At 40.1% G+C, this 286,654-nt stretch overlaps 18 protein-coding genes and 1 long non-coding RNA gene across 23 annotated transcripts; 9 read left to right on the top strand and 10 right to left on the bottom strand.

Annotated features, from left to right (window-relative positions):
- Window positions 1-19,967: 19,967 nt before the first annotated feature.
- On the bottom strand, window positions 19,968-66,062 carry igf2bp1 (insulin-like growth factor 2 mRNA binding protein 1). 2 transcript variants are annotated; one of them, XM_029507879.1, is made up of 15 exons: window positions 65,449-66,062; window positions 64,203-64,263; window positions 33,561-33,609; window positions 28,523-28,574; window positions 27,095-27,158; window positions 26,134-26,427; window positions 25,099-25,233; window positions 24,875-24,997; window positions 24,621-24,756; window positions 24,308-24,430; window positions 23,830-23,946; window positions 23,206-23,280; window positions 22,970-23,101; window positions 22,719-22,832; window positions 19,968-22,012 (listed from the first exon to the last, which is right to left on the bottom strand). In XM_029507879.1, exons 1-15 carry the CDS (start codon window positions 65,621-65,623, stop codon window positions 21,857-21,859), a joined length of 1,806 nt encoding a protein of 601 aa, XP_029363739.1. In that variant the 5' UTR covers window positions 65,624-66,062; the 3' UTR covers window positions 19,968-21,856. The 2 variants fall into 2 exon arrangements, with proteins under 2 accessions (XP_029363739.1, XP_029363740.1); XM_029507880.1 differs by lacking the exons at window positions 25,099-25,233; window positions 26,134-26,427.
- Window positions 66,063-71,261: 5,199 nt separating this feature from the next.
- Window positions 71,262-76,803, bottom strand: LOC115048142 (uncharacterized). Its single transcript, XR_003841044.1, has 3 exons — window positions 76,686-76,803; window positions 76,231-76,431; window positions 71,262-71,525 (listed from the first exon to the last, which is right to left on the bottom strand). It is a non-coding gene; the product is annotated as an uncharacterized LOC115048142 (long non-coding RNA).
- A 2,218-nt stretch (window positions 76,804-79,021) lies between these two features.
- On the bottom strand, window positions 79,022-93,369 carry LOC115048155 (zinc finger protein 271-like). Its single transcript, XM_029509472.1, has 6 exons — window positions 93,160-93,369; window positions 90,036-90,289; window positions 88,708-88,954; window positions 83,403-83,624; window positions 83,110-83,289; window positions 79,022-81,273 (listed from the first exon to the last, which is right to left on the bottom strand). Exons 1-6 carry the CDS (start codon window positions 93,292-93,294, stop codon window positions 81,106-81,108), a joined length of 1,206 nt encoding a protein of 401 aa, XP_029365332.1. The 5' UTR covers window positions 93,295-93,369; the 3' UTR covers window positions 79,022-81,105.
- A 1,477-nt stretch (window positions 93,370-94,846) lies between these two features.
- Window positions 94,847-111,608, bottom strand: rab11fip4a (RAB11 family interacting protein 4 (class II) a). The gene is given in 15 exon segments (XM_029508485.1): window positions 94,847-97,651; window positions 97,746-97,889; window positions 99,878-100,024; window positions 100,099-100,236; window positions 100,609-100,690; window positions 102,338-102,478; window positions 102,825-102,928; window positions 103,701-103,809; window positions 103,958-103,993; window positions 105,190-105,324; window positions 106,014-106,175; window positions 106,271-106,434; window positions 107,254-107,342; window positions 107,709-107,796; window positions 111,386-111,608. Coding segments are annotated over 15 exon segments (1,809 nt in total). The 5' UTR covers window positions 111,539-111,608; the 3' UTR covers window positions 94,847-97,534.
- A 587-nt stretch (window positions 111,609-112,195) lies between these two features.
- On the bottom strand, window positions 112,196-124,266 carry coil (coilin p80). The gene is made up of 7 exons (XM_029509507.1): window positions 123,982-124,266; window positions 121,261-122,257; window positions 120,059-120,148; window positions 118,725-118,772; window positions 118,509-118,578; window positions 117,660-117,748; window positions 112,196-112,587 (listed from the first exon to the last, which is right to left on the bottom strand). The coding sequence occupies exons 1-7, from the start codon at window positions 124,230-124,232 to the stop codon at window positions 112,540-112,542; spliced, it is 1,593 nt and encodes a 530-aa protein (XP_029365367.1). The 5' UTR covers window positions 124,233-124,266; the 3' UTR covers window positions 112,196-112,539.
- A 721-nt stretch (window positions 124,267-124,987) lies between these two features.
- scpep1 (serine carboxypeptidase 1) lies at window positions 124,988-135,137 on the top strand. The gene is made up of 13 exons (XM_029508398.1): window positions 124,988-125,105; window positions 126,100-126,239; window positions 127,695-127,784; window positions 128,051-128,206; window positions 129,166-129,240; window positions 129,776-129,848; window positions 131,945-131,982; window positions 132,095-132,223; window positions 133,321-133,405; window positions 133,513-133,626; window positions 133,739-133,876; window positions 133,960-134,123; window positions 134,492-135,137. Exons 1-13 carry the CDS (start codon window positions 125,048-125,050, stop codon window positions 134,552-134,554), a joined length of 1,323 nt encoding a protein of 440 aa, XP_029364258.1. The 5' UTR covers window positions 124,988-125,047; the 3' UTR covers window positions 134,555-135,137.
- Window positions 135,138-135,788: 651 nt separating this feature from the next.
- engase (endo-beta-N-acetylglucosaminidase) lies at window positions 135,789-148,771 on the bottom strand. Its single transcript, XM_029508161.1, has 14 exons — window positions 148,624-148,771; window positions 148,031-148,113; window positions 147,700-147,901; window positions 146,198-146,346; window positions 145,888-146,042; window positions 145,569-145,717; window positions 145,302-145,473; window positions 145,105-145,211; window positions 144,133-144,244; window positions 143,133-143,320; window positions 142,905-143,041; window positions 138,927-139,026; window positions 138,147-138,258; window positions 135,789-137,490 (listed from the first exon to the last, which is right to left on the bottom strand). Exons 1-14 carry the CDS (start codon window positions 148,704-148,706, stop codon window positions 137,089-137,091), a joined length of 2,151 nt encoding a protein of 716 aa, XP_029364021.1. The 5' UTR covers window positions 148,707-148,771; the 3' UTR covers window positions 135,789-137,088.
- Window positions 148,772-150,105: 1,334 nt separating this feature from the next.
- On the top strand, window positions 150,106-165,350 carry csnk1da (casein kinase 1, delta a). The gene is made up of 9 exons (XM_029507670.1): window positions 150,106-150,181; window positions 157,798-157,908; window positions 160,324-160,472; window positions 161,371-161,599; window positions 161,688-161,858; window positions 161,971-162,119; window positions 162,356-162,524; window positions 162,941-163,053; window positions 163,822-165,350. The coding sequence occupies exons 1-9, from the start codon at window positions 150,106-150,108 to the stop codon at window positions 163,870-163,872; spliced, it is 1,218 nt and encodes a 405-aa protein (XP_029363530.1). The 3' UTR covers window positions 163,873-165,350.
- Window positions 165,351-168,858: 3,508 nt separating this feature from the next.
- slc16a3a (solute carrier family 16 member 3a) lies at window positions 168,859-174,163 on the bottom strand. The gene is made up of 5 exons (XM_029507669.1): window positions 173,941-174,163; window positions 172,697-172,840; window positions 170,814-171,427; window positions 170,418-170,598; window positions 168,859-169,259 (listed from the first exon to the last, which is right to left on the bottom strand). The coding sequence occupies exons 1-5, from the start codon at window positions 174,161-174,163 to the stop codon at window positions 168,859-168,861; spliced, it is 1,563 nt and encodes a 520-aa protein (XP_029363529.1).
- A 4,320-nt stretch (window positions 174,164-178,483) lies between these two features.
- Window positions 178,484-188,670, top strand: dus1l (dihydrouridine synthase 1-like (S. cerevisiae)). Its single transcript, XM_029508209.1, has 14 exons — window positions 178,484-178,590; window positions 179,378-179,650; window positions 179,841-179,949; window positions 180,053-180,103; window positions 180,227-180,339; window positions 180,760-180,842; window positions 181,025-181,128; window positions 182,113-182,260; window positions 184,245-184,341; window positions 184,859-184,947; window positions 185,340-185,509; window positions 185,594-185,631; window positions 185,933-186,008; window positions 188,126-188,670. The coding sequence occupies exons 2-14, from the start codon at window positions 179,414-179,416 to the stop codon at window positions 188,278-188,280; spliced, it is 1,470 nt and encodes a 489-aa protein (XP_029364069.1). The 5' UTR covers window positions 178,484-178,590; window positions 179,378-179,413; the 3' UTR covers window positions 188,281-188,670.
- A 3,022-nt stretch (window positions 188,671-191,692) lies between these two features.
- On the bottom strand, window positions 191,693-194,776 carry LOC115047892 (tryptase-2-like). Its single transcript, XM_029509098.1, has 5 exons — window positions 194,698-194,776; window positions 193,879-194,056; window positions 192,963-193,240; window positions 192,599-192,738; window positions 191,693-192,048 (listed from the first exon to the last, which is right to left on the bottom strand). Exons 1-5 carry the CDS (start codon window positions 194,747-194,749, stop codon window positions 191,881-191,883), a joined length of 816 nt encoding a protein of 271 aa, XP_029364958.1. The 5' UTR covers window positions 194,750-194,776; the 3' UTR covers window positions 191,693-191,880.
- Window positions 194,777-195,484: 708 nt separating this feature from the next.
- On the top strand, window positions 195,485-209,839 carry cln3 (CLN3 lysosomal/endosomal transmembrane protein, battenin). 2 transcript variants are annotated; one of them, XM_029508107.1, is made up of 15 exons: window positions 195,485-195,678; window positions 195,788-195,824; window positions 199,243-199,339; window positions 199,633-199,716; window positions 199,798-199,877; window positions 200,875-200,960; window positions 201,554-201,626; window positions 202,318-202,461; window positions 203,759-203,898; window positions 205,656-205,708; window positions 205,792-205,860; window positions 205,979-206,034; window positions 206,133-206,226; window positions 207,221-207,361; window positions 208,363-209,839. In XM_029508107.1, the coding sequence occupies exons 1-15, from the start codon at window positions 195,624-195,626 to the stop codon at window positions 208,477-208,479; spliced, it is 1,326 nt and encodes a 441-aa protein (XP_029363967.1). In that variant the 5' UTR covers window positions 195,485-195,623; the 3' UTR covers window positions 208,480-209,839. The 2 variants fall into 2 exon arrangements, with proteins under 2 accessions (XP_029363967.1, XP_029363966.1); XM_029508106.1 differs by having other exon boundaries at window positions 205,626-205,708.
- Window positions 209,840-210,341: 502 nt separating this feature from the next.
- LOC115047965 (serine/threonine-protein phosphatase 4 catalytic subunit B) lies at window positions 210,342-215,173 on the top strand. The gene is made up of 9 exons (XM_029509233.1): window positions 210,342-210,491; window positions 211,109-211,404; window positions 211,572-211,623; window positions 211,709-211,759; window positions 212,415-212,516; window positions 212,670-212,843; window positions 212,960-213,086; window positions 213,512-213,701; window positions 214,236-215,173. Exons 2-9 carry the CDS (start codon window positions 211,295-211,297, stop codon window positions 214,363-214,365), a joined length of 936 nt encoding a protein of 311 aa, XP_029365093.1. The 5' UTR covers window positions 210,342-210,491; window positions 211,109-211,294; the 3' UTR covers window positions 214,366-215,173.
- Window positions 215,174-216,106: 933 nt separating this feature from the next.
- Window positions 216,107-225,404, top strand: aldh3b1 (aldehyde dehydrogenase 3 family, member B1). Its single transcript, XM_029509232.1, has 10 exons — window positions 216,107-216,541; window positions 217,290-217,459; window positions 217,803-217,913; window positions 218,353-218,473; window positions 218,936-219,021; window positions 219,274-219,355; window positions 220,020-220,412; window positions 222,201-222,367; window positions 222,462-222,561; window positions 223,336-225,404. The coding sequence occupies exons 2-10, from the start codon at window positions 217,298-217,300 to the stop codon at window positions 223,521-223,523; spliced, it is 1,410 nt and encodes a 469-aa protein (XP_029365092.1). The 5' UTR covers window positions 216,107-216,541; window positions 217,290-217,297; the 3' UTR covers window positions 223,524-225,404.
- Window positions 225,405-225,487: 83 nt separating this feature from the next.
- On the bottom strand, window positions 225,488-230,335 carry clpp (caseinolytic mitochondrial matrix peptidase proteolytic subunit). Its single transcript, XM_029509234.1, has 7 exons — window positions 230,242-230,335; window positions 229,521-229,619; window positions 229,148-229,219; window positions 228,953-229,049; window positions 228,251-228,438; window positions 228,038-228,143; window positions 225,488-226,192 (listed from the first exon to the last, which is right to left on the bottom strand). Exons 1-7 carry the CDS (start codon window positions 230,251-230,253, stop codon window positions 225,960-225,962), a joined length of 807 nt encoding a protein of 268 aa, XP_029365094.1. The 5' UTR covers window positions 230,254-230,335; the 3' UTR covers window positions 225,488-225,959.
- Window positions 230,336-231,552: 1,217 nt separating this feature from the next.
- Window positions 231,553-235,983, top strand: LOC115047967 (guanine nucleotide-binding protein G(I)/G(S)/G(O) subunit gamma-5). Its single transcript, XM_029509235.1, has 3 exons — window positions 231,553-231,654; window positions 235,433-235,559; window positions 235,754-235,983. Exons 1-2 carry the CDS (start codon window positions 231,562-231,564, stop codon window positions 235,556-235,558), a joined length of 219 nt encoding a protein of 72 aa, XP_029365095.1. The 5' UTR covers window positions 231,553-231,561; the 3' UTR covers window position 235,559; window positions 235,754-235,983.
- A 2,132-nt stretch (window positions 235,984-238,115) lies between these two features.
- On the top strand, window positions 238,116-259,194 carry carm1 (coactivator-associated arginine methyltransferase 1). Of its 3 annotated transcripts, none has more exons than XM_029508280.1 (16): window positions 238,116-238,286; window positions 242,227-242,352; window positions 244,468-244,574; window positions 245,621-245,725; window positions 246,503-246,613; window positions 247,482-247,659; window positions 248,197-248,287; window positions 250,404-250,485; window positions 250,817-250,902; window positions 250,993-251,082; window positions 251,175-251,312; window positions 253,067-253,156; window positions 253,263-253,375; window positions 254,144-254,221; window positions 254,938-255,006; window positions 255,129-259,194. In XM_029508280.1, exons 1-16 carry the CDS (start codon window positions 238,145-238,147, stop codon window positions 255,266-255,268), a joined length of 1,746 nt encoding a protein of 581 aa, XP_029364140.1. In that variant the 5' UTR covers window positions 238,116-238,144; the 3' UTR covers window positions 255,269-259,194. The 3 variants fall into 3 exon arrangements, with proteins under 3 accessions (XP_029364140.1, XP_029364142.1, XP_029364141.1); XM_029508282.1 differs by having other exon boundaries at window positions 254,938-255,035; window positions 255,129-255,270; XM_029508281.1 differs by lacking the exon at window positions 254,938-255,006.
- Window positions 258,909-264,802, bottom strand: yipf2 (Yip1 domain family, member 2). The gene is made up of 9 exons (XM_029508285.1): window positions 264,602-264,802; window positions 264,325-264,390; window positions 262,942-263,075; window positions 262,775-262,855; window positions 262,559-262,646; window positions 261,899-262,015; window positions 261,636-261,802; window positions 260,440-260,622; window positions 258,909-260,354 (listed from the first exon to the last, which is right to left on the bottom strand). Exons 2-9 carry the CDS (start codon window positions 264,353-264,355, stop codon window positions 260,265-260,267), a joined length of 891 nt encoding a protein of 296 aa, XP_029364145.1. The 5' UTR covers window positions 264,356-264,390; window positions 264,602-264,802; the 3' UTR covers window positions 258,909-260,264.
- A 559-nt stretch (window positions 264,803-265,361) lies between these two features.
- On the top strand, window positions 265,362-268,245 carry timm29 (translocase of inner mitochondrial membrane 29). Its single transcript, XM_029508914.1, has 2 exons — window positions 265,362-265,555; window positions 266,899-268,245. Exons 1-2 carry the CDS (start codon window positions 265,450-265,452, stop codon window positions 267,501-267,503), a joined length of 711 nt encoding a protein of 236 aa, XP_029364774.1. The 5' UTR covers window positions 265,362-265,449; the 3' UTR covers window positions 267,504-268,245.
- The last annotated feature ends 18,409 nt before the right edge of the window (window positions 268,246-286,654 follow it).

The following is a 286,654-nucleotide window of genomic DNA, read 5'->3' as shown; positions in this document are numbered from 1 at the left end:
TGATGATTCTTAAACATTTTGCTTTCTAGGTGAGGAAGAGAGACTGATTAACATCACTTACTGAACTGTAAAGGACCAATAAAGGTTTTGTAAATGTTATTTTAAACAATACTATTGCATCGACCTATCTGTACAGCTATTTTTACAGGGTTGCTCTGGAGCTGGAGCCAATCACAGACTTGCAATAGCAATGGCTAACTATTGCAAGACTGGGAGTGGAAGCATTTGTTTTGATTGTTAGTGTTGTTGCTTCACAGCAAGTACTTTCTGAGTTTGATTTCCTGATTTCCTACTTTCTGTGTGAAGTTTGCATATTCGTCCTGTGCCTGCATGGGTTCTCTCTCTTCCTCCCATGCAGAGGCCATAAACACGCACATTCATGGTCACTGGTTACTTATTTCCCAGAGTGGGAGTGTGAGCAGTTGTTTGGTGTATGGTGTACCACTCAATTGCCAAATGCTGGGATTGTTTCCAGACCCTGACGGGAAAGTGCTGGAGATAATGGACGGGTGAGGTGATATGATATGCAAGTGGTTGATTGTGACATCTTGTGGCAGTGACTATCTTTTTTTTCTTTTTTTTTTTGACAGAAACAGAAAGTATGGCCAACCCACCAGAAGTAGGTCAGGTTAGCTTCTCATTGATTATTTTTGTTCATGTATATGGTGTCATGTCTAAAATGATTCAGTTTACTTTCTCCCTTTCTGTTTCTCTTTTCCTTTGAGCAGTTTTATTGAATTTTTTACTCTCCATGAGGAGATCCTGTTGATCTGAACAGAGAGGTGGGTGTGGCTTTATGAGAGGCAGATGATAGTCACTTCACTCTTCCCTCTAGAGATACCCTCTGGTGCAGACCTTCAATATAGCATCAGAGGTTAAAATACGTTCTCTATCGCTAATACGTGTGGGTGTGTGAACAATTAAAATTCAGTGTTCTTAGTAATGAAATGCCTCAGCTGTTATCAGCAAGTGTGTCACTTTTATCTGCGACTGTGTGAATATCTTGTGTCCATCAGTAACTGTTTCACTGTGCCATTGTGAGTCACATCTTATTTTAATACAGGAAATGAAAAACAAAAGAGCAAAGAGCTGCTTATTCACCCTCATGAAAAACATTTAAATGGCTGCCACAGTGTTCTGCATAAGAAGATGAGCACAGATGGATTAGGGTCACTGCAGTCTTCCTGCTCCTGATTTGCATTAAGCACTGCTGACAAAAAGAATTTTTTTTTTATCAGCTTGTTCATCGGCTTCACTCTCAGTGGAGAGTGAGAAATGTATTAAACACAAATAAGGTTAAAGATTAGACTGTTTATAAAAACAGACATACATTTTGAGTCTGTAAAAAGTTGCATTATTAGACTTAGGCCATTTTCCTTTGAGATATCATGTCAGCGGGCAGCATGGCGACATAGTGTTTAGTGCATGTTGTCATGGGTTTGGTTCGAGGCCTGGGGCCTTTCTGGTTTCCTCCCACTGTCCAAAGACATCATGCGTGGGTTGTTTGGTGACTCTAAATTGTCCGTAGGTCTGAGTGTGAGTGCGAGTGGTTGTTGGTCTCTGTCTGTCTCTGTGTGTGGGCCCTGAGATGGACTGGTGACCTGTCCAGGGTGAACCCTGCCTTCACCCAGTGTGAGCTGGGATTGGCTCCAGCAATGTATTGATGAGGTGAAGTGATGAGGAAGGTGATAGGCTCTCTGGGATGGTCGAGCAGCTGTGATTGGCCAGATAGATGTTCATTCAGTCCCCCTTAACTAATAAGCTTTCATATATATGGAACTGTTGTTTGTTTTAAAGTCCAGGCAACACTCACCACAATTATCCCTAACCATATACACCGATGTTTTTATTAAAATTTGTTTGTTTGGGGGCTCCTAAAACAATCAACCGTACGAACCACCAGTGAACTGTTGTTTTAGGGTTGTCACCTCTTTATATTTTCTTATCTTTCTCTCCACAATGAGAGAAAGATATGAAAAACTGTGAGCGATATAGGGGAAATGACACGTAACACAAGAACCACCTTCATGAACGCACAGACACACAAGCATACACACATCACAAAGCTTACTCTGCAATAGCTTTTGGTATATTGTGTGTAGCCTTTCTCCCAAATACCGCAGAGACAGGCCCTGGGTTTGTAAAACAACTGGTTTTAACTTAAATAAACCCCTTGTAGTTATAGTTTTATGACAACTGAGTGATGATCAGATACATTACTCACCTTTAACCTTAGTGTCACAAAGAAACATGCAGAATTTTTTTTAAAAAAAATATTACATCAATTATTTATTTAGCTTTCAATATGATTTCACAAAATAATAACACTATATTAAAAAAATAAAGATAAACTATGCAATTTAACCAAAAGTATGACTTCAAATGTCACAAAGTTACTTTTCCTACTCAAATAAACACTTAAGTATTCAAATAAAACACTTCGGTCAACAAAAGTATACTCCTTTAGATTAGACACTCAATGGACCCACACTAACACACACATACACACAGCTGACAAAACCAGAAATTACCCCTGTTGCAGGCCTGATGTGTGGCTTGAGAGCGATGAAATCCACAGCTTTAATCCGGGAACAGTGATAGAAAAAGTTTTCCCTCCAGTGCAGCTCAACTGCAAAGAACAGCCGTTTACCTGGTCCAGGTCTTTGAATGCTAATAACACACTCTCAATTAGCTTAGCGGCTATGCTAAACAAAAACTGCAGCTACAAACAGAAATCTCCGAGCAGAAAGTCGGTGGCTGCACACCAAGCAAGCGTAGCTTTGATATCCAGGTCAAGAAAGTCGAACAGACAGTCTCTTAGGTGCAGAAACTACATATTTTATCTCTGAAAAAGTTTATGCTCGCCATCCTGCGTCTCCGTTCTCTCTCCTTCATAGCACTTCTTTTTTTCTTTCGTCAGGTTCCCTCCCAAAAAGATTATCAACAAACAGTCTCATTTTCTTCCTGCCAACCACACCTTAACTAATTAATGACCAGGATAACGCTTTTTCTCAATCAGTACTTCCCCTTTACCCTTCAGATTCTTCAAAATAAAATGAAATGCTTAAAATTTTCACCTTTGAGTCTTTTTAGCTTATTTATTACACTCTTTATTTTTTACACACTTTTTTTTAATAAAACTATTTTAACCTTTATGAAATATCTTTTTAATCAAATTGTAACCAAAGATGAACATATTAAAACTATTTATTATTTCTTTAGGAATAGTGTTTTGTTTTGTTTTTTTAACAGGGTTACATGTGTATCATATTATAATATTGCACTTAATCAAAGACATCAGGTCTTACATCTCCTATAATGGAATAAATGGCCTGTTTTAATTACCCACCCACTCCACACCCCTTGGTCCTAAGTATTATTTTTTCCAAATTCAAAATAGCCGTAATTAGACAATTCATCACAGCATGAGTCATTTTTCTGATGAATTCAATTTATAATGAACTATTTTTACATAAATCATTGAAGTGCAATATTTTATTTGTACCTCGTTGAAAATGTTCACACAGTATCTATTTGGCTATGTATACTGAGGTAGACTGCCAGTGCATCCTAAAGGACTGTGGTTTTTGTAAGTGGGTGATGCATCAATAATCACATTAATAAACACCATTAAAACACAGGAAGTAGAAAGTATGGTATGGAAGCAAAGCCCACTCACAGGTGTCCAAATGCAGGGTTCTCACTTATGAAATAGGTCTTAACTCCCATGTCGGCTCAAAACTTCATCAATACATCCAGACAGTCAGGGTACATAGTGATGTGCTGAACTATAAGACAACACCAATGTGATGACAATAATAATAATACTACTGTAGGAATACAATTCAAAAATGTCAACAAGTGCATGATGGGAAATAAAAATCTAGTTGTCTTTTAAATAGTGGCCCTACAAGATTTGCAAAATCATGGCTCCATCTTTTATCTGCACTGCTTATTAACCAGGGTTGTCAGCGGCCAGTCCCAGCTGACATTGGGTGAGGATAGGTCTCCAGTCTAACCTTTGAACCAGCCCTATATGTATTTTGTCATCACTTACTATGACGTTAAATACTCTGGCCCTCTGCTGATGTAAGAGTGTTAACTTTCATTGAATGAAGTTGAACTTTTTTGTGTTTACTCTAATCCAGTATTGACTCCACTTCTGGTTTTTGAATCTGATTAGAATACAGGGAAGTGATGCAACTGGTTGAAGTTCTCTCAAATATCAATAGTACGATTTTTTGTATTGTACAATTAAAATTGGTCATAAATGTAAACATCATAGCTCAGGCTCTGTGTTTGTGTGCATGTGTGTATGTGGACTTGTATTGTTCTTATTGAAAGCCATGAGGTCTTCCATCTCCTGCATGCAAGTTTTGTATTAATAATATGTAAGGCACAGACATCGATAAGCCACAATGTCATGCGTGTTACTAGTTTCAGTACTCATTGGCTGTTACCTGGTAACAGATAGACTCCTGTCCTACTTCCTGTTAGCAGATATAAACACATATATGTCATTTAAAAGCAGATAGTGCTATGTGTAACCCCCTTAACAAAGATGACCAATTACGAATGTGGTATGAGAAAACTGTTGAATGGAGAGGCTAATTCATTCCGACTGGATTTATATTTGTATTGGCCAGTAAAGAAACATTAACATGCCATGTTGTTTTAGTGAGAATTCTTTTGTGAATTTTCCACAAAAATTGTTAAAAAAAAAAAGACAAATTCTCTAATTACTCTTTTAATAGAGAAAGAAAAATACTCAATCACAGCTGCAAACATGAGACAGCACTGATCTTGCCAATGGACTGCATCCATGGGCCATATGATATACATAAAGTGTGTCCCAATCCAAGGCTAACAATACAAATTTGTGCCTTTGCCTTGGTGATGACACCCATATGTTTCTTGACAGCACTGTCCCATGAGCAAAAGCAGATTTATTATCATCTTTAATGATAGGAGTCCTCAAACCTTGATGAAATCTCATTTTAACCCAAAGCAACTATTCTTTAACTTAACTCCCTTAACTTAAACAAACCTTATAATGGTGTCAGTTGCATTGTTTTATTCAAATCATATTGTGGATGATTTCATTCATTCATTCATTTTCTACCGCTTATCCGTTTCTGGATCACAAGGGGTGCTGGGGTAAATCCCAGATCACACTGGGTGAGGGCGGGGTCACCCTGGACAGGTCGCCAATCCATCACAGGTATTGTGGATGATTTGTTGACTAATTTTAAAAACCTGATAAGACTAGAATACAGAAATCTGGTACACCAATTGGACTTTCTAGACCAGATTACATTGCCTAACCAATACCTAAAACATCTCACCAACATCAATACAGCTCCTTGTAGTGTTGTAATGTTTTCAGTCCAACAAGTGTCTTGTTAAGTTTAGTCATGGCATCCCAATGGCTGATGGTCTGACGGCACACTGCAAAAACAGATATGCTCTGAGCAGAGGTGTCCCTGTTTTACCTTCAGGGCCAAACTCTTTGCTGCATTTTATTCCCCTTCTCTGTGTGCCTAAAAAATTTTAGAAATATAACACCTCAGACTCATCCGCTTTCTGAAAATCTATCCATCTCTTTGTACTCAGTCTACAAGTAAACAAAGCCAACCTAAATGTATCTTTTTCTAGTTAAATACGCCACTTTTCTTCACTGGGAGAATTTACTGACACAGACTGCTACAGTGAGGAATCACACCAAGGTGAGTACCACAGTATATAAAGCAGCCATTCTGTGAAAACTGGAGTTCAGAGAGCATGCTAACACTGAATGAAAATGATTAGCAGTCTGGGATCATTATTTGTTCATGGTGGGTGTGCTGATACACTCTAGCAACCATTAATGTTTCATATGCATCCTGGAACTATCTGAACGTCGCTGCACTGTGTGCAGCTCAGGCTCAGATTAGAGTTATGTCTTGTACAGCAGTCACCGTTTTTGAAGTTAAGAAGTTAGCTGTGGTTAATATTATTCAGTTTAGCTGAGGTCCTCACAAGCATTGTTGTTTGCATATGAGTGCTTTCAGTGGGAGGGGCCAATCAAAGCACCTGTAACTCCACACCTTCAAGAGGAGATGAACACATTAGAGAGCGTGGACAGGAAAGAAGGACAGCACATGGAGAGTGAAGATGTATGGGAATAAGTGAATACAAAGAGGGATGGTGAGCCTGCTGTGGCTGACCAGCAGCTCTTTCTAGCTTCAAGTTTTGACAGTTGTCATTGCCACTTTTGAATAGATGGGCATGCAATTCTGGTGGACAACAAGCCAAGCAACAAGCCAAGCAACCCTGAGGATGTGATGTCATTTCACTTTGACCTGGACTCTCTCTGGGAGGAAACTGCTGGTTGAGACTACCATTTCCCTGACTTTGATTAGACAGCTTCTTATTAACTGGCACACAGCTCTCAGAATCATTTCCACTCTGTTTCCAGCAGAAGTGTCACAGAGGCCAACAGGACTGAGGAACTTTACATTTATGCATAGAAGACTGAATCCAGAGCTCCACCACAGGTTCCACATCAGTTTCAAGGTGAGCCCAGCAGAGAACTATACGTGCCTGCAGCACCTTAGTGGCCTTTGAACATATCGGAAGGAAGGCCACTGCAGTTATTTCATGACTGAGTGGTTTTGCATCAATATATCAATTTTCTTTTGTCATTAAACAACCTGCATACATGAAAGTAACTGGTTTTGCTCAGGCAGCACAAAACGAAAAGCTCCAAATGTCCGAAAATATTTACAAATTCATATCAAATGAATATTTTTATTTTCTGGCCAACGAGGAGAATGAATTAGGGACATTTTTCTCTGTTTCTTATTGATGGCAGTTTATTTTGTGAGCATTTGGGTGGCTTGCTGATCAGACACGCTGCAAGAGCAATGCATTTACATGCACACAGTGTGACAATGTAGGAAAAGCCATTGCAACTACTTGCTAGACTAGTAAAATTGGTCTGTGGCATAACATGCCCAGGTTGTTGCTCCTGTGTTGTCTTGTGACAAGACCCTTTGTGGGTCTTTCAAAACTTATTTCGAGGCTGCTGCTCAGTCCCTCATTTCTGTTTGCAGTGTAGACAGCACCTTGTTGGACTGTATATGGGTCCTTCTACCCTGTTTGATATCAGTGAGATGGAAGGAAAATGCAAAAATGAGTGTGTTCTCTGGAGACAGAGGTGATAAACAGCATTGTTAATTGACCTGGGTTAAATGCGGCCTTTTCCATTGCAGGGAAAAACCAGATGTTGGTAGGTTTTCCCATATTGTGAGGACAGAAGAGATATGGACAATAAGATATTTAAATTATTAGAGGCTTTGGAGCTGTTTTTTCATGATTACTGTATAAAGGAATCAAGTGAACATACAATACAATCATACAATAACCAAAACACAACGTTAAAGTTAAAGTTTCCTGAGGTTATGGTTTACAGTGTTTTTATTTGGAAAATAAGAAAAATGTAAAAATTGTGCTTTGTGCTTTGTATGGGAGACTTGGAAGATTTTTATAATTAAAATGGAAATGAAATGGAAAAGCCTTAGAGTGGGGGTAAAAGGGTAATGAAGAAACATTCAGCTCCCTCTGATAATCTAATCTGACCTTGCAGGTACACGCAAATAAAAATGCAAAATAAGGAAAAAGAAATTTCCTGCACAAAATGTAAACATCCAAAATGGCTGCTTTTCTACACATCCTCCAGCTGTAGCACTTGCAAAGCATCCAGAAAGAGTCAATTCTCAATGTCAAGGTTTTATTGAACCAACATTAAAGGGGACGGCCCAGTACCAATAACCTGGGGAAGGAAGAGTAATACAGCAGTAAATGAATAGCCATAGCTTTGGAATGAGATTCAACAATTTTGTTTTGATGGCAGTTTTTTGGTGTTTATGTAGATTCAGTGGAACCATAGGGAGTCAGTGCCTTGTCCGTGTTCATCAAATCCTGACTTTCTGAATTTCCAATTTCCTTTTATCACATATTCATCCTCTCCCCTGCCTTCTGTTTATTCCAGTATTCACTCATCATGACAGATGCATCCTCATTCTGGTGGAAGCTTACATTTCTGAGGAGGAAAAAATCCCAGCCCAAAGTTCAATATGAAATTCCTGCAGATGTTATTTCCAATGCCACTACCGGTCAGCACCAGCACATGTCAGGTGTGGCAACTGAAGTAGCTGGCCACCCAAATGTCGCCGTGCACAGTTCCAGACTGGACGCCCAATTGGAGAAGATTGTGAATAAAACAACAGCCAGCAAGGGGCGCCATGTCAAAGTGTCCCATTCTGGAAGGTTTAAAGAGAAGAAGAAATAAAATGTGCACTACATTGGCAGAGAGCCCAGATATGTTTCCAGGAGGGATGAAGTGACAGGAAATTTAAAGATATAGGTACATGGAGGCACATTCAATGAAACTGTTTTCACAGGCCTAAAATGTAATTCTGGGAAAACCCTATGCCTTAAGAATGTTCCTGTTTGGAATCAATTAGGTCTATCTATCTATCTATCTATCTATCTATCTATCTATCTATCTATCTATCTATCTATCTATCTATCTATCTATATCCATCTATCCATCTATCCATTTAACTAACTAAATAATATATGTGACTAATGGACATTTGCAGACCTAATATCATGACATGATAGAAGAATCATTTTCTTTCAATCTTTAGATTTGTCTGTGTTCAAAATAATAATTTTTTATTGTATTGTAGTCATTTTTTAAACTTAATAGCGGTTTAAAGTTAGAACCGATTTTTCAGCTCAGGAAGTTCAGGAAAACGCTTCAGGTTTTTAGGGAAGACCAATGGAATCTTTTTATTTATATGAACAGATCCAGTCTGGTTTTCACCCACTGATACAGGTTTTGTTAAAATCACACTGACAAATAAGTGACCTCCTCATGGCAGTTAACACTGGACTACTTACCATCCTTATCCTTTTGGATTTGAGTGCAGCCTTTCACACAATCTCCCACACCATCCTCGTAGACAGGCTTGCCTCCATTGCAATATCTGACACAGTTCTGGACTGGTTTAAGCTAGATCTCTCTGGCTGTACTCAACTTTTCATTCATTCATCTTCAGTTAACTAACCTGCCCTGCCAAAGCATAAGACTTTCAAGATAGAATTTTTATTTCACTTTGCCTCAGTTGTCAAGGGCAGACACTGACTGGGCCTGTCATCCTGTACAGTTGCATGTACAGTTAGTGAACTCAGGATTGAGATCCAAACATGCAAAAACTAACAAAGTCTGCCAGTCTGCAGATGTTAAAATAAAAGACTGAACATTTATAAGGGAAATCACCAAGATCTGAGGGGACCTTTTGTAATTATCAATATAGATTAATGACGATGCTCAAATTTACATTTCATAATTATATGCCATTAACCAGTTATGTTATTATGCAGTTTTTTGATTCAACCCTTCTAGGTTTCATGTGATTGTATGTGTTGCTGTTGCTTTTGGCAAATTATGTGTATGTGAATCAAAGTTCTGAAGTTCCGCTTTATCGAAGGCACCAAACCAACCTAATACATATAATCCATGGGCACGCTGTCTTCAATGCTTTTCATTTTAAAAGTCACAAAGCATTGAACAACAAGTTCATCTCACCCTGACCTTTTTATGTCTCTTGGATGAACCACTGCTGTGACATGAACTACCAAGCATTTGCCCACTTGGTCATGTTGTGTTGACTTATTGTGTGTTTTATATCTATTGGCAGCATCCACTTGTTAAAATGCTGACAATAATTTTTTTCTTAATCTGAAAGTCTATTTTAGTGTATACACATTGATTTCCTTGCAGTGCATTGAGCTCTCAGGGCCACCCTAGAATCCACTGTATGCATATGACTCATTGCTCAACATATATATATATATACTGTTTATGGCTTATTACCCAGTTAGTTATTAAATACACACTTTAATATGTTGAGCATATATCCATGAGGAAGGGCACCTGTGTAACATGTGTGAGCATGACTTTAGTAGGTACATTTGAGGTCTCAATTGATACACTTGAAATACAGTATACCAGCATACCATGCCTGCCTGGAATTGTAAAAGAAACTGTTGAAAAGGTTTTTATTTCCATCTACAGTTCTCACTCACCCAATAAGAAAATAATTATTGTGATTTCTATTGTTAACAACAGAAACAACAAAAAACACAAATACAGTTAAAAAAAAATATTTTTATATTTTATTTGCTTCAATAATTTCACTTTGGTGAATGAATGGCGGCAATTGTGTTGTTCTAAATATTTCTTCAGGGATGCATTTTATAAATAAGATGCGTCTACTTTCAGTACCGAAGCCAAAACACTGTTAGACAATGTTCATGAGTAAGAATCTATAATAAAACCTCTCATCTGTTGAGTTGCTCTAGTCTCTTGAATCCACTGGGAGTCCTCACTTTGTGCAAACAACAGATCCCTGAACCTTCGGGCAACAGTGAGAACAAGAGTTTGATCCAATAATGCCCCCTAGTGCTCAGAGCCATAATAAAATGTATTATTGTAGTAGTTTGACTGTTCAGTTCATGCCTGACAATACACAACAATCTACACTGGTTTATGTTATTTGTTAGTCATTATCCGCTCTCTAGACGGAGGTTTACTTGTGGTTCCTAGAGTCTCCAAGAGTAAATCTGGAGGCAGATCGTTCAGTTATCAGGCTCCTCTTCTATGGAACCAACTTCCAGTATCGGTCCGGGGGGGCGGACTCTTTAGTAACTTTCAAGACCAGGCTTAAAACTTTCCTGTATGACAGAGCTTATAGTTAAAAAGTTAAAGTCCTCTACTCTTTAGGTATGCTGCTGTAGGCCTAGGCTGCTGAGGGAAGGACTGAGCATCTCTCTCTCTCTCTCTCTCTGTCTCTCCCTGTTTCTCCCTGTCACCCTCTCTCCCCCTCTCCCTCTTTCTCTCTCCCTCCGTCTCGCTTGCTCTCTCTCTCCCTGTCCTCATCCTGCAGGTGGTGACTCATCTCCATCCCATGTTTCTGCAACACCTGCTGGTCCCATATTTCATGAATTCTGTACTACAACTCAACTCCATGAACTTCATGCAGCAAAATGTTCCTGCCTATACCCCCCCCAATGCCTGTCTCACTCTCTCTCTCTCTCTCTCTCTCTCTCTCCCTCCCACTCTCAACCCAACCGGTCGAGGCAGATGGCCGCCCCCCCTGAGCCTGGTTCTGCTCGAGGTTTCTGCCTCTTAAAGGAAGTTTTTCCTTGCCACTGTTGCCAAGTGCTTGCTCATCGGGGGATCTGTTGGGTCTCTTTAAATGAATTTATAAAGAGTTTGGTCTAGACCTGCTCTATATGTAAAGTGCCTTGATGTAACTTTGTTATGATTTGGCACTATACAAATAAATCTGATTTGATTTGATTTGATTTATAGAATTTAATAATTTAATGTTTACTGACCTCTCCAGCAGTTCTCCTTTGTCTTTGCTCTCATATGCATTGTCACTGTGACTTTACAGTATATAGTCAGGTGTGCACATTTCCACATCATCTCATTTTACAATACACAGCAAATGGTCTCTGCTCTTTTGAATGAACGTGCCAAAAAAATGATAGAACTGTCCAATTTGTCATCATGATATTGATAGCAGACTAAAGTGAAAGTGTTTCAGAAACATCAACCAGCAGGAGAAGGTTAGTGAAATGGAAGCCTATTGATTTTGAGGTCATTTCAACTTTCTTTTCTTTTTTTTTGTTAAATCCTTTATTTTTTAACAGCAGACTTTTTTCAAATCAAATTGTGTACAAGGCTAAATGTCTTTCATATGAATCATGTATTAGAAACAAACCAACTGATACAGATTTTCAAACAATGATTGCACCTACTAGATAAAAGGGATATGCTACGTCTAATGCAATAGGGGGGTCAGGATTTACAGAAATACAGTCAAAACAAACAAAGTTATAGTGTTGCGTGTTTTATTCAAGTACCTGAAGGACTCCCACACAGGCACAGGAAAAACATGCAAACTCCACAGCCCTGCATCAAACCTGGTTCTGCCCGAGGATTCTGACTGTTAAAGGAATTTTTCCTTGCCACTTGCCACTGCCAACTGCTTGCTCATCGGGGGATCTGTTGGGTATTGCTAAATAATTTTGAGTTTGGTCTAGACCTGCTATATACGTAAAGTGCCTTGATGTAACTTTGCTATGATTTGGCTCTATACAAATAAATCTGATTTGATTTGATTTGAGAAGGGCCCCAGGCCAGGACCCGAACCTGAACCCACAACCTTCTTGTTGTGGGGCAACAGCGCTCTTGCGATAGATAGTGATCTATCTATCACAATAGCACTGTGTCAAGCCTGATATCTTTGCATGTCTGTAAAAGGACAATGCAGTCTTGAGGAGTACTTTTGTATCAGAACATCCACCAAGGTTAATAAAATGTTTTTTACCATCTTTTTGTCTTTTGGGATTTGTACATGTTGTTCTAGGGCTGGACAATAATTCAATATCATTATATATTGTGATAGAAAATTACTCAGTAACTATTATGCGGTTAGTCCAGGTGAGTCGGCTTGTGTTGGTGTGTTGATTTTACTTGAATATAGGATTGTGTAGATGAGGTTAGTCGCTGAATCTGCTAGTGTAGCTTGCAGCTTGTACTGCCTCCACCTCCTGCACCCTCTATACTTTCATGCCCCCTACCCAAACCAGGGTCTGTATCCCATCCCTACTTTTATCTCCACCTCTTCTATTTCTCCCCCCTACCCGAACCAGGGTCTGTATCCCCACCCTGCTTTCACTGGTGCAGTTGGAGAGAGGTTAGAGTAGTTGACAGTGGTGCTGTTTGAGATAGTTGTCTTTGTGTGAGGAATGGTGATTGCTGGCATTAGGGGGTGACTCTGGGATGCCAGTGTTCACGGTCTAGCCTTCTGGAGGTGTTGTGGGCCTAACTAGACGAAACACCGGTGAAAGGAGGTTCCCACCTGATGACCCCGAAGACATGATAGCTATCACCGCTCACTGGCCTAGTTGGATATCATGTTTTTTTTTTTTTTTTTTTTTTTTTTGTCGCACAAGTTTCTTGTGTTTCTCTAAATTGTTTTTGAAAGACATTTGCTGATATTTTGATATACAATATTTACAGCAGCTGTCACTGGCTGATGTTCATTATAAGGCACTGTTGTCAGTTCATTGTATTCAAACTGAGCAAGAAGAGATGACAGTATAGGCTACGTGGGCATGTCATGACATCATCACAGGCACACAGCCAATGATCAGCAGTAACAGGTAATGGGGTCAACTCAGTTTATTTTAATAGAGTAACGTACCTCATCTTCAAAAGTGTACTCTCTCGATGGATGATACTCCAAAACCAGGTTAACATAAATCAAGGGAGAAATGGGAGTCTGACTTGGGTGTGACAATGAGGACAGTGTTCTGGTCTGAATTGTGTCAAAAAAGTCTAACTGCCACTGTTAACACCAGATACAGACTGACTTATTATAACTTTCTCCATCAAACCTATCTTACTTAAAAACCCAGTTACATAAATATAAACCTGATGAATCCAATTTGTGCTTTGGATGTGGTATAGAAGAGGGCTCATGTCTACACTGCACTTGGTCATGCGCAAAACCTAACACATTGTGGCATGATTTTTCTGACATCATGATAAAACTGCTAGGACTGCACTAGTTCCACTAGATCCTCAAACCTCCTTATTAGGAGGTACTAAAAAATATTGATGCAGGGTGAAGAAAAGCTCAAAAGAGGTTTCTCTCACTGGCCTTGTACGTTGCCAGGCTGTATATCGCCATCATGTGGAAGTCTGACTCCCAACTTTCTATGGGAAGATGGGTTTCACAAATGAATAGCTGTGTTCCACTTGAAGAAATTACATATGAACTCAGGAATTACTATAATACGTTTACAGAAATGTAGCAGCCCATAGTATATATGGACACATTGCCAGCTTCTATGGTGGACGGGTGGTAGTTTTGGCAAGCTCTTTGCTATCGATGCTTACTACTCTCTTCCTCTCTCTCTCTCTCTCAGTTTGTTGGTGGGTGGGTTGGGGAAGGTGTTTGGAGTTGTGTGTCGATGTTTATATGTATATATTGTTGAAATGAAAGCTGAAAAATAAAATATTTCCAAAAAAAAAAAAAAAAAAGTCTATGCACCGCCCTTGATCTGGACCTGGTCCGATCTGTTCCAAATGCAAAAAAAAGGAGTGACATGTCCCTTTCCACAGTGTCACAAAAAACCTTGAAGGAGTGTTTTTGAAGGTCTTTATACTTTTTCTTATGTGCCTAACACATTTTCCTCACTAAAAGGTGCAGTTCCTGGAAGATGGTGAAGTTATATTTCACTTTGAGTCTGCTATGCAGACTAGAATCATTATTCTATTTTTTTGTGTAAAGAAAATCTTTGTCCTGATAATTATCATTCTCTTAAAACTACTAACAACTTTCATTAGTTTGAAATAACATACTAGAAAAATATTTCGGAAGTATGATCTTTCTTAGCTTCCATAGTTTTCAGTGATGAACTTTTCATCAATTGTCTTTACTGTTATTTACTTAAAAATTTACTTTTCATTGTTTCATTCTAGACATGAAGCACAATGAAATATTAAAATTGAAAGACTTTTCACCAAATTTGTGGCCCATTGTCATTTTACATAATATTTTTATTGTTATGCATTTTATCTTGGATTTTAAATGTTTGTAGTAGATTATACACGCACTGATAATAAAAAAGTTAGTCTTTCTGTATTGTATTTGTGGAGTGTTTTTTCAGATTTTTTGGGGGTAGAGAGATAAGTTCAATGGCAATCACAATAAAAAAAACATATCAAAGGCATCAAAGGTCCATTTTCTCGTCTTTTAATAACACATTCATATCTATGCTCTGTTTTGTTTACAAGGAGTTTAAAACAAGTTGATGAGGACTAAAGGAATCAGGCAGGCAGAGGGTGAAAGTCCACATACAGTGAAGACCAAAGGCGCCATCTGGTGGAAGGAGGGGGAGCCGAGCCCCTCTGACATTGATCTAAGTTGCTGGGACATGGCTACATATCAAAGCCCAAGAAGAACTTTCATTTTCTGCTTTGAGGCCAGATCAGATAAAAAAAATTTTTGAATCCAGCATGAGATGGGCAGAGGTGTCAAAAACTTCCCTCCTTCCACCTGTAGCAGCACAGTCGGCTAAAACAACAGGTCCTTTTGCTTTTTCAAACAACTCATCAGAAGTGAAATAGATCATCGATCAGTGTAGAAGGTCCTTGCAGGGCGCTCTAACTGTAGGCTTTTCACAGAGAGAAAGAAAATGCTAAATGCACCCAAACACATGAGATACAATCTGCTGTCATAAAAAAGAGAGAAAAATTAGAAGTCAACCAAAAAAATAATGAAGTATATTTTTAAAGAAATGCAAAGAAAATGCTATTTGGATAGATTAAGAAATCTCATTTATGTTGGGTTTTAAAGAAGGAAATTAAGAGCAGATGTAAGCTTTGTCTCCCCCCATCAGTGTATTATTCCATTTTATAATCCGTTCAAAAACAAGAATGGAGAAAGAAAACAAAATCGTCTTTGGAAGAAGTAAAAGAATTTTCCTTTAATAGACTATCCACTACAGTATATGGAGATGCCGCTACCCAGTTATTCATTTACCTATGTTTCTCTCGAGCAACTTTTTTTTTCTATTTAAAAATTTTTGTGTCCTTTTTCAAAAAAACAAAACAACAAAAAAACATTTACCTATTTTTTCCTAAGAGGTAGATCAACAAAACAATTAGGCCTACATGGTTACAGGTGGCGTGCCCCTTGATTCAGGTGAAATCACAGGGATGGGGAAGTGGAGCTGCAGGACGGAGCTGAAAGAGGATTGTGGGTAATTTTAGCAATCAGAGGCAGGTCAAAAAACTGCAGCTTAAAATTGTGATACAGAGTGAGGATACTGACTAGAATCAGCTTTTAACAGTGAAATCGTAAGGTAGAAACAGTTTACGGCTCGCTATGACTGGCCCACACATGGGCCGCATCAGTTGAGTGAAAATTCTCCCCCCACATGTGAACAGTTCTCATCCCAGCTGCCCTCGCCACCATGCACCATATTGTATCCATTTTGGGTTTTTTTTTTTTTTTGTTTGTTTGTTTGTTTGCTTGTTTTTTTTGTTTGTTTTTTATTTCTTTTTGTGTGTGGTTTCATTTAATTTACTCATTTATTTTTACAGTCCCAATGCTAAACTGGAGAAGTAAAATTTCAAATACCAAGAAATAAATTAAAGAGTGGAAAAGGAAAGAAAACTGTGACTGTAACGAGGACTGTGCGTCCTTTCTGTCTGTATGTCTTTCCCACTGACTGGCTGACTGTTTGCTCTTGTCTGTTTGTAATAAAAGAAAATAAAAGAAACAATCTTCTAGCTGAGTTTGCTTATGTTTTGAGGTAGCGTTCCAAGTTATGTGTGAAGAGGTTTTTTTGTTTTGTCTCGCTAGCATGTCCCTCCACTAGGTCTCTGCTCCTGTCGAGACGCTGAGCCCATCTCTGCTGCAGGATGGGGGTTGGGGGAAACATGACATGGAGGAGTTTGCTCCATTTTGCAGCAACTTATACCTTCACAAGAGCTTGGAGACTGTTTATTTTGTGTCTGTCACACACGCTATGCTGTAAGGTCAACAAGGCTAAGCTGCAAAGCTGTCTAAATATCAAAGGACCATCCCTGTGAGTTTTTGTTCATCCACAGCTGATACATTATACTGATGCTGATCATGTCCTAAAGCAAGCTATCATAGTTCAGATACAGGGGCTTTCAACTACTTCCTCTGTATTTAACCCCACTATGGCTGCCTGGCTTCAGAATTGAAGCAGCTAAAACTAATATTTTTCATATCAAGAATTGACCAAAGGACTGTGAAAGAGCAACTCCTCCCCACTCTCCTGACCCTACCTGGAGGTGGGGTCACGGCCGAGCCATTTTCACCGTGATCCATCATCTTATAGAATGTTTCAAGTCTGATGATTTTCACGTCATATTTCCAAATCTAAATCTGAGAAATGTATGATGCATGATATGATTTAGAAAATAGTCAGCAGTAATATTATGCAGCTAATCAATGTAAATGGAGCAAAACAGTCTTGGAAGTTTGATGCTTAAATTTGAGTGTGTGTCAATGGCATATTTTTACACTATGAGCACCTCACACTGTCAGACTGTGGTTTCATTTAAAACCTAAAATTTAATTTTAAAAAAGGACAGTGTTGACTTTCGAGGCCCAAAAGTAATCCAGATCTGAGTCATGAGAAAGATCTGCTGATTTCTGTCCCAGCCAGGATGCAGGCAACAGCTGCTGTGAACTGCTCCTAGTTCTGCAGGTAGCATTGTGTGTGTGTCAGTTTGTCTATTTGTATCTGTGTGTGTGCGCGTGTGTCTGTTCCTGTGCGGAGACACAATGACCCTAAAATGTTTTCTTTCTACTCTCTACCTAACATACAAAAAAAGATGAGAAGAGTTCAGTTCCAAGATGAGAGACCACCTTTTGAATGTAGTCATTTTTATCCTAAATTAGGACTGCAGTTTCTTTAAGACCGTATGTTCAGTATTTTAAGTTATTCACTCAAGATGGCTCCGTACTACATTTTGGACTGAGCCCCCTCCCCCTTCCTGTGTTTGGCACAGTTACTGTCATGTACCACATGTTAGTAGTTCATCATATTAAGTAACTGTTTGTTTGTTATTTGTGCACTCAAAAACAAAAACAACAAAACATTATCAAATTCAACTATTTTTCATTTTTCCAAAAAGAGAGTCAGAACGATAGTAAGAAAACAAAAGGTGATTAAAGTAAGCAATTGAAAAAGGTCTTTTAAACAGAAGTGAGCGAAACGAACACGGTGGAGACCAGCGCAAGAGAGGGCGAGGGACCCTGACGTTCCTGCCCGCTCCAAAAATGAAATGAGCTCTTTCTTTTTTTTTATCAAAGCAAATAAAAGTATCTCTCACTCTTTTCCTAGAGTACAGAAGAGGAGGGGAGGAAAGAGGAAAATGGCGGTGGAGTTTTTTTGTTAATAGAATTGGGAGGAAGAGATTTCATCAAATCTCAAACTGTTTGAGAACCCACTTCCTCCTCTTTCTTCCACCCTCCCTTCTCCTCCTGTCACTCTCCATCCTTTTTTCTTTGAAGAACTGCATCAGGTGCTACAGGAGGTTCTCAAGTCATTACAATAGTTTGACGTTGTCGACATGTTTCCTCATATAGTGCAACAGTACGTCCCCAGATGTCACGTCCAAATAAAGCTTGCTGTATTTGTCAAAACCAAATAAAACCAAAAGAAAACAAAAACACATGAATCCTAACCAAGCCGAATAGTTGCAGGCTGAGTAACGAAACCTAAAAGTCTTGGTGGTTGTGAACAGAGCTCTATGGTTTGGAAAGAGGCAGAAACTTGTCACGGGACAACACAGCAGGCTGAGCTATGAAAGTTACTGCCTCTAGACAAAAATGGAAGCATAGACACAATAGACTTCTCCCTGTCTGATGGTGAGCTGCTGGGGTGGCTGATGAAGGTTGTCGCTGTCTGTCACAAAGCGCTGGTTAGACAATAAAAATATTGTGAGTTATCTGGCAGTGTCCTTCAGAGACAATTCTTCCTTCTCAACGGCTTTTCCCATTCAAGTTTTTACGTTTTTTTTCTCCAAAAATACAAAAGTATTATGATCATCATTTTTTAAGATTTTATGTACAGGATTATTTGAATCTATTGTTGTTTTAAACATTCTTGCTTTTTTTTCTGCTCCCATTTTTTGAAAAGGTTCTTGTCTCCCTTTGGTGAGATGGAACACAAACGGAGGGCCATAGGTTCTTGTCCTACTTTTTTCTGCTTTTTTGTAAGTTTCACCACATCCCCTGACGAAAATGAACATTAAAAACCAATGAACAAACACACACACACAAACACACTCACTCACTCAGTCACCGCACACATATAAGCCAAAAGGGGGCATCTGAGGTGTCATGGTCAGTGCACAGGTTAGAAATATTCACATTCAGAGAAGCGAGTTAAGGTGTCTGTGTGTGTGTGTGTGTGTGTGTGTGTGTGTGTGTGTGTGTGTGTGAGTGAGTAAGTGAGTGAGTGAATGAGTGAGTGAGTGAATGAGTGAGTGTGTGTGTAGGTAGAGGTGTGTAGGTAGAATGCCCTCTCGTGTTTCCATGTACAGTTATGCTGTGCATGGTTCACTGCTGCTTCTGCTGCGTTCAACACAACTCTGATCTGACACGTTATTGACCTCAAGGTGAGAAAGCTAAAAAAAGACAAGGTGGAATTTGGCTTGAAAGCTCACTGTCACATGTCCTCTTTGAGGGTCAATCACCTCTTGTTATTTTGAATACTTAAAGCCCTATCATAATGTTTGGAGCTTCATGATGATTTCATCACAATAAGGCAGGAGAGGAGGCTTCTTGGAGGTGGGGCAGCACCCACGAGATAAGGGACTCGTAGTGACTTATTGCGACCTGAGGATGAGGTTGTCTGAATTTGCCATTCTGTCATTCTGTATGATGTAAAACATTAGTAACAACCCCCACCCACCCATCATGACGTGAGCTCAGTTTAAAGAGACCCCAGTGGCATGTTCGGTCACCATGTGCACTTTAGGACCCCTATCAAGTTAATAACACTCCCCATTGGCCAACTGGCTGCTCCAATCACACTTCAGGAAGACAGAAGGCGTGTTTTTACTCCTAAGAAAAGGCAAAATGGCACATAACCATTCCCTCCAACATCAGCCCCCTCTACTTTGAAAAAAATAAAAACACTTCCTCTTCATTATCCTGAGCTCATTCAACCATCATCACACCAAAAAAAGAAAGAAAAAAAAAAACAGAAAAAAATAACCAAAGCAACAAGACCTAAGGAAAAAAAAAATACTTTTTTCGTTAAAAAAATAAGAATATTCAGGACGAACAGCTCTTCTTTTTTCTTCTTATATAAAACACCAGCAAGCAACAAAAAGTTAGGAATACTGAGGTAAATTTACCCTGAGGTAGTTTTTTTTTCTTTTTCTTTTCTTTTCTAATCTGTTCTAATCTTGGCGAGAGTGTCCAGGTGTAGACCCCGCCCCTCATTATCATACACAGGCAGGGTCTGGAGGCTCCGCCCACAGGCCTTTGGCAGATTGGGAGAGAGAACGAGGAAGCTGCTCACCTTCGGTCTGATTTTACCTTCTCTGCGCTCAAGGCAAGGAGTTTTGGAAGACTTCGCCTTTTATTTTGGTTCTAGTGCTCTGCCAAGACCATCCACAGATTTCCTGCGAGCACTGGTCAAGAACAAACATGGCTTTAATACAGGGATAGTCCTCAAGGACCCCCCAGGTCTTCCAAAGAGAGAACCATTCTGTCCTGTCCATGACTGGCCTTGCATGCCTAGTGCTAGAGGAAGGCAATGAGCAGAAAGTCTAAGACTAACCTGGTCTGTCCATCATTGCAGGACTTTTTCATACAGGTGTTGCGAAACCTCACATCTGACTCCCTGCCTTCAATACATTCACCCGAGGGGCTGGGCTAACTCACATATCATATATATATAATATATATAAAATATGCCATTTAAGGTGTGGGCCGCTAGCCAGCTAGCATAGCTGCTGGCCATTTTTATACAGCTGTTGTACGAAGGTTTCACATGTGTAAGCTAAGCCACTGCAATAGAACTGCAGGACCAGCTGCGACCTCAGCGACCCTTACTGTCTCTTGCTGCGCCTTCCGCCACACAGCTGAATGTGGAGGGGGATGCTCAGTGTCCCCCAGCTCTAGGCCCCGCTGTAGGCTACAATATGCTACATTTCATCAACCAGGGACTGGGGAACATACAGAGGACCCCTTTAGAAGAAAGGCAAGACGGCCAGACGCAGCATTTCTTAACATTTACATGAAGATTATATATTTACAACCTCATATTTTCTCCTTTTTTCTCTTTTTTTTCCTAATCTCTCCGCTATTCAGAGAGGTCTTTAAAGAGCAGTGTTAGCATCACAGCCCCTCTTACAGACTATCATTGGCTCAGGGGTTAGGGGTGGGTGGGGCGACTGCCGGACCTGTGACCTATCCCATTGAGCCTCTGCAACAGTTTCCCCTGCTCCCTCTCCCACCTCCGCCTCACTGCATATTATCAATAATAGCTCTGAATAAAACATTTCTATACATATATCTCTATGTTTAAAAAAAAAAAACCCTAAAATATAGGACTGAGTGCAGATGGCTGGAGAGGTCTGTCGGAGGCAGCAGAGGGGCAAATGGGCCCCTGCTAGTGTGTCTGAGGAAAAACAGATTTAGCCTCAGCCCTCTGTCACAGCTGTGATCCCACAGTGACCGGTATGAACAACAGCAGAGAGGCTCCACCTTATACGGCGAGTAATGTGGTGCATGTTGTTTACACCCGTCTGAAGCAGGATCCATTAAAGTTTCAACAGAGCAGGACTGGGCTGCAGCCCCATCAAAGGCACACTAGGAGGACAGCACCCCTCCCTCTCTCCGTCCCTCCTTTATCCCTCCATCTTCAATCAGTGTCTCTTCTGGCCTGGCATCTGGTCTCTGTTCTCAAGTTTCTTTTAATCTTAATCCTCTTTTTTATTCATTTCATCTTTTGATTTTATTCATCTCTCCTTCTCTCTAAACACCTATCTTTCTCTCTAGCTATCGGGCGTACTCCCTCCCTCTTTATATCTCTCCCTGTCTATCGCTGGGTCCGTGTGTCGCTCTCCTGTATCCGTCCGTCTGTCTATACGTCCGTGCATGTCTGTCCGTCCGTCTACCCGTCAGGCAGGGGTGCCCCACGGCATTTGAGGAGGATGTGGGGACCCTCACTTCCTGCGTGGCTGGTGCTCCTGAGTCAGACCTTGCGTAGGGCTGCCCATCTCTGTGAAGCCCTGGGGATGAGGGCCGGGGCTCATGCCCATCCCACCTTTCTGTGGCTGTTTGACCTGGGTCAAGATGTCTCTGATCTTCCTCTGAGCCAACTGGAGGACAAAGGAGAGGAGCAAACGTTTTGTGGCTGCACTGATCAAGATTTCAGAAATGATCTTAAGCTAAATCCATGCAGGTAGCAAACAAGAGCCATGGGTCAGGTGGTCAAACACTGCATTGTTGATGTTACTCATGTTAATTATGCCGATGTTTCAACATGTTCTATATATCTGATAGCATAGAAGAATGTATTTTTTCTGATCCCAAGTATTATATTTGCCAGGATTTACCAAAACTTGAATGATGCAATAATGCAACTCTAGTGTGACTCTAGTCACACAGGTACAACAGCATCATGGATGAGGTTCCAGGGATTGTTGCTTCTCCAATGATGATATGCTGTCACTTTCACTTTAATTGTGGAGTTGTTACCTACTTTAGCTAATTAGTCTAACCTACTTTATCTAATTAGCTTCAGTACTTTTCTTCCTGTGGGAGCTTTACCACAGTTCAACCTCGTCAGGTTAACACTCAGAGAAGTTTCTCAAACAGTAGTAGTAATGATTGCCTACATGTTTAAATGTCACCTACTAGGTCCCTCTGATAGAGAGATGTCATTTTATACAAGTGAAATGTGGTATTTTTGAGTTATTTCTGTCAGGTGTGTGACTGTTCCCACAGTCTGAGTGAAAGATACTAAATACCACATGACTGAAATTGTGGCACAGTGGACCATGTGGAGCAGAAAGGGAGGGGTACCTGGCTGGCATAGAAATGTCCATTGATCTTGACAATAACTTGGTCATTTTCATCAGGCGTCTGTTCCCTGGGCACCACCACCTCAGCTGCTGTCAGGTTTTGCAACTCATTCACCTGGAGATGTAAAATTTAGAGGTGGAATTAAGTGCATTTGATGGCAAAAAGAGGGTCCTTTCCAAAGGGATTGTTAGAAGCACTTCATTATTCTCCCTAAAGCAACGATCACTCTGAAAGAAGACCAAGGCACTTACTGTTTTGCCTCCTTTTCCGATGACTCTTCCTGCAGCAGCAGCGGCCATTTTGATGTGAGTCTCAAGTTTGACCTCCTCCTTTGGCCCAAAGAAGTTCTCCTCCTTCAATTTGCCGTAGATTCTGCCCTGAGCCTACAGGAAAGAGACAGAGAAGATATAATCCATTTCTTTACAGTCTCAGCTGAGATGAAACTGAATTAGCATTTATCAACGAGAAGCATCTTCCTGGTATTTACCTTAAACTGAGCCTCAGGGGGGCCCGTAACAATCACCATCCTCATTTTAGAGTCTGGAGTTTCAGCTGGGGCGATCTGAGGATGGGAGGAAAGGTAAGGTGTTGAGAAGAGGAGAGGAGAGAAAAAATAGATCAGTGCTATAAACAGGTGTAGGTGGGTCAGAGTCCAAAGATGTTGATGTTTAGGTTAACTGGTGACTCGAAATTGCTCCCCTCAGTGTGAGTTTGATTGTGAATAGTTTGTCTCTATATGCGGAACCTGTGATGGACTGAGAACCCCACCCTCACCCAAAGTCAGCTGGGATTGACTCCAGGCCATGACCCCATCAGAGCAGGAAAGATAAAGGATGGATGGATGAATCAAATCCTGCAGAGAATATATTGATGTATTTTTGTGATATGATGATTTGGTCAGGGCAGATGGCTGCCCTTCCTGAGTATAGTTCTGCCTGAGGTGTCTTCCCCTTAAAGGAAGTTTTCCCTGCCACTACTGTTTGCTCATTTAATTTAAGTAACTCTATAAAGAGGGTGCTATACAAATTGATTTGATTTGATTCAATTTCACCACTGAGGAACTTCACACAATGTACAACCTTGACATACAAAAGGATGGATGGTTTCCAACCTTAATGGAGGCCCCGGCAAAACGGCTCAGCTGTTTGATGTGCTGTCCCTTCTTTCCAATGATGGCTCCCACTGCCTGTGCTGGGATGTAGACATGGACTGTCTCCTGCTCTGGAGCCTAGGAACACACAGTCAACACTATATTGCTTGATGAAGAAATGTGGTGTTATGTGGGCTGTGATCCTGATCCATGTAGTCCAAATAAAATGTTTTTGTGCTGCTCCAGGAAATAGTCAACACATACAAAGATAGAAACTGACTCCTTAAGGAAAACCAGACTCTCAACACTCTATCTCTACACAACATCACCATCCAATGTGTATGGTATACATTCAAGTCCAGATTCAAGTTTACAAATAAAACCAGGATACAGTAAATTATAGTGTGGTTCTATCTACTGGTTGCTGAGAAACAGCTGACAACACAAAACTGCCTCATTTCTAACACTTTTCACTTTCCACTTTGTGGAGTATCATTACCCCAAAACAGCCATACGGGGCACCACTGACAGCATTTCCAGGTGGAGGCGGGGGCATGTTAGAAGAAGAAGGGAAGAGGCCCAGAGCGCCCAAGTTGAGCCCTGGAATCAGGTGTGTCTGTTGCTGTGGAGAGGACTAAAGGTTAGAGACTGGGTGCAGGTTTATGTTTGTGTGTGAAATGATATTAAAATGAACCCAGAGAGGATAAATACATGAAATTAGTTCCCAAGACTCACTATATCACCACCAGTGACAGAAACAATGATGATTTAATTCAACTTGTGTGTCTGTGTTTCAGTGTGTGTAGACTCACATTCATAGCAGCAATGTCATTCTCATAGGCCTCTCTGACCTTCTTCATGATCTCCACCTCGGCCAGACAGCAGGCTTCAATCGAGCCTTTCACTGTAATGGTTCTTTCGGGATTGTACAGTGTCAGGTCCTGCAGCCTGTGCACATCCCAGAATGGTCGTCTTAGAAAATGTATTTTCCTCCAGAACTAATGCCAATGACACAATTTCTACTTTGAAACTGGCAATCAGAGAGTCCAGAGTGAGTGTGCCTTACGGGGATATGGTGATCTTGGTGTCTGTGTCCTGCTCCACTTTCTTCAGGTTGCGTCCCTCCTTTCCAATGAGACGTCCCACAAAGTTGTTGTGAGCCAGAATCTTCAGAGGAACCTCGTCAGCCCTCCAAACCAAACAAAAATCATAAATGTGTTACTAATCAAGGAAAAAAGAATGAATACTGTGTCTGGGATCATGTTTGACACGTCATTGTTGGAAACCTACGTCTTGGTGTCTTTAGCCTCCTGGTGCATGATGTCCAGGATCATGCGGCATGCAGCTGAGCAGCCCTCAGGGGTGGAGTGGATGCTGATCGGCTTCTCTGCAGCGCCTGCATTCTCTTTACGGTGCACATCAATCCTGCAGCAATGGGAAAAATGAAAGATTTGTCACTTTCTTCAAGGTCATTCAATTCATGTAATAAAGGAAACAACAATAAATCTAGCCCTAGAAAAAATAAATCTATATCTATGAATGAATGACAGTAGACAACCACCAGAGGCCAGGTTACTGTGGATAAGACTAAGTGCAGATTCATATATATGGTGGCACCATCCTTTACAAACATGGCCTCTGCTGTGTGTCTTTCTCTGAAGCAGGTTGTCGAGTCAACAAGTCAGAATCTGTGTTTAAGTGATGACAGTGTATATAAGCTTGTGCTCTGATCAATTAGTGGCTATTGAATAATTGACTCGCACACCTTAAATACAATATGAGACAGGAAGAAAACAAATTTGCATACTTTGACTAATCAAAATAATCAGAACCTTTTTTCGCAGGTATTTTACAGAAGAAGGCTTCGTAAGAGGATTTATTGAATAATCCTGCATATAGGTGCAGCTCTAGTGGAATTAGACAGCCTGAATTTAATACAGCCCAAAGGGAATGACACTGGGCAATTTTAGGGAGGTTTCCTACTACAATGTCACTGCAAATTATCCATGGGCTGTTAAAGGGGGAGGAGCTGCATTCTGACATACAACCATGAAGTTCAGTTTGTTGGTTCTCAAGGGGACCCTCCAGCAGCCTAGGGCCCCTAGCCCGCCTTGCCTGTTCACAAGCTGTGACTTTGATGATGAAAATGTAATATTAATATAGTCTTATATTTTAATGTCCCCTGTAGGGTGTGTGTTTGTCCAACAGCTATTTTTCAGGTTACTGTATGTCACCCAAGACAATAGCACTGTCTATGCAGACACACGCGCATACACGTACAAGCAGGGAAGCACGCACACACACATGCACAAAGTCAGCACTCACTTGCTCTGGGTCTGCTTGGTGATGTTGCGAATGGTAGCTCCCTCCTTGCCGATGATGGCACCAACATACTGCGTAGGTACCAACAGCCTCAGTGGGATGTCTGCATGTGGAGGCTTGGGAGGCATCCCTGAGCTTGGGGACCCACCGCGGGGCCCACCACGAGGCCCATAGCCTGGACGCCGGCCATTGTCAGGCCCCCGCTGACCACCTTCCAGCTCAGAGATGTCATCAGGGATGTAGGAGACGCGCAGGGCATTGTTCTCGAACTGGTATCCATTCAATTTCTGGATGGCTCTGACAAGCACAGAGGAGTATGAATGAAATTCAAACTAAAACATGACATTCTATGCTTTTATATAGACCATCGCCTACATTCTGAGTAATGTTCAGAATTGCTATTAAATGGTGTCACAACATCAGTACCTCTTACTAAGCCTAACTATTAGTACAGTACAATTAACCGCATTGATTTTAATCGTAATACTACTACCTAACTATGGGTATTCCTATTATACTCTCTGTTTTGATTACCAGTTAACAGAACTTTCAGCTGTTCCTGGCTTTGTTGTTTGTACGTCTATAAATCTGTGAATGCAGGACTTTTATCTAAACGTAATTGTTGCGTCGCCTTTGTTCAAGTCAGTGTGTTGATGTGAGAAGTAAATTAGAGGACAACCTTCTGGTGTGTCCTGCAGATCCTGTATTTGACCACTAGGTGTCACATGAGGGAGGTCGGACATAGAATGTGTTTCTGCAGCTCTATTAAGACACTCACTCTGATAAATTTGATAAATGGTTATATCATGTTCTACTCAGCTATATCTTTATATTGGAAATTCTGTTGTGTTTTATTATGGGTATATGTTGCAGAGTATTGACACTGAATGCACAAGTGCCAAGCAAAGCTTGACTTTGAAACCAGTCAAAGGAAGAGACAAATCATCAACAAAGAGGAACTTACTGCCTGGCATGTTCCCGGGAGGCATATGTGACATTAACCACTGCAGTCTCACTGTCTGTGTTCACTGAGAGAAGGAGCATTAACAGAGACACGTTGGGTTAATAAAGGTTAGGTTTGACCAGTCTTAACTATGTAACAAGGGCTCATGAAGTACATCCTGGATGACCGGATCAGATGTTGATTTGTAAAATTCATTTACACATTCATATTCAAATCCCCTTAATAATGATAAATAATTTGCAATAAGTTGTTACAAGCTTTGTGATTAAGAAGTACAATTTTGTACATTTAGGGGCATCTAATGTGTAATTGCTGATGGCGATAGTTGTGACTTATGATTGCAACTTCCTGGAACAGACCCACATTTATTTTATTTATTGTCTGTATTCAGGTTTCCAACAAGAATACAGGTTTTCCTTCTTCTGTGTTTAATTAATATCTAAATATTGCAAGTGTCCCTCAACTTTAAAACAATGTCACGAAGCAAAACATGATCATGTTGCAAAATAAATTTCCCTACTGAGGGACTTATAAAGGAGATAGACAAGGTCTCATGGCAACAGCCACTCAGCAGGATAAATGCATCTAAAGATATTGTTACATAGATAGATAATGAATGCTAAACTATGCATGATTATCTGGTCCTCCACCAGGATCTGGAGCACTTCCATATGGATGCATCATTAACTAGCTACTTTTCCTTTCAGCTGACTCTGCTTCCTCCATTCTCTAGTGTTTCCCATCTCATTGATGTGCCCTGAAGGAGAGGAGGAGTCAGGACAAAGAAGTCCTCCAGAGAAAACACAGTAGCATCTCCTCTGATTGGAAACTGTCTGATAAGGTAAACTGGTCTGACAGGACATAGTTATTTCATATCTACACTAAGGAAGATTTGGCAAACTTATGGACAAGCAAAAGCAATTCAAAGGCTTTTTTTGAATTTCTGAAATTACTTATTTTCCTTACATTAATGGCAGAAATTCTTAAACAAACAATCAAAACATCATCCAACAACTTTAGTAAAGTATTAATAGAATTTTTTCTCTAAGGGAAAATTCAGAAATTTTCTTCTCCCCTTTATCCAAAATTTGACAAGTTGCTTCTCTTCTTTTGAAAAAATATGTTGTGTGGCATCACCTTTTAACAGTTGTTGTTGATATTGTCAACAAACACCAAGTTGGGGTCATTTTGGTTGTAACATTGTGTATCTGCCGCTTTCTGGGAAGCTGTTTTTCATGAATGAACGTAGCAGTTTCCAGCCATGGCCACTCAGGGGCAGCACAGTGCTGCATGTCACAGGCAACACATCCATTAGAGAGTTTCCCCTGATCAAACCGCATACTGCTCCTGTCCTGGACTTGGTGGATATTTGGAATGTAGAAATTGAGGTGTGTGTGTGTGTGTTTGTGTATGTGTCTGAACTCCTACCTTGTTCACAGTTTTCCACAGTCCCACACTGAGCCAAAAGGCCATCAAGCACCTGATAGAGAGAAAGAAGAGCAAACACCATGAGTTTGGATTAAAAGTTTAAGTAGAACTATTTTTAGATGATTAATGACTTTCACTGCATGAAACGCACAACACACACACACAAGATGAGAAAAAGTCACTTGCAGAACTTAATTCTTTTCTCCATTAAACACAGGCTTTTAACAGATGTGATCATGTCATTTTTGGCTTTTATCTTTACAGGATGTAAAGATGAAATAAAGATTAACAGAAATGTTAAAGCAAATGCATCCATACAAAGAAATAAATACCGACACACTTTACTGATACCGTGTATTGTAAGATGACTGGAATTCTAAACCTGTTAATTGTTTTGATTTAAATTAATTATGGGTCATAAAAACGAGAGGATCATTTTCTGCTTCGGCCCGTTAAATGGTGCACATGTTTTAGTCCATACTGGTAGCTGTGCAAATAATAATAAATTTAGAATAATAGCCAGGGAAAACGTTTTGAATTCAGTGAGAAACACATTCATTGGGTGAAATGTCAGAGGCTGAAAGCACAGCAGTGATCGTATGATTAACCATATTACTGCTGAGAACAGGAGCACCCAATTAGTGATCAGGGTCTAACCAATGGCATATCCAGAAAGAAAGATATTATTTTGCCAAAAAAAAAAAAAAAAAACATGTTATTTTTTACCATTTCAAAGTTTGTTCTGTTTATGTGAAATCCTTTATTTATTCTTCAGTAGTGAAACTCACAATTACTTCACATTTTATTGGGATAAACTAAACCTGCAGAGGGAAACAACAAAGTACATCAGTCAAATCAAATAATGGAGAATTTCTCTATTGGTGAAGACTGAAAGTGACTGATTTTACAAACAAATCAATGGCAGTTTCATTTGATTATTTGATTCCCTGATAGATGTAAGAAGTGGTGTCATCTCATTTAAGATCAATTCAAAGAGAAACAAAAGGCTCAAACATCTGATATCATGACCAACAGCATTTTGTCCAATTATTCCAGTCAAGACAAACCTTTCCCTTTCAGCAGTGCAACAGAGGCTAAGCTGCCTCTCTAATATAAACTCATGGATGGTCCCAGTTCAAACAGCACAACAGCATACAACAAAAGCTATGATTCCACAAACATTTTGTGTTGAACTGCTTTGTCCGTCAAATTATATATTTACTTTGTTTCTAAAAAATGCAAATGCTTCTAAAAATTGCTAAACATTGTTCATAGAAAAATCAATTCAGTTGTCATACATATTGTAAACTAATTACAAAAATAAGGTCTACATTTTATAATTTGACATTTTTATGTGATTCCATTCTCTATGTTGTATGGTTTAATTTTCAGGTAGTTTTGTTTGTGTCTTCCCTCTCATTTCTGCTGGAATAGACAAACTACTAAGTCTACATATTTATTATGGTTCAGAAAAGATCTGAAAGAATAATTTATCATTTATTTATCCAAATAGAAATTAAATCAAATTATGGTCAAATTCAATACCAATTTATCTTTAATAATAGGTAAATGTATCATGACATATCATGACTTATGAAAGATTGTAGTGCATATATTCTCCAGTATTAACAGAATTATTAATTATTATTTTTACTATTTGTTTGGTGCAAGCAAAAACATTCATCATCATAATTTCTGTATATTTTCTTGAGAAGAAATGGCACAAAAATGATCACAAAATAATTTTAATTTATGGCATTTTTTTCGGCCCTCTTTCGGAAGCTTTTAGACAACATGATTAACAACACAAAAAAGGTTGCTTATAAAATTATCTTAAAATTAAATTTAGCAAATGTTGGGATATTAAATGATAAAGGCTCCGATCTGTTGTTGTTGTTGTTGTTGTGTGTCCAGATGTTTGATAATTCATAGACCAATGAGATGTACTGGGACAGTGAAGACGATAGCATGCGTGTTTGTGGTGAGACATTGCCCTCATGTGGACATAAAGAGGGGGGAGGACCCAGCATATACTGAGGGGGCACACACTCACTCAGTCAGTCACTCCCCCCTGCCTTTGCCTGCCAGAAGAGGCAGGCCATGTGCCCCACCCTCAGCAAAACAGCAAGGCTGCACACACACACACACATACACACACATTCTCATGCAGCCACACATACAAAATAGACAGCACACGTATTGAGCCAACTGACAAACAGAGAAATATAATGTTTTTGTGCGTCTACATTCATCAGAAATGATGACAAGATTGCAGTCATTTGTGATGAAGTGGCAGAAAGAGAAATAAAATGTGTGTGTTTTGTCAGCCACATGTTTGGTTGTCAGCTCTGTGGAGGAAGAATTATTCTGTAATAATCTTATATGACTGCCACACTGGCCACTAGACCAAGTGGGATTTCATCTAATTTAGGTTTGTAGCTTTTTTTAAAAGGTTTTTTTATGTACTACATTGAAGCTCTGTGACAGTTTATTTTAATGTGTTTTTGCTTTCCTAAAATCTGGATTCAATAATGTACGCACAAAAGGTATATAAAAAGGTTTTGGTTACATCACTTGCCAGGTTTGAATGCTAAATTTGAACAGATGAAAAAACAAACAAACAAACAAAAAAAAAAAAAACAAAACAAAGAGAACTCAGAGTAGAGCTCAATATTCCCTCTTCATTTACACTGGGAAATTATGACGTGGGAAATTTGAAAAGGGCATGAACACATTCGTATCTGCCTACAGGGGTTCTTCAAAAATGGGCTGGTCTTGAGGTCATATGACTTCAGCCCAATGGGGATCAAAGGCTGGTGGGGACCATCAAATGGAGGACATGGCTGCCACAATGTTCAGTTCTCAGCCTGGAGAAGTGTTGAGGCCCAGACAAAGAGGCCATAATGTTGAGGATTTTTTTCCATTATAAAAGTTTATTTCCATGGCTTAAAAATCAAGATTTTTTTGCTGTCTTTATAGAATTTATATAGACATTTTTCAAAACTTATTTAGATATTATAATCTTGTACAGTTAATTTGTGGTGATTTTTTGGCCACATTTACAGATCTTTAATGACATTTACAAGATGAAATTTTTATGTGCCATCAAAATTACCTTTCTTTAATATGAATTAAAGAATGAAATATTCAGGCCCCGTGGGCCTGAAATCCCTTGACCATTGTTCCAATCCATCTTGCCTAATTAAAGAGGCCTAAAAGGCAGATGTGTTCACATATGAATTGGACTTTGATGACTATGATGAAAGCTACAAGCTAGAAATTTGGTTTAGTTCCTTCATTTGTAGAATTTTGACCGCACTGACTTTTTTCTTCCTCCAAGATTGGAAGTATGAAGTTGTAACACAAACCTTAGATTTGCGTCTTTGGGATTACAGTCATTTGCAAACTGCAGACGGAGAGTTTAGTCGGCCCAAAACTGCAGGTAGAAGTGAGATCAGGTTGACTAGTACATCCCAATTAATGCAGCTCATAGGGTCACTTTTTGTTGCTCCTTGTCTGTGGCAAGTTGTAAGAGAGAGATGTGGACTGCACGAGGCAGGGAGCCACAAACTAAGGCACTAATTCCAATCAATCTGTGGTGTGCAATGTAAAGAAAGCTGAATTACATTCATTATCTGATTTGTTTCTGGAAACAAATCAGAACGAGTCACCCTGTCCACTGCTCCAGGTGTGTTTTCTCATTGCTTCTACTTTGTTTGTTCACCACTAACAAATGGCCTAAATGCAGTACTTTAATTCTCTTTGTATGTATAATTATAGTTGATTAGCAGAGGATTTGTCTTCTTCTTCTGTAGTTGGATTGTGTCTGATGGATGAGAGGAGGCAACTATTAAATCTATGTGCGCTGGTCCAGGACATTCACATGATGCCGTACAAACTGCCTTCTCATCTTCAACCACAGAAACACTGTCCAATGCTGTTAAGTCTGGTCACCATGGTTATAATGTCTTTGTGCTCATGTACAATCTAAATGTTTTGGCCATTGCTCTGATGCAGTTGCTCGTGTAGCTCCTGCTTTTTGCTGCAGGTTGGACATGATAAGGTTTGCACTGGCAGAACATTGCAGTCAAAGACATTATTTAAACCTCTGAGGCTCATCAGTGCCACAAAGCTGTTGTTTTTGGCCATTTTGACTTATTTGCTCTAAATTTTAACTGTCTTCAAACTCATATAGAGCTGAGCTCAGGTCTGTTCACTTCATTACAAAAACACTCATCGCTTTGTGAAAACTGCAGCAACAACAGAAAAAACTACACAGGTTTGAGAGAACACATTTTCCTTCATGCTTGTGCTAAAACTTTGTGAGCGCACTGGTTTGAAAATGACACACCCTTCAAATACAGTCCTGAGACTTGGCACAGTAACATTATTATTCACAATCAAAAATCGAGAATAAGTCGACATGATCATTACTACTATTGAGTGAGACATGGTGACCAAAGTGTTTTTGTTTTTCCCCCTAAAGATTTTAGTCAGCATATAATAATTACACATCCCAATTCAAATATGAAAACAGCTGACTATGATCCAAGGTAGTTTTTTGTTTGTTGTTTTTTTTTTTAATTGCTGCACAGACATATCAGCCCATGTGGAAAATAGATGAGTATAATAAGTAGTATACAACATACCCACAGTAAACAGTTCATGTACATATTTTTTCATTTGTAAAAATATTTGTAGGGTATATAATGAAACTGATAAAAATTTTAAAAGTCATATTGTCATTATATACATACTAATATCATAATCGCTTTATTGCATCTCTGAGCAACAATTTTTGTTTTAAGATCCTCGTCCTCAGATTTGCCAAAACTGTCTGTCAAAAATTGAAAAAGGAAAAACATCTATGTCAACCTTTTTTTCACACACACACACACACACACACACACCAGAGTCAGGGTTGTTTTTCAAGCTCTGAACAAAGAGGCTGTTGGGAGAAGATCTTGCGGTTTCAGAAATGTGAAGTCACAACAGACTGAGTAAATTATCTAAGCAACAAAGATGAATAAGAACTCACCTCCCACTGTAGGTGAGGTGGGATGTTTCTGATCTGAAGCTTTCTGGTCCTGAGGAGAGAAAAATACTTTGTTAGCAGGTTCTGAAAAACTCGTATTCTTGTGATATAAAGATGGAAAAAACAAACAAAAAGAAAATGACAGGTTTAAAACTGACAATGAGAGAATGAAATCTGCACGTCTTTGGACGGGTTGAAGTGACTTGCATTGAAAAAAACTGGGTAAATAAAACTGGTGAACAATCACTGCACCCATCAGCTCTGGTGATGCAAACAGAGAGCTTTGTACAACCACACAACGCTGCGTCAAATATGGCTTGTTGCATGTGGATGTCAGAATGGCATCAGCTTAAACTGCAGTGACATAGATTAGACATAGACATACATTTGTCTTTTGGGGCTGGTAGCTGTGAACGCATTGGGAGAATGGTTGTGTGCCACCAAAGCTATCCTTATTAGTGTTTGTATCTGTGCACAGGCTTGGTGGTGCATTTACGCTGTGTATGTTTCCTCACTTGCATCTCAACCACAACACGTTCACTGTTGCACATCAACATCCACATTAATGACCCTTCTCCCCCTCCAGCATTTAATTCATTAATAAGTAGTTCCTCTTTTGTGACCTTGGGCTCTGATCCATGTGTTCGCTGCAGAACTGTTTTCTACCACCTGTGGTTTCATTGTTGACCCTAAGAAGGTAAACTGATTTTGAAGAGAAAACATTTGATACCAATTTTCTTTTTCCTTTAAAATGTTGATTTTTTTTTTTTTTTTTACCTCAAATTCACAGTATGCTACTGTTGTTGTATCTATTGTGGTATTGCAGGACCTTTGACCCTTGACCTCGTTCCTAAAGCTGCTTATATGATAGAGTGGCATTCTACTGTGCCTAAATTGCCTAAATGTTAAAATGTGAAACAATCATCTTTGCCACCCATAACTATCTTTACCGCTCCGCACCCAACCCACTCAAAGGACTATCAGTGGCCCTAACCCTAACCAAAAACAACCAACCCCCCATCCCCACCTCCAACTAAACCCCACCCAAAACCCCAGGAGGCTCCAACACAGATGAATAGTCTTTTGTGCATCCAGAATACCTGACACCCCCATCCAAAAAAATGGAAAAGCCCTTTGATCCTCAATCAATGCTGAGTTATATCACTAACTCCACCCCCAACCTACTAAATACATACAAAAAACAAGCCCCTTCCCCACACCTCCACATGCACAACTTCCACTGTACACACTGAAAAACCTCCATGACCCCACTGCACGCATACACACACACACACACACCTCTACCTTATCAGCACATCAACTCCCCATTATCCTATCCAATGCCATTCCAAACCATCACCTCAGACATACATCCCAACCCCCAACGAGCCAACGGTGGTGAACTTGTTTGACCCCCTACCATCGCCGCCTGCCAGCCCAAAGAGAGCCCCCATTGGCTGAAACCATAGCAACAGGTCAGGAATGGGTGTAGAAAGACAGTAGATGGGCGGGTGGATGGACAACAAAACAACACGTTTCACATTTACTTACACACTCATTCAGTCATCTGCTATCTCATTTCATTTCATAATATCTCTGACTTTTAGCTACCTGGCGGTGGTCCACATTGTCAGCTTTCACATTCTCTTTCAAATTGAGCTGAACAAAGCCTTCAGATTATGGTTTGTTTACAAAAGCTGTGACATGGTATTGTGTTATTATTATTGCTTCACATTTCATTACTATTGGAGAATAAATCCTCAATGAAACGGTTGTATTTGTTTTAATTGCACATAAAGCTAAGAAATTACAGCATAATTTAACAGAGTTGGGAATGCATGATACGAGGGTCAAAATGTTTCATTCGAAATACATTTGCACCACTAAAAAAAAAAAAAAAAAAACTTGGCTGGGCGTCTCAACCGTGACTCCTTGTTGATATGCAAAGATGGAAACACATTATCAATGAAGCTTGAAAATGCCTGAAGTTGAACGTAAAAACTGGAGCTGTTGAGGTTCCCTCAGCTGTGAAGGCATTAAATCCATGCTCGGCTCTGGCCTCCAGTGGGACAAAGGGCCAGAGAGAAAGGAGGAAAAGAAAAGAATGAATGAGTGAATGACAAGAGTGTGGTCCTCAAGAGGAGGTGGAGAACAGGAGCAAGGGGAGGGAAAGGTTTTGCTTCTAGAAGGGGTCAAAGGCCGAGGGTCCAAGGTCTCCAGACCAGACAGAGGTGGCCTAAGGAGCACAATGAGGTGTGTCTGAGGGTGTGTGGTTGCTGAATAACTTGAGAATGAATGAATATATAAATGTGATCTAAGAGTAAAATTCAACATCAACATCTTTTGTACTTTTACGGAAACCATGAGTCCTCCTACTTCCCCAAACACCCCTCACCGTCAGGACAGCCAACATCAGAAGGTTGAAAATCCTTTGTCTTTAATGTTATGTTTTCATTGACTGTATTTTTAAATGTAACAAGCTCAGTTCAAATGTTTTATTTTTATCACACCATACCACCACACCAGAACTCAAACACATTATATGCTATTCTATATTTTGGGTGTAGACAGCTGGTATTTTTTTACTTTTTTCTTTCAAGATATAGTTTTAGAGTTTTTATGCCTTTACTTTAGTCAGTAACTAGCAGAGAGGTTGACAGAAAACAGGGAGAGAGAGGGAAATTACCTACAGAACAGGTCACAGGCCAGATTCAAATCAGGGTGCTGTGATTACATGAAACATGCTCTGAACCATTTGACCACCAGTGTTACAAGGATTTTTAAACTTAAGCATCATAGTGTGGATGCAGCCTTCCTTTTACCGAATGATACATGTTCGTTACGGAGCTGAGCAAACAAAAAAGAAAGTATTAACACTGTGTCAGTGAGCAAACATAACGCCACCAATTGGTTCCATCACACAAGTGCAAGGCTCAAACAGAGGCATTTTTTTACAACAGTGTGTGTGCCATTCACATAACAGCAGGTACAGACAACTTTGACTCAGGCCAAGTAGGCAACGTATCACACAGCCTAGCTCATTAGAAGCAGTAAGTATGAATAGAATCTTCTGGCAGCTGTGTGCACACATCTGATAGAATCATTCCCTAAATCTCAATTTATCTCAATTTTATAATTCAATTTGTATTGTAACACATTTTTTGGTTTATTTTATGTGTGACACTGTCATGTTTACAATACCAGTGGATGAGTGACATGTTAAACACGTGATAAATCTAAGAAAGAACAGATGAGAACTTGCTCTACAGACTTTTTACAGGAGAAATATGATTTTCACATTAGGGATGAAGCAAATCATTACTGTGCTGTGAATTTGTTACATCAAATCAAACACAAGAAAGGAGGGCAACAGGCCATCAAGAGGAACTGGACCTCTTACACTGCAATAAACCTTCCCAGTACAACAAAACCACTGTGCATGTAGTTGAAGGTGACTGCTACTCAGGTGCTCACCAACATACCGCAAAGCTTTTCATCCACAGTTTCACTACACTGAGAATCAACACAAGACTGAAAGCTTCTCAAGTGATTTCACCAACAAACACAGGAATTCACAGTGCTTCAGGGCCACACTAAACAAATCAGTATGAAAGACTCAAACACGCAGAGTGAAGGCTGCATGATTCAAGGCCCGGCTCCAGATTTGAACCAACTGTCTTGATCCCACTTTTCCTTCTCAGTAATAGTCGAGGTGTTTGTTGATATTCTCAATAAGCCTAATCATTCAGTCACATTTAGCTCTCAACATACTGATGCTCTGATGCTGATACCCAAAGAAATGCCCTAAACACTGCTGATTCGCCAGAGTTAAAAACCCCCAGGCAATGTTTTCAAGCCGGCATTCATGTTTAGAAATGGCAACCACAGTCGTCTTCTCTGGAATGAAGCGGTAAACATATATAATGTTTTCATGTAGGCCAGTTTTCCTAAAGACAATCAAATGTGAGAAAACTATGAAATAAAAAGTTGATGCCTATGCACCTCTGAAACAGGCACAATGTATAATTACTATACGGAAATACCTCATACAATTACTTAATTAGGGAGTAACTTCTTTGTAGTTTTGCTGGTGCTACACAACATTTGCATTACAGCCATTTACTTACAAGTCTGGAAGAAACATGAGTTCAGGAATGAACACTGATTCTTTATGTTTACTGTTGTTTCACTTATGTTCCTTTCACTTCTTTTCTTCTTCTGAAGCTACCATGCTCACCAGTCATCGCAGGTTTGACTATCACTTTCCAATAGCAAGTCACTGCAGTTTACTCTCCATCTTGCTGAGATTTAGAGCAGAAGTTTTAATACCACTTTGACTGTTTACTAAATGTCACTCACAATAGAGACTGGAAGTTGGGAGAAAAACAGCCAACAATCCAATAATTCCAAAGATCACAAATAACATATCTTATTGGTTTAATATGTATAAAAAATATAAATATGAAAACAATCAGCCTTTTCTATGAAATAAACAAACAAAAAGCACCATGTTAATTTCTGAGCTTTAGAGGTGCTGATTGGTGGCATGTGACCTTTGACCTGAGCCCAGCTAACTGATTCCCCTTTTTATTCAGTCTTAATGTTAAACTAAGCTATACCTAATGGACTGCATTAAGAAGAGTATCAATCTTTGAAACCAGCTCTTGACAAGAAATGAATAATCTATAATATTGAACAACTCCCTCTGAAGAAGCAGTTAAAAGATAATCATGTGACTTTTTTTTTTTTTTTTTTAAACTACCAGGTCCAGTATGTAGCTAGTGTCGAGCATTAGACTCATTTAGAGACTTTGGTATGGTATGTACCTTCTACCATTACAAAAACCTTACTTTGCACAAAATATTCTCAAATGTCCCCAAGTATGATTCAAACACTGGCTGCCAGGGAAGCATTGAAGTGCAGGTGTTTAATATTTTATCAGGACTATAAAACCAGCAAAGAATCTCTGATTATTTTTTATTTTTTTTATAATGGTGAGAAGCAACCAAACACTATAATTAAGCATTCAAATTAATCTCATTAAAAGCCAAAAATCCTATCATCCAAGCCCAAGTGCTGCCCTGAACAAAATATCTTTTGGGTTACACCAAAATACCATTTCATTAAACATTACTCTAAGATGGCCACTTCAGCAGGTAAATTAGATACTGCACAAGTGAATATTGATGCAGTATTGAGGTCAAGCAGAGAATAGTGTAAGCTTGTTTGATTACGTAACAGGTGAAACAAGGTAAAAATCAAAAGTCATGATGTAAAAAAAAATATTCTTGTTATTTATGCAAATTCCAAGTATCAGTACAATGAAGGGTAGCTATCTCTACTAAACGCTCAAATTTTTTGATGATCTTGTGTCAGAGCCAAACTATGTACGATATTTACCACTACTGCCCCTCTAAAATGCAGGTAGTGATACAGGTGAGGCTAGCTTCTTGGTACATTACACAAAGAAGCCACCATGAGGCTGGACATTCCACCAATCCAATCAAAATAAATTTTTGTCTCATCAAATGATGATGATGTTATATTGAAAGATTTGCTATCAGGATTTAGAGACCGTGATAGCACAGAAACTGCACTGGTGAAAGTGGTCTTTCTTATGGTTATAGAAAATAGACCCATCTCTAAATCTAAATCTTCTACCACTTATCCGTTTTCGAGTTGTGGGGGGTGCTGCTTCCAATCCCAGCTCACACTGGGTGAGGGCAGGGTACACCCTGGATAGGTCACTAGTCCATCACAGGGCCAACACACAGAGACAGACAGAGACAAACAACCATTTTAGAGTCACCAGTTAACCCAAACATGATATCTTTGGACGTTGGGAGGAAACTGGAGTAGCCGGAGGAAAGCCACGCAGGCACGGGGAGAACATACAAACTCCACATAGAGAGGCTCCAGGCCGGGAACCAAACCCACAACCTTCTTAATGTGAGGCAGTGCTAACCACTATGCAACCATGCTGTTATTATAATGACTGATTGGTGCTAGCATGTGTATTATTAATACACACCTAGAAGTATCTTGATAATATCTTGATAGGTACCATGAGATCATGGTTAATTTATTTAGCATTATATAAATAAAATTTAATTGAAGTTAAAGTCCAACACTTACATACATTATGTGGTTTAACATTACCTCACTATCTAAACCACCAGCTTAGTCTGTCAAGAGCATCAAAGACTTGGAAACAATTAGTCAGGAGAGAGCAACAAAGCAGAACAACACAACATGAAGTGAGATATTATTAATACTCTTTACTAGATGATATTTTTGTGCACTCTCATCAGTACCCATAGTATTTCAAGGTGTCTTTATCGTTCAAGAAAAAGCAACATATTTCAAAAACTGCTAACTGCTGCACTGCTAATCACCTGGGGAGTCGCCCACTCCTCCCCACAACTTCCACTCTCTGCTGTCTCTTAATATTGTCTGTCTTCCACCTTTTTTCTCTGCTGCCCCTTCTTTCTCTTCCCTCCAGTACTTCTCCTGAGACCAGATGCATACAGTACAGGCCAAAAGTTTAGACACATTTTCCTATTCATTTGAATGAGAAGGTGTGTCCTAAATTTTGGCCTGTACTGTATGTACAAAAAGTATGCATGCAATGCTTTCGTCACAGAAAATTGTATGTATAGAAGAGAGATGTGCAGTGAGAGAGTCTGCTGCTCACATAGACAGAGGTAAGGTGCACATACAGTTTCCTTCAACAGCCGATCATATGATCAGAGGTAATTGAATGTGAAATTAAGGAGATAATCGTGTGGCACATTATTCGCTTAGTTGTTTTGCCAGTTTTCCTGATTGTGTCTTTGATTGTGTGTAATCTACACAACAATAACTTTTCAATTAAAGGCTCCTTAATAATTTCAATACCTGATTATGAGTGGTAATAACTCCTTTATGATTCTTTTTTATTTAGGCAAGCCATTATCTCCTCATCAGTGATCTTTTAATTATATCAACTCTGAATCAGCTTGTTTGTAAACTCTCCATCAACATAAGCGCTACAAATCAAAGTTTTCAATCCACAGCACAAGATGGAGGAGGCATGAGAGAGACAAACAAGTCAGAGGAAGAGGGCAGATCAATGCTAAGGAGGAGAGGATATAGTAAGGAAATGGTAAGTAATGGTGGTAGGATAAGCACCAAACTCTGGGTGATCTGAGCTCGGAACATCAGTCAGTGGAGGAGAGTATGTCAAGTGTCAGCTGTAAATATTTTTGAATGCATGTGTATGAAAAAATGTGATGGAGAGGAGCAAAATAGTTTTTACACGGTAAATGAGGAGGAGCGATCATTTCACACCTCTGTGCAGCATTTATGTGGTATTTCATGCCATTTGGGACGTCTTCAGAGAAAGAGACAGCTTCCCCATCACAACTGAGATTACTCCCTGATTGACCCAGATTTATAGTGAAGGATCCTCTCACTAACTTGACATAAACCCACTGGACCACAAAACCAGACACTGCACAAACATCTGGGCCACGTGTCTATGAAGGCTCACTAATCCACTGCCACGCCTGTACAAATAACTAAATCATCAAGTGAATTTGTAGTGGTTACAGTTAAGCGTTTTAAAGGAATTCAACATACATACAACATAAAACCTCAGTACGTCTTCTTCTTTGTGTACTGCTTTCATTCTGAGCTGTAAGAATAGGTGTTCATCATAAGCTGAAAATAATAAAAGGTAGGTCTTTCTTCACTCCATTCACAAGGACTTTTTAAAACTCTATTCTATAATAATATAAGACATAGCATCAACAAGACTTCCCAGGCAAAGACATTTATTTTCAGAATTAGGGAGAGATAGTTTCTCCTTGTGCCCTGCCTGTAGCTACATGTAGGTTGCATAATGAAACTTTATAACCATAAAGTACACAGATAGCTAAGAGAATTAATTCCAGCATTAAACTTTAATACCAACAGTCACACTAAACATTAATATAAAAATCTAATCATATCTCACATTATTTGTTTAAAAAATATATATTACAAGCATGGTAAAATGGTTATCTATGTATCATTGCACAAAACTTTGCTATACAAAAAATGCACATCTGCTACTTGTACAACCTCCTGAAATTACATTTAAGTGTGACTTCCTCAGTCAGCTATGATGGTCATGGAATGCCTTCTGAACACAACTTTATTTATTTCACAGAATGCTTCATTTATAAACACCTGTACATCATACAAACAGTTCAATGGCCTTGTTACACAGAAACATTAAACCAGTTTAACACACTGCTGCCACAACAACTGTCTCTTCTATGGCCTACTTTGTTCATGAAAGTTCATTTAAAAACAATATAGTCAGAGAGAAAGTGCTTCTCCTCGTTGACTGCAGGAGTGGACTAAACCACTGGAACCCATGAGGGCAGGGGCTTAAGGAGTTCTGATAATCCTTGTCAGGTTAATTTTTGACCATTCCCACTAAACCTAACCCATTAACTGGCTGACAGCACTATCTACAAAATGTGTGTGTGTGTGTGTGTGTGTGTGTGTGTGTGTGTGTGTGTGTGTGTGTGTGAGAGAGAGAGAAAGGGGCAGTTTTCCAAAAAAATAGGTAATACTGAAGAAGAGAAACAAATGTTCATATTCATTTCGGACTATGCAGCAGAAAAAAAGTGCCAAAGAAAAATACCTTAAGTGATTTTTATGATATGTTTCAAGGTTGATCAATACCAGTATTATATCATTCTAATTAGCGAAGATCATCATTAGTGTTTGTCCCACAGTCACATCTTGAGCTGCTTAGCGAGCCTTATCGGATTCTGTATAATAGTTTACCATATAATATATATGTGTATAATAGTTTCTTACACGGTATGATGTAGTGTAGATCTATATCGAGTCTATTTGCGGACTTTCAGGAGCGAAAAGACGGGCAAGTAAAGGAGAATGTAAGTGAGTAGAAACGCACGGTGAAAATAAAAATAATGGGGATCCTGCTGCTGAACTCAAAATACGGTACACCTTAAGTTACAATTTAACACGGAATGGGCGACATTTTGGAGAGAGGAATGCCTCCGTTCTGGAATTCATTCATGGAAGGGGGCGGCGGCGGGGGGGGGGGGGGGGGGGGGGGGGGTGCCACAGTATGGGTCAAAGTTCAGTCTGTGTTCTCCACTCTGACCCCGCCTGCAGCTGGTGCGACAGCCCTCCATTTTGGAGAGATGGTCTCCATTTTGAGAAGGAGGAACAGACTCAACTACCGGTTATGCAATAACAGTGATTGTTTTGCCACATTATTCTTTTTTCAAAACTGGAATATTGCGTTTGCAGCCATTTCCATCGTGTTTAATTTCGTGACTACATTATCGCGAGTAAAGCCGGAGGGTGCAGTTCACAGGCCTTCCCCGAAATCAAACATAGTGTGATAGATTAAATACGGAACACGTCAAAATCTAATTACATGTTTAATTTTTGAGAAAGTCCTGTTTCATTTGATATCATCACAGTTCCCCTTCACACTGAGGAAGTGTAGAGATGCTGAACACCTCCAGCTGCTCTTCCCTTAGCGTCTTCTCCCTCCCTTTTTGTTCGCCATTTAGTGATGCCTATAGCCAGCACTTCATGCTATGGACATACTGCAGGGCGGGGGAAGTGCAAGCCACAGGAAAGCAGTATAATGAATTCACGGTTTTCATTTGTAAACGGAACTTAAATGTGCTGCCAGTATTGTGCAACTTCAAAAGGCTCTAAGTTTTAGTTTTTTTCTTTTAAAAAAACAATAGTCCAAATAGTGAAGGGGGCTCGTTGCCGATCTTTTCGATAAAAGCCTTAAACCAGGCAGATCTCCGCGTCAAGTGTCAGCTTAATTATACGTATGTTAATTATAACACATTTGCTTTGAATGCGTCAACAACGTGAATCCAGTTAATGATAAAAATGTGCATAGGTGTATCCTATGGGCCAGAGGCCGTCAGTGAACTTAGTGAGCCTCTTGTCTGAAACGCTTTAAAAGCTTCTTGGAATTCATGTTTTGTTTAGGCGTGACTGTGATCTCGTGTGGGAGGCGGAGGAGAAAATTGATGGTTTAAGAGAGTATGTCTTAGAATTTTCTATAGGATTTCCATACGTGTCATCTATACGTTGCTCCACGACCACGTGTCGACGAAGAATTTCGTAGTTTAAAAAAAAAAAACAAAAAAAACACCTTTCTCGCCGCCCCTCACACAAGTCGATCAAGTAGATGCATGTGTGAACCAGTACGCGGCCATTTTGACCAGGCAACGCCCATTTACTACAATGAGTATGCAGTCACATGACGGGGGAGAATTCACCAGAACTGAGCACATGCCGCACATTAGAGCCGGGGGGGGGGGCATTACATTAACATGGTCCAGGCGATGCATGTATCTGTTCTATCTTCATTTATATTTAATTCGCAGCTGGAGCCTAAACTCCAGAGAGAAGAGTAACGCGCGCTTGGACACACCTTGGACACAGTCACGCGTGACATGTTCAGTCCGGAGATGTATGGTGAGATACTTCACAACTAGGAACGGTCACCCGGCATGTTTTCGGTGAAATATATCCGTGTCCCATCTTCAAGGTTTATCTATAAAGGGACATCTTCGGCGCGTGTGCTCATCTTCTGCTTTGCTCTCCGCGTGCTGCCAGTGTGGAGGGTGCGCGCGCTCCCTTCCATTCATGAAGTGCGTAAAACTACTCTAGAGTTACTACAGCGGCGCGAGGGAGGGAGGGGCTGTCCGCACAGCGCGGCCCCGGGGAGGAGGAGGGGACACTATAGAATGTATACCCTGAGTGCTCAAATACATCATGGGGGTTTGGTTTTTGTAGTGTGGAAGCGAGGAAGGAACAGGCTATGCTTTCTAACTTTGGTTTTTAGACTGTCCGTTTGCTTCTAGCAACCGAAGCAGTGGTTAAATGTCCCCCATCCCGCCCCGGGCAGGTAACGGTTGAAGAATAAAGCAGGTTTATGGCTGAAAATTAACTTCGGTAACAAGGAGACAACGAAACGAAGCCGAGCCGCTGCAGGAACAGGCTGCGATTGTTTCTCATTTTTTGTGGCAGAAAACTGAAATGAGGAGGCTGTCGTGTACGAAGACATTTACACATCAAGTGCTTCGGTCTCCAGTCAGAATATGAGGCAAAGCATCTTTTCTTACATTTTAAAGTTGAATAAAAAATACACATGTAAAACCGAATGAAGAAGCTCCAGTACTGAGTGCAGAATGGCTGCTGATGGGAACTGTGTATAGCTGGATCCAGAGTCGTTCATATATTTGCTCATTTGAGTGGCTTGTTACTGCTTCCTCTTTGACATTTTCGTACAGTTGTCCTTGAAATAATTAAAAGTTGTTTTTTCTTTACTTGAATACTTTAAATTAAACCAATGGGAACAAAAGGTGGAATAGGCCACTCCCTGCTGGAAGTATTACAGACATATTCACGAACAATAGTAACATCTGCTTAAGAAAACAAGCTGATTCCTGCATGAGATCTTTAACCGCTAAACTGGATGTTTTAGAGTACAGGACAGTTATATTGAATAAACATTTTGCAACTAATCAATTTTTTTTTGTCTTATTAATGTATTTATTTGCAGTATATCGACCATGTAATAACCTGATAGGAGAAAATTTCGTATTTTTCTTTCATTTGTAATAAAAACATTCTTTAAAGCAAAACTAGTACAGTGCAGAAAAGACAAAAGCACACCTCAGTCAGAAACAAAAATTTAATGGAGACGAAGAGTGAGAAAAATGTCAATCGGAAGGCAGCTCTAACAGAATTACATTTCCTAAGTGTCCTTGTCTGCTTTCAGGATACCATCTATATATTTCAAACTTCCTTAAGAAAGCATTTTTATTATTAAATACCGGTGTTGCCTCAACATTTCAACCTATCAAAATACATACTTCAAGAAATGGTGACACATTTAGAGGACAAGGAAGTTCAGGCAACTTCTTAGGTGGAGAAAATATTTAGTTTCTTTAAAAATATATTAAAGTAACTTATAGTAGGATTATCATTCTTTTTTATATTTAAAATTCATATTGTATAAAATTTGTGATTTTTGATATGTAAAAGCTGCAATAGTTGATTGAATAAATCTCTAAATGTATTTCTAACCAGAATGCTTCATGATAGAACTAATTGTCATGCAGAAAGAGATAAGCAAATAGGCAGGAAAAAATTTTGCAGTTTGTTTCCAGGTGACATGATCTTGATGATCATATGATCATAAGAACAGTAGACCCAGTCATTCAAGCCTTTACATGCAGTTTAATACTTTTCTGCTGTATCTTCCATGAAATAAGCAAATAATTCATAAATTGGAATGATGTTTCTTCGGTCAAGCCACTTGAAAATCATAACTTTAATAACTGTCCAAATTCAACTGCGCTGTCATTACAGCTGTGAAGATTTTGCTTTATTAAAATGATATAAATTCAGAAAAAATTTCATCAATTGATTTGTAATAATCTCATCTAGTCAGCTACATCATTTAAAGGTTTCCTCTTGGTGGAAAAATGTAGTCATAGTTTAATGTCAGCATGTGGGCAGTTTTATTACCAATGGGATGAAAACTTAGAATGAAAGGTAATTGATTATTCTGAGTTATGACCACTCAGTGGACTGTTCAGTCTTTACTAGCAATACAAAATTTCAACTGTGACAAAACAAGGAAAAACATTTTTCCTAATGTCTGAAGCATTACTTCTTGGACTAAGTGAATGTGTAGAAGAGAGGCTGTGCCTCTGTGTTCCCTCCTCAAAAACAAAATGGGGGAGAAAAGAGGAAGATAGAAGGAGGGAGTTCCGTCGAAATGACGCAAGTGTATATGTGTGTGTGTGTGTGTGTGTGTGTGTGTAAGTGATGTCAGCCTTCACTTTGTTTTGAATCAGCACAGAGGAAGGCGGGACCAACAGCAGCCTATAGGAGAAGTAAGGAAAGGAGCGTCTCTATCGCGTGCGCGCACGCACACACGCACGCACATGCAAGAACACACACACGCATGCCTGGCCTCATTGAGTTTCATTTCCTTGTTTGCAGCTTTGGACAGCAGAGGGCCAAATGAGTCCCTGTTCTTCTACAATTTGCTCTCTCTTCTAACTTCAGCTAATCAAGTCATAGTAACAAACGGCCACACTGGTCTAAATGAAAATGTCACTGTATCATAAGTAGAAATCTTGTGTTCGTTTACCTGAATAGGCCTGCACATACAAGCAGTTATAACCAACTACACATTACAAGTCCTGCTGCTACTGCACTACTATTGCTGTTAGTATTCAATATATGTGTTAATTTATTTTATTTGTAAAATTATTAGTGATAACATAATAACCTAAAAAAAAACAAAAAAAAAACAACACCTACCAAAACCTTTTTAAGTAGATTTGAGTGGTCCCCCTCCCAGTGTCATCGTAAAGCCACACAGCATTTTAGAAATCAATGGAGAAACTACAGTAACGATAAGTGCTATAAGACCTTAAGTCTTTATATCATTTATTTTTTTAACGATTGACCTATTTGTTTTGTTCTTGATGTTTTTTGTTTTTTTTTGTTTTTTGAGTGGGGGTCGTTTTGGTTTGTATAATTTTTTTATGGCAGGGACCTGATTTTATTCATGACACAGAATTAAACTAAAAAAAAAAAAAAAAAACTACACCAAATTCAATTTGATTATCTCTGTAGTTGAGCCTATTTCAAACTAGAAAGCAATTTCAAGACATGAATGATGACTTTAATACGTACAATATATATTTTTTTATGCATTAGCAGTTTTCAGTTGTTGGTTTATCTGTAGCAGTACAATTAGTCAGGGCAGAGGAACCAGTGAGCAAATCAGCTGTCGTTGTGTCAGCAGGAGTCTTGCTCTGAAGTAGTTCATAACACAGTGGTGGCATCTGTTCATCACCTGCTCAGTCGGTAAATTTGTTTCTCTTTTCTCAGCAGAATGGATACTTCATTTTCAGCTGAGCAAACTTCACCCATCAAACTGACTGTTTTCTCCTCGGCTCCCACCCAACATCACAATGTCCAGCTCTTCAGACGCCGCCCTCTGTACATACACACTCATACCGCTAGACCACGTGAGCCACAGCAGTGGATGTGATACGGCACACCCACTGCTTGCACACACCCACTTTGGGTGGGGGTGGGGGTATAAAAAACCACTGGGTTGGGGGGAGGGGACTCTGCTCTCTCTCCGCTTCTCATTCTTTTCCACTCTCGATTGCTCTGCTTCCTTCCTCTGCAGTACACATATGCCTACATGCATGTGTGTGTGTGTGAGTGTGTGAATGACTGTGCATGTGCAATAGCACATGCCAGTATGTGAGACATGTGACCAGCAGGCAGTGCCTCCATTTTAACTCTTTGAGAATCCTAGCACAGGAGGAGAATGAGAGGAAAGGGGCTTATCATAAGTTGACCGAAAGCAACCAATAAGCGAGAGTAAAGAGGTAACATTATGTTTCACTGCTTCACCATTAAAGCAACTATTTACACACAAACACACACACAAAAAAACATGGCTACCAAGGCCACCATTTTCAAGAAGTAGCATTAAGCTTCTTGTGAAGCATCGACACAAGAGGGCTGCAACATTCTACATGTTACAAACCATGCACACGTGTGCATGGTGAGCGTCTTTGTACACAGTCCTCTGAAATCATGTGAGCAATGTGTGTATATGTTGTATCAATGTATGTGTGGAAATTCAACTGCACATCAACCTTCTGCAGAAAAAGGGAACAAAAAATGAGAAGAAAAAATTAGCACAATTGTTATGGTCATCTCTGTTCATGCACCTCTTGTCTTTAATAATCAGATCAACATATTGATAAAGTGTTATGGAAGAAAACAGCCAATAATCATCAAGCTAATTTTGCAATGGATCAAGCTATGATTCCATGACTCACTCACTCACTCACTCACTCATTTTCATCCGCATCCGGGTCACGGGCCTGCTGGAGCCAATCCCAGCTTACCTCGGGCGAGGGGCGGGGTACACCCAAGACAGGTCAACAGTCCATCGCAGGGCCAACACACAAGGGCAAACAGAGACAAACAGCCACTCACGCTCATATTCACACCTATGGTCAATTTAGAGTCTCCAGTTACACATGCATGTCTTTGGATGGTGGGAGGAAACCGGAGCACCCGGAGGCAACCCAAACAGACACGGGGAGAACATGAAAACTCCACACAGAAAGGACCCAGGCTGGGAACCAAAAACGTGACCTTCTTATTGTCGGGCGACAGCGCTAACCACTACGCCGCCATGCTGCCCTGATTCCATGACTGTTGCTCACGGTTGCCTGGGGCGCAGGAAGTAGGCAGCTCACTAAAAAGGTGCCTGTATTTTAATGTAAGCTGTTCTCTTATTTAAACAGCAACAGTCCAGATGTGAACATCACCAAGGATCAAATTTCCTTAGTACACTCAGAATATAACTTAACAACAGCCGCTCCCAGGTGCTAAATTAAAGCTGCATGCAGTTATGTGTCAGTCATGTTTCATATACAACTCATTTTAACTAGAAATGATATATAGACTGCTGAGCACACCACACAAGGCAAGCATTAGCAGCTAGAGTTGTGTCTCTTGTGCTTATGCAAGTTGGCAGTGCCATGCAGCGACTCCTGGCTGCATGGTATTGTTGCCTTTTTTTCTTTCCCTCTTTCTCCATCTTTATTGTCGTCCATTTTGTTTTCTATGGTATGTTTGTTTTTGTAATGTGAGGACTACGGATGGAAATTAGCTTTGAGCTAAATCAGGCATATTTAAATTTAAATTGTTCATTAATATGCTCTGTCCTCATAAAAATAAATAATAAATGTAAAAATTTTCTGAATTTAGCAAAAGGTGCATTTATCACACTCACTCTGGCCACAAACACTTTCCAGAGTGGATGGATTTAAAATATGGATTAAATCAACAAAGCATCAACACATCGTATCATTTCACTTTTCAGAATTAGCTGACAATCACTATTCTGCAATCTGATCTACTTCCTGCAGCTGTAGTTCCTGCTTGCTCCTGAAATTACTTCCACAACTTTAACATGCCATTCACCTTCATATAGCACAATTTTTTTTTTTTTTTTTTTTTTTTTTTTTTACACCTAAACTTTTTTTCTCTCGGTGGGTGGAAGCTTTTGCTCAGCTTCCTTTATTGAATCTGAAGCTGTTAAAGCTGGCTCATGTGTGGCAGTAGAAACATACAAAGATGAGCCATGGACGTGATGTGGCAGACAGCCTCACTGAGTCATTTGAGCCCTATCCTCCACACTGGAAACCAAAATGCCTCACCATTACTCAATTTTCAGTTAAAAACACCTCAGTGTTTCTAAATATAGAGCAACCAGTCAGACACCTCTGTGCCCACACTGACAATAATAAAGAAACTAAAACAAAAATCAAATACTTCACATTAACCCAAAAAGATCCAATAAATTCAGTGTAAAAAATTTACACATGGGTGAAATTTAAGATTTAAGTGCGAGTTCAAATGGATCCTTTGGAAATATGTTCCATGCGTTAGAATGCCTCTCTGCTAGAACACTGAGGGGGAAGTAGCAGCATTGGCTATTTACCCCAGATTCAAATAGCACTGTGGCTCTTGACTCCTGGGTGAAAGTAGCATTATGATGAGGAGGCATTTTAGCATTATTTTGATGCTGATGATCACTGGAGTCAGACCACAAAGGAACATAAAGGAAAAACTCTTTATATGTAGGTAATAATCTCAGGAGCTTGTGTGAGTAGTTGTTGGTCAGTGTATGTTGAAACAAAAATTTCCTTCTGCTACTGTGATGAGGTCTGAACAAAGCAGGGTTTGAGCCATTGGGCAGAAAGAACATGTGACAAAGAAAAAAATTTAGGGACCATGAGAAGCTGCGTATCTTAAAAAATGAATAGATGTCTTTATGTACTGCAGGCTCTGTCATCACTCAAAATGGAGTCTTCTCGGGCTTCAAAGCAACAGAATAGACTTGATTTCACAGGCCAAGGGGGCAGGATGATCATCAATGACATCTACAGTCGTCCATCTTTTTTATTTCTTTCTGTGTGTTTGTAGAATAAAATTATTTTGAGAAAACCTCACAAGCAATGATTTCAATGTCAGAAACTGACCCTTTACTGATCAAGTGCTGTCTATGAAGGTGCCCTTACCCATTCGACTGTACACTGCTTCAGTGTTATATGTGGTGAAAAATGGAGAGAAATTGCTCAACCTTTGCCTCTGGTTATGGCACCGAGGTTAAATGGATTCTGTTCCAGATTAGGATAAATAAATAGATTTCAGTTTACTTCTTAGAGAATAATAATAATACTAAAGTGGTAGTTTTCAGATTAGGATAATTACTAACCCTGCCAAAACCTTGTCATGTCACCTTGAGACAAAGTCTGCCTCACAGTTGAGGATGGATAGTTTTCAATACATTCAATCAGCAGGTACAGTCTAAGCAAAAACACACTCCTGATCTATATTTCAGAACAAGATCAAAAGCAGGAAGATGTCTGTGCATTCTTACATTTTAACTTGTAGGTAAAATAACGTAATTTTCTTGTTGTGATTCAAAGATGCTGCAGTTGCCCCTCAGTCAGTTAATTAGTGTCTGGGAGGTCTGGTGTCTAAAACTAAATTTAATGATTCGTGTCTTGAATTGTAAGTGACACAGTAAGAGCATAAATAATACAAAAACAGCACAGACCAATCAACCCATTGTTTGTTTATATCATCAGGTCTTTTGTAGGATTGATTAATCTAATCAAATTTGATTGTGCAAAACCAAAGCTTTACCAAATCTGAAACAATTTTACTGTCAACATTGTACTAACATTAGCTCATGAAATTTGACTGAAATTGAAAAGAGAGAAGAAAAAAAAATCTCATCCTCATAAAGAACAGAGAAGTCATTCTGATATTACTATATACTAATATTCACTACTTAGACTTTAAGGGTGCCAAAGTAAAGGCGATTTATATTTATTTAAATAGTGTTCTGTCTTCCTGTTGTGTGTTTGTCAACTGGAGCAAGGAACTTTGTGTCGGTTTTTAGATTTAATCAGGCTGATTTGACGAGACAAACCTAAATGTCTCAGGAAACTGGAGAGATTGAGACCTTAAGTGGAAAAATAAACAAAGACTAAATGGGTCAAACAAACAGGTCCACAGTTTAGACACACACCCACACACACACACACACACACAAGAGCAGTGGAACCAGGAAGAGGGCGGCACAGGAAGTTCTATATGTGAAAGAGCAACTATAGAAATTCTCAGCCAATCAGAGCGCAAAGAAATGCCTCCAAGTCAATCTCAGGCTGGATGCCCTATAGGCTCCTTAATCTCCAGTTTCTTTCTCATTACTGTTGAAAAAATGTCAAGAATTCTACCTCTCCACACAAAAGCACGCACACACTCACATACACGCAAGCACAAACACATCTATCTATCATAGGTCTGGGAGAGTAGTCTTATGGACATCTGATGGAGGGAGCGATTATAATAAGAAAGAACAAAAACCAAAAAGCAGACAGTCAGCATCTGATCATTTGAGTTTCCTTTTACTTCCATCAATGAGACTCTAGTTTGAGATCTTACGTAAATAACACTGTGTTTGTGAAGTGGAAATAGAGAGCAGACACCTTCAGTTCCACCTTAAATACCTTTATAATTTCATTCCTGAAGAAAAGCAAAAGGATATATAAATGTTTCAGCAAGAAAACATTTGTTTATTCTGTCTGGAAAAAAATTTTTTGAATTTCATCCACTGATTAATTTGGTTGTTGAAGCAGTAACGTATAACAGTTTTACTCTTTAAGGTCTGATTTAATGCCTGCTGCTTTTGTTCCACTTTGCTAAAATAACCAATTTCAGTCTCTTTAAAAAAGTTTTCTATATGTTACTGGTAGGTCTTTTTTTTTAATGCAAGTTGAATTAACTGTGTCTGCTTTGTTGAATGAGTCTTGTGACCTCAAGGCCTTTAAAGAGATAACCAGAATTCAGTCTTTACCATCCTGAAGGCAGCACGGTTTTCTGTCTGCACTCTGTGTCACAACCTTCATCTTTCATCTCGGGTAGTTTGTTTTCTTATAAAAGTAATTCATCCTGTTTGCTGGAGTAATGCAAGAAGAGATTTTAAGTTTTGACACATTCCACAAAATAAAAAACAAATCTTCAAGAGTGGAAACATGTTCCAAACAAGTCTGACAGGTGTATTAAAATATATATTTTCACATTTGCAATTCCTTTATTGACATGTTCTTCCTTAAACACAATTTTGAACAATATAATTTCTTCTTCTTCCTGAAAACATCCTGCTTCACACTTTACCAAAAGCCAATAAACACTTGAGATTCTACAACAAGCCCCTCCCCCACTCCACCAGCACACAGTCCCCTCTCCTTACTCATATATTCTGTGCTCATACATTGGATTGAGCCGCCTCTCATTGCACAACTTAACTCTGTCTCATATTACAATTACTCGCAGCAACTATTTCCATTTACAGGACCCCTTTAACACAAAAAAGAAATGACAACAGGTTATTCATAGAGAGAAATGTATCAAACTGAAGGTAACATTTATTTATTTCCCAACTGCTGCATCTGCACAGCAGGGAGGCCAGTGAAGGATCAGGTCCCTCACATTTATTAAAAACTGTTGAGAAAAATTTGACTTTTCTGTTGCTACTTTTATTGAAAAATGTTTTAAGGTCAGGGTTAGAAAATGTATAAATAAGCCAAAAAATAAAACAAATAAATAAAATCCCAAGTGATTCAGAGCAAAATTCTACTTTTGTTGCAATTTTAATTAAAATGTAGAAATTTCATATTTCAATTTTAGCAAATATGTAAAACTCTCTCCAGTGGGAGCAAGTCAAGAATTGTTCCACTGCTGCACTAGAAGGTGAATTTAGTTGCCAAAGCTCAACCTCAACATAGCAACTAGCTGAAGAAAAAGATGGAATGATAACAGTTTTGTGGAGAGATGCACAAAGTGGCCACTTTATAAGGTACCCTTCCTCAGTCTTAAGTAATAAAACTGCTCTGCCATAAATAAAATCAGTACAAAAAGTCTGTCAAAGCTTTTGTCTGACATATCAATCCAGCATTTATTGCTGAGGTCACCTGCAGTCCACTACAACACATGAAAAGTGTAAAAATTATTAAATATAATTATAGGCATTATTACATGGGTGTATAGCTGCAGGTGCGCAATCATGTCCACAATCATGGACAGAAAATATACTTTATGGAAATATTCATTTTGAGATTGCAGTTTTTTTAGTTTTTAATGCTATAAACAAGAGACACTTTTTGTGTTTGGTTTTCACAAATTTCTCAGGAAGAGTGTGGCTGGATTTAGAACCATGCAAGAAATAGTCCAGTTTTAGTGCAAACAGAGGGACAACACAAATATTTAATTCTGCATTTAATTTTCAAAAAGGATTTCGGAAAAAAAAAAAGAAAAGAAATTCTAGATGAGTTACACAATCAACTGTTTCCCTGACCAACTTCCTCATTTATGAACCTCCAGACATTATTTAATCCAATTACAAAATTGTTATGGTAGTTGTTTAAGTTCAAATCAAATTATTATGGTCTAACTTGTGATGACTTTGTTTTGTTCAATATAGAACTGTCAGGTCAGACATCCAAACAAAATAAATCATGTTTTCCACCTGTTTTTTTATTTTTTATTTTTTTTTTGGTTTGGCTGCAAGGATCAGCTATGTAGTAGTAACTGCAACTGAAATTAATCATGATAGAAGCCATTCTGCCATAATTTGAATATGAAATACCTCACTGAGTGTGTTTGGCGGAAAAGAAGCATTCTCATGATTAAAACGTAAAGGATTTGATTAGAAAGGTCAGATTAACAGGAGAATCCAAAGACTGTGTAGATTAACGATATATAATAAAACGTTATATTGGACTCTCTTAATTCAAATCGTTGATTTAGTTCTGTAAACACTGTGGACATGAGGTTTGATGAGGAGTTTGATCTGATCACAGTGGATTTCTCTCTCATTTGATCTGGAACTGAAGCTCAGACCATTACTGAAGAATTTGCATCGAAATCATGTGATTCCCTCTCTCATACAACTGAAGTGTGAGCTCTGGTGGTTTATAAGATCCAGGGTAAACAGAACAAGAAGTGCCAGAGTATGAATCAATTTTTGAGGTATGAAGAAATACACACACACACACACACACACAAAGCGGACGCCATGGCTGTGGATGACTAGCAGGGCAGGGCTGCAGGAGCTTCTCTCTCATGTACATGCATATACCTTCTCTGCAGCGTGCATGCATGCACGCACACACACACACACACACACACACACGCCTAAGAGGCCCTAGCAGACCCGACCCCTGGGCCCCAGTTCCCCCTCCCCCTCCCACTCTCCAAAAACCCTCCCTTCCCCCACTCCTTTCTTTCTATTTTTATTTCTTGATCTTCAACCCCCCCCCCCAGTGGTCACTTCTCATGTATATGCTGGTGTGGCATGCATGCACTTAAATGTGTGTGTCCGATTTATTTTTAGTGAGAGAAAGCATAGGAGACGGTCAGAGTGAGAGAGAAAGAGGGAGAGAGGGATAGAGAGAGGACAGATGGTTTGAACCAGAGAGAAGAAACAATCAGAAAGATGGGGCGAAGGAGGAGGAGATTGTGAAGGGGGGCTGCGTCTTAAAGAGACAGGACTCATTTACCCCTTCACCTACATAAGGCCTCCATGCATATCCTCTAAGATTAGAGCTTTGTCGTCATGTTCTGTCCTTAGAAAGCTTTAATGAGCTTGTGTTTTTCTTACATCACAAATCTGTAGACCATAAACAAGCTCTCAAAATAATAATACCAACATTAATAATAATAATCCAACAAAAAGAAACATCAAATTTATACTGCCTTTACTGCTGTGTTTCTTCCAGTTTGATCTAAAACTCATTGGTTGAAAACCTTCACCTTTCATTAAGTGTTGGACATAGGAGGCTCCTGAGTGTTGCAGCTCTTTTCCAATTTCACTACAACAGCTCAAAACTTTTTTTTCCTCATTGCAGATCCTCAGTCCTCAGTAAATGCACAAAACTATGACCACGATATGAACATGAACACCTCAAAATCAAAAAGAAACATTGTTTTGTGTGCTAACAGTGCAGAACAATAACTCACAGATGCAGCAGGTAGAGTCCTGGCTCAGGGTGGAGATGATATTCTCTCACTGATCAATTGTGTCTGTAGTGTTTTCATGTGACAGCAAATAAGACAGACAACTAGCTACCAAAATACCAAGTGCAATCCACTACTTTAGCTCAGTGTAAAAGCAAAAGCTAGAGCCCATAACATGCAGTGGAACCTCAACTGCCCCGTAAGACCAAAGGCCTGAGCCCTGACAGACTGTACGAGCCCAAACATACAATGACATCACCAAAACTAGCTGGTTTGCATTTTCATTTAGAGTTTTGTTCTTTGTTTGCAAATAAAATAATGTTAACCCTCTCCTGAGGTAGACAGATATGGACTTCATCATGAAGCTGTCACAGGACAGTTAACTACCCACACGTGCCCCTTAATCACCACCTTTCTTCTCTAGCATTAAAGTTGGTATTCTATGTTTTTTCTTCTCTATTCGGTTGTAACGTCACAAAATTAAGAACTGTGGGTAACTCCTCCAGAAACGTGCATTAAGTGTCTGCACAGAGTCCTCTTAGCTGTGAATCTGAGGGTGAAGGGAATAGGCCTTTGCCTCAACAAAAAGCTACAAAAACACTGCAACCTCATTACCCATGATGCAACATGATAGAATCTCTTCAGTTGACTTTTCTGGTAAAAAAAAAAACCCCATATCTCTCAGACCTTGGTTGTGAAGGAATTTCTGTATTTAAGATAGATATACCTCCAATATCATCTCTATGATATAACAGTTAGTGTCTATTACAGGCACAGAATAGATTCAGTGAGTATATTCAAATCTTTGCTACATATAAGGAAAATTCCTATGGCACATAAAAAACTCAGTTTGAGTCTGACACTAATGACGCCACTGCATCACTATCATTTTATATCCATCTAACTATACACACACACACGCGTCACAGTAGACATACAAAAGACAAACTTCAGCTATACACACATATTCTAATGAGGATGTTAGGTGTAGCACAGGAACTGTCCACTCAAATCAAATCTATCTGATTGAATAAAACAAATAAAATGAAATCCTAATAATGATCAACAACCAAGTTTATTTCAACACAACACTCCTGCCGTGATATTAGACTTGCATCTGAAAACATCTGTACGAAAGAAAATAAATGATTGACGGTTTAACAGCTGTGATGATTTCCCATTGGATGATGGGTGAAGGTGATTTAATTCGGCCAACAACGTAAAAGCTAAAATTATGAACCTGAAGGATATTTGGCTTTTTTTTTTTTTTTTTTTTTTTTTAACTAAGTGACTTTGTGACAAATCATCTCAGGCCTGAACATCATGTCTCAGCAGGTAGTCATGGTCTGAGTTGCTATGAAACTCCTCCTTTGTGTTTCCTCAGAAAGCAGAATGTAGTAAATATTCCAGCAAGCTGTCTAATCAAATTACAGCTCAGCTATGCCCAAAATCTTTTTTGTGTGTCCATGACGATGGAGAAATGCAAATGTAAAACACATGCGTCTTCTATCTTTGAGTCACTCTGTGTGTGTCTGCCTTTAATTCTACTGCTCGCTCACCTCCCGCTCCAAGAGAGAGAGAGAGCGAGAGAGAGGGAGAGAGGCTGGAGAGGTGCAGAGAAAATGGCAACACGCCAAGACATGAGAACGCAAGTGAAAGAGAAAACAAAAGATAGAGAGAAAAATGAACATACTGTACCAGTGAGAGGGAGAGAAGAAAACAAAAAAGGCAGTAAAGGCATGAACAGAGACAGAGAGAAAAGGGGGAGGATAGAGTCAGAGCATGTGTGTGGGCGAGGGAAGGAGGGCGGACCTATTGACTTTTTTTTTTTTTTTGCTGCTTGCAGGTGTCACTGCCAGACGATTGGTCGCACCCCCTTGCTCCCTCCGCCCACTGTTCCATCCTCCTCTTCCTCCTCCTCCTCCTCCTCACTAGCCATGAGAGGTGGGGAAGACAAATCATGGTGAGCTTCTACTTCTCTGAGCTTTCCTGTGTGTGTGGTGTAGGCCCCAACTACACACACTGTTCTTCAGATGTATGATGCATTCAGAATGCATTTAATGCTGCAACAGTTTACATAACATAAGGAAATAAGGAACAGTATTGTGGCTCCAGAAGGAATAGAATAAAAGTCAATACATAACCCTTCAAAATAGAAACTGAAACATGAGGGGAAAAAACTATTCCATCTCTGTAAAGTGAAGAATGAATTATCAAGGTTGGCTCAGGACAAACTAGAAAGGGGAAGTCTAATAAAGTAAAATATGAACATAAGAAAATTCTTACAACATTAGTGAAGAAACTTAATTGTAAACTACTGATGAGTTAATTTTTGTCAAATTCAAACTTTAGCTAAAGACATTTTTTTGTCTAAAGAATGAACCTTATAGAAATGGCTCCTGTGCAGATGTTGACATGAGAGAGAGCCGAGTGCGCAGTCAAAATGTCCATGAAACAGAAACATTCTACAACCGTGTAGGCTTCTTTGGCTATGAATTGTTCTTGACACAAACTGGGTGTGTAAGTTTTAAATTTTCAATCTTATCTCTAGAGCTGCAAAAATTTGAATCACAAAATGACCTGGTGTGGCATCCAAATCAGCACAGATGAATTGTAGCATCACAGCAGTTATGGTGCAAACTGAAACATCCCCACCCAAAAATCTGACTCTCCAAAGTAAAAGTTTTTTCCAACAAAATGTAAAAAACATACAATTCCAACTGAAATAACATAAAGGACATCACTATCATACTCATTGTTTTTGTTGCTTCTTATTTTGTACATCATGTAGCAGTCCATGCCATCTCTGAAAATAATGAATGTGATCACGTGTCCACCCTGCAAAGGTATCCCCAGGCAACACAGCAACTTCAGTCGACTGTGACCTTCTGACAAACACAACAACTGAATGAGAGGTAGTGATGGAGGCCACTTAAAGCCAATGAGAAGTCAGGCTGAATGTCATCGACTGAATGAGCTTGAATAGACTATTAATCATCTCTAACTACAGACACTCAAATCACGCAAACATATTTTTCATGATTGAATAACTTACAATGAAGTGCATAAGCATTTGAATGGAGTCAGGACAAATCAAATGTAACACATTGAGAGAGAGAGAGAGAGAGAGAGAGAGAGAGAGAGAGAGAGAGAGAGAGAGAGAGTGTGTGTGTAAAAAAAGACAAAACAAAATTCATGTTTAACAGTCTATTTTCCCACAACATTGTTGCTGTATGGAATCATAAAATATTTCTTCATATTAATTAGACCCATTGTGCATATGCTTGTATGGTGATTTTTAGAACATATAAAAATAATAGCTTTATGAATGAATAACTAGCTAATCGCTACATTTCTGTATGGAAATTAGTGCTACCTAAATGTCTAAATAATAACCATTTTATTTCATAGCAGCCTAAACTGAGCACTCCTGTGTCATTAGAATTTAGTACACCCCTATTTTGGTGCCAATAAAACAAAAATATATACAATATTTTTAAAGGAATTTAAATCAATCCAATAATACACATATGGGCTTGTAATTCAGTTGCACCATAATAAAGGAAAAAATCCATATAAAAGTGTTAAAGATTCAGGTGGAGGTTTGTATTTCCTGTGAAGCGGCTCAAGTGTAAAGTTTGTGTCAGTGACTGAATGAGTGGCCATTAAAGCTCTTTGGGCCACATTGCAATACTAAAGAAAGAGGCAAGAGAGCAGTCCACAGTTTGAGATGGTCCCTGACTTCAGCTGGACACTTCCTGCAGGTTGAAGACAAACTGTTTCATTTAGAACCACACAACAAATGGTGAAAACAAGTACACACAGAGTGTGTTCATTTAGGAGATGTCTCTCCACCACAAACAGGAAGTAAATGATTTGCAGGTGTCTGAGTTCCAGGTGAGGATGAAATATGTACCCTAAATGTAAACTGTAAGCTTCACCAACAGAACCACTTAGGTCTAGTCCGATTAAAGCTGACTAGTGAATCTTTGCTACAGGGAGATTTTTTTCTGAACTTGATGTTATGTAATTTGAAATGTTAAGGCTGGGGCTGGACACCTCTGCCAGTCTTTTAAAGAGATAGGAAATAAAAATATTTATTTTGAATCATTATTATTTTTTACCCCTCCTTTTCACTTGCTGTTAATGTCTGCCTTTGTACATTCAAGAGCAAAAGTAAGACTAAGAACCCCTGGTGGCTTTATCATGGATTTAACTGGTCTCCTTCATACACAGGTTCTCATTTGGTTTAAAGGGAAGATTTATTTGCCACCCTGGAAACAATAGTTTGACAGAAAAACACTGTGTGGAGAACGCTAGTTCGTAACTAACTGCCTCTTCTTCTAGAGATATCAAACACATCCGAGCGTGTTAGAGGAACATTTACTAACTAAACTGAGCCTAAAATACAAAGAATCTGCCTTTTGATGCAACAGTGTAGCTGAGATTAGGATATTTGAATGTTTCACTCAGTATTAATAAAAAGCACTGCTGCTGCTGAAGACATATCTAAACATTATACATAGAGAATATATATACACTGAAGCAGTTAAAATACGAGTATATTCAGATTATAAATTGCATTCTGACCTGTTTACACTATTTAAGTATAAAGTTATTGCAAAGTGACAGAGGATCTAAGAGTTTTTTTGTGTTTGATCAAACCTTTAAAAATATCTTTAAGTTCATGTCACGGTAGTTAGAAAGTCAATATAGTAGCAAATTTTAGGAGATTAACTGGAGGAGAAAGAGAGGACAACAACATTATCTCTGATTGATGGGAGATGCTGGCTGTGGGTAGGGCCTCACGGAGAAAGAAAAAAAAAAAAAAACCCCAAAAAAACTTTATAGGGATTCCCTTAAACATCCCCTATAAGAGAACAAAGGGGACTTACAAGGGAGCATAGAAGAATAACACTGGGGTTGAAGGGGCAGTATGGGAAATATAGCTTTTGAATTTACTCAAGATTACACAAGCTTTTATAAGTAAAATTACTTTCTTGCTATCTATGAACAAATTAGCAGCAGAGCTCTGTTTCCAGCAGCATAAATGAAGGAGGGGACAAACACCTGGTGATCTTCTGAGAGAGCAGGTATATCCAGAACAAATTAGGTCATGTGATAATGTTCCCTCTCAAAGATGCGCAATAGGATCAGATGCTTATTAAGATGAGCTAATGCAGGAAACTCTTTGTAAGTCATATGGTAAAAACTGATTTTAGATTAACAGGCAGTTCATCTATCCAACGTAGAAATTATGCAAATAACATGCAAACCTTTTCACTAAATTTAGCTGTTTTTTTGGATAACATTAAATTTGGTGTCACTTGGCATGAAACATTTAATTATTATTGTAACAAGTGTCATTTTCTGTATATACATATATTTTTTTAATATAATATACAATTATTGTTACACCAGCTCTAAAAATGAAAGAATAAATTAGTTAAATGTGCCTGGTTGTATTTTTATAGAATGAGCCATAATATTTAAACTTGTTTATGCTGCTAAAAATAGGAAAAAAAGACAAAACAACAAACTAAAACGGTTTTTGGTTTATGTTTATACTGTTGTGGGTTATTTTCCACCTCAAACTCTCTCACTAGAGGCTTTCTGTACATTCTACTTCCTCTCTCCCTCTGAGGATCCCCCCCACACACACACACAAAAAAAACAAAAAAAAAAACAAAAAAATCACACACACACAATTCAGCCTCCCCACCCGTGTACCCCTCCCGCTCCCCCTGACCTCCTACAAACCTCTGCAGCTTGACACACATTTCACTCAGCCTAATGATGAATATCACATTTGTCCCTGAAGAGTAAAACCCCTCAATTTCCACCTCACAGTGCACTCTCTCACACACACACACACAAACAAACACAGAGCATTATCAGAGGTCAAGGGTGACCACAGACGGCGCCCCCTGCAGACTATAAGGGGCTAAACACAAACGCTTATAGACCAGAAAGAAGGCGTGGGACCCTAGAGATGCCCACTACCCCCTCCCCCACCCCAGTACCATCCGTTAAATAAAGGGTTCAGTTCCCTCTGAACAGCCGTCCCCTCCCACACAAATACACACCTCCTCCTATGTCAGAATAAACTGCACACACATCACCTACTACGCACTCAGCAGAAATAACGGACATGCTAAGTTCAACACATAGTATTTGAAAGACTGGAGTGAAAGTGAAAAGGAAAAGATCAACAGGACACGAAGCAGGAGTGTTTGTCAGAAGCACAACAGTTAGACTGGATTCAAGAATATTTCATTTATCAGTGTAAAGGCCCACCTTGTGTTTTCTCAAATGACTCTTGATTAAAAAGTGCACTGCTGCTGTTGTGTCACAGCTGGGGGATTTTAAACATTACAACTAAGCAATGCAGTGCATTTGTGTTCACTCAGTCATCATACAGACGTGTATGGTTAAAGTAGCTGAGCAGATGTCTGAAATATTTAAACAATCATTTTGAGGAAATAATTAGCATTGTTTCAGTCTGGTAAAGTGCAAATATGAACAGCCATTTTGAAAAATTGAGTTTGCAAAAAATTGTTTCCCCACATTAACCCTCTGCTATACTGCCTTCATTTTCAACTGTCCAGGCTGTGCTTCTACAGGGTGAATTGGGCGCAAAGAAGACCCAGTGGGAGGGGGAAAAAAAGCTGCCTGTGCAGTGTTCCTGCCTCATTCAGAGCTTCGCCATTTTACCCTCATTGCCTGACGTGGAGTGACTCCTCTTTGCGTGGAGGCACCATATGTTGTGGAGCCACTGAAGACCTCGACTTGGCCATGATGGCCCCCCCATTTCACAAATCACCTTTATCATTATGGGTCTTTAAGCTTATCACAGGGGGAAAAAATGGGGGTGGGGGGGGGCACAGAACCATCAGAATCATTTACTGACCTGCTGAGAGATTATAAGAAATTACAGGGTGCCTCCTGGTTGGTTCCCTGAGCATGACGAGTGACCCGTTTCTTCTCCAGCCTCACGGTCAGAATGCCATTAAGGCCCAGAATGACCACACTTATTGGTGTTTTGTGTGCCACAGCTATGTTGCAACATTCTGGCGCAGAGCAGGTGTCCAACATAAACACAACACTTCACACAGTCAAGCACTGACACAAAACAGCCACATAAATGCTGATCACACACAAGGTTAAGTTTGTGTTTGAATTTTATTTGCAGCAGTGAATCAACAAGATGAAATCTGTGTCCACTGGCCATTTTGACTATGGAACACACACATTAACACGCATGCGGCTAAACAGCAGGACATGGAGAGCTGTGCTCAATGCTCACCTCGTATCTGTGCCAAAGGTTACAGCCATGGAAGATGGTCTATAGGCAAATTCCCTGATACTGCTAAAACAGGTCAAGTCTAGCTATTAACAGAGCAGCTGATTTACAATGGAGCCCTGTTTATCCCCTGTGCCGAGGGAATTTCATTTTTAAAAACACACTGAGCTACAGGTACACTATTTCCATCAAAATGTTTCACAGTCATAAATTTTTAAGGAAAAAAAATATGTTTTATTTTAATTTCACAGATGACTGCAAAACTTCCAAGGTTTGTAAACAATAATTTCAATTGTCTAAAAATTCAAAATACACAGCTGTGCCATTGAGCAAAATTACATCAAGACTTATGGTGAAATGATTTAAGATTTATTTTAATTACTAGGGCTCCATTAAATCACATTTAGTCTCACATTTTATACTTTAGCTGAAAATCTTGGTACCACTCCAAAAATAAAAATATATAACTAAAATGTAATGTGGATCTGTGATAGGGACCAGCTGAATGTGGGCTTTGAAAAAAAATTACAGCCACTGATGAATTAATTTTAAAAACCAGTAGGCCCACACACTAAAATTTGACAAAATCTGCACAAACGGGATATATGCTCAAATAGACCCTCAATTCTCTGCTTAATGAGTCGCCAAGCTCAACCATCAATCCGCCACAGATAAGACACTGAGCAAAATGTGGACCTACAGTCCGAGGTCGTGGCTCGATCTGATGAGTTAGCAAAGGAGTTTAACGTGAACGAGTTTCAGCCTGCACCACTTCAACCCAAAGCAGCGTTTTAGACCTCCAGCCACACTTGGCTGCACAGCACGGCGGCCGGCTAGCTAAAAACTGTCACAGCTCAGCTCCCCTCAGCAATGGCCGACAAAAGTTGAGGCTTTAGTCACACCAACAAAAAGCAGACACAGAAGAGCGGCCGCTACTACGGCGGGCACGGCCCTCACGTGGCTCCTGACAAGGGGGACACAAGAGCACGACCGGGCGCTAACTGCCGGTACACATTAGAGGGTAAAGCCGTGGTGTCCATACATACTCAATGAAAAGGAAAGGCCCGGACAAGGTGATGCAACACATGCTGGGGGTGGGTGGGGGTTCGGATGGGGGGATGGGAGGTGTAGTGCTGAGCGCTGTTTAGTACCTTTGCTTCTTGGGGACGGAGTGCTCGACCTCAATGCGTTTCCCATGAAGCTCCACTTTACCTGGAAGAGAAAGCGTGTTGAGAAAAGACCGTGGCTACACGCTAGCTTTTTACTAGCTTATCACAGGCCTGTGTGGGACATTGAGCTGTGCTGGGTTCATGTAGCTACAAGGGAGGACCCTCACTGCTAACTTTTTCAACCCTGCGCTTTCTTAAAACACAAAGGAGATACTAAAGCGACACAGAGTCAGAGGACACGGGGACCGGTTCAAAGGGCCCAAACCCTGACTCCAGAGGCGGGGAGCCACTGAATGGTCTTAGATCGTCAGATTGTCACACAATAAGCTGCTGAAAACATCGCAAATAAAAATACAGCGACTTTACAAATATGAAATCAGCCTTATGTTCGGTAATACATGTTTTAGGACTGATTTGAACTCCGTGTGCCCTGGGGAGGGAGGGAGGGAGGGGTGGCTGGTTTAGGCGTTCATGTTCGTGAGGCTTCATGTAGAAGAAGCAGAGGGAGCTGACTGGCATGGCGACCTTACCTCCTCACGTTACATATGTGGGAAATCATGAGAAATACACTAAAAGGCACAGAGAGTATCCAGCGTTCTCCACGGCCACTCGCTTCTGGATCCGTGGGGGCATGAGGCCCGTTTTTGATGGGGGCACCGGTAAGATATTTTGCTATCTTTGTCATAGTGGACGGTCGACTTGGAGGGGGAGGAGAGCCAGCGAGGCTTCATTCTATATCACAGCAGCGTGGTGAAGCCGAAGCGAGGAATGCAACCTATCTTGAGTGCTACTCGCATGGACTTTATACGGGTGAGCACAGTAGCCTCAACTGGGCTCCAATTTAATGAAAAATGAACTCATTCGTTTAGTAGAAATATAGTCCAGTAGTCCCGAACGTCCCTGCGGACTTTCTGGTGGCCATAGCTTTACGTTTTCAGCAACGTGTGTCCCTCCCCCTTGTAAAAGTTGAATGACTCCCCTGGGTGTGTAGTTGTCCACACACCACGATTCATCGGGTGAGCGTTAATAGAAATAATTTTGCAGATTTATTTTTAACCGCTATGTGTATCATATAGTAGCCAACACGCGTCGGGTCGGACGGGGAGTGAAACTAGGACACGCCGATGAATGAGTGTATAAAGCCGGGACTGTGACCGGCGTCCACCGCCGTGGAATGAATGACAAGGGGTCTTTGGTCTTTGGCGGCCAGTAGTCCACGTTAACTCACCAGAAAATGTCTCGATTGCCTTCATGGCCCAATGATCGTCCGGACAATCCACAAACGCATAGCCGGTTTTCATGAGAAACTGTCCGGAGTATGGGATCTTGTGGTCGTCAAAGGTTTTTCCTAAGTCCTCGGCAGTCACACTGTCGCCTAGATTCCCAATGTAAAGCTTGTGCATGGTGGAAATAGTGTTTCCAAGTCCACAACAGAAAAAGGCAAACCCTGGAGTAATTAAAATTAAAGCCACCAAAAAAGTTTCTCTCCAGAATTTGCTAATAGCGCAACAAGATATTGTCACACTTGCCACACTAACTCAAAGTGGAAATCACGCTGGTTCAAAAAACTGCCTAAAATGAAAAAGAGTAAAAAACGCCACAGATATTTTGCTCTGGGGCGCAAACTAAAAACGAGATTTAAAAAGTGTAAAAACAGACGGTATTGAATTTAGATGTAAATCCAGTTGAATAAGTGGAGCAGGAGAAGAAATGAAATCCCTTGACTTGCAGTCGGCCCCAACAGACGTATAAAGCAGCAGCCTATAGCCTTTCTACCGCACTGTGGAGGAGGTGGGTTGTACTGAGTGGATTTGATGATAGGTCTATGGTGGAAGAGTGGGGAAAAACTATGGCGGGATCAAGTCGGGAGAAATGTTTTCCTCTCTCTCTCTAGTCTTTTACCCTTCCCTCTCTCAGTGATCCGCCTGCTGCCGGCGAAGGGGTGACGCCGCCCCTCCGTCGACTCCAATTCACGTTTTTTTTTTTTTTTTTTTTTTTGTTTGCAAAGAGGAAACCACGTGGTATATTTGGAGTAGGTTAGAGACAGGAGGAAGGGGAGGGGGCTCCCCATCTTATCCTAGGGTATTCACCAGATGAGCGCGTGAGCAAATGTGCACGCGCATGGGCACACAAGCCAACCCCCTAACTAGCCGCGCGGTTTCGCTCGCGCCTCTCAGTACTGTACTCGTGCACAGCGCAGTTAGTGGGCTGCTGGGGCTTTATGCAACATGACGTACCACACATACGCCTGATAGGTTTCTGCGGGCGGAGATTAGGACATATAGACACATTGCTCTTCAACACGGAGTAATGTCGGTAAGAGGCTCGCGTGGACAACTGCTTTATTGGCCCAACTCACCTCGCCCTGTATGAATGGCTGAAGGCCTGGTAGGCCAGAAAGGCTTCATATTTAAATAACAAGGCAGCGCCTGCAAATTATGGGACCCAGCACGCACACCTCCACAGTTCCTTCCTCCTGATCTATATGATAAGTGGGGGAAGAAGATAGTTGTCATGGGTGTTACATGAACAACACAATGGCAAACCTCAACCAGTGCTAGGCAGCCAAACAAACTCCCCCTTTTTTCGTTTGGGGGCTACTTGTTTTTTTGTTTGTTTTTTTTTTTAGTGCAAACTAGACCTAGAACTTGGAACATTTTCTCCGTTCTGAACCCCAACAAGGGCAACACTATATCAGATATGGCGGCCAAAGTGTAAACCAACAACACACCATACAGGCTGTGGAAGCAGATGCATGGCTTAACACAAATACCCGGCCGGTGGATACACTCTGAGTCCATGGCTTCATCAGTCGGGCGCAGGGTTTAAACTGCCCCAGCACTGAGGCAGATTTTAACTGAGCCACCCGCAGTAGCTCGTGCGTTTCTTGCTCATGTTTGTGTGTACGTGTGTATGTGTGTGTGTGTGTGTGTGTGTGTGTGCTTGTGTGTGTGTGCGGCGCAAAGGAGTTAAGTGTGGCGCAGTCGCTGGGATACAGCGCCGCACATATCGCGCGCCCCTCTGCGTGGAAGGAGGACTTCTCAAAATGGAGGCAGTGGCTGTTGCGCAGGGCCTGCCTCTCCCCCACACACGCTGGCGCTCAATGTGTCCAGCGTGTGAATATCTCCCACACTCCTGTTTTACATTTCGCAATTGTGGATATTGTTTTTTAAAGAGTCGTTCTCTGTGTGAGAAGCCACGTAAGCTGCGGGCACACAGTAGGCCCCAGAGCTGACGTGTGCGCTCGCATTGTTAGAAAATGGCTCCTGCGCACAAAATGGATTCAACCCCTCCTATTAGTTAACTGTAACTGTTGCTTCGACATGGTGGACGCATACAAACGATAGCTTCTATAAGTAAGCCTTGATTTTCAGCAGAATACGGGAAGTAATCCACTTATATGTTAGTTATTGTTGCTACATGGTTATGTGAAATCCCATCAATGTATTTGACTTATCTCATTTACTTTGTATCCTAGCTTTCAATAAAAAAATTGAAGGTGTGATTAAATGTTTCTGTTTTGTTGCAATAGTCAGGGAAGAATCTTGGATTTGTTTGTTTAGGACAGTAAATTCAAATGAGAGAATACAAATTTAACTCTTTAATTATTCAAAAATTAATCTAATTATCATATCCAACATTGAAGACAGAGACATGACACATCTCAGCTGAAGTAACATCTTTATTGATGAAACAGCCTGAAGTGTTGTATAAGGCAGACTAACTGGGCAATTATACAGTAATCACAGTTTTGAGACTACTTTATTTAGCCTGATTCTTGAATGATGAAGCTGTTAAACTACAGCTAAAAACTTCACTTTTCTTTTCAGTCTTTTTTTAGTTTCTTTGAAGCTGCTACAGATTCACTTAGCCTTTCTTTCTTCATCTTCCGTCTTGGTTCTTTGAGAAGATTCAAGCAATGTTTTCTCCCCATTGTCCTGAGATTGCTTGAACTCTTTTGCCTAAACCCCATTTCTCCCCCTTTCTCCCCCTCTACCCCTTTGAATCACACACAGGCTGGTCACAAGGGGAGCTGCTGGGGTCACAGGCTGGAGTTTCCAGAGGTCAAATCACAACACAGGTTGCCACATATTTTGAATGAAAAGAGTGTGGGTGACTTCTTCCTTGTGGTAGCAAAGATGAAAAATTACATCTATTCCATCAAAATCTTAAAATAAAGGTTTACCATTTCTAAAGCTTGCTGATTATTAAGAATAGCATAATCTTACTGTATATGTCATATGGAAACCATTTGTTCTTTAGCTGTACAATGTTTAGATTATCTGTATGTGTATATTTGTTTGTCTTGGACCACAGATTGTGTATATTGTCCATCTAAGGTTTTCATCAGTGAAAAATAATATTCTTTCTTTTCCAGAACTCAATATCCCATGAGCACACTGAAATAAACAAACGTTATTGGCATGCACCAGATATCAGAGAAGCTTGGGTGTAAAGCATAAGTATGTGGTCTAAGTCATAAGTTAAGCATATGAGACTTGATTTACCCTGATATCAAAACAATGTTTTGTATTACACTCCTCTCTTGGTACTGTGGATTACTCCCTTATCTTTTGTTCACGCTGTAACAGCAGTACCTGCAATGGTACAACCTGTCTGCTAACCTGTGTTATTATTTCCATGTTTTATATAATCCTCCCCCAAACTAGCTGTTATTTGCACTTACTCTTTCAAGTGTTGAGGTTTAACATTTATTGGATTAGGGTTAGGTTTTTAAGTGATTCATGGTTTCATGCATAGAATTAATCAGAATCAGAATCAAAAATACTTAAAAGGTGCTCCAGAATAGAAATAGAAATAGATTCACTAGACGTTATAAAATCAAAAGTAATATTTATACATTTTTAAATTCTGCCGTTCTAAATAAGAGATAATTAAAGTGAATGGGCCTATCAGTTAGTATATAAATGCAAAAATTGTGCCATGTATAAAGATGGGTGTTATGTAATGGAGCATGCAGAGGTGATGCAGAGGTTTGCACAATCATAAATGTCATAAGTGTTGATAAGCTGAGGGTGGAGTCATATAGTCAGATGGTCAGATTTTCAGGTATGCAACTAAATACCATTGTTATACTTCCTCAATCTCAGACAATATCTGTGTCCAAGAACCCATAATGATGTCATCACAGGTCTGAAACACTGATATTTATTTGATTTTTACTTAAGTTGTATATTTTAGTAATTTACTGCATAATTTCATGAAAACAATAAACTTTCTCTTGTGATTAGTTTGTAAAATAACTATATGCAGAGTAAGGATAAAGTAGCATAAAATAGAAAAACATCTGTTAAAACACGACTACCTCAGAATCCTGCTTTAGTTGAGTACTTGAATAAATGTCTTACACTCCTGCTTTAATCACCTTGGGGGATGTAAAATCAGGAAAAAAAAAATTCTACTTTGCATCACAAGACTCTGTCAACAGTCTTCCCTTGTGTGTGGGTGTGTGTGTCGGGGGAGGGGTGGACAGGCAGAGGTCAAAGGCTGTGGAGGAAGAGGGTGAATTGGGCGGGAGTACAGAAGGAGGGGACAAACTGCCTGAGGTGATGTAAACAGGGTGATATTGAGCCTCTCTTTTGCTGTGTTGTGTTTTTATCTATGCCCTCTTCACTCTTAATGGCAGATCGCTACATCTCACAAAGTCATGTTTCTGCCATCTGGAAAGGGAACAGGGCTTTTCTATGACCAGTACTTTTTGCAAAACTGCAAGTGTCCACATTGAAATATAGATTAAGTACCATATTTAAAGGTACTGGTAATGTATGATTGCCCATTAAAAAATGATGTGTATTGTATATTTGAATTATAATTACAGCTGTTGCTAATGTTTCCAAAACAAAAATGTAATTTTATGTTTACATGTAATTTATGTACTATGAGGTCACTTTTTTTAGCCAGCCAAAAATGAAATAAACATATCATAATTTCATAATCCTAATAAACATAGACATGAATAATTCTGAATCTGTAAAGTAACCAGCTTTTGTTACTTCAACACAAAGATGACCCTTTTGGACATTTCTTGAAAAGCTTGCTACTGTCTCCTAAAACTTTACATATCGCTTTTATGTAGAAAGGAAGCTGTGAGTTATAGGTAATTCTGATTGAACTTGGGTTGAATTTGGGCGGACAAAATTTTAACAGTGGATGACACTGTTGAGTAAATTTTAATCAAACTTTATTTGACACTGAAATCAATTAAAACAGACCTGTCTCAACAAAATGAAATGTTGGAAACTCACACTTTCATTATACTATACTTAATCAAATCATATGTTCAATTCCAATAGAGCTGAGCCTTCAGGGCAATGTAGTGTAAGCTTGACAGACGTCCAAAGCATTCTGTTTATGTTCATCTTATTATTGAAAGATTAGAGGAATTACATTTTATTAGAAAAAAACCTAAGGAAGAGTTCTCTGTCAGGCATCTGGTGAAGCTGCCCTTTACCTTCATCTACATCTCGTCAAGCTTTAGTGAAGCATTATACTAATGTTCCCATGAACAGGCTAAAACTGTCAACGAATGGATTTCATTTACATATACCACTCTGTGTGTGTGTGTGTGTGTGTGTGTTCATATCTCTAATTGATCTGTGCTATAGAGCTGTATTGTCAAATAACTATTAAAATGCATCATCACACATTGCTCTGTTGCACTAATCAACATGTTTCTTTTGGTCATAATCAACACACAGATTGTTTATTTTTTAGTCCCAAACACACCGTTCTGCTGCCCCAAATATTGCTGAAAATAGTTCCATACAACTGCAATATTAGCTCCCATTGTTTTGTTTAAAATAATACAAAAGATCTGCAGTTTAGGGAGATTTATATATTATTACATATTAATATTACACTCTAAAAGAATATTGAAATCTTTAAGAATCTGAAACTGTGTTTGTGGGTCTTGGCTTGTTTTTTCCAAGCTTAGCCATCAATAGAAATAAGTGGATGTGAGGCTGAGCACCCCAGACCATAGAAAAACTGGTCTGTTTTGAGATGGACCAGCACGTTGTATTTTTTTTTTTTTTTTTTTTTTTTTTTTTAATGAGGTTTGTTGAAATAAGAAAATTACAGCCTTACCATTCATTATAACATCCCTCATAAGAACAATTAAAAATGAAAGGTGAAGTGTCTGACATCATAGCCACAAGTCAATTGGTTCTGGGATTTCTCTCTTGTAAACACAGATATAACAACAAAAAAAGACACTGACATTTTTCCCCCAGTCTCTTCTGTGGAGCTCTGGGATCAGCGCTGTCTTCCAACAGCAGGTAACATCTGCAGAAACAAAACAAGATGAAAATAGAAAAACAGTCCTCATTAAAACAGCTACTGACCAGGATGCTCAGACTGGAAATGACTTCGGCCTTCGTTCAAAACGAAGTAATGAGATCTGTGTACCGACGGTCCAGAACTGAGAGTTTATTGTACAGAATTTGTTTGGAGATTCAAGGCTCAGCAAAGATTCACTTTGCCACTGGCAACTTTGTGTAAATACACTGTATTTCAAACGTCTGTATGTAAACCCCTTTAGTCATGGACAACAATATGTGACTCCAACTGAAGGCTGGGTTTCTATGTCCAGATTGAACACACTTTTTTCCTGCTCCCTCCTCTCCTCAGATCCTCTTGTCAAACTCACATACAGTGACCTGCATATCAGTCACATGTGAACTTTCTCCCTGTCAGTAATTCACTTGTGTTTATTACATGCATTCATATGATTTTCCAGGTATATTTACTGCAACTTAAGCACAAGCAGAATGTCTGCTGCTGGACTAATGAGATCCACCACCACTGTGTGCATATTGTGTCTGCCTCTGTGTTGTTCCTGTCCATTTAACCTTCTCTCCCTATTATTTCTTCCCCTTGATATTCCTGTATAATATGCCTTCAGGCCTCCTCTCTGGCTTCCTTCTTATTGGCCGCTTTTAATGTTTACAGTCTGGAACATGAAGTTGTTTGACCTGTTGATCAACCATTACTATGAGATGTAAATGTGGAAACTGTTGTATACAAAGTACAGTAATTGTTTTTGAGTGTGCGCTGATGACAATGATGCTTATCAGAGAAACCATAACAAACTCGTGACAGATTTCTGGAAGCTCAATAGGACCAAGGGAGGTATGGTACACATGTGCACTTGAGCCAGTAATAAATGTCCTGTATGTTTTTACAATACAGTTACAGGTTTCTTTAGCAGAAAAAGAACTCAGCAAAATCATCAGATGTCTGACTCTATCAAATGGCTGTTCTGGAACTCTTGATCACATGATGCAGTTTCCATGTGGAGAAAGTGAGATGTGATCAAAGAGATCTTGGAGAACAAATTAATGTTGACTTGGTGTCCGATCATGTGATATGATTAAAAACTCCAGAATTGCAACAGAGGTAAAGGGATTTGGAGGTGAGACAGTTTCATCAGCTGCTCATTCATTCATTCATTCATCTTGTACCGATTATCCATTTCTGGGTCACGGGGGGTGCTGGAGCCAATTACAGCTCACACTGGTTCACCCTGTACAGGTCACCAGTCCATCACAGGGCCAACACACAGAGACAGACAGAGACCAACAACCACTCACACTCACACTCAGACCTACGCACAATTTAGAGTCACCAGTTAACTCAAACATGATGTCTTTGGATGGTGGGAGGAAACCCACACAGACACAGGGAGAACATGCAAACTGCACACTGAAAGGCCCCAGGCTGGGACCTTCTTGTTTCTAACCACTATGCTGCCGTGCTGCCCATTGATGATTAAAAATGGAGAAATAAATCATTTGAATCTACAAGCTCACTTTCAAGCACATCCCATAAAAACTGGTTTTTGTTTGTTTCTTGTTAAACTTGTTCCATCATACTCACTAACCTAATCTTTGCTATTTACAAATGTGTAAATCAGCATCTGTAAGATGAGAAAAAATAAGAACATGAAACAAAAACTCCAGTGTAAAACATATTTCATCAGCCTCCCATGTTTTATATGAATATGAAAATGAAACATACACCTACATAGGATGAACTGACCGAACTTTGTGGTCTAGAGATGAGCCTGTCATCCTCTACCTTTACATTTTAAACCTGCAATAATTCAACTAATCTGGAAAACTTCAAATTTGGTAATTGATAAGTTGAAGGGTGTGCCAGGTTCAGGTCTGGCTGGGGACCTTTGCTCCATGTCATTCCTCCTGCTTTCTCCGTTTCTTGTCAGCCTCTGCCAAGTTCTAGCTAGAGTAAAGGCATAAAAAAAATCCCCAAGAATATAAAAAGAATTTTGAAAAAGCATTAAGTCACTTTTTCCATCTGCACCACCAAAAAAATGTTTTGATAGAAACGTATCACCATAAATACCCACTTAAACATATGAAATCACAACAATCTCTCAGGTCACTTCACTAACAGCTAAGATGATTTACATTTTTTCAAATAGAAACTGCGGCTCATTGCTTCACACTTAAATTTTATACTAAACATGTGCGTTTCACCCACTTTCCATTGTATTAAAGAAAACAGATCCTCAAGTCTCCTTCTTACACTTGAAATAAAACTCTTCATTAAATCCATCAGATTCAGTCAGCATCAGTATGAGCTGAATATCGTTTTCGCCCTCCACATTGACAGAAAAGAGCAGAAAATGTTGTGATATGTTTTGCAGTTGATATACATACATGTTTCTGCTGGTACTCACTCTACCAGACTGTCAACCACCTGTTATGTGATAATTCTTTTTGTATTTAATAACTGAAGCTATTTAATTGATTCACATTAGTTTATCTGCTTTTTATTGCTTTTAAAAACACTATTTTACAGATTATATTTGTCCTTTTGTGCCTTTGTAAAGCACTTAGAATTGCTTTTGTATGAATGATGCTATACATATAAACTTATCTTACCTTGCCTAAACTCACCTGGTCTTCAGGATCCTGGAGTTGGTTTAAAAAACATTTTCACACATTATTTGTTTGTAAATTAAAATAGGAAGTGTAGTCCTATCTCAAAGATGACTCGGCTGTAAATCAGTTCTGATGTTTGCACGGCATGGAATAAACCAACCTTTACTGCATTCACTAAAATAGGTGTTAAATATTTTTCAGAGATCCCTTGCAGATATGTTTAAGATATGCTAAAAAGAAGAAAACAAGTTAAATTACTTTCAAAAAATCCTAATATTCAAGAGCCAAATCACATTCACATGACTAAGCTCTCTGTGTATGATTGGCTACCAGACTTTCTGCAATGTCTCATAATAATTTCGTATGTAAACTGAGATTTAAAATAAACCCAGAGAAATTTGAAGATGAATGCAAAAAGATTGTCATTGAACTGAGGATCAGAACAGTTTTGGACTGTACAAAAACTGTGGGCTGAGCCTTACTGGGTGTTTGTACAGACTACAGAATAAAAGTCATCAAATCCAAAGGTTTGCTACTTTAACTTAAATCCATAATATGAACTAAAAAGTTTGATAAAACAACCCTGTGTCTGGATCCAATCACTCACTTGTTCCTGACCTTTCTGCTATTTGAATAGCTCCATAGAAAGCCAGTTAGTGAACCTGGAGTTGGGATAGTTGTCAGAGTGCTCCTTTGAAAACTTTCATGCTCAAAATTGTTGGGAAAAAAAAAAACACATTTAGGAAAGAGGGCTTTTGCGTTTCATTACTTCAGTTTCACTGTGTACCTCTCAACTGGAGTTGCACTGATTTAAATTGGGATGAGTGTAAAGTGAAAACTTCATATTTAGTTTTTTCAAAACTTTGCATTGACTCAGTTGTTCTCCTTCAGTCACACTAAGCATGTTCATTTTTGTTTTATGCTATTTCCTCTGCTCTTTTAAATCAATACTGTAAACTCTGAAAAGAAATGAAACACTTTATTTGTGGGCTTTAATGGGGTTACAATTCATACATGTGTTTCCACAGTCACTGAGAGTTAGGCTGAATTGTAGTGATATTTGGAGCTGTTGAAATCTTACAAACACAAAATGGACACTGCATGATTGAATTGGCTTTCAAATGCTGAAGCTGAAATGTAGGTTTTAATTGTGGAAACACTTTATTTCATCAACAAATGGAACAGGTTTCACTTCCTGTGCTACCATCACAGAAACAGGATGTTCCCTCAGCAGCCTTGCCTGACAGATAAAGAAGTCACAAAAAGGCATTCACATTGCGTGCATAACTGCTGAGCTACTGAAAAGATTTTTAACGAGAAAGCTTCATTTGGAATTTAAGGTGATTTTCAGACAAGCACTCTGGGAACTGAAACTGTGAAATATTCTGGATGAAGTAGAAGAAGTGTGGTTGCAAATTGGAAATAAATAAGACTATCAATCCAACTGATTTTTGACACCATTAGTACATATGTGAGCAAGATCACAATTAAATGAAAAATTCTACATTCATTCATGATTAAATTTAATTTAAAACTTGTCCAGAGGGGACGTTTTCATCCAGGAGACAACAGAAATATCTGACTTTGAAAATAACAAAACAAAATATGAATGGCAGCTTTATGAAGTTTCATTAATAACGTATAATAAAACCTATAATGCAGGTATATTATAATGGGTTCATGGGTAACAGACGGTTTTGTTTGGTTTTATTTTTTTTTGTTTGTCTTTGTTTTTTGTCATGAGAAACTGACATGAGCTCAGTGAAAGGTCAATAATAAGCGAAAGGAAAAGAAAAATAATTTCCGATTTTTTAAACATTTTTTTTCTTTCTTTCTTTTTTTTTTTGCAGCGAATAAACTATCCTTACCTTCTTATACCTTTAGCAAAATATTAAATTAAAGCAACATCAGAGGAGGAGATGTGCTCTCAGTAGTGTTGCTTCTACTATTGGATTCCACACAGCGAGGAGCTGCAGTCGTGGATTCAGCCCGCATGTTTCGCGCTTTGGATTGGACGAGCCGATCAAAAAAAAAAAAAAAAACATAATTTCTGGGAGTTTAACCATTTGGTGAACTACACTCACCTAGCATTAGTGTCATCATCACGGAAGCGTAGGTCCTCGGTCCCTCATGTGGCTGACACCGACAGGACCTGGAGCGGTTTCTTCACAGCTCACAAAATGGAGAGCGGGGCGGGGAGCAGGTTTCCTGTCCCAGGAGCTGATCTGGACAAACCCCGACACAAAGTCCGGCTCCAACATGACAGCAGCTGGTCTGCACTGAAGCTGTTTCAAACATAAAGGAAAAAAAAATATTTATTCGTTTTCAAACAGGAAATCTGTTTCTTTAATCCTTCTGGGGCTTTCTAGAAATTGTTTTAGACACAAGTTGGATGACCTGTTGTATTTAGTTCAATAAAAAAATGTGAGGAACACGAGCCTTATTGTCGGTCACTAAAAAGCACAACAAATCGTGAGAGCTCGGCTTCCAATCTATCTCACAACTATTCTATTTTTGACAAACCAAGTGGATATTTTACCTTAAATAGTTTCCATCGTTACTTCATGCCATTTTTTTTTAACTAAACAGCCGGTTGTCTGCGCTTCACCTTTGAAGCTGCCTTTCGCGTTATGTGGATTGAAAAGGGCGTGAGGAGCTGTTGATTGAGAAGCAGCCAGTTCATTAAACCGAGCGTTGGTCCAGCTGGAGTCCGCGCCACTAGCACCGCCCAGCGGCCGACCCGCAGCACTGCAGCCGGCCCTGCCGGAGGGGAAGCGGGGGCCTCAGCCTGGAGGCCCCGTTGAAGCGCCACTGTACAAGGGGAACACGACCACAATTATTCTGTTAAATAAATACAAACTTTTTAAGCTCATTTTTGGGTAGTGGGTGGGTAATATGTATTCAGCCATTTTTTTTCCTTGTTAGAGCAAATAAAAAAATAATAATTACGTTTCTTCGGCTTCTGTTTCTCTCGTTATTATTTTTCGAACATCAAAATAAATTATTTGAAAAAATAAATATTTGCGTTGATAGGACTGTGTCAAATTTAATTGGTGTGCTTTGTTGGGAAGAAACACGCGAACTCTGGTTAGTTTGGTCAGAATAACATTTCCGGTTTTCGCAGCTGGAGTTAACGAACCTGTCCAGCGTAAGATAATTCGCGTCCATCATCGGTCCATCTTTACTGTCCGTCAGTGCTTTGCAATCAGCCCTGGGCCGCGCTGAAGCCGGCACTGGATCAGCCGAGGCCCTCACTCTCCCACACCAGCCTGCACATCGAAAAGTCAAATGATTTTCCTTCCGTAACCGACGTCGGTACCGAACAAACGGCACGACCTCCGATAAATGGATTTTAATTCACTGTGATCCGCGCGGGAGAGTCGCGCGGGGCGCAATTCCAAAGGCTCCAAATGAGCCGATAAAAGCGCGCGAATCAGGCCATTCATTCCGGTAACTGTTGGATGCTAGTGCGCGTTCACGCTACACGCGCACGGTCTAACGGAGTGTCTGGGTGAGCTGGAGACACGGAGGACACCTGTTGACCTCAGGGGGACACAGGAAACAAAACATTTGTCCTCAGCTGTAAAAATGAGAAGACGTTTCTCTCAGGTTTCAAACGGAACATTCAAACAGAATTACGTGTCTTGGAGTTCTAGCAGTTTGGTTTTTAGCCATACTGCCACAAACTGAATACTTATTTATACATTTATATTAAGACTTTGGAGTTCAGAGTCTGTCATCAGGAGCAAATGAGACTGAATATCTCTGGCAACACTCATCTAGATAGAGCGCCAGGAGCAAGAGCGGTGTTGGGCCTTTATTTACCCCCCATTCCACAGACTTCATGTGATCATTGTACACTCACTGACACCCATGTGCTGGGACATCGCCACCTGCTCTTCACTCTCAGGAACATGCACACAGCAGAATGGAAGATCTCATAGTTTCACACAGGACTCATTGTGAACCCATAATGCATAGCTGATAATTTTGTTTTTTATAATGTTACAAATTTCTGCACGTAGGTTATTTATAACTAACATACCACCCCAGGCCATTGGGATCCCAGCGCTGACTGCTTCAAAATGTTGGTAATTCCAGCTGACTATCATGTGAGGCACTGGGCACCAGGCTGCGGTGGTGTTGTGGCAGTGACCAATAGACCAATAGAATTAAAATCTTTTGCTTTTTACCTCCACTAGCCTTTCAGAAATGTTTATCTTTATATGAGGTATGAAAGAGGACACTTCATTCCTGTATTGTTATTGCACATCGAATTATCTGCTGAAGTTTCTGTGCTCAGACATACTAACTTTCACATATGGCAGGAGCATCATGATGGCTAGGGTTCTAAAGGGAAACAGGCTTTAGTTCTAGCAGCCGTTTTCCACTTGGTCCTAGTATGTGACCCATCTCCATTTAACAGCGTAACATTGTTTTTGGAAGGCAAAAACTGCAGGGGACCAAAACTGCCTTTTGAAAAAGTGCAGGTGACATGTCCCCCCCGTTTCCCCCCCTTAATTACGTCCCTGGTGTAACCAGTGCCCACGTGTGAAAACTCACCTGCCACATCAGGGTGACCTGGGTGCTCTGGAGCTGCTGACCTTCCATAAGTTGGCAAGGTTTATAAATGCGGATGTTCAAACTTCCTGTCAAAATTAGTTTTAATTATTATTGGAAGTCTCTGTAATCACAACAAAATTTTGGATTTTCATTTAAAAATACAGAAAATCCCCAAGTGGCTCCAACCTCCTATTTATTTTTCATATAATTCTAAATGACCGCGGTAAACTTGGATTTTCTAACCTTTCTTCGACCAACTAATAAGTGGTGTCAGCCCTCTTTGTGCTACGAGCTGAGAAACTGCAGCACTGGTAGTGATAATGATAAAACATTTTATTTGTATAGCACTTTTCTAAATACTCAAAGACACTTTACAAGGAGAGAAAGCAACAATGAAAAAATGTCATGAATAAAAATAGACAACCTTTAAAAGAGAAAATACAATGTCAGTAGAATTGTGGGTATTTCAATGAGCACCATGTTAGCAAGATAACCTAACATTAACTACCTACTGGATCTGTGATTAAACTGTTATTTGTCAAATGGACTCTTTACAAAACATCTTTTATTTGGGTTTATCCGGCCAACTGTGACTGGCTGCTGATTGAAACACCCTGCAGGTAGGTTAACTAAATCCATCCTGGGTGCAGTGAGATGGAGGCGTGAAGTTTTTTTCTACAATAAAAGAAACACTGGAGGATTGGAACTGGACTGAGGGGTGGGGCAGCATTGCAGACTTTGTTTTGGCCACTGCAGCTTCCAGATGCAGCAATGTCATATTCTCAAATCAGGGCCCAGTTCTGCTGTTAAGTAACTGATGTGATGTGGGCAAGTTGTGTCACTTGGGGGAGGAGGGGTTGATGTAAGGCAATGTTACATCTTTACAGCCAACACAGCTCTGGATTGAGAGTGTTTGTGGCAGAGACAGTAATAGTAATACAGCACTTAAATGAAAGTGCTTTTAAGGAAAAGGAACAAACTTATTAGTGGTCAGCTTAGAACTAAAGGGGGGGTGGACACTTGAGCTGTGTACCAATTCAGGGGCAAACAGAGGAACAATGGGAGCACAAGGGTGGGACTATGTTTCATGAGCTTTCCTGGGGAACGACGACTCCAACAGGTGAATCCTTCATAGTCCAAACCAACCCAAGATGCATTGTGCTCCAGTAATGAAAGCAAACACCACCAACAGAGATCCTGAGGATTACACGTTTAAATGTAAGTACTGGGTTTCTGCTCAGTTCAAGCATTAAAACATTATGGCAAGGGCTGGCATAACTGGTGAAAATCCTTCCTAGACCAGACCATCTCATTTTGATTTTGGTTTGGGCTTGGCGATCTACAGCAGCCCTGTCCCGCAAGGGACAGAACCCTTGAACTGGGACATAGCTCTGTAATGTTATCCTCCAGATCTAATTCCAAGGCAGCAGATTATTGAACTACAGTGGCATCATGCTGCCAGGGTGAGTGAGCTTTGAGATGTGTAATAATTGAAGGAAAGCGCACCAAGCTGTCCTCATGTCCGTGGCTGGTTAGTGACGAGATCCTGATCAACAGTGGGGCTTCAGTCTTGAGTCACAAACACACAGAGGCCAAACTGGCACATACACTGTCAAAAATGTTTTTTTCTGAGCAGTTGTTTTGTTGAACAGTTGTCAGTCCTTGCTGCTCAGAGATGAGATGTGTGTGTGAGTGCTGTTATGTCAAATAGAACGGAAACAACTTTCTGAAATAGTCTTGACACCTCCTAACGCACAATATACACAATGTTCTGGAGCATTTTAAAAGGGTATGTTTAAAAAAAAAAATCAAATAAAATAAAAATAAAATAAAAGTTCATGTTTCCCCATTTCCCTTTACTTTCCAGAAACCTCTTTTATCAAAATAAAAGTTGGGTTTTATGTTCAAAAACATATCAAACTGATATGACAACTTTGACAATTTCAGGGTTTGGAACACACTCTTGATAAAAAATAGCCTTTGTTTTATTCAACATATGGATAAACGGGGAGTGGGTGAGGAAAGACACTATTCATAATGGGAAAGATAGATATTTCATAACTAGAGTGGGAGAGAAGGAGGGGGAGATAAATTCTTGGTGAGGGGACATTTTAACTTATATCAAGTACATGGCATAGATCATACATGAGGGTCAAGGCAACACATTTTAACCTAACTACTCAGTACTCAATCTCAACTAGTTCTCAATAGTGCCCTTCCCTGATCCCAAACACAATGTTCCAAAAGGGGGTTGAAGTGTTGGAGGGACCTCCCAAGTCCTCCTTCCTTGATACTGGATCCAAAAAGGGCTAGAGAGGAGGAGGAGGTGGATGTGTAGGGGTGGTGGATGCAACGTGAAGGCGGGGTGATTCCTGGGGAGGGCAGTGTGGGGGTCCTCATTGATTATAGAGGGAACGCTGTTCCCAGGGCATTGCCTGGATGGTGCGTGGCACGGGGGAAGGCTTAAGTGTGGGCGCTCCGTTTGGATGAAGAGAGTGGCCAATGGGGTTGATGGTGGTGAGGGGCCGTTGGGGGGCCAGAGAGAAAGTGTCCTGGTGCTTCGGCTGAGAGGAGATTGGGGGGATAAGGCAGAGAGGAAAAGACAAAGACAATAGAAGCACTGTCAATATAGTAAACTTTTTAAATCAAAAAACACCAAGTGATGCAAATGGATGAGGCAAAGATGAGTTCATAAAATAGAAGACTGCTGCCAGTTGGTAATCGTAACGTCTTAAATGTGTTCACTCAAACGAAACACTGGCCCTAGAAGTTCTAAGCAGGTAGCAATACAGGTCACTAAACATATTTACTACTGATCAACTGTACACTGAGAAGGGGGGGGGGGAAGGATAATCTGTTGATGGTTGATATACTTTTGGGTAATCAGATATGGACTGATAAAACCCAAACATTGACATCTACTCTTTCTGGTGGATTTCTAAAGCTTTTATAACACTTTATGAACATTAAATATGGCTTTATTTTTTTTTCTCAACTTCTGAGCTGTGGCTGTTATTGTTTGATGTAGCAATGAGGATTTTGAAAACTGAAGAGATACCCTCAGTCTACATCCAGTGAGTCACTACAAAAGCCATTGATTACAGTACCATCCAAGCAGTGGAGGCTCATATTCAAACTTGACATGGATGGGTGAATGAGAAATAGTAAAATGTTATGATGAACAAAACAAACAGCACAAAAATGCATATGGTGATGATGTATACAAGCTGAACAAATGGTTAGTATGAAAACATTAAAGTTATCAGCAGTTAACAGTGTTAGAGAGCTTCCTACCGCCAGAGCCAACCAACAATGAGAGTCCAAGAGAGGGAATCAACTATTTGGTTTTAGTCTCGTGGTTTTCTTTTGTGAGCACTGGGAGATGTTTGACCCTAATAGTACTCTCTCATGCTTTGTGATGTGATGGCAGCTGTGTAACTCTCCTGAGAGTCAGGCTGATCAACGGCTTTTTGTCACATCCGACTATGATTCGTGTTTTCATTAAGCAGCTTGGTGAACATTAGTGGCTAATCCTCTATTGATATCAGTCCTTTTGACTAGCTAAGAATGCTGCTGAACTGCAGTGCAGAGCAGGTGGAAGCCACAACTATAATAAAAATGATGATATGAATAATCATCAATAACAACGATTAATGAGACCCACTCTCAGGCAGAAGCTTCTCATTTTCACCCAGGACAGTTAACAGAGTGAGAAGGACAAAGTGAAGACAGTAAAGTAAGGACAAGTAGAAGGGATGGAATGGAGAGGACGTAGGTTGGAGGACGGAATGAGGAAGAGACGGTGGGGAGGAGGAACCAGTTAGGACACTGTGTGCGCTCGTGATGAAATCAATCTGAACAGACAGGTCAGCTCTTCTGATGATGTAAAGGAAATCAGTTGCCTTTGAGAGGGTTTAGCTCCATTTGATAAATCTGCTTATAGCTGCTAAGTGGAGTGTAAAATGGTATTAATGGAACTGTCACTGTTTTCTGGAATGTTTGACACTATACAAACCTGGGTTGTTTGTCTCAATTGCTTCTAGGAGACAGTTGCTAGCTGATGCTACAGAATCAATTTAAATTACATTTTCATTGAAATCTTTCATCAATCTTTCAACATATTTCCATTGTGGTGCTCCAAGAAGCTTTTGAATGAAACCAAAAGACTGTAACCCAGAGTATTTAGGAGAGGACGTGTCCAGCAGGCCTGTCTACAGACATCTCACTACTGAAATCTCATGCCTCCAGCTCAAAGGCAAGCTGGGCTATGAGAAGAGAGGCCCAGTGGACACATGAAGCAGTACATTAGTCCCTCTCTCCTGATGTTAGTAGGCAGATGGGGAGAAGGCAGCTAGCCAGCAGACAGAGGACGGTGGGTGTGTGGCGGTTCGCTCTCCTACCATGGGGTTGGCGCTCAGCCTAGTGTATCCCGAGCTCATCTCCTTTACCTCAGGCACCAGGGGCTGGAGCAGGGAGTAGGAGGAGGATGGGGTAGCGTTGGAGGAGGACACGTGTTTGTTGGAGGATGAGCTCCTCATGCTCTGCTGGCTGCTCTGGGAGGACACTGAGCTGGGGCGGCCCTGTCGGAACAAATGGCTCAGCATACTTTCTCAAAGCAGTCAAAAACATTGCAAACCAGTGATGAGTGCTCCGGTGTTTGTCATGCCTCTGTGACCTCATTCTTCCTCCCTACCTGGTGAGGGTCAGGCACAGACTGGCTGCCGCCCTGCCCTCCCTGAGACATTGGCGAGACACAGTGGGAGGGTAGAGGATCCTGCTGGCCGTGTCCTCCATGCTGCGGTTGCATCATGGAGTTAGCACTGTTCTGCTGCTGCTGCTGCTGCTGCTGCTGTTGTTGCTGCTGCTGCTGTTGACGGCGAGGAGTGGCGGAGAAGTTTGAGCGACGGCCGCCAGACTGGATAGGCGAACAGAGAAAGACATGGGCAATGTTTTAAGATCACTTCATTCTGTATACAGACAGATTATGTGACAAAAGAGAGAAGATACAGAGCGGAGGAGAGGTGACAGATGGATGTGATGAACTGTTTCTCTCCACAATTAAACTGATTCTTCAAGTCTCAGTATTGTTCATTGTAAATGTCTGAGGTGAAGGTGTCTGCTCTGTCTCACAGACTCGTCACATTCCCCTGCTCTGACATGAGAGGATGGAGTGATCAAATTGTGCACACACACACACAAATACACTCTAGATTGTCCGATTTTGGACATCTAAAGATCATGGTTATAACAGTGTCACCTTCCATCATTAACATGATCTATGTCTATCCACTGTGACAAAGACATTAGGAGATACTCCCCTTCTCAGCTTGTCCTCTAGCCCTGAAAGGTTCAGCATCTTTACTCAGTGTTAAACCTGACCCTCTACACTTAAACTAAGCCTCATCATACCTGGAGGAAAATTCAGCCATTGCTTAAAACTCAGGTCTTGTGGTCCTGCCTTAACAGGCCAGATTATCATTAACATCTGGGAGGTTAACATTTTACAGACCAGATCATAGTCCTGCCGAGACAGCAGGTTTTAAACACATTTATACTGAAGACCAACTTTTAAAAATGAAATGTAGGCCTTTAGTCAGTCAGCTGGATGTTATGCTCCAAACTCAAGTTTGACACATTAAAACCGAAGGAGGGTGTACTTTTATAGCATATAGGATAACATTTAAAGGACAGGAAGTACCACATTAAATACACTTCATTGAAAACAGATTCAGCTATGAAGAGCTCTCTTAAATCACCAAAGCTGTTTAACTATTAAAGGTCCCATATTTGAACTTTTTTATTTTAATTCGAAGTGTTGATATATTTTGTGGTCACAACACCTTTTACAATATGAAAAAATGTGGGCCTGTACTTTAATTTGTATCTTCTTTTTCCACTTACAGCATAAGTAGTTTTAATTAAACTGAAGTGAGGAACCCCTCTGTGACCTGTTGACCTGACTGGTCAGGGGTGGATTAACCCACCATGGGGCACACAGTCCCTACTGACTAGTGGCCAGTAGGGACTGATGAAATTCACATTGTAAGTATATACTAAATTAAATAACTGAACTACACTTAAATTCAATTCAAGACTGGGCTCCAGAATTGGGTATGAATATTGCATGCCTGCAGGACTAAACGTAGTAGCCTGGCTGTAGTCTTAAAACTAGAGGTCCAAAATGAGACCCAAGTTGTACGGACATAGAATTCTCAATATTCCAATTAGGATTTTTATTTGTGGGATTTTAGATGTAATGGTCAGACACACTCTGTGACATCAGTTATCATCTGTATTTACTTTGATGTTAAAATCAGGCTAATGCTGCCACTGTAGGAGTGACGGCAGCAACACACACAGACAGAAGATGAAAACAGGTGCCGGCAGCAGTGAACTAGTTAATGGGATTGTGATCGTGACCATCACATCTAACACTCTTGCACAGGTTGGTCCTTCCTCACAACTGAACTTCAGTCTGTCTCATACACAACACACAGACATACACACGCTCACTCATGCTCACACCAACCTGGTTTTTGGCCGCGGCGCTGCAGCGGTGCTGGGCCAGGTCCAGCATGGTTCGGTAGCTCTTAAAGCAGGATGGGCAGTTGAACCGGTTCTTATGAACCAACCCCACACGCACACACAGACACACACGTGCACACACACACAAACACACATAATTGGATTACTATACTTGTGAGGACAATAAACTGAATTGCATCCATTCTCATATCTGAGCCCTGACCCTTTGCCTAAACTGAGCCTAGCCCTGGTCTAACCCTGACTCAAAAGCCCAGTTCAATACAGAAGGGAGGGCACCCTGGAGAGATAACAGAGGGCCAAAACGAAATGGGCTGCATTATGTTACATGCACACATTTCAAAGCAAAACCCACCACACATGCATATCAACGCTCCCACCTCAGTGGTTCCCCTGTAGAGGGCTATTTACTTCACAAAAGAAGCAGTAATTACTTCAAATCAATTAAGAAGCACAACACGTACACATAGACATATATACACACGTCTGTGTATGTGTGTTTAATTCTATTGTGGGGAGGGGGTAAAAAAAAAAAAAAAAAAACGGTCCATCTGCTTAGTCATGCAGTTATGCCATCCGTCAATTATGCTGATAAATTGATCTATTTTTTTTGACAGAAGCTCTGATCTTGATTTGCAGGACAGAGAGAACAGTAAAATCTCAGTGCAGTAGTAGTAAGGCAAAAACACAAAGAGAGCAAGAAAGAAGATCTAGACCTGTGAATGTGTGATGCGAGAGGAACTGCTCTCAGAAAAGATCAATCTTCAACAGGTTCATGTATTTACACTTACACATCAAAGCAAATGGGAAAGTCCAGAAGCATTAGGGAATCGACAATATGTGAGTCTAGCATATTTTGCAATCAAAAATGCTCAGAATAAGTTGAATGTGATAAACGTAGCGTCTGGTTTGTCAAATATGGATCAAGGTTTTTCATATCTCATTCTCTCTGCCACTAGGTCGCAAGATTGTTTGATGGCCAAAGTGGTTAATTTTGACTTTATTCCACAATTATTGTTGTTTCTTATAAGTCAAAAAATTGAGCTTGGTTGAAGACATAGAGCAAATATGTGAGAAAGAACCAACTCACACATGAATTCTATTTTAATATATGCTATATATGTATGTGTACATACATTCTCACACACACACACACACACTAACCTGCCCCCTATGATTAAATATTGGAGAGAAATTGAACACAAGTTCCCCTTTCAGACCCTAAATAGATTCATTTCTGCATAGATTAATCTGGGGGGTTTGGTGAAAGAGCATGATGCTCCACATTAGTGCAGGGACAACAGTGATACATCTTATTGTAATTAATGACAACAATGCTTGTTAATTACACTGCCTTCGCAACAGTATGTTTTCAGTAGATGTCTTTTTTAATTGAACATTTTAATTAAATGTGTTTATAGTAATTACTGGCTTTGTATTCATATAGGTATTAAAGGAGCTGCCTCAAACTGTGACAGGAGCTGCAGCCTAGTCTTGGTAGTTTGCAGCACATACTACCACCACATGTCCATCATAGACATGGGTTAATGGGCCAATAGTGGACTGCCAACTTTAGGTTTTGGCACATTTAAAAAATATACAATAAAAATGTTGAGTGTGGCTAATGTAGAAGCTGAGCACAGTCTAATATTAACCCAAACATTAAAGTTTAAAATGCTACAGCTTGTACTCTTGAAGTTAGTACTCAGTCCTCATGCTTTCTATAGGCTGAGACAACACCAACCAACCCCCACTGAAACAGAGTCCCTGAGCACAGTGCTGGAGAAAAACACTAGGCTGGACTCAGTTGGTCTGACTGGGACATTTTGTAGCAGTAAGATAAGCTGCAGGTTTTCCAGGAAACATCCGATTATGATTTATGCCTTTTTTATCATGTATGTAAGCAGATCAGCAGAGAGCTACAATATAACCATGCTAGTTAAAGTACTGACTTTCTTAGCTGCAATTTCTTCTGTGGTGTATAACTTCACATGAGGATGTACACTCCACTGCTCTTTATTTTTTCTTCAGGCTAAATTTATGGCTATCACCTGGTGCCTCTTTTACTGCTGATTAAAGCAATAGGTGAGAAAATACTGCAGACTGATCAGTCAGAGAACCATCAATGAGAGACAAGACACACTGAACATTATCAGTGGGAAAAGCACCTGGTACCATGGAGAAAAATACAATGCAATGATCCATCAGACTAAAATATCGGTCAAGTAGAACCCACATCCTCAATAGCTCTGCATACTGGTGTGTTTGATGCATCAGGGACAGATTGTGTGCCAAATATTACGCTCTCCAGCTGAGGTACTAACTGAATGTTCAAAATTGGGTGGTAGATATTTGATTTGGATTTGCAATTGAGAGGAGTGAAAGTATAAAAATAGTATTTTCTTGTTATTAGTTAACCTTTTTGCTGCACAGTGCATAGGAGATGTTTCATGTATTGGTTTGTTTAATGTTTGTAACAGGCCACGTCTCTACAAAGAATGGTGTTGCTGGGTTAGCATAGGCTAAGGTGTGAAGATGTGGTTATTCATTTATAATTTGGTCATCTAGATGTAAATTAAGCAGGAAAAGAAGCTACAGCGGAATCAGAGAAAAATTTGGGTAGATGTTATTTGTCTGCAATGTCCTGTGTTTGCTGTATAGTGCTGGCAATTCACTGGTTTTTAGAGTGAAACTGCTTTATTGGGTTTTTGTAATTTTTCTTATATTCTGCAACAGTAAGATGATTTGTTTTGGAGCCAATCTATCACAGAATTTATTTATTTATTTTTTTAAATGGTTCTAAACATACTCTGATGTCTTGTGTCACTTTATAGGGTCACTAAAACACTGACTTTAAATGTGAAAATGATTTACTTTGTGTTTTTACTGATTAAAATCAGCTGGACTTCGTTTTGGAGAGGAGGAGAGCTCTGCAGAGAATTTAACTCTAGGTAAAAGCCACCTGAACCACTAATACTGTGAGTCAAACCGGGAAAAGACAACAGCCATTATCCTACACTACTTCATCATGTCACCATGGTGACCATGTTTTCATTGTGAGACCCCTAGAACCTGATTACATACAGAGCGTACATGTAATCTGTTCTCATGAACTTCATCATCTATGAAGTTTTCATGTCAACGCTGAGGCTAAAGCTTTTCATTGCCATAAGGTGCAAGTCATCTCTAACTACTGAATTCACACTGCTGTTGACACAGCATTAAGGATAAAGCTGTTTAGAATTTTAAGGGAAGGAGTAGAAGCAAAGAACATCTGATCAAAGAAAAAGACTTCTCTGAGAGAAGCCGTGGTGAATGTTTGATCATGGATCAAGACACAAAACACCTATAATGAAATATAAAATTACATTAAAATATAAAATCTGCAGGCTGTCATGTTTTACTGAAAGATTCTTCTTACTGGGACAGAAACACAAGAACACAAAGACACACACCTGGTTGGATGCAGCAGCAGTGCAGCGGTGCTGTGCCAGCTCCAGCATGGTCCTGTAGCTCTTGCAGCAGGAAGGACAGTCGAAGCGGTTCGGCCCATCATCGTGGATCCTCTGGTGGTTACGGAGGTAACGGGCCAGGCGAAAGGCCTTCCCACACAAGTCGCACATGTAACGCTTCTGACCATGGATTCGCATGTGGTTGCGCAGGGACATGTAGTTGGTGTAAGGCTTGCTGCAAAAGTCACACCTGGGTTTTGGACATGAAAAAGGTGGGGAGGTTAGACATTAAAAAGTACAGAGGCCCTGAGGGACATTTCACATGACATCTGGCATGTTAATTTGAATCAGATATAAGACTGGATCAGCTGGAGGGACGCTCTCCACTGAAGATGGAAAATAGAACTTTTATGTCTCAACAAAAACAGAAAATTTTTTAATAGTGAGGTTTGGTACACATCAGTAAACAAAATAGTATTCCCCCTGTTCTACAGCTTCAGCGTTGTTCCCTGATTTCTGAGCTTCTGTTCAAGAAATTGTCCATATCGTGCAAAAAGATATCATCCCTTCCAAATTTTGAATTGTTCAGAAAGCAATTACCTTACTAATAAGAAGAAGACAAGAAGGTAGGACATGACAGTAGACTATCACTATGGACTTGGGTTCGATAACAAGAATTGTTAGGGCCACTACAGAGATTTAACTGATGCCCTCACAGCAATCTACACTGTGTGACATTCTAACTAATGCAACAGAGACAATTACACTGCAGTGTAACATGTACTGATATAACTACAAAAAATATCTTTATGCAGCCACAGCCTGGTATGTTAGCAGTCATGATGTGGAATATTTGGGTCATGTAATTTGGGTAAATTGTATTGTCACTAGTGATCAGAGATTTTACTTATGAGGGCAGCACAGTTAACACCATCCTGAGCCTTTCTGTGTCCAGTTTGCATTCTCTCTCTTTCATGTGTGTCTCTCTCGTCAGAGGTCAAAGACATGCATGTGAGTTTAACTGGCACCTCTCATTAGACTGTTGGTGCCAGTGTGTCTCTAAATATTGGCCCTGTAACTGACTGGACATCTGTCACGGATGAACCCCTGCCTTGTCCAGTGTCAGCTGGGATTGGCTCCAGCTCCCTCTGATACTGGATAGATAAGTGGTACAGATAATAGATTTTGTTCTTGCCCTTTTTTATCTGAATAAACAAAGATCATCATAAACACATTCAGCTGCAGACACTGTCCAGTCTCACTAACCAGCATCTTCGGGTAACATCAGTGGACACCTGGAGGACAGGCTGTTTTTTTTAAATGGTCCATACCTAAAGTCTCCAGTTTTGTGGGTGAGCTTGTGGTTGAGCAAGGAGCTGGCATGCTTGTAGGCGCAGCTGCAAAGGTCACAGACGTACGGCCTCTCGTCTGACTCCATGTCGTCTGATGCTGTCGTCACCGGTGCTGGTGCTCGGGACTCCATGGAGAGACTGGAGCTGGACAGTGACGCTGAGGAGAGGCTGGAGCTAGAGAGGGTTGCTGAGGATGAGGGGAGTTGATCACACCAGCTGATGGTCGAACTTGGCTGTGAGAGGAGAAAAACGTTACAGCCAAGTACTAAAACATATACATAACAACCAGTCATTACCCTGGGATCTGATATTTTTTATTTTAAATATTCTTTTTTTTTTTTTTTTTTTTTTTTTTTTTTTTAAACAGAGACACTGAGAGGAGTAAATATAGTGGCGCGATAAACTGCTTGCAGAGAAGTCACTTCCACTGCGTAACAACAGCAGAGGCAGATAAGTCAAAAGTAATGTGCATGACATGAGTGAAACAACCTAACAGGTCAGACCCACCATGCTCTACATGTTGTTGGCCTGTGCATGAAAAATGTCTTGGTAAAGCATAAACTGGCTAAGGGCTAGCTTAGCCCCTGATAGCAGTCACTTTCCGGCGTGACGATTCTCTACCTGGGCCATCAGTGTACCAGTATAACTGTTATCACAGTATGAAGCCACATGGTACTGCTCCATCAGTGTTATTTCATCTGACCTAGCTTTCTATAATGCAACACACACTCAAAAATCTTCCACTTTCATTCCTTTCTCTGGTATTGTGAACAAACTTGACTGGTCCAGTTTATAAATTAGATTTGAGAACAAAGCTTGATACAAAAAAATGACAGAAATCCAGTGTGCATCACCCCGAGTCAAGTGTGCAAAGACAAGCTTCTCGCTGCCCGACTCTGGCATGTCAATGTGAATGGGTAGTCATATGAAGGCACATCATCAATCTACATGTCAAAGATTTGGTCCTAACGGCAGAAGCCTCTCTGACTTTCCTGTGTCATTCTAATGAAGGCAAATTCTGTCCAGAAAGATTAATTTTAGAACATAAAGAGACCCCTTAATGACCACACCTCAGGCTTTTCCATTCAATGTCTGCTTTTCTGAAATCAATGCATACTATACATAAAACAATGGGAAATTTTACAACCAAGGAAACATGATATCTTTTTGAGCTAGATTTAATTAAAATTCCTGACCCATTCAGCAGCTGAACACAATCACAGTGTTGTATCCATAAAGGAAACTTGAGGTTTTCTTTGCTTTTACCTTCTGTTCAGTTCATCCCAAATCAGCTCCATGTGGTTCAGGTCATGAGTCTGTGCCAATTTTGCTGCATTATGTTACTGTAGGACAAAGCCCTAAAGCAGCCTGTTTTCAATTGTTGTCTTTTTTCAGCATATATTCCTACCTGCTGCAAAAAACTGTAGTCCTGATGTATCAGACAGTGTAGTAAAAACACTACATCAGTTTGTTATTTGTTTGCATGAACATACAATTTATGCTGCAAGTGAACCAATTTATCAATCCGTGAAAAAGGTTTGTTTTCCATGAAATATACATTATTAATCAGTTTAATTGGGTGTGTACATTATTCATGGTCACCTTTCTAATATGCAAAATACAGTTAAGCAATGATCTCATTGGTCACTGAAACTCAATGTACTAACTGGTAATTGGGAAGAAGCTGACACCAAATAAGCAGCCTCCTGCAATACTGGAGCTTTGCATTAAGTGTGCTACGGCTAAAACAAACAGGTTTCGCTGATATTCTGTGAGGGCAAGACATGCTAGGGTTACTCAGAAACTTTTGTGGCTGTCAACAACTTGCAACTATTCTGCATATGCATGTTATCAAAGTGACTTCTCTGAAACTATGATCCACTGAGTCAGGGTAGTGTGGACATCACACCCATGAAATAGCAAGTTATTAAACAACGAATATGTGCTAACCCTGCTTCAACAAGTCTGAGAATATAAATGATAAATAAATTGGTTGTTTACAAAAATGTCTTCAACAAACAACCCGTTCTGAAAATCAGATGCTTGTCGTTTTCCTCCAAGACATATCCCTGCTGTTCAGAAAGTGCGCCAAAGTGTTCCTGAGTCTAGCTGGATCACACAGATTTAAATCTTTCCAGGACACGGAGCAGCTCGGTCAGTGAGCCGATATCACTGATATAACACTGAATTTGAAGGCTGATTGACTCCAGTGTCACACAGGAGGGCCAGTCGGATGAAACTAACACTGTCAAGTCGCTCAAGTACAAAGGCAAAAAAAAAAAACAACAACAACAAAAACAACCCGAAACAAAACAAACAAAAACCCGTCCGCTATATAAATTAACGTGTGTGTGTCTATGTGCGCTGTGCAGATTATCTCGGCATAGAGCGACCATGAATAAACCGCACAGTCTGGCATCACAAAGAGGTCTTTCAAAGTCCTCCGCGGGGCGTCTTCCGCTACAGTTTCCTGTGGGACAGCCCAGTCGTGTTTACTTTGCGCTGTTCGCTAACAATATTACAGGCCGCATGCATACACTTCTGTCTACACTGCTCAGTTTAAACTCACGCGGCTCGTCGAACAAGAAATGAGCCTGTAAGAGAGCAAAATGTGCCCAGACGAAGGACGCTGCCTGCTTTTACACGGGCTCCGGTGTTTGCTAACCGTGCTCGGTTTAGCTGATGCAGCCAGCGTTGTCTGGTGTTAGCATTAGCTCGCTAGAGTTTGTGTACATGAATACACATTTATCAAGCCTCGGGCGTGTTTTCAAAACCCATAAAGGACAGACTGACAATGTCAATTTCACCGAAACAATAATGAAGTATTGGAGAGATATAAAACAGGAGCTCACAATCACTAGCCATTTATCTCGGTGGCTCAGAACTAGGCCATGAGCCGCTCGGCATGACGGCAGACCAGTGTGCAGGAAACAAACGGAGCAGCTCTGACACAACGGGTGGCTTACTGTCAACTAGTGTTGCCAAAGTCAACCAAAAACCATGTGTAAAAGAGAAAATGAGCCAATACTCGGTTATTGGGATGTTCTCCATTAGCTGTGTGATACAGCTGGCTAGCTAACGGTGGATGCACTGGCTTTCTTACTCCGGAGTCGTTGGGATCCTTTTTCCAGAACAATTGAGAGCAGTGACCAAAGGACTCTGTCGATGTCACATAATTTACTCCGTTCCTATCTTGAAAGTCTCCGTGTGTGCTTCCCGTGTTTGTTCTGGCATACATCGTTGGTTTTCGGATTTTTCGACTTTCTCTGGTTGAAAAGAAATAGGGCCGCTTTGTCGGGATCTTCTTCCGAAAAGAAAAATATTACTTCTGTGAAATGAGCATTTTGGTGACGGACATATCGGAGCACACCAGGCATTACCGCCGCCTGCTGGACCGGAGTGTGACAGCATCAACAAAAGATCCACGAGTCAGCCACAACAATATGACCACTGACCGGAGGACTGAACAACACGGGCTATCTTGTTGCCATGGCACCCTTCAGTGTGTGTGGCTACCATGGAGCCATCTAGACCGAGAGGTGTCACAGCCCACAACCACAGATGGTGCCGCTCCTGCAGGTGGACCAGACACAATTCCCAGTGTGGAAGACTCCCCCGAGGAAAACACTGGATGTAAGAACTAAAGATTAAAATGTTAAGAATGAGCATAAAATAGAGAATGGCATAAAAACCAAAAGTATATGCTCAAAATTGTTAAAATGCGACAAAATGTAGTTAAGAAATTAAGAGAAAAGATTAGTTAAAAGCTAACTTAAAAAGGTGAGTCTTAAGTCTGCTTTTAAAAACTTCTGTCTCAGTGGCCAGCTGTTTCTGAGATAAAGGCCATCAAATGGAAATGACACTTCACCATAGCTTTCTATTCTTACCTTTGGAAAAACTAAAAAGTCAATACCAGATGACCTCAGGGTCCATGAGGACTCATGAGTTGTTCAGATAAATTAAAAAGCCAGAGACCATTAAGGCATTTGTAGACTTATAAAAGAACTTTATATTGATCCTAAAATGCATGGGGAGCCAATAGAGCGATTCTAAAACAGATGTAATGTACACCTGCTATCTGGCCTTTGTCAGCACTCGTATAGCTGAATTTGGGAATAGCTGAAGGTGAGAAAGCACCAACCAACCAGGTTTGTATATAGAAATGTATGGACCTCATTGTACATATTCCTCCATCCCGTATTTCCTTTATTTACTTGACTGCACTTTTGTGTTTGTCAGTCCTAGTTTTCTTTTCTCTATATGCCTACTTATATCCAAATGCTAAGAGCAATGTGAAACTGGCATCTATTTCCTTGTCAGTTCCGTTTCCTTCATTGTGTTTTATTTTTCTGGCAGAGCCATGAACCAACATAAGGACAGATTAACAACCAGGACCAGGACCACATTGTCACCTTTAGCTCCATGTGAAGGGTACAGGTCAAAGAAATAAGTGAACATGTGAGTAGTGGCAGAGTTTTTCCATCATGTTTTATTATTATTAGTTATTATTCCATGTAAATACTTGACACATGACACATTAAGTGCACTATATAATGATTATTATAATCTACAGCACATCGTTTATTTTATTGTGTCAATCTCTCAAAGAGACTTTGTAAGAAGCCAGATGAGTTGCACATAAACAGTAACTAGATTCTGTACAACATTTACAATGCAGGACACAAATCACAAATACTGTGTCAAAAAAAAAAAAAAAAAACAAAACAAAACAAAACATGACCATTATCAAAATGCTCACAATTGACTAAATTTGAACTCAAGTGCTTAAATATGACTTATCTTGTATGCAAATACACAACACCTGTGAATGTAAACAAGCAAATAAAAAATTAATCACCCAAAGAATAGTTTGTGAAGGGAATACTTTCATCATTCACAGCTCACTTGTCACTGTAAAGCCTTTCAGTATTTGGTATGTTTTGTTTGGCTAAATGACACCAGGGTGGTGTTGTACCTCCCTTGTTGATGGTTGTGACAGATCTAACGTCAGTTATGTCTGAGGTCTAACCTTCGACTCTCAGCTCTGTCACAGAACTAACACAGATGCTTTCAGCAGTGAAGAATATTCCTGGTGATGTAACCATCAGATTTCTCAGTGGGCAGGACATTGCTCCCCACCACAGTAATAATGATAAGTGGCCAGCTCATCGATGGACCTGGTTCAAACCACTTCACAATGACACGATAGGATGAGCCGGGATTTCCCATGTACTTTCTTTTTCTAAATCATAGGTGCTTAAAATTTTATACAACTTTTAATTTCTCAAATAATTACGAGTTCATTGTTTTTCACAGGCTATGAAGCAGTAAATCAGCACTTTCCCACCACAACACACTGTGTGTGAGCTTTAAACAACAGTTTGAATGCATTTCCACGGCCATAAAACAAGCCAACTTTTAATACATCAACTCCTTCATTGTCTATATATATAGCTATTTTGCCAGTCTATCACTGCAATAGCGTGAAACTAGGATGTGAACTATGCTTGAGCGGTGCATCACTTAAAAATACATTGTTTTGGAGATTCACAGATCATGTTAGAGATCAAAATAAACAACAACAAAACTATTCATTTGACTTAGTGCATGAAATTGCTGAAACTGAACACAAAATTCCACCTCTTTAGCTCCAGTTGTTGAAATCATAGTGACGTGTGTATTTATTGCATCTGGTGAGAAATGTAAGACTGTACAATGAGCGCATGGTATCATTAATAAGTTGAGACATGGCACAGAATAAGATTTCACCTTTTGCATACCTTTGTTATGAGCAGTTGATACTGGCAGTTCTGAAATGTCTATTGCAGGCTCAGTGACATAGTTCCTGACATTAATACATTAAATTAACATAATGTGGTAAACAGTTTATATTAACCATGTATACATTCATGAATGTTGACATAGCCAAATTAAAGGGTTAGAAACACAATCAGATGCTCACAGCTAGAAGCACATCAGTGCTCATGTTTGGTGCGTATTTATGTGATAAATGCAAATACTTTTCTATATTTTTGGCCAATTTAGAAATACTTTGTTTTAGATTCTTCAAAGAAATAGTCCAACATTTACCTTGTATGAAAAAACAGTCCCACGATTAACATACTCTCAAAATGTTTAATTATTCCTTTGATGCTGGTTTGTATTTGGTCCAAGACAATAGAAAAGTTAAAGGACCTATTAGTACATTTTACTTTTGCTACATAACTAACAGTTGCAATAACAGCGGTTTACTTATCAGTTGTAAGAAAGGTTGCATGTTTAATAAACTTCAGTCCAGGAAACTAATGCCAATGAAGAAAGGTAGTCAGCTTCTTTTCTAATGAAGTTAGCATGCTAATCAGCTAGCTGCAGTCCAGCCAGACAGCCTCAATACTCTCCAATAGCAAGACAATGAAGCCTCCAGTCCACCTTGAAGAAGTTGTGCAGCTGGTAAGGGGTATTATACTCTCCTGTACTAAAAATGATGGCTGTAAGTGATCATCACCCACAATCCAGAAAAAACTGCAGGGAAAACTTAAAACTATGCCCTTTAACTCTCTAATAATGTTGGACTGCTTTGAAAAACCTGCTTGGCAATGTCATATCCTGATTTTGACATGTTCATAATTGATTAACTTATTTTAATTTTTCCATGAAATGGAGGAAAAACTCATGGCTGCTTGGAAGATGGCAACAATACATTCAAAATGACATACATCTTATAGACTGCTTTGTCAAATTGTTTGTAGTAAACAAACAAGTGCAAGACACTGGTAAGGTTCTTTTCACCAATCATTGTTCCCTGTTCTATACTCCTTATGTTGGGCTTTTGTTTCAGCCTGGATCCCCAGTGACTGACAGCTCTTCTGTACGAAATAATTGTAGCGCTCAAATATAAATTGATAATACATTGATGGCACATGTAGTTCAGCAGTGACTGGCAAATACCCTCAGAGGGATATTGGACATAAGAAACAGCTGTTTTGGTGATTTATATCAGGCATTTCTAACTAGGGATGGACAATGATTTTCCATCAATTACTTAAATAATTGAAAAAGTTCACATGACAATCACTTTGTCAAACAGAGCCATTGTTAATTCCCATTTTTCAGTGGCACTTGGAAAAAGCATGTAATCATTTTACGCGACCCTGATGTGGATTTAAATGTAGTTGGAATTGTGCACAATTCTCAACAAATCAAAAGACTATTGAACTGCCTCCCTCTTTGTATGATCTGTATGGCACGTCAGGTGTGCAGTGTGTGTGAAGTGGTGGGCATACACCTACTCCCAACAAGGGCTTAATGCTCGCCATTACACAGAGAGATGGACAATAGGATTTTTAAGGTGAGTCAAATTCAAATGGTTATTTCATGATTAGAGTAGTATTGACAAAACAGGCCATGGACAAAAAAAAAGAGCTGGAAACCACTGATACAGATCAACAGTAGATGTGTGTGTGTGTGTGTGTGTGTGTTTAACTTTTGATCTCAAGAATCGAGGGGTTGTGGTCAAGAATGGCCAGAATGATTTTGTCCATGTACTGCCTCAGACGCAGGTTGATCTCCTCTTGCTCCTTCAGCGCATCAACCAGCTGAGACAGACGGAAAGAAAATATTATGTTAGAAAGGCCCATAAGAAATAACAAAAAAGTCAACATGAAACACAGCCAGCAGCAGCAAACTAACCTCATCTCTGGATGCATTATCAATCTCGGCTGCCAGGCACTGAGCCTTGGTGTGACAGGCAAACAGGTTTTTGGTCTCGTACAAACTCAGACTGAGGATCTGAGCATTCAGGTCATCGTTCTGATCACGCAGCTTATGGTTCTCCTTGAGAAGTAAGTGGAGAACATTTCCTTTGAGAGGGAATTCTTGAGAAAACTAGTGTCTACACAAAAGATTGTTAGAGTCTATTTTGAAAGCCAGGAAATACTGGACACAAACATTAATGACTCCACTTACTTTCATGCACCCTACCCGAACCATGGTCTGTATCCCATCCCTACTTTTATCTCCACCTCTTCTATTTCTCTCCCCCACCCGAACCAGGGTCTGTATCCCATCCCTACTTTTATCTCCACCTCTTCTATTTCTCCCCCCTACCCGAACCAGGGTCTGTATCCCCACCCTGCTTTCACTGGTGCAGTTGGAGAGAGGTTAGAGTAGTTGACAGTGGTGCTGTTTGAGATAGTTGTCTTTGTGTGAGGAATGGTGATGGCTGGCATTAGGGGGTGACTCTGGGATGCCAGTGTTCACAGTCTAGCCTTCTGGAGGTGTTGTGGGCCTAACTAGACGAAACACCAACGAAAGGAAGTTCCCACCTGATGACCCCAAAGACATGATAGCTATCACCGCTCACTGGCCTAGTTGGACATTATCTGTAGGGAACATAGAGCAGGGGGAAAGTTTGTTGCTAGGAAGGTAATCACTGAGTCTGGTCCATTTTTTTGTCACACAAGTTTCTTGTGTTTTCTTTAAATTCACCTGGAATTATCCAAATTACTGTTGACAAAGTGATGGTCTGGGTTATTGAGACAAAATTGTATATCTTTCTTCCTTTATTTATTTATTTATTTTTAAACTTAGGTCCGTAAAACAAGACACTGCATCACTGGCTTGTAAACTGCAAAATGTGAATAAGGGGTTGTGGTCTTGTCTCAAACTATTTCATAATATGCTGCCGTGGCTCTTACTTGTAACTCAGCATCTATAAGACTTTTGCATTGATTTTTGCAGAAACCTGCCTGTCATAGCAGTGACGTTTATTAATGGCAAGGCAACAGACACAGAAAGCCAATATAAATAATCCTGCACAATTATGGATGATAAAGTGACTACTTGGGTGAAAACTGACTTCATCTGAAAAAAGGCCAGTCAGGGACTGCTCTTCTTGAGGGGTTTTAATGTTGTCAAATCACTCTCGAAACTTCTTTATTCATCTTTTATCAAGTCATTTGTAGGTTTTGCAGTGCAACTTGTTTGGAAACCTGAGCATGGCTCAACAAAAATGAGAGGAAATTTATTTTGGGAATCAACTTTACAAAAGATCATTGGCACAAATTTAAATTATCTATGTTTATCAAGTCAAAACCACCACAGAGGGCAGAGGTCATCTTGGCATACCCTCAGCCATCACCATAGAGTGCTCTTGTATCAGGGAAGAGATCTACTCTTAGAACCAAATTAAAAAGATATTTGATGGTATTTGCTCTGTTAGTTCCTGGGTTTTAATCAAGTTGCAACACTGTTTCTCACAGAAAAGAACAGATGGACTGCTTTTCTTTTTAAACATGGTGGTGGTGGTGGCAATGGTGCTGCAAACTGAAATGATCCGTAAAGACAACATGACTGGGTCAACAGCCTGCTGACCCAGAGTAACAAGGTTGTGGGTTTTATTTCAGGCCTGGTGCCTTTCTTTTTGAAATAGCATGTTCTCCCCATGCCCTGTGGCACATTACCATCTACATAAAGTGCCTTTAAGCATGAGTGTGAGTGGTTGCTTATTTGTCTGTATTATTATAGATGTTGGCCCTGTGATAGACCTGTCACAGGTCTATCACACCTGACATTTTGGGTGAGCCCCAGATTAGCTGCAGCAAGCCCCATGACCCTGATGGATAAGCAGTTCAAAATGATATAAACTATAATCAGTACCCTCTGGTAACACTAATGCAGACCCTGTCGATTAATTTCTGATCTTTAATTTTTACCAAGCCATTAATGATATAATATACATCAATAGACCATTCTATCAACCAAGACAGTGTTACAGAGTGTAGGGATCAAATATTGAGAAATTAAGGTGTGTGTGTGTGGACCTGTTTCAGTCTCTTGACTTCATGCTCCATTTCGACCTCTCTGGTCTTGGCATTGTACTCGGACAGCCCCTTGCCTTTTCCAGGATGCTCCATCTCGAGTTTAAACAGCTGCAGATATTCCAACTCCCGACGCAGATCATCAATCAGCTACAGGGAGAAGATCAGGTGTGATACAAATGTCGATATTGCTTATCTGTTAACTGTTGTCATCTCTTCTCTACCTCCTGCATGGCTTCTTTCTCCTTCTGAAACTCGTGGCGGTTTTGCCAGAGCTTGTCCATTATCTTCCTGTAAAGGTCCATTTCATCTTTCAGTCTCAGACTAGTGTCCTCCAGCTTGTCTGTCACCTTCTGCTTTTCCTGTAGAGGAAACAATCATTTGGATCAGACAGCCATGTTAAAAGCACTCCTTTCTCATTTTTGGTTTGTCAACACATCTTTTTGCCGGTGTTTGATCCTGTGCGCCAACTCAAACCCCACAATGAAAACATCAATATATTATGATAGGAATGAGGATCAAATACCAGACCATAACTATAATATTGTTTAAATTGTTTATATTGCTGATGTTTTGTTTTTTAATTTTCTGACTCTTTCTATATATATATATTTTTCTGTTTTAACATTCTATATTGGTTTTATTCAACTGCACCGGTGTACATATAGCAGCACTGAAAATGAAGTTGAGTTTGATCATGATTTGTAATTATCCTCTTACTGAACCAAACTCACCTGGTCAAGTTTCTCTGTCTGAGACTTGAGCCTGCAAACGTTTGTCTTCATCTCTCCATTTTCTTCTTCTAGCTGCTGTACCCTACACGCACACACACGCGCACACACACACACACACACACACACACACACACTTTAAGAGGCAGAACCAGACTCAGGGAGGACATCCATCTGGCTTGACTAGTTGGGTTGAGAGAGAGAGGGAGTCATAGAGTGAGAGAGGTTGAGAGAGAGATGGTGCCATAAAAAATGCTAACTAAACATTGAAGTGGGCACAGGTAAATCTTAGCAGTAGTTGATTAGGGGTTTTTAGCAGAAGAAGTAACAATGGGAAATAAGTTGTAGTGTGTAATGATAACTAATGATAACTATTACAGCAGCTGGTATTAATCAGGAACATGGAGCAGAGATGATTCAAGAGAAGCTAACACAGGAGAAATTAAGGCTTTTCAGAGAATTGTTGGGACATCTTGATAGCACTGAAATACTATGATAGAGGTTACAAAAAAAAAAAAAAAGAATACTTTTTCTGCTTCCTCTTGAAACATAATGTTTCTGATCTTCCAAATACTGTGTAGATGAAAGAAAGCAGTTCTAGAGACCTGTTTCATATGAGGGACAAAAGGATATATCCAAATTAAGAAATGGCTCCATGATCCTAACAGTGGCGCTAGAGGCCAAACTTTCTGATGATTAGATAATGCTTCTCTAAGGTGCTTAGTGCCAAGTACACTAAATACAGTTTTGTTTGAGTTCAGAAGTGTAAAGTTGCAGGTCATCCAGGCCTTTATGTCTATAAAACATGCCTGAAGTCTGACCAGCTGATCAGGTTCAGATTCAGCTTCATTGACAAGTATAACTGAGTATCATCTGTAAATGGTGAAAATTGTTGGTGTGCTTCCTGATTATATTTCTGAAGGGAAGCATATATAGGGTGAAAAGGATTAGACCAAGAACAGAACTCTGTGGAACTCCATGATTAACTAGTGCATGAAGAAGAGCCATTGCAAACATATACAAAGGGACATCTGTCTGATAAATATGACTTGAACCAGCTTAGTGTGGCTCCTTTTATCCTAATTTCATGTTTCAGTTTTTGTAATAGAATATTATGGTCAGTGGTTCCATAAACAGCACTAAGATCTAACAGGATAAGTATGGAGGCCAATTTGTTGTCTGAAGCATTTTGGAATGTACTTGGTAACTTTTACCAGTACTGTTTCTGTGCTCCAAAACCTGACTGAAATACAACAAGCCATCCCTATGCAGATGGTCACATAATTGGCTTACAACTGCTTTTGCAAGAATTTTTGAGGTGACTGGGAGGTTCGATATGAGTCTAGCAATCTGGATCAAGATTAGTTTTTTGGAGGAGAGGTTTAATAATAGCGATTTTAGAAGGCTGTGGTACATAACCAAGAGATGAACTCACATTGATCAGACGCAAAATGTAGGTATTCATTTTGGTCTAGGATTGATTAATAAGCAGGATTGAAATATTGCAGTTGCCCCTCCTCATTGGTATGAAGAATATTTATTTGGACAGACAAATACGAGACTCAAGAGACACAAAAACAGCAAGTTACAAAGACTATCAGAGGTGAGGCCCTTTTCCCTTTTTTCTGTCGTGGCAGTGGTGCACAGTTTGAGCATTTAGAATGGGAACTGTGTGAAAGCAAAGAGTCGGAAGCTGCACCTTTCTGGTTGATAGAGATTGTGATAACATTACCTGTTACAGAGCAAGTCCAGCTCTGTGTTGCTGTCTCTCTCCATCTTAGTGTAAACTTCTCGATGCCTCTTGGTCTCTTCCTCCAGACTCTGATCTGCCCTGGCCTCTGCATCCTTCACCTGCTCCTCCAGCTCATGAACCCTGGGATGGAAACACACATATACAGAATGAGGAAAAACATGTCACGTTGTAAACACATGCAGTTGAAAACTTAATGTCCTATATAGCAGGTAAACATGATATTCTATCCTCACTTTGTGTGTTAATTGGTCATATCTGGAACACCATTTGGGTTGCTGGTATTTCCTATATGGAAAATTTAAGCCATAGAGTCACATAGGAATTCAGGAAATGTAAGCATGAGAATTGATGCAGACTTCATGTTTTTTGGAACATTTAAACTTAATTTCACGTGAGAAAGCCTGAGCTGCTTTATAACCGTCAATTATAAAAATTAATACATCGAGAATTTAGTGGGTGCCGCTACCTGTGGACAAGCTGTGTGTTTTCCTGTTTGAGTTTAGACTTGAGGTCCCCGTTGGCTAGACTGTCGCTTTCCAGTTCCGTCACCTTCTTCTCCAAATAACTGACCTGTGGGAGACAAGCAGGCTTTGAACCTACAAGACACACAGGTGGCTACAGGTGCACAGCAGTCGCTTAGGTTTATACACTTTGGATTGGCCTAAGTGTCTGTACCTTAGGAAGCAAGTTTGTCACAATGTGCATAATATTTAGTTAATTTCAAGTTACTTGAAGTTTCAATCTACTTATTGTATGTTTTTTTTTTTTCCACATCTGCTTCAAATTACAATTTCAGTGACCATTTTTGATTCAAACATGGCTTGATGCTGGTGGTTTCAGACAACCTAACTGATAGGTGTGAAAGTGATTTGAGTTGGCTAGATAGAGTGAGTAGGAGAATTTAACTTTGCTGCTCACAGCTATATGCTGAAATCAGGTTTAATCCATTTGTGACAGTAAGTTATATTCATTTGATTATAAAGCCATGTTGGAGTAATTAAACTGAGACAGACAAATCCGTAAAAAGGAGGATGTCCTTCAGTGTGGCCTATACACATCTGTGCTCATGTTGGCACATTTACCTGTATATAAAACTGACCACTTGCAATCAGATGACCTAAGACTGACAACAGGTCTACAGGCCACACACATGAGCAACAACATGGACCTTAGTTTGTTCTAATGGTCTGCTCAGTTTAAAGGAGTGATGTAAATATTTTTACTGCTGATTGTAGCATAATGTTCACTGCACAGCCATGACGCTGATTTTCTCATCTAACTGTGGCTATTTTACAGTAGATGACTTTTTTTTTTTTTTTACTAGGGCTAGGGGTTTTTGTACTTTCTCGGTGATGTCAAGGTCACAGGAGTCGATGCTGTCTGTGAACAGGTCCTCTGTGCTGCTGCCCTGACTGGACCCAAACACACTGTGGTTGGCCTGGAACAGTTGACTGCAGGCATAAGAGGAGACATTGGAAGCCAATCATCGTAAACCCATCTCTGTGATTGGTGATCAGATATTCTCTTCTGATTTTGAAAATGCAGATTCATAGCAGTCATTTTATTTGAGGTCAATCGTGGGAAGCTAAGGTCACTCACCGTCCAAAAGCTGTGCTGGAAATCTTCCTGTTAGGGCTAAAACAAGAGGGAAATACAGAGGTTTTCATTATCTGATTTAAAAGTCAACTTTCTGATCCTAGTACTACTTCATGTCCTCATCTGGCTATTTATGCTAACACTGAGGGTACTTGGCTGCTACTGTTTATAATTTCTTCTGAGTCACTGATTGGTGTCCCAAAGATTTATGGTCTCCCGTATCCAAAATACTCCTCTTGTTGCTGCAACCAGTCATCCCGCAGATCCAGATGAGGCTGCTATAGCAACAGCTCAGGTTTCCCCCTGATGTGGGTGAAGTGTCAGGTGCAAAGAATGATTATCAACCTTTTTCCACCAAAATTAGCAGGCATGCACAAGTATTTAAATGCAACTAAACCTGCAAATAAATACTGATTGATCTTTTATGCACTGAGAGTATTTGCCTTTCCATTTGGACCAATGGCACACACAGACCAAGGGAAGGGAGCGTAGGTTACTGCGCCTGATGCTCTGAGCTTTTTCAATCATTCATTCATCTTCTACCGCTTATCCATTTCCTGGTCATGGGGGGTGCTGGTGGTAATCCTAACTGAAATTGGGCAAAGGTGGGGAGTGGAGACCTTGGACAGGTCTCCAGTCCATTGCAGGGCCAACACAGAGAAGATGAAGAACTACTCACACTCAGACCTATGGGCAATTTAGAGTCACCAATCAACCTAATGTGTTTGTCTTTGGACAGTGGGAGGAAACTGGAGTACCTGGCAGAAATCCACGCAAGCAAGGGGAACATGCAAAATCCACACAGAAAGGACCCAGGCCCAAGAGCTGATCTCATGTTGTGAGGCAACAGCACTAAACACCGTCTCGCATGCTGCCTTTTTCGATCAGACTTGTGTGCTTTTAAAAGTTATTTCAGAGCTTTAGCTCACTCTCAGAGGAAGCTGTAGCTGTGGTGTCTGTGTTTTATCAGCAGCATCCTGAGCAGGTGACAGATCTGTGTCTGAGCTCTGAGATATTATAGAAAAAAGGGGAGTGTAATATTATGATGTATGGTAATGCTGATCAGACCATGATTTGATAAATACCAGTGTTTCTGTCAAGTCATTTGAACTGGGTCTGAATGCCAAGTGTATAAATGAGGATCAGTGAGCTTTATAACTAATAGACAAGGGCCCTACGAGGCTGGAGATCTGGTGGATGGTCTGTGTGCATTTGTGTACATGTGTGCGCTCAACCTGTTGGCCTTGAGGTTTCGAAGTCGAGCCTCAAGGTCATTCAGTAGATTTACTTTCTTGCAACACTGAGAACAGTAGATGTCCAACAGCTCACTGTTGTACAGCTGCCGCATCTTCTGAGGCGTCTGCCCTGCACTGCAATTACAAAGAACATAATAATGTAAATAACTGAAGTGCCAATGTGAGAAGTGGCTGTTGCATTGCAGCAAGACATGCCTTTAGTTTAAGATTCTTAATGGGATCAATGGTTTACAACTATAAGCTGCTTTTCTCTGTTTTTCTTCAACTGAGGACCCAGGAGTAAAATGTTCAATTATTACACGAGCTGCCAGTATTCACAAGCCCATCATTTCATTTCACTGTGATTACATTCTTTCTCTATATAATAATGTATAACCATGTTCTTTTATAACTTAAACTAAAAATAGTCATGGGTAGAATCTATAAATATGTGGAATTAAAAATTGAAATAAAAGTGCTTAAACTTACAAAATAAAAGTAGTACTTTGATTTTTCATCTTTTTCCTTGAAGGTTGCGTCAATATTCTCAACCATCTTAATAATAAACAAGTTCAACACAACCCTAAAGCCAGCTGCCCTGAAACAGGCATTTAAACCCCCTTGGCCTAATATGCAAACTGGTTCTCACATATATGCAAACATGCAAACACACACACAAAATGAGCAGGGGCACAGCTCTGAACACAGCTGTCATTTATGTTATAAGTACCATTTGTGCTTTTCAAAATGTATGCCTATGGGAAACACAAAATAATACGATGCGAGTATGCGATCTGGGGTGTGTACCAAGCCTGATTACCAACCTGGAGGGAAGTGAGGATCCCAGGTCTGAGAAGCCATTTGTTCGGTTGTCTTCTTCAGGACAAGGGCTGCTAGGAATGAAATCCCCATCCTCCCCCTCACCATAGTCCTCAAACTGCTCCTCCCTGGTGATGAGGGATGTAGATGCTTAGCCAAAAAGATAGCTATTGTTGCATTGGAAGTACCGTAACAATGACCACTGCACAACTCCTCTCAACTACAGACGCACTTATCAGCCTCATAGACTGCAGTGACTGACCTGTCTTTATGGGTTGGATCCGCAGATTCAGGGATGTTGGTGTTGTCATTGCTGCTGTCCATGTCACACTCCCCATCAGCACTACAACCCTCACTGTATGTATTGCATTCTGGGTAGGACCGCGTACACATGATGATTGGAGTGCTCAACTGGGCCTCATTGTTCTACACAAAGAAAATGGGTAAACATTAGTATGTCAACCAATGTGCTCATACTGCCTTGAGTATTTTCATAACATAACTCCCACTGTCAGTCCTGTGTTGTGGTGAGGTGGGCACATCATTCAGTGAACATTAAGACAAAACAGACTGAGTTTCATCCTGCCCTGCATTTAAGAGGGCTTCATTTACCTTTCAACCAATCTAACAAGCAGCATGCAAGCTACTCTGACACTCTTTTGTTTTGCAGGGTCATCTGTTTGTTGGAGAAATCATAACTACTGATGAAAGAATGATTAGAACAATGTTTATTTCATTTTTTATTGGCAGCAAGGGCAACAAATGGAGTGCAGCTATTCTCTCCCTTGCTCTCTCCTGTTGCTAAGCAACTGTCCAGTTGTACTAATCTCTAGCATATATGAGCAGGCATGCACTGCAACAGAAACATCGGAAATATGCTTGTTTGTATGTTTGTAATTTATTATTTATGCATGCTGAAGCCCAAATCTATTGCTGAAGACAAGAACATTCCTAAAAGATGTTGCTCGGAATCACTAAAATGAATAAACATGACAAAGCCTCTTAGGAGGACATGGACATAGGAGGTCAAGTAGTGATTTTCAATGATGAAAATACCACGTTAATAAATCAATTGCTCTTTACAACCCTCCACCTTCATCTACAAAGTTGATCTGTGGCTAACCCAGCCTTCAAATGTGGTAATGCCGCAAAGAGAATATATCTATATGTTCTATAACTTAAATAAAAATTTAGACGCAAAGATTTTTGGCCAGAGTGGTCAGGAGGACAGTGATAAGATTGTACCTGGTAAATATACCCATTGTCAGTAACAGATGGCTGGTTGGAGATGGCACTGCGAGGACCCACAGCTATCTTCAGTATCTCCTCACAACCTAGCCAGAGGGCAAAGAAAGAAAGATTTATGGAAGATTACATTTATGTGACCATTCCTGTTCTATTTCTAAAATCTATGTTGTGGTTTTTGGTGGAAGCAGAACACTAGAATCAGCGTGAATTCATGGTTCACCTTTGAGAAACATGAATTCACGCCGACTCCTTTTATTGTATTTCAAGGGGATAAAGACGCTTGGAGCAAGAGTTGGAAAGATGATATCACATCTGTAAGGGGGATGAGAGAACTTAACTTAGCTTAATGCAAACACTGGAAAGAGACAGAGAAAATAGCTTGGCTGTCTCCACCCTATGGTACAAAAGTCTTGGCTTAAATCTAGTCTTTAGCACACATCAACTTTTCTCACCTTTGATGGCAAACACTCCATGACAAAAGTCTTTGAAGTTTATTTTTCCATGAGCATTAGGGTCCAGGTAGCTAGTCAAAGCCTTCACCTGCATAACAACAACAAAAAAACAAAAACAAATGAAACAAAATTAGGTGTCAGTATCAGTGCTATGAATTGAGTCATCTTTACTGCTCAAAATTAAAAAGGCTGTTATTTATTCAGTATTCTGCCAGTATGTGCAACTGTCTCACAACTAGGATGAAAAAACAAACAAACAAAAAACAACATTGACAGGACTTTGCCATGCTTTGGAAAAAAAAAAAGACAGGGCCAAACCAACCAATTTTCATTTTCATCATTTTCAAATAGAATGCAGTGACTAAGTCTTATACTCATATTAGCTGCTGCTGACTGTGCACTGCAATACCTGAATGTTTAGACACGTTCTGACAATAATAAGATGTAAATAATGCTTTGTCTAATGATGATGATAATAATTTGTCTTGTCTGTAATCTGCAATGTACATAATGTTTGTTGGATATCTTAATACAATTATATGAAAACCAACCATTGTACAAATCAAAGCTGTACAAGCTAAGTGACTAACGAAAACTGATCTCACATTGTGTCAGAACCCGTTATTCACTCTCCTATAGCTTTTAAATCATTGGTGAAAAGCCTTTGCCTCACTTGCCTCATGCTAGAGAGGACTGTATAAATCACACATATTGCTTCTTCATTGACCAAATTTACAATTTTGCCTGAGTCTATGCTCAATCAAAATCTGAAATTTACAAATGGCCCTTAATTCAGTTTTGTAGAAGCCCGTCAGGCAGCAGTTAGAACTTTTGAGTTTTCTTTGAGTCTTCTTCCTGTCAGAATATCTCAAACTGAGATATTTAGACAGCAGTGGCAGTTGTAATAGTAAAGATGGCGGTTCACAGGTGCTTTCTATTTAGTCATTGTGTCTGAAAAGCAACAGAATAAACTGACTTTGACAGACCTTAGATCTCGGTGCGTTGCATGCTCGGAACATGTTCTCAGGGTAATAGTTGGTTCAAATGAGAAAACACAAATTCTAAGGCCCAGCTAATGCTTGGCTTTACAATTTATCAAGAATGCTGCTTTCCCACAGAACAAGAACCTTTTTGAAATGCATCATGTGTACTCTGATAAATTTTTCATCATGCTATTATAATCCCTAGGGTGTGCATTTTCATGTATGTGTGTAGAAAGTATAACAGCGATGCGGTTGTGAGATAAACCTGAGGAATAGGGGTGTTATATTGCAATCTGACTGTCACTGCAGTCAACTAATCACCATTGTAACAGATGTGTCTGAATATGTTTGTTTTCCAAATGAAACAATTGTAAACATAGGACTGATGTACACCACCAGCTCACAGGCTGTTTTTCTGGAGCTAGGCGGATCATTTCATTACTTAATAACCAACCAATCCGCTCCAAGGCTTCAAAGCTCTCATCGTCACACTGACAAGGAGCACAGAGATGAAAGAAGAGAGAAGGAAGATGAAGCAGCAGCTTCCTTTTAGTAAAGCTGGGTTATTTTTAGTGATGTTGCACTTGGTGCTCAGCCGCCATGACAGCTTCAAGGATAATCCAGTCCCACATTTAGACGTTGGTTATGCAGAATGATTGATGCATTGAGGACTTAAACTGCCTCATCTGCCATTTATCCATTGTATTCAATGTGTATCTGACCACTCAAAATAGCCTGGTGGAACCAAGCAGACTTATTCAATGACTGCTATAACAATGAAAAGTATCTTTTATATGTTAACTTGATTTTTTAACTGTACTAGAATAATTTTGGATTTTACTTTATCTATTTATTTAAAAAAAACGTTTTTTAGAATTTTACAGTTCTTACCACACGTCATTAGATTCATCTCCAATCCTTCCATACAGCAACTGGCTTACATCTTTCCTACAAGATGGGAATATTGATGTAAAGGCTGGGGGTTGGGGGTTTGTTTGTGTGTGTGAGCACAACCAAACAATCAAACTGTTCTACATATCTCTTACAGAACACCCAAACACTGTTCAAACGTCAGCATTAGCTGAAACAGCATCCTCTGGAATGTCAAACTTAATTTTCACTTACCAGCAGTGTCTGCTAAATGTGACAATAACACAAATTCCTCCTGGGGTGTGTAGGATATATTTTTTACAAATCTAAAGCTAGTTGGATTTAATAGAATTTTATCAGTAATACAATCTAGATACAATGTTAGCAGATACACAGTCATATTTACGACTCAGGCCTTATCTGATCATGTTCAGACACTACTGTAAACTTAATGGCCCATATGCTTTTCCATGTCATTAACAAAGGAAGAGCATTACAAGCTAAGCAGAGACACTGTGGATGTATACTGGAATAATGCTGGCCTGGCTGTCCTATGTTTAGTACCTCAGAATTGCTGATCAACCTGTGCCTGGCACTTCTGGCACTGCTCTCCGTGGTTCTGAAACTGAGACTGACGTGAGCATCTCTCTTTTTTTTTTTTTTTACATTTAATTTAAATTAATTTTAAAAGTCCTAAAATGGCATATCAGAGTTACCCACATCCACAACATCTTTGTGCTCCTACTTTAATATACTTGTGCTCAGCTGACCGCATTGACATCTTGTTTTTACTTAAGTATTAAAAATCTTAATTTACGGTTTCAAGTAGATTGTGTCATTCACTGCTGGTTCAACAACCCACTGAGTCTCACTTGCATTGCATTCTGGTCATTTGCAATCTGAAACTGCCAGTGTTAGAGGAAGATATAAAGAGCATTCATTAATTCATTTTCAACTGCTTATCTGTCTCTGGATCACAGGGGGTGCTGGAGCCAATCCCAGCTCACATTGGGCGAGGGCAGGGTAACCCTGGGCAGGTCACCAGTCCATCACAGGGCTTATATAGAGCATGATGAAATTATTTAATTTATTTATTTTAGAAAAGCAATTATGAAAAGTGTAATTTTAAAAATGACCACATTATGAATGTTATATATCAGAGAAGTCTAGGTGTTAAACTAATAAATTGTTGGAGGAAAAAAAAAAAAAAATCAAATATCGCCTTCAAACCTACATATAATGGTAAAATGCTACTATAAAACCAATACTATCAATCAAGGACAATGTTGGTCTTCGAATCAAACCCCCAAATCACTGAGCTGGTGTGATATTAACCTTTGGTTAGTGTCGGGGAAAGAAAAATACATCAGCAAAAGGGAGCAAAATACCAAAAGCATTTTAAGAGAAGGTGGGTTGGCATTTAAACCTTTAACACTGGAAAAATGCAAGGCAGCAGTTTAGTCTTTATATATGATTTTGAAGAAATAATTTGCCGCAATTTTGATTGTTAAGGCCACATTGTTTAGTCACGTCATGTATAGTTCAGTTTGCTCAATCAGAGTTGCCCTCCTCTGACTGTTTGGATGGAGCAGTGCAAAGAGGGTGGATGAGTGTCTGTCTCACTCTGACACGCTACTAGCTGGTGAGCCGCTCACTGTTAGCATCTGTAGCTCACCTGACGTCAGACAGGTTGTCTGCCATCAGGAACTCACAGTCTCTTCTCACGCATTGGTCTTATAAGATGTCCTCTGACGGAGCCCGGTTGATAAAAGCAGACCTGTGGAGCAGCAGCCTACAGCCACGCACTCCCTCACCGCCTCTCACCTCGTCTCCTTGACCGAACTGAACACCGAGGTCCACCAAGTGCTCCACCCGAATGAAGCCGTCGGCATCCTCGTCACACACGTCGAAAACCTCTTTGAGACGCCTCAGAAACTGCAGTAACTGCTCCTGGTCGGGGAAAATATGTCCTTCCATTGCAATACCGGCCTGGTCTCGGTTAAATGGACTGTGAGGGAACCGGAGCAACGATCGTCGCCTTCATCCTTGTGTCCCTCCAGACAGAGACGACGGCGGCGACGACGTCCGCTGCTGCCAGGTGCACCTAACAGCGTCGTCGGCTCAGGACACGAGGACTGCCGGGAAATGGCTACAGTTAGGACACGAGTTACGTCACAGGCTAATTAACGAAACAGGTCTGTTACTATCCGCCTTCAAAATAAAACCTAAATTCAATGACATCAGCCAAGACAGAGTGTCAGACAAAAGATGGAAATGACAATTTCGAAGACAGTAATAATCGTTAGCAAAGCTGTGGAGATTTTCCCCAAAAAAAAAATGTCCTAGGTAGTGCACTTATTTAATCTCTGATATTACTGAGTCAGTTTGCTGACTTGAAGAATCTCTTCTGCCATTCCTACTGTCACATTACTGTTTTTATATCAACACTGTTATTTCAACAAATTAAATGTTGATGGGACTTTTAGTGACATCACAGCTGCAGACAGAATAAAGTCCTAAGTATCAGTGAAAGATGAAAATACAACAGTAAAGGATCTTGTTATACACACACACACAAAAAAAGAAAACAATTGAATGGTAAAAAAAATTCACCCTCCTCCAGTGCTTATTTTTTATTAGAAAACAGTTAATACAAGAATTATTTCCACAATCAAATTACTTTACAAAATAATAAAATCATATCTCCATCATAGAAACAATCAGCTAATTACTAAAATAACTGAATTTATAATTTAACTTCAGTTTAATTGCAGTGCCAATATTAGCACTGCACTTTGCAATGCAGTAGTTCTTGACGTGATAGTTTCTTTTAAAACTAAAGATAAACTAATATAATCAACTGTGATCATATTGTACTGTGTTCTCCCAGAGTAAGTTTAAGGATTCTGACAAGATGTACATCATAATTAGGGTAAATTACTCTTGCCAAACCAGGTGGAAGTAATAAAGTGTCAGATTTAAATGATCAGCCTTGGTTCCAGCAGGGAGTCCCACCGCTCTGTCACCTGAGGAAGGAAAGTAAACTTTGATTACGCTAACGTTAAAACAAGACCTCTGTGGATGTAACAGAATACTGGAAAAAGATAAAATATCAGTTTTCTTTGCAGCATGTTATTGGTCACTCAGTGGACAGCATGGAGTACAAGTGATATTTGGAGCCAAATTTGCTGCATGCTTTGCTTTATGAAAAGGGAAGTAATTTGGCCAGAAGATTAGGAAAATTAAAAGTTAACAAAAATTGGGTTGTTTTTTTGTTTGTTTTTTTAATGCCAACTATTAACAGCAGTGGTGCAACATTGTGTATTAGCATCACACAGCAAAGGGACAGTGCAGCATTGCTTCAGCCTCACTTGTAGTCATTAATGCAGTCAGCTACACTAGCCTTTCATGTCCAAAGCATTCAGAATCTGCTGCGGCACACACATATTAACCAGTTCTTGGTGACTTTGTATTGGTCTATGATACTGAAATATAGTGTATTTGTGAAATCATCTGGTTATTGAAATACAAAGCCACAATGAAGATGGTTTTCAGCTCCAACAGAGTCTGTGGTCTAGTAGTTATCTCACTGGTAATTTGATTGCATTTCCAAGTATTTTATTTGCAAATACATGGAGACAGGCGAAGATGGCAACAGCTCAAATGAGGGACTGCTTCTGGTCACCCACAATGCTGTTTGCCTTTTTCAGAGTTCTCTCTTTGTAGATATGCTCTCTAGTAAGCAGCGCGATCCCGAGCAGTTTACATGCCATTGTTACCGTATTCCTGACCGACTGTTTCTGTGCCTCAGAAGTGTTACCAAACCAACAGATGATACGAAAGGTAAGAACATTTTCTATAAAAGCACAGTAAAACATTTTCAGTATGCTATAATGCACATTAAGAGACAGCAGTTTGTTTAAGAAGTACATTCTCTGCTGTGTTGTGGCAGATCTGGAAATATACCAAGATATTTCTAACCTGAGACTGTCTCCTTTGGCTGCCCAAAGATAAAAGTAGGTTGATGGTCTTGAGTTTTCCTGAAGTCATTTCTTTAGTTTTAGATGTGTTCAGGAGTTTTTGCATCACTTAAAAAATAATCTAAAATTAGCCCCTGCTCTTCATCCTCTTCATTCAAGGCTCAGCAAGGCTGTATCACCAGCATACTTAATAACATGCCTGCCAATGAAAGTGCTGGTGCAGGAGTTGGTTTATAAATGAAATGAAGAGATGGCAAGAAAGAGCCCTGAGGGGAGCCTATGCATGATCATTTTATCAGAGAGTAATGTACCTTTTTGGAACCACTGGATTCAAAAACTTAAAAAGTTAACAATCCATTAAAATCAGTCCAGCCTCTAAAAAGAATTCTTTAGATAGTACATTTGCTTAAATACTGGGTTAAAAAGTGTAAAAGCAGATGAAAAGTCCACAGCTAAAATTTTAGCATGTGTCTTTGGTTTCTCAAGGTGAGTGTGTGCAGTAATGTTAAAATTGCATCTTCCACCCCCTTGGAGGCCTGGGAGGCAAACTGCAGAGGATACATGAGGTCCTGTGTTTGTGAGATGATGTACCTCTTCACTAGAGGCTCAAAGCTCTTCATGACCAGTGAGGTTAATGCTATGGGTTGGAATTTGGCGTAGTGGGTCTGGGAACCTTTGGCACAGGTACAATTATGGACTTTTTCCAAAGGGTGGGAAGTTTGTTTAAGTTAAGAGATGATCTAAAAATATCAGTAAAAATTCAGCACAGTTCTTTTAAAACATCCATCCGTCTTCTACTGCTTTTCCGTTTCTGGGTGACGGAGGTGCTCAAGCCAATCCTAGGTCACTCTGAGCGATGTTGGGGTACACCCTGGACAGGTTGACAGGTCTTTTAAACATCTCCACTGATATTGGCTGCATTTCCCAGTTAAGATCGTTCTTAGGCGATTAAGTTAAGTTAAGATAAAGGTCCCAGATGAGTTCTTAATGCCCTTCTTCGGATCGCTCTTTAAGATGCTCTTGCCAGGAGCTGTCCAATACCACAGTTCTGAAACTAAATCAATCGATGTCAGGCAAATGGATCACTCACCACTTAATCAGTGCATAAGTCACACACAACACTGCTACTTAAAGCACTAATTCCGTGCTGCTCGTGTGGATGTGCTCTAATAATTCAAATGATAAATATTTGTTCATTACCTATTTTAACGACACAAACGAGACTACAACTAAATAAGTAGTAGTCTTGGTAAGAAAATCAGGAGGAAATGTATTATATTCCAAAAAAAATATGACAGATGGACGAAAGGACAAATAAACTTAAGGACCTGCATTGTATCCACTTGCATTCATGAACGTTGTCTTCTAATGATCACCTTAATGTGGCCAGTTCATGGATGGACGAAATTGACAGATGTATGGACTACATTCATCTACAATGAGAATAAAAGAAAACACCTGGTATAAACTATGAAAAAAGCAGGAAGCACACTGAGGAGACACTAGGGAGATAAGGCATTGGATCTCTAAGCTGATACCTCATATGGACAGCCCGGTCTCACAGCACGTGGGCTGAAGTGCTGATGCACAAATGCATTTACATAAACCGTTTGGCTTTGCACATGGCGACGCAGTTGATTTACAGCAGGAATATGCTGTAAAGCAGCCATGGTATCTCACACGTGTATCTCACACCATATAGAGTAGCAGGTGGCGCTTAATGAAGTTCCAGCTGAGCTCAATTACACCTGTCAGTGCCTGATATCTGTGAGATGTTGCAGGTATAGGGGGTGGATATATATATATATTTTTTTTTTTTTGTGCTCTGACGCATTTTTGGGTACAGTAAACTATCTCATATGAGCATGCAGATGTGGACAAATTGCGATAGATGGAAATGATGATATTTCACTCCTCATACTTAATCTTTTGCCACATAGGGCCTTCATGAACATATAGAGTCAACATTCAAAGTGTTTATTGTCATATGTACAGTAAGGACACGTGCTTCCCTGTACAATTATATTAATTCTTTTCTGTCAACAATTAATGCTAAATAATACAAATCTGAATGTATAAAGTAAATCAAAATATATATGCACACTGCTTTAATATCTTCTTGCTTACGTCTGGATCTTTGAGCGATTGGCCGCTAAGACTGTTAAGACCAGGTCAGCACGATCTTAGAGTTCCTTCTTAGTGAAAGATCTTCTTAGGCTAAGTGTGAATCTGGGAAATTAGTTTTTCTTTCACAGGAGTTTTAAGAGCATCCTTATAAAGCTCTTAGGGCTAAGATGATCTTAACTGAATCTGGGAAACGCAGCCATTATCAGGGCCTGAGCTTTTACATCCTCTGAAAAGGTGAAGGACCTCTGATTCCATAATGGTAAAATTTTTTAATTTGTTACAAGTGGAGGGGGGGCAGAGAAAATCATCAAAATTGTTGTCGCTCTCAAAACAACGAAAGAAACTGTGGAGCTGGTTTGTCATATTCAGTCCCTCATTGCCATTCAAGTTAATAGCTATAGGTTTTCCTCTGCCCTTGTGTGGAGCTTTGGTCATTGTTTTGATTCCCTTATATGTCTTCCTGGGGCTACCACATGTCAAGGTCACCTATTTTCTGTTTGTAGCTGTGCTTATTCAGCTTTATCTATCTTTTGGTTTGTCTCATAGGTCCTTTCTTGCTACTTCATCTTGGCTTCTGTATTCCCTTTTCTTCTGTACTATCAGATGTTTGAATTTGTTGGACACCCAGCCCTTATCATTAGGGTACACTTTAAAGGACTTGGTGGGTGTGACAGAGTCAGCAAAAAAATGTATGTACTTGGACATGATTTCCCTCTGATCATCAATGCCAGGGGTATTAAAGACCTTCAATATTGTACAGTCTTAACATCCCTGGATGCCTGGAGAGCCATTACACTGCTGTTGTTCCATACTTTGACAAATAGAGTGGAGATAGACAACACTATGGTCAGATGCATCGAGTGAGGGGAGCAGGAATGTAGTATAGGCATAACACATGTCCAGTGTTTTATTCTTCCTTGTAAAACAGTGCACATACTGATATGTGTGCAAGCATTTTTAATGGAGTGAGTATTAAAATCTCCAAGAATAAATGTGGGTGTATCAGGTGAGATCGTCTCAAGTCTCTGTGAAAGGGTAAAAATAGTTTCTGATGCCCTATTAAAATTAGCCTTTGGAAGTATATAAACAGTAGAGAAGATGTGGGAAAATTCCCAGGGCAGACGGAAGGACTGAAAGGAGACACACAACAGCTCTATGTGAGGGGTGCACTTGTTTTCTCCCAACACTATAGCAACTCATCCCTGATGAGTTGACAGACTCCACTTCCGCGAGCCTTCCTGGTGATACCGGTCCTGAACACCGAGAAGCCAAAGAGCTGCACTTCACTGGACTCAATGTTACTGTCCAACCAGGTTTTGGCGATCACCAGGACACAAGTGTTCCTATATTCATACAGGAAACCGGTGTTGGCTGACAGCTCATCTGTCTTCACTCTCAGTGATTGTGCATTGATGTGCAGAGTAGTGGTTTGTTGTTTTTCCAACTTCCTCAGTTGTTGATGAGTGCCACCCTTGCATTGAGTCCTTTGGTGAAATGGGTGTTTAAAATCACAAGTAGTGTGATCATACTCCATAAAGTGAGATTCATGGTCACTTAAGTTCTGATAAGGCACTAAGTATTGTGCATAGACAAACAGGCACAATTAACACACAATAAAATCCAATAAAAGAACGCAATGGCAGAGTGAAACGCCACAGGGCAGCCACAGAGCAGGACCCCCGTGCAGCCCTGCTGCTATAGGCATAGAATGCTGGTCAATGCACTGAGCACCTCTCTTTAGCTTGTTTTAGCTCATTGTGCTGGTTTTCAGGAGCCACAAACTGCACTCTCATTGTTTAGATTTGTTAAGTGGACACAATTGCTGACATCTAGTATGGCAATATTGTTACATGACAGTAAATGAGACATTGAGTCCTTTCTACTGCCACCTATTGGCTCTTTGAAATCACGTGAAACCATACTCAGTGGTCTTAGGGCTTTAGCAATTTTAGCAATCAGTTTTTGTTAAAATTGTTTTAAACATGACTTACCCAAGCACCTCTAGTCACAGCGTACTCCACTCTCTCTGAGCCATCCGGATTTTGATAAACCAGGTCAAATTTCCCAGGCTCTACAGGAGCTGAGTTGTAAAAAGTTGCAGAAAGTCATCAAGGGTGACAAATGTGTCTCATCTATTGTCAACCCAACATGCTCTGTTACTATTCACTAAATGACATTTTAAATTTACTGACTTATACTCCCTAAATGTTGTAAGTTGTGTTCTTTTTTTTAATTTGTATTACCATATCTTTTTCACCAATATACTACAGCGAATAGCTTGTGAGCTCTGACATGAATGTAGACTAATCCCATACCAAAAATGTATTGATCGACTTCACAGTTTAATCTCCAGATAACAGGAATACAATCCTTATGCAGGAAGTTGCACTGTGCAGCTGCTTATAATTAGTGTTTCAGAGCCTTGAAGAATTAGCGTTCTGTTAATAGTGTAACATATGCTGCAAAACTTCCCACCACGATAAAGTGAATGTGTTCAGTATGAAAGGCTGTAATGTCGAAAGAGGGAGTCAAAGGCACAGCAACTAATTTCTTGGTTCAAGATTTAATTTTCATATTTTTCATGACAGAGCCAAATAAGATAAGGGGATAGCACTCATGTCTGTTTATGGTTTACGGAGGGTTTCTCTGTCAGCCACACAACAATGCTAACAACCATGTCTAATCCTTCCAGGGTTTGTAGCACTGATTATAAAAAATGTATCATGTACCTCATGTATGTTTTGACAGCTGATCTTTGCCACACTGACTTATAATCTTCTGCTATTTGGTTATTTAAAATAAGATTAACAGTGTATGTACCAGCAGTTAATAATCCCTACCTTGAGAGACATGAAGTAGTTCCAGCTCAATCTGTTTCGTTGTTGGGTTGAAGTTCACAATCTTTCCCTCCTGAAATGCACAGTAACCTAATAAGTGTTGTGATTCCAGTGTGAATGAACAGCCCTGGCTTCTTGATAATGATCTCACTAAGGCCCCTCCTACAACTTGAGGACAATGGTCATGTTAGAGACCTGAAGCAGAAAGATAACACTCACCTTATACTCTGATATCTCTGGAGTGTAGTTCTCAGCAAGCTCCAGCAGCTGTGAACACAAACACATCTATAATGTAGGGAAATTAATCCACATCCACACACAAACCTCAGTCTATTACTTCGACAAAGATTCTGCTCTGAAAGAATGAATGATACTGTTTCATGATTGAGATCAGAGAAGATAAATAGGAAAATTTTGTGCCAGAGTACTCCAATGTACAGTAACAAGAGCATGTAAAAAGTACATACATGAGTAAATAATGTATATTGCACATTGCATTATTGTAATAAAGAGAGGCAATGTGATATTTATAGGAAATATAGATACAGAGAGTGATTATTTGAATATTGCACATGTTGATATAAATATATCAGTATATAATTACACCTAAAGAGGTGGCAAGAAAGCGGCTGATAGGAAATGTCATCAAGCTGAAACAGCATCATGGTCGATCTGAATATAGTGGGAGGTGTGGTCGAAGAGCCACCAGCTGAAGGGACAGCTTAGAGTTGGATGGTGGTAAGCGGGGGTAGATCCAGGACGCTGGAGCTGCTGTCGAGCACACTGAAGTGTTGTGGGCTTAAATCGACGAAACACCAGCGAAGGGGGGTGCCCACTGGAAGACTTGTTGCATCCAGCCAACTGTTTTGCCCGGTGGAGTAACAGGGCCAAGTATTCCAAGTATTTTAAATATAAATATGTTGAATATCCTCCCACGGACTGAAGAAATATACATTTGGTTAACTTGAGACCAAAAGTGGCCTTGTGACCATCCAAGGGTGAACACCAGTTTGGTCCTTTGCCAGCTGGGGATTGTCTCTAGCCCCCTTAACCTTTCACAGATTAGTGGTATAGATAATGGATGGATGGATGGATGAATGAATGTAGCGTGACCCTGAAGTGCCCGTCAGTATAAAGATGAGGCTGAATGGTTTGTGAACTGCCCACGGTGTACCCTCGCCGCTTCTGGGATTGGCGCCACATATAAAGCCCCGAGTGTAATTCTGAGGATAATGGATGGTTGAAAGTTTTCTCTTCTACAGTACAGACATGCTGTATTGTTCCAAGAGCTATCATATGCTGGTATTGCAAACTGTTGTTACAGTAAGGCAGCAGAAGACTAGCACTGGAAGGTAAAAACATTTTATATTATGTTTAAATATGGTTACATCTGTGCGTGATACTGCTGTAGAAGAAATGGTCATTTCTTCATCGTCCCCTTTATGGCTTCTCTTCAAGTCTGTGATTCGGGGGGTAAGACCTATGGAGCCGCCAAGTTTAACAGTTTACCACAGTGGCATAGTCTGAAAAACAGTAGGCCAGGGTAGGCTTACCTTGAAGGCAATCTTCTGCCCCACCTGGGGAGGAGCTGCCAGAAGGGGCAAAGAGCTGTAGTCCTGTTTGGAGGCACTTTCAGGTCCATTCTATATTCATAGACCAAGAGACCAAGACATTATTAACCCCGAGCCATTTTCACACATATTCCTTCATGATGAACAGGTTACACAATCACGATGTGTGCATGCACACAATTACATTTTCAGATTTTATGAATGTTACTTATTCAAGTAACTTCAATTACCTGTCATCATAGCTTAAATACTCACAAGGTCAAGTTTCAGAGCAACCCCTCATTTATAAACATAAACCTTTTTTATCCCAAACCAACAAATAAAAACCAGATATAATAAATAGTAAATATCTACTAATATAAGAAGAGTGCTGTTTTGTTCTCTATTTTTCTTCTCCGTGGATAAATAACTGGTGAGGATGCTGACATTTTGCCTAGTACAAGTAGTACTTTTAATCTATTTTAACTGTCAACTGCCAATTAAAAGTGGATGTTCACTACTGATCTCAAAAGTCAAGCTAATGTTGAAGAACCTCAAACCTGCATTTATTAGCTCAGTAAACGGTTTCTTGATGAGTTCATGGCCTCAGTCTCCAGTTAAAAGTCCACAATACAACATGACGTTCCATTAGGGGGCGTTGCTGTTGTGTGATTTGACAGACTGTGCAACAGTCAGGACTGAATCCACAGTGAGTCAGATTCAGCCCTCACTCTTCCTCTTCGCAAAATATGGTTTCTACTGGTTTCAAGAACCATGATTGCCAGTTCACAAATTACAAACTCAAGGCTTCAAAACTCAGCTCATAAAACAATAGGTGACACCACAGATAGTTGACCATTACTCTAGCTTAATATGTTGAGGGCAGTTTCACAAGGTTTTCACGATAGTCATTATAAACAAAAGCTTAGGAAGCGTGCTATGATAAAGTGAAGTCGTGGTTGATAAACTATCTTTTCAAAAATCTCTCTGACTAGTACAGCTTTAACTTAATTCCTTTAATCCAGCTGCTCATTAATTTTCTTTTAAGGGACAAGACAATGAACTTACAGCTTCTGTGAATGTGCCTAAATACTGATCTAATATCAATTCTTCAGATCAGAATTACAGCGTCCAACAGTAAGTACACAATTCCCTCCCAATGAAATCACACATGCATGTACATGTAGGAGCAAACACAAACAAACCTGGATGACTACTGATGTGTTGGTCAGTGAATCCGTCTGGTAGCTTGGTTCATTGGCACCATTATAGCTGACCTCAAAGCTATTATCTTTCTCTCTGAGGACCTCTTTACCTCTCCCCCTTCCTTTATTTTCAGGACCACCACGCCTGGCTCCTCTCTGGTTGCTGCCTCTCCCATATGGCAGCATACTCAGACCTTGCCATTGCTGCTGCAGTGGTTTACGGATAACCAGCTGGATCTCATCACTGTCTGAGTCATGAGTCACTGCTGACTGGCCACCAAGAGGCTTGGCTGCAGTGGTTGCCTGCCAGTGGGCACAGTTTGTGGACTGCAGAGCAGTATCCTGCTGGGATTTTGAGTTGTCATTTAATTTCTTACTTTGAGAAGATGTGGAGGTCTGAGGTTTGTTTTGGGATGGGGCTTTACCAGTGGGGGTTTCATCACAGGAGGAATCTGTTTCTGAGGATGAGGAGGAGGTGGGGTGTGACTTTGTCTGGGATGAGTTTGCATGTGCCTTGGATGCAGCAAGGGTGGATGAGGGTACTTTTGGGCTGTGTTTTTGGGTTGGGGTCTTTTTGGGTGCTTTGCCATCCTCACTACTGCTGCTACTGGAATCTGAGGAGGAGACATTGTGTGTTTTTGCTGCTGCTGCTGTTGGTTTCGTGGTGCTTTTACCCAATTTGTCACTTTTTGGGTTTTTTTTGGCAGATGGAGTTGTTTTTGGGGGTGGGGAGCTACTTTCCTCTATCTTCTTCCTCTTTTTCATGTCCTTTTCATGTGACTTCTTCCTCTGCTCATCAACTGAAGCCTGATTATCATCCCCCAACAGACCTTCCTTGCTATGTTTTTTCCGCTTTTTTTTCTTCCATTCCTCATTAACTATGTTGCCTCTAGGCCCATCCTCTTCTGCAGGTCTTTGTCTCTTCCTACAGTTTTTACTTGATGCATCGGAGCACCTGCTTTGTCTATTAACTTGAGCAACAGACTTCACCTTCACCCTGGAAAACAGGAAAACATTTTTAGAAGATGACACCAACATTTCTGTATCACTTTATGTGCACATTTATATAGACAAGATACAGCTCATTTATATCTATGCTTCAGATTAATACAGCTAATCATTTTCATTAAGTTTATTATTATTGCTTTTTGTGCGTTTTTCTCTACTTGCCTGCTTGTAGCTGAAGCTGGAGGGATTTACCACATACTAGGAGGTTTTGTCTAATTTGTTTGGGACTGTAACTTTGCTATATCTGACAAACAGATGACTGAAAAACATGGTGGGTTGGCCCACCAACTTTGTCCACTGCTTAGTAAGATGAAAGATTATTCCAGTCATGCAATCTACTCAAGCTCATATGATGGACATATAAAGGCTAAAGACTAGACAAAACTTTCCTGCAGCCCATTAAAGTCCACACCTCCGCTTCTGAATTAAGGAACATCAATATCTGAAAAAAATTATACTTTTACAAAAACAATATATGAAAAATATAAGAAATTATGAGCAGATCAACCTTAAACTCATTGTAAGGTGTATCAGGATAAAATTCAGCTCAACACCCATGTAATTGAACTTTTATAGTAATCACAGAGCAGCACACTGCACTCCTATAAACAGGTGGAATGTGAGAGGGAAAAGCAGCTCCTTTGATGATCACCATTGGGGAGGTGAGGTTGGTGTTGTCTCCACACATCATTTGAATAAAAGATACTCCCACACACAGCAGATGTTATCCAATGTGTAAAATTGTTCCGTGGAAAGAAAACAGAGTAAGCTTCAAGCCAATTTTCATCATCTGCCTGTTGACACTGCCCCTTTTTTAGATTAAGATAGTGAACAGGAATCAGTAGCTCTGTACTGACGGCATTCATTTAAAGACAAAGTTCACTTAAAAAGGAGCCACCACTTGTACTTGGCACTCTAAAAAATTTTATTTAGTATGTCAGCAGTGTTGAGGAATCCTAACGATATGGACCGCGGACGTGCGCAAACTGGATTGAGCGCGTGTATTCTCTGTAGCCGGTACCGCTGCCTCAACGTAGGGGGGCGATAGTGAGCCTGCGGTTCAAGTTTACGACTCGGTTAACTCTTGCAAAAATTCAAAGAACATCAACGTAACAACTGCACTGGAGTTTCACACTGAACATGGAGGATTTGGTTTCTACATTAAGGAATTGCGGGATTATGTATTGTAAGCTTGTGATTACTGACAAAATAACCACCCTCAGGCTTTAGCTTATAGCTTTTAAAAGCAACAGGAAAAGTTCCGTTTAGGACAAAAATGGGTTTGAATTCAAACTGGTTATGTTGTCATGTCACATGTTTTGTCAGAATTGGAAGTCTGTTTTTTTGCACACCACTCTTTACATTTGTTTGAATGTTTATGTACTGTGGAACTGCGAGAGCAAATATGCTCCCTCTGGGTCGCTATAAATGTAACTGCCAAATGTAGCCCTACATGTGTGTAAGGATTTCTGATATGAAACATAACGAGCAGTCAGTGTATACTCCGACAACCGAATTGTGAATTGAATTATACTATTAGCATTATGTTTGTAAATCTGACTTGCGAGTCAGTGCCTCCCCAACCACAAACCTCACCGCACGTAACTGATATGGACCCATCTACAAGAGCAGCCTCTGTTAACGTTGTGTTTTAGTGGTGCTTCTTCGATGTGGAACTGATGGTACATTTTTCAAAGCCCCCCTTCCTCCCACCTCACGCTGTCATTGTCCCGCACCACGTAGATGTGCTCGGTGTGCGGTAGGTAGCAGTCTTCAATGAACAAGTTCAGGATGCTGCGGGAGCTGAACTCGAACTTCTCCCGTATGATGCTCTCCAGGTCCGCCACCACGCGGCACTTATTTAGGTCCACGAGCAACCAGCACATACGACAGTCGATGACGGCAGGCGGCGGGTAGTCGAAGTATAAGCGCACGCGGATACAACTGTTTGCGTTAGCAGCCATGACGGTGAGAGAACCAAACCGCACGCCAAACACACTACCGTTGTTCTGACCGGAAAGGCGACAACTACTCTTCCGCTTGAAAATTTCAGAATAAAGTATCAAACGTTAAAAACTTGAAAGGTTTCAGAGACTTGCAACACAACACTAAAATATCGATACTTAGAGCGGGCTTTCAAAATGAGCATATCATAATCAATAATTGACGTGCATGTGGATTTATATATATATATATATATATATATATATATATATATATATATATATATATATATATATATATATATATATATATATATATATATATATATATATATATATATACCATATATATAAATAAAAGTCGGACTTGTGGCATTTTATTTTGAAGGACAACTAAGTGTTTGCACGGAAGTCTTGATTTCACCCGGCCGGTGTCTCTTCAACTTATTCACAATATTGCCTTCTGCTGGATGGAGGCGGGACTTCTAGTTAACGCAACCCAAAATCACGTTTCCGCTCAAGTTTAAACACACAACTCAAATCCTTGATTAAATTGTTAGTTATTTTGAAGAAATTAATAATCAAACTAGCGTAATGTCAGTTTTTTGTGTATTTGCTTGTCCTGCTGAAAGTACATTTTACTAAACATTTTCAATATACATTTTGCCCAGTTCTACTTTTAAAATAGTTTGGCGGGCTCTAACTAGCACAAAAATATTGAGCAAAGATAAATGAGAATAAACAAAACATGACGTCAGTCAGCTGACTCTGGAGGCGGTCATGTGATCACTCAATAAAGCGGTCCGACACAGTTGCCTGAAGAGTGGATTTCAACAATGGTGGCGGCAGAAATTAGCAGCTTGGTTTTTCTCTTCGTAGTTATCGTCAGTAAAGGTGAGACAAGTGACCGGAGTGCGGTTGCGTTGCAACTGTTGAAATGCTGAAACGCTTCATTATTTCACGCCCTCACTCATGTGAAACTATGAAAAACGAAACTAAGATTGTGTTAATTAATGCTCTTCATTATGTATATTTGTTACTTTACATCTGATCTTCTGGTGTGAATTAGAGCCGGCCGGTGTTGAGTTCATGAAACCGCCGAGGTTTTCAGTTGCAGATACAACGATAATTTTCACCCTGCCTGTCCTCTCGCCTCCACTGTCTCTTTTATTTCCTAATTTGTAGAAAATACCAAAGCTCACATTGCAGAAGTTAACAAGCGGTCAAAATTGCTTCACAATAATTAATAATTAAACGATCATGAAATATTCCAAAATCTCATCCGCTTTGCGAAGTTGTAAATGTGCACACGCAACTGTGAGGCTACCAGTCTCCACATTACTGTACTGATTGAAATTGTGGATTTTAAAAACGATGCTGACCAATGGTGAGGCCTGAGCGTTCCCTTTACTAACAAAAAGTGTGTAGTGGCTGAGAAGCTCATATAAAAACTTGATGCAACAAAAGTGGGATTTCAGATTTTGCCAATACTCCATGTAGGGAACTTTGTTAAATATTGTTGACCAATTATTACTTCTCTTCTCCACTGCTGGTACACATTTCTTTCCCCACGGGATTAACATAGCAATTATACTCAGTACTACAACGTTCTTCAGAAACAGCTGGAGTCTGCCCAGATGTAGTGCTATATGAGCCACTCTAAGGAATATGTTGGAGCAGAAGATTTATCTATCTATGGAAGTTGTTGATTCATAATATCAAATTGATGACTTTATCACCATATTTGCAGTGTTGTGTGTAGGTTCAGGGCCTAGTCAACAAGTTTTCTGGAATAGACCTGCATATTAGTTTGTAGCCCTGCAGGATTATTTTATAAGCAACACTGTCTATCAGGTTAAAACAATAAAACTGACTGAATCCTCTGCAGGGCTCACCAGTCCTCTGGCAAGTAAAGAAGCCTGGAACTATGTGCAGGTGAGGGAAGGAGCCCACATGTTCTGGTGGCTCTATTATGCTGACAGCCAGACTCCTGGATACATGGACCTGCCTCTGGTCATGTGGCTGCAGGTAAGACACAATTAGGTCTACTAACTTTAACTTACAACTTAAACATTAAATGACCACACTGTTTATGCAGGTTTTACGTTTGTTTGTTGTTTTGTTCCATTGTGTTTCTTTATGCGTTGTCCCCAAACTCCATTCTTTGTGTGTGATGTAATACTTTGTAGTGTAGCATGTCTGCTTGCATTCTTATCTATACAGTCTGTTTATGAGGCACAGACACCAATACAATGCAATTAAGTTAGGCATGGGCTCTGTTACCTCTGTTTTGACCATTTCTCAAACTGTCCTGTGCCCAATTTTACAGAAATGCACCATCAGTATGCTTAAATGTCAAAATTCTGAAGCAGGTTTCAAAAATCTTCTTTCCATATATTTATAAATATGAAAGATATGTCATCAAAATCTGAGGTTGCAAATCAGAGTGCTTTTATACTGAAAATGGTCACCACTAAAGCACACTTTAGTAATGAGAAATATAATTTTTTAGAAAAGTTAGATTCTATCTGACAGGAGGCTAATATTACACCCACCAGTTAACTTAAAAAAAAAAAAAAAACTTTCAGAGCTGAGACTGAGTAATAGCCTTGTTTCTTTTTTTAAATTTAAGAAGAGGAACTAACTTGGCTTGGAGTCAGAAATCCAAAAGTTTAAAATGTACCAAAAGCCAGTCCACCTTGGCTAAAAGATTAGTTATACAGCTACAGATAAAATTATATACGTTTGTCACTAAATACAGATATTCTGTGAAATAGACACAGACTTATTGCACACATTGATTGGAAACCCCAAGGTTTTTACGTCATGAACTGAGTAAATAAACGGAAAAGAACTAAATGGCAATAGTCAGCTATATAAGAAATACAGTAAAGCATTCTATGTTCTACTGTGATTTATTCTTTTTTTTTTTTTCATTTTTACTGTTTCAACACTGTCAGTTTTCCGGTGCCTAGATGAGACCAGTGTTTCCCAGCGGTGTGCCGTGGAGGATTGTCCAGTTTCACCTGACTGGCACTGTAAGCCTTGGAGTCCCAGTCATGTGAGGTAGGGTGGTCTTCCACGGCACAGCAGTTGGGAATCACTAGATTAGACCGTCCTAGTTGTGTTTAAAAACAGCCTCAAGAGAACATCTTATATTATATACTTATATATATATATTTTTTTATCTAAATTTGCCTCTCACCTCAGGGCTAGGTATTTAGTCTTTTTGTCTATTTTGTCTGCCCTTCAGTCACAGTGCTCTACAGGAGGAACACGGATTAGTAATCAGAAACTTTACCTGCGAGCTTGTTAAAAAAGTCTGAGACCAAACAGTTTACTTTTAACATTTACTATCTATTACATTGGAATTGGCAAATGTTTCACAAGGTCAGTCAGCAAAAGAAGAAAAAATAAAGTTTCATATTTGAAAGACATGATCTGAATTTACTTTTCGCTTCAAGTGTGTCTGTGTGTGTTTAGGGTGGACCAGGAGGATCAGGGACTGGCTTTGGGAATTTTGAGGAGATTGGTCCTTTGAACAGGGACCTGAAACCCAGAAAGACCAGCTGGGTAAGATGTGTTTTAAAGATGCTCTTTTACCAGACGCTTGCTTTATCACTGGACTAACTGTCCTGGCACATGGAAGTTGATCCCCTCAGGAGTGTTTGTTCAAGGTTTTTTTTGTTTTTTGTTTTTTTTTTCTTGGAGTCTTGTGGCAGAGATTAATTCCCTCAGTGACATGAAGGTTTTCATTGGAGCAGCCTGTTGAAATAAAGCTTTAACATGCTTGTCTATGCTATCTAATCTTAACTGTGTGTCTGTGTATGCTCTTTCAGGCTCAGGCAGCCAATGTGTTATTTGTTGACAACCCCGTCGGCACCGGCTTCAGCTACACTGACAGGCCTGATGGCTACGCAACAAACGTGGCCATGGTGGCCTCGGACATGCTGGAGCTGCTCAAACACTTCTTCACAGAGAAGGCAGAGTTCCAGGCATGGCATCTGATTCTCAATACATCCATCCTTCTGTACTGCTGCATAAGGCCTTCATATTCTAATATTTAAATTCCAAATACTTGATACTTGATTTCCTCATTTCACAAGCTAATGGAGCTTGTAGAAACATTCATTTTCTACCTCCTTATCAGTTTCTGGGCCAATCCCACCTCACACTGGACAGGTCACTAGTCCATCACAGGGCCAACACACAGAGACAAACAACCACTCACACTCACAGACCTTCAGGCAATTTAGACTCGCCAATGAACAAAAGGCCCCAGGCCCAGGAACCAAACCCACAACTTTCTTATTGTGGGGTAACAGCGCTAACCACTGTGCCATCATTTTTGCGTTGGCTGGTGACTTATATGCTCTGTAATTGATAATCACTACCACTAGACACGAGACCACTGGCCCCTCAGGCCTCCATTTAGTTTGAGGCCTTTTTACATGAGAGGGTCTTTCTCCTGAACAAATCATACTGCATTCTGTCATCTCACATGTGGGCGTAGCTTGTATATTTTCATGCTCAGTTCTATGGTCAGGACATGATTATTGTATTTTACACAGATGATCGATGGATATAACAGAGGGAAATTCACTTAGTCAGAAGCTGATAAAAATATAAAAAAAAAAAACAAACAAACAAAAAAAAACATTAGCCATTCAAAATATAAAAAACATTATCCAGTCAGCAGGGGCTGAAATCTCCAGATAATAATACAAGTAACCCCCAGAATTCTGTATCCTGGCAGTTTTCAGTAAAACACATGAGGCTGCACTCACAGTATAGTGAGTCTTACCTGAGAACACGTCAACTGTTTGCTAACAATGAATTTTCACAATTTTCTCTACGTCTTGTATATCACAAGATGGAAAATAGACTTGTATGTCACATAGGTCTGTAGGTATAAGTGATAGATTTAAAGGAATGGTTGTTTCATCCTTTGCAGAGCGTCCCCTTCTACATCTTTTCTGAATCATATGGGGGGAAAATGGCTGCAGCAATCTCACTAGAATTGACTAAGGTGAGTGCACTGCCCTGTAAGTCTGACAGGCTATGTTTATATCTTCAGGGCCACAGGTTCATTGTCAGAGACCTGACATGAAATTGATGAATAGGATGGAAATCTCAAACTTTTTTGTGAATACGTTATGTATGAACTGTATGTTTTAATGGTTCATGCCTCTGATTTACTGTTTACTGTTCTTTTATTTATTTATTTATTTATTTATAAATAACCTAGAGCTGCTCTAGTATCTGCTGCTTAAAGGTTTATAGACATGTTCAAACTGTTTCAGCTCTCTGGACATAAGATGGGTCAGTGTATTTCCTTCAGTATAATTCTAGACTTCTCATTAATTCCTCCAGTAACATTCGTGACTCAGAATGTCTCTGAGACTCAGAGACTCAGAATGTATCCCTGGAGTTGTGGGTTTAACTTCTACCTTGAAACCTCAGGTTAACTAACTCAAGATGAACCTATCAACAGATTGTGCTTGACTAGTCTTTTACTTGCTGAAAGTGATAAATTAATTTTAATCTGTCTGATGTCCATCCAGGCCATAGAACAAGGAACAGTGAAGTGCAGATTTGCTGGAGTGGCACTTGGAGACTCGTGGATTTCCCCACTGGGTCAGTATCAGTCAGACTTCAAACCTTCAACCACGACCAGTCACATTGCTTAGTGAGGAGCATGTGAAATTTCATTTTTGTAGATGCAGCTTTTGAACAATGGTGTTTGCAAAGCATCAGGACAGTTAACTTGACTGAAGGTCTTTAGTCCGCTGTAACCTGTTACTTAAAGGGAGTTGAGTTGTTACCAGAGGAGAGTGGTATTCTAGTGCAGGTCCCAAGCCTGGATAAATGGGAGAGCTGCGTCAGGAAGGGCAGCTGGCATAAAACTACTCAAGTCACAGTTTAACTTGGTTACTTCCACTTTTATTGGAGTAAGATTTGACCGGGGGGATCTGTATTTGATAGTCTACTGTGTACTTTATCCACCACTGGTGATTGCACAACATTTAGGAAATAACCAGTGGCTCCCTCAGTTTTCAACTTCATGCAACAGCTCCATAGTTAGATGCAAGGAAACAGTCAGAAACCAGATTGAGCATCAGGAGACGCAGGAAGAGCAACATTTACAGTAACAAAAGGCAAAGTGTGTGTGCTCTAATGCTGATGTCACCCACCGTTTGCTTTTGAACCAACCTTGTATTAAAACATGACTGGGCACAAGGAGTACCTTTTATTTATGTACAGAAAGAAATAAATTGGTTACTAAACTTCAAGAAGATGAAGAGGCTTAATGAGAGTTGGCAGCACCATGCCCCAAATACTGAATGAAGCGAAGAAGACTGTGGTTAAAGTCTCTCTTTTTTTTTCCCCCCTGAAAATCTCATCTCATCCAGAAGTATGTCAGCAGAATCTGATCAGAGCTGATTGAATTCTCTACGTAATCAGGAAGGGACATTCAGCGCTTCCTATCTCATCTCCTTTTGTGTAGGAAACACTAGAACTTGTTTTGCAAAAGGAAAGAGGAAATGCAGTTGTTCTTATTTGTCCTTCACCTCAAAAAGTTGAGGAAAGATGATTCGGAAGCAGATTGTTCAACTACAGCCAAAATTTCAAACATGGCAATGACTTGAAACACTGAGCGGGGGGAATCACACATGAGTTTTCCAAGTAGGAGGAAACAAACTCATGAGCTGTCAGAGTCTGGACTTCAAATGAATGCCTAGGATTATTTTAAGGTGCAAGTGAAAGCAAAGAGCAGAGTTTTTTTTGGTGTCGTCCAGAAGGAATGGAGCAGTCAGGGATTGTAAACAAGACATAGAAAATCTATTCAACATAAATCAAATCCATTTTATTTATGTTGCACCAAATAGAAACAGAGTTGCTTCAAGACACCAAACTCTTTATGGAGTTGTGAAAGAGACCCAACATATCCCTCCAAAACAAGTACTTGGCTACAGTGCAAAGGAAAAACTTCCCCTAAGAGGTAGAAGCCTCGAGCAAAACCAGATTGAGGGTGGGCAGCCATCTGCCTCAACTGGATTGGTTGGCAAAGAGAGAGACAGTGAAAGAGAAGAAAGGGGGAGAATATAGGATGGAATGTTAATAGTGGAGCCTATTAACAATAAGTGCACAAATAAATATTAGCAGTTGGGAAGTAGGATTTTTAGCAGAAGTATGAATGGGAAATGAATAGTAGTGTGTACTGATAAGGGCGGCATAGTGCTTAGTGCTTTTGCTTCACAGCAAGAAGATCATGGGTTGGATTCACCAACTGTAGAATGGGGACAGGAAGAGAGAGGTACAAGCACAGAATAAATGAACAAATGGTCTCGCGAATGCAGTTGTGCTGACTTTTGTTATGATTTGTTTTGGAGCATTGACTCTCCTCTGTAGTTTGTCATTCATTCATCTTCAACCGCTTATCCATTTCTGCATCATGAGGGGTGCTGGAGCCAATCCCAGCTCACACTGGGTGAGGGCAGGGTCACCCTGGGCAACACACAGAGACAGAGACCAACAACCACTCACACTCAGACCTAAAGACCAGTTAACCCAAACATGATATCAATGAGCAATACTGTGTTAAATGGAGTAAGTGAATATTTTAGTCATATAGATCAGAGGTGCACTCTCTGTATTAACAAGTGACGCTCAGTATTACAGGTTCAGCAGGGTTTAAATGATCAAGCTGTCTCCCTGTGCTTCTTTCACAGACTCTGTTATGACATGGGGACCGTACCTTTACACCACTGTGAGTAACATGCTAAGCAGACTCTTCAGGTTAACATTGTCTAGTTAAAATCAGATCTCTAATAGCAAGCAAGTACATCATTTCACCTGAAAGGGGTCTCTCTGCTGTGCAGTCGCTGCTGGATGATTTTGGCCTGGCCAATGTCAGCAGTGCAGCAGAGGAGGTGAAGCGAGCTGTGGAGCAACAGCAGTTCCAGAAAGCCACTGAGCTGTGGTCCATGGCTGAAACTGTGGTGGAGCAGGTGGGTACACTGACATCTCACAGGAGCCCCAGGACTTGCAATTTATTAGTCTTTCAGTTCACCTTGCAAAAAGTCTAGCACCTTGTAGAATGACCCTTTATCTTCCTTTTGAAGGAAGACTCGTCAGATTTCACCAACCACTTTGACATGTCTCTGAGGTGACTGCAGGTTATCATGTCATCTAATTGACTGCTGTTGTGGTGGAAAAGAGGAAATCAGGTTGTCCAGACACAGGTGTCAGATGGGGAACCTCTTTAGTCACATCAGCCCTATGAACAACGTAGTCAGAGACAGGACCAACCAGAAAAAGATGTGACATGCTTCTTATACCTAGGACAGGTTACGTGTGTGTGTTGTGTGGATAGCCTTCACCCTTATCTTGAACTTCCACCATAGTGATTGTGCAGATCTGTGTGCGTATGTGTGGTGTAGTTCTCTTCCCTGGCACCCAGATGTCTTCTACTTATTGTTTTGACTTGTTAGGTGCCAGAGCACGTCCTGATGACTTGACTCTCATATTGCTGCACGAACAGAGACAAGGCCTCTGAACCTTGTCTTTCTCCCACATTACCTCAAGTGTTAGAGCTTCATAAAAGCAGCTGGACCCGTCTAAGGGTCTTCAAGACTGTAGATGCTGTGTATGAAAATGGACATGGACTCAAGGTCTGAAAAGGGAAGCCAATGCTGAGGAGCCTTAAACTTGTTTTTTATCTAATGGTAATCAGGGGACATTTATGGGCTCAGTCTCGAGTTTTAAGCCTTCAGTACAACATGATGGTCATACTTTTAATGGTGGTTACATTTAGAAGAAAATTGAACATAAAGCTTTGTGTTTGGGCCACTGATGAATAACATCAAATATTAAATTTGTCTTGCTGTTCTGAACAGTGTTTGCTTTGCTTATTTCACATTGTTCTTTCACATGTGACAAAGAAACCTTGAACTGAAAAATAATCAATAAATAAATGTATATCACAGTATTTAGACATGAGATATTAGACTTCTGATATTGCCCCGATCTACTTTTCAGAAATCAGTGCTATATGTAGATGTGCAAGGAGCAAAAGGTTTGATATCGGTTTGTTTTGGTTTTCCAGAACACAAATGGTGTCAACTTCTATAACATCCTCACCCAGGACCCGGACCGGAAGAGCCGCTCTTCAGTAGGAGAGGACTTCATCGGTAAGGCGTTGTGACATAAAGCATGCAGTCAGCAATTTGTAAAATGTGAGATGGCTACTTTGGCTTGGGACAATGGGGAATGTGTTTGTCTTTTCGTGTCCCATCAGTACTGCAGACACGTCGCCACATTCATCCCCTCCATAGCCAATCACTGAGTCAGCTGATGAATGGGCCTATCAGGAAGAAACTTGGCATCATTCCCCAGAATGTCACTTGGGGAGGTAAAGTTTCTGCATACCTCCACATCTGACTCTGGAGTCAGTTTCCTGCTGCTGTAGAAATGGTTCCATCTTTCTTTTGCTGCACTCATGTAAGTCTCCTCTCCCTTGACAGGCCAGGCGGAGGACGTGTTCAGCTACATGGCAGGGGACTTCATGAAGCCTGTGGTGGATGTTGTTGACCTGTTACTGAACGCTGGAGTCAATGTCACTGTATACAATGGACAGCTGGACCTCATAGTGGACACCATGGGTAACTGACTCACACTGTTACATTAGATCCAACCATCTAAATATTAAAGTCCAACTGTGCCACGAGAATACCTCTTGTTACAGGTCAGGAGCAGTGGGTGAAGCAGCTGAAGTGGGAGGGTTTACCTGGATTTAACAAGCTTAGGTGGACCCCCCTTAATGACCCTGACTCCCCAGGTGTCACGGGAGCTTTCTACAAAACCTACAAGAACTTTGCCTTTTATTGGATCCTCAGAGCTGGTCACATGGTGAGATGCCAGCTGCATTGTGTGGAGTTTGTAAACCATTCAGATACCAACCTCTAGTGATTCACATCAAGATTCATTCACTCGCATCATGGGCTACTTTGTTTTTTAAATTTTTTAGAAGCATTTCTAACTTGGAAATTAAATGACAGCTTCTAGTTAGACAGTTTAAAAAGTTAAATAAAACATATCTATCATAGCACCACATGCTGGACAAGAATTTCAAGATAGTAACATGAAATAATTGTTTTAAGTTAAAAAACTACACAATAACGCAATAGAAATACAATAGTGATCAAGTACTGTCAGTAGTGAAAGAATTCTAAAGTTACATTTGATCATAAAAAGTTCATTTTTTTCTGTTTGAGCAGATTCCCTCAGACCAGGGACCCATGGCCTTGCAGATGATGAAGATGATCACCAAGCAAGCCTGAGGCACCCTCTCTGACACCAGTTGGAATGGCTCTTGACAATCACAAATGCATGACTTTTTTTATAATTCACTCTGCTAAACCAAATCAAAACTCTTTTAAGTCCTCCTTGATCACAATGATGACCTGTGTAACTCAGCCATAAAGCAACTAGAAAGATGACCTATTTTTTGGTTAACACACTTCTCTTCTACAGTATTGGTTTTATGAAAGCTTTTTTTCTTTATTTCTTTTTTTTACGTATATGTAGGAAACCTGGAAAAACCTAATCTTACATGTGCAGTCTGGATTATTTTGAAGGTCTTAACTACCACTTTCAGCTTCACATATAGAAAAAACTGGGGCATGACTGTAAAAAGTGTTGATTTTATGCCACTCTTTGATAGTCCCACTACTTTAAATTGCAATGACTTCATTTTTTGATACAGTAAACAAAAATGTTGTTTGATATTGAAATGTTTTATTTCATTCCCACTGAGCCACCTGGTGTGGTATACTGGTAGTAGATGACTTTGAATTTGTTAACAGGATGAGGACGTTTAAATTCTGCACAGTATGATGTAAAATAAACTCATGTTCATCTGTAGCGGTGTGTTTTCTGTTTTCATGGTCCAGTGCGTGTTTGGTAAGATCCATCCCAAGGTCAACTCTAATGGCAACTGAACATTTTCCCTCATCCAGGCTGTGAGACCCCTTTTCCAGCAGTAACTCAAAAACCAAATGTTCTTATGTCTTGAACATTAACTTTATTGAATCTAGTTACATTACAGAGCTCCAATTTATGAGCCTATTGTAATGACTGCTGGACAGAGAAACTTTCATCTTTGGTCCAACAATATCTTATCAACCAGCTGAAGAGCTGAGTGCTGTGGCTCAAACTGACTAATCTCCTGTTAAACTAGGAGATTCCTTGTCTATTGTGTCCCTTTAATTTGTCACACACATGCCTCTGAGGCAGATCTTGTGTGGACATGGCAACATTTTCTCTAGATATGTGGTTGACGTGCAGTTATTTTCTAATTTGGTTTTTAGGACTTATTCTGTATTAGACTGGTTGGTTTTTCCACTATCTTCAAAGACAGAATACAATCTGGGAATTTTATTTGAATCACAAAGTGTCTTTTTTTTTTTTTTTTTTGTGAAGCTTTTGAGAAATGGTCTTTAAAGATGCTTAATAAATAAAATGTATTATTAGCTTAATTAGATGAGAAAACCCACAGCCAATTATTATGGTAACTGGATATTTCATCTTTAATTCATATGACAATCAGGAAATTGTACATTATAATCAACAGAGAGGTTATTTGTTTGCTTAAGCGCACACAACTAAAAAGAAGACACATGATAGTAGAGAGGGTGAATTCATTTGTGGGTCAATAAGAAGGTACAGGCAGTTAGGGGTGTTAGTGGAGGGTTTCAGACACCGAACACCATCTATAGCACAACAAATCCCACCCGACTAACCAGCTTCATATTTACTGTATAAACATGAATGCCTTCAGTTTTAACACTGACAAAATTTAATGGACGGATATTTTCCATCTGCAGGACAGAATAATTCAAGCAGAATAGCATCATGTTCACCATATTGCTTGATCATGTCAAGCTTTGTCTTCCTTTCCCAAACAGGGACATCAGGATTGTCAGCACCCATCACAGTCATCTCTATAAGCTAAAAACAAACAACGCGTCCATAAAGTATCTTTTTATGAGCACCAGCATCTTTTGACATTGTTCTTTTACAAAATGATGCTCTGAGAACCTTTAGCTGTGAATTATTAAACTTCTCATAAAGGCACTGGTGTCATCTGTAGCTGCTTTCGAGACAACTCATCATATGGGCTGGGACCTGTCACCCTGGTAACTAAAGACAAGAATGACAAACTGGTGGCCAACCAACCAGGTTGCTGGAAATGTTCTCAAATTACAACACTGGTCAGTAGTACTACTGCAGAACATTATGAAGTCAGCCAGTTAACTTTTGACCACATTAACATCAAATATCATTATCTCAATTAAAAGCTTTAATCAATTGTATCATAATTAGAGGATGAATATGTGAGCTACTGCCAGAAACATGTTTTGTACAGTCACATTGACTATGACATTTGACCACTTAATCAATTGTTGCTGAATCCAAACATTTGTGCCATCAAATTTGTGCCAAAACTTGCCAAGAAGTTCCCTCAAGCCTACTGAGATAATGTGTTCACTCCTGTGTTTTATTTAACTTATTAGCTTTGATCCATGCTTTTAATTTAACATTAGCTCCTTTGCTAATATCGGTTTACTTCTGTTTTCTGTCACTTTTACAATGATAAGAAAAACAAGTCAAACAAAATCATAATAAAACTCTAAATTTGATGCTGGTCGGCCATCCAACAGCTTTGGTGATATGTTGTCAAGCTTACTGTTGTCATAGAAACAATTCCACACAGCTAGGATTAAGCTCACAAGAGATTTCCTGTCAGAGAATAACACAAGCTGTAAGACGGTTTTCTACCAGTGCTTGTATTGCTTATGTCAGCTGTCTACTGTCAATGTACGCTGCCTGCTGTGTAGCTGAGCCTTCTTCTTCCCCAGTGGCTCTCTGGGACTGGGATCCCATTCCTGACCACTGGTTCCACCACCAGCTCCATCAGACCAGGCGGCTCCGGTACTATCAGCTCTGTTACCCTGAACAGATTAGAATATGAACGTCCCACCAGAGCCAGCGGACCTGGGGGGATTCGGGGGTCAGGTCTTCTCAGCTGTCGCCAGTACACCCTGAAGTGGTGTACAAGCTGGGTCGGGTAGTCCCAGCGCAGCGTGGCGTTGAGGTGCAGGCAGGGAGAGGTGGACTCCAGCGATGGGCCAGCACCATGCAGCCACACCAAATCATAAACACACAAACCCTGAAGGGACTCTGGGGGAGCCTGTAAACTGGCTACATCCAGGAGCTGTTGACAAAAACATAGACAGGACAGGAGATACGTTCACTAGAAGAGGCTGAAGGTATCAGGAAACTCTGCTGTAAATGTAGCTTGTCATCCAGCTCTGCTGAGCCTGATAAGTCTGATAAGGAGCCACTCATTTGAATCAGGTGTGTTGGAGTAGGAAACATATAAAACATGCAGGACAGTGGCCCTCCAGGACCGGAGTTGGAGAACTCTGCTCTCGGGGCTTATGTTAGCAACAGCTACTCTCCATTGAATTACACGTTTCATTTATTCATTCATCCTTTACTGCTTATCCATTTCCAGGTCGTTGAGGGTGCTGGAGGGGGATGCAATCCCAGCTCACATTGGGTGAGGCTAGGGTGCACCCTGGAGAGGGTTCCGGTCCATCACAGAAAATATGTATAAATTCATTGAACAACAAAAGCAATATTTGGCTGTAAAATATACTCCTGCAGCCTCAAATCCTGATGCTTAAGAGAGTCTCAGTGCCCATGGTGCTGGGCACTGAGAATGCCCAGAATGGCCCACAATTGTGGACATTGGGTGAGAGTGGGCAGGTTTCCAGTCTACAGCTGAACCCACAGTCTCATAAACAGCATTACTGTACTTCCCCAATTTGTGCATTTTAGAGAGTAATTGAATACAGCAGGTCTCACCATGATCTCTCCCATTCTGCAGCTGAACATTGTGTCCTGAGGTTCTCCAGTACGCTGGATGGTGACACTGACTTCTTTAAGAGCACAGCCACCGAGATCTAGCTGTGAACATCTGCACACAGACACCAAGAGGAGAGAAAGGACAGGAATTCAGACTGAACAAAAAAAGTGAGAAAATACAACAAAGATATAAAGAATATAAGATGTAGAAGAGAACAAATTAAATTAGATATAAATAAACACATACATCCCTGATAATGATTTAAAGAATGAAAGCATTATACAAATCAAAAATGTATTGCCATTCTTGAGTATTGAGTATTTTTGAAAGGGGATATTGAGGTGACTAATTTGACCTAAAGGGAATTATTCCACAGTTGAGAAGCTCTCATGAACAACTGATCTGCAGATCAAAAAGACAGAACTTGGGGGTGGCAGCTGAGACAGTCCCTGCCAACCACAGTAGGCCTGTTGCTGTTTTGCTATTGACTAAGATTGGCTGTGTAATGACAGTAAACTAATTCATTCATAAATACCCCTCAGCCAGTTGGAGGTGAAGTTGTTGCAGCACACTCAGTTTCCTTAGCACCAGATGTAACCGTTAAGAGCTTTCCTTTGGTGTGTTTAAGTGTTCCCAGCATGAGACGCCCCTGGGACTAATTCTTCATTGAACTTAATTTTATCTGGGGAGGTGGGAGATGTGTAATAGGGAGCAGCACACAATCTGCTATGGGTATGCCCTGTATCCGAGTGTCAGCTGTTATTGTGTGTGCTTCTTACCTGACTGTCCACCCATCTGGATTTGAGTCTCCACATAGCTCAGACAATTGGCTGACCAGGGGATGTCCTTGATCTAAAACTTCAGGACTCACAGAAGCAACTGCAGACAACAGATGTGTACAGTTAATGCCAGGTAGTGAACGCTGAACCATTGCAGCTCATGTACTGTACCAGCTATCCACTTATACAGGGAACTAATAAAAGCTAACCCTTGAGATGGGGGAGAGTAGATAGGAACTGTTGGACAATTTCCACATTCTCATTCAACATGTTGTTCTACCTGTGCTCCAGATTTAAGTCAGAAAACCAGATGGAAACTACAGGCCACTTGTTCAAGTGGCTGCACTTCCTGAGATTTGATCTTCAGCAGATGTTATACTTATACACTTCATAAAGATAACATTTGGTCATCATTCCCAAAAATGCCGTATCTAAATTCAAATGAGGATTTCTCCCATACACAGGTTGATGACCTTGTGACTAGCACTATGGCCACACTGCGTTCGAATCTCGACAATGCCGCCCCTCTCAAAAAGAAAGTATTCAATCTGAGGAGGCTGGCTCCCTGGTATAATTACCAAATCTGTGCCTTAAAGCAGACATCAAGGAAATTAGAAAGAAATTGGCATTCCAGTAAGTCAGAAGAGTCTCACAGAGCCTGGAAAGATAGCCTAAAAACATATAAAAAAGCTCTCCGCAGTGCTAGAAGTTCATATTGCTCAGCACTCATAGAAGAAAACAAGAACAACCCCAGGGTTCTCTTCAGCACTGTAGCCAGGCTGACAGAGAGCCATAGCTCAGTTGAACCAGTGATCCCCTTAGCTCTAAGCAGTGATGATTTTATTAACTTTTTTACAGATAAAATCCTCACCATCAGAGAAAGAATTTATCAGCTCTTGCCTACGTTAGATAAAAATCTCTACTGAATACAGCAACTCCTGAATCAGCTGCAACGCCTCTTTTACATCTGGAATCATTCTCACCTCTAAATCTCTCAGAGCCAGCTTCTATAGTTTCATCATCCAGACCGTTAACCTGTCTATTAGACCCAGTACCAACTAGCCTCTTTAAAGAGATCTTTTATTTCATTGAGCCGTTCATTCTAGATTTGATTAATCTGACTTTATTTGTGGGTTATGTACCTCAGGCACTTAAGACCACAGTCATCAAACCCCAGCTTAAAAAGCCTAATCTTGATCCAGATGTTTTGGCAAACTATAGACCCATATCGAACCTTCCATTTATTTCTAAAATCATTGAGAAAGCTGTAGCAAAACAACTACATGACCATCTGGGTGGGAACAGTTTGTTTGAACAGTTTCAGTCTGGATTTAGAGCCCATCATAGCACAGAAACAGTGCTGGTTAAAGTCTCCAATGACATTCTAATGGCCTCAGACAATGGATTAGCCTCCATACTTCTCCTTCTAGAGCTTAGTGCTGCATTCGACACCATAGATCATAATATTTTACTACAGAGACTGGAACATGAAATTGGAATTAAAGGAACTGCACTAAAGTGGTTCAAATCCTACTTATCAGATAGACATCAGTTTGTTCATGTTAACAACAGCTCCTCCTCATGTACTGTAGTCAGTCATGGAGTCCCGCAGGGTTCGGTACTTGGACCAATCCTTTTTACGCTTTATCTGCTTCCTCTAGGCAACATTATCAGGAAACACAGCATCAACTTCCACTGCTACGCAGACGATACTCAGCTGTACCTATCAATGAAGCCAAATGAAGTCACTCAGATAGTCAGACTGCAGGCATGTCTTGAAGACATAAAAGTCTGAATGACTGGACATTTTTTACTTCTCAACTCTGACAAAACAGAAGTTATTGTACTCGGTCCTATGCACCTCAGAAAAATACTATCTAATCATCTCATCAGTCTGGACGGCATTACTTTGGCTTCCAGCTCCACTGTAAGAAACCTTGGAGTAAGGACCAGGACATGTCCTTTGTCCCTCACAAAAAACAAGTTAGTCGGGCAGCTTTCTTCCACCTGAGAAACATTAGGAAAATCAGAAACATCCTTTCTCAGGATGATGCAGAAAAACTAGTCCATGCATTTGTAACTTCTAGGCTGGACTACTGTAACTCGTTACTATCTGGATGTCCAAACAAATCTCTGAAAGGCCTTCAGTTGATTCAGAATGCTGCTGCACGAATATTGACAGGAACTAGGAAAAGAGGTCATATCTCTCCTGTTAGCTGCTCTTCATTGGCTGCCAGTAAAATATAGAGTGGAATTCAAAATCCTTCTTTTAACATATAAAGCTCTTAATGGCCAAGCTCCATCATATCTCAGAGAGCTCATAGTTCCTTATTGTCGTAGCAGGCCACTCGCTCTCCATGGAAGTGCTTGCTCATCGGGGGATCTGTTGGGTCTCTTTAAATTATTTTATAAAGAGTTTGGTCTAGACCTGCTCTATATGTAAAGTGCCTTGATGTAACTTTGTTATGATTTGGCGCTATCCAAATAAATCTGATTTGATTTGATTAATTTATTAGCATTAGAATAAAGCTAATATAAGAGGTTTCCCACCACTTATACATCACTTTTGGATCAATTATGACTTTGATTTGAAACTAAAAGAAAAGTAGAAACACTGTTTGCAGATGCAATTAATCAGTTGTATGAGTTGATTTAACATTGAATCAGTTTGTGTTGAGTTATTTTTAGTTAAAAGATAATATTCTTAAACAACCTTCAAAATTAATCATTCTTTAACACCAACCTTAACATTCAAGTATTAATACAGAAAGATTTCTTATGTACAGTAGAGACATAACACTGTATTACCCTAACCCTAAAACTAACTAATTCAGGGTGTGTCAGCCAAAATGGTTAATTAATCATGGGAGTATATTAAGGCTAATATTCAAGAAATCTAGCAGAGTGCGACCCCCACTACTTTTAAAAGCCAGGTGCTTATACCTTGGTGGGTGAATAGTATTATTGTTTTACACAGCATTAGTTTCTATGAATGAATCAGTGAGCTGTACAGAGCTCAAATTACCATGTTACACATCTTCTATTTTACAATAAGGCTTGTTTTTCAATATAAAACTGTAGTGGCAGGTGTTGATTGGGAAACACTATGTGCACCATCCTTGTGTGTAATGTGTGTATGTGCTCTGTGGTTCCACCTATGTAGATACATGTCACACACAATCTGCACTCAAAGACACTGCAGCTCTGACTTCAGACCAGGATTTGTTGGTTAATCGCTTTCCAATGTCATTTTACTCAATCAGCTCTCCTGCTTCTAATCACTAGTAGTAATGTTAGCATCCACATTAATAATAGTAATATCCCATGGATGTTTAGAATGTGACTGTATCAGAGCCTAAAGGTGATGTTGCTCCTGTAGTTATGATTAACCTGGTGAAATGCTCCTGACCTGAACTTCACTGATATGAAATAAAATTCTTTCACCCAGATGTTAGGTTAGGTCAGGGGACAAGAGGCTCATTGTTTTTTTCTGAGCAGCTCTGGCACAGGTGGCGTATTCACTTTAAAAAAAATGTTTTTTTCATTTTTATCCCTTTTTACGGGAGGGAGGAGGAAGGGGGTAGGGTGAAGAGCAGGGGAGAGGTTAAGGTTAGGGTTGGGGTCACAGGGTTGGATATTGTGTCGGAGAAGGGAGGGTTTAAAAAAAAAAAAAAAAAGGGGGGGGGGGGGGTTAAGGTTAGGATTGGGGGGAGGGAAAGGGTCATGGTTAGGATAGGGGAGCGGGGGGATTAAAGGGTTGGGTTAAGGTTAGGATAGGGGTGGGTAGGGTTTAGGGTTAGGCTAACCCTCAATTTCATCCTCATTTTGTATATTTTCTTTTTGGTCATTCTGAGTTTCCAAGTTCTTGGTTTAATTGACCAATTTTGAAACATTTCAGTTTGTAGTATTTTAGAAGCAGTTTAGTAGGGCAGCTCTACATAACACAAGTAGCTATTAGACAGAGAGTAAGAAACTCACATTTGTCGTTTTCTGCGTCTGTGTGTGAGCCATGCTCTATTGTCTTCAGCTCCAAAGAGACCGTTATCCCAGCAGACAACTTATAGATGAGGCTCACCAGGATCTTGGATGGCAGGGGCACATGGAGGGAGAGGATCCTAAGAGACACAGAACAAGCAAAAATAAACCAAAAGCTGCTACACTTATGTTTGGAGACCGTTCCCCTATGTCAAAGGAAAACACACACACTTGGCACAAACTGGAGATGTGCGAGAGGCAGGAATGAGGCCCTCGAGCAGCAGTGAGCAGCCTCCATTCCAGGCATCTTCCGGGCAGCCCCGGCTCCTCAGCCAGCCGTTGCCCTCCAGCTGTCTGTGATAGTACGTGGGTTGAATCTCCTGGGCACTCAGGTTGAACCAGCTTCTCTCTGTCTCTTGCTGCAAATGTGTTCAACATGGCAGCACCAATAAAACAAGCTAATAAATAAAAAACTATATTCATTTCAGTTCACCGGACAAATCCAGGTTTTCTTTAGCCTATCTCAGTCAAAATACTATCAATTAGGGGTGTGTACCACATTATTATTGATAACTATATCATATGTGATAATTTAATTGGAATATTACAAAAAATTATTTTAAAGATGAATGTTGTAATGAACCAGACCCCCAGCCTGCAGATCACATTCTCCTACACTCTTCTATTCCTTGTAAAAAAGACAACAACAAAAAAAAAAAAAAAATTGTTTGGGTCAGATCCTAACCAAAATCAAATTGTCATCATTTTGCAGAATTCTGTGAAAATAAAATACAGAAATTTTGACTTTTTTGATAAAGCATATTATTCAGCTCTACCATCTAGAATGCAGAAATTGGACTCTCAACTGGAATAGAGCTCATGGACAGACATTACTGCCACTGTTTTTCTGGTTTCCCTTTAAACTGGCTTTGTTGGTCTGTGGGGTATTTCGGTAATTTAGTTCAGCTCCATAGGTCCTGCGGCTTAAATCAGGGAATGTTTTATTTGTGACATGGAACTGTTAGTCCCACTGCCCTTTCACAAGGAATATGTAGTGAAGGAAGGAGGAAGGAAAAAAAACCCAACCATTTAAAAAGAACAAAGGGCTTTCTGCTAATGTTAATCTGTAGCACAGCACACTTTGATAACGTCAGAGCTTTTCTATCTTTTTCTGGAGCTCTGGACTTCCCCAGTAGTAATGGTGGTGTAACGTATTTCCCTCTGACAGTACCTTTCCTCTACAGTAAACAGCCGTCCCAAAGCCCTGGCAGAAGGAGGAAGTGAAGGGGAGAGGCAAGGCCGGCCGGTGGACGTACAGGTAGTCTGACAGAAGAGCCCAGAACCTGCAGGAAGAATGATCAATGATTGTAGTCTGGGGAGAATGGAGCAAAGTCAACACCTTGAACTGATTGTTGTTCCTCAAACTGATCCTGGATCATTACGACAGAGAGCATTATCCTGCTGAAAGAGGCCACTGGCATTAGGGAATACTGTTTCCATGAAGAGCTGGACTTGTCTGAATAATGTTTAGGTTGGCGCCACATGTCAAAGTTATATCTGACATGAACGGCAGGTCCCAAGCTTTCCCAGCAGAACATTACCAAAAGCGTCACACTGTTTTCATCAGTTTTTCTGAAACCTTTCTGTCGGAACCCACGTGAACTTCAGCAGTCTGCCTTACAGCAGCTCTTCTTTTGGATTAGACAACATGGTCCTGCCTTCACCCCCCCATAGCCATCAGTGAGCCTTGATCCAGAACCCAGTGGTTCAGTGTTTTTCCTTCCTTGGACCACTTTAGTAGGTCCTGACCACCACAGACCAGGATTATCTCACAGAGCTGCACTGTTGGAGATGATCTGACTCAGGGGTCCACACATAACAGTTCTTGTAAAAGCCACTTGTATCTTCACATGTCAAAAAAGTAGTTCCAAAATCAAATGAGTGTCTGACATGAGCTAAAGTGGAGAAAATATTCAAAATCGAGCAAACTAATGCATGCTATCTGTGAGCATTTTCAAAGCTTTATTGTTGGGGTTTTTTATTCCTTTATTTTAGTCAGTAACGTGCAGAGGGGCCAACTGGAAACAAGCAGTGAGCGAGAGAAACGTCCTGCAGGTGGCTGCTAGGATTCAAACCAGCGATGCTATGATTACATGGCACACGCATTAGTTGTGTGTTGGTATGAATGTTGAGTAGTGCTCACATGTCCTGGTTCTTGCGAAATTCCGTCTTATCATCATGGGACTCGTACACCCAGCCCGGAGCAAAGATGGCTGTTGAAAAGCTATGTCTCCGAATAACTTCCAATGCCTGAAGTCACACAGCACAAGAAGATGCAGATTTTCCATGACCTGCTGAAAACTACAACTGGCTCCTTAAAATTTTATCAACACTGCTTACCTTATTGGTTTCCATCATTCCTCCTACCACCTTGCCTCGGCCAAACACGTCTACCCCGATGTAGACGTCAGCTGTACGGCCTTGGATCTCACTGTAGTCCTTCATCCACTCCAGGTTCTGCTCCGTCCAGTTGTAGTTGGTGAAGAAACCATCACAGGAATCAAAAAACACCCTGTGAGTGAGAGATGGATATTATGTTTTTAATTAGTACCTCACTTCTCATCTTGGTTATTTACAATGAGTTCTGTCACTAATCCAGCTCCCTACTTGTTGGTCTGGTTGAGTTCATTCTGCCAGTTGAGCTGTCCGTTCTGCGTCACACTGTCATACCACAGCACCAGGCTGCCTGGCACGCGCTCATGCATCTGGTCTGTCAGATAGCGCAGGAACAAAGGTGTGTTCCACACTGCAACTTCCTGTAGGCAGATGACAAAACGCACACACAAGGTGTATTAAGGGACATTGCATACGACGGCATGTTGTAGAGATTACCATAGCCAAACATCAGCTCAGCTGACCATGTCTGACTGAGCTACCAGAAGCATTAGTTTAAGTTTACATGCCAGAGCTGAAGTGTTTTACTTACACTGAGGGTGTTCTCTATGTTAATGAGCCAGCCATCGAAGCCATAATAGCGGCTGATTTGGACGAGTTTATCGGCGACAGCCCGGTATGACTCCTCATTTTTCAGGAAGGCCTCACACGCTTTGGCACCATCAGTCCATTCTGTGATGAAAGTCCCTGGAAAATCCAACAGCATGTTTCATCCCTCAGAGTAGAGGTGAGGAGAGGAAGCCTGATTCACTTCTCACAACTGCACTGTCCTCTCATCCTTTAATTATGCTATGCTTGAGGTTTCAATCCCAAAACACAATAAAGTGAACCATTTCACGCACCAATAACGACAACTCCATGTCTGTGTGCAGCATTGGTCCACACAACAGGCGGAACCGTGACGAGGGTGTGTGTGAAGTAATTAAAAACATCAATGTGCTGCCAGTGGTAGAATGCGTACGGAGTCTCTGCACTTGTTCCCTGGGTAAACCTTAACAAAAGAAACCGTCACACTGCATTATGGTGCATGCATGACAGGTGGGAGACAAGAGAAAAACAAATATGAAAATCACAGCACACACTGACATCTGAGTGGCTAGAGTATGTTCCATATTGACTCATTGAGCCCTGAGAAGGATGTTCCAGGTTGAGTCCCAACTGGCAGGACCCTTTGTCAATATCCCAAAAAACCCATGTGTGAAATCTACTAAAAGATGTGACTATAAAATATACCTGAATGCTAACAGACAACACTTAGAGTTTTCATTTGGGAGGTGATATTTTGCAGGAAGGACAATGTCGTGGTGATGCAGTGGTTAGCTCTATCACTTAACAGCAAGAAGGATTCTGTGTGGAGTTTGCATGTTCTGCCTGTTACTCTTTAGGCTCCCGCCAGGTTCTTTAACTTCCTCCCACAGTCCATAGACATGCAGGTTAGTTTATGTGATGACTCTAAATTGTCTGTAGATGTGTGCCTGTAGAATGTAAACATGAGTGGTTGATTGTCTCCATGTGTCAGCCCTGTTATGGACTGGTGACCTCTTGCCCAGGGGTAGCTGGGACTGCCTCCAGCCCTCCTGCATGGATGGATGGATTGGTGATGCCTATCTGAGTCCAGACCAGTGCTATGCAATTTAATAAGAGTGATTACAACTCAAAGTATTTCTACAGTGACCAGCGCAGCCTTTATGCTGCTGGTCACATGATGTTACTCAGCCAATCAGCACGATATGAGTGAGTTACATAAAAAGGAGACTAACTAAAATCAGAAGGAATAAATGAAGGTGACTCTAAATTGTCCGTAGGTCTGAGTGTGAGTGGTTGTTCATCTCTGTCTCTCTCTATGTGTTGGCCCTATGATGGACTGGCAACCTGTCCTGGTTGTATCTTGCCCTCATCAAATCAAATCAGATTTATTTATTTAGCGCCAAATCATAACAAAGTTACATCAAGGCACTTTACATATAGAGCAGGTCTAGACCAAACTCTTTGTAAAATTAAATGTCAGTGTCAATGACAGCTTAGATTGGCTCGAGCACCCGCCACAACCCAGAAACAGATAAACGGTAGAAGATGAATTCATGAATGAATAAATGAATAATGTTATATAATATATACTTACTTACTCCTACATTACCAGGAAAGTGAGGACTGTTATATGGTTTAAAATCAATCTGCAGCTGTATAAGCTGTTAAGTAATGAGTCAACTTGTCCACATACTTGACCATATACAGGCCATGTGCATTAACAATTGTATATTTGCCATAGCCCCCACTAACCAGAAAGGTCACCCTGACCACACATGTTGAGAACATCTTTTTATTCTTACATATGGATTCATACCTGTCATCCAGGTAGCCTCCCATCATGTCATGAGACACCAATGTCCGTCGAAGAGTGGTGGCAAGAGGGGGTTCCCTAGGTGCCAGAGGGACAACTGCCACATTAAAGGGATTTGCTTCACTTCGTTTCCATGACAAGAGCTCATCTAAAGTCTGAAGACCACAGCTTATTGGTTCGGTTGTGTCTGCATCATAGTGCTTGGCTGGTATGGAACAGGAAGACATTAGGAATAAAAAAAACAACAACAACAAAAAAAAAAAAAACATGAACTGCAGCTGAGAGCATTTCAGACTCAACTACACAGGAACTACAGGTAATAACTTCACCTAACCTGGCAGCAGCAGTGAGGGTGTATAGTGCACAACTTCATGGATGCTGCTTGAATCTATAGGTTGATCCAAGCAAGACTCTAACCTGGAAAAAAAAAACGTTAAATGTTACCAAAGAAAGATACTGCAAAGGAGCTCCCGAAAAATGATATCCTCTGATGCCCAAATCACCAAGGTCTAACACACACCAGCTCAGAGAGCTAGAACAATACTGGGGTCTGAATGCCTGAATATCTCTAGAATGAGGCAGAATTAATGAATATTGAATGATCCCTTCGCATTGTCGTTATCTCCTAACAGATCTGGTTGCTTCCCAAATTTACAAGAGACTTGGAATTAACAAATGCACTTTGAAGACAGGAAAAGTCACGGAAATTTTCAGCACATACAATCAATACAGATTGGAACACAGAGAAGACATTGTAACAGGATGTGGATGGAGCGAGCCCAGACAGCGAGAAAATGGGAGGATGTTAGTAGCAATGGAAACTAAAACACCAAGAAACAGCTTCAAGTTAATATAAGCAGAGTGACACTATCGCTGCTGAAGACAGGCCATGAAACGAAGGGACGAACTCTTTCCTGAGTCCACTACCTGCTGCCTTCAGTCCTGCCATCGTCATTGTCCTCCCGTCTCCCGCTGAGAGCAGCTTTGTTTCCATCCACAATTAAAGCCATTTTAGGGATATATATACATACAAACACATAGAAGAGAGCAAGGGACCAGAGAGTGAGTGCACACGCTCTTCTTCGTCTCTATTTACAGGCTTTTAGTTACATTACCGCCACCCACCGGATCGAAAGGACTGAAGAAGAGCTAACAGCTGCTTATAGGATGCAAAACTGTATCCTAAAAACCAAGAACAAAACTTGTAAAACAAAAAAACAAAAAAACAAAAACGTTACCCTTCTCCCGTTAGTTTGTAATACATTTTTTATCAACTGTTTGTTGATTTTTTTTAATGCAGGAATCGTGTTGCTTTCAAAGTATTTGAGATTGAGTAATTACATTATTTCCCAATTATTGACAGTTTTTTCGTGTTGTGTATTTTCCATAATTGGAACAGACATCTGTACATGAGAGAATGGAGCCAGGCCAGCTGGACAAAGGAACCCATCTTTTGTTTATGTGCGAGACCAGACACTTTAATTCGGAGAAGATTAGTCTCTGGCAACGAACCAGAGAATAATACCAAGATGGGGTGGACTAAGATGGCGGCGCTGTCCGTGTTCTTCCACGGGTAGTAGAATGAAAATATCAATATTTCGATAAAGAAATGAAAATGAAATTGCAAACAAGTTAGCATAAACTGAAAATCGGAATATAATATATTGTGTATTCATTGTATGTAATATACATCTATTTTGAAAAAATCTTAATATGACAAAAGAATGACATTTTTGCTGTGTAGGGTTTTAGTAGCTCTTGATAGATGTGCTTGAAAATAAAAACGTTTAATACAGAGATTTTTATGAGTTTGAATGAATAAATATCTCTTCTGGTCCGCACAACAGAATAATGCCAACCACGAGCATTGCATGTCACACAATGTTAGAGAATAAAAAACGAAGAAGACGTGGCTGTTACCGAATGTGGTGTCTATTGTTAGCTCTATTGTGAAAGTTTCTCTGGTGTGCGGGCGGAAGTGACGTCTAGCAGAGGCAGCGGATCACAGAGTATCGGTCAGACAACTGAATCACAGCGGCTACTGAGAGAGGATCCGGGTGAAACCGCGGCCACCAGCGCCCCTAAATCCGACTTCATCCGCGAAGAATCAACGCTAAATCATATCAAAAACAGCGAGGGCATAAAGTACACACTTAAACTTTTTCAACGAGTATCATATTACAACTATAGCAGATTTGCAATATTTGAAAACAAGTGGCGAAAAATCGTGTGAGCTGACTTCATCCGGGAGACAACAAACAGAAGACAGCCTATCGGTTGAGACCCCCTGTGTTGGATGCTTAACATATTCTGCTTTTAAACAGACTTCAATTTTGAACTCGGAACAATTTATTTTTAATATTTTGGAGCTAGCGAGCGTGCTTGCTAGCCGAACATAGCTCGTTTATCATGGAGTTGAGAGTAGGAAACCGATACAGACTGGGCAGGAAAATTGGAAGTGGATCGTTTGGAGACATCTACCTGGGTAAGTTGAACTCAACGGAACTTGATATGTTGTTCCTATTTGTGTCCACCCTAAATCAACAACGCGAAGCTTTAGTTTGTGAACCAGTTTCTCTCCGGTGTCCCCCGGACGAACAGCTCGTCAATCAGCTGTGCGGCTGTGTTAGCCACCAGTCTATGTAGCCGAGCAGCTAGCACCAACGAAATGTCTGTTGTGTTTTGATACCAGGAAACGGTGAATTTATTAAACCTGTTTGACTTCGTCTGGCATTATGTTAGAACCTTGTTCACGAATTTTTGAAGTGAGACAGGCGGCTGCTTTCCGAAGCCATTAGCTCACATCATCAAGCTAATGTTGCAGTTTGCTGTCTGTCTGGTGGAAGCGTCAGTTGTCCGGAGACAGAATAACTGACCGGGCCAGAGGTTTCACTCTCACCTGCAGCGGCAAATAATCGGTAACTGCCAATGTCGAACGGCAGGCAGATTTAGTCTCTAGCATTCCCCTCGTGGTTTTATCAGATGGGTTGCTTTTCCAATCAGGAGCTTTATCCTGATTACTCTTAAAGTAACACGTAAAACTTTATTAACCTTTTATCAAAAGCACAAATGTCTGTTGTGATCAGTCTGAGAGACAAAAGCTGAATATGCTCTATAGTCGACGTGTCCAGGTTGTTGAGTGTCACTGTTTCATTTCACGTAGATGACTAATAGATGATTCGATTAGATCTATTCTTTGGAGGAGCTGATGGGATGGTTTCCCTCTCATTGAACATAAAAGAGCAGCTGCTCAGATCTTCAATATTGATCGAGATAAGAAGTGCACCATAGGTGAACTTGAAGTGAGGTAGGGTGTCAAGTTTGGCAAAAAAATCTACCACCTTGTGTTAATGTGCTCTCTGATGTCCCACCGCTCTTGGCAACAATGGTGGAGAACAGCTGATCACATTTCTAACACCTAGTCATCTGAACAATGGTGGAAAAGAGCCATTGTTATTTCACGAAGCTGCTCTTACGGACTGCAGACTAGTCACTTCATTGGTGCTATCTAATCAACTTGTACACATCCTACACCCGGACCAGCTGCTGGGACAGCTGTGTAGTGACAATCAAGATATTTGTGTAAATATGGTGAAATCAATTAACCCAAACAGATATACTGCTTATTTGTAATCAAGTGATTATTAAAATATTTGTCATTACTTTCCTGTTGATGAATTAACCAGTGAACCTAGTGACTGTTCCAGAAGAATATTACTGTAGACTCCAGTATAAGCAGTAAAATCGTTTTATTTGTTGAGAGCAGGCTGTGTTTTCTGGTAAGTGATTTCGGTTATTTTAGTAAATCTACTACGCACTGTATACTTTAAGCCATGCTATAATGATGAAATTATTGTTGCATAGAGCCATGCCTTCATTGGTTTCCATTTATATGTGCAGCGCTTTCCCTTATGTAGGCACAGTCTTGGACCTTGTTGACTGTAAAGTGAAGAAATGCAGTGCAGACTCCAAATCCACGAGTAGTAAAATTGTTTCACAATGTAATAATTGAGTGAAATATTCATAAAAACAAAAGTATATGAATTTTGCCCTTACACAAGGTTTAGCTGAGCAATAAAATTCATTTAGGAGAAGCCAGAGCTATACTCGTAAACTATCTTAATGTATTGTGTGAAGTAGGAGCCAAAGATGGTTAGAAATGAATATATATCACATAATAGTGCATTATATAATTTTTTATGGTACCAGAGAAACTTGATTTAAAATTAAAACGATTTCCATCCAGATGAGTGTTCTAGCTCTGTATTAAATGATGTGCGTCTGTACCCACTCAACTCAAGGATAATGAAGGTGTATGAGCTGCTGTTAAAAGAAAACCGATTGTCAATTTTCAGTTGGACCCAGCAGACAGTTGTTGACTGTTGTAGACAGTGTCAACATGCAAGACTTCCCTGAACAACAGCTGCCAGTGAAGATATTAAAGTCAGTAACGCTTGTAATCTCTTTCTAAGCATCTGACTACTGGCAGTTGATAAGACCCAGTCAGAGAGCGGAATATTACTGTAGATATAGCCAACACATCTGCAGTTAAGAAACAGTGGCATTTTGTTGTAATGGCTTTCAAAGGGCCAGATAATTCCTTTCCATCAACACAACAAGCTACTTCTGTGAACTCACAGGCGGTCGGAATAGCTAGAAAACGCATAGAGCTACTTGATCTGAACTGAAATACAAGTGCTGATCTTATGTTTACACAGGGAGGCTCTTTCTTTGCGTAGATGTGACCTCAGTTTAACAAAGCTACCCTATCAATCTTTTTTTACTTAGGGTCCCCATAAAAGGTGAAAGTGTTTGAAATAGATAAGTTGAAGTCAACTAACTAGTTTGGCTTCCTGCTATTAGCACTTGTTTTTAAGAATAATTTAAAATCTGCTTTTGCTCTGCTCTGAGACAAGGATTTAAAGAGCAGCATAGGATGGCTTATGCTGTGCCAAAAGATTTAAATTCCTGCACAGATCCTCCTGCTAAAAGACTTCTCATGTTAACTCAATGATATGAGCGTAAAGGATAAGTTAGAAGCATTAATGCATTATTTGGGTCCGTCCATCTTCCACATGAGCCACTGTTTAGCCTGACAGCAAAAGCTGTCAGCTGCTTACATAATCACTTTGTGTTTTTGTCTTTGCTCATCTCTCCCTCCTTTGCCCCTCTGGAGTGGCTGGTGACTAATATAATGCAATATTGTTCACAGGCCAGAACAGCGTGCATCTATTTAGTGCTTCATTCACTCTGTGGTTCCAGTTTTTAAGCACTGATGGCAGTATCATGTGACTTCGTAAGTAAACAATTAATTTGACCGAGGTCAGTCACAATATCCTGTCAGTATCTTTTTGTTATTAGATGTAATTCAGTTTCACATGAATACTCCCACAAAGTGTTGGCGTTTTTTTTTTTTTTTTTTTTTTTTTTTAAGAGATCCTGACAGTGTGTGAGCAGCTTGGAGTGTCTGGGCTCTCTTAGTGGTTGATTCAGCTTGTGTTGGTGTGAGAGGCTACTTGTTATTGGCAACAGGAGGAAGAGATGAGGTCAGCAGTTGGACCAAATCTTTGGACTCTATGTGCTGTGACTGGGTTCACATGTTTTCTGTCAAATATTTAACACTGGTACATTAGCATGTAATCAGGTTTTTTTTCCGATGTGTATATGCGGCCAGTGAAGTGTATTTCAAAGTCCTCCTGTTGGACCATCTGGTGGTGGATGATGTGCATATTTGTTGGATGATGATAAAAGCTACAGAAGCCCAGATTCTGTGTTGGTCATTGTCCAAGCTTTTTCAACAGGATTTTTTTCAAGCTCATGGAAACACCTCATTGATTTTCCATCTCTTTTCCATCTCAGCTCCAATCTGCATTGACGTAAATGGAACAATTATAAATATTTCTGCCCCTTTTCCCACCTGCCATGCTGAGCATGACAGCTATTGTATAAGCCTTAAGCCTGGTTTATGGTCCTGTATTAAACCAACGCCATGCCTACATCATAGCGTAGGGAGGCTCACTTGCCGCAGCCCCTGGCGTTGCCTGACATTTACCTCCCAAAAAACGTACCGTATTTTGCGGACCATAAGGCGCTATATCAATGAGCGGGCCTACTTTCATATATAAGGTCCACCCGGTTATAAGGCGCATAATAAAACTTGTGAAGCGCAGTACATGCCGGTATTACAAAAAGTGGCGGAGGTAAGCGTACTGCGTACTGTTCTCTGATTGTTTTATTGTTGCCAGCTATCGCTCATCACAATTCTGAAGTTAGTGTGATGTTGGAACAACGTTGTATCCCAACATTTGATTATAATTGGATTATGATATGTATTTGAAAATTGGGTTTGTGTTAAAAACCTAATGTTGGCTTGACGTCTAATTATAGTAACTAACTTGACTAAACACGGATGATGGTTGCTTGCCAGCACTACATAATTAGTTATCTAATGTTGTCTGATGTTGCAACCTATATCCAACCAAGGGCCAACGTTAATACGTCCCTGTGTCAGCTAGGAATGCTCCGACAATCCATCAAGCGGTGCAGCTTCATCACTTACCAGTTGCACTAAAACATTGACAGATTTTTGAGCGCAGTATACCACATAAAATTGGTTCAACATCAGTAAGCACAACAAGAATTCATACATAAGGCGCACTCCCGATTTGTATTTTAAGTGCGCCTTATAGTGCAAAAAATACGGTAACTAAACTGTGACGCGATGCAGACCGAGAGGGCTGTGATTGGTTTGCTTGGTAGCAACGCATTTTTGGAGACGACAATAACCATTCAGGAAAGGAGCGCAGCCCCCTACCGCTGTGGCGATGAATTCCACCACGATGAAATGGAGTGACGTTCAAAGACTTGACGGCGACGTCATATCAACTGCGTAGGTACTGTGTTGATTTAATGCCTGATTCCACCTAACTCCCCCCCCCCCCCCCCCCCCTTTTTTTTTTTTTTCAAAAATTTTGATATTGGCTGCTTGTGAATTGGTTAACCTCAGATGGGGAAAGTCACATTATTGCAGCAATATATGGAAATGTAATAGAAAATATGAAATGTAGCATATTTAAGAGTTCTAAATGACTTTGTAAACCAGTGTAGCAGGATTTGCCTGAACATGTTTCACCGGCTGCACCACTCAGGTTAAAACACACACAGTCCTTCCCATAACACACTAGTGTTTATCTTATCAGCTACTTTTAAAACTGTTTTAGGACAGAAACTTGTTCTAAAAGTTTTGTTTGTCATGTTTTGTCTGTTTAGTGCTAAACTGAAACTTCTCCTATTCTGGTGCTGTCACCGGAACAACAGCTTCAGTTGTCAAATTCAGCTTTCAACCGAAGGTGTTGGAACCTGTACACATCGATCAATCAGTCAAACTCTTTTTATATAGTACTTTTCAAATATTAGTTGTAAGACAGAGTGCTTTAAAGATAAGAACCAACTCTCACCCTCCATCCATGCAGATATTTTCTCGATTAATTGGTCCAATACAGAACAGAACAAGTCTTAAATGTTTATTTGACAGTCTGTAAGCAAATAGCAGACTTGAAAAATGATTGTCTCACATCACTAATGGCTACTTTCCTCATCGCATCTATTCAGCGTAGGGATGAGTGAGTACACCACTATCCGTATCCATATCTGTTCAACCATCTACATTATCTGTATCCAAATTCATAAGGGGCGAGACTTAAACCGAAAATGCCTGAAATTGATATGGGTTGGTCAGAAGTTGCTATATTTATTGTAAGCCTCAATATATTTTTATTTACAGCTTATTTTGTATCACACCAAGGTAAGAAGAGCGAGCTGACCAGGAAATAAAACATGACTTGGTGAAGAAACAGTGAAAATGAGATGCGTGATGCTGGCTGTATGCAGCCCTGCCCCGTCACACTAGCACTGCTTCTGTTACAAATCAGGTTTTTACCCCATGATCCCATAATGTTGGGCAGATTTGAAACATTTGGGTTATAAAAAGCTATTTTAAAATGATCAGGTAGTAATGTGGATGTAGCCTAACTTTTTATCGCTATGTGGTTAAATGATGATCTTACGGGGGACTATTGATGTATGTCACCTCCGGCCATGAAGGCAAACAGAAGGGACAATGAGAGAGACCCACATGTGAGTTTTTTCCCTCCGGTACAGTTAGCATGTTAAAATAATCATCCGACATGTTGAAATCATGTTTTGAGCTGACTACTGGACAGTTGTTTTTTGTTTTTGTTTTTTCTTTGGGGGGGGGGTTATTGTGCCGCCCTTTTTTTCCCCTCTGATGGGCATGGCTTTTGGAGTATGACGCGTTGCACTCAGTTGCTATCACAGGATTTTCCTTCAGCCCGAGCACAGATGTTGGCTTGTATTACTCATATGGTACTCACACTCATCAAAACTGCTATATTCGTACCGGATACTTGTTTCAACCGAGTATCCAGCTCAACCCTAATTCAGTGTCTATGCTTAGTCCATAATTTTTTTCCCCCAGTACAAATAAAAAGCAAAAACAATCTTTCCACCTGAAATCAGAGTGTTTGTGCCATCACAATATTGTGCATGTCAGGGGCCCCACAGAAAATGTTTCACTGAATTGATTTTTTTATTTAAAAATTATACAAAACAGAAACAATTTGATTGACTCATGTCAATCAATACCTAACACTGCAGGTAGGCTAGAGTATCTTACTTGTCATTCATTATTGGCATCATAAAACTGGCTTTAATAGCTGGTGGTGGATCCTGTTCACAGATTAACTATGATCCTAATCATGTGATCCACCCGGGTCAGCAAAGCCCCCCTAGATGCCATCATATAAAGCATCGCTGATGCTCCATTGGTGCTGCTGGTGCTGCCACCATTATTCTTTCTGTAGAAAGTCAGATTATGTAACCTGGTATCCAGTTACTTTGTTTGTGTGGAAGGAACTCAACCCACAACCATATTTAGTAAAGAAACCATCACTGGTTTTTCAGATCACACAGCAGCAGAGAGAGGGCCCATGCAGATGGTATCCACAATCCCCTTGTTTGTTAGTTAGATGAAAATGTAATGATAGCTATGAGGAATGTGGGCTGTACATGCAAGTAGATACATGAAAGAGGAGCAGGGCATGCACACTATTAGCTGTTTTTACACATGCACTGCAACCCTGAACCTTTTCTGACTAGAGTGGCAGCATGCACGAATCAGAAGAAATGGACGTTAAACAAAATTCAGCCTCACAGATGCTTGGTTCAAGGTCTGTGTCATGTCTGATTGAGCCCATGTGTCAATAATGCATGGGTGGAGTACGTGTTTGTTGATTTTCCTGAATACTGAAACAGTATTGCTAGTAAGCAAGGGAGCATGTGACAGGGACAGCCTCCTCTGGGATGAATGTGTAAAATCAACGACTCCAGACCTGATTCTTCTGGCATGCGTTCATGTCCATTTTGGATTTGTTAACTGTGACTGTGTTAACCATCATATTTTCCTATCACAGTGGACCTTCCCCAGTCACAGAGGTTTTAGACTTGAAACCATTTAGCAAAGATTGCTATTCCATTTTTTTATAAGATGTTCTGCATGGTGCCATGAGTGAGGTAAAACAGCTTATAAAGCTTTTCTTGTTGACAATGTGAATATTGTTGACAACTCAGGAGGTAAGCAAAATATTTCAGGAAGTGGGTTCAGTGTGGTTACAATGATGTCTTTTAACTGGCTAAAACTTATTCAACTTAGAGGAGGTAAAGTCAACTCACCATAGTTAAATACATATGTATTTTTTGCATCTTGATCTGCAGGACAAGACATCGGGGACGTAGCTATCTCCTCAAATTTACCTTTAATTTCAAAGGTTGAAATCGCCATGTCAAGGTTTGATCAATTAGGGATCAAACAGTCCAAACAGTCGAGATCGGCACACCCTTACTGTACACAAATTCATAATTCAAAGACCACCAGGGCCAATTTGGGGCTCAATATCTTTTCCAAAGACACTTTGACTCACAGACAGAAGTAGGAGGAAATTCCCTTAGTGAAATAGTCACTCTACCACTCACTATGTTGTTTCCTTGTTGTTGACCTTATTGTCTGTTTGTGTGTCTGTGTAGGTACTGATATCTCGGTTGGAGAGGAGGTTGCTATAAAATTGGAATGTGTGAAGACCAAACACCCACAGCTCCACATAGAGAGCAAAATCTACAAGATGATGCAGGGTGGAGGTACAGTATACTGTAACACACTATGGACACACACAACTTGCCCCATATGACTGAACAAATGGAAGGGGTGTGTATTAGTACATATGATGTTTATGCTCAGTCCATCTTAAAAAATGGTGTCATTTGAATTTAACTTTATAATGAACAGTAAAGCAAATGGACTTCTTTCTGGTATACTGTTTACAGAGAGCTATGTGCATTTCTCCATAAAGATTTTTCACTGGGAGGGCGCTTGATATGTTCACATGATATTAAAAGCCTTTTTAACTATGATTTTCAACTACATGTGGCAGAGCAGCAGCAAAAACACTTGCTCTGACAACTAATGTCGGGGATTGTGAAGCGTTGTCTTCATAGTTGTCTTACTGATAATTATTAAACTGCTGTTCCTAGTAACCAGAAAGTGAAAACTGTGGAAATAGATCCTAAGCATTAATTGCCCATAAAAGTTGAAGAGGGTCTGAAGAATTAAACCTGTATTCTATCTAATGCCTATCCAGGTCTTTTCTAATACTACATGATATTCATTTTTGGGATCATGGTTGCCTTTAAAGTAAAATAAACCCTAAAGCAGTGGTGCAATAAGATGTGGCTAAGATGGTTGAAGGTTGCAAAGATGGCAATGGCCAAATTACAAAGTGGATGTTTAAAATGGCAGCTCATAAAGCAAAGACTGTCATGGTGGGTTGGCACTTCATCCTAAACAGCATTAAAGGGACTAATGAAAGCAATTTCCCTACCACTGGCATCAGCTGCAGTTTGATCTAATGTCTCCCTGTGAAGGTGCAATTGTATAAATGTCCTCTGATGTTAGATAAAACCAATCTGACTGGTTGTTTTCAAATCTTCGTCTTTTATTTTAATGAAATCAGATCATACAGTTTAAATGCAAAGCTCTTTCATATTTTGGCTGAGATCTGAGAGGCATTGATGGATGTCATAGATTATAGAGACACTACCTTCATTGCATTACTATTGTGCCTGATCCCTCAGTAATGACACCATCAGTCTCTCCACCAGTAAATCTAATGTAGTTTTCGTCATTCTGTCAAGAAGAAATAGTAAAAGTCTGAGACTGTGCATGTACTGTGGAAGAGCTTCTTCATCCCTGTAAGGACGACCACATGTCTGTATTCTTGGTCCAGCCTGATAGGTAGGATATATTGAGGCCTAGTGGCTGACCCAGACTGGGATATATTTGAATTTGGATGTATATAAATAGCTGATGCTGAGTGTCTATATGTGTGAGTGCAGTGCCAGGTGCTGAGCTGCATTTTGTTGCGGTCTGCCTGTAGAAGGAAATGCCACATGGCCTCTTCGCCTTGGCAACGTCAGCTAATTACCCACTACAACCAAACCAGCTGGCCTCTGCTCTAACACCCTTCCTGTGTGTGGGGGGATGGTAACTCTTTACTTCATTCACAAAGATGTCTCCTGCAGTACATCTAATCATATAAACATACATCCTGGGAAACCAGCTCTCCTCTTTTTTAATTGTTCAATTTATTGAACACAATGAAAGATTGGTAATAATGAAATATGCAGGAATTTGTCATGCTCAAGAACTATGACTTTGATGGGAAATTTGTAAATATTACCATATGTAACCCGTACATGAAAATATTTATGGGCTCTTATCAAAAACTATTTAATTGGAATATCAGTCTTATTGATCCTAATCGGATCGTTACCGATCACATAGCTGATTTCAGGTTATATCACCAAGATGCTAGCATTAGATAGTACAAACAAATTTGATTTTGTGCTAATGCATTTATTGCTGATTCAACAGTGACACACTGTTACTCCTTTAACTGTAAATATGTTGTATCTCAAAACACAGTGTTGAATGTCATGACCCATCTAAAGTAAGACTCCATAGATTTCAATTCTTTGTCCTCCTTTTTCCGTGGTGTAGGGGTGGAGTGCACTATTTTTGGGATCTTTTGGTCTGTCATTGGACCATTATGTATAGTACATCCTGGTTTTTGGCTGCTGCTTTTATGCTGAATCACCTGATGACCTACTTTACCTCTTTGTTTTCAAGCTTTGTGGGTATGGCAGCAGTGCCGGTCTCAAATGAAAATCTGCCCAGTCGTTGAGCTCCGTTATTGGCAGAGAAACATGCTAAATGCTGTCATAATGTAACCATAATAGCATAAGGGAAACATGATTGTATTTTTAAATTTAAGTTCCACATTCACTGTAAAATATGTGCGACAGAGGTGGAATCTGTATAATTAGAGAAAGGCATTAGTGTTTGTGATTGCAGATTGACCATACTAGTTGTTTTCCCATTTGAATGAAAATGAAGAAATAAAGGTGGCCATGGTTTATAATTATTCCTTAGTTTGCAAGTAATTTGTATCTTAACCTTGTTCTTTCCTCTGCTGTCCACTCCCTCCTGTTCTCCAGTGGGTATTCCCACGATAAAGTGGTGCGGGGCTGAAGGTGACTATAATGTGATGGTGATGGAGCTGCTGGGACCCAGTTTGGAGGATTTATTCAACTTCTGCTCCAGGAAGTTCAGCCTCAAGACTGTCCTGCTGCTGGCTGACCAGATGGTAAGATCCAGAGAGGATGGGGGGGGGGGGGTAAAAGTTGCCTTGTGTGTTGATTAATTTACTTAACCTATGCGTTAAATCCTCATGCATGTTTTATGTGACATAATTTGGGTAGTTTATGCACTTACTCTTTCTAAGAGTTTGATGATAAGATTGACTCTCAAACCTAAAAAAGAAACTGTTATCTGCCTATTAAGCCACAAGCAGCAGCTTCACTCACCATAAAGACTAGAAACCCTCAGATGCACTTTCACTTACACTATATTCAGGCTTATGCATATGAACCCAAATTACATTTTGAGCTAGAAAACACCCCCCTCCTGACAGAAGAAATGCTTCTTTATTTAACAGCTCAAACATATGAAATACGAAACAAGCATCCACTTCACTCCTCTGACTCGTTAGCAGTTGGTTCAACAGTGCTGACTTTGGGCAAACTGTGAAATTTAAACATGGACACCATGAGATCGACACTGGTCCTGCTTTGCCGAAGTAGTACTCACCATTGGCTGATGACCTCCAGGGGCGCCTGGTCAGAAAATACTCAGAAGCTGAGACTCTTGAACTTGGCCAGCATCTGGTTATCTGCTAGCCTGACACGCTCAGTCAGACTACTACAACAATAAAAATGCAGCATTACAATGGTCAGAAGAGTGGAGCATTTATTCAAGCTTTCTGTTATGAAGGTTCTGGAAACCACGTTTTATTTCTAAAATTATTGATCGATTTTTGATTTCTCAATTAAAAACGATTTCTTGTGTTGCTGGGCTTTTTGCAAACCTAAGCTTCATGTCTGCAGCTCTACATTTATGGTTTAGACATCAGAGCAGTTTTTTTAACATCAAATCCAAATGGATTTCCAAAAATTTTAAAGATTAACCTTTCCTGTTCTCTGTAGATCAGCCGCATTGAATACATCCACTCCAAAAACTTCATCCATAGAGATGTGAAGCCAGACAACTTTCTAATGGGGCTTGGTAAAAAAGGCAACCTGGTCTACATCATAGACTTCGGTCTGGCGAAGAAATACCGTGATGCCCGCACACACCAGCACATCCCCTACCGTGAGAATAAGAACCTGACAGGCACCGCGCGCTATGCCTCTATCAACACACACCTTGGCATCGGTATGACATCTTGACCAATTCCATGATGGCTAAACTAATGAATTCCTAACAGAAATTGTCAGCCTGAAACTCTCTCTTCTGTCTGTAGAACAGTCCAGAAGGGATGATTTGGAGTCACTGGGGTACGTCCTCATGTACTTCAACCTGGGTTCTTTACCCTGGCAGGGCCTTAAAGCTGCCACCAAGAGGCAGAAGTACGAACGCATTAGTGAGAAGAAAATGTCTACGCCCATTGAGGTCCTCTGCAAGGGCTACCCATGTATGTTTGACCAACCCCCCCCCCCCCCCTTCATTGATCTCGAACAAACCCTCACTGAAGTCTTGGGGGAAGTCAGGGAATTTATTAACATTTTCATCTTCTGTCTCCACAGCGGAGTTCGCCACATACTTGAACTTCTGCCGCTCTTTGAGGTTTGATGACAAACCTGACTATTCATATCTCCGCCAGCTCTTCAGGAACCTGTTCCACAGACAGGGCTTCTCCTATGACTATGTTTTTGACTGGAACATGCTCAAGTTTGTAAGTTATTTAAAGGAATCATCTAGCTCTGTCATCTATCAAGTCAGTCACATTTTTGTCTCAGCTCAAAGGTTCAATTAGTGTGTTTTCCTGTGCTTTCTACTGCATATGGTAACGGAGTAAAGTTCTGTCTTCTGAGATGCTACACAGCAGCATCTAAGGTTTTTGGAGTGATTAATCTTGATAGTAGTCAATAAAAGGACATTTCTGACATTTCATTTCTTCCTGTGTGTCAGGGTGCCAACAGGGCCGTGGAGGATGCAGAGAGGGAGCGTCGGGAGCGGGAGGAGCGACTTCGGCACAGCAGGAATCCCGGAGCCAGGGGCATGGCATCGGCCTCAGGAAGAGCAAGGGCAGCTCAGGATGTTGCAGCCCCCTCCCCATTAAACCCTGCATCACATACAGGTCAAGACACACACTTGCACACAGAGCAGGATTAGTTTGGCTCTCCTGTGTGCTTGTATTAATTCCATTTGCTTGTCTTAAAAATGCTGGAAACTAAAATGAATATTTCACCATTGTGACACTTAGGTTTGTGCATCACAAGAACTTATCACAGTTTCTAGTTGTTCTTCAGCATGAGTTGTTTTTTTGTCTCCTTAACTGCTGCTTTCCTTTTTGTATTGAATCAGCAGTTATTTGACTTTTCTATGTCCTCATCCTTATGTTGAACTTCCTCTGCAGCCCTTCTGTCATCTTATAAAATTAGATTTTGTATGAAAAACTCAATTTTTATCATAATTACAATGATAAAATCTTAGATTTTCATCCAATTCCATCTGCTGCCATTATTTCACGAGTGCCACCTTTTTGACCTTCAGGTATGGAAAAAGAAAGAAAAGTAAGCATGCGTCTTCATCGTGGAGCACCCGTGAACATATCCTCCTCAGACCTGACAGGGCGCCAGGACACATCCCGCATGTCCACCTCACAGGTAAAACACACATATGAAGATAATATTTAGTCAGCAATTAGTTGTCAGCTTCCTGATGGTTGTGTATTCAAAAAAGGAACCACCCTATTGCAACAGAACATATTTTCTATATCGGCACAGAGTTGGACTTTTTGTCACTTCCGTTTTAGCTGGTAAAAAGTGTCTCTTCCCCTTTTACATTGAGTAATCCAGAATCTGAGAAGAAGCAGCCAAATAGCTGCAGGTTTCTAACAACTGAACTGGTAAATGAGATCAAGTGGCAAAGCAAAAAACACATCCCACACTGAACTTGAATGTTTTCTTATTCTTTTCTGTCCCACGGCTTATTGTACTTTTGGGAGATGGAAGTATGTCGTAAGGGAGGAGAGGGGCATAATACTGACTAAGAGCAGACAGTGTTCCACAAAGCCCACTGTGGCCAACAGCCTAATTTTTATATGTCAAAGGTCCACCAAGAGTTAAGAGTGTAGCAGCTAGTCAATGATGTCCACTGCAAGCTGGCCATCACAGGAATTGTCTCTAAATGTTGACACTTAATAATTGGAGAAACGTCTGACAGGAAGTTGTCCTCACTGAAGCAGAGTTGTCTCGGTTTTGCTGGTGTGAGTTCTCGTGATCTGAACACAGCTCATAGATTATGCAAATCTTTTGTTTTTCTCACTTTGTGCCAGCTCTAGCACCCACAGTGCATCTCAATTTCTTCTCACTGTTAAATTGTTAATGACATCAACATTTAAAGTGCCATCATTTCTCATCTGTCCCATTTAGGCTTTGTCCCGGGTCACACCGAGTGGCCTCCAGTCTGCAGCTCCACGGTGAAATTACTCCCATCCACCCATGTACCATGGAGGCCTCAACGTGCAACACACACACACACACACACACACACACACACACACACACATACATCAGACTATTAAACAACATCGGAATGACCTACCAACACACAGAGGTCTGCTGCATTCTTGTTCACCTTGCAGATGAAGAGTGAAACGAGTGTGAGTGTAAGTGTGTGTGTGTGTGTGTGTGTGTGTAAGGGTGTGTGTAAGGGTGTGTGTGTGTGAGTAATAGTTTGGTTGCCTTACCAACTCGGCAAAGTATCAGCCACAGCCTTCCTCCTATACCTCCTCCCAGGGAAGATGTGGACTCACTCCCCCTCCTCCTCCTAACTGTTGATGAAGCCATGGATTTACTTTTCTCTGGCATCATTTTTTGTTTGTTTTTTAACTTTGCTTTTACTTATTTTTATTCTATAGCATTAAGCTTCCTCTTACACCAGCTCCAATGGTCAGACTTCACAAGGGGTTTGAAAATGGAGAATGACGAGTCTGTTAGTTATTGAAAATGTTGTGTGGGACGTTTTTTAATCCTCCAATCAAGACGACGCATGATTCATCACTGCTGTGTTAAAGGACAGTGCCTAAGCTCTATTTTCTGTCCTGAAAGACTCTTTAAATACCACAAGTCAACATTATTTTAATTTTTTAGGTGTTTGAGGTTTAACTTAAGAGGTGGGAACCCCCCCCCCCCCCCCCCATGTTTTTAAAATGGGACAAGAAATCCTATTAATGTTCTATTTTCCAAGCTGATCCCATAGTACAAGTTTTGTTGTTTTGTTCCTCCTCAGGTGCATCGGAACCAGGATGTTGTAGTAAATCTTAAAACATGCAGCGTGTGCACACTCTGTCTTCAGGTTGTGACTGCAGTGTGCTGCTGGGGAAAGCTGTGAATGGAGCAGTGAAATCTGTCCACACTGAGCGGATGACATGGATTTTTTGTGCATAGTGATGTGGTTCTTGTGCGTGTTTGTGTGGTTCTGTCTTAGGCTTATACAGGTTCAAAGGGGTATGTGTGTTGTCTTTTTCGATGGAACGATACTTCGCTGCAGTTTACAGCTTTACAACTGTAGGATGACGTGTGACATTTGTAATTGTCAATTTGCATGATTTATTTTGGAGAAAAGCATCTTATAAAACATGGCTAACTGTTCCTTATTGCATTTGGTCAGTCAGGTCGGAATTTCCTGATTCACTTCTTCTAGCCTTATCTTGTGCTGAGTAACTTCTTATTGAGTCTGTGCCATTACACAATATTTTTACTACATGGTTGCACAGCGCACAAGTAGTAGAGAAAATTTCAAGGGACACTCCTCCCAGATGAATGTCCTCTTGTCAGGAGAGGTTTTGACATACAACTGTAGGGCATTGCATAATGGTTATTGTAGGATCCAGTGTTTGTGGAGCTTGATCATATTTGGAGGATTGCATCTTAATGTTGACCCCTTTTTTTTTTTTTTTTTTTTTAAATCTTCCGATATAAGATTGCAAGAGAATGAGAAAGATCTGCTCCCAGAATTTGGCACCTTGCCCCAAAAATGCCCCTAAAGTTGACCTCAAAGATTCAGAAGTTAGGAAGTCACTGGTCATTTGTCAGAATCCCAGCCCTCCTTTAAATACTATTTACAGAAAAATAGTGAATAGTGATATAGTAACTGTTCCCAACAAAGCAGTTATAGCCAGTACTATTTTCATGCTTCCATTTTAAATTCCACACATTTTATTGTCAATTTTAACAGTAGGATCAAATAGAGGTGAATAAGGTTGAAGATAGACGGGACAGAAAAAAAAACTCTGCCGACACCAATTTTGGAGTGTGAAATGGGCCAACCCAGGTAGAAAATGTGTTGGTTCACTTGAACGTCAGGTTGAATGGGGGGAAAGGTGAAATGAGGCTCTTTTGTTGTTGGGTTTTTGTTTTTGTTTTTTGTTTTGGCAAGGTCACAGCCGAGTCCCAATGGTACTAGAACCAGCCCAACATGGGTCTTCTGGGTGACTTGGAACAGTCGAACAACAACACCGACGATGTGACCAGTGAATCCTGCAGGTTTTAAAGTAGCTGGTAAACTGGTTCCAAAGTGTTGTAGGCCATTATCTGTAGTTCAAGGGTACACGGGGTTGTAGTGCTAATTTCTACATGTTTGGTCTATTGTTGTGTATAGGATGTGCCTACTCTGTCCACTACGTCCATGTGAGCAGCTGTTAGATTTGGGACAGGGACAACAGTATATGGACTATGGAATGCTTCACTCCATTAGAGTTTCTGCTGAGGCAGCTTTTTAAAAATAAACTTCACCTGTGGGCTCGAAAAGCCAACCAGAAAAAAAATGGATGAACATATTCGTTCACTGATGGCTATTACACTTTACATGGGATATTAGTTTTGTTTTGTTTTTTTTTTGTTTTGTTTTTTTTTTTTTCCCTTAAGTCTGCTTATCTCAGTTTTTCTGGTTTTTGTCACCACTTGTGCAATTTGCTTTTTAACTGTGCAGTGGAGATGATATCCCATGTCCCACAATGCACCTTTTCACTGTGGATTCATGGCAAATTTTGTCTCTCCACTCCCACCTTTTGACTTATGCTCCTCACTTGTTATACCACTGTATTTGTGTATTTTAAAATTATGTAAATAAATTAATAAGTACTTGTATTTGTCTACTTTAATGACTTGACTGAATAGCTAAGGCTGTTTCGTTCATCTAAAGGTAATAGCAGATGGGGCGGCATAGCAGCATAGTGCCTAGTTGTGTTACCTCACAGCAAGAAGTTTGTGGGTCCAATTCCCAGTCCTGGGTCGGTTCTGCGTGGAGTTGGCATGTTCTCTCCATGCCTGAGTGGGTTTCAGGCATGGGAGGGTTTTCTCCCACAATCCAAACACATGCATATCTAAGTTGATTCTAAATTGCCTGAAGGTATTATCGTCTGTGTGACTGGTTGTTCGTCTCTGTGTTTGTGTGTGTGCCCTGCGATGGACTGGCAGCCATTCAGCGTATACCCCACCAGCGTGTAAATCTTCTGTGATTGGCTTCAGCACCCCCATAAACCAGAAACAGATAAGCAGTAGAAAAAGTAAGTGGTAGGAAGTGATGGGAATAAGTGTTTTAATGTTCTGGGACCTCCAAATATTTACACCCAGAAGGGCAGATTTTTATTATTCTGTACTATTATAATTAGAACCCTGCATAGAAACTTGGCCTCTTTTTTACTGCTTAATTTGGAATAAAAATGAGGCAAACTAAGCAGAACAGTGGCATAGGTTAGCGCTGTCTCCCCACACTAAGAAGATCCTGGGTTTGCAGTTTGCATGTTCTCTCCGTGCCTGCGTGGGTTTCCTCCAGGTACTCCGGTTTCATCACACTGTCCAAAAACAACATGGTGACGCTAAATTGTCTGTAGGTGTGAGTGTGAGCGCTTTCTGTCTTTCTGTGTGTTGGCCCTGTGATGGACTGGTGACCTGTCCAGGGTGACCCCATCCTCACACAGAGTGAGCTGGGATTCACTCCAGCACCCCGTGAGCCGGAAACGGATAAGCAGTAGAAGATGAATGAGGCTAACTACACACAAAGTATCTGTGATTTCTCCATGCTTATCTCAGGTTTTTTTTCTTTTTTACATTGAAGTATACACTGTCCAGATCTACACCTCACTTCTAATGCAAAAGGGAGTCTCTCTACACGACATCAAACATCACCACAGTTCACTATAGTGTATAACCTTTTATTGTGATAGTAAGTATTGCACATACAGTACATGAACAGGCTGAATAAAATATAATCTGCAAAAGCAAATACTCGAAGGGCATCTTGTCCCTCTTGTGAGGCTCCTCAGATCTCTGAGGGTTTGGCAGCTCATGTAAGAAACCTTTTACTTCAAAGTCTGACCATATCTGTCATTAATACAGATGTAATATGGGATATGTGCATTAACACATCATGAATATGTTGCCAGTATCATTACTGTTAAGAGAAGTTTCGAAAAATACTTTGGAATGAGTAACAGGGTCACACTGTTACTGCTTGGAAACACAAGGCCTCTCAGTCCCGGATAAGGGACATTTCATCTCCTCACACACTTGATGAACATGAAAACATCACTGTGCATATAACCCCCCGTGAAGTACCTCCCACAGTTCACCCCAAAAAGTGATTTTCTCTGAAAGGGCTACATGCCGTAATCTAGCTTTTCTGGTAAAGCAGGCAGTTTGTGGACCCTTTTGGCAAAATGTGCTCTAATTAAAGCCTAGGAGATTTAGTGCTTGTAACTTCCAAATCTGCTGTTAGAAATCTGCTCGTAAAATAAATCTATGTGAGAAATTCCAGTAGATGTGAGGAAATAATATGCATTCAAGAAGATGCTTGTGTAGAAAAGATTTGCACAGAAAAAATATGGCAGTGACATTACACAAAGACACTGAAAAACCCATCCTTTTGTGAACATTTGTTTTGAGATACAAAGCAGAAACTAGTTCAAAGCTTTCCCAGTCTTCCTGTGTTGTAATCCTAGAGATCTCACTGTATCACTGCAGCTTTGTTGTTTACACTGAGGAAGTTTGCCTGGGATAATACATAATACTTTTATAATAACACGCTAAGCTAATTCCAATGTGACTTGCTGACACCAGTACGCAATATTGCCAAGATTTATTTGCTGGTGGCTACATCAAAGTAAAACTAGTGATAAAAAGTGCGCACATAAATCAGTGCTGTAGCTGAACTCCTATTGTCTCGTGTTAAAACCCATGTTTTAAAACATCTATTGGTAACACATACTTAATGTTCCCTATGGCAGTGATACCACCTCCCAGCAAACAACTAACACCTGCACGTGAACACACATTGTATGATGACACAACTAACCAATAGGGGACTCATGGGAACACTATAACACACTTCACACATCATCCTGATGCCAGATTCATGAGAGAGCTGTGTGTTTTTCCTGCAGTCTCATCCTATCCAGCATCCTCCCATCAGGTTTCAGGACTCAGGACCATGTCACCGTTTTGCTTTGGCCCTTCCATCAATGTTTCCACTTCCTGAGAGTCCACTGTTTCATTCTCTGGCTCAATCTCTGTCTCATTTTCTTCCTCCCTTAACTCTCCCTTTGCCTCCTTTACAGTCTCCTCCTCTTGCTCCTCTCTTGGTCCTTTCTCCTCTTCATCATTAACCTTTGCAGGCTTGCTGGACGCTTCTGTCTTGGAAGCATCATCATCAGTTACTGTTACACTCTCCAACTTGTCTGCTGGAACTGGAGACTTGCTTGTAATGAAAAAGAAGTTACAAGTGGCCAGAACCAAAGCAGAGAGGACCACCTCGCTCCCTGCCAGCATGAAGACACACATGTAGTTCTTGGTGGCGTCGAGCAGCTGGCCTTAGTTAGGGATGAGAGAGAATTAAATGTGAGATGCATGCACGTGTGTCAACAGTGTCGCTGCCTACAGATTCTTTTCATAGAGAACTGATTTACAGGAGGGAAGGTTGTGAGGGAAACAGATGCTGACTGGATTATTCTCAGACTTCTGGACTGAATGTTTTTCTGCATTAAACTAGACCTCAGCACTTTCAATAACATAAAAGTGCTGCTAATAGCTAGCCAACAACTTAGAAAAGGCAGCAGACATTGCACATGAAATGTTATTCTGCAGGATCAGACATTCTACTGGAACAAAATGTATCATCAGTTCATCAACACAACATCATAATTCTCTTATGAAAACATAATTTGGTTATAATAATGTTGCTGGGTTAGGGTTAGGGTTAGAAATTCAGCCAGTCATAACAGTGAGACTATGCCTGAGTCTATTCATTTTCTGAGTAATAAGGAAGAGAAAATCTTGGCCATATCCTGGTTGCATGGATGTAGTTGTCAGTCTGTCACTGGATAGAGAGACAGATGGTCTCAGTATGAGAATTAAATTCAGCTACAGGAAATGTAATTGCCTATTACTTCTGGAAAGTATCCAGAAGATAAGACACATGGATAAAATAGGGCCACCTGTGTATATTTAAATTCTATTATGAAGGTCATTATCATTCAGCATACTGCAATATATGCTAAAGCTGAAGAAAATGTCCAGGTCACAGAGTAGTCATATTTCTTAATTGCCATATAGCTGATGAAATATGTATGATTTCTCAAATGAGCCTGTCAAAGGTAGACACAATATGAAAAAACACCAACGCACAAAAGCTGGCATGCTGCAAAGTAACAAAGTTATTTCTGTGCTGAGACTGTGACTGAAAGAGTTGAATGACAAACCTGATCCCTTCAGCATTTTGATCTAGTTCTTGTCAAAAAACTGGTCCCACACATGCATGTGGCTCAGGAAGGTCTGTTATTTGCCGTTATAGCTGTTGAAGGTACTGAGTGGAACTGAGAATATAACGGTTGATTTAGTCCTTCTTTAGTTGTGTCTGTGCTGTTACTACACAAACAACAAGAAATCAACACTTATACCACTGACAATAAAACCCTTTCAAATACACCAGGCACTTTAGTCCAGTCTGTGCTGTCTTGGTGCTTACTGACCTGCACCAGGTGGCCCCACTAGCACCGCAAAAGCCTCCATGAGCAGGACCAGACCAATGGCACTGGAGAACTTCTCAGTACCAACTATTGCCATGAGAACCTCAAACTGCAGGGCGCCTACCATGCCATAGGAGATGCCAAAGAAGACGCAGTAGACCACCAGTGATGTGTAGTCCTTGGCCTGGGGGAAATGACATAGTCAAGCAAAAGCAAACTTGGCACAATTTGGTTTTAATAAAAAAAAATATATCAATAAATCCAAGTCAAATCTATTTATATAGCGCCAAATCATAACAGTGCTACTTCAAGGCAGTTTACATATAGAGCAGGTTTAGACCAAACTCTTTACCACTGGGCAAAACATTTTCAATTCATAAGGAGAAAGAATTCCCTTACCTGAGAGCCAACCAGGTCAGTGACTCCATTGAAGATCAAAGCAAAACTGAACAAGTAGACGCAGCGAGGCCGCACCCAGTTCAGTCCAGCAATGACCCCACAAGTGGGCCGTGCAAATATGTCAATGAAACCCAGGATAGACAACAGCAGAGCTGATTTTGTATCCTCATTCCCTAGCTCCTTAGCATAGCTCACAACAAACACTGGTGGCACAAACAGCCCAAGCACCATGATGGATGCTGCCACAGTGTAGATAACAAAACCACAGTCTTTGAAGACAGAGAAGTCCAGTAGTTTGCCTTTAGGCTTCTTCTTCATTTTCTCTGGCGCCTCCTTTTTGTTCTCTTCCATACCATTGGGTAGGTAGGTCTTGGGGGCCACCAGAGGCTTCATTAGGGCACCACACACGCAGCAGTTTAGAAGAATGCCGCCCAGGATGAGAAAGCCCCCCCTCCACCCATACTGATACTGGAGCACTTGGCCCAGTGGGGAGAGGCAGCACAGAGCCACAGGGCTTCCTGCTGCTGACAGCCCATTGGCCAGGGGGCGCCTCTTGTTGAAGTAGCAGTTAAGCATAATCAGAGATGGCTGGAAGTTCAGGGCTAACCCCAGACCTGTGCCAAAGGAAAGCAATTTTAATACAATTTTACCATCTTCCACCTTCCAACATCACTGTTTGATTTATCAGATTTTTTTTATTTTTTTTGGGAGGGGGGGGTGGGACACCCTGGTCCGCCTCTGAAGGATTTTCTGTGTGTAATGTGTTTTGATTTGTATTTTTAAAGACAGTGGAAATTAGATAAGAAGTGAAAGAAAACAGCTGAGATAAATCATTAAGATACAGATTAAAGATTTGAAGAGGTAAAGTAATGCAATATAATCATCTGATAATCTTAACATTGCAAAGTGTCTTTTAGCTTGACATCAAAAGGAAAGATTAATGATGGAAACTAGACAAAAACTACAACAAATAAAATCTGTGCTTACTAACACACAAATCATTGTATTGTTCTTGTCCACATTGAAAACATCATTCAAACATTCACGTGTCTGGAAAAAAGAATAAAGCCCCTCACCAAATGGCATCAGATGTGATCAAAACTGAAGTCCAGTTAATGAAATAGACTGGACTGGTATGGAATAAGGCTAAATGCTGATTTAAAAGAAATAAAACTTTCAATGTTTAGAGTTTGCTATTCATGAGAAACATATTCTGATGTTAAAATCCTAGAGGACTTACTGTTCAACTCAAAACTGATAGGTCACAGCATCATCTTAAAAGAGGTAATTTATTTATCTGTCCTTCAACATTCTAGCACAACGCAAACTGTCTTAAAATGGCCATGGTTTAGTTGTATGGCTGCTGTCCCCAGGATCAAATTCCAGAGACACCGGGAGCGGATTAACATCTCTGTTCATGAATTTACCAAATGAAAATCCTGCCATAAATTTGTCTGAAACATAATGTTCTGCTATGGACATCTCAGAGACACCCCAAAAGCAGCTTGAAACTCCACAACACTACTGGAAAATGTGCTGGGGATTGACAAGGGTAATGTTGAATTGCTCAAGAAGTGCATGTAACTCTTTGTACGTTTGTAAAAGTGAGAACTAAATCCATTTAAACTTTCCCTTAGGTGAAATAAGATGGAGGGAGGATTGTGATTTGATTAGTTTGGCTCCACCTGCTGAAGCCCAGAAGAAAATGCAGAAAAATGACCCGAAGCGTCAATATAAATATATCACAGAATACGAATGTAAAATACAATAAACAATGTGAAATAGGTTGCAATTATTTTGTCAAATATTGTGAAAGTGGTCATGATTCCAGCTGAATAAATAATCATTATGAGATTATTGCATGTACTCTACTTTCAACTGACCTGTAATAACTCCAACAGACAGGTAGATGTGGATTATGCTGGTGGAGAAAGAGGCCAGTATCATTCCAAGAGAGGTGAAGAGGCCCCCCACCATCATCACTGGACGACAACCGAAGCAGTTGACCAGTATACTGCACAGAGGACCTGGATAAAGTGTACTAAGCTGAGTCAGGTGTGTGTGAAGGTAGTCTGGTACCTGCATGTTAGTGACAGACACAGTAGGTCAATAAACTATTTTTGGGGTTTTCTTCTAATCTTTCTTTTGCCAAACAAGCATATTTGGTTATTCCCCGTTCAGTCTTTAAGAATAAAATGTACTGACATTTTTTGAGAATTTCTGTATTAAGAAATTTTGTTTCAAAACTTGTCCCATTCACTAACTTTCAGGTTTTTAGACAAATAGAGTTTTATGAAATCAGAAAGAAAATATTAGATATATATATATGAGAAAACAAAGAGGGGGAAAAAACATGTATTTAAAAATATTCTTAAAAATATCAACAACGGTATAATAATCAATACAATCAATTTACTTATGGAATGACCTGCTCTATATGAGATTGGCAGTCACACAGTGCCCCCCTCCCGTAATCCATCCACTGCTTTATGGTTGCTTTACCTCTAAAAGAGACCATCATTTAAAAAATGATCATCATGTTATATTGACGTCTTGAAACTAGAGACTGAGACCATTAACTCATTAAGAAAATGTTTACTGAGCTAATAAATCAAGTCAGAAGTAGGGACATTTTCTAATAGACTTCAATGCAATCTGACTTCTTTTTTTCAATCAGTGGCGTCGTCCCGTAATGGTCATTAAGAAGAATTACAGTTTAGGACTCTATGAAGCACTGGCTTCACTGTTAAGACCCAAAGTTAAATCCACTGAGATCCATACTTGCACTTGCAACAGTAATATTGCAGTATACTGTGCTAAACTAAGCTTTTGGAGCAGTTGCCAGGCAACCAATAGTGACTCAAAGCCATCATGTTTTGTTTTTTTACAGACTACACAAACCAGGTTCATTAGTTCAGGCTCATTAGTGAGCTGATAGGTAGCTGTTGTTACCTTTGGACAGTCGGCCCTGCTGTTGCCCCCGTTTTAGGTTGCAACACCAAGATAATGCCAACATAAATTGGGCACTAGCTCAACAAAGGAGAATTTTATTATAGGACTGTGTTATACTGTGTTATACTACCCTGCCCTACGTCCGCATGTTGTTGTCTGCATTGCACCAGCATACCTGTGCCGTAGAGCATGGCCAGCAATATGGAGGAGATCCAGGCAGTGTCACTGTATCCCACCCCGAATTCCAGGATCAGCTCTTTGAAAAAGACACTGACCGCCTTTGGGAAAGCATACGAGAAGCCGGTGATAATAAAACAGCCAGCAAGTACCGCCCAACCCCACCCTCCATCTGGGGCCTTCACTCCGTTTGCACCCGTGTCCACCACCACGCCTCCCATGGTGTCTTAGGGATGTGTGTTAATGGTGGCAGCTAAAAAACACAATGAAAGAGACAATAAGCAAATTGATTTGCTTGCATATTTCAATGCACAATGCACATTTTGGTTCTGCACAATGTCTGTGTCAGGAGCCTTGTGTTTCCATTGTTTTCCCTCCCCTTTTGTTGTCTTCCTGTCTTGTTTGTGTGTCTGTCTGTCGACGCTGGAGTCACCACTCACCTGACACCTGCCAGTCATCTGCAAGCAAGCCGCCCTCTGTCCTCTCTGGATAAAAGCCTGGTTCAGCTCACCACCCATCGCCAGATTGTCTGCTCACCCACGCGGTACCACACCTTGGATCCAGGTGACTGTCGTGTTCACATCTCATTCCTGCTTTGTGCCTCTCTTTGCAATTCAGTCCCCAGTTCCTGTACTCATGTTGTGACTCAGAATCCTGGACTCCTCTCTGCCCCATTCAGCCCAGCAACCCACCCTCCGGCTCCCACTGCTCCTCCAGCCTTTCGAACAGTCTCCCCTTGGACCTGGATCCCTCAGTGACTAACCCTACCCTGTACTGCTGCAGCCGCACTCACCTGGACAGCTAAGCCACTCACAAGACTCTGCATCCCAAACCTTCTGTTCTTTTGTTTGCATTTTGGGGTCCAATATTCCACTCATTATGACAGTCTACCGGAAAGGAGACTAAAGACATTTTTCCAAAGTGGATTTGATGCACTTAAGATTACAGTATAATGTTACAACATACAGATTAACTCAGGTGCAATCAGGGTGGCTTCTAGCAGGAACCTTTCTGTACAGAGTTTGTATGTTTTCCCTGTGATTTCCTCCCACAGTCCCACAGAACTGCAGAGAAGTGATGAAAACTGTGGCTGAGCAGCCGAGATAGGGCCAACCATGAATTCAAAATAGCTCAAATTCTGTTCCTATGTCTTTATTTTTGATATACAGAATTTTAGATTTCTGAAAAGGATTTTCTCTTCCCATGTTTTCCTTTTTTTGAATGCTTTCATTTCACACTTATTTTGTTACCCAAAGAATCTTTCAAAAAGCAACTAACCTATCAACCCATTTAGTTGCTGTTGCTGTCAGAGGTGTCAAAGTATTCAGACAACTCCACTTCAAATAGTAAATAAATAACTAAGAACGAATGAAAATATTTTGAGAAATCTTTGTAAATTTAGTAAAGCACAAGTTGTTGAAGCCACAGTTACAACCGCATATTGAAATATCAGCCTGCAGTTTCATGTCCTATGTAAACTCTATGTGAGTGTGGTAGATGGGATTTTTTTTTTTTTTTTTTTTTTTTTTTACATTGTTTGGACAAGAGTAAATGGCTTGTTGCTCCATGAGCTCACTTCCAGGGAGCTGAAGGAATGAGTTGAGTGCTGGAAATACAGGCTGGGCTGAAATAGCGGCCAATCCATTGTCTCCAGGTAAGATGGTACTTTGTGCTTCAGCGAGCACCTGAGGCATCTATATCTATATCATCCTCCATCTATATCTATTATATTTCATATTCTTTTGAAAATATTTTTCTTTCGCATTTCACATTAATTTTAGGCTCAAGGATGAGCTGGAGATCTGACGACACCCTTGGGTGCATTGACAAACTGAGGGTGACATATCTTGAAGGGGAAACACAAATTATAGAAAATGTGATACTAGTAGGCAAACTATTGTTTATTATTGATGTCATTATAATGCATATCCATTTATAACTGCTGTTTATAAATCCAAGTTCTATTTTACTTCTATTATAAGCATTTCTTATCATCAGGGATAATGAATATCAAGTTAGCTCTGACCTCAAGACCATCATAAATAAAAAAGGATTTTCTCAATAAGTTGGTCACGCTCCATCTTTAAAGTTGTACATTAATATTTTTACTGTTACAATTGTGATGTCGTGATGACCCCTTGTGCGAATCATCACCTCTGGCTGACAAACATAGAGCATCTTCACCGGGCCAGCCCCTCAGCTCTACAGGGGGTTTTAACTAATCGCTTTAGTCTTTTGGCTCAGTCTTTCTGATCTCATCATTCTAATTTCCTTGAACATCTGATAAATCCACTGGGTATCAACCATCCAAACATAAACAGAAAAGTTAGCAAAGCTTAGTTAAGTGTCGCAGCATAGAACAGAGATAAAACTAAAGCTGGATATCAGAGAGCAAAAGGGAAACATGGATATTAGAACATGTCTCCACACAGATACTACAGCACTATGTGCTTGTTGGTTGTTTTAATCAGCAACTTTTTAGATGATGCATTCCCAAAGCATTTTTATGTCATAATATGTCATTGTTTTTTTTTTGTTTTTTTTTTATATACCTTCTTACACTATCGTGTTGTGGAAAATAAAAGAGGAGAATAGAAATCAGTCGCAGCATTTGGCTTAACTGTGTAAAATGTGAAACGCGTTTATCATAGTTGTCATAGTCATGAATCCCCAGAGGAAAGGGGCAATGACGCTTTAAAAGAAACAGAACATATTATCAAATTTTTGTTGCATTTTATTGCATTTGCAAATATTTAGGCCTTCAGACTAAGTTGAAGACAATTCGATCCTTATGGAAACATTACATTTTAAAAGATTTTAAAATCTTTCATTGATCTATTGATCTGATTTTCTTCAATATATGTTTACATCCGGATTAGCTCTGTGGTAAATCTATTGGATCAAGGAAATTAATGCAAGAATATATATGACTTGAAAAAGGTAAGCTAAATTAAAAGCCATTACTAAACTGAGAGAAGTCGATAAATTAGAGACGTGCGGTTTCCTGACGTCACCGATAAATATTATTGTAAGTACTTCACATGAAAATGATTACCTTTTTTCCATTTAGAATTTTCCTAATTTGAGATGCGGATTCGGATTACTTTTAGCCTTTCCTCCCGGCTCGCAGTTTGCATACGTCAATAGTCCAAACAGTGTGTGTAGTAGTGCAGTCACGCTAGCACCTGCATTATAATCAGTCCATATATAACTGCCGACGTGGGCGGCCGGCTGGGACACGGCGAGAAAACCATCACTAGGAATGATAGGATAGGGAATGGAAGATTAGGACGGATACTTAGGGCCACGGGCATTTCAAGGAAAAAATATGTAGATATTAAGATTCAGGTGTCACTGTAACCGTGACAGACGGCTTCCCGCCCCCTCCCGCCACAGCCCGCCACAGCCCCGTGTGCTCACCGTTTCCTTAGAGGTGTGATGTTCTCCGGCCGTGATGTTACCGCGGTGATGCTGCCCAGAGGTGTCCCTCCTTCACTCTCCTCCCGCAAGTCTGCCCCCAGACCCCGGGAAAGGAGCTGGCTTCCTTACGCTGGGTCCTAATGCCTCAGACCACTGATCCAGCCGGCTGGCCTGCTCAATTGACGTCTGAAGAGCCTATTTAAATGGACTGAGGACTACTAGGAAGTATAAATGTTGGGGTCTAATATGTTGGGGTATATTAGAGCTCAACTATTAACTATCAATAAGTGGGCTCCTGCTCAACATGTTTTGTTAGCAACAGTCCAGGTACAGACTAAATACAATGGTCAAAATTGAAGAAACATTACTTTGACGTTTATAATGTAAAGTAAGAATCAAACTCCAAAATCCCTACATTTTGGTATAATATCTAGTAATGTCTTTCATCAGATTATCTCAGATTTGTAAAAGTCCTCATTTTTTTCAACACTGTTGAACACGCGGTTTCCTATTGGTCTCCCAGCCCAAATAACTTTGACGATTTCTTTTGGCCATTCTCTTCTTTCAATCACGCGCGATCTGCCATATTACGTAGTAATAATGGAAAAGGTTATTAACAAAATTACCTTAATGTTTAAATTTATTATTTTTTACTCTATATGAAAGTGGTCTATGAAAAATATCTCAGAATTGAAACAGCAATATTCATAGATAGCAGAAAACTATGTTCATGTGTTCATAATAATATATCAGCAATTTAAAACACAACAAGGTGAAAATAATGACAGTTGAAAAGGATCATTTTTGGTTGCAAATCAAAATCTACAGAGAAAGATCACTTAAATCTCTTGCATCATCTGGCTGTAAAGAGACAATATTTAACTTTGAACCGATCATGACCTAGATGCTCTGTTATATTTTTGGTGCGTAGAGGACGACACGAAGATGTGGGTGTGTCCTCGACACAGGAAAACCGTCATTTCGTTTTTTCAGGACGACTGAGTCGGCCGGGGGTTGTTTTAAAACGAGCGGACAATGACAAGAAATGAACGCTCGGGGCGGCAGTATCGCGACATCATGTATGCGAACTGCAGTTAAAACCTCAACGAAGAAGAAACATCCGGAAGAAGTCCCCATTCTGCGCTCGCGTTGGTGAAATCAGCAGCCAACCCTTCGCCGGCCGAACATCTGGACCCAGAAACACTATCCGAAACTCACAGTGTTACAGGTGAGAATGTCGATCATCCGCTCTTCACTCATATTTGCAGTGAGTCAGTGATCAGAGGGTCAGAGGCCGAGCGGGAGAAAACGGGGATAAATATTTTGTCACGTGCTACATGTCTTTGCTAGCTGACAGTCCATTACTGATAGAGCTAACAGGAGAAACAACCAGACACCAACAGACCGGTAAAGCTGACATCCTCCCCCTGAACGCTGCAAACCCAGGCGACATGTGGCTGAGCTAAAACACCAAGTCTTATACAAAAAGTGGCAAATGATTCTTTGACGTTGTTATGTTTGTGCAAGCCGTCGTTGTCCGTGACTTTTGATGTAAACAAGCAGGTAAAAACCGAAAAATCCAGAATACCAAAATGACTTAAATATTAAGTTGGTAGACACATATCCATGAGTTGGACACTCGGGGAAATCCGCATGTAACTGCTCATTTTAAAAGCAGCTGATTAGACACAAAGTCATTATCATACGATTTAACTCCCCTTTACTGGTGTCTGAACCTACCAGCATACGTATTCATGCCTGGACAATCGGAGTTGTAGCCATGGGTATCTCTTTATAACATCCCAAAGCTTCATCTATGTATATTGTTTAGTTTACTTAATTTGCACAAAGTTATAGTACGGCATCGAACAAGAAATAAAAATATGTGCATAAATTGTGCAGAAGACACAAGAACCCCAGGAGCCTCATACAAGATCCATCATTTATTTTTGAGTGGTCACGTTTAAAATATTGCTCTTCTTATTATTACTTTTCTTTTTATTTTATTTGCGCAGGCTCCTGTGGTTGCCTCTGTGGTGAAGTCAGTTGTGATGGCCAAGCTCCAGGGCTTTGATTTCTGGAATAAAACCTTGAAAGCTGCACGGTTTGTGGTGGCACCAATGGTGGATCAGAGTGAGCTTGCCTGGCGCCTGCTGAGCCGCCGACATGGGGCTCAGCTCTGCTACACTCCCATGCTTCATGCACAAGTGTTTGTCCGTGATGCAAATTACAGGAGAGAAAACCTCTACAGTGAGGTTTGTGAGGAGGACAGGCCACTCATTACACAGGTGAGGATGAAATTGAAGTGCTGGTCCAAAGTACATTCCCAAAGTACATTTACCTTTCTCTTTTCTATCTTTGCTTATCCTGTGGTGTCACATATTTTTCACAGCAAGTGCTAACTTAAATATGCCTATCTTGAAATTCTTCCTCAAGTATTGTTAGATTTAAGTTAGTGTTTCTTTCCCTGTGTGTTAGTTTTGTGCAAATGATCCAGAGGTTTTCCTTGAAGCAGCACTGCTTGCACAGGACTACTGTGATGCTATCGATCTCAACCTAGGCTGCCCACAGATGATTGCAAAGAGAGGTACCATAAATTTCTAACCCAAATGTCAACAAAGATATTGATGCTAATCTTGCAGATAGCATAGTGAAGAGAAAACTAACCTATTCTTATGCTTGTTTCTCAGGGCACTATGGAGCTTTTTTACAAGACGAATGGGAGCTGTTGGAGAAAATGAGTAAGGCCTGTCATCTTGCGGTTCAGAGAATACATTTGCAAAGCAGAAATTCCGCAAGTTCACTTTTCTTAAATCTGCAAATTTGGAAAAAAACGAAAATAAAATGCCACTCTTATTTTACAGTCAAATTGGCCAATGAGAAGCTCTCGGTGCCTATCACATGTAAGATCCGTGTGTTCAAGGAGATTGAAAAAACAGTCGCCTATGCCCGGATGCTGGAGAGAGCAGGATGTCAGGTATAATCTCTGTGGCAATGATATCCACTCTGTTCAGTACAACTCATATGATTATACAGTCTGCTCAGCCCTAATCTCCTCCTCCTTCCTGTTATTTTCGCTAATATTATCTACTATCAGACTAAATGACCGAAAAAAAAATATATATATATATACAGAAAAAATTTATTAAGTTGGCTGCCTTGTCTTTTAGTAAGTCATGCAGACACAGGAAGAACATGCAAACTCCCAGGCTGAACTTTGGCCTGTACTGTATATGTGCCTCTGCCTATTTGATGCTATTGTTAGAATTATTATTATTATTATTATTGTTATTGTTGTTGTTATTATTAGTAGTAGTAGTAGTAATATACGTATCTGAATGTTTATTAATGGTATAATTTTTATTAAGAAGTAAAAATCTTGTCATTTCTTTGCCAGCTGCTGACGGTGCATGGCAGAACCAAAGATCAGAAAGGAGCCATGACAGGTATTGCTAGCTGGGAGCACATCAAGGCAGTACGGTAAGATGCTTCATCTTCACTCTACCGTGTTTAATCTGTATTGATTAACATTTGTAGAAACTTTTTCACAGTTTCATTTTAATCATGACTTGTTATCTAATATGCTATTCAAACAAAAACAAAAGAAAGTATTTCTTATAAAAGAAATAATTTTCATTGACTGTCTTGTGCTTTTCTTACAGGCAGGCAGTTAATATTCCAGTTTTTGCTAATGGCAACATTCAACACCTGAGTGATGTGGAGCGATGTATTCAGGAGACTGGAGTTCAGGGAGTCATGAGTGCAGGTTAGTTTTTGTTCATGACCCACTGTTTCATTCAAAAACTAGAAAAAGTTGTGAATCTTTGGAAAGACCTGGTTTTCTTCTTGATTTGGTCATAAATGTGATTGGTTCTTCATCCAAGTGAAGAGTATTGTCAGAAACAAGGTGCTGAAACCAAATAAACAAAAATAACCATGCATGTCTGTATTACTCAGCCCCATAAGACATTCATAGAAATTTGAACCATGCATATTTACACGGCTGGCTCAGCTCAGCCATATTCTTTGGACACTTGGGGGGTACAGCTCACTTCAGGTCATTCCTCAGCATTTTATCTAGCTAACACTCTTTACTACTTTGACATTATCGCCTCCATCATCACAAAATCTATTAAAACCACATAGTGCTGTGATTTCCTAAACAAGTTTCGTCAGTCCACATTTGGGTAGTAGTGTTGTGGAGTGTCAAAACAATGTTTACTAGAGCAGAGCATGTCCAGCCATGGAGACATAGCCTGTTATATGTTTTGGTTATGGTTTACCATGAACAGAGATTTTAGCCAGCTCTTTAAGTCTTTGGCTTTTACGCTTTGGATCTTCTTTACCACTCTGAAGATTCTGTGTTGTGACTTTGCAGCTATCTTGGCAAGATGGGAGTAGGCATAGTACTAATCGTCTCTGTATAGACAGCTGTTTCACATTATTTTTGAAAAAAATCAGCAGTTGTGGCTCTAACCTGTTTGCAGAATCATTAGTTGAAGGGTTCACATACCTCTCCAATCTGTCTTGTGAAAGTTTAATAACAGAAACTGTTATTTTATTAAAACTTTCTTTCTTTCTCTCCCGCTGTTTGTCATTGTAATTTTGATGACAGTATTGTAAGAAATGTTTTTTTCTTAATGCATTTTTTTTAAACATTGTATATAACTAATTTCAGTGTATAGTAGTTAGACATTGCCTTGATATAACATTTTTTTTTTTTTTTTTTTTTTTTGCATGTTATTTTTAGAAGGAAACCTCCATAACCCAGCGCTATTTGAGGGTCATAACCCTCCAGTGTGGGAGATGGCTGAGGAGTATCTCGAGGTGGTGAAGCAGCATCCTCCTTGCACTCTGTCCTATGTACGAGCCCATCTCTTCAAGCTCTGGCACCACACGTATGTCTGTCTGCCCCAGTCATCACATATCTTACTGCAAATGCTCTGCTTTTTATGAGGCTAAATATAATACACCCCTCCAGTTTATTGGCAGGCTTAGTGATAAAATTGAGTTCTTCATGTGAGGAGGTGCAGCTAGTTGCAGACTTGATCTTGTCCTTGTGATTGATAACACAGAATGTCATGTTTGTTTGTTTTTTTATGGGGGGGCTTCCATGGTGATATCCAGTGTGCTTTCATACTACAGTTATACTACACCAATGTTGCTCATTATCTTGTAGATATAAGCATGTGCACCAAACATGTCCTGATTCATGCATTCTCTCATTTTTAATGCACAATAATTGAGTCAGATGATCCCTGGGGGGAAAAAAAAATCGTCTGTCCTCCACTGTATTTTGGTACTGTCAGACAGCAACCACTCCTCTGACAGACGCACACAACATGCACACAGCAGTGAACACACAGGCCAATGAGAGGCCATCTACTGCTTCACCAGGTACTCTTCAATCAAATTCCCTGTTTTCATGTCAGAAATATTAATTTTATATTCTCTACAATTATTTTCTGCACAGGTTTTTGTCATACAGTAAATGTATAAAGCCTGCTTAAAAGTCTAAATAAAGCCCATTATAAACCACACTTATGTAATAGACTTACCTTGTAATATAGGGGGCAGTATTCACTCCATTACAGTGTGTTGTGACAAGCTCTTGAATTTTGTGTGACATTCAATTTTTTAATTTTTAAAAATTATCAAGTATTTCCTGATACATACACAATAATAATCCAATCTTCCCAACATAGTCTGTGATGAGTGTAGTGACTATAATAATTTGACTTAAATATAACCATTATATATCTGCTCCCATGTAAAGATTGGTTTATTTTTGAAGCCTCCCTATGTGATGAAATTTAAACCCTCAAAACAATTAAAATGCCAGTATTCCTCCTTGAAATATTCATAATGTAATACAGACAGGGTGGATGATATTACCATATGGTGAAATTATTCAGCTTTTTCCATGCAGTGTACACCATGGTAGATTCTCTCTCACTGTCTACTAACTTAGCAGGACAGATTTATGGATATTTTGTATTTGTATACGAGTTTTTGTATGTGTATTAAGTATAAATTGACCTGCTTTTAATAAGTTAAAATTGATTATCTGGTCATCATGGCTCAGTGGGTGCACATCTGCAGGTCTACCGTGGTCTAAGGAAGGAAAACCACTGAGCCATAAGTCATGGATGAAGGCTAAGTGATGGTCGTGGGAAGTGAAGGGGCTAGCTCCATCAGAAGAGCTACTGTAGCTCAGACTGCAGAAGTAGTTCATGCTGGTTCTGATAGAAAGGTTATAGAACACATAGAGCATCAGAATTTGTTGTGTATTGGGCTGTGTACTGTGTACCCCTGTACACCAGACAAAAGAACGTACAATAGACACCTGAGCATTAGAACTGGACCACGGAGCAATGGAGACAGGTGGTCTGGTCTGAAGTATCAGGTGGTTTTGCCTGGGGAAGACATGTTACCACAGCATCTCCTAATGGCAGCAGCCTCTTTCAGCAGGATAATGCTCCCTGATGCACGGGAAGAGTGGTTCACAAATGATTTGAGGAATAACAACCAGTTTAAAGTGTTTACCTGGCTCCAAAATCCCTGGATTTCAATCTAGTTCAAATCCCAGGTCACCTCAAGAGGTGTGAAGTCAAAACCTTCAGGTCACACTTGTTTGAGCAACAAAAGGGAGGCCTTCACAATATTAGGCAGGTGGTCATCATATAATGTCTGATGGCTTTATGGTACCCACACTGCAAATGGGAAAGTGTATATAATGTTTTGACAGTGTATTTCAGATACATTTCAATGTAGAACTTTGTTTTGATAAAGAATCAGTAACAATGCTTTGTTCAGAATATGTATCTTGCATCCAATATTCTTTGTGTGTGTGTGTGTGTTCGTGTGTGTGTTCATGTGTAGGTTACAGCTTCACCATGATCTGAGAGAGGAGTTGGCCAAGGTGAAGAACCTTGAGGGTTTGGCAGATGTCAGCAAAAAGCTGAGGCTGCGCTGCCAGGTAAATTAAAGTTTGATCTTAAGTTGGACTAATTATAAATTATCAATCACCTTCTTCCTTCTGAACCCTAACCTGTGACTCCTGTCACAACCCCATCTCTTTGAACTCTTTCAAGAAACACGATTAGATTGTTACACTAAGTACCCCTGCTGAATTCCCAGATTAAAGTTTTGCTGACATCCTGGATAAAAATGTGTTAAAGTGGTTTTCCATTTTAGGGGACCATATTCTGAAGTTTACTGTGTATCCAGTTAAGATCCAGTGTGAGTCACCTGTGGGCTGTCTGATCTGATCGCACTGTGACTGAAAATTAGTTCTGTGTACATTTACAGTACATCTTGCATTACCATGCATTTTTTCTTACCCAGATGCAGATTGTATATGTTCATACCAGGTGCGACTGGCTTCTCCTCACGTGGAAAGCACATTTGTAAATACTCGTAGGACAAAAATGCTACTTCCAAACTCTGACAATGAGAGGTAGATTATTACTAAATGGACAATTGGTGTGGTACAGGAGGAGATAGCCAAAGGAAATGATGCGGAAGAGAAGCAGGGCAGTCTGCCCTTTCCCCACTGGATCTGCCAGCCGTACGTCAGACCAATGTAAGTTACCATGCTGTGCATCTTTCCCGATATGCAGGGGCTCCTCAACTTACAATACTGATTTGTTCTTGTGATGCAGTGTAAATCTGACCTTAAGTCAAATGCATCAATTAATTTGATTAAAAATGGCTTAACACGCAAATAATGCTCTCTTCCTCACTGTAGCGCCACAGTAATTGACTGTTGGTGAGAGATTGGCAAAATCACACAAGTCAAAAGAAGGTTTCTTAATAATTAATGGGATTTATGTGGTGTGGCGTGGTAAACTCCAAACGTCATAGGTGGAAGCCTGTGTAACCCGAGGAATGCCTGTATAATCTTTTCATTCAGAAGGTTTTACAAGTGAAAGACAAATGGTTAAATCTTGTTGTCCACTGATTTCCCCCTAACAGGCCTAAGGAGCCAATTGTTAATGGTCAAAGACAGCTGTCAAAGGTGAAGAAGGCTGTGTGTCAGAAGAGAGCCCTGGAAGACTCTGACGGATCTGCTGAGATGCTCTCCAAAAACAAACAGAAGAAAAGATCCCGCAACCCCAACAAGAACTTCTGTCTCGATCAAAAGCGTGAGTGTAACCCATCATTTCCAGCTTAGTTTCTCATTTTAAACATATAAAGTTTGACATTGTCACTCTTCTGTCTGTCCACAGCTAAGTACATCAGATGTGAACAGTGTGGGAACCCAAAGGTAAGCAGTCAGATTAAAGACAATGTTTCAGTGTAGCTTAATTAATACACTTCATTGTGACGGAGGAATGCAGACAAAGTTTAAATCATAGATCCTACTGGTTCAAGGATATGTCAGTGTTATCTAATCGTAAATAAGTTATGATTATTCTTTATTGTACTAATAAAGCTCTTAATGTGAAAATATTTCTTATGCATGTATGTCATTATTATGTATTATAATTTCACCAAAGGCTTAGTCGAACCCCTACTGAATTTGTTTTATGCAGGGGTTTGTGTTTTTTTTCCCCCTCCTTCTGTAGGGAAATAAGTGTGTCTTCAACCTGTGTCGTGGCTGTTGTAAGAAAAAGTCCTACAAAGAAGTTGCAGACTGTCCAAGTTAGTATACACACACTCCTTTTTGAAGACAGTGATTGGTGCCTTACACTTACCCAAGAGAAAGAGAGAGATTGTGTCAGAAATGATTTTAAACAGAGTGGGGTTTTCTTTTTCTAGCAAAGCATGAGAGCATACTCCAGCCTTTGGCTCAGCTCTCTGGAGGAAACGCATTCTTTTACTGCAGTTTCAAAACACACAGGTTAACACACTGGTTTGAATGCAAACATTTTTCTGTTCCATTTACTCAGGAGCCACAGCTGGTGTCTGTGCACAGTCTGTTTGAATTATGTTGGAATATTAATTAATTTATCATTATTTTTATTATTATTACTTTTGGTGGTAGTAGTAGTAGTAGTAGTAGTAGTAATAATAAAAGTACATTTTATGACATGCCTTTATAGATGCTCAAAACGCTTTACAGGGTAAAAAAAAAAAACGAAAGAAAAGCCAGTTTGAAAAGATGGGTTCTTAGGACTGAGTCCAGTGCTTATTCTGGTGATGGGGCTTAGTTCCCTCCTTAGCTTATTAATTAATGCATATTAAAACAATATTAAAAAAAATGTAAACATATTGACAGGTAATAAACTGCATTTATTAATAATGAGCTTAAGTACCAAGCATTTGCTGTTTTGGTGGTGCTGGCCATTATCCCTCTGGATCTCTGGGGACTGCAGCGTCCCTTGTGGCTGCAGTGGCTTTCTGGATCTCTTGTGGTCTGCACTCTGGGTGACGGGCCAGGGGAGCCTGAACCCCCTGACCCGGGTAGCTAACTATATAATATTAACTCTAACTAAATAAGATCTGAGCCATTTAAGGAACACGGCAGAAAGTCAAACCTTATTTTCCCACCTATGTAGCAGGATTTCATGATCTAAAATGCAGCGCTGAGATCTAGTAAATCCAGGACTGATAGATGACCTGCATCAGTATTTTGCTTTTTCATTCAATATTTTGACAAGTAGCGTTTCAGCGCTGTGGTGAAGTTGGAAGCCTGATTGAAATTTTTGCTTTTTTCAAAAAGTAGTTGAACTGGTTAAATACAACTTTCTCAATAATCTTGGATATAAAACACACATTTGAGACAGATCTATAGTTGTAAATTATAGATGTATTTAGATTTTTTTTATTTTATTTTATTTTTTTGAGTGGTTTAATGGCAACTATCTTTAGTGACTTGTGAAAAATGGTTGATACCCCTGAGCTGTTCATTTTTGTAGAGCAATTTCTTCTGAGCTAAAAAATTGTTTCTAAAAAGTGAGATGGAATTATGTCCACACTTGCTGTTTTTGATTTCAAATGATGAACTGTTTCTTGTAGGATTTTTAAATGAATCGTATTGAATTGTGATGGCAAGCCGTGCGACGTAGCTCAGTGGTAGCGATACATGCTTTGCAGGCCCAGGTTCAAACCCAAGACACAACGCAAACCAGTAGTAAGCATGTGCTGCTCCCAAGACCGGATAAATGGGAGGTTCTAGGGGATCTGGTGTATTTATAAAAAAAAAAAAAAAAAGTTGCCAAATCACTCATGCAAGTAATTTGGCTGACTTGCTTGACTTGCTGTGGTGACCCAAAATAGATTTGTGACATCACATCTGAGTTATTCCCAGTACACAGATTTTAGACAAGAATTCATTTCTTTGTTTGACTGTATGGCAATAATGTTTAGTCTGATGGCTTTGACTTTCTAACATCCCCCCCACTAAAAAAGTCAGCAAATTCATTGCATTTCTCAGTGGAGAGGATTTCTGTGCTTCTCTGTTTTGGAGGGTTTGTAAGTTGATCAACCATAGCAGAGTGCAAGAATTGTTGACGTTGTTGTTAAGGCTCTGTTTGTACAGCTCATTGTGAAATTAAAGTTGACTTCTCCTCCACTTGCACTCAGCTTTCCTGAATTCTCTTTACCATAGTGGTGTATCTCCATGGTTTCTCAGTTTGGTCAAAATGTTCTTGATTTTAACTGATTTTTCATTAATGCAGATTGGAGCAGCAGCTTCTTGATACTTTGCAGTATGTCTACTGAGCCATTTGACATGGATTTGACTTTCTTTGTTATCCTGTGCAGATGTAATAATTTAATGTAAAAGTAGATAAAACTTTGTTTCCTGTGACTGGCAGGTCATGGGCTGCGGTTCAAGACCAAGGCAGAGAAACGAAACGCTGAGGAGGATAACAGGAAGGAGAGCTCAGCAGCAGAGACGGAGAAGAACAGCAACTCTCCACATCCCAATTTGGAGCAGCTGGAGCAGTCACAGGCACATCTGCTGCTATGAGCGGGGTTATGGCTGCCTCTACATGCACAAACCACGTTAATTTTATCATGGTTCTCAGATGTCGCACATGAAAGTCAGACTAACCCAGTTAAGGTCTTACAATCTGTGGACCTACTTTGATTTTATGGTGGTGAACACAGTATGAGCAAGCTTTTGTGCTTGTTCGTCCAACAGAGGGATTCAATAGGGGGCAACATCTGCTCATGTTGAGATAACCAATGATCAGGTCAGGACATTACACTGCTAAATAACCTGAATGACAGTTATAACCAGGAAGAGACTATCTGTACTGGACTGATGCTGGAATATAGACATTTATCTGCACACTGTAATCAAAAAAATATTTTTAATTTGTAGTGTATTCCAAGGCAATAAATGGCTTGGATTTTGTTCACTGGGTGAGGTGACTAGTTTTCTTATGAAGGTGAATGATTATCTTCGGTTTTTTCATCTTATATTTTTTAAGACAGATATTGTACAGATAACTTACTTTTCTTATTCAGGCCAAAGTGGTAACTGAGTCACCAAAGCATGGAGATTCAGTGGATGTCGAGTGACGGAGGAAACACGTCCTGACAGATTGTTTCAATTAAAGTCATGAACATGGCTGTATTTTCAACTGACAAGATAAACTATTTATTTTCTGCTTTTATGTTTGCCCATAGTGCATTGACTGTATGTGCCTTCTGATATGAGACACCACTACCTATCCAGATCCGAAGTGGGGAGGATCAAAGTGGTGCTTCCTCTTGTTTTATCTATGACTAAAGAAGTGTTAACAATGAAATGGAAAATAGGCTTTTTCATGTAGCTTCCAGACATGCTCATTATATCGAGTGTTTAGCCTACCTTAGCACAAAGATTAGTGGCTAGCAGAGCTCCATCAAAAGTGAGGGGGGAAAAGGAAACTCAGCAAACTTGCTTGAAGATTGTTATGAGTTTAACACAGAAATGGGAGAAGACGGATTGTGACAGACAAGCCTAGGCTGTGATAGTTTATGTAATGAAGAGCGTAACAAAGTGGGAGGGGCTAACTAGCAGTAAAATTCAGAACTGTTTCCCCTTATTGTGTCCTTTGTGCTATACTAAGCTTTGTTCATGAAGACATACAGGTGTTACCAGTCTTCTAACCATCAGGATGATACTTAGACTTGTATATCAACCTTTCAAAATAAAAGCTCACATCTGTTCCATAACTTTATCCAAATGTCAGCTGTTTACTTGTAAGCGTTGATATAGATGAGTTAACTCGATAACATGAGCAGGGTAATCTATTGGCCCAGATTAACATGGACAGAAATATTTGTTTTGGCTTCCATCCATCTTCTACTGCTTTTCTGTTTCTGGGTAATGGGGGTGCTGGAGCCAATCCCAGCTCACACTGGGTGAGGGCCGGGTCACCCTGGACAGGTCGCCGGTCAGACAATCACTCACACTCAGAGCTATGGACAATTTAGAGTCACCAATTAAACCAAACATGCATGTCTTTGGACGGTGGGAGGAAAACCATGCAGGCATGCGGAGAACATGGACACCGCACAGAAAGGCCCCATGCTGGGAATTGAATCCACAACCTTGTTATTAAGCAAAAGCACTAACCACTATCCTGCTGTGCTGCCTTTTGAAAAACTGTTGTCCTAATAAAAACATAAAAAAGAGGTTGAGATTTTAATTTCCACTGAGACGAAGAAAACCTTTTGAATTTGCTCTTTGGTTCACATTTGGAACACGATTGGTTGATAGGATTACAGGATATACAACTTCAATAGTTCAGTTCTGGGTATTTGATTAAATCGTCTGAGTACGATGGTCATCAAGCTGCTGGTAATACTAATTCTGTTCAAAATTTAAACTTTCCTCAACTGAACTGTCACTCAGCAGACAGTTGAGTGATAAATCAGGCTTCTATGTAACTTTACATTACACAGAAGCCTGCGCTAAGCAATAAGACAGCTCTTTTTAAAGGTCATAAAATCTACTATTGAATATCCAAAGGTAGAAACATATGCACACATAGTTAAGGGACTTACAGTTATTAATTTCACCACTTTATTCCAGCCATGTCAACAAACAAGTTTGTGAAGCTTCCATCAGAATATTGAAAATATGGAAGTCATGTTATTTAAATATTATATAACACTTTTCTGCCTCACAATTTTTACACTCCAAGATATGAATCAGACTTCAGACACATAGTTGTCTGGAGAATTTCACAGTCTTTCAGAAAAATCTATATTTTGGATCAAAATTACAAAGTAAACTATGGTAGGTTCTTTTCACTCCAGCAGTAATCTGCCAGCCAGTCCTTCACAGCCTCAGTCCAGTCATTCACTGCCACAATGTTCTTTGCTCACACGAAAGACTCTCTAGCATTCCTTTCCTGTCTGGTCTCCTTTTGCCGACCCTGACAGCCTAATCTGTGTCCTGGTGAATTGGCTAGCTTTCTGTCCCTGGACATGAGTTCTGCCTCTGTGTCTTTGGTTTCTGTCTGCCCGTGGCTGTGTGGTGTTTTCTTGCACCAATTATTCAGCTGGGCTCACCGAACCCCAAACTGGCTTCTACCTAACTTCTGCTTGTCTCTTGTTGGCTTGGCTGCTTCATTAGCCTGCTCTTCTGCTTCCAGACTCTTCGCCTTGTCAACCTCTTCCCCTGTAAGCCCCCTCTGTCATCTGTGCCTACCAGTGACCTGAAATGTTTAGATCCAAGGATCCAGAGACTGTGTGGACACTGAGCCTGAATAAAGAACTCTTACCTGTTTTCCCAGTTTATAAATGATTGTCATTGGGGAATATTCATTTGTCTTGCAACTGGGTCTGACACACACTTTTACAAATCTCGATATGTGATTGAGCTACAACATGGTAATTGCAAGATGCGGCATAAGTAAACACAGAGCTCAAACTAAACTTTCAGGTCTCATGAGTAAAACTACCACTTCATAATTACAAATAATACCAGTCATTTCAGTTAGTTCATGCCAGTCTTTCAACAAATTCGCTCCAATTGTTATCAATTCAAATGAGTAGAAGAGGAAATTAAAAAAAAATTAACCAGGGTTTTGTCCTTCACACCTCAAGTGATATGCATCGGCATCAGCACAATGAGTGGTTTGCAGAAGGACTTGGCTGCAAAACAGTGGCTCTGTAAGCCAAAATGTTTTAATCCTTAACAGCACTATCAGTCTTCCTTTTCTGCCCCAAGCAGCTACACAAACAGCTGTTTACTCAGGTGAAACATCCAAACATTAGAACGTTGGTACTGTGCTTGGTGGTCAGGTTTTATGTAAAGTTCTTAGTATGAATTACTGAAAGTCTTGGGAGCTGGGGGATGGTCTGTGATCATGTAAAAATACTGACTTTTGCTGAAGTACTTCAAGCATGTGAAGAAAATGTTTCAAATAAATACAAAGAGATTAAAAGCAATGCTTTAAAGCTTTAATGCAAAAAAATTAGTTGAAGAAATCAAGAATCACTCAGCGTGAAGGATGCCATGGACTGACAAACAGCAAAGGAGAAACGGTATAAAGAGTAAGGTGGCCTGTCAGGCAGACATGCTGGACAGCTGCAGTTTTCTGGGAGTTTACATCTCAACTAAGGCTTGTTAAGCTTGATGGATGTAGTCATTGATGAAGCGCAGATGCTTGGACACCCGGGTGAAGACACCAGGGTAACCTGAGATAGCACAACCGTTGGGACTCCCATAACTCATGATGCCAACCTGCATGAAATCCCTGGTTTTACGGCACACCAGGGGGCCACCGTAATCCCCCTGAGGAGCCCAAACAACACACACATACACATGGTTTTAGTGCTAGTGTTAGCATTGGAATATGTCAGTAGTTTGACTCATAGGATATCATTTTCAATAGGGCAAGAACCAATACGATAAATAATGTAAAAATAATTAATTACATGTAAAGGTTCTATGTTCAAACTGTTACTTCAGAAAGAGCACGTACTGTGTGTAGGTACAGTTCAGTATTCAGAGCAAAATGATTTGATTGTACACCAGTTTTGGGTTCTGTCTCACTGAAAATATCAAAATGTGTTGCACAGAACCTGTATTCACATATTGAGTCTCTTGGTCTCTCCGAGTGTTTACCTAAAACCTTCTATATTTCCATTTCATCAGCCAAAAAACCAGTTCTGCTTCTTGAAACCACAATTATATTATGACTACTGATAATGACTATTAATGCTTAATATAAAACACTGGAAATGTGTAAAATTCTGAAATTTTAAAATGCAGTATAGATAGTTTAATCCAACTTTTTCCCCAAAACTGCCCAAATTTGGCCAAAGACTCTAAAATACCGTACTTTGCAGGCATCTTTCCCTCCAACCATGGACCCTGCACACAGCATGTCAGAGGTTAGCTCAGGATACGTTGACTTGCACACACTCTCGGGGACAATGGGAATCTTCAGCTGCTGGAGGATTTCTGGATCGTCCAGGGGAACTGCAGTGGCAAGTGTAGAGGACTTTAAGTCTTTTCTTCATATATTTAATGTGGAAAAAAATGTGTGAAATATGTGATTGTAGCATACAGTAAACTAGAATTTCCCGTCTTTATTATTCATGTAAAGAAGTCCTCTATTAACTGATAACTTAACTCAATCAGTCAGAGAACACATGACCCCTACAGTGTGTCCATCTACAGATCACTCTATGTGTACAGCTTACCACCAGTTGCAGTGTCCCCCCAGCCAGTGATCCAACACTCAGACGATGAACCAAAGGTGTCGTCAACACTGGCTAGACCAACTGGTCTGACATCCTTTGAGAATGTTAGCTTTTTCTTCAGCTTGACCAGGGCAATGTCATTGACAAAGGCACTGCCCACAGCTTGATAGTTAGGGTGAGGTATGACATACGTTATACCCATGTAACGAATCCCTCCTTTTCGCAGGCTGTGTGCACCAACCCAAACCATGGATCGACTTACATCAGGATTTAGTTGCCTGACAACACAAAAAACATGTTTTAGTGTTTCTACATTTTAGACGAATCCTCTATTAAATGTAATTGGTTATGAATGTACTTCATGAAGATGTGGCACATCAGCTCTTGATGGTCTCTATGTTCTATGTTCATTGCTTATTTATATTGTTATACCCAGTTTGGCTGATGCAAAAGACCAAAGTGTTGCTGTCAAATAGAGAGATTAAAGGGAGACACAAAATCATATATATATATATATAAAAAAAAACTCTTTTCATATAATAACTGGATTCATCGTTTTTGAATCCAGTTATTATTTTGTGTTTTTGAACAGTTTAAGAATAGTTTGCTTTTAAGATAAAATATATGAAACCTTTGTAGCCCGGTGACTCACATCAAAAGGTCAGTACTCCAGTTAAACCATAAAATATTTCAATGAGAGGAACTGGGAACTTAATCAGTTTACTTAATGTTTATTGGTTTATGTTGTTTATACATTCATCAATAGTTGTACCAGAGTTGTATCATTTCGAAATTTGACAAGTTTTCAAATTTTCCAAGCATACAGCCCCTAATTGGCTCCTTAAATTGGTCAGTATAGTGTGAAAGAAGAAGAACCAGAAGAAGTAGTTTGAAAATACAGAAAACACACACTTACTTATCCCAGCAGCTTGCTGCAGTGAGCACCCACTGATTGGAGACGATGGTGCCACCACAGCGCCACTTGGTGGTACCGTCAGACTTCGAGATGTTAAGGTGAACCATCCATGGCCATTTGCCCTTTGGAGCATCTTCACCCCCAACAATGAAACTTCTGACCTCAGCTCCATTCAAACCTATAAGAGCAATTTCATCTAGTTTGTATTAAAGTAGCATTAACGCGTTTAAAAATGCATGTTTTACAGATTTCTCCCAAAATTTTTTCGGCTGCAACATTTATGACAGGTTTCCAAAGTAGCCTGTTTAACAAATGTAAATATTGTGTTAGGCTAAAGAACACACTCAAAATTTTGAAAAATACAGAAACATGTATAAAAAGATCAACATATCAACAACAAATCAAAACAGGCTTGATACCACTTAATTATTTCACATGAAATTTGTTAGTAAACAGTAATCTTGGCATATACAGAGGAACCAAATTGCTTGGCTCTGTTCAGAGGTAACAAAAAGGTAAAATAGTTGCAGAGACAGAGTGTCAGAACAAAGTTGACTAATGTGTATGTCTCCATTTTAATCACACATATGCTGTGTCTGTTTAATGTGTGCTTCCAGCAGCAGAAACCACAGGAAAATGAACTAACCCTACAAAAGAAAGGCTGACTTTCTACTCACATCTGAGCATAACCTGCATAATTGGATTCAGTCACGGTCACTAAAAGATGTCCCTTCAATTCATTCAAAGGAGTCGACCTTCAGAATCAGCACACACACACACAAAAAAAAAAAAAAAGATCTCATCTCTCATCTTTCTCACCTCCATTGATATGGATCAGCACCAGCATAGTCAGTAGTTTGCAGAAGGCCATGGCTGTAACGGAGTGAAGCAGTGGCTCTGCAAGCTACAAGTGAGCTGCTGCAGCCTTATATATACACATCTGGAAAGAGCCTTATCAGCACTATCTGCCTTCCATTTCTGCTCAAAGCAGCCACGTGAATAGACATTTACTCCTGTGAAACATCAAAACCTCCACTGTCACTGTGTTTGAGAATTTCCAATCAATACGGCTCAAATATCATATTTTCATATTTATGTTACATTCATTCTCTCATGATGTACATATCATCTGATATCATACATGATATGGCATGCAGTGCATGCTATTAATTCTTTAAATAATAGACAAAAAGTATTGTTGAGCAAGCAACAGCAGATTTCTGTTTTGATGCTTTGAAAGCTTCTTTTAAAGCAGAATTGTGCTTTACATTGCATTAAAATGATATAATTACATTACATGTCCATACCACAGTAAGTACAATACAGTAATCTATCCACTATTACTACTATCACTACTAACTATTGTTGCTGATAAAACCTATTGTTATTGTTTTGGTTTCCCCTTATATATATATATCTGTATCTATATCTATATAGATTTATTTATTTATTTATTTATTTATTTTTTGGACAGAACATGAGAACCACAGTCACAAACGGCCCGGGTAAGTCGGTATCCCCGTGATTTTCACCGAGAAAAAACTTCCTCCTGGGTTTTGTTTCCGTGGGGATCTATTTATGTGGAACACCGTGTTCCGTCTTGAAAGTTGACGAACGTGCCGGCACACAGAAGCGCAGTCCGCTGAAAAACCTCCCGTTGCTCATGTTTAATGTTGTTTGTCGGAAGCTGACAGAGCCGGTCGGTGGACCTTGTCCCTGTCTCACTGTGTAGTCCGGGTTCGAACATGGAGCAACCAGCCAGCGTCAACGCAGATCCTGCTCATCACTCCGGCAGTAATGGTGGGTCCGTCATCGGTCAGCAGTTTGCTTCACTTGACAAATAAATGTCACATGACAAATATTATTGTGAGGTGAGTCGGGGAAAAAAAAAATGTTCTCCAATTTTCAGATCGTCGGACAAAGTGGCGCAACTGGACGGGCTTCTGGTGAGTGCTAAGTCTTTAAAGACTCAAGTTCGGTTTCAAACGGCCGTGGCTTTTCTCAGCAGGAAGCAGAATTCCGACAAGGTGTCTTCAGATAAGTAGCTGTCCGCTCATGCCACTGAGTGTCATGACTGCATGTAAACAGTTGTGTGTAAAATGTGACAAATACCACCAGAACGAATTTGTGTATATACCTCACATCAGAAACGCTGATAGTGGAACTAGTTCAAGCTGATGCAGCCCAAACCTTCCTCACCGAGTTGCCTGACTCTATTTACTGTAGATGCTGATTGCATAGTCAGTGTGTCAGACACATTGAACTAACACAATTGTAAATGTGTAAATGTTTCTCTGAGCTTCTTGCTCCAAATACCAAGTTCAGTGGTGTAATATTCATAAGCCAAAATTGTTGATGATATAAGTTAAAGTTCATTTGGGTGAATGATACCTTGAAACAATGTGACAGAAAGATGACTTGGATTTAGTGGATTAAAAAAACCCCACTCACTTCATATATGAGCTTACAGTGGTGTTACAGAGTGGTGCTTCTTAACTCAGATATCTTTTATCAGTATCACACCTGCCAAATGATGCTGTGTCGTTGTGTTGTTGTGCATGTTGTCCTGATGTGACATTTTACTGTGTTGTGCTATGTTTGTCAAACACGATCAGACGACTTTGACCATAATATCACAATTAAATGTCAAATCAGAATAACATGGACTAACACAGTCAAACAATGAGGGGTAAAATAAGATAACAGAAGTGCAGTTTGAATAAACAACAGTCAACACACACATCCTGACTGAAACACTGGGAGGCAAATGCTTTGTCGAATATTCAGTCGACAGACCATGTGCATGTGGACATGTTATTGGCATAAATGCAACCCATTCAGTGTTACTTGTGTGACAATGAGTTCTTTTGCTAATAACAAACTGTTACCAAAAAGAACTCCTTCCAACTAATATATATATTAGTATAATTAATATATCATAATCCTGCTAAAATAGATAATTTTATGTGGACATCAGCTAATATAGACAACCTTACACCATATTACAGATTATATGTAGGCAAAGCTAAATTCAGCATGAAGTTTATTCTCTTTCATTCATCTAAAGTATTTACTTTCACCATATTTATATTAATGACATTTTCAAGAACTTAAGGACTTATTTTAACTGTCCCAAAAATTTTAACTACTTTATATGAAAAGTAGTAACCTCCAACAAAACTGACATCTTAAAGTAGCATAGTCTGTTAAAATGCAAAATGTTGAGTTTTGTTTGTGTGTGTTGGAAGCAAACTGAGCCACTTGACACCTGATGGGTGTTTAAGTGGTTGTATGGCAACAGAGTTTGCTTTGCACTCAGGTTGTAGTTAGCTCAAGGATGTTAAATCCCAATAACTTCTGAGAACTAAGTGTCAGTCCACCGTGATCTGTGACGTTTTCAGCATTAGCTTCACTTTTCAGATACCAAACCTGTGCCCACTTTTCTAGATAGCTAATTTTTGGCTGCATTTCCACACATTTCGTTATCTGGTCACTTACTATGATCAGCACTTTAATAATTATCTCTAGCACAGCTATAAAGCCACATCTTACCAATCGCAAACATCTGTTTCCAAAGATTACAAAGATTGTAATGTAGAACCACAGAGATAGGAGACAGCCATAACAAACAACTGATGGCTCTTATTTTAAATGTAAAAATATATCAATCTAATATATCTCAGACACTCAAAAGATTTTGCTTTGTGTGAAAAATGAAAAGAATATACAGTGGGTACGTACATTACAACCATTTTCTTAAGTCATTTAAGTAAATGAATGAAATGTAGGCTGTTGTGGAAATTCTCTGCTGCTTGTGAAGAATGAAATAGAGACTGTCGGCCAACAAGTTTTTATTTTCTATTCTATTCTATATTATTATTATTATTATTATTATTTTCTATTTTCAAAGTAAATGTCAATCATCACAGGAGCAGTAAAAATGAAGACAGACCCCAAGCATGGGGAGAAGTAAACATTTATACTTGAGGAACACCCCCCAACCCAAAGGTGTGTGTTTTCACACACTGACCTTCTCTGATCTGCTGTAGCTGTCGGTGCTGACTCCCTGGGGTGTGGTCCAAACTGGAGGTATCCTGCAGGGTTTTGTATGTTGATGTTAGAAGGTCTGAACATCACAATTTAAAAACCCGAAAGCACCTGACATCCTGGTGAGGAAAAGGGAAGTGGGGTATTTCAAGCAGATCAAATGTAAGGAACTGAAATTACCATTACAAGATACTTTTGCAGATTTGGTTAAGGTTCTAAAGAATTTCTGCTGCGCTTAAGGTTCCTAAAAGCACAGTGGCCCCCATAATCCTTATAGAATTCTTCCTAGAGCTGGCTGTCTGGCCAAACTGAGCAATCAGGGGCGAAGAGCCTTTGTGAGAGAGGTAATAAAGAACCCAACAATCACTGTGGCTGAGCACCAGAGTTCCAGTGGGAAGATCAGAGAAAGTTCTGAAAAGTCAACCATCACAGCAGCCCTCCACCAATTGGGGATTTATGGCAGAGGGGCCCAACGAAAGTCTTTCGTAGTGCAGGACACATGAAAGGCTGCATGACCGTTTGCCAAAAACACATGAAGGACTCCCAGACTATGAGAAATAAGATTCTCTGGTCTGAGGAGACCAAGATTGAACTTTTTGGGCCGTAATTCTAAGTGGTATGTGTGGAGAAAACCAGGCACTGCTCATCACCTGCCCAAAACAATCCCAGCAGTGAAGCATGGTGGTGGCAGCATCATGCTGTGGGGGTGTTTTTCAGCTGCAGAGACTGGACCAACGGTTGCAACTGAAGGAATGATGAATACGGCCAAGTGCAGAGATATCCTGCACAAAAACCTTTTCCAGAGTGCTGAGTGCTGATCTCAATGGGTGATTGGCAGGGGATCCTCAAATCCAGGTCTGAAAAACTTGTTGCATCATTCCCAAGAAGACTCACGGCTGTATTAGCTCAAAAGGCTGCTTCTACTCAGTACTGAGCAAAGGGTCTGAAACCTAGTGAGCATGTGATATTGAAAGTTTTTGTTTTTTAATAAATTAGCAAAAATGTCTTTTTTTGCGTCAATATGGGGTGTTGTGTGTACATTAATGATAGGCAAAAAATTAACAAATGATTTTAGAGAATGGCTGCAATGTAAAAATGAAAAATTTAAGGGGGTCTGAAAACTTGCCCACTGTATATTTCACACTAACCTGTAGTGGATTTAGTACACATTTGTCATTGTTCAGGATGAACAATGGATGATTAGGGCTGCCAATGACGGCAGGTGACATACACAGAGTACTCTCAGTCTGTGGTTTATTTATTGGTAAATCTTCCTCCTCTGCCTTTATCTAACCTTTCTATTGATAACTTCTTCAGGTTGCTTGGATTGTGCAACAACTTTGCCTATGTGGTAATGCTGAGCGCTGCGCATGACATCCTCAAAAAACAGGAGTCAGAAAATGCTACAGCACCTGTAAGAAATCAGATACTTTTTTAAATTTTTTTTTTCCAGAATAATCTATAATCAATATAACTATTATAAACGTTAACTTAACGTTAACGTAAACAATGTTTAAAGTTATTTATAGTTATAGTTTTATTTCAAAGAAACGATCATATTACTTGATAATATTTTGTTAAATTTACTAGGTTAATAGAAAATGATGAAAGACGAATAAACAAATAAAAATGCTGTTTGCTATAGCCAATCTCTTTAAATACAAAGCAAGCTATTCCCTTTTGACCCATTTCTTCCTTTAATTCTAGACTCCAGCATCAGTGGGCTCTAATTTCCAAGGGGGAAACAGTAGCAACAGTGGCCGCTATGACTGCAATCCTGTCTCTACCGCGGTAAACAAGATTCGCAACATCACACTGACACAGTATCTCATGGCAACACTGTTTTGAGAAGTTTTAATCTTCTTTTCTCAGGCCGTGCTCTTAGCTGACATCCTTCCAACGCTCGTCATCAAGCTGTTTGCTCCTTTTGTAATCCACAAACTGCCTTATGGGTAAGACCACAATTATCACTTTGAACCATTGCCTAGCGTTTGATTAGACTTTAGTTTTGATGTGGATTTAATTTAATTAGACATTTATTTGCAGCACACACAAACTGGTGGACCATCAGAAATAGTACTGTGTGCTACATACAAAGTTTTTAAAAAGGCTGGAGAAATATTGAGGACACCAGTGATTGTTGTATCGAGCCTCATTCCTCCAATCAGAAAAGAAAATGCGAGATCGCTGACACTCACACTGCACATGCTCAGTTATATTCTTTGTCTCCTTGCGTAGCTTCATCAGTTTACAGTTTGTTTTACAATATAAGTCAAAAATGATCAGATGACAATAGAGATGAAATGTTGATGAAGCTTACAGTTAGCTAACGGTCTGCTCTGGGATTGAGCTAAAGATCACCAGTTACCAGCTGCCTGTTGACTATCCAAAGCTGACAACAGGCAAATTCATTCACCAGAGGTTGAAGACCAGGTCAACAGAATAGTGCTCATCCCTTCATCCTCATATCAGGACATTACATTTTGGGTTTAGACCTATGACCTTCATTTTGGATAATTTTCTGATCTCATAGTCACCATAACACATTACAACAATTAGCATACAATCAAAAAATGGCCAACAATCCCCACCAACATGCATACCCAATTAAAGTTTGGGTAAGTGTTTCACTATAATCTGGTTGCCACAACTGAGATCCATAGTGTGTTCATCTTGCCAGTGTTCATATGACTTTTTGGTTTTGAATTGAACCATTTGGTGTCAGGCAGTGTGTGAGACACTGGCTAAAAACTTTCCTATCCAACAAAGGCAAAAACTTTTTACATGCAATCTCAACTCAACCCTACTGATGTAGCCTTTGAAAAGTCAGAGAAAGAAACAGAGAAATACAAAAAATGTTGCAGCCCTCTGTAGTTTCCCCTAAACATGGTATTGCCAAGTGTCTAAATTGTGTAAAGTTGCATAGCTGATTTCTGTTTTTAATTATAGTTACCGAGTGTTGTTCTGTACCATCATGGCTGCAACAAGTTTCCTCTTTGTGTCCTTATCACCAGCTGTTTGGATCAGCATTCTGGGTAATTTATTTATTTATTTATTTATTTATTTATTAACAAAGTTTTTATCATGATTGGTCATGGAACTCAAGAAAACATAGCACAGATAGACCACATAAAAATATCTATTTCCTCTGTTTCATATCCTTTAATCATATCTCAATGATAACAGTCACAGCTCTTCCTGAAATATGAGAGCGCTGTCTCCTTATTGTGATCTACTGCTGCAAATATTTATCATCATGCTTTATCACCTGCCAGATAAAATGATTTTCAAACTCGTGTGTTAACATTTGGGCTGATTTTCCAAGTCACTTTCAAGAGACTGAAAAAATGTGGGTAATTATTTTTCATGCTTTGTGATGAGTGGATGAAATTAATCATGATATATTAGAGAAGCCATTAAAAATAATTACAAGTTGATAATTCCAATTATTTAAATTGACAGTTATTACTGTTGCTGCTGCTGATAATAACAATAAGTAGCTCTACTTGGCTGTCTCACTACATGGCCTCAAGTCTGGCACCATAATGCCCATACTGTTCATAAAGTAGCATTGAGCATCGTCCCTGCTTCACTCACTCAAACTGCTTCTTTGTATCTGTGCTTGCAGGAGTGATCTTTGCCAGTATCAGCTCTGGACTGGGAGAACTATCCTTCCTCTCGCTCACTGTGTTTTTCTCTAGGTGAAAATTAATGCCCAATTATTACCCCTGGATGGAGGCCTACATTGTAGTTTGAAGGGAGTTGATTGTTTTATTCTTATTGGTTTTTAATGACCTTTTTGTTAATCTTCTACCGCTCATCTGTTTCTGAATGGGGGCGGGTGTAGGAGCAGATCCCAGCTCACATTGGGCAAGGGAGGGGGTACACCCTCGCCAGGTCGTCAGTAATAATTTAGTTCTAATATTTTTCTATATTATTACAATTTTATTGGTTATTACTTTTCAATTCTGTCAGAAATTAGCTTCCATTGTCCTGGAGAAGGACGTTTTTCCTATTTGAGTTTTTACTACATCCCTTATTTCAAAGTTGTTGGGGTTAGTTTTCACCCCTGTGACTCTAAAATCTGATTTTTACCCTGATTTTAGAGTGTGAATTCATCTTACAGGACAGGGCTTCGAATTGATAACTTTTTGCAACTGCAATGTTATTTCACAATCGTCGATTTTATCTGAAACGCTTTCAACTTCAAGTTCCTGATAGACAGTTCTGCTATCTCCTTGTCATGAAAACCAAATTTAGAAACATTTCAGCAATGGTACCAAGAAAACTTTGTGTGTTTGTGTTTTGTCCTCGTGATTTTGTAATTACTGGTTATTAAATATAAAATGCCGTGTTATGAGATTGTGAATGCTGGTTCTGTGCTTGCTGCAGAGACGTACTGGGAGGCTGGGGCTCAGGCACTGGTGGAGCTGGTGTTGCTGGGGCCCTACTCTATTCACTTTTCACCCAGGTTGGCCTGTCACCCCAGGTCACACTACTCATCATGCTGGTGGTCCCATTTGCTATGCTGATGACGTAAGTATGGAAGTACAAGAAAAATCTATCTGTTGTCTTGACTACTAAACATAATTAATTTCCATGTAGTCTTACCTTACATTAAGGATGTGGTCAGGATCTGACTGTGAAAATATGTCTTAATTTCTTTTTGTGTAGAGATTCTATTATGTCTTTGCAGTTGCATTACTTTAAGGCATCTGATAAAGTCAACTTTTTTCATTTTTCATCTCAGTCAGTGTATTGCTCATTTTTTTTAACTGAGCCAAGAATCCCAAATCAAAACAAAAATCTAGTGCAGCTGAAACATAAGTTTTACAGCTATTGGTCACAAAGGATGGCTCTAGATGAAGAGTCAGCTATTGCTTCTTATTGTTAGGGGAGAAAAAATGCCTTTTGAGCATTTCATGATGCAATTTGCTTGACAGACATTTCAATCTGGTATTACATGATTGAAATGATGGGTGTATTATTAAGAAAGTTACATATACCTATGCATTGCACCACACACACACACACACACACACACACACACACACACACACACACAAACACACACTACATATAAAAGTGTTTCCTTCTTATTTTTTTTCTTTTTCTTTTATTACTGATGATTCTTATAGAGGATTAGGGAACCGTTTACCTGACTTAAAAACAATGTTTTTTTTGCTATACATGAATATTTAAATATTTCGAACTGAATTTTAAAAATATTTTGAAACTCTCTTCATTCCTCACTTATATTGTGTCAATCCCTGTGAGAAGTCACAAATAGGAACTTGTATGCTGTCAAAGGCCAGAGCAGACAAAAACTGGAGAATGAAAGCGGAAAGCTGGTACAGAGCCTTAAGAATTAAAAGGAAGGAATGTTAAGAGACAGATACTAAGTTCATTGTGTTTGCTGTGAATATAGGAAATTTTATGGCAGTCCTTGAAACAGACATTTCAGTTAGGCAAAGCGCTGGACTGGCCATCTATCAAGTATCAAATAATATTTAAATATTCTTATTTAGATGGATTTAGACGGAACATGCTGTTTTGTCCAAATCTTGGGAAAAAGTTATACTGTGATATAATATGCTGTGACACAAAAAGTAAAAAATTATGAATTTTAGGCCATGTGACATATGTAATACTGATGTTTTAGTTTTTTTTTTTTTTTTAGTTTTCAGTCCTAGTTTTTGACTTTTTTGTCTATGTCTTTTTACTTTCTCCTTCCTGTTTTCATAACATTAACGTATAATTTCTATTGACTCTTGTGTTTTTTCTGCCATCCTATTTCTGATCTCCTTGGCCTTTTCTCACAATTTTCCCACAGCTATTTCATCCTGCTGGTTCCTCCACCTTCACTACCTCAGTGGAGAAGCGTTAGGGCAGAGTATACAGCTGTGGGCTCAGAGGAGAGACGGAGGTTGATGGATGCCTCGGGAGAAGAGGAGCAGGCCAAACCTACCTCAGGTACATGTCACAAGCTCAGAAATGGTTTGGTTTTAAGGTGGCTAAAGTAAGTCGCACGTCACGCCATAGAACATGTTGAGAGGTTAGATAACATCAGTGGCTGCAGCTCTCCTGTCTTGCTTCACTCATTAGTTTTAAATTAGCCCTATGTTTCTCTTTCAAACTATCTTTTGGGCAGAACTTGCTGAGCTCCACTGATAGCCTTCAATGCAAGGAGCTCAGGGAACATCAGTGTGTTACAACTATAGAAAATAAACGTTTAATTTTACATCAACACAATTTATAAACCAAACACCCAATGTGAATAATATCTTTTGGAGAATAGTGTTGAACTCACCAGGAGAGTTCAAAGCTACCGAACAAGAAGACTCAACAACATCAACATCATATCAAGACAGCTTATCTTACACCCAGCAAAGTTGTTCATCATTTTTGTCACATTCATCATATGTGTCATTTTTCCTTCCAGCACCCACATTGCTTAAAATAAGAATGCACCCATCTGAGTGCCTGTGGGTGTGTAAGTCGTAACATAAGTCTAAGATTCTTTTGGTGACTTGATATCTGGAGGTAATGAGAAGTGATCGACAGATTGTGTGATTGACAAACAGTGAATGTGAATGTGATTGACAGACAAAATCCTTGTCTGATGTTAGTTAGTTTCACCGTAATTTTAGGGCTCATTATCAAGAGAGCAATGTGTATCTTTTATAGGCACTGAACATCAGACACACAGAGAAAGATTTGAATTATTTTCATGGCTTTTAAATAACATTTTGGCTCCAGTCCTTTTTTGATGGAAAACAGTAGCAGCTGTTTTCTGCTCTGTGAGTTCCTCCTACACTGCAGAGAATTGTTTCTCTAATTGTGTAGCTCATCCACAGTGTTATAATGAATCCTCTGTGTCTAAAATTTAAAGGCAATGAGAGTACAACCCTTTGGAGCCATGGACCTGAAGCAATGACAGTGTTTTCTGTTGTTAAAATATTACAGAATGTGTACACACTGTAAACTCACTTGCTCTGTGGGCTTTAGACTGAGCAGTGGTGCTCAGTCTCTTGGCTGCAAGGGTTTTGTAAGTTAGCTGACAAATCATTTAGCATTGAAAAAACAAATGTTAATGTCAAAATTATGTTATTAAATATTCTAAAATGAAATTATGGAAGAGTTAGAAGAGGAAGTCAAGCGATAAATGCTGAATCCATAAGGGCTCTCTCCTCCATCACACAAAAAGAAGCTGGGCGTCCTTGCTGTTTGTTTGTTTGTTTGAAATTATTATAAGTAAAACATGCTCAGAGAAGTAATGTTACATTTACAAATCTATCAGGTGCGACTTGCACCAAGTGATGTCAGTAAAGCTTCAGTGCATTAGAAAGACTTGGTGTAAGTATTGGATAGTTACTAGTTCTTAGATCAGTCATTACACTAGGTTTTCCAGGATCTGCTCTCTGAAGAGAAGATTTTTAGCACATAGAGAGGGACGCCCCTACTCTTATAGGATTTCAGAACCTTCGTCCATTATTTGGCCGCCATGTTGTCATGGATTTGGATGTAGGCTGTACCTTCACCTTTGTCAACCATCTGTACATGGAAGGCATGGTGACCAGCACAGCCTTCTCCTGCTGAATCTCCTGTGTCCAAATCAATGTGAATTACACGTTTCTGTACTGTATTTAACAGTACTGCACTGTTTATGGGAATTACATGTTATTTTAATAACTATACAGGCCATGTTCTCTTCCCCTTGAATATAACAGAAGATGGAAGCACTGGGCCTCTCACCTTCTCAGAGAAACTGCATGTCATCAAAGTGAGTGCGCTCTTCATTATATGCCAGACCTGAGTATTTCAGTCCTTGTGTGGTTACACAATTATTCTTTGTTCTGGGAACAGGGTTTGCTGAAGTTTGTGTTTCCCCTGGGGGTGGTTTACTTTGCTGAGTACTTCATCAACCAGGGTTTGGTAAGCTCTATGGTGCCACCTGCCTTCCAATTTATTTTACTGTATTTTGTCAGCACCTCCTGCTTCAGGTTAGTCAATGATGTTGAACCTCAAATTATAAAAATGCTGTCTTCTCCAGATGGAGCTCCTGTATTTCCCAAATATTTTCCTGACCCACGCAGAGCAATATCGCTGGTCAGTTCAACTCACTGAAATACTGTTCTGAAAGAATTATTTTATTATATTGTCTAAGGATGTAGACCTGAGTCTGATTATTATCTCTGTGTTCTAAGGTACCAGACACTGTACCAGGTTGGTGTCCTCGTGTCTCGATCCTCCCTGTGCTGTGTAAAGATTAGGAAACTCTGGGCTCTGTCTTTGCTGCAGGTGAGAAAACAAAAGACAGCATTGGGTGATGTCATAAATAAAGGAAGTTATCAGGTTTTCGCCTGGAGCCAAAGTCTCTCCCCTCCCCTCTACCAGCTGTTTTTAATCGATAAAAAGAGTGATTGAAGCCTTTTTACAACTTAGATCAGTTTCACTGTGAACGAGACGTTCAGGAGATTTTTACCTTGAGCTGGATGAGATTTCTTCTCCTCTCTGCAACCTAAAGATGACAGAATTGAAATCAGTAGAAACACATTAAAACTATTTCACTTTAAAAACTAGTGGTTCCAGATTGTTCCTCTGTAGGAACAGGATGTTACAGAAAAATGGAGCTGAGCTGTTTACTCTGCTTCTCTCTGATTACAGATATCTGATGACTAAAATCCTTGTACTGTTTAAAATTACCTATTTGGGCTTCTGGCAGGAAACCACAACACATCACAGCACAAGATTTATGTATAAATCACAGCTCAGAAATATAAAACATAGGTCCAGTTGTTCATAGACATTTTAAACAGGAAAAGTTGTATGTTTTGACTTTATGCTCAAGCCAAAAGATGATAGATGCCTGGTTTTCACTCACTTCAATAGGATCCCTATATTTACACCACTCTTGCCGCTGTGTTTGTTATCATTATTTTGGTTTATAATAATCATTTTACTTTGGTACTGCAGGCTGAGTTTAATTTTGTCTTTATATTTTGGTTGACTTGTTTTTGATCATTTGTTTATAAAATAATCAGAGCATGAGAGCATTTTCTTTACTGGCACTGAAATATCAAATATGCAGTTGGTAGAAAGCAGAATACTGTATTACTTGGACTGAAGTAACCCTCAGAGATCTGCATAAATATACTTGAAATCTGTTTGACTGTGAAGAGCTTCACAGTCAGTAATTCCACATGACACAGTCATGTGGAACTGTGCATGATGAGGTGTCATGTATGAAAGTGCTGATTGCCAGGCTTTCTGTTTTACCCTTTGCTCTACACAGGTGGTGAATGCAGTGTTGCTTCTGTTAGCTGTGCGTTACCAGTTCTTCCCAAATCTCTGGCTCGTGTTTGCTATTGTCCTCTATGAGGGCCTGCTGGGTGGAGCTGCATATGTCAACACCTTCTTCTTCATCAGCAAGGAGGTGAGGTCAGCGCTCTGTAACGTGGGTTGTTATTTGGGTTCTCAGTGTGTCATTGGTGACACAGCTATTATTTTATTATTTCAAACTATTTGCTAAAAGAGTGTAGAGCTACTATCATGTCTCTTTGTGTAACTTCTATGCTGATACTGTTTTTCATTTGATCATTGTCACACACCCACACCCTTTGCCAGCCAAAAAGACTGATGGAATATGTTACCTGTTTGGTTTGATTTAACTGATGGAGATACAAAAGCATTTATCTATTTGTAAGATTTTTAAGAATTACAATGTACTAATAATTTTATACCTTCTAAAATTTGCTCACCACAGACTTTATTGTTAGAGTTTAAATTTCAGTCTAAGTTTGAATATCCTTATGTATATATCACATCAACACTCCATAATGAACCAATTCATTTGCAAGCTGCTGTTTTGAAACCTCCAGTTTAAAATTTGCTAATCAGCTTTCATGGTTTGAAACCAGAAGAAACCATATTGAGCTGAGGTGGAGTGAGGGTTGGGTTTTGTTTTTTTTTTTTCAAAATGGTTAAGAAAATGACCATGATGTTGTACTGATGAAGCCTTAAAACTAGAAACTGACATTTGCCGCATATTCAACTTCTGTTCACTACAACTAGTGGAGTTGCCCCCTGACCAGCATTAGAGAGAACTACTTTTCAGCCCCTGAGTCCGCATCAATGTTATATAATTATATGTAATTATAAGATTATTATTATATTATAATTGAGAGAGAGAGAGAGCGAGAGAGAGAGAGAGAGAGAGACTGTTAACATATAAATATATATAAAGGAACTTTTGGTGTCACTACCACAGTGTGTATTTGTTTTCATGAGAAATGGATTTAAGAGTTTTCCAAGTTAGTGGTTAAGAAGAGAAATTGCTTGGTTCATCGGGAATGAAGCATTTCTGCATGTATTAAGCTGAATTGTCAGTGTGTCAAGTTGTAACTTTGTACCTGATTTGTGTCTCTTCTTCCACAGACTGAAGAAAGACAGAGGGAGTTTGCAATGGCCGCTGCCAGTGTAGGAGATAGTCTGGGCATAGCTCTGGCTGGACTTGTTTCTTTCTTCGTCCACAGATATTTCTGTTCCCTGTGACCCAGCCCACACACTAACCAGCAGGATGAATAAGAGAGATGTGGGTGCATTCCATTTAAGGAAGGTTGTTTTGTTTTTTTTTTTTAAATCGAAATGTAAAAGGCTGATTCTCCTACATAATATCGACACCACAAAGTGAATTCAATGTGGATTGCCAATCACAACAAGTGAGTTGGACAAACCAGCTCATGCTTTCCACCACCTTTGAATTATCAACTAAGATGATACTGAGATGATACATGATAAATCATAACTTGAGTATAAGTGACACAAGTGGTTTTCCATATATGAGGAAGGCATGGTGAGGACCTGTAGTATGCTCATTCTCATATTCATACTTTTCTTTTAATATACTGACCTGTTGCTGGTTTTCACAAACTGCACTGACAACCATTCACCAGCAGAGTGTCAATGAAGTAAAGTGTGAAGCATGACAATATATAACAGATCTCAAAGGAACAAAACTTATAACACAATTTATTAAATATGTATTTATTTCCAACTTTGGAAAGTGAAACAAAATGATTTGTGGTCAAGACCTTTGGTAACACATCAACAGATCTTGGCTGATGATATTCAATCATTTTGACAATTTTAAATTTTTTTTAATAATTGTTGGAGATATTTAATCATAGTTAAACCATTAGAACACAATTGCTTCTGTGACACCACACAAGAGCTCAACCACTTAGCAGTGATTGTTGTGACTTTATTAATACATATATATTGGACTAACATTAGGAAATAATGGTAACTGATCTTTTCCTTTGTCTTTTAGTCACTGCTACTCTTAAAACGGGTCATGGTTGTAGTGACCTGAAATTTCTTTTACTGTTTGCACCGAGTCTTTACCAAAATGTGGCTTGATGTTTTATATTTTATACACAAACTACATGTCAGTGTTGTCAATGTTGGTCTATGTTATAACTCTTAACATCACCAGGGCATATTGCCTTAGCTGTGAACATTTTTGCTGAAAATCTTTTTTTTTTTGCTTAAAAATTCTTGTTTTCTTGCCTTGTCAAGTTGTTTGTCAGTTTATTTAAGACTTATTTTAATATGTGATTTTACAAATTGTACTAAGTATTTTAATAATTATGAAGAACCAGGCTATTTATCAAGATAAATAGCCTGTCAGCTCGTTAACGTGTTAGCCACACAACAATGTGCATATTATTACTGAAAGCCACTTACATTTTGTATGGTACTGTTGCTATTCAACTGTCATAACTTTGTTATAATCTGATGGCATTGTTAAAAACATGTACTTATGTAAAGATGATTGTTGAATTAACTACATAAGCTTTTATAGCATTTATGATTTTCCAAAAGGTGAGAAAAATTAAAACGGGTAACTTTGTATTGTAAGATAAAGCTGTATCCATTATCCACTGCGCCCTAAAATTAGGCCTTCTTGTTTTTTATATGATAGGCTATTTTGAGCATTTGACTTTGAGTTGTAGTGAACAGTGAAATATGTCCATGACCATTATCCACAATTCAAGGTTTCAAGGATAATGTTATTAAAAATGTTATGCAAATTGCTTTCGCATACGAATGTTATAAACGCTATTCGTGAACAAACGAATTGAGCTTGAGTTTAAATTATGACTGCATATGGACAAATGATTGATAGTTATGTTCTCATATTTGCTCTAAAACACTCAAAACATTCAAATATGTATTCGAAGAATTTGTATCACCCAGATCCCCTAACAATTTCAAAAGTACAGTGTACAGAATACGGCTGATCTAACTTTTGTTTCCAGACTTCCTCCCTTGTCTCACTCCTTGTATTAATGTTGGGTTTATCCGCATTTCCCGTGCGAGGCGCGTTCCCTACACCGGAAGTGACAGTCAAGTCGTTGGTGTTCATGAGCAGGAGCGAGTGAACCGGCAAAGACCGGGGCAAGGCAAGGAGCCGGTGGAAGGCGAAGACGACACACGATCCACGGAATGAACACATTTGTGTGTGTGCCTCTCCTCGACGATCAGCTGCCATTCTTTTAACGGTAATGGACCCTTCTTTCGAGCTGCCGATTTAACCCAGCGCATGAAACGTTTTAGCTTGAGTTAGCCGAGGACCACCGTTTGACTCTTTGCTCACGTAGCCGGTACTCCGACGGCTAAGCCTAGCCAGCTAACGCACAGACTTTCGCCAACTAACCTACATAGATTACTTAATCAAATTAGCAAACAATTGGCGGTCCTTTTGTACCAGCTATCAAAGGCTGCGGTTAACCCACAAGACGAATTCACAAACAAAATGGTTGATCAAATTATCAAAGAATCAGTAGTTCGCTGACGTCGTTGGCGGCGATGTAAGCTAACACGCTAACGGTAGCTTACGCTACGCCCATAGGCCCCACATTCCTTGACGAATAACGTCAGTATTGTCTGTTCTGCCATTCTTTTGTGTAACACAAGAACCAACATTTGCTGCCTTATTTTCCCATATGAGCCAGAAAAGACAATTTATGAACCAGACGAAGAAAACTCCAATCCAAGTTTTTAGACAATAGTTGCAATCCAATCATGTTCCTTGGGTTGCGTGACTTGTTGCGATGTTTTGGTCTTTTCCGGCTAACTATTAAATCGCTCAGCTGTTCTGTGCTTCCTTCCTTCGCAGTTCCATATTCGGAGTAATCGCACTACAAATGTCTGATGTCCTATAACTGAACAATCCCGTGTGCCTCCTGTGAAAGGACACTTGTGACTGTTTGCCCCTTTGCCTGGTGAAGAAACAGCCAGCTCTCAGTGACCCCTGTCTGTGAGAAGAGGAGCCTGTGCCTGAATAGTTTCAGCAGCTCTCCTTATGTGTGTGACAATGGGGGACATCAGTGACCTGGACCGACAGATAGAGCAGCTCAGACGCTGTGAGCTCATTAAGGAAAATGAAGTCAAAGCACTGTGTGCCAAAGCTAGGTAATAGATAAAAAGCCACTAACTCTACTGCTGCCAACACCAACTCTGTTATTTTTTAAAAGTAATTGTTGTGTAACCAACTGCTAGTGTTTTTAATTCATGAACAGAAACCCAAACATGATTTAACAGAGGAAAAAAATCTATTTTAAATGTGCGTGTGATTTCAGAGAGATTCTGGTTGAAGAAAGCAATGTCCAAAGAGTCGACTCTCCAGTCACAGTAAGAATTATCTCTGAATTGCTTGCAAAAAATTCCCATCAGAGGAAACAAATGTAGTAATGCTGTTTTTCTTAAATTCCCTCAGGTATGCGGTGATATACATGGTCAGTTCTATGACTTGAAAGAGCTGTTTAGAGTAAGTTTGTTTGCTTCTTCATTTTTTTGCTTTTCCTGTTATATCCTTAAATTGGGTAGCTGGATGTTGATGCTTAGTCCTATTCTTTTGTATTGTTATTATGGTGGTGATGTTTTAAAGGAGCTGTTTGCTGGTTGTGTAACCAATACTTAGTCAGTGTTAGAATTAACACTATGATGAGTCTATACTATAAAGTGACGAGCCAGGCTAAACAAGGCAATAATAGTATGTTTACATAAAAATTTATATGAAAGAAAAGAAGTGAAAATGGATCAAACCAAGACGAGATGCTAGCTTTCCGTCACTGTACGAACGTCTTGGCAGGGTGATTTTGCTGCACTGCTGCTGTAGCTTCGGCATGTGCATCCAAACTGCTGGTGAATTTTGGTCAGCAATAATAAAAATAATCTCTAATGGATTAAACGTGATACTGTAGCTCAAAAATTATCTCATGTTTTTTTTTTTTTTTTGTGTACTCATTCAGAACAAGCGTGAGAGTGACACTTTATCCAGCTATTAAATGTTGGCCATTATTGAACTGTTTTTGTTTTTTTGTGTAGCTGTCCAAGTTAAAACATCGCACTTGGATGATTTTATAGGAATTCTGTGGCACCTGATTGTTAAATAGTGATTTTTAACTATCTTAACTTTGCAGGTTGGTGGAGATGTCCCTGAGACAAATTACCTCTTCATGGGTGACTTTGTGGACAGAGGTTTCTATAGTGTTGAGACTTTCCTTCTTCTGCTAGCCCTTAAGGTAAATATGAATTTTAGTTTATGTCCTTTGCTGAACTGCACCATGGCTGAACACTTAGCCATGAGGCCTGTGTAAACTGTTGATGCTCATGTCTGTATGTGCTCAGAACTACACAAGGCATCCTCATCTTCTTGTTTCTGCTATGCTCCCAAGGTGCGTTATCCAGATAGGATAACCTTGATCCGGGGAAACCACGAGTCTCGGCAAATCACCCAGGTCTATGGCTTCTATGATGAATGCCTCCGCAAGTATGGCTCAGTGACCGTCTGGAGATACTGCACTGAGATCTTTGACTACTTGTCCCTATCTGCTATTATTGACGGCAAGGTGAGATTGGTTGTTCAGTACTGCTTTTAATAACAGTGGATGTGAATATACTTGGCATGAGTAACTTGCATCCAGTCCAATCCATGACTTGATCCATTAATTTTTCTGTCCTTTAGATCTTCTGTGTGCACGGAGGCTTGTCCCCATCTATCCAGACACTGGACCAGATCAGAACCATTGACAGAAAACAAGAAGTGCCCCATGATGGGCCCATGTGTGACCTCCTGTGGTCGGACCCTGAAGGTATACAGGAATCTCTGAAGTCTTCAACGCTGCATTGTCAATTCACATGCTGATTTGTATTCAAGAAAACTGTTTTGACACGATGATGTAGGTACACTGGTAGCAGTAGTAGAATTACTTAAATATTTACAGAGGATTTGGGTAATAATGCAAAACATGGGAAGGTTTTGGAGAAACGTGAATTAATTGAAAGGGTTTTTGTTGTTAAATCAAAAACAAAAAAGACTGTTGCTGCATATGGTCATCACAGGTGTACAAGAGCATATTAAAAATTGGTAAATTGTGTATTCTTAATGGTGAGATGTATGTGGATAATAGTGTGAGAAGACAACGCCATAAGTGAAAGCCCTGTGAACCCTTTCTCAAATCCTGATGCTGTGTTCAATCAGCTTGTTGCCTGACTGGTTTCCTCTCCTTGTATTCAGACACCACTGGGTGGGGGGTGAGTCCCAGAGGAGCTGGATACCTGTTTGGAAGCGATGTGGTAGCCCAGTTCAATGCTGCCAATGACATCCACATGATTTGCCGAGCACACCAGCTGGTCATGGAGGGCTATAAGTGGCACTTCAATGAGACAGTACTCACTGTGTGGTCGGCACCCAACTATTGCTACAGGTAGGAGGTTTCATTAATACTTTTTTTTACAGAACAAGTCTAACACATGAGTGAGACCCAACTGAGAAGATTTTAAAAGATCTGTTACCAGTTTCATTAACCAGTCACTCACTTGGTGCTGCTTTATGTGAAAATAAATTTTTAAAGGCTTGGTATTAAAGGTATGCATTTCTGTAATGCAGCAGAATCACCAAGTTGACACTAATATTCTTTTCTATCCCATGATTTCAATCACTTAGGTTATCTCCCAAAAATCTGCGCAATAAAGTTAGTTTCATAAATGTTTGGCAATTAGCTGACGAATGACTTAAGCAAATGAATACCAGTCAACCAGCAAAGTCAAAGAAGGTTGTTTTTTTTTTTGTTTTTTTTTGTTGTTTTTTTTTTTAACAAGGAACATTTGAAATTTTATCTACTCAGGACTAGTTTTACATTAGAGTTTGCAGCAGTTTGTTGATCTACCCTTAATTACTTCCGTTGGCTACAAACATGTGAATACCATTACCAGTCGTTTGTTTTTCCTCCCATAATCAGATGTGGCAATGTGGCAGCCATCTTGGAGCTAGATGAGCATTTACAACGAGAGTTCATCATATTTGAGGCAGCGCCACAAGAGACCAGGGGCATCCCCTCCAAGAAGCCAGTAGCCGACTACTTTCTTTGAAGGCTTCAAGCAGACAGCTATGATGCTTTGAAACCTCTGGTACCATTTCACACCTGCCGCACTCCATCCCGCTGCTGGACCGTTCTGTCAGCCCGAACTCTCAGCAGCTAGACAGAAAAGCCACCAAACCCTCTGAAGCTCCACACAGGTTCAGCTTGAATACCTGAATTTTTGCTGCACTGCTGAAGCCTGACAGAGCAGTCACTATGTGAGAGGTTGTAGGCGTGAAGTTGGATACTGGGCCCATGACTGTTGTCACTCGTCTTCAGCTATATAAGATGGTCATTTTCTCTCTGCCCTGAGCCTCCTTCCATCTGCTGTCCTCCTCTGACTCTGTAGATACCACATTTAACCTCCACAAATGTAGTATTATTTCATCATGAACATTGTCAATTAGTTTTAGAAGTATTTGCAAGGGGTTAGGTTTTTGTTTTTGTTTTTCGAAAAATATGCCGCTGTAGGAAGTTTCACAATTTTATCTTCTAAAGAATTCCTTCAATGCGTATATTGTTTTTATTTTGATTTTTGGATAATTGTTGCTGCCAGGATTAAATACAAAATGACCAATCCCCCCCAGCCATGTTTGCTCTTATGTTTCTTTTTAACTGTCATTTGCCATGTGAGTCACTATTTAACATACCTAGTGCTGCTGCTCAGCAGCATCACAAATAAATACCATTCAAGTAATGACTCCCAATAGGAGTCACTATATTCAGTTGTTTTCTCTGTTATTTCCTTTAAATCTACAAATCTCTGTAGGTCTGTCAATTTTGATATTGTGAGAATAAAGTTTTTGTATTAATGCTGATTGATTTTTCAGGTGTGGTTCCATCGCATGATGCTTATAAACTGTATGTTAGCTCCACATCTCATCGGAGGTTAATGGTGTCATTCACTTACTCATCTACAGCTTATCTGTTTGAGTTGTGGGGATGCTGGAGCCAATCCCAGCTCACACTGGATGAGGGCAAGGTACACCTTGGATGGGTCATCAGTCCATCACAGGGCCAACAGACAGAGACCAACAACCGCTCACACTTAGGGTCACCAGTTAGCCCATACATGTCTTTGGGTCATAGGAGAAAACTGGAGTACCTGGTGGAAACCCACGCAGGCATGGGGGGAACATACCAACTCCACACAGAAAGGAATCAAACCTAAGAACTAGGTACTAACCACAGTGCAGAGAACCACGATGAGCCCCAGCCTGTGTACCAATGTTGCCATGGTTGAATTAATTTTTTCTCTTGCTGTTTATTCATACATTGAGGGGTTGGTTGTTTACATTTTGTGTGACGAGTGCAGGGCAGAATAATGTGAGATTCTCTGGAGGACTCAAAGTTCATAACCCTATGACTGTTTTTACTTAACCATCTGTGAAAATTCAATTTATACTGTATCTTTTTCTAAACATTAAATAAACAAGACTACACTGATTCCTATGAAAGTGATGACAATAACTGGAGTAACAAACGACATGGAGTAAAAGCATTTTAACTGAACTAAACTGCAGCAGCTTCTGTGCCCTCAGGCTCATGGATGATTTACTATAGGACCTGCTGGAGCTAGTGTCTCAAGTCCAGTCCAGAGTCCAGTTTGACTCAGTTTGGGCTTGTACTGAGAACTCACAGCCACCAAGAGGCCAAAGAGGGAAACTTCAGTCAGTCATAATCAACCCAGAGTGAACGATGACGCTGCCTGAGGGAGAGCAGAAGCTTCAGCTCAGCTGTTTGTGCTGTGAAGTGAAAAGAGCCCGCATGGTTCTGACACCTGGTACAGCTGGAGCCGTCCTCTGTCCTCTGTCTGTAAACTGGGTGACGGTTCGCACACGGAGATCCAGACTGAGCAGCCTGTCCGACAAGTTCCCCCGCCTGTTTTTCCGGCTCGGCCGAGGCGGCTCCTCCCGCCGCAAGCGAGACCCACCAAGTCCAACCGGTAGTGAGAAAAGGGACGACACCCGGAAACACCAGAGAACTCCCAGCATTCCTCAGTCAAACCGCGACCAGACAGGACCATCCACTGCATGTTTTTCTTCTTACCTGAATCTCCTGTGAGGTTTTCCGAGCAGAACAGCCAGTGGCTGGTCCTCCCACGAAGTCCTGAGCTCAGGGATTCTTTAACTTCCAGAGGGGAAAAGGGAAAGGACTGGCTCAGATTCACCGCACCTGTCCTGCAGGTAATCATGGCTTCTACCACACACAACGTTTACCTTCGTTATTGTTATTATCACTAAACACAACGGGAGCCGTGATACCAGGCCATGTTGGCGGCGAGCTCCGTAGCGGCGGTGCAGCAACAGGAGCTCATTCCGTCTGACGGCGCTGCACGGAACTCCGCTGAAAAATCTCAGTTTTGTGTCTACACTTTCCGGTTACAAGCCGTGAAACGTTAAAGCCTTAGGGTCAATTCGGCTGATAAATGAATACATAATACATAAATGGATAAATGAAGACACATATATATATATATATATATATATATATATATATATATATATATATATATATATATATATATATATATATATATATATAAAACGTCTCCTCTCCGCTGCAGGATATTGAGAAATAACTTGACGCCCTCGGAGCCGCCTGTTGGTATTTGTCGGTTTTTCGAAGCTCGTTTTTTTTTTTTTTAAATGCAAGATAATCCTGGAAATAACAGAGGAATTATTAAAATGGTCATTTCACTTGTCTGTCAGACACATTATAGACAGGCCTGAATAACACAAACACGCACGTTCACGTGTTGTACAATTAGTAACCTAATAACTTATTTAGTTGTCAGTTCATGTCCTGAGCCACTTCTTTGGGCGGAGTTGTGGGGACAAAGATCCTCTGAACCACTCAGTTCTTGTCTTGGCTTCCCCCTGTTTCAAGGTATTTGAAAGATGAGATTGTTTTTTTCCCAACTGTGTGTTTCAGGTGGAAGGATGGAAACTCATAGCCAGGTGGTGGAAAGGCTGCGGTCAGTGTTTCGCTCAGGCGTCACACTACCAGAGCAGTTCCGTCGCACCCAGCTGACTAAGCTGATGTCTATGATCAAGGACAATGAACAGCAGATTTTGGGTGCATTGCACAAAGACCTGGCAAAGGTACATGACTGAGCTCAAGCGTCTCATGGAAACATATGCGCGGGGGCACACACACACATTGTCCTCAAAGTTTTGTTTTGAGCAGCAGTTCTGGCTGCTCACAGCTGTCCTTTTGCAATCTGCTGTTTTAAGGCCTTAAACAAATACTTTGCTGTTGTGCATATTTCCCTCCTTGAACAACAGTTAAATGAATACACACATTAGACATTTGTACAAATGATAGCTATCCTTTTGTAGTTTAGTGTTACTTCATTTGGGAATTTGTGCACGGCTTGTATATTGTTTTTCTGCAACACTTGAACAACAGCTAACTGTTTTTCATGCGTCTGCTCTTGTCCATCAGCCAAAATTTGAGGCTGTCCTGTCAGAGATTGATATTGTCATCAATGAGTTGCACTACACCCTCAATAACTTCAAAAGCTGGATGCAGCCAGAATATGTGGACAAGAATCTGGTAGGTTTCCATATAATTGATGAAATCATTTCATATACTTACAATATAGATTTTAATTGCTTTAAATGTTTAATTTATGTAAATGATATTATTCTGTTTGACCAACATTTGACATGTCCTAAAATGTCCAGTTTATAAAGTTAATGAGTTGTTCAAAACCTGGCTGAAAAGGGTTTTACTTTCAGCCACACCCACCACAGATTCTACTGTGATGCCACTGTGTACTGACACACCCTACTGTACATACATCAGTGCAGTTAGAGCACAAATGCTATCACTGTAGCTTATTTGGTGTTTAAAGGGTGTTCTGGCGATCTAGCATTACTGGCCCATCGGGTTTAAAATTACAGGCCCCTATGAGTTCTTCTGGCAAGAAATGATTCTAACATACTCTGTTTATTTTCTAATGTGCATTTTTCTCATATTTGTTCATTTTCAGGCCACAAAATTTGATGATTGTTTTGTGAAGAGGGAGCCATTAGGAGTTGTGTTAATCATTGGAGCCTGGAACTACCCCTGGCAACTCCTTCTCTTACCTATGGTTGCAGCTGTTGCAGCAGGTGTCATTCATATCCATATGTGAGCAGTGAAAGCTGCATGATCAATTTTTTTTTCATTACCACAAATCTAATGAGCACATCCAATGATAATAGTCCCATAGAGAATAATCTTCATCAGCTCTCTCAGGTCCATGGAGCTTTTCAGCCTCATGTACTTCAGATTTGGTTTTCCAACCAACAAGATCCCTCTTGGAAACTAAATGTTAAAGCTGCCACTGGAAACTAGCCAGTAAAACTACCACAATGGACACAATTGACCGCCTCATTTTGCACATAAAATAACAAAATCATGTTTGTTGGTGGTGATATAAAACCTTTATTGGTACAGCTTTAATTTAAAGCCTTTTTTTATTCAGCTTAGAGGCTGTATGAGCTAAACAACATGAGATAAGTGCAACAGAGCTGCTATCCAGTCGCTGATGTCTTTACTGGATGGTTGATGTTGGTGTTGTCTCCCAACAGGAAACTGTGTGGTGATCAAACCCTCAGAGGTCAGTGCTGCTACAGACACTTTGATAGCAGAACTCATCCCGAAGTATCTGTCTCAGGTAAAACAATGTCTCAGGGTTTCTCTTCTGGCTCAGGTGTCTTTAGTAGTGTAACATGTTCAATGGTTTTCGGTTACAGAATGGTGATGAATTTATGAAACAAACACAATATGGACAGTTTCTAAAATATGTCTTTGACATTTCTGGACTGAAGTTTCTTCCTACTCATTAAATAACTTTGTTTTTAATAATTATGAACCTGATGTGACAGAGTGAATTGGACATTTGCTACAATGTGATTTAATTTGACAGGACTGTTATGCAGTTGTTAGTGGTGGAGCGGAGGAGACCAAGTCTCTTCTGCTGAATCGTTTTGACCACATCTTCTACACAGGTAAGATTGATGCATGTTACACTATTGTATAGATTTACCTTTCATAGAGGAAAAGACATTAAAGAAAAAGATAAGATTCAGATTTTGTTTTTGACAGTAGACAACAACAACAGTTTATATTTTGAGTGTGCACGCAATGGCAGCCATTATAAACTAGTGTTCATCCCAAACCCTATGAGACTGTAGCAGTGAAGTTTCTGAATGTTCAGAGTTAAATGAGTTTTATTGCTCAAGAATTCAACTTTTCTTTCTGATGAAAAAAGACCAGACCAGACCAGAATCAGAGACTAGTAGATGTATCAAAACATTTGGTATAGTTAGCACATTTTATATGTTGAAGTGATATAACGGACAGAGCTTGACAGTGTTAGCAGTGCTGGCTAACAATACCCTGTGGTTCCCAAGGCAAAAATTGTCAGTCGTGATTTGTACACTGGCTGAAAGCGGTCACTGCACAACAAAGACCACAATGCAAATAACAAAAGAAGCTGTGATGCTGCAAATAAAAGAGCCACAGTGGAAGTGTGCAGTCTGATTAGATAATTGGTCAAGGTTATCCCAGACAATTATTGATGCCAGACAGGCTGGTTTTTTATGTTATGAAATGGTCAGCAGTGACACAATACTTTTGACTTTTGGCATCAAACCTTCTACTCTCTTTCAGGTTCTCAGGCTGTGGCACGCAGCATCCTGCAGGCAGCCTCGGTCCACTTGACGCCAGTGACATTGGAACTGGGTGGGAAGTGTCCATGCCTAATATATGGCCAGGTGAGCATCGCGGGTGTTGCTCGCCGCCTGGTGTGGTCTAAATTTTTTAACGCAGGCCAAAGCTGCGTGGCACCAGACTACGTGCTGTGTTCGGCAGCTACTCGGGATGCCCTGCTGCCAGAGCTGCGCCAAGCCCTGGAGGATTTCTATGGCAAGGAGCCTCAAACCTCTCCAGACCTGTCTCGCATTGTGTCAGCCAGACATTGGGCACGTTTGATGGAACTCCTGAAGAGGTCGAATGGCAAAGTAGCTGTGGGAGGAGAGAGCAATGAGGATGACAAGTACATAGGTGGGTGATGCTGTGTTGTACATAAAGTCACAGTACGTCAGACGTGTGATGGTTGGCTCAATGGAAAACTCCCAAAGTTTCTCAAGTTTCTCTGCCTTCCAGAGGGCACTTAAGCCAGCTGAAATTGAGTTCTTTTTATAACCTAGTATAACCTAATATTCCAAAAGTATAATCTTTCTTTTCATTGTTATGCTGAAGATGTTGGGATCTACTTCCCCTTAAAACTCAAAGACACTGGCTCTGTAAAGACACTGCTGGAATGTCAAAATTATACAAAATCCTGCATGGTCAGGAACCTTTTAAACTTGAATGAGAATAAGATCGGGATCATAACATTTAGGTGTGATCCACTGGATAGCATGGCAGATGTTCTTGACCCGCTAACACCCAACATCCGGTCATTGGAAACCAGACTTAAGTTTGACCTACAGACTAGCTTGATTGTAAAACCAAGCTTCTCTTTAAGGATTTTATATAAAGTTAAGAGCTGTCTTTCCTGAAGAGTCCTGCAGACCGTAATTCATGCTTTTATTAAAATATGCCTGGATTACTGCAACTCATTTTATGTTGTCCTGGATCATACTTTGTTACATTGTCTGCAGCTAGTGCAGAAAGCCGCAGCCCGCCTTCTCACTGGGACACACAAACGTGAACACATTTCCCAGTCCACAGCTCCTGCTCTCACTTAGAATTGATTTTAAGATTTTACTGTTTATTTTTGAAGCTCTTAATAGGCTGACCCCCCCCCCCCCCCCAGTATCTGACCGAGCTGCTACACATTCATGCCCCTGGAAGAATGTTGAATACTATGAAGGCGACAATGACTATTACTGACTGCACTCAAATCTCAGCCAAAGCCCAAAGGTGACTGAGCCTTTGGGGTGGCTGTTCCCAGGCTTTCGAACAATCTGCCACGGCACAACAGATCTGCTGACTCTATAGAGATTTTGAAATCTTTTTGAAGACACACCTCTTTTCTGTGGCTTTTAATTTAGTAATTTATTTAAATTTTGTAATTTATTTGTATATTTATTTCACGTTTGCATTATATCAATCTACACTTAATTTTATGTCTGTATTTTAATACATTTTAAGTTCAATATCTTATTGTTATCTCAAGTTAATTTCTGTTCTACTGACCTGCGCAGCACTTTGGCCAGCTTTGGTTGTTTCTAAAGTGCTTTGCAAATAAAGGTTGAGTTGAGAATTAAAGAGAAACATTCAGCCAGCTTTTTAGTGTCTTTGTTATACAAGCAAACAGATAGTACATCTTCACCACAGGCACTGGCCTATAGCTATAGCCTCAGGTTATGATGTATGAGTCTTCGTTTGATAGGCTCATAAAAAAAATTGGTCTGAATATTTATTTGGACACGGACTGACTTTTGGTGGTTAAAGGTCAAGGTCAGTGTGACTTCATGCAAATGGTCCACAAATTTATTTATCCACAAATGACAGTGGATAAAGTGAGATGAAACCCGAAACAGCTGTGAGGCTCTAACTCTAGTTGATTTTGTACAAAATCACATGTATGAGGAATGTCTGTAGAAAGGCTGGAAATGGAAACTCGTTTGGCTGTTGTAAAGAACCATCATCTTGGATTATAGGTAACATATGATCAATTAATAGTCTTAATATGATTGATATTGACTGGTATTTTTTTCCTCTTAAATTAAGAGTTGGTGCACTGTAGGATATGTCTTGTATATTCTAATTAGCATTGTGTTTCTAACATCTGGATGTCAGAAGATTTCCTGTATAATGCCTGTGTCACTGTGCCCTCCCCAGCCCCCACAGTGCTGGTGGATGTGTCTGAGGATGATGCCTTGATGGAGGAGGAGATCTTCGGTCCCATCCTGCCCATCCTGAATTTTGAGTCTCTGCAGGACGGCATTGACTTCATCAACCGTAAAGAGAAAGCATTGGCTCTTTATGTCTTCTCTAATGAATCTTCTGTAAGAACGTTTGGCTCTGCAGTCCCCACCTTGTAGCCTTGGACCAATTATGTTACTTTTACATGTAATGTTCAGTTGTGTCTCCTGTTTGCAGGTGATCAACAAGGTGCTGGAAAACACGAGTAGTGGAGGCTTCTGCTCCAATGACGGGATCATACACATGACCCTGCCAGGCCTACCTTTTGGAGGCGTAGGTAGGTGTGACCTGATCTAAACCATCTTTCGTCACTAGATGAGTGACTTCATAGCATTCAAGCTTTCAGTAAATATGTTGCATTGACTTTGATTGACTTGGTTCGGTTTCCTACCCTCAACCCCTAATGATCAAATCAAATCAGATTTATTGAGCGCCAAATCATAACAAAGTTGGGAGAAACATGGACTTCGGAGAAGGATGATTATAAATGTCTATGCATTAGAGAGGGAGATAGAGAGGTGCTCAGTGCTTCCCACAGCAGTCTAGGCCTATAGCAGCATAGCTAAAGAGTAGATGGACTTATTAACTTATAAAGTGTAGTCATGTCGTAATCCATTCTTCTGCTTTATGCTCTATGTTCCTCTAAATGGAACCATCTTTTTTTTTTTTTTTTTAATTCATCATATAACATCAAGAATTTAAGCTAAAGACGGGGACCATATACTGATGAGGAATACATTTACTGAGCTAATAAATCAAGTAAAAAGTAGGGTCATATTCACATAGACTTCAATACAATCTGAAAGGCAGAGTTTAGCATGCTAACATGCTAGCTATAACAGTAAACATGGCACCCAATTACTGGCTGGCTTATTGTTGTTATACTTGCAGCCCCACAGAACCCACATGTTACCCTTAGCCTTATTAATATAGTAGGATTATGTTGAATCCCACATGAGATTATAGCTCCTTGTTTGTAGAGTGGGACTCCAACCTGTGAGTGTCTTTGTGTCTGTTCTTGGCTGATATTCCTGTTTATGGCTTGGTCTAGGGGCCAGTGGGTGGGGAAGTTACCATGGCCGCTGGGGGTTTGAGACCTTCACCCACCGGAGGGCCTGCATGCTGCGCGGCTGGGCTTTGGAGAGACTCAATGGGCTGCGTTACCCACCATACAATGACAACAAACTGGGCTGGCTACGCTGGACTGCTTCACCCAAGAGTAGCTGCTCGCTCATGTGATGACTGTGTGTGTGTGTTTCAGAGAGAAAGAGAAGATAATGGAGTTTTAAACTCCATGCATGAGTGGATGTTAGATTTAATGCAGAAACAGAATAATTCCTTTCTTTTTAGACACGTCTCAATATTGTGTGTGTACATGTGCATTTTCACATACTTCTTTATCCTCTTTCTCACTTTTCATCTTTCAAAGATTATTTTGAAATTCAGATTGTTTTACTGATGTATTCTAAACTGTACTTTTCCTCACTGGGTTTGTTGTCACAGACTTGGCAGTGGCTCAGGTCTTAATTGTAATATTTTGTTTTTTCACTTAAGTCTTGAGTTGGTGAGGATGATATTTGTTTTAACAACCTCATTGTGAGTGTGTCAATTATTTGGCTCAGTGTGTTACTGAGTTTTTCATTAAATATATTAGACATTTTACTTTTATTGTCAAAAAAAAATTTGAAATCTTGTCATCTTCAAAAGAAGTGAAAGATGACATTTTAAGCCACACTGAGCTCAAGCTGCCACACAACAAACATACCAATCGTAATGATGAAATTAAATTGATTGGATTAATTAAAATAGTATATTTGTCACCTTGCAAACTCAGACTCTATTTGAGACCAAAAGCCTGACTGACTGCCATTCTGGATATCTTCTCAATATGCAGCCCATCTTTCAAGAATTTATAATACTGACACCCTCACATGATGTAGAAGGAAAAAATTCTGCAGCAGGGACATTTATCAAATGAAAAGATGTGTTCAACCTGTGGAGATTCAAATGGTTCAACTTAATATCTTCCACACAATGCAACTGTTGATTAGTGTTGATGCAAACAAGCAGAAGTACAGAGGATGTATTTGTAGCTGTTTATTTAAGGTGAACAATTAATTTTCCTGCTTCATATCCCATTTCAGCCAGCTGCATTAAGTTTACTACAGGACATTTGATGATTGCTATCATCTTCATGTCTGTGTAATAAGTAGCTATAATGTTTTGGCCAGCAAGAGCAGACAGTACAATAAAAAACTAATCAAGAAACCTGGAATATCCTCAGCCATTACAGGCCCCCTCTGAGAATTGCTATCTCCTTCAGATGTGTGTTTTCCTTTGGTTGGGTATTTGTTCTGACTTTTGGCTCATCCTTTCCAAAGCGCTCAGCACCTATGATTCAGATGATGGATGCCATGGCTTTAAACTCCTTCCCCATGTCTCCTGCCAAGATTATCTCCAGTTCCCAGTCCACAATCAAACATCTCCCACTCCTTTGCCACTGCAGCAGGCCAGTTCACTCCAGACTGGACCAGTGTATTTCCTCTGAAAATCCTTTAGCTGATTCAGAATGCTGCTGCATGAATGTTAACAGGAACAGAAAGAGAGATCACATTTCTCCTGTGCTAGCTTCTCTGCCGTGGCTCCCAGTAAAATTCAGAACAGAAGTTAAAATCTTTCTCTTTACATACAAAGCTCTTAATGACAAACTATCATATTTCAGTGAGCTCATAGTTCCTTATTGTCCCAGGAGGTCACTTCTCTCTCTGGCTGGAGGTTAACTTGTGGTCTCCAAGAGTAAATCAGGAAGCAGATCTTTCAGTTATCAGGCTCCTCTTATTATATATATATTACATATATATATATATATATTATATATCCTCTTATAGTATAAGTCCAGGAGGCGACTCTGTCACTGTATTAAGATCAGGCTTAAATCCTTCCTTTATGACAGAGCTGATAGTTAAACAGCTCTGGTTAGTCTGGTTCTATCTCCTAAAGGAAGTTTTTCCTTACCACTGTCACCAAGTGCTTGCTCATGGGGGGCTCTGTTGGGACTCTTAAACAACTCCATAAAGAGTTTGACCTAGACCTGCTCTATGTATAAAGTGCCTTGATGTAACTGCTATGATTTGATCATTTTGATTTGAAATGTATGAGTTTCAAATAAAATAACACTTGAGTTGCTGAAGATGTTAAAAAAAAAACCCAAAACATTGTTGCCTAGTGAATTGTAGTCAAAATTATATTTATTACAAATTTTAAAATTTCAAATAATTTCAATGTCCTCTGACTGTTACGTGGACATCTCTGCAGAAAGGTAGTACAGGATGGGTCAACAGTCTTAACAGGCTCTCACTTCCTCCATTTAACCTGTGTTGTTTGTCTTTCAGCTCCAACTCTGTAGCTCTAAGATTAACTCAGCTGAAATATTAATTTCATAGACCACAGGTATCAACAGCTCATAAAGCATTAAAAACAACAATGTAGCGATGTGTTACAGTGTGTGAAGCCAGTAGGCTGACTGCATGTGTGACTGCATAGTATTGTTACTGTAGGGGGAAGAAAGAAGCCACTTAAGACAAGAGGAATCCACCAAAGAGGTTGGGCCTTGGTTGGGCCTTGGCCTTGGTCTGGCACTGAATCCTGCACTCAGGCAGCCCTGTTGTGGTGGGCTCATGGCTCAGGTTTGTAAGAGGAGGGAGGATTGGTCCCTGTGGAGGCCTGCTCTGGACTTGAAGACTCAGAAGCTGGGGAGGAACTGGCTGCTGCTGCTGCTGCTGGCTCTTTTTGCACCAGCTCAGGCTCATCCTGACCGGCCTGGGGAGGATGGACCAGCACCCGATCTATGAGACCAAAGTCCTGCGCCTCCATGGGGCTCATGTAGCGATCCCTTTCCATCACACTTTCTAAAGGACAAAGGGGGAAAGAAAAGAATTAACTGCAAACGGGTCCACTCATACAGCTAAACTACGACCATTAGACTCACATGTCATCTACTGAGGTGAACACATAACTGCAACACCTCATCAGGAGTCATTTACATTCATCACATCTGTAACCCAGACCTCTCTGGGGCTACAGTGTCAAATCTTTGACTTGGACCTGAACTTTTCCAAATATTTTAGCAATATCACAAAGGCAGCAAGCTTTTCAATTAGGAGCATAGCCAAAATTAGACAATTTCTTTAATTCATTGATGCTCAAACTCTTACTCATGCTTTTGTCTACTGCCATATAGACTGCTCCAAATAACTGTTTGCTGGGCTGCCACAGAAATCTTAAACCGTCTCCAACTTGGACAAAGCACTGCAACATAGGTCCTCACCAGAACCTGTAAATACAGTGATAGCTCCCCTATTCTTGCCTTATTTGCACGGATGACCTGTGGTCTTCAGAACTGATTTCAAAATTTCACAGCTTGTTTTTGAATCACTGACCAGTCTTGCCCCACCGTATATTGGTGATTTTCTTACCCCTTGCTCCCTTCCTCGCACTCTTAGGTCTGATGACCAGCTGTCGCTCCAAGTCCCCAAAATAAGGCTTGAAACATAGGGTGGTAGAACGTTTGTGACAAAGGGTCCTAAATTTTAATGAAATAACATTAAAAAAATAAATAAATAAAAGAAATAATCGAACAAGCTACCACAGTGTCCTCTTTTAAAAAGCTCTTAAAAATGTATATTTGTAGGTTCGCTTTTAATGAGTTGTTTTTTTTTTTTTTTATCTATGATTTTACTGTGGTTCGTTACATTCATTTATTCCACGACTTTACTTATTTCTTGATTTTATTGTAAGTAAAAGGTTCATATTTGTTTTACGTTTGTGAAGCACTTTTTTTTTTTGAAAGGTGCTATATAAAAAAAGCTTATTTTTCTGACCCTTTAAGTTATATTGCAGACATTTTGTGGGCATGTTGAGGGAGACAGAAAAGCTGGGGATGGCATGCCGTAAGGACTAGTAAATTCTACTCCTGATGGCCATTCATTCATTCATCTTCTACTGCTGTTCCGTTTCCAGGTTGTGAGGGGTGTTGGAGCCAATCCCAGTTCAGTCTGGGTGAGGGTGGGGTCACTCTGGACAGGTCACCAGTCCATCACAGGGCCAACACACAGACAGAGACCAACAACCACTCACACTCAAACCTACGGACAATTTAGAGTCACCAATTAACCCAAACATGATGTCTTTGGATGGTGGAAGGAAAGCCAAGCAGGCACGGGGAGAACAGGCAAACTCCACACAGAAAGGCCCCAGGGCCGGGAACCAAACCCGCAAACTTCTTGCTGTGAGGAAATAGTGCTAACCACTATCTATGGTATCACTAGATTGTATTCAGGTTGAAGTCAGATCCAGAGTCAACATCCGTATTTATATATTTACTGTGTGAATAGTCAATAAAACAGGCCTCACAGGCCTCTTTCCATCAACTTGTACTTGGTATGATCATTTCATATACAAGTGTTTTTCTACCCCATACACCACTAGTTCTGCTAACCCTGTATCTTTACCTTTACTCATGCTCTCTGCTGTCAGGTCACTGTATGATTGTTAGCCATTTAAGTTTAGAATATCAGTGTGTAGGTTTCTTTATGCCGCTCTTCCATGACAGCCTGCTTCCCCTCACTCTGCTGATACAGTGAATCTTGATGCCGTTTGCTCTTTAATAATGGTGCTGTAATTTCCCTACTGCTTCATATTGCTCTAAGAGACCACAGCCAGGGGGTTGGAAACCAACACTTGGGGACACCTACCAATTGTCTCCAGTGGCTGCCCTGTGTGTTTGGCATAGATGTTGTTGATCTGCTTCTTCAGTTTTAAGATCTCCTCAGCCTGGATGGCGATATCTGTAGCTTGACCCTGGACAGACAGCAAACTATGACCACTGCTTCCCAGTTTCAATGAAATAATCACTTTAAAGACTTGTCTTCACATTTGTATTTATGGATGTGGTGAGACTATCTCACCCTAGCACCTCCTGAAGGCTGGTGCACCATGATGCGGGCGTTGGGCAGTGAATGCCTCATTCCTGTCGTGCCTGCTGTAAGGAGCAGGCTGCCCATGCTGGCTGCCTGGCCGACACACCAGGTGGAGATGGGATTAAGGATGTACTGCATGGTGTCGTAAATGGCCAGACCTGCTGTCACAACACCGCCTAGGACAAGGGTGGGAAAACAGAAAATGGAGAATAGGAGAGTTGACTATTGTTGTACTGGAATACTCACGCAGTTAAAGGAAACTGGAAACCAAGATACTGATTTGAGAGGTTAGATGGTGGGAGGGGGTTTTGCATCAAAAAAATCAAATCAAATAAATTTGGGACTCAAAGACATTGAGATATTAAATATCTCCCGATAATATATTATATACAACTCATATACATAAGATACATTATTATTTTGTGGTATGAAAACATTGGAGGCAACGTAAAACATTTATTATGAGCACAATGATGGATAGGAGGCAGATCAGACAAGAAGCAAACTTAAGCTAATCTGTTACAGTAAAAAAAAAAAGAAAAAAAAGAACAGATTCTATTTATCTTATTTTCAGAATGTTGTATGAATTTGTCCACTGCTCAGTGTCTAACTGCTGATATCCCCTTTCCTTCGCTAATGCAAATGTCCTGGACTTAAGAGAAAAAATTATATCGTTAATGATCTCCTTACCAGGACTGTTGATGTACATGTGGATGGGTTTGTTGTTGCTTTCTGACTGCAGGAAGAGCAGCTGTGCAATAACCAGACTGGCTACAGAGTCATCGATCTGAGTAAAGCAAAGAACATGTTGGGACAAATAAATAACAACAATAATCATGATGAGAAAATTTACTCTTCACGTCAAACACTCAGGTGGACACTTACTGGACCCATCACACAAATGATTCTTTCCCTTAGGAGGCGGGAATAAATGTCATATGCTCGTTCCCCTCTTCCCTGAAAAAGAAAGAAAGAAAAAAAGTTTACTGTCATTGTGTTGGTTGGTTTTTTCTCGTCAGCTCATTTCACATCAAGCCATCCTGCAGAGACTTTCGATCAGCTCAAAACAGTAAACATATTGGAGGCTGTTTTTAAAAGTCTGACTCTTCTGTTGGTGTGATCGAGGATGTTATTCCCAGGGTGTCAGTGTAGAAATGGTAAAGCAGACAAGAAATAACTTGTGGTATTCTTGGAAACTTTGAAATACAATAGTTTTGAAGACAGCTGAACATTTTTAAGAGCAGCTAATTTCACTCACTGTCTGCTCCACCACTATCGGTATGAGAGGGCTCCTCCATACAGGACTGCTGTGGATGGATCTGCTCTGTTTCAGCGTCAACCCAAAGTGTAATACCCTCTGAAAGAAAAGCAGAAAAAGCAGCCATTTCTTTATTATTATTATTATTATTTCTTTTTCAAAACTTATTCAATTTCACACTTTTCCCAACTCGTTTCAGGGCAGAAGTTCGCTTCCTTGAAACAGCCACGGAGCCTCAAAAGAGGCGGATTTTCAGGGTAACAGTTAAAATGTGACAGACTTGAAATGTTTACGGGGCCTGCTTTAAGAAGCCTTTTTAAACCTCAAAATCCCCAAGTACATGAACTCCACCTCAGGTTTACGTAGGTGGCAGGCTACAGTAATTCCACCTCAGTGTCTTCAGAAACGAGCCTCTAGCTAACTGTCCGTTTCATGCAGTTCGACTCCTTACACTTATGTTTCTGTCGGCTGATGAGGCATCGAAACAGCAGCGAATGAAAAATATTTAGGTTGTGTCTGGTGCTTTTCGCTAAAAGGTCGAGTGGGAATGTGTTTGCAGTGTGCAGTGACTGTTAGAGGTGATGCTTCATGGTCATGATTCACGTTACACAAGCTGCTAGCTAACACCACGAGCCGAGACAACAACACTGACCGCCGAGGTAACGGAAACCTGGTCTGACAAAAGGACACGACAGGACGGTTGTCCACTGGTTTTACTCACACGTAAAATCATTTTGGATTATCCTCACTCCCCCTGTCAGCGACCCTGGCTGCTCCGGAAACACTTCCAGATTGACCTTTGAACTGCCGGGTTTCACTTTATTCTATGAATGCCATCTACTGGACGTAACGTCAGGCATAATGGAACATTTCACCAACCAGGAGGAGCTCCGCTCATCAGGCTCATCGGGCACTTCAAATATTGTGTCTTCGTGCAATAAAAAAGAACAAATCTGTAAAAAACAAAACGTAAACTTAAATATTAAAAGGAAAGAAATGTAATGTAATGTAAACACTACGAGTACACATTGGCAGCACGGCTTAGGATGTCGCAGGTTCGGTTACCGGGGCTGGGGTCTTTCGGTGTTTCGAGATTGCTTGTTTTATTTTTTTGGTAAACGTATGCTTATGTAATTAATAAGTGAATTTAAATTTTATTTATTTATTTGATTGTTATCAAATAAAAAAAAAACTGATTATACGTTGTAATAAAAACTATACGTTTGTTTGTTTGTTTGTATGGGCAAAACCAATTTTCATTTGGATCCTTTCGCCTAAGTAATGATGACATATGATAGAAAACAATATATCCAACCTTCACAATGAATGAGCACTTTGAGCAATTTGATATTTTTATTTTGCAGTGTTGCTAAACATTACCCAAAGAAAGGATCTAAATACGTCTTCTACCATTAGAGGATGAGTGGGCGAATAAAAATGTGAATACTCATACAGAAAACAGTATCAAGAGAGCGCTAATCATAGGTTTGAAGCATTTATAACAACGTGAAATGTGCATATAAGCACTAACATTTTAACAAAAATAGTAGCAGATGTGTAAAGAACATGATTTATATATGTGTATTAATTTATTTATTATTTGTTAATTATATATTTTTAGATGTTTATGCTATATATATATGTTTGTATATCTGTTTTTGCTTCTATTATTTCATTTCATCACAACTAACGTTTGGACTCGGCTATCAGTGCACGTTACACTATGATATCAACACATAGGCCAACTGACAAGGTTTAGTTAGGATGGACATATATGTATTTATATAACATGTGACTTCAATATAGGCATACATACATAAAGATATTTGCATTGGCTGGTTATTCCAGTTTCGAATAGGCTTCATGTGTCTTTTTAATCTTAAAGTTTTATTTGTAACAATACTAAGTGTAGTGCGTAGGTGAACGAATAGGCTTTTTATTTTGAAAATTTAGACCGGAAAATATGTTTTATCACGGACTTGGAGTGAATCAGCGGCGTTACTGACTTCTAGGTTACTCTCTCTGGTGTCAAGGCTCAGTCATGTCGAACAACAGCGCCGCCAGCAGCAGCTTAGCTCTCGCCCAGAAGTCTGTAAAGCAGCTCCGTCTGGAGGCCAGTGTCCACCGGATAAAGGTAGGCCGACCTGAGCAGACACCTCCATCAACTCCTCTGTGCGGGACTCCAACTCTGAAGCGCAACGTGAGAGTCAGAATGCCGCGCGTGCTACAACTAATTAGTCAGTCACCGTTGTTTGTTTGTTTATTTATTTGGGAATAATAAAAAAAAATATTTAAACGCACTCAAATCCCATCACCGTAACAATAAGTCGCCAAGTTTAAGTTGAGTAAACACTAGTTTTCCATGGAAAAAATATTTTAATGTTGGTTAAATCCTTTCGGATATTTTGAAAAATGCATTCGTGTAACAAGGTTATTTCATATAATTCCAGTAAATCTAAAATACGTTATCTCAGACTATAGGGATCCTGGTTGACAGTGAACAGGCACAGGAAAATGTGCCCTCTGTTTCAGTTAAAAGCAGTTTTATAGTGTCTTCTCTGCGATTTCAAACCAAAATTCTGTCTCTTATTTAAACTCCACATATTTCCTGTTGTGCAGTGAAACGGTAACAAACAGACTTTTCTTTGCTGGTGCAGCACAGTGATAGCTTTGTTGATTGTGCTGCTGTGTGACTCGTGTGATTGTTGGGCAGTTACTTAATTTAGACCATAAGTCAGACAAATTTGAAGTTAATGTGTGTGTGTGTGTGTGTGTGTGTGTGTGTGTGTGTGTGTGTGTGTGTGTGCGCGCGCGCGCGCGCGCGCGTGTTATGTGAGCTAACTAGCCCGGCAGAGAGCTGTAGGGGAGAGCTCCCACAATAAATAAATCACAAATGGATTTTGTTCAGTCTATAGATATTTGCAACAAGTTGGTATTAACAGTAGTGCTTTCAAACAACAACTTAAATTGGTGAGATTGCCAAGACACAAAATATCTCACACAATGAAGCTTAAGTTTACTATAGTTTGAGGCAAAGGAATATTTAAATCATATTTTCACATTATTTTTACCATATGCTGTGATAATATTGACAAAAACCTGAAAGAGGCCTATATTACATTTTCACAAGCAACGATGAAACCTATGTCTTACAAATTTTAAGTTAAATCAAATAATAAAATACAAATTTGCTCAAATCAATATAATAACTCTTTACTCAACTTTTCTCCAACATGAAAAGTCACATAGGTTGATTTTTCAACCCTATGATATGATCCATAGGAGTATGTGAGAAATTGTGCCCCTAAGGCGGCAACATGGTTGTCATGGTTACAGTGATACTGAATTTAGACTCTACCAACAGCAGCATACCTACCTTTATCACCAGACAATATGGATATTATTATAACGGTCATAGGTTGGGAAGGTTAAAAATAGCTGGTGATATGGGTCCAAATAAGAATTTCCTAATCATTAGAGCTTCATTGTCACGGTCGCAATAATACGCACGTAGTAAACCTTTTAGAACACTGACAATAGAAACAACACAAATTGCTACTTTCACCGACAACTCAAATTCTCTTGTGTCATATTTTTGTCTTTTGTTGACCTGTCCATCCATCCCAACCTTCTCCTGTCAAAGACATTGTCATCTTCGTAAATAGCTGAGTCTTCCAATCAGCCCCACTTAGCACAGCATTGTATGGCATGAGCAACATCCTGCAGCTACCATTCAATGGCGTCACTGAAGAGTTCACGGTGGCATGCTCAAAAGAAGCCCTACAGTGCAGGGACTCCTGGGACTGTAAAGTGTCATCAGCCAGCACTGAGGTGAGGCCAGGAAGGAAATGGCTGTGGGGGTCGCAGAGGCAGGCCTGAGACAAAAGGCATTGGTGGGCCCCTTTGTGCCTGGCTAAGTAACCTTGAGCTATTTCCCAGAGGTCCAGATCAGCAATTTCCATGCAAAGAGTGACACCATCTACTCCAGGAAAAGTTCAGAGTAGTCGTGGAGGAAGATTGTTGAGCAAGGTAGTAGGACTCCTGCTGCAGGAAGTGTGGACAAAGTGGGAGAGTATACTGTAACTCAAGATCACCTGGTTGAACATCCAAACCCACTAAACCTCAATGTCTGGGAGAGGAGAGAAACACCTTCCTGTCTAATTTGCCCTAGAAGAGGCTCTTTTGAACATCTCCTTAGCAGCTGCGCAAAGGTTCTTGGAAACTTTGCTGCCATTATGAGGTGCTTGCGGCAGCTGGTGAGAGTTTAGCCTCAACCATCAGCACCAGTTATAAACAACTGATCATGCTGGCACTTACACTGCCCTGGAAAGATTGTATTGAGGAAGCCAATGAGAGGAAAAACTCCACAGACCAGGAACTGATGGAGAAGTGCAGGGACAGAAGCTAGAGAACATTTAATGAACTGATAGAAGTCAGCTGCAGAAGCTGTGCAGGACGTTCACTCCGTTCAATCCTCACTTGGTTGGTCATTACAGGAATGACCAAGGCGAGGACCATTCAATCTGCTAGTAAACTGCAGAGAAGGCCAATTAAGGGCCAATGTGTGGGTGATGTTTTGAGACCTGAAACAGCTGATGCCCCATTGGTAACATCACTGATGATGCATCCCAGGGCATCCAGGAGATGTGTCTTGAACGGTCACTCAATTTTTCCCTTTTCTCCTTCCATCACTGCTATGATCACTAAATGTTGCCTAGCAACAAAATCCTAACTATGAGTTCATGATAACATGCTGACAGTACAGTGATTCTCACTTCACTTGGTCTGGTGTGACCAGTGGCTAATGATGTTCATTTTGCCCAGTGTAAACAGACTTTAGTCAATACATTTTTATATATCTTTATTTGACATGAATAAAAACAAATTTGGTGTATGTTGTGATACGACTACATTCTTACCATAATTGTTTCTTTTGGTCACAGTGGCCATATTAAAGTGACAATCAGATTACATTTGAATTTCTATTTACATTGTAGTCCCACATTAAAACAACAGGGTAGTTAGCTGGCGGGTGTAGAATTTAAACCTCTTTAAGTAAGATCAAAAGGAAACTGTCACTCTTTGTCAGAGTGAGCAGTAAATATATATGTATTATGTCAGTTAGTGCTTGGAGTGAGTTAATAGTTTCACACTGAGATTTACAGAAATCAGTGCAACGGTTTTGAGTCCATAAGACCTCACAGTTCATTCTTTTAAATGGGGAAACTTTTTAAACAGATTTACAGAGAAGAGTATGAGATATTCTGGCTCTTATTCTCTAGTATCGAAAACTTATGAGATCTACAATTCCCATAATTCAAGTCATTCAAGTCATAGTCGTCCTCCAAGTCAAGATGACAATGATGACACTAAATAATACAAAAATACAACTCCTCTCATAGGTTCAGACATATGTCTGACACACTGAACTCAACTGGGCTCACTAAACCTAAATATACTAAAATCAAGTAAAAGAGCACGAAGCCATTTATATATTTCAACTCTTAAGTTAAAAAAAAAAAAAAACTGGATCCTGCATTTCCCATAATACCAGATAACAGACTTTCTATGAACATTTTGTACCAGACTTTCTGTTAAAGATTCCAAGAAACCAACACCATGACAGATATTTCATATTTTGGTTACATGCTGAATATTCCTATACACTTCTAACTGTGCCACCATTTTCTCTGAGTTATTTGATGATGTATTTAATGATAATGGATATTAAGAGAAAATATTTGAATTTGACACGACTATAACCAAATCAGAGAATGCACCTTTAAAATTAGATTTTGCACTGTTTTCATTCCGCCCAAAAATGAAAGACATTATCATGCTGTTGATGGGTATTGTCTGTATTTTACAGTAATAATATCCTTAAACATGTCTTGATATGGAATATTATTCAGGTTTCCCAGGCTGCTGCAGAACTGAAGACCTTTTGTTTGCAAAATGCCCACAAAGACCCTCTCCTCACCGGGGTGCCCTCCAGTGACAACCCTTTCAGGCCTCCGAAGTCATGTGTCCTCCTCTGAGGTGTGAGAGCACTTTTCTATTTTCTTCACATGAAGTGGCCTGAATTGACGTTTTTGTATTCTAAAATAATTTGCTTTTCTGCCAGTTTGATATTTTGTTCATTGTATTCATTGTCAAGCTGGTGAACAGTAAACATGTTGTTTTGGAGCATGAGACACAGCCCTTAAAGCAAAATTCATTTCTTGTCTTTATAGAAGCATGAGGAGATGCAAACCACTCAAACAGCTGCCGGATCTGTTACACATGGATTTCTCTCATATGCCCCACTGTCTCTGAAGATAAAGAAGTCAAGATACTCATACTCATACTCACACTTTCATCGGAGTAGCTATGTAATGATACTGATAGTTTCAGATGAAAATTTTGTAATGCATTGTGGTTAATTTTGTGGTCCAAATTATACACTTGAAACAATCACTCTCAATTTCTATGCAGTTTGATTATTCATTATTAAAAATTACAATATGTTTTGGTCTTGTGTCACTGCAGCTCATTTTTGCATCTTAGTGTTAATCTAACACCAGCTATATTGGTTTAAATGACAGGAAATTATGCTTCACAATGAACACAATTTACAGTCTCATGGTATTAACCTTTTCCCTACATACATTTATTTCATTACCAAATAGGCTAGTCTCCATTTGTATCTTTCTCTCTCTCTCACACACACACACACACACACACAGAAGGTGAGCTGTGATATCTGGTACCAAGGAGGTCCTTTAACGCCCAGAAGTTGTGAGGTGGCGCATCGATGGAGCTAGACTTGCTGGCCCAGCTCATCCCACAGATGCTGGATGGAATTCAAATCTGGGGAATTTTGTAGCCAAGTTAACACTTTTAACTGGTTGTTGTTCCTCAAACTATTCCTGAATTGCTGCTGCAGTGAGACAGGGAGCATTATCCTGCTGACACAGGCCACTGACATCAGGGCATACTACTTCCATCAAGAGCTGAACTTGATCCAAACAATGATTAGGACAGTGTTATGTGAATGAAGGAACAGGATGACCTCCATTCATAGGGCACTGGGGGTCACTTTGGTTTGAATAAAAAAGGTAGATGAATATAAAATTGTAAATCATATGCTACGGTTCTCACAGTCACAAGTTCCTTGTCCAGTATAAAACTTTGGTCCAACGTTATACCACCATCACCAAAACACTAAATGAGGGAAGATATTTTGGGAGATAGGTGTTCATCCCTCCAGTGGACTTATAAAACCAGTGCAAAGAAGCAATAATCCCCCCTACTGAGCATTAGTTGGGCAATTTATTGGAGGCTCATTTCAGTTAGTACCAGCTTCTATTCATCTATAAAAAGTAAGGTTGTGCATGAAGATTTATGATTCATGGTTCACTCAGTAGCAAAGTAATAGGTCCTCAACTTTAAGTGATGAATACAATAAATGTTTGTAAAGAATTATGTGTAAATCTTAGCTGCTTTCCAGAAACCAGAGCAGTTGTATACAAAGTGTGATCGGGTCAGCTGAACAAGTAAACTCAAATGCAGTCACAGACTGGGAAACTGTACGGAAGTTAATAATACAAATTTTTTGTGCAAACACAAGAGAGTAACACAATAAACTAAACATCACCAAAAGACAGAGGGAAAGGGGGAAGATACAGGCTGATACATGCTCACATACACAATTTTACAAAGAAACACTGATATTTCCTTTATTAGTATTTCTAAATCACTTGAAGGCCAAACATTTTGCATGGACTGAGAAATATCAGCATTTCATTGCAGATAAGTAGTAAAACTCTCAAATAACTGACAACAAGTTTGAGATATGCAGTAAGGTGGCTATAAGGAGACAAGTTAACAATGAATCAAGCCATACAAGTGCCATACAAGTGGACACTTGCACCAAATGGACTATACTCTGGCCAAGGAAACATACTTCACTATTCTGAAGAGACTGGAGGAGGATTCAGCCAGAAAAGGATTATAACTCCACCCTTAAAACATCTCAAAGCTTTACAGCAACTGAACGATGACCATTGATGGTCATAGGCACCTCTCCACAATCCTGGGGTTTCAACCCCATTGAGCAGTTAATGGCTGAGAAATAATAGGATCTAATAAATATAATAAATACTGTTTAATAAACAGTATAAAAATAAGTACTATAGAATGAATATAATAATATAATGTCATATTCTGAAATGTACATGAATTTCCTATAGATCTACCTATTATTAAATATTAAAATACTTTAGATTTCCATTTTAACGCTGCTGTGTCTCTATTGTACTTGTTTTTGACTGACTGTGATGCTGCACCACATAATTTTGGCATCTGAGACTTCCTCCTGCACAAAACCCAATAGGGACTTTTTTTTCCTGTGACCGCGTTGGGAGCGTAATTGGAAGAAATTTGTCAAATGAAAATCTTATGAGGGCTCCAACAAAGAATGAAGTCATGACGTTTGTCGCCTGTGTTTACACGCAGGCGGGCTCGCCCCTCCAGGGGGCGCTGTTGCGGTGGCTGGCGCTGTTGATGCCCGGGCTGCCTCCAGCAGAGAGCAGTGCTAGGTTGGATGTGAGCGTCACCGACCTGTCTCGACTTCCAGATCGAAGATGGCGGTCTCGGTGTTCCCCGGCGTGCGGCTCCTCTCCATTGGAGACGCGAATGGAGACATACAGCGACACTCAGAGCAGCAACCTCTGCGGTTAGAAGTTAAAACCACACAAGATGCCGCCCTCATCAATCTCTCCAATGGTGAGTTGACAATTTCCGTAGCTGCCCCTTCGCTTGGTCGGCCTGCTTTAACTGCCAGCGCTAATGCTATGCAGTGCTAATGCTTACACGGCTAATCTGGCCATACGTAGCGCTAGCTGCTGAGAAGCTAAACCATCCTGAGAGACCACGTCGCCCCCCTGTTCGTCACGAGGGAGCCCACAAAACTCTAAATCGGTCGGGGCTTCTTAACTTTAAGCTCTGGGCTCCCGCGCGTACTCCCCGTTTTGGAGACTTCGACTAAAATATAGCGCAGCACATCCATCTTAGCGTAGTTAGTCTCGTCAGTGAGCAGGGCAGTTTAGTAATGTGTAGTTTAACGCTAGTTAAACAATGCCACTAGCCTGGCTTCAGCAGGGATGCGCTAACGTGCATCAGACCAGATCCCGTCTAACATCTTTTGCCCTTGAGGATTCACAAACGTTTATTTTGTCACATAAATATGTCTGTTTACGATGAGCATGCTTCACTATTTCTCCAAAGATTGCGCGTATTGATATTTAGCGGATTAGCTTTTGAATTAGCTAAGGTGGATTGTTTTGGAGCTTAGAGCAGATGGCATCAGTCCCGGCGCTCCGCTGTGGACCAGTGGGCTGCCGCTGCTGTTACACCGTCTTTAGCCAGCAGCCCGCCACGTCTTCGAACGGCTAATGCATCAACTTTTATTCGTTTTACTTCATCGTGGGGGAAACGGTGTTGCTGTTTTATTTTGGGGTGGCGTAGGGAGATCGGGCCCTCATTACTTATGCATTCATCTTTGTTCTCATCGGAACAATAGAGGCTTCCCCGCGCCTTCTTCCCTCCTGTGTGGACTTGGGATCAGAGCCGCTGCGCCCCTGCGGCTTTTGTTAGTCGGTGGGATGTCCCGCTGGACAGAAACGGCCGCCGCTGGCCTCCTCTGCCTGGATGCTTAAGTTAAACAAAAGCGCACATTTTTTACAAAGGGATTCATTTCTATAGCTTTTAGCATTTCTGTAATACATTTTAACTCTCACACCTCTCAATCAGCCCAAAATTTAAAACGAAGTGTGTGAGAATGTAGGCCCTTTAAAAATGTAAATGATTTTTTTAAGGCTTATACGTATTTGGGCGTGGGGTTATTTCTTATTAGGAAATGATTAAAAGATTTGAAAACACATTAATTTGTGCATGTTAGGGTTGTGTAATCTGAAAATGATCAGACCTGATCATGTAGGAAGTGTCTAAAGATACCACACATCTGAATTTGCATTAAGGGGAAACCCCTTAGATTTTACACCTCAGTCTTATTTCCACGTGTTATGGAGTAACTGCTGTCTGTGTGGAAAACCTTGTATGAAGTCTCCAGAGGGAGCTATGTGAAGTCTGACAAACTGCCTCAAGGATGTCAGTAGCAGTCATGTCTCAAGAGTAAAACTTGGAAAGGAAAAAAAACTGCAGGTTAAAAGTGAATAAGCTCAGGCCTCCACAGTGGGTGCTTTTAAAAAGTGTGAAGGGAAACAATTATGTGGGTGCAGCAGTGTAGGTGACTCTTATTCTCTCTGCGAAACATCCATGGAGCATCATCCAACTTTTAAATGGCACTGACTGTCGCTGGTTAAAATGGCAAGTTGTATCAGAAGTAATTCCATAACTTAACTTGATGATAGTGGAAAATGCTGATGGTGGATTTTTGTGCTGAATTCAGAGTGAGACATTGTGCCCATTATGGGTGTTTACCTTTCAGGCCACTTGAGTGCAGAGCACAGCTACAGGACATGCAGTTATCCAGGAAAATTAAGCACTATGCTGTTGCTTCCTTGTTCTAGAGGATTCAGGTTAAAGTCGACAGTCCTATGAAATGATGTTATGTTTATCTTAAATCACTCAGAATTTTGTGTTGATCTTATGCATGTATTTTTCACAATGACACATTTTAAATATCAATTTCTAAATTATGCCATTAAAGTAACAGTTTGCAGAAATAACCCGGAGAAATTAAAATATTCAAAGCAACTGCACTGAAAGTTCTCTATCAACCAAATGACAGTGAACAGTCTGGATGTATCTACAGGTCAACCAGAAATTAGTCAACTGGGCATTTTCTGTTGTGCTTCTCTGTGTCTTCAGACTCCTGAGGGGTTGGATGATGTCAGTTAATTTTCAGGTCTTTCTAGAGACTCTCAGTTAAGTTCAAGTTGGGCCTCTGGCCTTTCCAGAATGGTCCCTAAACACTCCTGTGTTGTGCTAGTTGTTTTCTTCAGGTAGTTTTCCTTTTTGAAGATTGCTCCTTTAAAAAAATATATTTAATTTACATTTTTTGTTCAAGGTTTTTTTTTTCTGGCCTTTTCTGACTTTACTCAATAGGACAGCTTGAAAAGTGACATGAAATAGGGAAGAGAGAGAGGGTGGGTAATGACATGCAGGAAGTGATACTGATTGGAGCCTCCTGTTTATGGGGCAGGCACTCACCCGCTGGAAACCCAGAAGGCGAACCTTTGGTAAAGTCTGAGTCCTGAGCCCTGTAGACCAGGTTTTCATTAAGGACACCTCTTGTATATATCATAATCTTGCTACTCTCAGGTCTGAATACAAGGGTCTGCATACCTTTATCACTGTGAGGCTTCAGTTACTCATGACTCTGGGGTATTGAGTGAAGATTTACGAAAGGAAACATTAAAGTTAATGATTTTAGACATGCATTGTTTATAAAATCAGAGCACACAAAGCTCATGCAATGCCCCATGCACGTGGCTATTTCCAGGCAGACAGCAAATAGACCTCATGCATGTCAAACTAGTAAAAACATTAAATTGCCAGCATGAATGAGCAGGCTTCCTCAGATGATCACGTTGATCCAATCACCCAGTGAAAGTCCCATTCAAACCACTTTTAGTTCTGATTCAACATCTTCTGTATTTGGTTGGTTTGTTTGAAGAAGAAGTAGTGCCGAGGTCAGAAGAAATGCTCAGCCCATCTCACGCACACACGTACGTACTCACAATCACACAATAAATCTTTCCAGGCCCTGTCACCTTACAGGTCCTCTGTGTGAGTGTTGGACTGGGGTGCACACTGTTTGATCCTTAAAACCCCTCCACTTGTTTACCTCAGCTCGAGTGCTTATGTAATATTATCTCCTGCCTTTGCCTAAGAAGTCAGCTGAGAAAATACCTCTGTTGATAGATGAATACACTCTGCATCTCCTGACTGAATGGACCAAATACAGACACTTGTCCTGGACTGCACCACTGTGCAAGCAAGCTTGTGTGTTACATATTATGGATATGTTTCATACTATCCTGTACCAGCTCCTTGCATCCTAGTAAGTGGAAATTATTGTAGACATCTTGTCATGAAAAGGACAAACCATGGGATTATTCAGCATATAGGGGAAGCACTTGTGTTTCCTTCCCTTTTGGAAACATTTGCTGGAAAACTACAACTTACATCTGTTTGAGAAAATTACTGAACCTGATGAAAATTGTGGCTTTTGCACTTTTGAGGGTGTTTGTTGATAGTAACAAGACTATAGATAAAGACCTGCTGTACATTTTTGTCTTCAGCCCATGTAGACATGTACCTTTGCTGGTATGTGTAGTCATTGAGATATATGCAAATGTAAATGCAAATCCTATAACAGGGAGGACAAGGTATCAGTAGTTGTTGAAAAATCTCACTTGACAAAAAAAATCTGGTTCCTGTTGATTTTCAAAATGTTTAAGTTTTGTGAGCCAATATATGTGAGCATTGGAAGGAGAAAGGCTGATGCTGTGTTGCATTCAGATCTCCCACACAGGAGCAGCTTGTGTTAAATGTGTGATGAGCAGGAAACAGCAGAGCCATAGAAATAATTTAGACATGTTAAAACCAAAAACAATTGTTTTTAAATAACTCCACATATTATACAGTTCTTTTGGAAATGTTGCTCCTAACTCCTTCCATCCCCTCCATTTCATTCCAGGAGAGGAGGCGAGTGTGTTCAAGTGTTCAGTTTCTAGGGAGACGGAGTGCAGCCGTGTGGGGAAGCAGTCATTCATCATCACGCTGGGCTGTAACAGCGTACTGCTGCAGTTCTCCTCACCTGGAGGTAAACAGTAAATGCTACAGTACAATACAACATTATCATACACTGTTCAAGAGTAACACACAACATATATATGAGGCAAAATTTTTTCTGCATTTTTTAATGTCTGAACACAACATGCAGCTGCCAGTAAAAAAAGTAATTTCCTTTATAACCAAACCTTTGCTGGCTGAATTCTTTACTAATGGATGCGTTATTATTCTTTCATTTTTCTAACTGCATGCATGTGTTCTCGTTTAATTGCCCTGCTATTGAACCATGTTAGCTTTGCTCCCCATCTGCTTATAGCTTCAGAGTGAGCCAGCATTCAAAAGTCTTTGTAAGCAGCGAGCATGTGTTTCCCACACACTTGGCATGTGCAGCCAGTTTAATGAGTCTCGCCCTTGCACACACCCTTTTCCCCACTGATTCCTCTGAATAGTCATTGTCCAATCATGGCTCAGTAACTGACCAACCTGGCAGGCCTGTCAAGCTTGAGTTTTTACCACATGTGGAAGTTGGGAGAGTTTTTCCAAAACCACAGTAGAAAAAACAGTTGGGAATGGATTAAACTGTGTCTTCATCTTCTCTAACATAAGCTACAAACTGAAGCATGCATGGCTAAGTAGCTTGCAGTCTCCAGCAGTGACCATCTATTCCTAAACTATTGGACACTAGTTTGTCAGATTATAGGTTACCTTCAAGAAGAGCTTCAGCAATCAGCAATCAGGATGTTCTGTGTTTCTGTGTTTCTCTGCTGGTCCTGGATCCTTGAGTGTAGGATTATGTCAGCAACTCTCTCACTTTGTTTCGGATGTAGGTTTCCTCTCCAGTTTTGCTGAACATAATGTTAGGTTTTTTTAGTTATTATCCTAAAAAACATTCTCATTTTAAAGGTACATTGTAGTTTTAAAGGTAAATAAGATACTGTTGAAAAGTCTGAACAGTAGAGCATTAACCTGTCAATATAAAAACTATATCATATAGGCACATGGCTAGTTCAGAACAATCTTTTTCCCCGAGTTTGAAACTTGGAGCGCCAGAGTTTTACTTGTTTATTTTTGCACATTCAACACGAATACTGCCGTGTTAGCGTCAGTTTTTCAGCATCCTGTCTGTAGCTCAACACATATGTTTAAACAACTCCTGTCCATGGCCTGTTTCTGCCTCTCCTCATTTTGATGTACAACTTCTCATGAAAATGTTGCAGCTGTGGTTCTGCAATCAAAATCAAATTTATTTATATTTCACCAAATCATAACAGTTACACCAAGGCACTTTACACATAGAGCAGGTCTAGACCAAACTCTTAATAATAAATTAATTATCTTATATATATGTGTGTGTATTTGGGGGGTGGGGGGGCGGCATATTGTGTACGTAGAGCACATTCACACCTTCACATTTCCATGCTTTTATTGTGATTTTGTTTAGATATTTTGCCTGGGCATTGTGGTTTGGGTAAAATGCGAATATTTTTGCTGTACTCTCCCCAGTGTACAATGACAATAAGTCTATTCTATTCCGCCAAGGTCCTAAGGCTGATTTAGAAACACATTGTTTGCCAAATTGTAACTAGTAAAATATGCTGGTCTCACTTGTTAAGTGATCAATTCATTCATTCATTAATTCATCTTCTACCACTTATCTGTTTCCCGGTCATGGACAATGCTAGAGCCAATCCCAGCTCACAGTGGGCAAGGGCAGGGTACACCCTGGACAGGTCACCAGTCCATCACAGGGCCAACACACATAAAGAGATCAAGATGAACAATCACTCTCACTCACACTCACACAGACCTATGTACAATTTAGAGTCACCAGTTAACCCAAACAAAGGAAACCGTGGTACTCGTAGTAAGCCCACAAAGGCACGCGGAGAACATGCAAACTCCACACAGAAAGGTCCCAGGCCGGGAAACGAACCCGCAAAAAACACTGACCACTCTGCTGCTATGCTGGCCATAAGTGATCAACGATAATCATATTTCCCAGCATTAGCAACCATAAAAAAGGAGAAGTACATCTATGTAAGAGTAGATCTGAAACCTCATAAACACTACTTTTGCCTTTAGTGTAATAAAGGGACATTGTGACATGTCTTTTTTTTTTTTTTTTTTTTTACGTTTGTGCGTCCAGATTTTCAGTCTTTTTATAATCTCCTGAAGAACTGTCGTGGGCATGTTGGTGAGCGCTCAGTCTTCAGTGACAGAACAGAGGAGTCCTCTGCTGTACAGTACTTCCAGGTGAGATGATTTTGGTTTTCTTCTAAATAGAAAAGGAAAACATCCCAGTGTTTCCTTTAGAATTTTTTTTCAGTGGTGGGAGAAGGCTCTCCGGGGGATCGGGGCGGTGTAAACAAATGACACCTGACTGCAGATTTAACTTTTACAAGCTATTTATTGGCTAGCCAGTTGAAAATGGCTTTTTCCCCTTACCACCACTATAACTTATACATGTCAGCCATGTACAACATCAGATAAAGGCTGAATGTAAAAAGTAAATAAAACAGTAAAATGAAGTCAGTAAAAGGCTAATGATACCTAACTAGCGTCATCTTCATCAGTTATCTTTCCCTGAGAAATATTTGAAGAAGCACATCTGAAAATACAGTCAGGAGTTAATACATCATGGCCTGTAAATATTAGCTTAATGTTATCAATTAGTTTACCCAGATTAGCGTTACTGAGTTGGCACCGGGCCCAATTAACTTAAGCTACCAGTATGTTGTGTAACGTTAGCTGGCCATCAATACTTAACAGATATCTATTTAACTTGTAAAATTTATGATGAGGAATTTTAGGCTAATAAGTCTACCTTTTGTCCGGTAAATTGCTGCCATATTTTCCAGGACGACACTCCACTGACTCTCTGACATGGTGCCTGACGTGATGTCACTTTCAACGCTGTGCTGTCGCAATTAATTAACGTTGCATTAACTCCATCACCAGACTGCGATGGAGTTAAATGAATATAGAGGAAGCACTGCATTCTCTCGCAAATATAATTTGACAGAATACACAGTTAATAGGATAGTCAGGAATAGCATATATCAACACTTCATTTCTCATAAAATGTTGATCATTAACATGAAGGGCAATGCTGTCTTTAACCTAGAAAACCTTCCAAGATGTATTTTTTTTAATGGTATTAATAACTTCTGTGAAACCTTATGTTGTACTTTTGTCTTTTTTTGTCTTTATTGTGTTGGTATGTAAAACATTGATCAATATTAAAAAAAAAAAAAAAAGGGGTTGTCACCCAATGAACACATTTTTTCGGTCTCTGGCAGTTTTATGGCTACCTCTCCCAGCAACAGAACATGATGCAAGACTACGTTCGGACAGGGACTTACCAACGGGCGATTCTCCAAAACCACACCGACTTCAAGGACAAGGTGACTTTATACTACTACACAGATGCCCTCTACAGTAACTGCTGAGGTGTTCTTTAAAAGAAGTGGTTGAATGTTGACCAAAGTGCTGCTGTGAGAAAGAAACCTCCACTGGACCTCAGTGGACATCAGACCTCACTATTTATCAGGAGAAAAAAAATTGGGTGATGACAGTGATTACCCTGTAGCATTTGCTCATCACACAGACCCAGACACCGTCCTAGCCAGACTTACAACCTATAAATTATTTTTGAAGCGATATGTTGTTGAACTTCGGACTTTTAAAGCATCTCTGAACTCTCTGAGTTATTTTAAGTGCAAAGTACACTAGATGGCTCTTATACTGTAAGACTATCAATTATTACACTGATGAGATCTTTTAAGGTTGTTAATTATACAAAAATTTTGACATTGATTTCATCCAAAGTGGGGGCTTTCTGTGCGGAGTTTGCATGTTCTTCCCATGTTAGCATAGGTTTCCTCTGGGTACTCCGGTTTCCTCTCACAGTCCAAAGACATGCATATTTGGGTTAATTGGTGACTCTAAATTGCCGTGAATTCTGAGTGTGAGTGGTTGTTCGTTTCTGTCTGTCTGTATGTCTGTATGTTGGCCCTGCAATGGACTGGTGACCTGTCCAGGGAGTACCCTGCCCTCGCCCAATGTGAGCTGGGATTGGCTCCAGCGACCCTTGCATCTTGGAAATGGATAAGCGGTAGAACACGAATGAATGAATGGATAACTATTGGTGCTAAAGGATGTTTTATTGTTCTTTCCTTCAGGTTGTGCTTGATGTCGGTTGTGGTTCGGGGATCCTCTCTTTCTTTGCAGCTCAAGCAGGAGCCCGGAAGGTCTATGCTGTAGAGGCTAGCACCATGGCACAACATGCTGAGGTACACACACACACATACATTCAACTAAAAGCACCTTTGTCAAGCTATTTTTTTAAATGTAAATGTATTTGTAAAAAATTTATTCGATTAGATAAAGAACAAAGTAAGTCAGGGTGAACATGACATAAATATCTTCATGACAGGATGTACATCTGGGTCTATGCAGCTGTATGTGGGGTCATCATCTGTCTGTGGTTGTAAACAGATTTATAATAATCATAGTAAAACTTCTGAGTCATGGGCTCTCAACCGGTTCCCTGCTTCGCTTCTCTGCTGCATGACTTTTCTTACACAGTCAATCCAAATTCCATCATCTGACTTGTGTCTTAATTGTATGACTTTAACTGTAAGGAGAAAAGACAAGTACATGTACACAAAAATGTGGGTTGCGATGATAAGTTGCTGCTTAACTATTTCAGAGCCACATAAGGGCTTTAAAACATTTTTATGCCGTTGCATTTTCTTTAAGTTTAAGTTGTAAGAAAAAAAAATCACCAAGTCAATAAATAAAAGCTCTGCTCACTGTCATGATATTGGAGATAGTAGCTCAGTTTTCTGAGCTACTATCTCTGAGTTTTGCTCATTCTTCAGAGCAGTAATTATCCGAAATTGACTTCAAAACCTCTAATGCTCTTAATATGTCCAATTATCTCACTGTCTTTTTTCTGTCACCTCAATAAATAAATGAGATACTAAATGAGATTAGCTATGACATCACCTACTGCAGCTAATAGGAGTGAGTGATGCAAAGTCCAGTCAAAGTATCAGACATTAGTTGATCACTAATGATGATGCAATTTTTGGAAGCCATCTGCTTAATGGGGCCAAAGGGTTTCCTGCTCCAGTAAAGTTGTCCCCTGCCTTCCAGGTGCTGGTGAACAGTAACCGTTTAGCAGAGCGTGTGGTCGTGATCCCAGGAAAAGTGGAGGAAGTGACGCTGCCAGAGCAGGTTGATATCATCATCTCAGAGCCAATGGGCTACATGTTGTTCAATGAGCGCATGCTGGAGAGCTACCTGCACGCCAAGAAGTTCCTCAAACCCAGTGGTAAGACAGTTTTGAGTATAACAGGAAAACACATTCAGGTGTCAGTTTATTAGGTACACCTGAAGGTTGTCAGTTCATACCAAAGCTGTGTTGAAGAGGTGTTGGTCAGTTTGTTGTGCTGTACTGTTCTATTATACAAAAGCTATATTTGTTATTTAGCTTTTAGCCCCCTTTGTCCTGCCCATTCACTGATTTGAATGGGCAAGACAACATAATAGAAACACCAGTAAACATAATGTTGTACACTGCCAAAACAGTGCTTTGGTGCTCAGGCAGTTGTATGTACACCCCTTGTACATCCCTGAAACACAGTTTGATGAAAAACTTATCATTCTAAATTTTATCAAGTTTCACCCCAAGACTTGAGCTCCTTGGCAAAGCTCATTCAGTTTAATACAAACTGTGCAACTGTACCAATAAAACTGACAGCTGAGTATATATTAAAAATTTAAATTAATGTTAAGAGATTGCATGTTATAGTACAGGTAGAAGGAGTCTTTGCAACAAGCCCTGCAGTCTTGCCATTGTGTGTTTCAGGTAAGATGTTCCCCACCATTGGTGATGTCCACCTGGCCCCTTTCACAGATGAGCAGCTTTACATGGAGCAGTTCACCAAAGCTAACTTCTGGTGAGCATAGAGAGATGCTGGGGAGGTTCAAGACCTGGGGAGACCAACAACCTGAGCCTTTAAAAGCCTTTTAAAGTTTTTGAAGTCTTATGCTGGTTGCCAGTGCGTGCATGGGGTGGCAGGGATCTCCTGCAATGCTGTCGACTCTGCAGGGAGGAGTTGGAAGCACCAGTGTCCTTCTCATTGTCCTGCTTAGCTTTCTTTTCCAGAATGTTACAGTTCACATAATGAGCACAAATCAAATAAGATACGTTTGATATACCAGCAGAGTTCAATCAAATTTTTATTTATATAGTCCCAAATCAAATGATACTTCAAGGCACTTTGCACATAGAGCAGGTCTAGATCTATAATAAGTCTTCACTGAATTATTTCAAGAGACCAAACAAATCTCTCCACAAACAAGCAGGAAAAATTTCCTTTAAGAGGCAAACCTCAGAGAGAACCAGGCTTAGGGTGGGTAGCCTTCTGCCTTAACCAGTTGGAAGATGATAAAGAAGATGGCAAATATGGTGATGGGCCGAGATGGGGCCATTACTGAGTGTGTCATTTGGTCGTGATGGTGTGTGTGACCTTCTTGGTGTTGTTGACGTTGAGGGAGATGTTCTAGTCTTAATATCTGTGGCTGTGGTCTGATATGAGGCTTAATGCGCATCAGTGCCATCTGAACTACATGATCTAAAAGCAGGTGCCACCTTAGTTCCTAATGAAACATAAGCCAGTTTGACTTCTTGGAGACTAAAGCTTCTGAATTCAGGAGCCCAACACTGAACCTTCATACAGTCTTGATTAGATCCTTTACAATAAAATGTTCCTGCTAAACATTTTTATTCTTGCCACAGAGCAAGACTGGATGTTGAATTGTACAGTTGCATAATTGTACCCTGCAATGAACATATGGAAGTGTTTCTCCTCTTTAATTTTGAAACGCTTGGCATCTACAGCTTATGGGACAGAGTATGGTGGCTCCAGGCCCAATTTTCTGGTGCCCAGTCATTTGCTGAAATATAGTTTCTTCCTAAATTTTTAAAAAAGTGAAAATTTTTAGGATTCAGTTTTTCTATCTGAACATCTGCTGTCCTGGTAACTAGCTTCACTTTTAACATTAATGATTCCATTTTGGTGTCTTCCAGCCCATGCTCTTCCTCACCCACCCTGCTGTTGCTTGTTTGTGTTGTCTTCAAGTCATTATTTGATTGCATCTCTGTTGTAACAGCTGGATGCTCCTGAACAGTCATCTGCAGGCTCATGAACATCTTAGCGTTATATTCTCTTGACAGTTTGAGTCAACTGTTGATGACCATGTAGAACTTTCTCCCCTGTTGCATAATACTGAAGTTAACATGGCAGACAACGAAAATAAAACAATGGGTTTTGTAGCCTATAGCTGAACTGCTACTCCAATGGCTGCTCAACTGGAAGCCTCCAGATTTATACAAATATTAAATCCCACATTAATAACATCCACAGGAGTGATCTTATTGTTCTTCTCTGCTATTTGTTACCACATTGCTGAGTTCTTTTGCAGTGAAACAGGGAAACTGCTGACAGGAGTAATTGAAGCATCATCAACATCGTTGTACTCGCTAAAAAATAGTGACTCACTCTGAAAAAACGTGGCTGAGAATCCACTTGTAGAGGCAGGGAACTAAATAGAGGTACCTTCCATTGTTTCAGTGTAAGTCAGCCTCTGGTCTGTTCATGGGATGCGTTGTCTACATTAATTTGTCTTGCATTAGTGGAAGAAGGTATCAGTAATAGGCTCAAATAGAGTTGCAGTTCATCACTGTTGCACAAGAGAGGGAAGAAAAAGTGTCTCTGCAAACATTAAGTAAAATTTGGGAATTGGTAAAATGAATTCTCTAAATGAAGCTGTTTTGATTTCTCTACAAGTTGCATTCATTCCACCCATTTGATTTAGTTTTTCTTAATATAAAGGAAAGAATATTGAAGAATATTTCACCTCAAGCTTTGTAACTCTAATTTTTTGTTATGAGTCTGTTTTCAGAAGCATTATTCTGGGATGGGGCAAATATGTTGTTTTTTTTTTTTTTTTTTTTTTTTTGCTCTTGAAAGAAAATACTTAAAAAATTTAATCTGATCTTTTTGTCTTCAGGTACCAGCCCTCTTTCCATGGTGTAGATCTCTCTGCCCTGCGAGGGGCAGCTGTGGATGAGTACTTCCGCCAGCCGATTGTGGTATGTTTGCCCATATCCACCGCCCACACACACACAAACACGTTTACACTTAATAAATCTGTTCTTACATAAGGACTGATTCTGTTTTTCTGGACACATGGAAGGTTTAATTCAGAGGTCCTATTGTAGCCCAGAAATGCAGCTCATTTTGATTTGGACGTCATGCCAATCCCAGGGCTGTATTTAATGCTCTCTAGTTGATGATTACCACCTGCTGTAGGTTCATGGACTGATTATTTTGCTTCATGATACTTCTAAATAGTAAACAGGGTTTCATCTGGTTCAGGTAATGCACTGCCTTGTTTGATGAGGTCTAATAATCCCCCCACAGGACACATTTGATATCCGTATACTGATGGCCAAGTCAGTCAAATACACGGTCAACTTCCTGGAGGCCAAAGAAGAGGATCTTTACAGGTGTGTGTCCGTGTGTGTTGTATTTTGGTATATGTGTGATACCCATTTTGATTGACGTGCCTCTTTCTTCCCTTTTCTTTTGGACCTCAGGATAGAGATTCCCTTTAAGTTCCATATGATGCACTCTGGTCTGGTCCACGGCCTTGCTTTTTGGTTTGATGTGGCTTTCATGGGATCAGTGTAAGTAAGCCAGTCATGCATGGAGGGTGTTGAATCTTGATATAAAAATGCATTAAATTGGTCCTGTATAACTCTCTTGTCTCTCACCGCAGGATGACGGTATGGCTGTCCACAGCACCCACAGAACCTCTCACCCACTGGTACCAGGTTCGCTGTCTGCTGCAGTCTCCCCTCTTTACCAAGGCTGGGGACACTCTATCTGGCACTGCACTGCTGGTGGCCAACAAAAGGTATTGAAGGAGTGTAAACATGTATATAACCTTTACAGAGCTGTAACAGTCAACTAGCTGTTAGAATCGACGAGAAGGTTCAAACAAGTTTTAATTGGTTAGTTTGTCACAGCAGTAACAAAAATAAAAAACACTGAGACATTTACACAACTGGTCTCTGCAACTATTTCATAGTAATGTAAATCATGGGATTAACCGAAGTAAATTCAGTAAACAGCATTAGCAGCTTCCTCATTGTTCTAATATATGCTTCAAACAGCTGCCTTACAGTTCTTCCAGGACACACTTTAAATATAAAAACACAGTCTGTTACATGAATTACACACTGGTTTGTCACATAGGAAATCTAAAGGATAAATGAGAAAAACACTTGATCATCAATCAAATGTTGACCTCAAGCAACACTTGACATTTATAAATAGCCAAAATTGGACCCCTAATATGACTTTCAGAATCATGACCACTTCTGCTGGTTAACAAATAAAATGATATATCATAAACACACAACAAATAGGGAATCAAGAGCTGTCCGGGAAATAAAACGTTGATGGGGACAGTAAAAGCAAATTCAATTCAATTCAATTCAAAGTTTGTTGCTAAGAAGGTAATCACAGAGTCGGGTCCATTTTTGTTTGTTTCTTGTGTTTTTTCCAAATTTTGACACATAGTTTTATAAATAGTGATGGCTATTGGCCTTGGATAATGAAAGAAGTGTTTTAAAATTTGGACCGAAAGAGACAATTATATTGTTATTGTTATATTGTCGCAATTATTTCCAAGACAATTAATTGTGTAGCAACATTTTGAATTGTTACAGCTCTACTTGCACCATTCCACATTAAGTTTCTGTTATTTGAACAACATTCCTCAGTATAATTTTTGTTGTACATGGAAGACTGTGCTGCAGTGAAACTTGTGACAAACACAAAGTGCATTAGTGCTTTCATATACATGGCACTGCCACATATACACATTCTGCTTTGTTTTTGTCACTCTCATTCACCTGAAAATAGTTTCACACTGCTCAATTGACTTCTCGCTTCCCACCTTGCAGTCAAATGGTGTAAAGTGGTATTGGTGGCAATTTTATGAGTACAAGTATGAGGAGTCATGTCAGGTATCAGTGCATCCCTAGTATCCACAAAATCTACTAAGACATAGATCTTGTTAATATTTTAAGTTAGTTGATTTCAAATGTTAGGATATTATCCCTGCTATTATGTAATTTGACGCAAAGGCCTTCACTGTAGTCTCACTCTGCCAGGACATTTCTTGGCTGGGCATAGTCTCTGCGGGTTTCCTGGCAACATCTTAGTTATAAGACTCCAGGAAGTTACTGAACCCGATCAATGTATAGTTGGACGCTTCCCTTCTTTTAACAACAGCTTTTTTTTTTTTTTTGCATTTCAGTTTTTGTTCAGATAAAAAAAAACAAAAAAAACAAAAAAAAACATGATATTGGTATATAGATTTTATTCCCTTTGGAGCCTTTTGTTCTCCTATTTGAACTGTTAGGGTTAGGCTAACAGGCTGCTGACTGTAACCTCATTTATCTGTGGATTTGAGAGGTGTATCATCTTCTCGTGTAACAACAAGTATAATTTCAATATCTGGCTCTACCTCCTGGCTCTGTCTCTGAGCCACCTTCTGGACCAGAGAGTCAGCTTTGTGCTGACAAAGCTGCAAACTCATCTGTTTTTTTTTAACATCATGTAATCATGTAACATCATGTAATGTAATCTCCTTCCCCACAGACAAAGCTATGACATCAGTATTGTTGCCCAGGTGGACCAGACAGGATCAAAGTCCAGCAACCTCCTGGACTTGAAGAACCCCTTTTTCAGGTGAGTTGGTTTCTTTCCACCATTGAACATGTTTGAATGTAGACAAAGCCATGAAGTGTTGAAACTGGGCGGGTTGCTGTCTAAACATGTGTGTTTGTATTTGCAGGTACACAGGCACCACCCCCAACCCTCCTCCTGGCTCACACTACACCTCCCCATCTGAGAATATGTGGAACACGGGGGCAGCCTACAGCATGAGTCAGGGAATGGCTGTATCAGGTGAACACACATACAGACACTGGTAGATGAAACATGTCCAACGTCTTATTTTCCTGAATATTAAAGAACTTAAGAAACAGGAAATGGCAGAATGAGAAAGCATGACGGGTAATACTGAGTAGTGATTGTTCATTTATGTGTAAAGTTAAATGTAATTTTTTTTTTTTTTTTTTTTTTAATACATGTGTACATTTTCATTCTAATGTGAGGCTTTTAGAATCACATTACATTTAATCAAACGCTGGTGTGGTGAAAAGTGACAGAGCTGAGCAGCTGTGATCAGTGTTGCTTCCACTGTCTTTGTGTCCATGCGACTTTGGCTGAACATAATGACATTCTTTTATATTTCTACACTGAACCACTTTACTCGTGCAAGGCTGTTTTTTAACTCACAAACCAGTTTGAGGAAGTGACATTGTGTCAATAGCCTCATGTATTAATTGAGCTCAACAATAAACAGAACAAACAAACAAAAAAACACTGTACATGGGTGTAACTCACAATGGCACTTTGATAATATTTGTTTTGGATATTAACATCATACATATGAGTTTTGAGAGCCAGAAAAATCCAGTGAAACACCACCTCATTGAAAACACAATCTTTGCACAGCTAGACAAAATCCAGACTGTAAAAACAACATACTTGTGTTTATTTTTTCCCTAATATCATATTAAAAAAAAGAAAAAAGGCACCTAACAGCCTCTTATTTCTCCATAGTTTATGGGTTAGATGTTTATTACTCTGTTTTCTGTCTGCCCCCTTCAGGGATGCCTGCGGCCTATGACCTCAGCACAGTCATCGGCAGTGGCCCGGCAGTGTCTCACAACAACCTCATCCCCCTTGGTACTGACAACACCCCCTGATGGCACTGCATTTCATGCAATATGCAAAAGCATTATGAGCTAGAAATAGTTGCTCTTTGTAAAGTTGGCTTGTGTAGGATCATAAAAGGTAGCTGTCAGTAATATGGAATATCATGTTATTTTCTGCCATGTGTGGTATTTTAATCTGAATGAATGAATTTGCAGAGTGACAGAATACCACCCAAGGCTAGTCACATAACACAAGTGATAAGATCATGCAATTTTTGAAGTTTGACTTTTTAAAAGTTTTTAAGGGACAGGAGTCTGATCCTTTAAGTTTATGTACAAAAAATGTAGATAGGAACCACCAACAGCAAATTGAATGAGCTCATTGGGTCAATTTGTTTTAGCTGAATGTTAATTAAGCTAAACTAAACGTTTTGATATATCTGTTTAAGTCTCAGCATGAAGTCTTCCCAAGCAAGTTTTATAAAGGGAATCAGTAGGAGACAGTTATCCCTGCACAGCTATGAGAAAAATCTGTCAGTTCCTTGCTGCATCTGAACTGTCAGAAATTGAAGCTAAACTGGAGCTGCAGCTCCTGTCAGCACTTATGTTGTTGTCTCTATTATTATTATATATATTTTTAATTTTCTCATTTTATTCAAACACACATTTTCAGACTTGCTCAATATCAGTAACTCCTTAGAGAGCAGTGATGCACATATTAAGTATTTCTTCTCTGTCTGGTCCCAGTGAACACGGGAATTGTAAACCACACCCACTCCAGGATGGGCTCCATCATGAGCACAGGAATCGTCCAGGGTATGTCCACCTGACAGAAACCAGCAGAAGTCAGTTTGTGCAGCTTAACTGAAATTTACCAAATAGCCATCTTTGGTTTAAATGCTTTGTAAATGAACGTGACCCCTTGTTCTTCCGCCCAGGAGCCACTACGGGGCAGTCAGGCCCCAGCAGCAGCGGTACTTACTATCCCGTCACCAACCAATTCACAATGGGGGGTGCTGCCATTTCCATGGCCTCACCTATGGTCATCCCCAGCAACACCATGCATTATGGCAGTTAAGATGAGGACTTCGCCCAGACCTCTTCAACCTCCCAGTCCCTGCATGACAATAGACCCCCGACCCCTCCCAGTGGAGCCCCCCACCCCCCTGCCGACTCTCCGCAATCATCCACCCTTCAGCCCTGGCCGACCCACCAATCCGCAGCCAAAACCAATATACCAAAACCAGTGCTCTACTGGCACTTTTTCCCCTTTGTTGGTCACCCATACTCTTCTTTGTTGAGTCCATCACTATGAACAACATGAACAGTCAAATGCCCTCCAATCCGTCCAGGCTCTTGTCTTGCTAACAGCTGAAGCCTCCTCTTAATTTCTCCCTGGATTTATCAGGACTGCAACACATGCACAGCTGAGATGCACAGCAGACATCATCCAACCCTTCCCTGGATTTTCACCTTTCTACTGTCTCAACCCCTCCACTCCTTCTTCTTTTTTACATCATGATGACCCCAAAGTGTTTCTCCAAAGTGTTTCTTCCCCTTCTAACCCTTGAGAACCTACTTATTGCCAGATACCAGCATCAGTCGGTTCCTGTAATTCTCCACCAGAGCTACGCTGAAGTTTTTTGTTTGTGTAATAGGACACTGTAATCATCAACACTCATCTTTGAGCCACCATCTGGCTTTTCATATCAGTCACAGTCTTTAAAGCCATTTGGCGCATCTCTCTAGAGATGAACTCATGCCAGACCAAATGGTTCATTTTAAAGTATCAGTTCACACAAATCACAAAACATATTTCCCCTGTTTTCTCCACATAGATGATTTGCTTCAAGGAAGAGGCAGATAAATCAGAACTGAAGCTGTCTGTACCTGAGAAGGATGTGGAAAATTGGCTTTTTTTTTCTCTGATTTGGGGAAAAAAGTTCCTCATTACATAATATGTTGTTGTACTTAGCAGTAGTGTTGATGCACTCCAATAGGTTTCACATAATTGTCAGGTTTTTGGAGAATGCTGGTCACCTTCCATGTTCAGAGGAAAATAATCCTTGTCTGTGGCAGTAAATTGACAATGAGAAGAAAAAAAACTGCAAAGCTCAGTTAAGATGTTGTACAGTCATTTGATCCAGTGTTACTGTAAAAATATTGATTTGAGCTGTTTTACATGTATTTGTCCATCCCACCTGTGATGCAGTTAGCCTAGCCTAGTTTAGCTGGTAACAGGCTCTCTCCCTGTTTGTCTTAGTTTATGTAAAAGATTTGTTGGAGGAATCTCTATCACAAACAGCAGCTGGGTGCAGGGTCTGCACACAGCGTCTGAAAGGGGCCTGTCCTCACACATGTTGTGGGGTTGCAAGTTTTGAGCACTGTCGAAATTAATCAAAAAGCTAAGTGATTTTTATTGTATCTTCCAACCAATCAGAAAAAATGACTTCCTATTTAGTCTTAGTTTGACAGAGGGAGGCTTTAATCAACCACCAGTAAACCAGGGAGCTCTCTATTTAACACACTGACACCTCATCAGTGGCTCTTTTAGTCATCTAAAGCAAGTAAGTTAAAGGCCTCAGGAACGATGAAAGGTGTTTTTAGCTGTTGTGAACTCCTCACCTCCTCAAGCCTGAGGAGGCCTGTAATGTAGTGAATTGTACAACACTGTCAGTCCCTTAGTTCACACAAAAAACTATAGTGGTTGTATTAATGAAACCTTGAGAAATTCTCTTTTCATGGTAGGTGACCGGTTGGAATCTCCCAAACACATGTTCTTTGTTCATGCTCCAACACTTTAGTCCTGTCAAATCGAAACATGCTGCCTGCTGCTCCAGTTGCCAGCCCTCATCTTTAGCTGAGAGGACGTCTCTGCTTCTCCTCCCTGGCCAGTGGTTTGTTTGTGCTGGGTCACTCCAGCAGCTGGAGGAAGATTTGGGGGACAGATCTGTTAAGGACCAATAAATCCTGGAGCTGAGCTGTACTGGCAGCATCCTACTTCACATCCTTGCCTCCTTCCCTTGTTTTTCTTCCCCACTTTCTTTGAGACTGTCGCAAAGAGACTTAATTGATGAGGTGTGGGAGACTGGGCCCTGTCTGCCCAATTTCCTCCTTGCCTGTTCACTCTCTATGACTGCCAGCATATCATAACCCCGCCCCATCACACCTGACACCTTTGTCCCATTTTATTAGTCAAGGAGAGAAAGACTGACATGTATGAATTGCTTCCAGTGTCACAACTAATGGACTGGTTTATTTGGAATTTATGTTAGCAAATTTTAAGAGCTGAAAAAAATGTCTTTGTAGGAATAACCTTTCTTTGTTGTCTTTATTTTGTTTTTGTTTTGTTTTTTTTTTTCTGTCACAAAAAAACAATTAAAAAAAGAGAGCAAATTAAATGTGGTGGAGATGTTCCAAAAACCCATCCTGGAGTCAGGTGTTGTAGTATTTGACTTGTTGGCTGTCGTGTGTGACGTAGACTGGACACAGCAGACGTTTACCATGTGGTCGCCTGTAGCTATTGTGTCCCCTCTGTCGTGGAAAGATTGCTCTGTGTAGTCAGTAGTGGCATCCACTTTTCTAATGGAAACGTGTAATAGGAACACTGTGTCATGTTCTGTTGTTTCTGTGTTGATGAAGTGGTAAAAACACTCTCCTCGCTGTCTGACATGACTCTTCTGCTCTGGACAGATGCACAACAGACCAGTTCAGCATCTCTTCATCGGTGTGCAGCATAAAACAGATATAAAAAAATAATGCGTGAATGCATGTGGGCTGTCTGTGGGTGGTGGGGGGGGGGGGTACAGGTTACAGCCATTTTTTTTTAAGTTTGTTCTACATTTGGTGTTACCTTCTTTCAGAGGGAAGACTCCTCATGAACTTGAATCCCCCTACCCCTCACTTGTATACAGTGGACAAATCTTTCCCTCAGTCCAGTTCTTCAGTTCTGAATTAACTCAATTTTTAGACTTTAAACATGAAGTGTTAATGCTAAACTGCAACTCAACTTCTCGCAGTGAACAGGTATGAGATGATTTGTGGAGTCAGAGCTGTTTCACATTTAACCGTAAAAAAAAATCCACGTGGATGTAAATTATGCACATGCACATTCTGAAGTGGACCAGAGGAAAAGACTGAAGGATAGTCTGGAGAACACGGTGCAGGTATTTAATTTGCAAAATAGAAACAGCTCTTAGTCTCCATAAAAGCGAATGATTAAAACGATTTCATTGTTTTTCATTCAGATTACCTTCTTACTGCCGTGTATATTTTCACATGAACTATGGGATCAGACAGCTTCACTGGTTACGGAACCAACTGTGCCAGGGCCTTCCTGCTCCAAACCTGACCCATATAATCAGTGCTTTCTGTGCTTGTAAATTCTTCATTCCAGTTTTTTCCTGCATCATTGGGTCATGCGGTAGAAGGCAAAGACCAGTGAAGTTTAGTGGACTGGATCAGAGCTCTACCAGACTCACGCTTACCTCAAGAAAATGATTCAATTCATTTAGTTGAGATTTTTGAACAAGTGCAATGCTGCTTTTATATGAAATCACACTATAAAATCCATACATTTAGATAAAATAATCTAAATCTGATTTGCATTCACAGCTGCTGAAACATAAAGGGAAACAGCAAAATGGCAGCCACTGTTAGTAACTGTGAGCGTGGATGAAATATAGTGACAGCAACAACAGACATTAGGTAGACAAGCATTAAATAGTACACACCCTGTTTATTAACAAAATACCCTCAACACCATCACAGTAGGAAAATGAAAGGTTAACACAAACATAGACATTGTGCTGACTTTACAATAAATCATCTATGCAAACAACTGAAATCATTTTGTTAATGAAGGTTATGAGGCTCAGTGATGTGGGGGCATCAGCAGGAGTCCTTAACACAATCATTACACAGCACCAGCCTAGAATAACCTCCTTTCCCACATCTGTGACAAGCAAGTTGCTGTTTTAAACTGAACAATGCAAATAAACATAATACGTCTTAAATCTGCAGTATCAGTTCAAAGTTTTTGTTTTAGCTTTACGACTTCAAATGTGAGTTTGTGATGTGATTATAAGACAGTTCCATGTGGTGCTGAAGTTATTGAATAATCAAAAGAGAAAGTAAATTGTCCTGGCATTTATCAAAAAACCAGACTGAGCTCTGTGACGCTCCAGAGACACACACAACAAAATAGAACATAACTGTTTAGGTTACCATGTTTAATGTTTACCATGTTGTCATGCTAACATTTGCCAATTCGCTCGGCTGATGGAAACGACAATGTTGAAGATTTTTGGTCGTTAACTGAAAAGTTAAAAAAAAAAAAAAAATAGTTACTACATCATTAAGCATATACTGTGGCCATGGGAAATCAGAGATAGACATTACCACTTCTGTTTAGTTGGTAGGATTGACTGTATGACTGCTATGTTGCTAATCTGATCCTGTTTTGCTTCCTCACACCTTTGTAGTTCTTTTCACCAACTGCAATTACTTAAGGTGTGAAGGGTAAAATGATTGACAGCTGGATCCATATGTATGTTGGCCTCAGGGGCCTGGGATTGTGTGTGATAGTTCACTGTCATGCTTTCACCACTTAATTAGACAATGAACTATAAAAATGTGTTGCCTTTATCTGATTTATATTTTTATAAATCCAATATTTTTTGACTTTCGGTTCAGGGAGGGGAAGAAAGAAGGGCCACTGCAGTTAGTCAATTTATAAATTATTTAGATAATGATGAGCTGTTGTTACTTTCCTCTACTTTGTAATTTCTGTTTCAGTCATGCTGATAGAAGTGTGAAGAATGTCACTAGACAACTTGCAGTCTGAAACGCCTCAGTAAAAATGCACAACATGCTACTTCAGTGATAGTAAAACCAACCTTAGGATAAATTAGACAAACAACCACACACATGCCCGACCCAGGGCAAAAGGAGTACATGAAACAAATCATACAAAGGCAATATTCAACACTGCCTCAACCAGCCTGTCTATACATGGTTTCACATGGGTTTGTGATCCCAGACACAGCGGCCTCATCTCTTCTTCCTTGGCTTGGTCAGTGGATTTTGGTGGTTTGTGTGATGTGAGTCAGTGGGGTTGTAGGGACTACGGTTGGTTCTCGTGTTGCTATCTGGAAGAAGTACAGCTGAAAAAAAGAAGAGGAAATTTAGTTGTGGTTCATTACAACTGTGCACAACAGTCATCAGGGATCATGAATACAGCTCACTAACCTTACACCCTATTGCCAGCAGTGTGTGCAAAACCACTATTGTCACAACTGTAGCCACAGCCATCACCTTGGTGTCGTCACGGACAACAGGCCAGAAGGTGAGGACCAGGACTGAGCCAGAGACCATCATGGCAAACAGAATCAGTGTCCAGCGCAGCCACTCATATGGGATGATCCACAAGACCTAAAGGTGAAAGGATCTTTACAAAAATGGGTTTGGATAAAACAAACTCTGGTGCTGATGAGGAAACTGGGTGAGAATAATCACAAAGCAACTACTTGGTTATTTCCAACTGTGCACGGTATTCAATACACTATTTAAGAACTATTGTTCTAAGTGTGGCCCTGTGCTGGACTGGCAACCTGTCCAGGGTGTATCCCACCCTTGCCCAGTGTGAGCTGGGATTGGCTCCAGCACCCCCGTGACCTGGAAACGAATGAATGAATATTCAAAGTGGTATGTTGTTTTAACAGAGAGGCTTCAGGAAGGAAGGTAAGAGTATAAGGACTGACAGCTCCAAAACTGCTGCATAACCTGCTGTTAGTCTCCACAATCTGATTCCCTATGCTGACATGCTGATGATACAGGATGATATTGCAAATACTGCTAATTAAAAAGGCTTATCTGTTACGTAGATGGGACTTCATTTCATAGCTGCTAGGTCATTTGAAATAAATCAGTTGGTCTGTGTTGTATTCTCATGCTTGGATATGAATGGCCTACATTGAGGGATAACCAATAACTTCTGCTCTTTGATCAAGAAACTGAATTTCTGTTGCAGACTAAATTTTGTGGCACCATACATCCCTTTGTCACTGAGGTTCAAAGTTCATGCACGACCTTGGAAGCAGTGCAGTACATGGCAAGATGAGACAAGAAGTGTTTTCTATGTTCTTTCAGCCACTATGAAAGAGGACAACCACCACAGGAAATGAAGAATCAATTTTATGTTGTGAGCTATGATTTATGACTGCATTTATCCATCTGTACTGAAGTAAAATAAACCCTTGATTTGGTCAAGCTTTAACACAGGAGGGGAGATTGCATGATGTTGGGATAACACTGACGTAAAATTTCCACTTAAGCTGAAGTAAAATCATGTGCTGCTTTATTTTGTAGCAGCTTGCCTCTGTAAAACCAGATTATTAATTACCCTGACACTTTTGTTAGGTTTCCTGGAGGGAAGATTTACTTACTGAGGTGGGAATATAGATGAAAAGGGAGTAGCCATAAACACACACTGTCTCCAGGAAGGAATAGCCTCCAATCTGCCTCTCAGCTCCTTGCCTCCAGGTCAGGAAACCCCATAAACCGATTGGCACCAGCCAGGCATACATGAAGATCACAACTGCAGCTATTGTTACTGCAAGCAACAAAAAGCAGGAGACAGAGACAAAGAAGACTCAGTCCAGGTGACACAGATTCAGACTGCCCGTAAGAACTTGGGTGTCGGACTGACCTCTGTGGAACTGTGGTCTGTAATGGCAGGTAGAGTTCCCTCTCTCACTGAGGAAGTTGGCCAGATTCCCACTTATTGCTACTGAGAACACCAGTGTAACACAGATCCAGAATGGACCTACAACAACATACAAATACAAGATAATCTTTTGAGAGATAGTGCCTCAGCTGGACATATACAAAAACTTATGAAATAAAACATTATTACACAGAAGTAATGGATTCTGACATGTTGAAGGTTTGCTTTTCGTATCAGTTTAGATGGAAACGTGTTTGGAGTTAGAAACTAGACAAAACTAATGATAAAAGAAAGCACGACCAAGGTATGCCCCCTGAACAAGCCATGGGTTCCAAATAGTTTATATTGCTAACATAACCTATAACACATTTAAACTTTAAATCATGTCTGTTGCTGAGATTATTTACAAGTAATATAGGTTGAGAATGGAGTAAATTTTGATGGAACTGATCATTTTGTCCATTAATTTAAATTATTTTCCAAAAAAAAAAAAAAAAAAGGTAATATATTACAAAATAGAATAATGAAATTAATTGTAAGCATGAATACTTCAGAAGTCCAAAACGTCTGTGGAAGAATTGATGAAACTTGTTGACATTTATGACCACAGATAAATGATTGAAAATGTCTCCACTGGCTTACCATATAGATCTGGGTTTGATCTCAGGTAGTGTTTGATAAAGTTTTTTCCAGGTAATGGCAAAATTGATCCCTTAATTCTGTCGAGTACCTGCATCACATGATGGGGTTTCAAACACAGTGTTAGGGGATTGAAAAGGATTTGTTTAAAAACACTTGTAACCAAGGCCAGGTCCAACTACAGTTATATGAGGATGGTATTTGTAGAGAGGCTCATACCTGCAAAGTGTCCACATTGAAGAATGACTGATAATACTCAAAGGTCCAAAAACCCCCAGATGGTTTCTGTCCCCCTAACAACTGCAAGCACAGACATCTCTCAGCTGCTGTCAACCTAAAACATCCACACTTGTGTCACGGCAACGTAAATCAACACATTTACTGACCTCTGAACTCTCTTCCTGACCCTCCTCATCCTCTGACAGGTCTAATTTCACATCCTCTCCTCCTACTGAAGCAGACATACTGAATGTGGAGGCCTTTGGGTCAGCAGATAACAGCTCAGCTGCTTCCTCAAACTCTACAGACAGAAAGAAAGCAATACAGGGAGTCAGTGGTGGTGATGATGCTCCAATGGACCAAGATCCAAGGTGTATGCAAAACACACAACTCATCAAAAGGAAATCTGATGTTAGTGTTTGTTTTGTGAACAATTAAACCTTTGTTGTTTTTCTTAAATCTTACTGTGTCCTGGGTAGGCACAATTTACAGTGGAGGAATATCTATTTAGATCCTTTCCTGAAGTAGGAAAACTAAAGCGAAAAAAATACTTCAACAATGCTAAAATGCTCTATTACATTTTAAAACATAATTAATTTTAAAAACTTAATATCCCACTCAAGTAAAGTATCAGCAACTACATGCAGTTTATTATTAAGTACTGGTATGCTCCGGTTAATATCATAATATATAATCATTGTGTTAGTAATAGAAATCTAAAGGGCCACAGAAAGGGGAAAGACCCAAACCATGCAGTGATGCTTCAATTTGTTTCCAGTTTAACTTTTCCTCCAATGATTTTTGAGGAAATCCTGGATAATTGGAACAATTACTGAGCTTTTAGAGGGAAATGCCTTTCTACAAATATCACTCGGACATGTGAAATGTGACCTCAAAGGCACACAGCTTTTTCTGTTACATCTGATAAGCTTCTTAGATCATCTACTGTGTAAATCTTAACCTTCCAGCTGAAAATAAATAAAGCTATTAAATAACTGTTGTTCAATAAAAATAATAATATTTCCCTCTGAAATGTATCACAGTGGAAGCACTTTTGGTTAGCCTGATTGCAGCTCATGTGTTAGGAAGAAAGCAGGCACTAGAGGTCACTAAATCTCAGATTTATAATTAATCTGTCGCAGATTTGAGGACCTTCTCATTTTCATTGTGTCGTGTCTCTTCACTCAAACCTAAGCCATTCATTGATTTGGTCATTAAAAGTATTTGAGTGATGTGACATTTAGATACTGCAGGGTTATTAACATGCTCCATAATGACAGCTGACTGTGACTGACTGTCATCACTCAGCATCACTCAGATCAGAGGGAAAGTTTAATTCCCTCAAATCCTATTTCCTTCTTTCATTCTTATGAAAAAAAGAGAAGCTCCATCATCTGACAGAATGCTATGATTGTACAGATCAATCTAAAAACAGAAGTCCAAGTTCAAATAAAATCAATTTCCAGATGTCCTTTTAAGTGTATATAGTTATTTACTTTATAAAGTAAGTAAACTAAACGTCAAGTATAGCAGAGACATGTGATCGTTACCTTGGAAGCGTAGGTCATTTGGGCTGGCCATTGTTTCCCTGATCAGACAGCAACCTCATGCAAGACCTAAGAGAAGACGAACACTGAGGTGAAACCTGGTGTTCCCATAGAGCAGCTTCAGCCAATCAGCCAATTTATCTTTACAAACAAACCGGGTTTTCACGTCATAAGCTGACATCTGATCAGAAAGCTGCTTGTAATACAAGTAAGCACATAGTAGTCCACATTATTCTTACTGTGAGCAGAAAAGTGTGAAACTACGCATGTTAAAACTCACACTTGTCCGCAAAAAGATGACCGCGATGGCGATTTGACCGAGACGGCTGTCACAACTTAACCCAGCGAAAATAAACACACAAAGACACTCTCGTTTTACACGACAACACGGGCTGACTTAATAAAATGACAGTAGATAATAAACTCTGCTAATGCTGCTATCTCAGAGCAAGCACGACTGCCCACAATTTAGTTGGCAAGACTTCCGGTACACGTCACCACGTAAACAAAGCTGTCACGTGAATTATGAGCTGGCTGCAGTCGAAAGTGAAAAAAAGGGGGGGCAATTCGAATAATTCAAATAAACCATGCCACAGTTATTTAATGGGATAAATCTTTTTTTGTTATTATTTTTTGTGCCCACGTTAGCGTAAATACTATATTGTCTGTTCCATCGAAGGGTATCATGTATGTTTTGTTTGACTTGCTTCCCTGCGTTGTCTAATTCAAGATTACAGGAAAGGGATATAAATTATATTAAATTAAGAGCCGCTAATAAAAACATGTTAATATTACTGGGTTCTTAATTTTATTCAAATTACACATTCCCTTTCGCGGTGTTGTGTAGAAAATCATATTTTAGGTCAACATTTATTTTTATTCAAATATCTTTATTACAACACTTGAATCAACGTTAGTTTATTTCATGTCCTTATGATTCTAGAAGAAGAGCACGGAAGCGTTCCACGTTCGACAGACGGAACTTTAGCAAGGCAGAAGTTTCCGTCCGAGCCCTAAAATAGCCTCACCGCTGGGCGCCATTTTGGCTCCATGTGAGACGTCGCTTTGACCAGAAGGATGGTCGTTCTGCATGAAGGTGATCGTCCGAGCCATTAAAAATCAGGTGAAATGGCTTCGTCGCGGGTCGCGGTGAGGATGTTGTGTAGTGCGGCAGAAGCAGCCACCTCTTCTACTGCTAAAGGCCGCTGGGAAAGACTGAAAAACAGCAAGGCAGGTGAGGAATTGAGGTAACAGCTAGTTAGTGTGAGGCTACAGTTAAACCGTAATTTAGATGAACCCACTGCTTAATTCAGTGGAGAATTAAACACTGACGTTGGAGTCCGAGAGCCTTTAGCCACCATCAGTGGACACATGGTGGTCTCCCCGACAGACAAACGTGTTCCTGTATGAAAGTAGCCGAACTGTGCAGACTGTCTAACTCAGTAACTACTGCAGCTGAACAATGCTGTCCAAGTTTGTGTGTAAGTGTTAAATTCATCAACTGTGTCATCCATGTCCTGATATGGTTACCCATCATAGATCCCAGGCCCAGAAACTGCTGCTCTGTTTTTTTTTAATCTCAACCAGAGAAGAGAAACTACTGAAACGTGAGGCTTTTGAGGAAAAACATTAGAGATAAACGACTAATTGAAATTGAAAACAGTTCATAGTTAAGTAAGGGAACACTTTTAGTACAAGTCCCAGTTAAAAAATACATTGCTACTATTGTTAGATTTTTTTCAATCAAAATAAAATGCAAAGTTACAATTGCAACATTTGCCAAGTCATTGCATTGTAATTTAAAAACTTTTTTCCTGCATATAGTGCTGCACTACATAAAAAAAGCAAAACAATAAAAACCCAATAGCACTTCAATTTAAAAAAAAAAAAAAAAAATCTGTGACAATGTCCTCTGTGTGTCTTTGTGTATTTATTTATTGCCTCTGCACCACACACAAGGTGACTGTAAATTTTTTGGACTTGTGTGAAGTGATGATTGTACAGCTGAATTTTCTGGGGATGTGAAGAGATCTGGAAAAAATACTTGAGCTGAACAAACTGGAGCAAACTGGCCCCACAAGGTTCGTCCTCAGCTACAGTGTGCGTCTGTTTTGGACACCAGGCAGGACTAAATTTCTTCTCCTTACACACTACTACTCATTTTCCATTGTTCTGCTAAAAACCCTATTTACCCTACTGCTAATATTTACTTGTGCACACTTATTGTCAGGCCTCAGTCACTATTTTCATCTGTATGTTTTGCTTGCATTTTTATCTTCTACTCTCTGTTTTGTTCTCCTCGCCCCCCACCCCTCTCTCTCTCCCTCTCTCTCAATCCAACCAGTTGTGGCAGATGACCCCCCAGTCTGATTCTGTCTTGACGTTTCTGCCTCTTAAAGGAAGTTTTTCCTTACCACTGTCACCAAGTGCTTGCTCTTGGAGGGATTTCTTGGGTCTCTAACAACTCCATATAGAGATTGACCTAGACCTGCTCTATGTGTAAAGTGGTTACATGTAACTCTGTCATGATTTGGGACTATAAAAATACATTTTGTTTGGTTCTTCTGCTGTTTGTAGGGGTCTGGTGTCGCAGCCTGTTGTCTGATTATAAAGAGGCATGCAAGGAGATTGCAGTTGGTGCCTGGGAGCGACCGGTCAAAGCCACTGCATACATGAGCCTCCTGGGTGGAGCCTCGGCCTGTTTCTACATGAGACCTGATCAGGTGTCCTTTGAGGGAGCCCTGCTGGAGCGCTCCAACCAGCTGGCCCTCCTGTCACCATGGATCCGCAATGCGACCTCTGACGGCCATGTGCAGAGCCTTGTGAAGCTCCGTAATGAGGGCCGACTACGTCACGCCAGCCTGGGTCTTCTCTCTCTGGTTTACTGCACTACCCATGATGCTGACACCATGTTGTATGAAGCCCAGTGCTCCAACCTGTCAGAACCCTGGTGGGAGTTCCCTCACAGGGTGCTAGATGTAGGCTTCGCCGGTCGCTGGTGGATCCTGGACTCAAAGATGGAGGATTATGATATTAATGAGGAACAGTTCAAGCACTTGCCAACTCACATGCAGGTGACATCACCACCGAGCATTCAGGAGGTGGAGCGGAATGAGAGGCTGCACGAAGAGTCCTGTTTAGCATCGGTGGTGGACGACGAGGAGAAAGGAGAGGATCACTGAAGCCAGCCAAATAACACCACTGAAAGAGTAACAGAATCAAGACATGTCACACTTGCACCTACTGCATAAAAGAGTGTGACAGCTTTTTCTCATTTACCATGTAATGCAGAACCCAGCATACTTTTTTTTCTTTCTTTTTTTTTTTCTTCTCATCCAAGTAAAAGCCCTTCAAAATCCTCAGTTGTTATATTTATTCCAGTTCATGACAATGACTGACAGATCAATAAATCTGTAATTTATCTTCCGGTATCTCACTTGTCTCACAATTCCAATAAACTTTTAAAGCCTCATCCTCTTAGTTTGAAGGATTTTTCAAAATCAACCTTAAGTGAGATATTCATAAAAGAAACTGTTTTCCACTAGCCTGCATACTGCCTTGTCTTCCAAATGATTCCCATCTTCCCATTTTTATCATTGGATTTAGTTTTTTGTTTTTTTCTGTGGGTATAAAGTGTCATTTGTCTCTGTTATTTGTGTGAATGTCTGAAAAATACTGGCTCTAGAAAAAGGTGTTTGCTAATTCCTTCTGAGCTGCTTCATGCAATTACAGCATACAGAGTGTGTGTCCCATGTCAATACTGTGGCTGTGATCAGTTTTGGAAAATCTGATAAGTGTTGGCTCATTTAAAGGCCATGTCCTGGTTTCCTTAACCAGGTTTTGAGACTTTCAAATCTCCACTGAAAAAAAAAAAAATTAAAGATATGGTGAAAATGAAAACATTTGTCGAAGGTTCATTTTCCCCCTCGTGTTGTTTGCTGATTAGATGTTTAAGGTTAATCAGAGTGGTCAAAGCACTACCTTCATGAAGAGATGCTGGGAAATTAAACACCTTGGAGCAACACAAAGCAAAATCTGATTCATTTACTTCTAATCTTTGTTCGTTGAGGCCATTAGAAATGAAGAATCATGCGTCATTGCAACACACCTATAATAATACAAAATAAAATTCTGTTAGAATCCTTTGGTGCACTTAACCTAATTCTAATGGCTACCTTCAGAGCTCCATGTCACAAGGCAAAAGTTGAGTTCAGTGAACTTGACATCCACAGTCCCAAGAGTTGGATCCAGTAGAGCAACTTTGGATGTGGGTGAGATAGAACAGGAAGCTCTCTGCACAAATGTGCAAGTGACAAATCTGCAGAAATGGAGTGGCGCAATCGTGCCAACATAGTCATGAATCCAGGACATGAGTGTCATAATGGAGGAATTACAGTGTACAAATACACTATGAAGATGTCTAACCCTTTGACCCCTGATAACAGTTGTGGGAAGATTAATCCATAATGGAGTCAAAAGCCACTCATGATGGCACACTATGACTCACTGTCACAGGTTTTTTGATGGGAACTCAGCCACTGTCTGGACGTCTGGTTTATAATTTTGCCACCAGAGGGTGTCACAGAGATAATGACTGTCATCCCACAAACAGCCAACGTCTCAGCACAAAACATTTCACTGGATAGCCACAATTTTACATCCCTTCATTCACTAATATAGACCAGTGACTGGACTTGTTATCAAACAAGTGAACATTACATAGAGTATGAGTTTATTGACGTGAGATTTACATGGAGATTTCAATTACAGGCACAATACACCTCAACAGAATGAGTCTGTCCAGCCAGGTGTCATTTCCAGGAACAGTCCTGCATGTATGCATATACTTGCTTTCTCTGCCAATTGAAGGTCAATACTACTCAGGTCTGTAATCCGAATATACAGGTAATGGGCCAAGTTTAGCCTGGTTCAGTAGTCTCAGGCCTCATTCAGGATCAGGTTCATTGTCACCACCAGGTGAGTGTGCTCTGCTATGATTACCTTACCTACAATTGACCTCCAGCAATTCAGAAATGCAAATTCATGAGTTCAGATTTCTGTTTTTGCTAATCTTGCTATCCTGTAACACAACATTGTCTGTTTGTAGTGTGACAAAGTGAAGTCATCATGACCACAGTGTGATTAGGTAATTGTTAAAACCTGATAGGCAGCCTGCAGATTGCTCATGTTCATGTGGGAGTCTATATTCTGCACCATGTTCTTCTTGACTTAAATGCCACTCATAGATTTGAGCTGTGGCATAGCTATTTAATGATAATTTCTCTCTTTTTGGGAACACACTAACTGTTAAACAACAAACTCTGCGGCTACACCTTCCATTGAGAGAGCTTTAACAACACAACCTTGGCTGAAGAAAGAGGCTCTGAAAACCTAGAGGAAGTGAGACATGGCTAATCTGTTTTACTGCTCACTTTTTGAAAATATTATCTCTGTCTGTGTGTGTGTTAATTTTGCTCCTGGCAGTTGTGTGTCTGTGTGCCTGAGCAGTGAGAAACTTGTCTTGCGGCATGAACAGAGTCTGTCAACATTGCTCTGTGGATACTTGCTTTTTCTGCTTTTATGAGCAATCTCCTTGTCCTTGCTAACAGTTTTTTGTGTATTTTTCCTAGAAAGGTCTGTTTTGACACGATCTGCTTGACCTTTTCCCTTCTGGTCATTCAAGACAGATGCCACTCATAAAAACTTTCTCTCTCAATGCATATGCACTATATTGTCCTCTTGCTTCATTAATACATTGGGATCCTGAGTCAAACATGCAGTGGGGACACAACATATGTGGAAAAGGGTAAAAGCACACAGATATGTGCTCTTCAACAGCTTATTCTTAGAAATATGAATTAATGATAATCTGTGCTGCTGTTGCCAAATATACTCCCTCACAAGTTTGTAGACCAAACCAAGGCTGAACAATAGTAAATGCCGGACTGATATTCACCAGTTTCTGGGAGAACTGTTGACCATGAGTCACCATAATTTTCACAAACCAACCACCATGAGAAATGTCTGGCATCAATATGCTCATCTTGACACTTGAGCACTGTGCTCCCAGTGATGTGCGTAGTTTGGCATTCATCAATACTCCCTCTCAGTACTGAAGCCTTCAGCCCTCTGATTCATTGGTGCTCTTGCAAGTTCATATTGATTACTGTACAGAGAAAACATACATATGTTCCGAGAATGTAAAATTGAGCTCACAACAGTACAGCATAAAACACAGAGGAATTCACTGCTGAAAGTGAATGTCTGATACTGATCAGCAATGTCTAATATTATAGGTGTTAGCAAAGATACAAGATAAAGAAAACCCTCATTAATTAGGAATTATGAAAAAAAAAAAGGAATTCCAGTAGAATTTGTGATTTGCAAATGAAATAAAAATGTTTATGTCATATCCATGTTCTTTAAATGCTCAATCAGCCAAGAAGGGGGCCAAGGCTCCTGGGATGGGGGACTGCTGGGCTTGTTACCTCTCAGGATACAGTAGCTTTGGTTTCTTCTTTCATTTGTTGTCCTGGTTATATTTGTGCTGAATAAACTCTGTTGCCCATGTTGTAAAAAGGAAAAACTGAACTATCACATTGAGCTCAGGCTCTTTTCATTTCTCTTTATGTTTCTACAGCTGTGGTCGAGTCAGTGGACTGGACTAGACTTGTTCTCAGACTCTGACGGCTCAAATCCTCTTGTTACTCATGTAATTGTAAACAGCCGATGGATAGCTCTAGCAAACACATTGCTTGGTTTTCAACAGATGATTTGGACCTGAGATTTATAGAAATGAGGATATCTGTGACTGTTGAGACGTTTAGTGGAACAGAATACCTCTCATTAACGATGTAAACCTGGAATCACTTTCACAATAGTTAAAGGAACATTAAATTTGCTACTTTCTGCAAGAGGGTAAAGTTATGGATTTGATTCCCGGGCCTGGGGCAAGATAGACTGGTGACCTATCCAGGGTGTACTCTGTCCCCTGAGATGCTAGCTAGGAACAGCTCCAGCATCCTCTGCAACCCCGATGGATAAATGAAAAAGAAGTGCAAAAGAATTCCCCTCAAATGTCTTGTCTTTTAAAAGAAATAGATATTGCCTGAGCTTAGGCCAGAAAATCCAAATCTCAGTGTGGTTGATTTTTACACAGCTCCAAAGTCATCGTACTTCTATAGAAATATAAAAGGTCAGTTCTAGCTCTGTGAAGCTACTAGCCTCTAACTGATGCAGATTCCAACAGCTAAAGAAAGCAGCAGAGGGGTTATATCTCACCAGCACAGCTAATTTGCTTGATGTAATAGTGTACAATCCTGAATCTGAACAATCTTGCATCTTCCATCCATCCATCTTCATCCGCTAATCTTGGGTGAGGTCACGGGGCTGTTCCTTCTTTCTTCAAGCAGAAACTTTGACCTATATTTATTTGATTTATGTGAAATTTGTTGGTGAACAAATGAACAAAGAATTTGTAACATACAATTACTATCAAAGCAGTCTGACTGTAGAAAGCACAATAACCACTGCTGAACCATTACTGAAGCACTCAACTGTACAAAATATTATCTAGACCTTTTTATTGATTCGTTGAAGGAGGTGAGGGCAGCACACAGTGGTTAGCACTGTTGCCACACAACAAGAAGGTCGTGGGTTCGGTTCCCGCCCTGGGGCCTTTCTGTGCAGAGCCTGCCTGCCCTGCCTGTGTCTGCGTGGGTTTCCTCCGGGTGCTCTGGTTTCCTTGCACGTCCAAAGACATGCATGTTTATGTTTACTGGTGACTCTAAATTGTCTGTGAGTGGTTGTTTTTACTAATTTCATCATGTCAAAAACCAGCAATATGATTTCAATGCAAGGTTTCATCTGACCTGATTCAGTGCCAAACTGCTAATGACCACATGCATTTAAAGTTTAAAACTACTGTAGGCTGTACTGTAAACAATGGGGTTGGATCACTCGCTTTTAATCATGACCTTACAAGTAAACAGGTCTGAAAGAAAAGCACTGTTTTCGTGTTTTACTATGTGTTCATTTTGTCAGATGACATCAATGGCTTGGAAAAGACTGAGGGATAATGTAGTCTCACTGGGTTGTGTTTCGGCCACCATTTTGTCTTTGCTTTGTTGTCTGTCAGAAACGTAGCATCTAAAAATTCCAGAAAGTTGAGAAGCAGCCGTAAACCCCAGAACCAAATGTGTAGATGTGGACTCCTGATACTACTGTGTGATTTCACAGAATCTTCCACCCAATCAGGATAGAGTCCAGAGCAGGTCAGCTTCAGCCCTGTCTCCTCTTTAGTTCCAAATTCTCCTCCAAATGAACAGCAGTTTACAAAGCAATGGGTGATGTCACGGTGGATGTGGTGATGTCATGGATATGCTAATCAAAGCATTACATAATTTGGGCCCTTTCCAGCAGCCTCAGCTACTTTCCAATGAAAACATTTGTTTGCAGTGGTTCCACATTTTTCAGCCTGCTCCTGAATTTTTCTTACTGACCAATCATAATCAGCCATGCATTAACCCTGGACTTAGTCTTGTTGTCAAGAAGAGCAAGTAATATTAAGAGAAGACTTTCCCTTATGGCTGTCTTGACCGTCTTTTATAATTTTCTCCTTTTATTATGGTGCACACTTTCGGTCTGTGCGAAGACACAGCATTTCTTTGTGAATCTGTTGTACCAGAAAAATCTGCAGAGGGTTGAAGCAGACTCCCTGACCTCAGTATTAACAAGATGCCAAAGTATAACAGCAGCACTGCAGGCGTCGCCTGCTGGATATAACTGAAACAGATGCAAATCACCTGCTCCCCCTTTTCCTTCTCTGCTGTTATGCAACTAAAACTGATGATAAGAGCTATTTTTAAAAATATTTTCATCAGGTCAGTCTCACTCATGGCCCTCATTGTTGTAAGGCAGTACAGTGAGATGATTGTGACAGCTGCCATTCCAGAAGCAAACGTCTGGATTTAAAGCTGAAAGGCCACCTATGTCAAAGGGAATGGATTTTTCTGCCTCACTCATTACTTCCTTTTGTTAAACACACCGACTCCCAGACACATGATTTCAGATGAGGGGTATCAGCTGATTGACCAATCAAAGCGCTTTACAAAAGCTCCCACTCTCACCCATTCACACACACCTCCATTTAACTGTTTTAGTAGGCACTGCTTTTCTACCAAACATGCTCATTCACAAAATAACACATCTGGGGTAATTTTGAGTGTGAGTGTGAGTGTGAGTGGTTGTTGGTCTCTGTGTTGGCCCTGCGATTAACTGGTGACTTGTCCAGGGTGTACCAATGTGAGCTGGGATCGGCTCCAGCACCCCCAGGACGTGGAAATGGATAAGCACTAGAAGATGAATGTATAATTTTGGGGGGCTCTGTTTTTGCCCAAGAACAATTGAAAATGCGGGCTAGAGGAACTATAAATCTAAGCAGGTGACCAGTTCTACCTCCTGAGCTGTAGCCGCCAACATCCAGACAAAAAAAAAAGAAAAATTATCCATTCCTACTAACATACCTGGAAACGCACCTCTCATTATTGTCCACACAAACTGGCCACACACATATTTCTGCAGTTGGTCAGAAAGTACTATGGACAAGGAAGGTCATGCGCTATGAGTGTGTATGAACACAATGTTGGTGGAGGAGTGTTTGTTTTTAAAAGTCTCCACTGTCTCCACAAAATAAAATTGTAGCATTTCCAAAATCTTCTGTCATAGAGGATAACATTTCTGATGTTTGTATGCTGTTTGTAGTACATTTTAAATCTCAAATGGTGAAACTGATTGACTTTTATTCTTTTATAAGCCAAAATTTTCACGGTTTCTAACATTGGCCTTCTGACAGAACCACATTTGACATGTTTCACCATAAGAAAAACAATTGTTTGCTGCTTTGTGACAATGCATCTTCTTGACAAGTTTAAAAATAATTTACTGACACTAATTTAACATAATTCTTTTTTTAAAATCAAAACTAAATTGCATTCTGAATGATATTTCTATTATTCCTATCATTTTATATAAAAAAAAAAACTTCCAACAAATTATTTGAATGCTCTGAACTTTGGTGATATCTAGACATTGTAATTTTTACCACATTCACCTTCATTTGCTAAATAGTGCTAGTTGAAGTGGACTGAAGAACCCAGCAGTTGAGTGACTGTATGACCACGCCTAAAGCACCGCTGATAGATAGCACAGAAAAAAATACTGACCTGCTTGAACAGACATGTAAACAAAAGATCTCACATTATGTCTAATTTTTGTCCTTTATCACAAGGATTATCTCAGTTTTCATGCAACAAAGGTCTCTTTTGCTTCCTTCTTGCGGTCGCATCCTTTCAGGTTTCCTCTGTCTGCACCTCCACGCCATCTTTGCCTTATGGCCTTTAATGACCCCTGGCCTCCAATCCATCTTGCCCCTGCCCCACACAGACAGCTAGTCTGTTGGTCAGAGGGGTCAGCAAGGACAGTCACTGTCAAGTGGTGTTTGAAAGTCATGCCATTTTTGAAAAATAAATGCAAAAACAAGACTGATGGACACCAGCTGACCATCTTTAAAGAATAATGTAGAACGTTTTTACATTTAGAAATGATTAAAGCCTGTCTATCATTAATGTATTGACCCTTTGGTATTCAAATATATTTCCACTTTATGGTGTTGGAACTCGAGTCTTTACTGCATTTGCTTTCTGTGAGTAGATGTGGAAATTTCATAGCCACACATAGCCACATGAAGACATTGAGCTCATGATCCTGTCCTGTATTTATTTTCTGTCAGCTGCTATCAGCCTAGGATGCCAGAAGATGCTGACATTGTCTTCCTTTCTTCCTTTACTTCAACTACACTCAGTAACCCTATGAAGGAGGGGTGAAGAGGGGAGGGGAGGGGAGGGGAGAGAGAGGGGGGGAGGGAGGGAGGGACGGGTGGGGTGGGGATGACTGTCTGGCCACCATGTTGACCTCATTGACCACAGCAGGACCAGGCAGGCTGCACACACACAACACACACACAACGACACACACTTTGTACGACCTAATCAATATGTAACCAAGGAAGAGGTAGAATGATGGAACGAAAGGGGGATAAGTTGCAGAAGATGGAGGAGGGTAAAGGTACAGTGTCAGTGAAAATACAATACAGCAATTCTGTGCTGCATGTGACATGCTTTCATAACAATAGAGCATCAACCGGGTTTGATGTTTTAAAAAATCTTCAAACACTCACACTGTTGTGAAACACCAAAGAGAAACTGTTGCATTTCAAAATTATGTTAAAACAAGTAGCAGAATGGACATCAAATAGTTGCAACTATGGACATTTGATCAATTTACTATAAAATGCTCTCTACACACATATTTTAATGATAATAATGCAGGTTTTCCCATTGGCAGAGCCATTACCTCCATAAAATATATAATTGTGAACTTAGAACACATGATGTACATCACGTAATGTGACATAAAATATAATTCAGTTAAACTGACACGGTGCATTATGTAACGGTAGTTACAATCACATGATGTGAACAAAGTCATTAGTAATATGTCACATGAAAAGACACAAATTTCACATGTGATAAATTCCCCAAAAGCTAGATTCATGTGGTTTAAACATATACACAAAAAATACATAACTTCCAGATACTGCACTTGTGAAACATAAGCTGTAAAGCAACATCTCTAATATATGAACAATTCTTCAAACATTTAGATATATGTTATCTATGATAAAGGCAATTTAACATATAGGAGCACACATTTTAAATATTCAACATGTGAAATGCACAATGTCATGCAAAATGATTAATATGCAATATTGTAAAACACTTAGGTCATACTTCACAATACATGATGTTCACAAATGAAATGTTTAAATTGCCTAAAAATATGAATGCCAGTTTTCAGTCGCAGGATTTTCTATTGCATATCAGAAATACTAACATAAAAAAATTAATTTCATACATATTATAGAACATTTTCACAAACACATGCGTGAAAAAATATTAAAGTGACATTTCACATGTATCATACACAGGGTATTTAGATGTCATGGAGTAACACATGACACAACATTACACACGTCATTGCAAGACAACAGCCAAGATGCCACATTTTTCGTTAGACAGTTTTGTCTACCCCCAGGAAGATAGTGTGGGCCATTACACAAAAGAACACAGACAAATGCTTGTTAAACAGAATTTATTAAGAAGATGATAACAAAAACAGACAGGACATCCAAATGCATCAAAAGGGTTAACTGCCTGAATCCAGGAGAGTGAGAAGTCTGATTTGTGCACATGTGCATCTTTGTGTGTTGGATGGGTGTCAGTAAGTGCAGCTCTCTAATGTCATGTGAACATGTTTGAAGGCAGCAGTGAGGGAGAGGGAGGAGGAGATAGCAAAGGAGGCCATGTGAGTGAGGAGTGGAGGAGGGGTGTCTGGTAGACAGAGAAAAGGAAGGAGGGAAAGAGAAAGAGAGGGGGGAGGAGAGACGAGCCGAGTGTGCACAATATTCATTCAAACTGACAGAGGCTGTGTGTGTCCTGGTTTGCACTTCCCATTGCTCCTCAGTCTCTCTCGACCTTGTTCTTTCTCTCTCTCTCTCTCTAGCTCTCTCTGTCTCTGTCTCTTTCTCCCCCTCTCCCTCTCCTCTCTTGCTCCCTCTCTTTCTCTCTCTCTCTCCAGACAGTCTGCAGTTTACAGCAGCAGAAAGGAGACACCGGAGAGCCACTGGATAGGAAGAAAGAAAAAAGAGACTGTGAAAAATGACAGACAAGGAGAGGAAAATCAGGGGGAGAGAAGGAAGTGATGAAAAGTAGGGATTTGAAGATGAGAGCAGAGGACGTAAGAAAGAAAGAAAAAGAGAGAGTGGTTGCTTGGCTTTTCTATGGGAGGGGTAAAAAAAGGAGATATAGACAGAGGAATGCAGAGATAGAGGGACGGCGACACTCCTGCTGAGGAGGATGTTGGGTAAGTCAGTTTGCACCTTCATTTCCTACATTTTTCCAGATGAATTATTGTGCACGCGTCAGGGCTCTGATCCCACAGCAGCCCTGACTTTGGGAAACACTGCTTGCCAGCAGACATGAATGCGATGTGACAGTGTGTCAGTGGTTGTTTGCCGACACTGATGTGCATGCAGGATGCAATGCCAGGGAGGAACGCCCAAAGAGGCAGAGGAAGAGCACAGAGTTCAGCACAGAAATGGATGTAGTAAAGACCACCGAGGTGGCGTGCTAGCACAGAAGTGAGCGTGTTTGCATGATGTGGATTTTCATTCATGATTTCACATGTGAATTCCTGTGTGTGTGTGTGTGTGTGTGTGTATGCGTGTGTGTAAAGGATGGGCATGCTTTTTAATAAGTGTGTACATTTTTATGTATGAATATTTGTGTGCCTGTGTTTCAATTGCCTATATAGATATGCATGTTGCATATGTTGTGTGCGCTGGCTGTCCCAGTTCAAGTGAATGATAATTAGATTAAAGTCCTGATCCTGTCCGTCTGGTCCAGGTAGGGAGATGGAGACTTGGGTACACATCCAGCAGCAATCGGGGGGAAGGGCCATCACCATTTCTGTGGCTCAGGTAACAGCACTCTGACATTTCTGTGGCTCAGGTAACAGAACTTTGACATATCACACACACACTCACCAAAATATGCATGCGCAAACATGTACATCTGCATGCATCAATAATGTTAGCCTAAGTGGCGTTAAACTCTGACTCAGAAGTCAGACTGTAAAAATCTACTTTTAAGATTTTGCCAGTAAACATGTCTGAAGTCAGAATAACACAGACACCAGTGAACTCAACTCAGGTCACTTCACAACACACTCACAGCCAGACACACACACATACACAAACAGACCAGCAGTTTCCCCAATAATGGTGGTGCCTCCCATGAACTCATTCACCGTGGGGTCGCGGGTTCAAGTCCCAGGAGGGGGAGGGGGAGCAAGTAAGAGATTGGGAGAAGTGAGGGAGGAAGGAAAGGAGGGAGGGAAAGAGGACCAACTCTCACTCACTAGCTCCCCCACCACCCATCGCATGTCTGTCTCGCTCTACCCTCCCCCTCTTTCTCTTTACCTCACAGCCACAATCTGTCTTCCCATTCAGACCCACATGAATTGACACGCAACCATGCATATATATACACACAAACGCAGACGCACGGAATAGTGCACATGCAATCTATGTGACTCAACATGCCACTGTATGACCAAGTGCAAGTCTTACACTTCCTTAATTTGTGGAGGTGTGTGTGTGTGTTTGTGTAGGTCAGCAGTGTTAAATGTTTATTTTGGATGCTGTTACCTGAGCCAAAGAGGTTAGCACAACACTGTCTGGGTGGCTGTTAATAGCATTTTTCCTCTCTAGCTGTGTGTGTGTCCAGGCCCCTGTGCAACGTATATCCTTCATAACATGATATATGTTCACTGAGGTAAAAGGATCCATCTCTTGTTTTCACCATGTCTGATAGATGGTGATGTGAGCAGCCACAGTCTGGGTGGAGCAAAACACACACAAACACAGCAGCCAGAGCAAATGTGTCACAGCAGCACCCAGGAGTATTTTTAGCATTTTTCCCATGTGCCCTTGTGCAAGACACCGAGTCACCTGCCTGGACATCTGCTCTATTGTTTTGGTTTGCAAGAGTTGTGCTCTGTCAGCTGTTCAGATGTTCAATGAAGAATACCTGAATTTTTATTACACAAATTGAAAAGTTTAAACAGACCTCTCAGCCACGCCAGAAGCTATTCTGTACATGAAACAAAAATCATAAACTTGATGTGCTGGAGCAAACACCACTTTAGGAATTATAGCTCCCTCTAATAGAAAAAGAGAAGTTAAACCAGGCAAAAATGCCAAGGTGGTCTGGTTCTCCAAAATATTCAACACAAGAACTACTAATTTCAATGGAATTTTCATTTTCCGTCTTATTTTAAATAATGGCTACTGTATTTGAACATTTCTCTTAGAAAATTAATAATTGTGAATTGGAGTATCACAAATAGCTAACCCATAAATAATCCCACCAAAAACATCAGTGACATATCAGCTTGGCTTGCTTGGCTTTGCATGACAAGCGATTACAAAAAACCCCCAAAAAACGGCCAAAGTAGTTTTAACTGAATGTTTTCCACTGTGCACATGCGCATGAAAACACACACACACACACACACACATATGCATAGATGCACACAAACACCTACACACACAGCCTCTCTTTCATAGGAAACAAGAGCAGCTGACCTTTGACCTTTAGCATTCAGCCTGTCTGGAAAATACCGAGCCTGGAATCGATCAGTACTCCTCTCACCCAGACACCCCACCCTCCATCCCCACTTCCCCCCATCCCCAACCCCCACCTTCTTTATTCTCTCCCGTCACCCTAGACCTTCCCTATTCTCACACCCCACCCCACCTTCTCCATCATCACACAATCAGTCTCCACTGCAGCTATGCTAAGAGCACCAAACTGTTTTAGGTTATACTGTATGACCAAACATGCTCATACAGGCTTAAGCATGCACATAAATTAATCAGTATTAATGCAGATTTATTGTCCTTCTTTCCATTTTAATGATCCTTTTAAGTCTTCAAAATGAAATACAAATGTAGTTTTAGATGCACCACAGGTGACAAAATGATGAGAGTAATTTTCATTCTATTCTGGCAAGATTATGATTGAGTAGGCCGACAAAATTATTATTCTTTAATTATGTTTTTTTATGTTTTATGTATTAATTTGATTTGCAGATTCAAATTGACATTACAATTAAAATGCAGGATTGATAAATTATTAAATAAAGCTGTTTGGATGATTTAGAAAATATGCACAAATACATTTGAAATCAAAATAAAATACAAAATAACAAGTGTATGAGGATTAAAACATTAGATGGGATTTTTTTAGGTATCCACCAATAGAAACAATTCAGTCCCCCATGTCAGATCCTATTGTTGAAAACTGAATGATCTCCTCTCTCATTGTTGCATTTTCTCTGCTGAATGTTGAGTCCGTATCGAAGCAGAAGGCAGACCTTCACCACACTGCACTAATAGCTAAAACCACTGCATTCAAATCACTATGTGGAAGAAAAAGAAGAAAAAAGCCCACCTTAAACTTATCATTGGAGAGAAATTCCTCAGAGCTACACGTCCGCCTGGAGATAATTCCAGAGCAGGACTGGTTGTAAATTATCCACCATCATCTGATTTTCTATGGTGTGTGAAAGCCTCTTTCCATTTGGGGTTTGTTTAAATGTGTTTCAATGGCATTAGTTATGGTGAAGCGCAGGGATTGTTTATAAATTCAGTCAAATTTTGCATTTATATTGATACATTGAAATTCAGCATGAGAGCTAACATTTATGATAATTTCATCTAGTATTACTGCAAAAGTATTGACAAATCTTATTCCAGTCAACATAATCAAATTCAGAAGCAATCCAACATGATTTATCTCAGAGTTTCAAAACATCGCAGAAAATTGCAATATATATTTTTTATTGTCTACAATCGTTATTTTATTGTTGAAATGATTCACACAGTTACACCGAAAGTCAAACAAGCAACTTGCTTGTTTGGTTTTTGAAGGTTCACTGTCCACTGCATCTCTGGTTAAAGTGTGCGTGCACCTGCAGTGCTCTTGTCTCCTTTTGTTTAGCGTCCTCTCGGGTCTGGCCTGTCATGGCTGTCCCCTCCTTGTTGCACTGGAGGACAGGCTGTTTGTTAGCTTGCTGTCAGTCTGAGTTTTTCAAGTCTTGGGGAACATTCAACGCTGTCGGTGAGTTTGTGACTCAGTGAAACCATCGAGTGTTGAGTGTACCCTTAGACTTGAACACACATCAGTGCCCCCTCCCCCCTTCCCACACACACACACACACACACACATCTTACACAGTCCACATGATGTTTCCATTTAGGTTTCATGCCTGGTGTTTTGGAATCTAGCTCACTTTCATGGCTACATGCAGCAGGGCCATTGTTGGTGTTGTTTTTTTCCAACTATATTTTTCTTATTATGTCAAGTAAAACCCTGCTCTTTAAAAGTTGAATAGTTTCCTTTAGTTTCGTTTTGTGAGCTCAAACTGATTTTAGGTGAATGCAGTTTTATCCTAGCAGCCTATGTGGTAAAAAATGATGTATCATAGTAGCACCTGGTGTCCTAGTACAGATTTATAACATTACAGTTTTACTTGTTCCAGTGGCACATGGAGTTCAGGTACAATGGCCTGCAAAAGTATTCATACCCCTCGAACTTTTCCCCATTTTGTCATGTTATGACCGCAAACATAAATATATTTTATTGGAATTTTATGTGAGAGACCAACACAAAGTGGCACACAATTATGAAGTACAAAGAAAAACATACATGCGTTTTTTTCTAATAAAAAACTGAAAAGTGCGGTGTGCAAAAGCATTCAACTCCCTTTTCTCTGAGTGCACCCAATTGCCTTCAGAAGTTGCCTGATGATTGCTGAATGATTGAATGTTGACCTAATGACTAAATTGAGTCAACCTGCGTGTAATCTAATCTCAGTGCAAATACAGCTGTTATGTGACAGCCTCAGATGTTTGTTAAGAGAATATTGGGGAATATTTTTGCAAGCCAATGTAGAATGGACATCTGGTATCAAAGCAACATCCAAAACTATATACCATCAGTTGTATATATGTGTGTATATGTGCATATATAAAACTGAGGGACAGTGGTTTTAATAAACATGTATAAACGGCAGTAAATAAATAAAAGACATTTTTCTAAAATGAAAAACATTAATTGGTCCCAGACAGGGACACAGTCCCAGAAGCTGAAGAGGTTTTTAAGCATTTGGATGTAAAAAAAAAAAAAGTATATGCCTCACTGTGGCATCTTTTCCTAATCTTGTGGAAAATTGTGAATCATATTCTAGCCTTCCATTATTCCATTATTAAGTGCAAGTAAGGTGGATTTACACACACATGCACATGCACACACACCCACACCCACACACCATCATCCACGTATGAAAGAAAACCTTAGGGTCCTGTAATACTTGGAGATATATTCGACTGTGCTGCTAGTACGGCTGCTGTGAATAAAGGAGACTCCATATTTGACACCTGTGTCTCGGCATCTGTCTCGACATTTGGTGTTTGTTGATCCATGACTTTCTGCCACAAATTTAACAGATTTTTGAAGTCATGCTGCTGTTAAAAATCTGTAATTTCAAATAAGTTTGTTTAATGCGTATTTCATATTTCTAATTTCAGTGGGTTAAATATACTGAACATGTTGAAATAAATGTTTTAGATAAATAATAATCACTGCCTGTGCTTTGTTCACAGATTAAAGGCAGCTATGGAGAAAACAACTGACGAGTGTGCCTTTCCATTAGCACGAATGGAGAGAATTTTGTAGGTAACAACTAAAGTAAGTGTGCCAAAGTGTGTCTTTGTGTGTGAACAGTTTGCGACTGTACTTGTGTTGGCAGGATCAGAAGGCACTGTAGTGCTGTGTTCAGATTAATTCAAAGTGAAACTCATGGCTCATGGGTGGGTTGAGTTGAGGAAAGTGAAAGGCCGACAGCAAAATCATTTGCTATGTTAATCAGATCCGAAGAGACATCTCTGTAAGAAATTGATGAATCATTCATGTATTGACTGGATCTCTCTTCGAATTACTGAATTAAACAACAACAACAACAACAACATCAACAAAAATAAAAACCACACAAAAAACTACTTCCTCCATTTAAGTAAGACATCTTCATTTAATGTGAATTGTGCTTGAAAATTGCATTTCATACTGCTGTGGTACAATGTCATAGAATACAGACTTGTTAACTTAGTCACTCCTGTGATGGTATGGTGCCATGGTGCCGTTCCCTCTCTAATTACTCTGTAACTCTGCTTTCATGGTAAAGTGAACAGTTTACATGTCAGTCTCTTCTGGTCTTCTGTTGAAACTCTCCATAGAGAAACTGCTCTGAGCAATACAAGCTAATGGAACAGAAGGCAACCTAAGACTTGGCTGGACGCGTCTCTGTAGCTGGTAAGTGTTAGTGTGCTGCAATTTGTTTGTTAAACCTCTATTTTCTCAGGGTTCCATCTTTTTGCAGCTGATGTTATTATAACAAGTATCTTTACGGTGTTTACTCAATTATATTCAATCCCCAAACACTTCAAAAAGAACAGCTCCCCTTCTGTTTATGGCTGAAATCATCCAACCACTCTTAATTACTGAAGCATCTCAGAGTATTTAACATGTTTCATCTTGAGGTGGATGAGAAGAACATGAGAAGAAGAACATGTCAGGTTTCTGTCAAGCAAGAACAGAAACTTGAGCGTTCAGCAGATGCAGGGTCACCAGCACCAGCTATAGCTAGATATGTGCACTTAGCCATCTGCTTCACATGGCAGAAGAGCTGCTTCCTTATCAAAAGTTCCCCGGGGGAACCTCACATGCTTCAGCCGCCACCAGAGCATGTTTACGGTTCACATTCATCGCTGTCGGTGGGTTGGTGATGCTGTCAACTCGCCGGTCGATGAATGACAACCGTATCCGTGTGTATCCGGCCACCCTTCCTGAAATGCGGCCGCTGTCATCCGTATGTGCTGCTTGCATCTGTACATCTACTTGGTTGTGTTTTTTTTTTTTTTCTTTTTTAACAGAATGCGTTGAAAGTGTGATGAAGACTTAAATAAAGATATAAAAAACAACATTGTGAAATTGTGTTTTCTGCATTAATTCATAATCTGAGCTATGGTCTCTGTCTTTGTTAGATGGGTTTGATCCTTGTTTTGCTGAGGTAGGGTAATCTACACCAACATCATCCTGTAAGAAGCTATGATATATTTTCCACTGCATAATGGATGAATATTTTCATCTTGTATGAAGTGCATTTCTTGTGTACCACCATGTACCATGTGTGCTCCTAAAACAACCCAGCCTTAGTATTTTCCTTGTTGTGGAGGGTCAGCGCACTCCTTGGCAAATTTCAAGCACACAGGGTTGTTTCTCTTTCTAATGAAAAGCGTGGAACATGTCACAGCCTTGGAGAACATGCAGTCATCTTAACTGGGCAAGTAATCACGAGCGAACAACCACAGGGCTAAAAAATCTTTCCAGCTTTCTGCTTGGAAGAAAGAATAAATTCCAGTATATCATCGCAAAACAATGCATATCTTCAGAATACAATTGAGTAAACTTAAAGTGAAGTTTGTTGACAGGATTGCCTGTTGCACCTCCGCTGGTGCCTAGGAGCTGGTGTACCGAATGCAGGGTTTTCTGCTGGGAGCCATCCTTCACTGATGGTTTGCCCCTTTGATTGCCAGAAGATCTCAGAATGGTGGGGCAGTGGTCAGGGATGTCTCCCTGCCACTCCCTGGAGTTGGCACTCGATGCTCAGATACATACTACATGTCGCGGTTTCCCAAGTTCTTGTCTATTCTACGTAGCCAGAGCCAGAAACATGCCTTTTCTACTTCTCAAATTTCTTTCAGGAGGGTTTTACTTTTTCCTGCTGTGAAGCAAATGTCCTTCCGATAGCGAGTGGTTGAGAGGCTTGCAAAGCCACAGCAGCCAAGTTCCACTGGATAGGTTGTTGCTCTCCAGCCGTTCCCATGGCATTCTGCTACCAAGTCAGCGTACTGCAGCTTTTTCCTCTGGTATGCTTCCTTGCTGCTGGACCAGCAATACACTGTTTGGGTTGCACACATAGGCTGCCCTTGGGCCATGAAGGTCAGACAGCAGTGCCCAGCATGAACTTATTCACTCAAAAATCTGTGTTCCAAAAATGAAGGATAAAAAGGTCTCAGAGTCTTCAAAGTCTGATGGAGATGACATTTATTCAAGATACAGTATGTGAACAGAGAGCTGAGTGGATCAGACTGATGGGTCTGCATACACATTGACTAACAGCTCTCAGACACGTGCTTACATATCTCTGAGGTCTCAAATTCCAGTTTAAGCTGGTTTGCCACCATTAAGTTATCTTTTTACAAGTTTGGGAGTTCCTTTGATCTAATGGTGGCAGAAGTTGCTTGTCCTGAGGTTTTTTTTTTTTTAAATCAAGGCCACTATGCATTCTTTTGGACATCGTGCAGCCTCTGCACCTGCCTTTAGTTATCACGTGAGCCTTTCCCTCGGTACTTTCCCAAATCATCGGCAGACCTGTGCTCCAGCTGAGGGTTGCAGCCTCTTTGAATCTACCAGTGTATGTTGCCAGTGCGAGGATACAACACAGTACTCGTGCTTAGCAAACAATACAATGTGCAACACACTATCTGATCAAAAAATTCCAACAACACGTTTCTCAAACCTGACCAGAGGGCGATGTCGGGTCTCAGTGTGGGGATAGTGATGTCGGTGGGGAACTGTAGCTCCCTGTCTAAGTCAGTTCTCATTGGCCAGGCACCTGTAGGAAGCAGGGCCGATGTTCTCTCCTTGGAGCCTTTCTTCACAGATTATATTGCTGAGACAAACTGAACACGCTGATTCTGTTGGGATTTGGATCTTCTGTTTGCCTGAACTCTCTTGCTCTCTGTATGTCCTTCCAGCTCCCCTAAGACCTGGCCATGCTGACTGTATGGCCATCCAACTGTATTGACCTTGGGTCAAGGCTGTCCGACAGCCACTAAGGATGTGATGTATTGTTGGAGCTGTCCCTAATGATTTGTATTGCAACTGTTGTTCCCATGGTCTAATTGCAACATCTGAGCAATTGTGTATGATATTTCAAATGTCAATGCTATAGATATTTAGGAGACGGATGTCAGTTTAATACTTAGATGTTTGATTGGTTTGGTCCAAATTGTCTCTGAGTAACTGAGAACAAGTTCAAGACAATTGATTCACTTGTTCATTCAGTTCAATGGTTCATCACACAGATTTAAACAAGTTTTTTTTTTTTTTTTTAAATCTAACCATATTAATACAACTTGTAATTCCATTCTGTTTTCTTGCCACTCATGCAACTACTGCATCTGTAAGGAAACATCCTGCACCATGAACCTGAATCACAAGTGCAGATTTGTTGGTGACCTGTGACTGACGATCTACAGAAATCATCAGGTTGAGCTAATTATCATCAAACTCAATGTTTTATTTTTTGTGTTATTGTTTTAGGTGGCATGATCAGGAGCTGGGTAGAGGTTTATGAACCACTAAGCAAAAATAGGCTGTACAACAAAATCTGTTTTAGATTTAATAAAACATCAACATGCAGCAATAGGCCAGTTTAACTGAAAAAACACTGCTAAAGTTAGCTTTCTCATATATGACCTGTTTAACCTGGAAAATAATTTATGGTCAACACTAAATAAAATGACCCA

The sequence above is a fragment of the Echeneis naucrates genome, chromosome 8 (genome assembly GCF_900963305.1).
Source record: "Echeneis naucrates chromosome 8, fEcheNa1.1, whole genome shotgun sequence".
Lineage (NCBI taxonomy): Eukaryota > Metazoa > Chordata > Actinopteri > Carangiformes > Echeneidae > Echeneis > Echeneis naucrates.
The sequence above is the reverse complement of the archived record's forward strand: the minus strand, read 5'-3'. Positions and strand labels throughout refer to the sequence as shown.

Bases quoted from the DNA above. Each gene is read 5' to 3' on its own strand.
- LOC115047967 (XM_029509235.1), top strand. From the start codon at position 231,562: ATGTCGAACAACAGCGCCGCCAGCAGCAGCTTAGCTCTCGCCCAGAAG. The intron at 231,655-235,432 runs GTAGGCCGACCT...AATATTATTCAG, and splicing joins CCAGTGTCCACCGGATAAAG to GTTTCCCAGGCTGCTGCAGA.
- igf2bp1 (XM_029507879.1), bottom strand. From the start codon at position 65,623: ATGCACAAGCTTTACATTGGGAATCTAGGCGACAGTGTGACTGCCGAG. The intron at 33,610-64,202 runs GTACTAAACAGC...TTCTCTCCTCAG, and splicing joins TCCGTCCCCAAGAAGCAAAG to GACCAGAAAGCTTCAGATCA. The intron at 22,013-22,718 runs GTACCCCTCCCT...TTTGTCCTCCAG, and splicing joins GACATTTCTATGCCAGCCAG to TTGGCTCAGAGGAAGATCAG.
- engase (XM_029508161.1), bottom strand. From the start codon at position 148,706: ATGGCTTTAATTGTGGATGGAAACAAAGCTGCTCTCAGCGGGAGACGG. The intron at 147,902-148,030 runs GTTAGGTGAAGT...GTTCCATACCAG, and splicing joins ACCCTCACTGCTGCTGCCAG to CCAAGCACTATGATGCAGAC. The intron at 146,347-147,699 runs GTATGAATCCAT...TCTTTTGTTAAG, and splicing joins GGAGGCTACCTGGATGACAG to GTTTACCCAGGGAACAAGTG.
- slc16a3a (XM_029507669.1), bottom strand. From the start codon at position 174,163: ATGGGAGGCGTGGTGGTGGACACGGGTGCAAACGGAGTGAAGGCCCCA. The intron at 172,841-173,940 runs GTATGCTGGTGC...CACTTTATCCAG, and splicing joins GGCCATGCTCTACGGCACAG to GTCCTCTGTGCAGTATACTG. The intron at 170,599-170,813 runs GTAAGGGAATTC...CATTTCCCCCAG, and splicing joins CTGACCTGGTTGGCTCTCAG to GCCAAGGACTACACATCACT.
- scpep1 (XM_029508398.1), top strand. From the start codon at position 125,048: ATGGTGGCGGCAGAAATTAGCAGCTTGGTTTTTCTCTTCGTAGTTATC. The intron at 128,207-129,165 runs GCATGGCATCTG...CATCCTTTGCAG, and splicing joins CAGAGAAGGCAGAGTTCCAG to AGCGTCCCCTTCTACATCTT. The intron at 131,983-132,094 runs GTGAGTAACATG...TCTGCTGTGCAG, and splicing joins GACCGTACCTTTACACCACT to TCGCTGCTGGATGATTTTGG.
- dus1l (XM_029508209.1), top strand. From the start codon at position 179,414: ATGGCCAAGCTCCAGGGCTTTGATTTCTGGAATAAAACCTTGAAAGCT. The intron at 179,651-179,840 runs GTGAGGATGAAA...CCTGTGTGTTAG, and splicing joins ACAGGCCACTCATTACACAG to TTTTGTGCAAATGATCCAGA. The intron at 180,340-180,759 runs GTATAATCTCTG...TTTCTTTGCCAG, and splicing joins TGGAGAGAGCAGGATGTCAG to CTGCTGACGGTGCATGGCAG.
- LOC115047965 (XM_029509233.1), top strand. From the start codon at position 211,295: ATGTGTGTGACAATGGGGGACATCAGTGACCTGGACCGACAGATAGAG. The intron at 211,405-211,571 runs GTAATAGATAAA...GTGTGATTTCAG, and splicing joins GCACTGTGTGCCAAAGCTAG to AGAGATTCTGGTTGAAGAAA. The intron at 212,844-212,959 runs GTGAGATTGGTT...TCTGTCCTTTAG, and splicing joins CTGCTATTATTGACGGCAAG to ATCTTCTGTGTGCACGGAGG.
- coil (XM_029509507.1), bottom strand. From the start codon at position 124,232: ATGGCTGCTAACGCAAACAGTTGTATCCGCGTGCGCTTATACTTCGAC. The intron at 120,149-121,260 runs GTTTGTTTGTGT...CTATGAATATAG, and splicing joins ACACATCAGTAGTCATCCAG to AATGGACCTGAAAGTGCCTC. The intron at 117,749-118,508 runs GTAGGGATTATT...TTTACAACTCAG, and splicing joins ACTACTTCATGTCTCTCAAG to CTCCTGTAGAGCCTGGGAAA.
- LOC115047892 (XM_029509098.1), bottom strand. From the start codon at position 194,749: ATGGCCTTCTGCAAACTACTGACTATGCTGGTGCTGATCCATATCAAT. The intron at 193,241-193,878 runs GTAAGTGTGTGT...TTGTGTTGTCAG, and splicing joins GCAGCAAGCTGCTGGGATAA to GCAACTAAATCCTGATGTAA. The intron at 192,049-192,598 runs GTACGGTATTTT...TGGGCTCCTCAG, and splicing joins GAGGGAAAGATGCCTGCAAA to GGGGATTACGGTGGCCCCCT.
- carm1 (XM_029508280.1), top strand. From the start codon at position 238,145: ATGGCGGTCTCGGTGTTCCCCGGCGTGCGGCTCCTCTCCATTGGAGAC. The intron at 251,083-251,174 runs GTAAGTAAGCCA...CTCTCACCGCAG, and splicing joins GTGGCTTTCATGGGATCAGT to GATGACGGTATGGCTGTCCA. The intron at 254,222-254,937 runs GTACTGACAACA...GTCTGGTCCCAG, and splicing joins CAACAACCTCATCCCCCTTG to TGAACACGGGAATTGTAAAC.
- LOC115048155 (XM_029509472.1), bottom strand. From the start codon at position 93,294: ATGTATGCCAGAACAAACACGGGAAGCACACACGGAGACTTTCAAGAT. The intron at 83,625-88,707 runs GTGTGTGTCTTT...TCGCCTATCCAG, and splicing joins CTGCTGCTGCATCCAACCAG to TCTGGCGGCCGTCGCTCAAA. The intron at 81,274-83,109 runs GTAGGAGAGCGA...ATCTCCTCTCAG, and splicing joins GGCTGAGCGCCAACCCCATG to CCGAAGCACCAGGACACTTT.
- csnk1da (XM_029507670.1), top strand. From the start codon at position 150,106: ATGGAGTTGAGAGTAGGAAACCGATACAGACTGGGCAGGAAAATTGGA. The intron at 160,473-161,370 runs GTAAGATCCAGA...TGTTCTCTGTAG, and splicing joins TGCTGCTGGCTGACCAGATG to ATCAGCCGCATTGAATACAT. The intron at 162,525-162,940 runs GTCAAGACACAC...TTTGACCTTCAG, and splicing joins AAACCCTGCATCACATACAG to GTATGGAAAAAGAAAGAAAA.
- yipf2 (XM_029508285.1), bottom strand. From the start codon at position 264,355: ATGGCCAGCCCAAATGACCTACGCTTCCAAG. The intron at 262,647-262,774 runs GTATGAGCCTCT...CATGTGATGCAG, and splicing joins TCAATGTGGACACTTTGCAG to GTACTCGACAGAATTAAGGG. The intron at 262,016-262,558 runs GTAAGCCAGTGG...ATGTTGTTGTAG, and splicing joins ATCAAACCCAGATCTATATG to GTCCATTCTGGATCTGTGTT.
- clpp (XM_029509234.1), bottom strand. The intron at 229,220-229,520 runs GTGAGTGAAATT...TTTCTTTTTCAG, and splicing joins CGATAGTGGTGGAGCAGACA to GGAAGAGGGGAACGAGCATA. The intron at 229,050-229,147 runs GTAAGTGTCCAC...TGCTTTACTCAG, and splicing joins TCATTTGTGTGATGGGTCCA to ATCGATGACTCTGTAGCCAG.
- cln3 (XM_029508106.1), top strand. From the start codon at position 195,624: ATGGAGCAACCAGCCAGCGTCAACGCAGATCCTGCTCATCACTCCGGC. The intron at 199,717-199,797 runs GTAAACAAGATT...TTCTTTTCTCAG, and splicing joins GCAATCCTGTCTCTACCGCG to GCCGTGCTCTTAGCTGACAT. The intron at 206,227-207,220 runs GTGAGAAAACAA...TGCTCTACACAG, and splicing joins GGGCTCTGTCTTTGCTGCAG to GTGGTGAATGCAGTGTTGCT.
- timm29 (XM_029508914.1), top strand. From the start codon at position 265,450: ATGGCTTCGTCGCGGGTCGCGGTGAGGATGTTGTGTAGTGCGGCAGAA. The intron at 265,556-266,898 runs GTGAGGAATTGA...TGCTGTTTGTAG, and splicing joins ACTGAAAAACAGCAAGGCAG to GGGTCTGGTGTCGCAGCCTG.
- aldh3b1 (XM_029509232.1), top strand. From the start codon at position 217,298: ATGGAAACTCATAGCCAGGTGGTGGAAAGGCTGCGGTCAGTGTTTCGC. The intron at 217,460-217,802 runs GTACATGACTGA...CTTGTCCATCAG, and splicing joins TGCACAAAGACCTGGCAAAG to CCAAAATTTGAGGCTGTCCT. The intron at 218,474-218,935 runs GTGTCATTCATA...GTCTCCCAACAG, and splicing joins GGTTGCAGCTGTTGCAGCAG to GAAACTGTGTGGTGATCAAA.